The following is a 288,358-nucleotide window of genomic DNA, read 5'->3' as shown; positions in this document are numbered from 1 at the left end:
CAATCTAATAGGAATTTGAATTTGCTTTGCTGCACAGCTATGAAAATCCGTGCAGGCATTTGTTTAGTCCCACATCGACGGAGAGATTTTGGATATTTATATAGGATTAAAAAATCCAAAATATACCTTCGGACTAGCTATTTTGGGTGAGGTCCTAGGTTGTTACAAATGGTATCAGAACAAATCAAGCCTATATTTTTTGTGGACTAGGAGACATTGCAGCAAGAGCTCATTAAGGCTAACCATGGGCATATCATGATACTTGTGATTAGATTCGAATTGATTTAAACTCTTAGCTCGACGAGAACGTCAGAACTTAAACAGGAGGACTGTGCTTAGTCCCACATCGGTTATTCATCAGGAAGATTTTGGAGCTTATATAGAACTAAGGAACCCAAAAAATACCTTCCGGCCAGCTATTTTGGATAAGATTCTGAGTCATTACAACAACAAAAAGAAAGTTTACATTAGGCTAAACACTTAAACAATGGTCGACCCAGCTTCACGTTAAAAAGCGAAGTAGATTTTTTTTGTTGAAATACACAATACAATCTTATAGACCGGAAAATAGATATGCTGAGCAAGGTTTGCCATCTCAGTATACATCCCTCAAGTTTTGTTTCAGCATCGATATGGTATGTACATTTGGTAGGGGATATTACGTAACGAACCATGAGACCGAGAATATTTTTGGCAAAATTATGTAATCCGACAGCTTACTAAGTCTAATACATCATTTGTGTATGCATGGTAAATATTTGAATGTGTGATGTTTATTTGTACACAGGCAATGAATGAACGGAGGATCCTCATTCTGGATCACCATGACTATCTAATGCCCTACCTAAGACGCATTAATGAGCAAAAGGTGTGCGTATATGCATCCCGGACTCTCCTATTCGTGAAGAAGGATGGAACTCTCGAGCCTTTGGTCATTGAGCTAAATTTACCAGTCAATGGGAGAGGAGAGGAGACGAGCAGGGTGTTTTTGCCTGCAAGCCAAGGCACCGAGGGAGCACTGTGGCAGCTTGCTAAGGCTCATGTGGCCGCCAATGACTCAGGACACCATCAGCTTATAAGCCATTGGTGAGTAAATTCTTGGTAACTTACCCTTTCTAAGTGTGCTCAAAAATATGCATGCCTTGGTCAATTCTCCACTCTTAATAGTATCAAATTAGGCTGAAAAGCATAACTAAATAAGGTCATTACATCTCTTAACATACTTTACCTCAGCTCTTAACCAATTAAAAGTGCAGCAATCTGTCTCGCTTAACTCACCTTCTTTCCCTTTGATGTCTCCATAGGCTATATACACATGCAACGGTCGAGCCCTTCATCATAGCTACAAGAAGGCAACTAAGCACAATGCATCCTATCTACAAATTGCTTGATCCACATTTCAAGGACAACATGCATATAAATTCTCTTGCTCGGAGTATACTTCTGAATGCTGGTGGAATCCTTGAGAAAACAATGTTTCCAGGCAAGTTCGCCTTGGAGTTATCTTCGGCAGTTTACCAGAGTTGGCGGTTCAGTGAGCAAGCCCTTCCTGCAGATCTTCTGAAAAGGTATAGCTTAAGTTTCATAGCCTCTTGCTGTTGTTCTTTCACCTGCTTTTTACTGCTTCCACCCCTTCACTCGTAAAGAATCTCTTATTGCCGCTGCCTTCATTGAAATGGAACCTAGATCAATTACGGATATAGCAGCATGTTCTTTAATTTCTAGTTCAAATGCTTTACATCATAACTTAATGCTCTATTGTTTCTGAAAAATCATCTAATTTAATGGAATTCTAATCTAGTGTAACTTTCAACCCAGCTTTGTGCTATCCCATGGCGAGCCTTCCTAAGACTTCATCCTAGATCTCCAAAGCTACTTGTATTGCATGCATGCACATATTACTCTAATGACACTTGGTTATTTTCAGGGGACTGGCCGTGGAAGACCCCGGCGAACCCTCCGGCGTCCGTCTGCTCCTCCAAGACTACCCCTATGCTGCCGATGGCCTCGACGTATGGACTGCCATCAAAGCATGGGTCGCCAACTACTGCAGGCACTTCTACCGTGATGACGAGGTCATCATCTCCGACGGCGAAATCCAAGCATGGTGGCAGGAAATTCGCCAGATAGGCCATGGCGACAAGCGCAACGACGAGGAATGCTGGCTCCCTCTGAACTCACTCGCCAACCTAATCCAAATCCTGACCACCCTCATTTGGATTGCGTCGGCCCTCCATGCAGCCATCAACTTTGGGCAGTACGGCTACGCCGGCTACCCCCCGAACCGCCCGACCCGGTGCAGAAAGTTCATTCCGGCCGAGGGAACCCTGGAGTACGCCGACTTCTTGCGTGACCCTGACAAGTACTACCTTGAGATGTTGCCGGACCGGTTCACGACCACGTTAGGAATAGCATTGATAGAGGTGCTCTCGGGGCACACCGCCGACGAGGTGTACTTGGGCCAGAGGGAGTCGACGACGTGGACCGACGACGGGGAGGTCCTCCGAATGTTCCAGGAGTTCGGGGAGAATCTCCGGCGAGTAGAGAAGAAGATTGAGGAGAGGAATAGGAATCCAAGGTTGAAGAATAGGCGGGGTCCAGCCAACGTTCCTTACACACTCTTGTACCCGGATATTTCAAATATGGGGACCGACAAAGGAGTTACCGGGAAAGGAATTCCAAATAGTGTGTCTATATAGAACAAATTTTTATTACTGCTTGCTGTTATGGATTCTGGGTTGGGAGCTATGGACTTGTTGATTGCTTAAATGTTTGTAAATTGTTTGCTGATATGATTGGTTCGGATTGGTTTTTTGAGATGACATTCTTGCAAACTTCTATTGTTCATGGAGTAATGGCTGGAATACTGGTTGATGCTGTTGGGCCATCTTAATCTTATATATGTTTATGCGGAATAAGATTGATATTTAGAAGCAGCAATGTCGCTTTGGATGGAAGGTGGGTAATGTTTTCTCCTGCACCAGCAAATGGTTGGATTGGCAAAAGAAATGGAAGGGTGAGGTGTTAACAAGTGCGACAGCCTTTTTAGTGTTTTAGCAAAGAGAGCTTCATCAATTAATGACTGGATTGAGTTCTCAAAGCACGGTAAAGTTGATCAATTTAAGGATCAACCAAATTTATAAAAAAATATGGTGTAAGAAGAGTCTAATCAGGTGGATACTGTATCAAGTCCTAAAGAACCAAATTATAAGGGAGAGGATTATACAAAAATTATGCAAAAAATAGATATTTGTTGCAATACTCTAATGATCTGTTGGGTCAAGGAACCAATTAAGTTTGAAGCTATTATAGAGATCAAATATTTAGATAATTCTATGCATGAGCACACAATAGTCTCAGTATTGGATAAAAGTAAAATATGGGAATCGATTTCTTATTAGGGATAGGATCTTGATATGGTATTAGATCTCATCGATCCTTCTTGCCTACCGATTCTTCTTACCTATAGAAACCTCCACCCTCCCACTTACTAATCCAAATATCCTTCCTCATTCCAGAATCCATCCCTCAGGCTTTATACATGAGAGGGTCTTGGATTTCTTAGAGGGAGCAAATTGTATGCAGGTGCATAAAGTTTTAGCACAACGTGGATTGAGCCACATGGATGCAATTGCGCTAGAGATGCATGCATGCATGTCCGAGTGAACGTATGCAAATATCAAAGCATGAGTGCGATAGATTGCCGCATGCAGGACACAAACATGAGATCATAGAAGTGTGCATGAATTATACTGGGTTCAAGCTGTGGATGTTTATGGGAAATGGCCAAATGCAGATTCATGTTTGCATACATCTATAAGAGTGTTCGTATAGGTTATTTGATGCTAGTACTGTGCATCATGTAAGGATTGGAGAATTTGGCCGTTGGCTATTTGCTGGTCCCTATTGGATATTTGATGGAATCTTAGCATGGTGATGATGGAAGCCATATTGAGAGTGCGTCAAAGTCTTCGGCATAGACACAGGAGGGCATGGGCTAGTCAAGGGTAAGGTATTGTCTATTTTGTGAAGGACATTGTATGGCGTATTCAAATTATTTACTGCAAACTTTGTAATAAGAGAGAGTGTTGACATATCATTTGTTTATCCTAGTTATCCTAGGAGTATATTCCTAGTTTGTTAATTATTCTAGTGTTATTCTAGAAGTGACTTTGTATTGAGTTGGAATGGCATGGATTCATGGATAAAGTAGTAGTTAGGTTAGAACCTTTGTGAGTCATGTTGTGCTATTTGCCTCTAACAGGAAGGTGAGCATTGTTGACGTGGGGCGTCAACTGCAAAAGCTTTAGGCCCCGTTTGGGGGAGCTTTTGGAGGACCAAAAAGTACTTGCTGGTATGCCAAAAGTACTTTTAGATGAAAAATGGTGTTTGGTAAAAATTTCGAAAAGCTGTTTTAGCTTTTTTAGAAAGCTAAAAATAGTTTTTTGGGAGAAGCTCCATTTTGGAGCTTTCCGAAAAAGCTGTTTTGAGCTTTGTCGAAAAACTATTTTTTTGACCAAAATAAATAAAATATAATAATTATATACTTTATCCCTTCATAAACTTACAAATCTGTTAGAGCCCTAACAAAGAACCTTAGCCGTAGATCAGACTCCCTTCTGTGCAAAAAAAGGTATTCTTGTTTCCTATTATTATATTATACTATAAATATAATATTATATTACATTATATCATAATACATATTATGTTAAATAATTTAATATTATGTTATATTATGGAAAATTAATGTACGCTAATAATTATAATATTTTGTATCTTTATTATTGTATTATACTATAAATATAATATTATATTACATTATATCATAATACATTGATATGTTACGTTAAATATTTTAATATTATATTAAATTATTATACTATGGTAGACAATGTTATATTACTATATTATAATAATATTATATTACATTACAGTAATATTATGCTATATTATAATTTATGTATTAATATATGTTATATTTTATTATGCTCTGTTGTATAATACTATGCAATGTCCTTTATGATAATTTTGTCATACAAAAGTACTTTCTTAGTTTGTTTACCAAACACATGTTAAAGTGCCACAGCACTTTAGAAATGTAGTTACCAAACAGTAAACATTTTTTTATAAAAGTTCTATTCAGAAAGCTCTACTAAAAGCTTTACTGTCAATAGCTCCCCCAAACAGGATTAGTGTCCCTTGGAATCCGTCCGAGATTAGTAGTGGTCTTGGATCTTAAGAGTATGAGTCCAATGAAGTATCTTGTGAAAGTAAAGCTTTGATTTTGGAGTAAGTTCTGCGATATTTTTATTTTACTACAAAGCTTTTCTACTTTACCCTCAAAAGAAAAAGAAAAAAAAGCATTCATATATGTAGTATGTATTATGTATGTTTGTATGTATGTTTATATATATATATAGTTATATAAGGGAGAGAGTATTAATTGGGAGGTTGAAAGGGTAAGTTAATGTGGGATTGTAAAAAAACATAAAATACCCTTAAGAGTTATAAAAAGTAATGGTATTTTTTGTCCAATGAAAAATGGGTAGATTGATAATCTACCATAACAGAGAGTAGGTTATCAATCCCCCTATATATATATTCTCTAGAAGTAGCAAATCGGAATCTTGTCTGCCAAAGGATGAAAATTTAGGCAAACTTTGCAGCTCCGGAATTCTGTTTTTAATGCTTTTGTGAGGACAAAGAATCAGCAATATTAGGTTTTGGATCTCCATCTTGAGTTGAGTTCCAAGTTTGAACAGCAAAATTTAGTCGAACAGTTATCAATGACCTGATAGAACTCGTCGTAGTGCTGGATTGCTTTTTCTAGCCTGGAGAAGAACAAAAAGCTGTTTACGTTGGAAGACCTCCTCATTTCCAAATGGACCAGAGAGCATACACAAGCAGCTACTTTTGCGTGTAAGCTGGTGTAGAAAGAGTTCGAATATTAAAGAGATTAGTGTTACTAGCGGTCTGCACTATAGGACTAATTTAAACCAAACATGTGAAGATGCTCCATGCAAGTGATTGCATAAGCATCATGGCAAGTGAAAGTCTGACCTATCCATTATCAGACTAAAAGCAAGACATAAGGAGAACTTGTGGTGATCAGTAAAATCTGAAGTATAATTTGGATTTTTAACCACATGAGCAAGGTTTTTTCCCCCAAGTCAGAACGAAGGAAAACTTGATACAGGACAGGTTTCTTCCATGGAACAGGGCCGTGGAACAGTGGTGCCGTTCGTGGATGCTGCAGCTATGAAGACTTGAGTCTTCTTCTTCCGTGGGTTGCTTGGATCAATCCTACGCTCAAGAGAGTTGAATCAATTTCCGTCTGCTTCTGAATTCTGGTTTAGTCAAGTCAAGAGTCTTTCTTATGTTATGTTTCTGAATTTAGTCGGGATTAGAAGTCCTTGTTGGTTCAGGGTTGGTTTATGTTTGGGTCCCATTATTAAGGGTTAAGGTGTGTGCGATCCTATATAAGGAATCGCAATAAGGACGTGTCTTCTGCTTCTGTTTTGTTCTAGTTTTTCAGCCGTCAAAGATTGAAGGAAAAAGAACGCTGGAGAGTTTCAGCGTATCCCCTGTTTCGTGCTCTGTTTGTTGTTCAGAAAACAGAGTTTTTTATTTGGGATTTGTCACGCCCCGGACCCGGATCCGTGACACGGCCGTGCTATTGCCGACTATCGCCCCCAGTAGCACGCAGCCTCATACAGGGGTAACAGGTAGCCAAAAGGATTCAAACTTATATATATATATATTAAAAGTTTTGCAGTACAACCTTCAAGTTTGAAACCAAAAATACAGAACTTCTATGCTATTCAAATGTACAAAAGTATATAAGCTTCTCCAAAAATACGAAGCTCTGTAACAAAATAAAAACATATCTGGTGGCGATCACTGATGAGGATCTGAAAGAAAACGAAGCATAAACAGATGTGAGCTATACGGCTCAGTAAGTAATCCTGCATAATCCTACCGGATCAACCAGTAGGCTAAACATGTAAATCAGGGTTTGAGAAGCTGACATGCATGTTTATCTAATAATCATCATGGCATAATATGCATGCAATTTAAACAAGGTAGTAGTGCAAATCACAAAATTTTCATAATATATGCATATGAAACCGTGCCCCCGGCATGCCGTGGTCCTTTTTCTCTCGGATGCTACTGCGAAGTCAGACTCGACCACTGGCGGGGCCAGCTCAGTTACATTCAGCCACTGGCGGGGCAGGCTCAGTTACTATTCAGCCACTGGCGGGGCAAGCTCAGTTACTATTCAGCCACTGGCGGGGCAGGCCCAATTACTATTCAGCCACTGGCGGGGCAGCTCAGTTACTATTCAGCCACTGGCGGGGCAGCTCAGTTACTATTCAGCCACTAGCGGGGCAAGCTCAGTTACTATTCAGCCACCGGCGGCTCAGTCATTCTCAGTAGCATCTTTGAGCCCATTATAGTGCCTCTAGGCTAGCTAAGACTTTATAAACTTACATGCATAATTAAAATATCAGTATCATCATGTTGCATACATAGCCATAGCTTCTGAGATCATGCAAGTTACTTGTGCATTGTAACATATCAAGCATGAAACATATATACTTAAAAAAAATGCTGAGGAAACATTAATAACATGACATGATCCAAAACAGGATTAGAACATGTTACTTACTTTCTTCACAAATCATATATACAATTCAAATTGTATGAAAAACACTGGTTCATCTTATAAAATGTAATACAAGATCTACGATAAGATTAAGACAGATTACTTACAATAAGTTGTTGTCAATTCTTGAGTCCAGACGGCGGGTCTTTAATTCCTAGAACCATATAAGACCTGCATTATCCTCTATTTATCCTAAATTTTAGCTCAATTTAAGTAAATTTGAGTCTACCAGGCCTGATTGGGCCTCTAAGGGAAAGGTTGGGCCTGATTTGTGGTTAAGTCCACTTTTTCCTAGCCAATTTGGCCTTCTGCCAATTTAATTGGGCCTGGTCTGGGCCTGTTTTAGGGCTAATTGGGCCTGCTGGGGTCAACCTGTTATGAACATGGTTCAGACCCAGCTGAATTGAGTTTAATTGGGTTCACATTTAGCCCAATTGCTTACTTTGGTTTCATTCAGGCTTGGTCGGGTTCAGACCCAACATCAATCAGGCTTAGTCGACCCGTTTAATTCGATTGGGCTTGGATCATTGGGCTCACCCAAACCTATTTGCATTTTTTGGGCCTAACGGGTTTCGGATCCGAACTTGGATCCGACCCGCTAGGCAGCCCGTTAAGGGCCTTCTCCCCTTTTTTTTTTTCTTTCTTTCTTTCTTTCTTCTTCTTCTGGGGGCTTCCAGAGACTTCGGCCCCCTTCTTCGCCCGTGTCTCTCCATCTTCCCCTTCCTCCGGTCTCTTCGTCTCCCCCGCTTTCCGCCGAGGCCCTTCCCGGCCTCCTCCGCCTCCGGTTCCCTCCTGTTCCGACCGAAGCCCCTTCCCGGCCGCCTTCCCTCCTTCGCAGTCGACCGGGGAGATGCTGCGCCCCCCGATCCATCGGCCGAAAGGGTTCTCCTCCCTCGGGCAACGACGGCGGGAGGCCGACCCCTTCTTCCCTTCTCCGAAGTGATGCCGGAGAAGAGGGGGAGGGCCGGGAGGCGAGGTCGAGGCCAGACCTCCTCCGGGGGTCTTCACCGGCTCCGACCACGGCGAGGTAAGGCCGTGGTCCGAGGTAAGTTCTCTCTTTTTTTTTTTGTGTGTGTGTGTGTGCCGTGCTGCCACCTCTTCGCCGACGGAGAGGCGGGGGCTCGGCTGAGGCTGGCGGCCTCGGGGCCGCGTCTGTCGCCGGTACGGCCAGACCCGGCGGCCCCTTGGCTGCCCCTCTGCCCGAGGGCGGCCCCGGCCGGGGCCGGTCATCCGCAGGCCGAGTCCGGGTGGGCTCGGCCCGGGTGACATTGGGCTCGGGTTCGGGCCGTTCTCAGGCCGGCCCGCGGCCTGTTGGTCCGGCCCGCAGCCCGTGGGTCCGGCCCACGGCCCTCCTCCTGTTTTTTTTTCTCTCCCGTGCCGGTCTCCTCTTCTCTGTGCCAGTCTCCTCCCCTCTGTTTCATCAGTGAAACAGAGGGGAGAATACCCCACAGAGGGGTACCTCCATTCTGTCCTTGCCTAGAGACCTACTTACAGAGCCTTACCTTGATTCGGTTGACTGGAGTTGGGCAGTATCTCCTTCTCGGCAACTCCCTCCTTCCTCTCCTAGGGCTGCAGGGTCCCTTCCGCCTCCAGCTCCAAGGCTTGGCTCTCTGGTGCAGTAGATCCAGAGGGTTAGAGGTTTAGGGAGGGTACATTCAATTCGGGGTTAGCAAATCTTAGGGGTTTTAAATACAGGGCTTATGACTTGACCCCAAAGGAGAGGTGGCGTTCTCTCCTTCCTCACTGCTCCGGAAGCCACCAGCTGCCCCTCCTCCTCAGGCCAGCTCACAGCTCATTTGCCGAGGGGGAGGAGGTGGCAGGCTCCTGTTTTGCATGCCGGTGGAGGTTTCTCCGTTGGCCATCTGGTGGTCTTGTCTTTTCAGCCCTCAGGCGGGAGATTATGGCCATCTTGGGCCAGCTAACCCCTCCCTGGCCCAATACTATTCAACTGGGCCCTACAGTATTGGGCCCGGTCTGTATTGGGCCCGGACATTACAGGATTGGCAGTGCTTCTTTGTTCTGAATTCTGTTGCAGATTCAGCAGCGTTTGTGAATCCTTCCCACGCTTTCCTCCTGCATCAAAACTGATTTGCTTAACATGGCAATCGTAACATGATATGCTGAAGGGTTTCGGCCCATGGTGATAATCCAAAGCATTGCAGCACGAGAAAGTATGCATGAGTAATTTGTAGGAGGTAGTTTGATGCGGAAACCCCTTGCTATTAGAAATCAGATCTCCTGCTTATTTTGTGTGTGGACCATGCCTTGCCTTGAATTTTGAAGCTTGTTTTGTTTTCTGATCTGGAGAATTATATTGGGACTGAACAATGATCTGGGAACTCATAAGTAGTGGGAATACTTACTATTTTGTTAGTATTTTTGGATACTGTGAATTCCTTCCTCTGTTTCTTCCTCACATAGGTTTAGGCATGTTGAGGTGAATGCCTCCATTAGGGTTTTCTAACAATGTACGTGATTGTATGAATTTGGTGTACATGTATTAAAAAGTAGGCTAAAAAATTGTATTTTATATTTGCTAACTTTTTCTAATTTTTGGGATTTTTTTCTTATTTTTCCTCTTTTAGATTTTTTTAAAGAGTAAAATATGATTATGATGTCATAATGATGTCTTACTGACATCACCATATGGACCGGCTGGCTCGGAACCAGACAGATTGCCGGTTTGTTGTCGTATCCAGTTTTAAAAATATTGCTTCACTATCTTATCTTAGAAGATTTGAAATCATAGCCTCACTAAAGATTGGTGAGAGAAATGTTGCCACCATATTGCAAATGACTCCAGCTACATGCAACCCCAGCTACACCATTAGTCTCCATATCCATCTAATCCAATGGTTAAGGCCGCAAATGGGTCGGGTCCTAAGTGATTCCGATCTGATCCAATTTTTTGTTCGAATTCTAATTTTGGATCCAGATCTGATCCGGTTGAAAATCGGATCAGGTCTATGCTTACAAATTGACCCGATGGATCATTCGGGTCGGATCGAATTCATGTATAACGCAGACCCGACCCAAAAAGTAAGCCCAAATGATGCTGCCACTTTCTAACTTTCGAGGTCCAAAAAAAATGGGCCGGATCGGGTTCATCCGGATCCGACCCAACTTGAAAAATAGAACGGGCCCAAATTTAGGTTGGGCCGGGTCTTACATGGACCGATTTGCAGCCCTACCAACGGCGCAAGTCAACACCACCATGATCCATACACAACCCAATCTATATAAGACTCCCTCCCTCTCTCTCTCTCTCTCTCCGTCTCTCTCTCTCCTTCCAGCTTAAACCCACGAGGCCACGAGGACCCTTCCTCTCCCCCCCATATATCCCCTTTTCCTGCATCATATAGGATTCTTCCTATTATCTGCCGACTCCTCTCTCTCTCTCTCTCTCTCTCCCCCCTTGATTCGTGCCTTCTCGTAGCTCCAAAGACCTCAAAGGTACTCCCTCTCCCCTGACCTGTCTTCTAGGGTTTCAATTCTCTAGGGTTTAAGGGCTGCATTAGCTCTCTGGATCGGTCTAAAAGTGTATTTGATATCAAAATCTGATTTTGGGGTCATCTGCAGGTAGATTGAAAGGGTTGCTGACAGTCATTGTGATGGTTCGATGTAGTCACTGCGGGGATGACACCCCTGTCATCAGAGATCCCGACAAGGGATACATGTGAGTGGTTCTTTCTCTTTTCTCTTGTTTTACTATTTCAGTGACTTCGCAATTTGTGCCAAACAATAAAATTGCTGTTTTTGATGCTTGGACTCTTTGTGGTGATGCTTCCATTAGAATCTGCGGTTATTGTGGAAAGATCCTTGATCAGGATTTGTACGCTACAGAGCCTACTTTCATAAAGGATAGTAGTGGCCAGGTTTGTCATGTTTGGTTGACATCTGTTCTGGTGGAATTGTTATGAGAAACACTTGGTGCCTTTTGATTTAATGCTTTTGATTATTGTTCTCTTTTTCGTGATTTTGTTGTGACTTTGTTTTCTCGTGCAGAGTCGGTTGGCTGGTACCATCCTGAACAGCGTTCAGAGTGGGTATTCTGCATCTCATGAAAGAACTTTACTGAAGGGTATGTTATGAGGTTTCCCTCCATTTCGTGGGTCTACTTGTGGTTTGTGTTTAATCAAATGCATGGGTTTATAATGCCATTTGGCAAGTTAGTCACTTGTGTTTATAGTAAATGTGTGCAGAACTAAGATTTTATGTTATTCTTGGGAAATTCTCGGTTTGCTTGCTTACCTTTTTTCTGAGATGTAAGATGTATATATTTTTTTAGCTGGAATAAGGGTTAGTAGCTGAAGTTGGAGCTTTGCTCTGTTGCTTGGATACAGAAAAAATGTGTTGGTGTTAGACTCTGGTATGTGATGCAAAGGAAGGGATCCAAAAAAAATATTTTATTGCATGTAGTTGCATTTTTGAGTTTATCTAAAATAGAAAACTGATTTAATATAATTCTTATGAAAACATCATGGTAGATTGCAAAAGATGGATTACAATGCGAATTATAATGGATCAGGTCATAACAAGGTGGAAGTTCTCTAAAAAAAAAAAGATGTCTTGTAAGCAGAGCCAATTCCTAAATTTTTTGATTTATATAGGTCCGATGATGGCCATCTGTCTCATAATTATGCTTCTAGTGCATATTAGGTATGTTCATGTTTCAAAGATGCATGTCAGTGGTCTTCTTTTAGGTATCTAAAGACTGAAGAAGTTTTTAGATTTTTTAGAACTTTCTCATAGTATTCTGGATTCCTTTTCTGCATTTCGCCTTAAGAACTGCAAGAGAATTGTTGTCACGTATCTAACCTAGTGACCTCAAAGGCAACCTTACCACCTCCAGAAAGAGAAGGGTGGGAGGGTTATGGTTTCTTATTTTTTGCTTTGCCCCTTGCAAAATATCTTCCTATGCTTGGTAAATAGAAAGTAGAAGATTCTGTTATTAATATGTCAAGGACAAGTTTTCACGAAATGTGTTTATGCTGCATTCATATGCTTACAGTTACCCATGCTTTTCTACTTTCCTTATCTATTTTAACAAGCAATCTTGGAGCTGAAGTTTAGCTTATCACATGGGTTATGTTAATTCCTTTTCATCCATCAATATCATTTTCCTCTTCTACATCTTACAGGGAGAGATGAGATTAGGGATATTGTAAATAGTCTGCGAGTGGGTGGTGGGGATTCTATAATCAACAAAGCTCATGCTTTTTATCAAGTATTCAACTTCTGACTCGAGCTTGATTCTATTTCCAAGAAATTCATATGTAAATTAATTTACTCACAAGATCCTGCCTTTTACTTTTTTGAAGATAGCTGTTGACAAGAATTTCACTAGGGGGCGGAGAACATCTCATGTTGCAGCTGCTTGCCTTTACATTGCTTGTCGGTAAGGACGATTCCAGAATATAATTATCAGTCGTAATGCTATGGTCATGGCTTTCTTATGATTTGAAATCTAAATTCTAAACTAGTATTATGCTCATAGACTTCTTTTTTTTTCTCCTACATGCACTTCATTACTTGTTAGTTTTTATTAGTGGTCCACTCACTTGGTGGAGCATATACTTGATGCTCGATCAACACATGAATGATGTGAAGGCAACATGTGGTGTAAAATTCTTAGCCCTCACTGTAGGTGATAAGTATTCATGCAGCACAAACGAATTTGATGAAACGAATTTGATATCATTTAAGTAGGTAAACTTTAATATCTGGATGGAAGACTATCGTGGTGGAAAATAGCTAGCACTAACTTGGAAATCATGGATACTAGATAAATTGGCCCTTGCTGCATGAGTTAAATCCACGTCGACTAATAGTTTGTAATAAGTAACTAGGAATCATCACAACCAAATGATTTGATAAATTATCCTATTTAGAGATAAGGGCCTGTTTGGATAATCCTATTGGATCAATTAGAAACATAATTTCTGGTATTATTGAATATGAGGCCTGACCTAGCCCATCTCTGTTGGACCTCTCCCAGTCATTTCTGCAAGGAGGAAAAAATGACCTACTGAGGCCATTTTTTTCTCCCCATGGTATTCGGCCGACCCACTTCAAAGGCATTCCTGTGAATCTTGTGAATATAAGCCTGACGTGGCCTATGTCTGTTTGTGTCCTCCCTGCCGTCCTATGATTCCTGCCAGACTGCACGCGATTATCCAAACAGGCCCTAAGAGGATTCTTAGGGATTTTTTTCCTTGAAGAAAATTTCTAAATGAAATCGTAGTTGATATATACTAAAAATACAAGAAGGTATACATCAGGGCCATTTGTTTAGTTATTAAAATGAGCCTTTGATTTTATAGATTTAATGAAAACTTTGAACCAGCGAACAACATAATGTATGGACATCTTGGAAGGTGGGTTTAAAACATGAAGAAAATTTACATGTGTAGTTGCCCATATCAATTATATCTTTTATGAATGACATTCCAAACAAAAAAATAATTTCTGTTCAGTTAGTGTGTTTTGTATTATTCAAATTTAAAGGATGTCCCATAGAAAGGGAACTCATGGCAAATACATGGAAATGTGAAGATCATAGTAACATAAACAATATCCAAGTAGTTTGATTCTTAAAAAGCTTTATGTATAAGTAGTTATGAGCATGGATTCAAAAATTGATGGAATGGGTCAGTACTGTTAGTACTATACCATTTCAACATGAAACTACACCAATACAGGTTCTGGGTCATTGAAATCATCTGTGCTAGTACATATTGGCAGTACTCATTTGTACCCATGCATATCGACAGTACCATGCCAACTGTATTAGTTGGTATCGATGGTTTCTCATTCTTTTTGCTGCTATCAGTTTCGGTACATACCATTGATACTGGTACTGTACCGATACCGACCATTCGAATGAAAAAAAGTATGGGGTTTGGTACTGGTATTTAAAACCTTGGCTATGAGTCATAGGTAGTTGAGAATTTAACTTTTGAAGTAATTATATAAGATTCAGTGGGATTACATAAAATGGCGAAGGATACTGTAAGGTTGACATGCTAATAAGAGTGAGACTATTTAGTAGAACTCTATGGCTTGAAGTTGTTCTAGCTATTAGACTTTAGTATTATGTATCATGTGTGATCTAATGGCTGACATGAGATATATATATATATATATATATATATATATATATATATATATATATATATATATATATATATATATATATATATATATTATTTGCTGACACTTCAATATAATTACATGGATAAATATGCAACTATGCCAAAAGATAGAAAACCGATAATGTAACAGGCTAAACGTAGGCCACTTTTTTCTCTCCCAGCCAGTTTTTTTCTCCCTTGTTAATCAACTTGTTTAGGAGCACTTTGATCGTAATTCTTTGAAATATGTGTATTGAAATGCTGAGAAACTTATCTCCTGAACTATTTCAAGTACTCTTAACTTTCTAACAATACAACTTAAAAAAATAACTAGCATTGCATAGCATCAGACATAATTTAGCAAGAAAGTGATGCTGAAATTTTGAGTTAAAAACAATTGAAATCATGTAAAATCATACTAATATATGGTTAGTGCAGTTAATATTTGTATAAAGAATGCAATAAAGGAGTAAATAATACACAATAAATTGAGAGGTACTTAGATGCAGTTGTCTTGCGTTACCCATCCTTTACCTCACGGGAGTCATTGTTTGGATAGATCCCTAGCACCTGGCTCGGTAGACTGAGGTAGATTATTCACAGTCAGTTTTGAAAAAGTAGACACCCATATTGTTTCCTTGGAAAGAAGTAGGTGCAAATTGGTTTGACTATTGTCCAAGCTAAGGGGAAGATTTGACTGTTATGAGTTTGATTTGCATCATCAAAGTCAAAATTTGGAAACTCAACTTGCGCGTTAATGCCCAATCTTAGCATGGACAAGCTTATTTTATCCTCTTTCTTTTCTTCTATAGGTGGAGTTTGACTAACCTGGATTTTCAGAATAGATAACCTATCTTTGAGAAGGTGAGAGTTTATGACCAAAGACTATCGGGGGTCAATGCAAAGCAGAAGGTGGAAATATTGATGGAATAGTTAGGTTAAACTATGAAAGCAAAGTGGGTAATGCATGTCTTATCCATCCGCATGTTTTACTTGTAAAAATATTCTAGCATCTTTCATAGTGCTATGGACAAGCTAATTTGTTTGCAGTATCGGCACTCTTTCTTCTGAAATGAATCATATACTGCCTTATTTGTGTGCTTATCACCATTATCTAATCTTAAGACTCTAAAGGAGCTCCACCGTGTAAAGCGTAATCCATTAATATTTGAGATAGCTTTCTCAACCTCCTTTCCTCTCCATGGTCCTCAAATATGCCATCATAATTCATGTCTTGGATGCGATTTATGGCTCAACGTCGTTGTAAATGGCTCAAAAATGGCTATTAATTGCATTATAATCTTTAACAGCCATCATCTGTGTAGGCATTAGCCATTTACTTGTTTTGTTTATATTTGGAGATCCTCTTGCCAATCTATGTAATATGCTACATGGGGGATCTATAATATGTGCCCTTCTCTTTGTTAACTCCTCTCCAGCCTTCTTTTAGTTATGGGTCCTGTTCTACCTGCATAACATACTTCTTGCCCATCTGATTAGTAGGTCCCACCATCAAAGTTGAGTGTGTATATGTGGTCTTGGAGTTGTGTAAATGCATTTTTAGTCTTGTGGAAAAACAATTTTATGCCCGAATACTCAATTCAACTCAACTAAGTCTTAATCCCAAACTTAGTTGGGGTCGGCTAAAAAAAGGCGAAAGAGCATCCTAGTGCACGAGGCTTCCACTACTGCAAGATCTGGGGAGAGTTGGATGTACACAACCTTACCTGCATGTGTGGAAATACTATTTTTGTATTTTTATGTCACAATAAATGAGGAAAAGAATGATGTTTATCCTATTCGGCGCTGACCAACTACCATTTATCAGGATCACACCACATGGATTACGTTGCTTAATGAAAGAAATATCAGGCCCTAACTTTTCAACTTCTTTATCAAGGTAGTGGTTGACAATCTCACAAGGAGCCGGTAGATTGACCCTTCTGCTTGCCTTTTGTACCATGCTAATCATGGTGCAGAAGTACATGTTTCCAACTTTTTGAGCGCACATAGTCCCCTAGGCAGCTGCCCAGGCTCCTAGGCAACTGCCTTTAGCAACATTATGTCTGAACATGCCAGTGTATATACTGCTAGCTGCTTGGAAGTGTGCATGAGTTGTACCAACCCATTAATTTTGTATCTTTGAGAGACATTACTGCAGTGAGGATTGACATTTTAACTATCCATGCCCTTGTTTCTTTTTTTGTTTCCAGGCAAACTAAGAAAGCATACCTTCTTATCGATTTTTCAGACTATCTACAGATAAATGTGTACGTATGCTTCTGACCCCTTTTTCTTTCTTCAAAAGCAGATAAAAGAAAGAGTATCTTTTGTGGCATTTGTTTGGTCTTATATATACTACATATACATGGTGTACCTTGCTCATCTAAAAGTTCTTTTTAACAGTTATGTGTTAGGTGCCGTGTTTCTACAGCTCTGCAAAACATTAAGTCTTGCAGAACATCCAATTGTCCAGAAACTTATTGATCCCAGCCTTTTCATCCATCGATTCACAGAGCGTAGGTGCATGATAATCCTTTGTTTACCTTTTCTGTGGTTGATTTGGTTCTTGTTTTCTAATCAGAATTTTGGTCTTCTCTAGAGATATGTTTCTTTTGTATAATTCTATCGTGTTTTAAATCCCTGAAGATCATTGGGGCAAGTGTTGCTTTGAATTTTTGGAGGTGATGCTTGTTAAGTGCTTTCAGTATATTGTTATTTAGTTTGCATTTCTTTGGCTCCTTCACTCTGTTTATGTTTTGAAAATTCTCTCTCTTATTTCTTTTATGAGAAAGTTTGCAATTTGGTAGTAGAAATTTAGTTCATATATGATACTAAATTTTGTGTAAATTCTCTTGCATATTATAACACAGAATTTTTTGTGTGATGTCCCTATATTTGTCCATTCTTTATGTGATGTCCCTATGCAACCCTTTTCTCTGTTGTGTTAGTACATGGTGAGGGTCTATCAGGATATATGTTTAGCTTTGTGTTGTCTTGAGAACCCCCACTTTAAATTGGCATATAATGACAATTGTCCTGAGACCCACTATATGAAATCTTTTTGTCGAAGGCGTTCACAGCCAATTTTCTCATCACTAGTCATGCGGTTGCTGAAAATTCTGGTGACTGTAGATCCTGACTGGATATTTATGAAGTCCATCGAAACCCGCACCTTTTGCTTCAATTTATGTGTTCGGTGTTGATTGATGATCAGCCATCAGACACTAGTAATTGGTAATATCCTGAGTCACGAGCTAGTCAGCTAATTACTAGATCTTATAGCACCCATGTAGATGGCTTGCATGTTGTTTTGGAGGCAATTCATCTCTAGTGTCAAATCTTCCTGTGACAATTTAGTGATGAACAGTAACACAAAAGGTACAATGGCGATGCCTTGATAGGAACATAGTCAGGATTTCTTTTTCAGTGGTTGTTGCTAATGATAATATCATAAAGAGAATGGATTTGAGATAAAAAGTGTTTCGAAGATCGAATGGTTGAGACATAGAAAATAGAAGATTTTCCCCTTTATTAATTGATTTTAAGAGGAAGTTAGTAAGTTAAGTTAAAATTCTTGGAAAGGAATCTGCAGGTTGTGCTTGAGATCATCTAATCCCTTTATTGAGCTACTTTGTCTGCTGTGTTACCGCTTCTAGAACCATCAATTCAGGAGCTATGTTCTGATGGCCTACAATCTTTTGGTTGAGATTCCTTTATCTCTGATACCATTGATAACCATTTCTGACAATCTGGTAGCAGATTTAACGAAGACTGAAGTGAGCCTACACATAGATGAACTCCTTTTTAGAATATCTATATTTGAACTGATAAAATCTCCTTCCAAACTTTTCAAAATTTACCTTATCATGGATGATTGACCACTTTACGGAAAATATTCCAATGTGCCATATATTAACTCCAATTGTTTATGCTCAAAAATAATACTTATCCATTGTTTAGATAATAAAATAGAAAAACTCTCAAGAAAAATCTTTTCTGGTTCCATAATTTAATCGCTTTCCTCTTCATCTGGTAAAATCAAGGTATTCAATGTTATTTGTTATGCCTTAAAGTATCAGTTGATAAAAATAGTATGTTTATCCTTCTTCGCAACTATATGATATTTTTCCTGGTTAGTCTGCCTTTTTCTGTGTATAATCGGATTGATGGTTTCTATTTATTTGAAGATTAACACCTCATTCTCATTATATATTAAATGGCCTTGTTTTGTAGCTTGGTCACCATAAATTTGCAATGCAAGTGGTAATTAGTGCCGGATTTGTGAATGTATTAGTAGAAATCTATTAGAAGATGTATATTAGAATCCATGCTGCATTGATTGAGGTGTTAAATATTGTCACAGATAACCTTAGATTCCTTTTCTTAATCAGTGTTTGTTGTCAGGGTACTTGTAGATTTGATTTCATCCATAAATTACCAGATATATTATTTTTTTGTTTATTTTTAGGTTTGTTGTGTCGAAAAAATAATGCAGTTTCTGAAACTGCACTGCGCATAGTAGCAAGTATGAAACGAGATTGGATGCAGGTAAGCATCTTACTGCTTTTGTTCTCCTACCCCTTTTTAAATTTTAAACATTCGGATGAGGTTAGTATAATCAAGCATGTTTCTTCATCACATGACATGGCTTATTGTATTATAGACAGGGAGAAAACCTAGCGGATTATGTGGTGCAGCGTTGTACATATCTGCACTTTCTCATGGGCTCAACTATTCTAAATCCGAGATCGTAAGTCATAAGAAGCTTACTGCTGATAAACTTGCATTGTACGCTACATAACTGATTGGTTAATAAATCCAATGGAATGTGAATAAATCATGTATTATGAAATTAAAAGGTCATGATGGACATTGTTTGTAATTTCATGTAATTAAGTTAACTTAAATTCCAGTACTCATCCTCTATTAAGCAGTTGTTGCTATGTGCAATTTTAAAGTATGTGCAGTTTTTCTCCCTCTTTAGCAAAATATTTGAATTACTCTATACTCGATAACAAACCCATATTGATAATTTGATTCATTGTTATTTCTTGGGATGGTAGATTGTTTTATATATACTCACATTATAACATGAGACAGTTTTAGTGCCATAATGAATCTTCGTTGTATGATTTGCCCTTGTCAAAATTGAAATGACTGTTTCTTTAATCTTAACTACCAAAACTTTCATATGTTTACCAATTAAACCAAGGCCTGCGGAATCATCCCGAACCGCCCGATTCGGGACATCCTGGGCCGTACCAGTGGCGGACAGGGATGGTTCTGCCATTGAAACCGAGATGACTTGCCGGAGGGGAAGAAGGAGAAGAGAAAAAGAGAGAGAGAGAGAGCGGGGGAGAGAGGGAGAGGGAGAGGAAGAGGGAGAGGAGGGAAGAGAGAGGTCGGGGTCGGCCGACGGAGGCCGAGGAGCCTCCACGTGGAGGAGGCAGAGGCTGGAGAGACGCGGAGGTGGGGCTTCGCCTCCGTGCGGAGGCTCCCCGGCCTCCGCCGGCCCCGACCTCTCTCTTCCCTCCTCTCCCTCTCCCTCCCTCCCCCACTCTCTCTCTCTCTTTTCTTCTCTCGTTATCCCTCTACCTTGCCGTAGAAGATGTGTCGATATGGGCCCAGCACGGCACGACGCGGGCCCGGCCCGGCACGATGCGGGCCCGGCCCGGCACATCCCGCCGGACAACTGGTACAGTGCCCGGTTCCGGTTCCGCAGTCCTTGAATTAAACAATCTTAAACTTAAGTATTTTTGGAGCTGTCGGTGGAAATAACCTTGCATGCTTCTTCTTAAGTACCTAGGAGCAACATCTAAAATGATCAAATTTCATAAGTCCTGCTATATTTACTTTATATGAAACAAAAAATACCTCAACTTCTATCAAGTTTTAATGTACACTGCATGGTGGGTTTGTATTGTTGGCAATCTCCACTTTGGGTGCTTGCTTGGTAGATTTCATGTCTTTCACCCTTGGTAGCCAGAACTTCTACCTAGGGTATCTAGCTAACAAAGTTTGCATTCTTGAGGCATGCCCCCCATATCGTTCATGTATTAGTACGGTATGAGATGCGGTATGGCAGCTATCTACTTAATTTGCAGAATCAGCTGATACCCCACTGCTGATATATCATGTAACATGGGTTTGAGACTTATGCTGCAATCAAGATTTCAAATCTCTCTCTCTAAGTCTTGTTTTAGCACCCACTTCCTAAGCACTTCCTGTAATTAGTTTAGAAGGTAACCAAGTATTACACCTTGCTTGTCATCAAAGCATGTGCTTGGATTGTAACTTTTGGATGGCAATTACAATTTCTTATACCATCTAATTCCCTTTCATCTAGCTTAATCACATGATAAATAATTTTAGGGCTATTAGAATTATGTTGAGAATAATGCCAATTGTTGCATGGATATTGTAAAGAATGATAAGTTTAGCAATCGCAAATTTTTGGTGAATAGAGAAAGAAGGAAAAGAATTGGAGAGAGATAATGGTAGAAGTGGAAATTGTCATAAGCTTGTTCTTTTTTGTTGTATTCTACCTTAAAATGGTGGAGACCACTTTTCTGCGCATTTCATATCTAGCTATATTGCAGATATGTCTCTATACGTGCATGTGTTGTTTTTGATACACTTTATATTTCTTAAACTTTCTTCTCTTAGTTATATAGTAATTAAAACTTAAATTGTTGCCTATGGCTTTCACATGAGAGTTCTAGGATAAAATTAGTGAAACTTGGAGAGGCATGTTGAGGAGCCAAATGTTGGAAGTGATTGACATGGTTGTTGGATTAGGAGTGTCAGGTGGCCATGAGCAAACTTGGTGTTCAAGTCTAGGCATCACAGCCTGTAGTGGCACACCAGCCATCCGAGGGGAAAGCTTGGGAATGGAACATGGTTGTTGGTGGCCTAAGGGGGGTCTGGGAATTGATGGCAATGGGGATGTTGGACAAAGAGGAACACCTGTGGACCTGGTTGTTTGATGACTTGTATTTGCAAACCACCAATATCACTGCAACTAATTTGGTTGAAAACACGGTGGATCCATCTAAGGTAGACATGGTGGTGGAGTCACCGGCTGTGGCCACTCATGCTTGAGTATGTTTTGTCTCTCTGTTGCACCTACTTGGTCCTTGGTAGATCATCATCACCCTATTTTCACCTATTGCATGCACTAGTGCAGCCCGGCCCTCCGAACCTATCTCTTTAACCTCCTTCCATTGCTGCCCTCACCCACTTGCAGGTTTGAAGCATGTGATTCTGATGTCTGCTCCTTAGTTAAGGGTTGTGTCCAAGGTCTGCCGTACCGGTACCGGTCGGCGTATCGGTGGCAGCCCGGACCGGTCTCGTACGGGTCCCATACCGGTCTCGTACCAGTTCCGTACCGATCCCATACCGGTTCTCCAATGATAAGTTACCGGTACCGGATTCCACACTGATACGGTACCGGTCCTAGGTTGGACCGGTACGTACCGACCCGTACCAGCCGGTACGGACTGCTACGGCAGAGGGCAGACCATGGTTGTGTCTATTAGCAAGTGCTTTAGATGCTCCTTCCTATGCACGATGTTCAAGCAGTTGTTGGATTGATGGTGGAGTTGTTGCCTATACCATATTTTCTTTGTTAGGTTGTGACCATCTTTGTATGGCCTATACTGGCCATATGCTTTATCTAATACAATAATACTCCTTAACCAAAAAAGAGTTCTTTTTCTAAATGGTTTTTTGTTCTTTTGTGGAAACTAGAAAGCCTCACATGTCTACGATGGGATCATTTATAAAAAATCTTTTAAATGAGGTTTTAGCTGCTAGTCATTAGCTTTCAGTCAACAACCAACTTTTCTCTCATTTGACACTTTTTAGTTCAATTTTTTTTTTTTTTTACCATTACCTTCCTTTCCTCCTCCTTTAGACCATTTCCCTCCTTTGACATGAATAAAATGCATAAATCAATGCTAGTGGGAGCCTACAACTCAAGACAAGCAACTTGCTGTAAGCTATTTGTGATTCTCTTTGTTAGGAATTTGAACTTCACTTTCATGAAGGAAGAAAAGCTTTTGATTGGTTTGGCTTTATGATATCTAGACTTCGATGTTATTGTATACTCGTGACAACTTGATCAAGTAAATGGTCAAGAAAAAGGGGCCCAAAAATAAAAAAAATTATCAAGAGGACCTGAGTTGCAAAATCTCATGTAAATTGGGACTTAAATTTAATTTGCACATCAAATATAAATTTTGATGGAATCATAGCCATCCATAAAATGGTCTTAAAGTAAGGTTTGTTGTACCAGTACCATACCAATATCTTACTAGTGCAGTACGATATGCCCAATATTGTATGGTCCCGTAGTGACACATGGTCGGAGACACTTTTCTCAAGCCTATAACCAAGCGGTATAGGTTGGTACAGTGCGGAACCGGGCGAATCTGGCCGTTTCCAATCAAACTAGAGACTAGTTTGACCCCTGCGCCATACTGAACCTTGATACCATATCAGTACGTTAGCGATACAGTATGGTACAACAAGTATGAGGCAATATGGGTTGGTACAGCAAACCATAACTCTCAAGTGAACTACATGCAATACACATTGTCGACAACCCAATTAAAGTTCTATCCCTAATCCTTTTCCAACTGTTTTGGCACTACATGTATCATAGCCTTCATCACCAAGGTGACCTCTCCCAATTTAAACTATCCAACGCCAGTATCCCTTGCCCACTACTGATATGCTTCATCCTTCTCCAAGCTCGTTTGCCTGACATAGTCCGAATGCAATCTGACAAACCCATCCAATCCTAAGTAGGTACCTTGCACCACCCACCCTTTCATCCGCACTCTCTTTCACTTTTTCTCTTAAGTTTCTCTAATCTTTTCCACCCCCTTCTCTCACCTTACCTAGCCATTAGAGTGCCTTGCCCGAGAGCTTTGATAACATGTTGGACTCAAATATCTTACCCCAATCCATACTTGTGTCAGTGTGAAAAACAAGAATAGGTGTTTATGAAACAAGCACGAGTGCATACATAATAGGAAAATGTATATGTACAAGGCACAAGTGGGTAATAAAGTATACCCCATGGGAATAAAATGAAACACCACCCAAGGACTCAAGTCTTGGTGGGACATTTTGCGGGACACCAGGATGGGGTACCATCCCGAGTGTCGGGATAGGATTGTCCCACCATTCTCCCAGCATTTTGAACGGCATGTCTTGGGACATCCCTGTCCCAAACGTCGGGACAGAGTTGGACGGCGATGCATCCTTTTCCATGGAAAAACCTGGACAACCTCATTCCATGGAATTTAGAATCTTGACACTGCCAATCCCTACAAGGTTAGATGATATATAATGTTTCAACATACTCATACCCATTTTGTGGATCCTCTTTTGCCAAGTTTCGACACTATATCCTAAGATATGGGGATATGATTAATCAAACTTCTAGACACAAGCTTGATCCTTACCCCCATACCTAAATCCATGTAACAATGGCATGGCTTTTGATGTTTTTACAAGAACATATGTACTCTTAATTAGTTTTCAAAAGCTAACTGAAAATGTTGATGCTTTCATGATGCCATATTTTACATTTTAACTGCCATTTCCAGTTGAATTTTCCAATAGATATAATCTTGAATTTGTTCAACAATAAGTGTAAAAGTGTTTTTAAAGCTTATTCTTATCATTGTATCTACTCCTAGCTGTCTGGAAATGTTGATGCTTTTGTATTGTACCTAATTCAATTGCTATTTTCAGTTGAATATTTCGATAAATAAAATCTTAAACCTGTTTTGTGAGAATAAAAAAGACAAAAAGCTTCTGCAAAGTTTAGTCTTATCAATACTTCATCATTTTACCTGGCCTTCCTTGTTAATTGCTACAACGTGTGCTTGATATTTGATCAGGTATCTGTTGTACACATCTGCGAGGCAACACTGACTAAACGTCTGATTGAATTCGAGAATACTGAGTCTGGCTGCTTGACGGTGAGCTTCTCTCATAAGCCTGAAGAGTATTTGAAGTGGAGATATGGTCCTATGCAAAACTCAAGTCATGCTAAGCCGCGACTTGGGGAATTTTGGATTTTTTTTTGTTAGTGATTTTTATTTTTATATTCAAGAAAAATTCTATAGTTTCTTCTAATATAAAAAAGGATTCACTTAATACAGACTTCTTGGTAATTAAAATGTAAGTGAACTCTGACCGGATGATCCATCCAATCATGGAGCACCTATCACAAGGTCTTAATCATGTTACTATCTATGTTCGGATGGCTAAGAATGAAGATTCAGCAGTCATTATACAAGTCGAATGATGTGTAGGTCAGAAACTTATCACTGTACAATTTTTCATCTGAATTAGATGGGTGAAGGGTATGAGTACCTGAGTGAATGATACACAGTGCGGAGGCTGCTGGCTGTTATCTTCTTTTTTGTTAGTGATATGTTATGCTTATTTGTTTTTCTGAAACATTACCCTAGTATTCTGCTTTTAAATCTTGATGGTTTTCCCTGTTTATTTGTTGCATATCAAAAATGATGTACAACTTGGGTATTTAGCTAAAGATATGGCCGCCACCTTTCAACGCATCTAGGCCTTAGAATCTTCTCTCTCATGTCTTCATATCCTTCATTCATATGCAGTGATTTATTAACCTTTTTTTCTTGCTAAAATATAGTTTTTAGAAGTGGAAACTTGTAAGAGAGGTGGATGTAAAAATTGGATCGCATTTACATGATACTTGTTATTCAAGGATTAAGAAGAATATGCTCATTAAAAGAATAGGACTACCAAAGAAAGCTTGTTACAGACGAAACCTTGCTGGATATAGTTATGGTTTGTTATAGTTTATAAATTTTCCTTTGTTTTCCTGCTGAAGATCATGACAATTTTCTTTTAAAAAAATTGTCATGTTTTCTGCCCTTTGTAATGTTCAATTTATAATTAATCCTCAGGTCAATGGGGATAGAAAAAATCAGATTAAAAAATTTGGATAAGGAAAATCTTGAAAAATTTTAATGCAAAGAATTAATTCTCTATACTTCTCTTTTCCTTCTTCCTTGGAAATTCTGTTACCTGAAATCTCTCTGCATTGAAAATCTGTTAGGTGATAACAGTGCCATAAGCGAGAAACATTACATCATTGATTTGGCGTCAGCTTTACAAAGTTTTCTCATCAAGGGCTACATCCTTTGACAACACTGAGTAAAGTGAGATAACAGGGTTTGAAAACAAAGCACATTATGTTTGCTGTATTCTTCTTAAATATCCATCCCATCTCTCTGCTACTTTTTTCTAATTGATAATATAAACTCATGGTATTAGAAAATATTGACACTTAAAAGGTATGAATAATTGTAGGATACATCTTTTCAAGATGGAAATTAAGATGGAAGTTAAAGGAACCATCATATTTCAACTGTATGATAAATTGAAGGCTTTGTTACTGTACTCAATCAGATTCTTTTAACATGGAGGACGACTCTTGAAGGATCCTCAAAGATGTGGAACTTGGACAACCATAATACAAATTTGCAGTAAAGATTTATCCTGGAACCATTTTTTGCTACCTGGATCATGAAAATGAGATGAGTAGTTTCCATAGGATATGCATTCTTGATATGTTCAGTTGAGCTAGAATCCTAGCACAAGGATTTGAGCCTCAGTCCTATCAATGCAACTTGAATGATGCCCCATTTGGATTAAGAGTTCCTTCTGAAGATCATAATCTGTAAAAATGAGAATGCCTAAAACCAAAAATCAGATGTTTTTGAGGTTTGTTATTTATGCATATAATGGTTGTATAATGAATGAATGCAGGTGTTCTAGGTTAAAAAAAGTGAATGGAAAGGCTCATAAGTTAATAATTCACATGATGTACATGTCTTAAAAAACATAAAAACCCTAATCAGCAGGATTGGGTACTTCTGATTCATTCATGCTGTTCATTTTGTGACCATTCAAATGACAGCATGCATAGATAAGAAATTTGATAAGGAGAAGATAGAACTCCACTAAGGGCTATAAGGGGTAGTTATTCAGTTCTATTCTGTAGTATACCATTCATATCTTGCAGAATGAGAAGTTGTTTATGAAGACTAGGTTTTTAATTTTCAATAAGCAATGATATTTATGTGTGTGATGTGTCTAATGAGATTCTTGGGCTTATTCCACATTTTTCATCTGCTTCTTAGATTGAAGAGTTTCTTACAAGGGCAGATGAGCTTAGTGAAGAGTCTCATTCAAGCCAATTGCCAAAAGCTGGTGAAGTGATGTGTAAACACAAGGATAAGGCATCTCATTTTGCCCATGGCCTTTGTAAAAAATGCTATGATAAAGTAATTCCTTGTTTGCTCTTTTTGATGCTTACCTCTATGTAGATTGCGATGTCATATTTGATGTTTATTGTGGTTTGTGCAGTTCATCAAAATATCTGGAGGACTTCAAGGTGGTGCCAAACCTCCAGCCTTCCAACGTGCTGAAAGGAAGAGAATGGAGGAAGCAAAAAAGGAGGAAAAGATTAGAGAATCTAGCCATGACTCTCAGGTTTTTGACAAGAAGGACAGTTCTATACAAGTAAGTGATGAACTTCTTATTTATTAGTTACTATTTTTAGATTCCTGGTTCCCCAGACACAAGCAGACGTGTTGATTATTTTTGAGGCATCATGCACTCTGCAGCTGAGTTACACAAGAAAAATTCTACAGCGCACATAGAAAATTATTTAATAATGTATGCTAATCCCTATGGATCTGGAATATTTTCCTTAATTATCCGATATCCACCTGAACATCCTCATGTTCTCCAGGCTTTAATTGTCCCGTCTTCATAGTTATGGAAAAACTGTTTTCTCCAAACACTGTTACTTCTTTGCATTTGTTACCCATTTTTGGATAGATTGCTGTTCAAATGCTATTAAAAGACATGTCTGTTTTGTTCCCCCTCTCCCACCTTTTGCAGATTGTTCTCCATTCTGATAGTTATGGCCCTCCATATTCATAATCGTAACCATCAAACCTTGCCCCAGCTATTTAGCTTTCTAATTCCTTGTAAGTGCTATGTACGGTGCTATTATAAGGTTGTCCAAATTCTGTCCTTCTGGAGCCCTCAACAATTATTCAAACATGTTTCCCTACCTGAGTCACCATGGATCAAAAGCTCTTTAAATGTTCATTAAACATTCCTATATCGTCTTTATAGGTTCGACATCACTATCCTCATTTGGTTAACTCCACAATTCCTCTAATGTTCAAAATTTTTACTCTATCCATCATAGGCTTACCCCACATTTATCTCACCATCCTCAGTTTTGCTGTTCTTCTCTTGCTTGCTGTATCCTCTTCTATTGACTAACATTCTAATACATATAAACCACAAGTTTTCTTAAGTTGCCTATAAATTATAGGGGACATTGTACTCCAGTATCACTTCATCCACTCAGCTCTAATTCTATTTGTATTGCTTCATCTAGAATGTGATAAAGCAATAGATGGTCAAATTTAGATTGAAGCAACTCTGCGTTTATATCCTTGCAATAGGAAAGCATGATTGAGAAGGGGAATAAGAAGTGCTGGGGAGGAGTGGGAAAGCAAGGTCCTTAAAGTGAGAGCTGCATGCTATGTAGTATGTTTTAGATTTCAAGATTAAGACAACATGCCAGTTAAATGCTCCTAAGAGATTAAGCTATTAAGCCTTTAATGGGAGAGTTGTTTCATATATTTTACTTCTTCTGATGATCAATGAACCATCTAATGGGTGCCCAGCTACAAAAGTTTTTTTGAATTATTCGGTCCTGTCTCAAATCTTTTTTAGGTTTAAACCTTGGGTGTTAAATAAGGTCTGCATATCCTTGGTTGCCTTTCTATGTGCATGACAGCCTATTGTAATATACTTCTTGGTTTGCTACATTTTATAATTTTTCTGGTAACAAGTTTTCTGTCTTTTCAGGAAAAGAAAGGAGCCAAAGTTTCTGCCAAGGTCACTTCAAATGAAACTGGATATGAATCACAAACCTCAAAAGAACATGAAAGTGTCGGTATGTTGGATAGTTCTCATCAAATTCTATAACACGGATGATGTTGTTGGTGCTTCATTTTATCATATTGATTGGGATAGCTTTATTGGGAACTCTGAAGTCTTTCAAGGGCTTCTGCAGGACACCAAGCTGCGAATGAATCTGCTTGCAATGAATCCCAGGAACCAGATGACCAACCGGCTGCCACTGCAGGCAATGAATCCGAAAGTTTTTCGGATATTGATGATGTTGAGGTGTTCTATCCATGATAATCAATTTCTTCTTACCATGCCTGTAGTTTGCTCTCTATTTAACCAAAGATCAGTGTTCTTGTATATGTTGGTCAATCTTTATACTCTGCACACATTTGTCTGCATCCATTACATGAACACACGATTACATGCTTTCTGTCTAATTTTCTTTGCATAGTTGAACAGCTTAAATGTAGCTAATGTTGGAAAATTTTATAGGTTGATGGATACCTCCACAATGAAGAGGAGAAGCATTTCAAAAAAATTATCTGGGAAGAAATGAACAGAGAGTATCTTGAGGTGATAAAAGGCATTTATGACTGCTTATTATGAACAGAATTCTTAAAGCTGTTAGTGAATGTGATTGATTATGGATTTAACAGGAACAAGCAGCTAAGGAAGCTGCTGCAGCGGCTGCAAAGGAGGCTTATGAAGCTAATTTTGCAGATAGTTCTGAAGATCTGCTAGCTGCTCGCGAACTTGCTACCGCAACTGCAGCAGCTCTAGCGAAGTCCAAAAAGGTAGAGTAGACTGCAACTTTCATACACCACTGACGTTGATTTTTAGCGTTCTGTTAATGTCTCAGATTTTCGTGTAAGTCAACCTGTTATGAGATTGAATTCTCCATGTTCACAATGGACTCCAAATGGAGCAGTTCTGCACTGCTGGATAATCATAAATTTGATATAATCATTATTTTGATGTGGATATATCACTGGAATGCTATATAGCTGAAGTTCAAAACCCCCCAAGCAAACCCTAAAAAAGGAGATAAACTTAAACTATTAAATTTTTCAGGAAATCTTTGCCATTATTACAAGCATGATAAATGGAAATAAGATGCTTCATCCATCTATATGCTGTTGTCTTTGTGAATTATTAGATACTTCACCTTTTATTCTTATAGTATGCATCCTACATCAACACAATCCTTCTTTATCCTTTCCTACAACTTCCGTCAAAGTCCTCTCAGGTCCTGCTCTCTTCCAAAGTCCCTTGATGGAGAGCCAAGACCTCCTTGCCAAATGCTCTTGTGTTTTCCTCGATACATGTATCACCTTAATCACTCATCACTTTGTTCTCCAATAGTGTAATTTGTAATTTTTTTTTCTTATTTGCACATTTTTTCCTGTTTGAATAAGCTATTCTGCATGGTTCGCCGTATCGGCCCCAACCAGGTGGTACGGGGCGTACTGTATTAGTTCAGTATTGATACCTAGTACGGATGGCATATCGATACTCGGTACATCGAAAAGATCACCGTACTGTACTGACACAATGCTAGTGTAGTACCGATATGGAGTCTGGTACTGAGACGGCAAACTTTACCATTCTATCACTTGCCTTATATTTATGAGGAGAGATGCCCCTTAGAAACCTAAAGACTCATCACAAGGTTTGCTTTGGTTGAAGGGTGCATGCCAGACATTGACAAATTTATTTGACACGTTCACCTGCCTATGCATGCATTGCTCTCTGGTATTACCTCAAGAAGGAAAGGGGATCTTTTTTTTACTTAGTAATTTTGGAACAAAAAAGTAAATTGTTGCTGCAAGGACCCAATTTTGCTTCTCTTAAAAGGAAGAAATAGATGCAAAAAACACAACAAAATTTGGAAAGGAAATATCTTCGAAATATGATTGTAGAAATATAATTGACAGTTGAGAGAATTGCAACAAAGAAAGCTTCATTTTCTTTATTTTTAATATTTGTATATTTATAGAATTTTGTAAGTGACCATCTGATTTTTCCTTATATTTTGTTTATGATATCAATTTGTATTTTTGGCATATTTCGTTACATCTGTTGCAAACAATATGCTGGCCCCAAGGTTAGGCTCTGAAGTGCTTCAAAACTGAAATTTTTGAATTTACTTGTAGTGCATTCATGGCCTTTATTCACAGCAATTGAGTTGCCATTACTGTTTAACGTTGTACTATTGACATACATGTCTATATGGAGACTCCCTAATCTCTAGGAATGATAAGATAGGGGCTTAGTTTGAATATGAAGCTTATATCATCAAACTGGTTCACGCTACTGTCATTCCAAGTTTCTACTCCTGTATTTCTGTTCTCTGATATCCAAGTGCCTTGTAATGTTGTTGGTCTGTAGATTTTCACCGTCTACCATTACTACCTAGAGACTGTTTTATTTCCAAGGACTGCTCAGAGTATTGATTAGCGGATGAACATGTTCACAGACTATCAAAGATTTGGGAATGATTTACATATACTTAGATATTGTGTGTTATGTGAGTATTGCGTACATGTTATGGTCTATTTAAGGGTATTAGTTGGGCTTTTGTGGATTATTACATTCATTGCATTCGCTCCAATATTGTGTGCCTAAAATTTCTATGTAAAAGTCCTTCCCATCTATGTGTAATATCAATATATTGGCCAAGGATCATAAGAAAAATAAGATGTCTCTAGCGACACTGACTCCAGTGCAATTGCTGCTTGTACTTAAAATATTTGTTGGAACATGCCAATTATTCTCAACAAGCTTGATTTTCAGGCATTATTGGGTTTATCTATGCGCTGGATATTATTAAGAGGACTTGAATCTTAAGTGGGTATCTGAAAAGCCTGGGAGCACTAGAGTTGGTTCTAGATATGCTTCATGAATCCCAGAGGTGGCAAAATGTTACAAATGAAAGGGGCTTTTGTAGAAAAAAAATTCTACTTTATTTTCAGTTCTCCAAACTCAAGTCACTCTAACTCCTTTTTCTTTCCTCCCAGAAACGGTCTGTTTTGGAATTTAGCAGATCAATATGCCCCTTTATCTCAAAGAAATGCACATATTTTGCTAATGGATGCAGACAACACAAGTGAATGCACATTTAAATGTATAGATGATACAGGTCAATGCACTAGTAAAATGTTCTTATGGTAGGTACAAAGGCAGGGGCATAACAGTCCGGTAAAGTCCAAAAGTGATGGATTCTGCCAAAGAAATATAAAAGTGACCATTTTTGCAAAAATGAAAATAGTGTGCATTGTTCTTGCTAAGTTCCCCTAGTTGAATGACAAGAAAATACAAACTACTTCTTCCAAAAGAGTCGTCCACATGTAAATGCTATTCCTAAATCAACAGGATTTTGATGACAATCTCGAAAAAGGTTTAGGTGACAATCCTGCAATAAAATCCAAACCCACATGCAAATGCTCTCACAACAATTGCAAATAGTAAGAACCTAGATTGTTTCTCTACAAGCTCAAATCTTTTAAGATAGATTAGTTTCTGTTCCCTGTATCTTGTCTTCTTTTGCATTGGAAAATTTTGTTTTTGTCCAGTGTTTTTTCTTTCCATTTGCTAGTCAGAGGGTTGTGATCCATAACAACCACGATTTGATGTTAAGGCTTGGCAACAATGATAATAATTTGCTAGTTCAACTGTCCAGGATTCTTCAAAATGTGCAATTACTTTAAGCATCATCCATTCCATTGGGTAATGATGACCACAAGCCTTTTAATCGGGATTTATGAACTATCTTCCACCGCTTTTTATCTAGAGTCCTTTCCTCTTCTTGTACATTTTTACCCGGTTTTCCAACTTCCATGGGAGTTCTGCTAGCTCTTTTAAATTGTCTAATATCTGAGGGACCCTTTTTGGTTCTTGGAGCTTTATTTGTTGTACTATTTAAACCTTGTAGTCTATAGTCTATGCTAACCTCTATTTCTATCAATGTCCTCTGTTGGTTTCACCTACTTGTGTGTTATACTTGACCGTGCATATTCAGTGCAATATGAAGCCTTTTTTTTATATATATCCAAACCATGGTTTCAGCTGCTGGATGTGCTAGTTGGCATGTACTATGCCAGGCCAGTACCAGTGCCTCAAAGGGCGCCAGTTTAACTCTTTCTTTTTATTTTTTAATTAAAAAATGGTTAAATCTTTTTTGGGGGCTTGGTTTGGCATGTGTCCAGCATGGCACAACATGGCATGTACTATGCCACCAGCATCTGTACTTGAAACCTGAGTTCCAACATCTACCAATTCAGTTTTTATCGCATAAGTTTTATCTTTGTAAAACTCCTCGGTGCATATTGATTTGTTGATGTCATTTAGAACTCCATAAATGTGTTTCTCCTTAACCCTACCTTGTTCTAATGTTAAAGTTATTTTCTTTAAAAAAATTATTAAGAAAAGTACTTATTCCATTCTATACAACGAGAAGCTATATAATTTATATCTTGTAGCTTGTCTAAGTTTTAGTGTTTTTCCTCCAAATAGGAGCTAGGCTGCCTGGAAATCTAGAAATGCTTAAAAAAGCATAAAATAATGAGGGTTGCTAACTGCGAAACACTGTCATTGTAAACTAGCTCCTTAGTTCTTTACTATCGACTTCTTTAAAATGTATGTGGTCTGCTGTTTAGACAAATATTGTTGTACAAAATTAATCCATTTCACATCCTGAATCTGTTTACTATATTTTAATTCTCTGAGAGTAACTTTCGGACTCATGATTGCCCTTTTATGTTTTGTCTTTTCTCCTTCTATAATTTTGATTTGGGATGCAGGAAAGAAAACAAAAACGTGCTGAAGAAGCTAAGAATTCAACTCCTGCCCGAACTCCTCTTGAAGCGACACGCCAAATGCTTAAGCGAAAGGTATTCTCCCCATGCACTGAGTACTACAATGTTTAAATGCCTGAGACACTTCTTGATCTTCAGTTTTATGCTTGTTTTAATGAAATGCCACAGTTTTCGTTATGGAGTTTGCTCTTTGTTTGTTTTATCTGTGTATTCTTTTTTTTCCAGTGTTTTTTGATACCAAATTTGGTTTTATTTTGCAGACCTTCAGTTCAAGAGTCAACTATGAAGCATTGGAGGGTCTATACACTGTATGTTTCTCTTCTTGTTTCAACTTAAATTCTTTTATGTTCAGCAAATGGGGCTTCTCCGTAGCATACAAAGGAAAGTTGAGAATAAATTTTTGCTCCATGTACTTATAACTGGACAAATTTGACTCTCCAGAAAGAAGTTGAGATTGTTCACCAATAATGTCAGCAAGCCTTATTTTTCTTAGATGTGTCTGCACCTAGTAATACTCATAGAACTCAAGTTAGAACTCCAAACAAGGTGTCACCCTTTTTTCAAAGAGTATTTGTGAGGCACCATAATGTCATTAAAGAAATGCGATAAGCTGGCATCTCCTCTGTAACTTGTTCTAGCCTTGGAAAATCTAGTCCACAGTTGTTGCAAGTACGGATATACTATGGATATCATGTCCTGTTTTGCTCTTGTCAAGTGTCAACATACATTTAGAACTCATGACTTTGAAACATAGCGTGATGATCACTAATTGTTATTCATTGTGACAGACTGATCAGGAAAATGGGAAGAAACAAAAAGTTGAATCAGACACTGGTGAAGCTAATGGTCATCCTGACAATATCAAAGAGAGAGTTAATTCAGGGACAGCAGATGATGGTGATGAGGCTGGAACATTTGAAGATGGCGATTTTGCTGAGGAAGCAGACTACAATGACTATTATGGAAATGGAGATGAAGACTACACATATGATGCCGATTATGGTTATGATTAATGACACAAGAGGTGCCAGTTTCTTTGTGTTGGAGGACCTCATGAATCACCACACCCACAACGAAGCATGCTGCTGTAGCCTATATTCCAAGTCCCATTTTAGTTCCAAGAAGCCATTGCTGCTAGATCTTTTAACTTATTTCATTATTCTTTGTTGTATCCATTCTAAGCCATCGAGTTCTGGATTTGAATCAGCATGCTTGTGATCAGGAGACTGAATCCTGGCTGCTGAACTTACCAATCAGAAACTCTATTTATCGTGCCAACGAATGGTACTAAGTAGATAATGTGGTATTTAGGTTCATAAATGATGGTCGGTAATTTAAGAGCTCCACTATAGGTGATGTCAGTTACTGTATTAACAGGTGCAGGAACAAGCTGTCCTGTTCAGGCCATTTTACTGATGATGATAGCATATGATTATGAAATGAGATCCATTGATAGGTAATGGAAAAGTTAATTGACAACTCTCTCGCTCTCCTTCATGCTATGTTTTTTTTTTTTTTTTTTTTTTTTTTTTTTTTTTTTTTTTTTTTTTTTTTTGAGGCCACTTTACAAGTGTGTAAATGATTGTCTAATGAGATCATCATTCGATAGGCAGTGATTATGAAAGATTTAATTAACATCTCTCTCTTTTCCACTAGCTATGTTCTGTTGAGGCCGCTTATAATTGTTGTAAATGGTTATGAAATGAGATCATTTGATAGGTAGTGATTGTGAAATAGTTAATTACCTCTCTCTCTCTCTCTCTGTGTCTCTGTGTATGATGAAGAATTGGTCATAAGCCATGATAGGAAGGCCAGAGCCTTTCCACTGATAAGAAGATACAAGAATCGTGTCCCCAATTGACCATGCTCCCTGCCACACGATTCTCATTTCTCTTCCATGTTATAAGCTAAGCCACATGTTAAAAGTGTAGGAATCCAGCACTCATTCATCCTCCATTGTGTAAAGTTGTCCTCTTATGAGGTAGTGACGTAGCTGCAGCATCTCAACAGTAGTTGCAACATTTTGCAGTCTCTTCAGGGGCATAACAGACGTTGCAGATCCGGCAGGCAATCGTTCGCATTACATTCTGCTATTGACAAATTAACATGCCATGGCCAATCCATTTGTAAGGTACTTTCCATGAATGGCAAGCATCAAATTGCCATCAGTCATTCCAGCAAAAAATATGTGCTGTGATGAGGCTGGTTTCTCGAGCAATGCTCCTGGTTCTACATTTCTAGAATTGCAGAACAGTGTAGTTCTGCAGCCAAGAACTTTTCTTCCAAGAAACAATGACACACCATGTAAGAGTCGGAAACAAATGCAGCAAAAGGCCTGGGAAATTTTTAGGCTGGTCTGTTGGTGGCAAGGTTTTGTAAGCCAATGGCTGTATCGTTAAACCCAAACATCATTGATTCTTAAGAAACAGCTGAGGATCTACCTTTCGGTCAACAATGTTTTATTCCAATGAACCTTTATTGTACTGATTTCCACCAAGCAGGAAACAGGGCTGGCATGGGATTTCTTTGCTTCAGCATCAAAGTCTTCAAAGAATGGTTAGGAAAGTAATGGCAAAATGTAGATAGTGATCCATTACAGACAGAAGGATGAGAATATTTGCGTTAAGCAGCATCTTTTCATGTACAAACAGCATAAGGTATCCCAAAAACCAATGTGTTCAGAAGAAAAAAAAATCCCAAGCTTGACAGATTTTAATGTTTCCCAATTGATCTCTACTCTAAAGTGCCAAAGACATGGATGAAAGATGCTTCTGAGGCGACGGCTCATCTTTCAACTTGAACTCAATTTCATGGTCAACAATTGGAAGATGATCAAGCTCCAGATCAAAAGGAAGATCAACAATGTCTTTCTTAACTGAAAGCAAAATAATAGCACATATTAGGAAAAAAATAATACTCACTTTTACAAGACAGCAAAGTGGGTATCGCATGAGCATATGTTGTATCAGAAACTACAGTCAAGATCAAGTGATACCTGGTGTAAAACTTTTATAGAATCACACCTATTTTTTGAATTGGATGATGGGAGTCCCATATCGATGCTCCAAACCATTGAATGTGGTCTACCTCTAAACTATATGTTTTATGTTATTGAAACTGTCCAAACTTTGACCATTTGATGCATAGGCTAGGGTCTCAAACGACATGATTTTCGGTATGTAAGCACTTTAAAGACATCACATCTAAAGGCTCAGGCCATCAATGTGGGACTACCATCATTCTATTAAAAAAAATTGTAACTTGAACCCTATACATACATACATACATATACATACACACACATACATATATATAGAGAGAGAGAGATGCACACAAAGACAGAGAGAGAGACCTGAAGATGACTTTTTAATGAGAGGAGGCAACTCCGGCTCCAACTGTATCTTCGCTATATATTCAGTATCCTTGACTTCCTGAGTCAGAAACAAAAAAAAGTTTAAGCTCTAGCAACTCTTTAAAAATACACTACTAGATCCCGAAAAAATATAAACGAAAATATTCAGACAATTACATAAATTAGTTACTTGCATGTGCTCAGCATCTGATAGAGTGGGAAAGTGTTTCTCAATGGAAAGGATGCTGGCTCTAAAGCCATCATGATGAGAGAGTGCAGGCAGTATAGTAAATAACACAGAGATGGTGTGGAACTGGGGTGAAGTTGCTGCCCCTAGAGTTCGCTTTATACACAGCGATGGGTCAGTATGGAACACGGTACGCTTGGGCATGCCGGTCCATACCGGCACACCCATTTTTCTTAAAGTTTTTCAAGTTGATTTGATTGGTAATCAATCTTATTAAACTTTTTCAATGATTTTAAGTCTAATTTGATATTTTTTGATATTTTTATGATCCAAGTTTAACCTAAATAATGCATCTTATTATTTTAAAATGATACAAAACATAAAATGATTAATGAGTTGCTACAAGCTACAAGAAGCAACATGAAATATTCTCAAATCAAGTAGTGACGTAAAAAATATAAAATAATACAATCAATTATATATAATTAAAGTACAACATACATACCAATATCTAAAATCTCGTCAAATGATGATGTCTCTCGTAGATATCCGGATCATTAGCATAGTCAGGAGGCATATCAACCCACCCCTCTAACCAAGCGGCGTTGTAGTCTTATATGTTCATCCCATAAAGAACATGCTCCGAGTTATAAGCACTCTCGGATTTTTTTCTGAAGCTCTGGCTCTAAGAAGTGTTCTTTGGCTAATAAATTGGCTAATAAAATAGCTGTGAAGGGGGCCATCCGAATAAGCCGGCAGCAAAATCTGACCCATAAGATGCTCCGAGCTGCGCAGGATAGTAGCCACCAAAAGAGCCTCAGACGCTCCATATCCATGTCTGTATCTATATGGGTTATAAGCTGCATGTGGCTGCGGATAATAAGATCCAGTATACGACTTAGAACTTCATATATCTAGATGCTACTCCACGTGCGAAATCATCTGCAGTTGCATCGTATCCTCCTGAATGACCTCAAAGAGCCCGTCTTCTATATGTAATCGGATCCTCGCAGGCTCTACCAGATTGTGCATCATGGTCCCTATGTTGTGTAGCAAGCATAAACTAGGACTCACTGGTAAATCAAAAACTACCCTGCGACTGTCTCATAAATAGTAGTCTCATGTCCTCCACTCTCTTTTTGGCTAGCAAATCCATGACCACTAGAACTGTTGCTCCTGATCTCTGAATTTGAACGAACTAGCTTCTCTTCCATGCTCTTCATTAGGGCTGCAGATGCTTTTTGTTTTTCTTTTTTGGTGTGCGCCTAGGCAGCTGTTTTCTTATCCTTCGTGCCACTTGTTGTCTGCTTACCATTTGTGCCACTCTCTATCTGCTTATCCTTCATGCTCCTCTTTGCTTGGCTATGTTGGGAGATGTATGTCGCCTCCTGACCGAGTCGATCGGGTAGCACAGTGGCCTCGTCTAAGCATCTCTCGATCATATCTTTGAGAGAATATCTCGAATAAGGAGTCATATGGTGATCGGCTCTCCTGTGGTTGTGGCTGATCAGTTGGAAGGATGCATGAAATATTGCTCTCTTTCCGTTGCCTTGCATCGACCCTAGCCTCGTTGGCTACGAAACTAACCGGTCATGGAGGCGATCCTCGCTCATCAAGCTCCGGCTTCTGCTGCTGGCCCACAAGCCATCTGATCATAGGATCATTCTCATCATCAATGAAACCACTATGGATCGGATATGTGTACTTTAGGTCCACTTTCTTCTAAATGTACTTCAGTCTCAACCTCAAATTGTAATGAATATATATGCAAGATTATTGAGGTGCTTCTGTGTCAAACGGTTCCTCTGCTTGCTGTGAATGAGACTGAAGGTGGACTAATTGCACTCAAGCCACTCAAGGAGACCGTCCGAAGGAGGATCCAGATAGCTAGCCGCTTAAAATTTTTCACGGACAAACTAAAATGAATCTACCATTCAACTGTAAAAATATTAAAAAAATTATATATAAAAGTATCATATTAGTAACCATCTAACATCAGATAAATGTTCTCCTGATGTGTAATATACTTGGATTCATACTTTTCTTACTTACGATAGCTGCGGATACTCCAAAGCTGTCGGTGTCCTCTCTAAATATTTTGGTTTGTAAAAAAGAACAGTGTTGTAGTATGTTAATAATGAATACACCAGTTAACCTACACAAGTTATTTAAGTTAACTTATCTCTTCTAGACATAGGGTCGCAACTTCTGTCACGGCTGAAGACCGCCGTCGCCGGAGCTCGACCACCCTTGGCTTAACTTATACATGTTATTTAAGTTAACTTACCTCTTCTAGACATAAGGTCGTAACTTCTGCCGCGGCTGAAAACCGCCGTCGCCGAAGCTCGACCACCCTTGGCCGCACCACCCCTGATTCGAGAAGAGAAAAGGGAGAGACAAACTCTCCCCTATTTTGGAAAAAAAGAGAGAGCTCTCTCTCTTTATCTCTCCTCTCTCCCTTTCTCTTTCCTCTCTTTTGGTTTTCTCTCTCTTATTTTTCTCCACCTAGATTGTCTCTCTCTAGGATTCTCAGACCTGGTAAGGGCATCTCCCAGTGACTTTTGGTTGGCTCTAGAGGAGGGCCCCAGTCTATAGTCGTTGGGCAGCATGCCAGCCCCTCACCACGGCACTTATTAAGCACGTTTGAATTTCATTATCATCAATTTTTATTGAACTATTTATACTATAGCCTAACTCTCTTGAGATGACTTATTAGACTAACTAAATCGATCAATCCGAGCACCCGAATGTTACTATCTAGTTGATCTAATAGACGGTCCTGGTCTAGTGTCGCTGCAACCACCCGTCACGCTGGCCTTACACCGACCATCGCCGAGTACCAATGGATTCTATCATTATGAATCTCTATTGTGTTATCTATACCATAAGTCAGATTCTTGTTTCATGATTTGACTGGTTGGACTAGTCAGAGCGGACCGACTTGGATCGTCGGACACTACTACCTAGTCGACCCGGTCTATCCTGCACCCGACTGTTGTCAACTACTATTGGATCCATAATTGATAACCCCTGATCTATTATCTTAATTGGACATATATTTCTTGATTAGATAGAATGAGTTACACTGTACATGATTGATTCAAACAATTGGGCGTCATTATGTAGTTGGCCTTGTATATCTTCCTATATGAGTCTATTTTCACATTAGCTCTGGTTTTGCATGGGGCTACATTCATCCAGGCAGGAAGAAGCCCAACGAGATCTTATACTCTCTTCTTGTTGGTACTTTCCCTCTCTAGCTTGATCTGGGGGAATCTTTGGTTGAGAGGGTTGTTGGATAGTCCTGGGTTGCAATGTTGGTGGACCCCTTTAGTGGACAGTAGAGGGTTCTAGGTTGTCGGATACCTCGGGCAATTTTTGATGTTGACTTGGTTCCGTAGGAGAGCAATCTTTTAGATAAGAGGACGTTGAGTAGAGTTCTACGCACCTCGGTTCGTAGATCGCGGTTTGGGCAGGTGATTAGTCTATCTGAGTTGTCGACAATGAGGTAAGAATCCTTGTACACCGACTTGCATGATATAAATATTTTGTACATATATATATGATATTCTAATGATCGGATAAGTAAAAAGCAAGAATAGTTTTATGATGGTTTTGGTATTAAATCGTATTTTGATCATGTCTGCTTATAATTGATAGTATGATGGATGCATATATTAGAATTCTTGTACACTGATTTGCATGATATAGATATTTTGTACATATATATGTATGATATTCTAATGATCGGATAAGTAAGAAGCAAGAATAGTTTTATGATGGTTTCGGTATTAAATCATATTTTGATCATGTCTGCTTATAATTAATAGTATGATGGATGCATATATTAGCATAACTTACACTTGCAAAATCGGGTTAATGGGTCTGATGCTTGACTAACCATGTTATATTGATTGCCCCATCACAGGCGAAAAACGTGACTGTGGTTAGTCTAAAGCTGAAAATAAAAAGAAATTGAAGTGTGTGGATGTGAACTTGATTAAATGTACAAGGACTTTGAGCTCGTCTCATTGTCATTGGTTGCCCAGTCACAAATTGGAAATGTGATTCTACTATTTTTTCCGTCACATAATAGAAATATGAAACTACTGTTTGCCTCATCATAGGCTAAAAATGTGAAACCATTGTATGCCCCGTCACGGCTAGAAATGTGAAACTATAGTTTGCCCCATCACAGGCTCGAAACGTGAAACTACTATTTGCCCCGTCACAGGCTAGAAATATGATACTTATTCGAATAGGCCCTTTCACGGCCATTTTATCAGTCAATTTATCATCCAGAGGACACCTCTTAGAGCCAGAGCTTTAGTAAGAAATCCGAGAATACTTAAAACCTAGAGCGCGTTTCTTATGATTTGAACAAACAAGACTACAACGCCGCCTGGTTAGGAAGGTGGGCTGATGTACATTCTGATTATGCTAACAATTTGGATGTCTACATAAGGCAATACTACTCAACAAGATTTTACTTTTAAAAAAAATGTAATTGATTATATTATTTTATATTTTTTACCTCACTACTTGATTTGAGGATATTTCATGTTGCTTTTTGTAGTATGTAGCATCTCATTAATCATTTTATATTTTGTGATATCTTAAAATAATAAGATGAATCATTTAGGTTAAACCGAGATTATAAAAATATAATAAAAAATATAATAAAATATCAATAAAATTATGAAAAAAATATCAAATTAGACTTAAAATCATTGAAAATATTCAAAAAGATTGATTACCATTTAAATCAACTTGAAAAACTAAAAAAAAAAAATAGTCATGCCAATATGGGACCAGCACACCCAAGCATATCATGTGTTGGTACGGTACCGGTTTCGTACTGTACTGACCCATCCACTGACTGGTATGGGTCTTGGTACTGATTATGCGGACGGTGATCCCAATACTTAATAATCTATTATACCATCCCTGATAGTATAAAAATTGTCTAACAATGTAAAAGCCCTTCTAATGGTAATCAATAAATGATAATAAAACTTGTTTCATTTGGGATGAACAATGATTTTGACAAATTTTGTAATAATAACTAAAAGAAAAGGTTGCAAGAAATACATGGTGAAAATTTTAACAAGTAATGATTTGCAAGACTCAGATTTAGAAGTTCATATAAGATGGAAGTGTTGCAACGCACACAAGTGATGGAAGCTTGCAAACTATCTTGTCAAATGAAAATTGAAGTGTTGCATGAAATCTTTCATGGGGCCATAGCCGATGCAAACATGGTTAAGATTCTTGTCTTCTTTTTGAGAAAAATAGTAGAAGTGCCACTAATCATTTCATAAAAACGACTCAAATGCTTGGGGATGCACATCCCAAGAAGCAAACTGTCTCCTCCAATGGAAGGGGGGCACAAGCACCACAACACTGTTTTCAATGTTGCACGCACATGGATAAAGAATATAACAAATACAACTCATAATTCATCAGCTCTAAAAGCGTTAACTCCACAACATAATCCCTAGTAGAATAGACCATATACATAGTTTAATTTTCTTTTCTATGACTACAGTAACAAAGTCTAAGATCAGCTACAAGTGCTCTATCCATTTCCTAAACCGACCTAAATTTGAAATTGAAATGCAACCTAAAGAAATTCCAAATTATGTCTTTCTTTCTTAACATGCGCACCTGTATACTGATTAAAATGGGAGACAATGCAAGGTAATGAAGGAAAAACATTGAAATGCCAAATTCTAGTATTTGATTTTGTGATGATATATATCAGCAATTCTATATTTGTACATAATGAGTTCACAGGTGTTCTTAAACAAAATATTCTAATTAACTTGCATTAGTGGAACCTGGTTGTTTAAAGACAAAGTTCATATTTCAGAAAAGCCTTGCTACATATTTTGTGGTAAAGAAGGATGCAGAAAAGCCTATCCTAAAGTATATGGATCAGACTTGCAGGATATGTTATTGTCAGATAATAAACCCTATAGTTAAGAAACTATAAGAAAGGGAGAAGAACCATATCCTACTCTATTTGGGTCTGAGAATCATACGAAGCAATTCAGGAAGCTAAAATCTCACTTATAGTCTGTTGCATTTTAGAATGAGCAAAATTATGTCCTCTGTGTCATTTTCTTTCAGACAAATGCCAGATAGTTGATAAAATAATCACACCCGCCATCTTCATGCATGCACAAAGAAAGAAAAGAAAAGAAAGAAACAAGAAAGAAAAGAAAAAGGAAAGAAAATGAGCCAAAGAGTGCCTCCTGCTACAACTATTAAGTTGACAGTCCAAAATCCCTTTGAGTGTAATGAAAGATTAGTAAGTTTAGTAGTGTTCATAGGAGGTTTTATGGTGAGGATGACATCGTTAGATTTTTTCCCTAAGAGAGAGACATAATGAACAAAACATACTCAATTAGCTTGCACACAATATTCTGTGTTTAAAAAAAGGGTAAACCCAAAATCAATTGTTTTTTTCATAAAAATCAAGTGATGTTCATAAAGTATGTTATTATAAGAAAGCATTATTGCTATAGTGTCTTGTGGCTGCGTTCTAACTGTTACATATAAATTGTCACAGCACTTCTTATAAATTACTACTACCATAGGATTATATGATATTTAAGAACACAAGATTACCAATCAAACCACATACCTTCACTGGCAACCCAAAATCGTAGGCAACATTTGACCACTCGTGCAATCCAGACAGTACCTTCTCAACTTTCTTTTTTATGCCTAAATTAATAAAAAGTAAAAACATCACTTTAATAAGTGGATGAACCAGTAATACAATAAGCCAGAAACTGTGAGAAATAGAAAGAAATCTCAACAAACATACCAGGGGAAAAAAAGAAAAGAAAAACTAGGACATGGTATGGATCTTACGTTCTTCCTCCATATCACTCTGGAGCTTCTGTAAGTCATTTCCTGTGAAATGAGCATGCTCAATTCCCTCCCTGGCCCATTCGTTGCAAATCTTTATCTCCTCATCAGTGAAAATAGTACTCTTTGGGGCATTCAGGGTGGTCTGACGGCCACGTATTCCAGACTTCTCTTTCAAAGCAGAGGTCTTTGATACACCAGCAACCAGAGGTGTGCCAGTGTTTGAAAGATCCGTCAAAGCTTTTCTGACTTGACGGCCAGTTTTTGCAGGTTTTGAAAGATCAGCTTTCACCCCATCGACACCTTTTCCTGGGAGCACAACAAACATTTTTAAATTCATTGTGGTCTTCCAAATAAAACTCTACATGAACATGTGCAGTAAAAATCCAGTTTTGCAAACATCAGAAGCTATATATACCTCTATAATTGCGTACATTCTCATTCTGAACAACAAGAGGAGTTCGAGAAGCCATAGACTTCTGCCAGAGTCAACCTTTCAGAAGTAGTCAAAGAAAATCCTGATGACAAATTTCACATACAAAAATTTTAGAAAAACCTGTGGAAACTTCACATCAAGATGAAGGAATCAGAATATCTAAAGTAAGATGAAGTGTTTGCTTCTTGGGAATTGTTTGCTACACGGTCCGCCAAACCGAACCGAGCTGAAGTAACCGGTCGGTTCGGCTGTGAAGGCTGGTTCGGAGCAGAAGAAGAAGAAGAAACATCAAACAACATGAAAAAACATCAAAAAAAAAAATCAAGAAACATAAAAAAAAACATCAAGAAACATCAAATTGTACCTAAAATTATTGAAAAAATTAAAAAAAAATGATTATCGCTAATTCAAACTTTATTGAAAAAAATTGGCGTGCTGGTTACAGGTACGGTCTCGGTACCAATTTAGCAGATTTTGGTTTGTATTGTCCCTAAGGGACCCGGCAAATCCCTAATTTGGATTATGGGATCTGATTCTTTTGTCACATTGCCATGCTTGTATGACTCAAACCTCATCACTAACAGTATATTCATGGTAAATAAAATATGCATGAACAGAATAAACCACATATCAATTAATAAACTTGAAAAGCATAGAGTCATATAAAGATCAAAGCATTACACGTGGAAAAGTAATTATATAAATATCATGCATTCTGTGAAAACTACATAAAATAACATGCTGACTGATCCCTTCTTGATGCATCACTACGGTAAGCGGCCAACATCTAGTTTGAAGAAAGCAAACATTCTCATCTAGCACTAATCAACGTAAAAGAATCTAAATACACAGATCACTGCCCAAGAACCATGGTAAAACAGACATGGAACAATAAGTTTGGATCTAATTTTTCCATCTCTAGTAACCAAACCTAATGACATTCCCATCCAACATCATCTTCTCGTATAACCTGGTAGCAAGATAAAAGAATTATAATAGAGACAACAGACTGACACAGCTTTAAAGAACCAGGAGGTGGGGCATTAAATTAATTATTTCAAAACTTTTCTTGCTAAAGATTCATGGGGTTGCCAACATTTCTTTTCAAGAAATTTAGTTTTAAGACGAAATCATCCAAGAAAAAAAAAAAAGATTAAGCCAGAACTCTTCCATGGAGAAAGGAGCCCGGGGATCAGGGGAAATCTCAGAAGATGTATTAAGGCAATACTTTAAAAAATGCAAAAAGTCAAAGTTTTATATAAAATCAAGCAAGAAAGAGAAATTACTACAGGAAACTAGAAGGAGAAAAGAATCAAACAGAAGTGGAACGCATCTATGCGAGGAAAACCCCTAAAACACTAAGATTCTGAGAACTTACGAGAACTAGAAAAGAAAAAAGGGGGAAGACGAACCATAGTAAAACAGACATGGAACAATAAGTTCGGATCTAATTTCCATCTCTAGTAACCAAACCTAATGACATTCCCATCCAACATCATCTTCTCGTCTAACCTGGTAGCATGATAAAAGAATTATAATAGAGACACCAGATTGACACAGCTTTAAAGAACCAGGAGGTGGGGCATTAAATTAATTATTTCAAAACTTTTCTTGCTAAAGATTCATGGGGTTGCCAACATTTCTGTTCAAGAAATTCGGTTTTAAGATGAAATCATCCAAGAAAAAAAAAGGATTAAGCCAGAACTCTTCCATGGAGAAAGGAACCCGGGGATCAGGGGAAATCTCAGAAGACGTATCAAGGCAATAGTTTAAAAAAATGCTAACAATCAAATTTTTATATAAAATCAAGCAAGAAAGAGAAATTACTACAGGAAACTAGAAGGAGAAAAGAATCAAACAGAAGTGGAATGCATCGATGCGAGGAAAACCCCTAAAACACTAAGATTCGATGAACTTACTAGAACTAGAAAAGAAAAAAGGGGGAAGACGAACCATAGTAAAACAGACATGGAACAATAAGTTCGGATCTAATTTTTCCATCTCTAGTAACCAAACCTAATGACATTCCCATCCAACATCATCTTCTCGTATAACCTGGTAGCAAGATAAAAGAATTATAATAGAGACAACAGACTGACACAGCTTTAAAGAACCAGAAGGTGGGGCGTTAAATTAATTATTTCAAAACTTTTCTTGCTAAAGATTCATGGGTTGCCAACATTTCTTTTCAAGAAATTCGGCTTTAAGACGAAATCATCGAGGAAAAAAAAAAAGATTAAGCCAGAGCTCTTCCATGGAGAAAGGAACCCGGGGATCGGGGGAATTCTCAGAAGACGTATCAAGGCGATACTTTAAAAAATGCAAAATATCAAATTTTTATATAAAATCAAGCAAGAAAGAGAAATTACTACAGGAAACTAGAAGGAGAAAAGAATCAAACAGAAGTGGAACGCATCGATGCGAAGAAAACCCCTAAAACACCAAGATTCGGAGAACTTACTAAAACTAGAAAACAAAAAAGGGGGAAGACGAAGGGGAGGCGTTACCAGATATCGATTCGCGTCTGCGAGATACCTTAATTTCTCGATCGATTTGAGAACTATTGACGAGAACTCTTGCCCTAGATCCGAGAGGAAACAGCGAGAGCGCTTTTCTTAGGAGAGCGGAAACGGAGAGGGAGGGATTGCATGAACCTAACGGCTAGTCTCCTCCCCTATATGTAAAGCGAAGCCAACGGTCGACTCTCTCACGAAAATGATAAGCTCACCCCCTTTTTGTGGAAGACACTTCTTTCATTTATTTAATTTTTTAAATAAAAAGGAGATGGGCCTGTAATAAAAAGGTAACTTACATTTCCAAAGATTCTGCACATGATCTGCAGACTCTAATAGGTCAGCTATAAAGTTACGAGTAATTATAACTGGCTTGAGACTCCTGACCGATCTAATTTTTATGTAAGTTATATTTACAAAGCTCTGGTTGTCACGGCCTCTGAAAGGATGTAGATTTCCTATTTATTGCAAGTTCTTAGTTTTCCAATATATACTTTAGTGATTCTTTAATTTGATAATATTAGCACAACACACATGGCAACTAACCTAATCTTTCATACTTGAACAAAACACATCAATCAAGATCGACTATTATCTAGTTTGAGATCTCATTGTCAACATGACTTTTCAAGTTCAATTTGTTTGATCTAATTATCAGCTAGTTGACATCTTGATGGAAGAAGTGGCCTTTGTATCATTTCTTCTTTGGCACTCTAAATTCTTTTGTTTACCACCCAATCTTTTGCTAGGGAGTGATAAAGTAACTAAAGATACAGCAAACTTGATTATTCCCTATATATTTTCTTGTTTATTGATCATTTCCTATTTTGATTTTGCGATAGTTCGGTTGAGAGTGCTAATCCTTGTAATTCCAAATTGCATGATACTATACATTGCATTATATTAGAAAAACAAGATCTCAACCTAATCATTGGGCAAACCATTCAAAACAAAACTCAATTCAGAGTTGAAGTATAAACAATAGATAGCTAACCACTTATGGAGGCAAGAAAAACTTTCTTTTGGTTGATGAAGCCTATAGAAAAATTTGGGCCACTAGGGGTAACTCTCCTTGCAAGCATACCCCTCAACTCCCCTACTTTTTGATGAAGACAAGATTCAATTAAAATCGTGTAGTACGATTACTAGCACATGTTACAAATAATCTAGTTAACATATTTGAGGCTACAGTGAGGTTAACTATAGTAATGTATCTAAATTTTTTAATCGTGCCAATGATGAGGTTAACTATAGGTAGTATATCATACAAAATTATATGATTTTAGGCGTTATCTCAACAGTATGTATTTATAAAAAATTTAATAGCAATCAATAGGTGAAAGGTTCAAAGGCAACCAATAGAAACAGGAAAAAATCAAAAGGAAAGCAAAGAAATACCTCACTTTTTTACTTTATTGTTTATCCTTTTTCTCTTTTTTATAATCATAAATTTTGACTCGCAGAATCAAAATCTATGAATAAATTTCAAGAAAGCCCCTATGCCTAATCCTCCTCCTAACATATGAAGAAAATTCAAATCCTTTTTTTGGTAATCATAACTTTATGCTAACAAGACCAACCCTTCATTAGTTAATTTTACTCTTCAAGAATATGCTTGTATGCTTCTTCCTACCTTCCTATTCTAAATTTGAACTATGATCTCATGATAAGTAGGCAAACCTTGATCACAAGCAAGTTTCCATTTTCCCCTTAATTTTCACCCTCAACATACTCACTTTCAACTCAATCTCTCCTAACTCATTGAGCATTCACTTAACATTCTTATCATTGTGTCTCATGTTTTATGTTTGTAACCTCCCATTGCACTCTTCCACCCATTACTGTAATTTAATAAGAAATAGTTACTAAACTTATTTATGCTATAACCTACTCAGAGATGTATAAACTATTAATTTAATTTTAATAATTTTATGTGTATGCTATGAGATATCATATCTTACATGCCTTGCAACTTTGGATACCAATCCGAAGTCTAAAAAAGCTACCTCTATGTGGGGTCTCTTGACTTTATCCAAACTCAGACTAGACTCCTTCCTACCCTTCTCACCAACTCAACCCTATTTATAGTCTCATGACTCTAAGTGACCAAATTACCCTCCTTCTTATCCGTCTCATAGGAAAAAAAAAGAGGATGCCGATATTAAAGCAAGGGTATTTATGGTAAGTATGAGATTTATGGTGCATGATGACAAGAGAAACGAGTCGGACGCGGGAAATATCTCTCCTTCTCGTTCTCGAAAGACTAATAAAACCTTCTTTGGCCTATAAGTAACGCTAAAAGATGGAGTGATCTCACTCTTTTTTACGGTCACAGGAGCGATTAAATGCCCGTTCTGCCCTCTTGGTCGTCGCTTCTCGAAGAACCCTTTCTCCAGGTAATTTTTTTTTCGATTTTTTGGCTTTTAGATTGGACTTTTTCCTAATTTTTCTGGTTAATCTGATGCTTTTCTATGTTTTTATAATACTTGGATTGGTATTTTTGCGATTATTTTTAGGTTGAAAGGATCAAAGAATGGTTATTTTTTGTTTTTAGAATAAAAAGTTGATGTTTTGCGTTTTGGTTTGGGCTTTAATCTGTTCTGATGATTTATAGTCGATCAATGGAACTGGTTTTGTTCGTTTCTTTAATTTTAGACTGATAGGAAGTCGAGATTTTTAGGAGGTTTGTACTATTTTAAGCTTAAAAATAAAGTACTTGGAGATGCTTTGGCTAATATTTTATTTTCGGAATTTTTAATGAACAATATTTCATATTCGGATTTGATCTTCAATTCTTTTATGAGAATTATTTGCTTACACATGAGCTTTTGTTCTCTTTTTTCTTCAGGAAAATAAGATTTTTCCTGCTGTCTCTCTATTTTTTCTTCTCTCTAAACGCTCCCTGAAATTTTGAAGCACTTAATTTGTGATTTCGCTTTTTTTTCATTTGGCTGCGATGAATGATTCATTTTCTATGTAACAAAAAAAAATATTGATTTTGTTGTTATATCCTGTGATGTATGGGATGCTGAACTAGACGTATCACCAAACACAGTAGCCACTAACAATGGATTGGATTGCAATTATTTAAACTCTGTCAGTTCATAGTGCGGTGCATGCACACTTGTTCACGCCCTTGATGCTATTGTCATCATCAATTTAGGATGTCTACAGGAGGGTCTTGATTAGGTGTTCTTCCAGCACATTTGTGATATATTGTGCTAATGTCGCATGTTTGTCGGTAACTATATAGTTGGATGGGCTTTTGATCCTCACATGTTGATCAGATGACTATAAATGAGTGAGCTATTTTGTTTTCCTCAGTTTTTTTCTGGGTTTTTGGCAAGAAAGTGAGTCTATTGCAATTAATGTTGAGATAGAAAGCACATAATACTCCATGAGAGTAATCAGATACCTTGCACCTCAAAGTTCTTCTTCACTCATAGGTCTGCATCCTTGTGCTGCATCTATCGGATCCCTAAATTCAAGGAACATAACTGTTGGGAATTTTACCATCTTTGACTCACCGAAGCATCTTGGTTTTATGTGATACCTGATATAGCTTGAATGTCATAATTTAAAACAATTAACTTGGCATTTTACTTTGAAATGACTATCTGGGGTACTGTTGAAGATGAGGCCTATGACAGGATTGAAGGTTTTGGGGTAGCTGGGGGCATTGCAGGAATTAGCATCAAAGGGTTATTTCACTCTAAAATATTCATACTGATCCATATGTTCGGTTTCATGAATTCATGGAAGTATTTAATGGATAAAGATTATGAAACACAGATTTGCATTACCATGGAGTTACTTGAATTTGCTTGTTTTTTAACATGTCTAGATATTGGTTTGCATCTGACCAATCTGAGATTGTGAGATGTTAAAAGTAGCAGCTAGAGTTCTGCTGTGGCTATTGGAAGTTATGGATTATTGTACTTATGGTAGGTATTTCCTTCACTTGTACTTGATATTTATTAAGCTCAGTTGTACTTGATATTTATTAACCAAACTTGTCAGCCGGTGTATATTTGTGTAGTTTACTAAGCTTCTAATGTTAGAATTTCCTTTATTCTACTTGCTTTTAGTAGCCGTTGCGCATGAAGTTCTATGTTTTTTCAGACTAGCATGAAGTTCTAGCCAGTTGTCATTTTGTGCAAACTCGATTAATTTCATTTTGAACTTTAAAGGTGACATGCCTTGTCCTGTTCTTTGTAAAGTGCTTAACTTGGTTTTTTTTTGTTTTCCTGTGATCTGCCATGGTCTAATGTCTTAGCAGGCCCCTTCAGTCTCATATAAGATTTGGACCTTCATTTTCTTACATATTTGGATATATCACTGTGCTGATAGCTTGACTTTTGAATTCCAGAAAAATGGGCTTCAATGGTAGCAATGAATCTTCCAAACAAGCAAATGAGATGGTGCCTAGAATTCAGTCAATTTCTGAGAACACTAGTACCCGTAGTTGGTCCAAAGATGCTTTGAGAGGTCATAAGGCAGGCCTGAATCAAATTGATACAGAGAAGTCTACTGTTTTTCTTCCAGGATCAGAAGCCAAAAATTTTGATATGGAGAAGCCGGTGGATTATACTGAAGGATTGTCCGAAGAGAGTGACTATATGTGGTTGTCTTCAGATAAGTCTTCATCATTGTTTAGTTCTGATGACTCGCAAGATATTTGGGAGTTTGATTGCAGGGATCTGTCTATCCATGATCGGTTCTCATCATCATCATTATTATCTGAAAGCTATGATTTTCTCTCTGATAAGGGCAAAGGTTTTCCTAACTTTGATGGATTTAGAATGAGTCCTACAGGCGAGACACCCTTAGTTCTTAATAGACAATGTGAAGATACTGAGGGGGAAGGTCTGAAGAAAGAAATTGTCTTGCAGTTACATGAAACTGTCAGAAATAAGGTAAAACATTCTCAGAATGGGCATTCTGATAGTTGTGATTCTTCATATGAGGTATCTCTCAGTGAGGACTTGCCAGTTACTAATAATTCTTGTACATCCTTCAATACATATGATGATACGCCATCTCGAGATTTTGATAGAACAGACATATGGGTTTCTTCATTGGATCTTGAAGAGGAGGATTCCGAGTTGATACAAGACACAGAACAAGCGTTCAACATCTTTGATTTGGATTTTCCCAGCCCTTCCTTTAGTGCCAAACTGGATTTCCAAATCAGGCCTTCTAGCTATTCTTCCATATCTTCTATCGGCCAGACAGATGAAGTTAACAATGCCACAGGAGAATCTGATTTTGATGAACCTCTCTTTTGGCCATTTGATCATAACTCCTATAGATGCCTTGAATTCAAGAGCTTCCTATGCTTGTCACCTCGTAAGGATGGAGGCATTGATGGTGTTTCAGGTCCTCGTGAATCAAAATTAGTCAGCTTGAGACTCCATCAGGAGAACACTCCAGCAGGCAGACAAGTCAACAAAGGATGCAGAAGGAGGCTTGCATTCAGTCCAACACCAAAGTCAGCTGCTACAGAATGTAAAACCAGAGGTTCTGACAATAGTGTCCGGAAGTGTGCTGCCTCACCTTCAGGTTTGAGCAAAGCAACCAAAGCTTCTTCTGACCAGCATTCATGTAACATTTCCAAGAAAAGAAGGCCGCCTCACCTAAAAAATGATGTGCCAAAACATGCTAATGGTCAGTAGATTTTGTGTCGACCACTGCAAGAGTTTGGAGGTGGTAATTTACAGGATTTAGTCTTGGAAGGAGTTCTTGGAAAGTTAGTTGGGCTAAGTGAATTTGATGGTCATGAAGGCATCAATGTAGACTTTGGGCAGGATTTGTTTACTCTTTATGCATTACCTTGCAAGCATACGAAGGTGATGCCTTCAGGGGAAATTGATTGGTCCCTGGACAACAGCGATCAGATGGGCTGCAAGTGTGGGCATATATTGTAATGTCCGGGCCCAATACAGACCGGGCCCAATACTGTAGGGCCCAGTTGAATAGTATTGGGCCAGGGAGGGGTTAGCAGGCCACACTGGCCCAAGATGATAATGATCTCCCGCTTGAGAGCTGAAAGGACAGGACCACCAGGTGGCCAACGGAGAAGACCTCCACAAACATGCAAAACGGGAACCCGCCACCTCCTCTTCCCCTCGGCAGGCGAGCTGTGAGCTGGCCTGAAGGGGAGGGGCAGCTGGTGGCTCCCGGGACACTGAGGAAGGAGAGGATGCCACCTCTCCTTCAGGGTCAAATCATAAGCCGAGTTTTTAAACTCCTAAAACCCGCTAACCCCCTGGTTTTTTTTGATATACCCTCCTAAGCCTCTAACCCTCTGAAATCTGCTGTACCAGAGAGTTAAGCCCTGGAGCTAGAGGCAGAAGGAACCCCGCAGCTTTAGGAGAGGAAGGAGGGAGTGTACCGAAGTGATACTGCATAGCTTCAACCAGCCACAACAAGGTATGAACCCCTGTAGGTAGGTCTAGGCAAGAAAGGGGTGGAGGAACCCTCTATGGGGTGTTCTCCTCCCTGTTTCATCAAAGAAACAGAGAGGAGGAGACCGACACAGTGGGGTTTAACATTGACAGGGGAGACCGGAGGAGGAGGACCTACGGGCTACGGGCCGGACCCACGAGCTGCGGGCCGGCCCGAGGATGGCCCAAGCTCAGGCCCAACGGCCACCCGGGCCGAGCCCAACCGGACTCGGCCTGCGGGTGGTCAGCCCTGGCCACGGCCGCCCTAGGGCTGAGGGGCAGCCAAGGGCCGCCGGGTCTGGCCGTGCCGGCGACAGACGCGGCCCTAGGCCGCCAGCCTCAGCCGAGCCCCACCCCTCCGCCGGCCGAGAGGTGGTGGCACGGTATCCACAAAGAAAAAGGGGAAGAAGGAAACAGAAGAAGAAGAAGAAGAAACAAAAAAAAAAATGGAGGGGGGGGTACTTACCTCGGGCCACGGCCTTACCTAGCCGTGGTCGGAGCCAGTGAAGACCCTCCGGAGAAGGTTCGGCCTCGATATCACCTTCCGGCCTTCCCCCTCTTCTCCGGCATCACTTCGGAGAAGGGGAAAGAGGGGCCGGCCTCCCGCCGCCGTTGCTCGAGGGAGGAGCACCCTTTCTGCCGGCGGATCGGGGGGCGCTGCATCTCTCCGGTCGCCTGCAAAGGAGAGAAGGCGGCCGGGAAGGGGCTTCGGCCGGAGGAGGAAGGGTTTCGGTGGAAGGCGGCGGGAGGGGACCGGAGGCGGAGGAGGCCGGGAAGGGTTTCGGTGGAAGGTGAAGGGGGCCGGAGAGACCGGAGAGAAGAGAGAGGGGCGAACGAAAGAGGCCGAAGCCTCTAGAACCTGAGAAAGACCCTTAACGGGTCTGCTTAGCGGGTCGGATCCGAGTCCGGATCCGAAACCCGTTAGGCCCAAATAATTTTAATTAGCTGGGTTAAATCCAAATGGACCCAAATTCTAAAATGGGCTAACCTTAATTTAGGTTAAGCACAGGTTCAATTGGGTCCGCACCCAATTCAAATTGAATTATTTTACTGGGCTCGGGCTGGCCTTAGACCGAGCCCAAAATTGGACCCACTCTAATTAAGCTAAGTACAAAGGACCCAATTGGTCCCTAGAGGCCAATTAAACTTGAATCTAAGCCCAATTAAATTGGGCTAAGTCTGGACGGGCCCAAACTGCAAATTGGGTCAAATCCGAACCGAATTAAGCCCAGATTGATTTGGGTCCGAACCCAATTAAGCTGGATTAGATCCAGCAGACCCAATTGATTATGAATCAGGCCCAATTCAAGCCCAATTCAACTGACAAAAGGTCGAATTGACCTTGGGCTAACCCTGACTCAGGCCCAAATGAGCCACATCGACCAAATCAGAGGACCCAATTGGCTAGAAAGGGTTGGACCCAATTATAAACGCGGCCCAATCCTTTAATTAAAAACCCAATCAGCCCATGTGGACCTAATCTGGTTTTAAATCCAGCCCCAAAGGCTCTAAATTGGGTAAATTGGACTTGGGCTAGATCCTTGGATGGGATCCAAGCAAGTAAGTTCATAATATGATGAACTAAGAAATTTTATAATAAATAAATGGGGAATAATGTAATCCCTATGATGTTGTTTTAGGTGATTAAGGATTTGTCACCTAGACTTGAGCAATTTGGAAAGCGAATTGATGTAAGTAATCTGCCTTAATCTTATCGTAGATCTGATATTACGTTTTATAAGATGAACCAGTGTTTTTCATACAATTTGAATTGTATACATGATTTGTGAAGAAAGTAAGTAACCTGTTCTAATCCTGTTATGGATCATGTCATGTTATTAATGTTTCCTAAGCATTTATTTTAAGTATATATGTTTCATGCATGATATGTTACAATGCATAAGTAACTTGCATGATCTCAGAAGCTATGGCTATGTTTGCAACATGATGATGCTGATATTTTAATCATGCATGCAAGTTGGTATAATGAAATACTATCTAGCCAAGAGGCACTATTATAATGGGCTCAAAGATGCTACTGATCGAATGCAACTGAGCTGGCCTTGCTAGTGGCCGAGAATAACTTCGCTGGCCTTGCTAGTGGCCGAGAATGACTAGGTGGCCCCGCCAGTGGCCGAATGGACTTCGCAGTAGCATCCGAGAGAATGGACCACGGCATGCCGGGGGCACGGTTTCATATGCATACTTTATGAAAATGATATTTGAAGCATGATCATGAGGCTCATTTCAGAGCCTGGGTATATGAGGCGGGTGTTTCCAAATCCTGCAGATGCGTTTTGGGGAGAAGCAAAATCGGTGAGGGGTGAAGGACGCTTGCGTGAAGCCCCGGAACCGGCCAACATCTGGCAGGGGAGCCCCGTGTTTCCCCCTCATGTAGGCCCGATAGTCACGTGCCCTGCAAAGGCGGGCCGTGACATTTATGAACGTGCCTCGCCAAAGCATACATTGTTTTACAACGGATTTTTGAATATATCCTTATGAAATGTTGTATTTTGCTAAAACCGCTATCTCCTTTAAATGATGCTAATCGCATGAATTCTTATGTTTTATGAAAATTCTGTTTGACTGAAAATACTGCTTTGTTTTCCAAGCATACATATTTTGCCATGATAAATTGTGAGATAATATGCATGTCAGCTTCTCAAACCCTGCATAAACATGGTTACCATTATGTTCGATCCGGTAAGATTATGTATGATTACTTACTGAGCCGTGTAGCTCATATCCGTTCATTTACTTTTCTTTCAGATCCTCATCACTGATAGCTGCCAGAAACACGTTAATTTGGTATCAGGGCTTCTTTCTTTTGGGGTAAAGCAAGTATACTTTTGTGTACATAAACAACATAGAAGCTCTGTATTTGGGTGCTGACCAGCATGTTGTATTAAGAATGCTTTCATATGAAAAGATTTGGTTGGTTTGACTACCCTGTTACCCAGGTATGAGGCTGCGTGCTATTGTGGGCGGTAGTCGGCAATAGCACGGCCGTGTCACGGATCCGGGTCCAGGGCGTGACATTTATGAAGCAGTTGCGAAACTGTTGCGCAAATCACAAGATCCAATGATGCGGAACCATACGAAGAATTGAGAGAGAAAGAGAAAGAGGAATCAAACATAGGGATTTTATGTTGTTCGGCAATGTGCCTATGTCCACGGGAGCAAAACGGCTGTAATTTCACTCTCTTTCAAAATAACAAGAGTTATAAGATATTTATAGTTAAACTCTAGCCCCAGAGTCCCAACCCTTATCAGCATCATTGATAAAATATAACACTTCATAATCGCCCCAAAGATAAGCATATCCCATCGCTTTACTCTGTTCTGTTAGAATACCAGTGTATCGCTCGATATAAGCCACTTACTCTAACAGAAACAAAAGAATTGTACCGTCGCACATGCCAAAGGCAGTTTAGACGAACAGCTTGGGGAGCCTCGGGGACATGATGGTCTTATGCCTATAGAGTTGGAGACTGATGTTGCAGTCTTCTTCTCAAACAACTTAACCCAGTGCCTCCATCGTTGCAGTTCGGAGCAAAGAGTTTTGCATCAGTGGAATTGGTAACTAGTCCAGCTGGGGAATCAATACAGAGTCAGCACTCTCATGGCCTTTGTTTTTAGCAGCTTCTATCGTTGCAGTTCGGGGCAAAGAGTTTTGCATCAGTGGAATTGGTAACTGAGTCCAGCTGGGGGATCAATACAGGGTCAGCACACTCATGCCTTGGTTTTTAGCAAGGACGGAACAGTAGTCTATAGCTGTAGCTTGCTAAACTCAAATGCCAACATTGCAGTCTGGAGCAATGGGCGTGTGCATCAATGTAGTTGGTGATTGGTATTTGGTCCAATAAAGTTCTTCAGAGAAATAGCATAATTTGCTTCCTTGGCAAATGAGTACAATGTTGCTTCTCCATTGAAAGCTGAAACAGTGGTGCATTCTGCGTTATGGAGCCCATTTGAAAAATAGAGCCCTTCACTTGGTCTGATTTTAGTCAAATGAGTAGTCTCAACATTTCCTGCATTGCATTCAGATTAGTTGTATCTCCCATGTAAATGGGCATTACAAGGTATAATATCTTGACCCATAGAGATTCACCCACCTTTCTAACTGCACCTTACTTTAAGGTTGGGTGTGTGTTTTCCCCCTCTACTCTTATGGTCTCATTTATGTATGAAACTTGTTACCTTGGTGCCAAGACTTGAATTTTGCTCTGTTGTTTCATATATTAATTTCCTTTGTTGTACAAAGCGAGGGCAGCCATGGCTAGGGTTTCGGAGGTGTAAAAGTTTAGTGAGAGGGAATGAGGGTTAGGGTTTTAGCCTCAGAGTTTTAGAGATGGCAGAGGAGCTGCGGAGGAAGTTTGAGGGAAGGAAATGGGTGGACTGGTGGAGTAGGATAATACACTATGACAATGGATTAGGTTTTGGGCCGGACGCAGGCATAAGCTCGAGTTGGGCTCAGGCCTAGAGTTTGAAAAACCAAAAAGTCAGGCCTAAGCCCGACCTGAAGTATGAAACAATTTTGGGTTAGTCTCAGGCAAGGGCAAGGCTCAACCCGGCTTGTCGTCATCGTCGTCCCTACCACCTCTAATGCCACCATACCACTTTCTTCACCGTTGCTCTTGCAGCCACCATCACCACCATAAGTATTGTCACTATTGTCCAGTCGCCTTCGCACTGTTACTACTTCCATGACTTCCGCCATCATCACCATCACTATCATCGCCGCTATTATCCCATCATTATGTTGCCAGTGCCATTATCACCATCATCATCATCGCTACTAACATATGACCTCCATTGTTTTTACCATTACTATCACCATTTCGACCACCACTGTTATATTTATTTTTTTAAAAAATAATTGACTATAATAAACATACTTATATTTTTAAAAATTCAGAAATAAAATAGAAACCTTTACCTTTTCCACCTTTTTCAAGAGAAAAGATATGGTAGCAAGCTAATAGTTTTCCAACATAGGTAAACATAAGTTATATAGCTTGTGAGATCTTCGTAACAAGCCTGAAGGAAATCTGGTAATGGAATTTCAAAGAAGTGGTCCTGGTCTATGTGGTGAATAGCTTGTTCTCTTCTTCTAACTTTTAGCTTTCTCCCCTTGTATCAAGGCTTTAGAAACATGGTTGGACTAGTGTCCTGATCCTCTCTGGCTGTTGTCTCCTTGAGTCAAATTATGCAATATTTGTCCATTAGATCAAGTGGGTCTCCCTAACCAATGGTTGGTGACTAAATTGATGGGATTCATTCAAGTTCATGTTCTACCCAGATCGATCACCGGTTCATGGAATGGGTCCTTTAGATCCTCCATAATTGGTATGGCTATCAATCAGCAGTGGGTGCTAACAATCAACAATTGGTGACTGAGCAGATAACTGAGACCCATTGTAGACCCCATCTTCTGCAGTCCAAGCATGAGTTCAAATTTTAGCTTCATGGTTGGTTTATGGCTTCATACTTGGTTCACCCATCATCCATTCAGATAAGCCCATCTAATCAATTGTAGGTGGCTGAATGAATGGTGATACCTACTGTGGATTTTATTCAATCTTGTTCAAATTAGAAAATATATGGTGAACCCAAATATGGGAGGTAGGTTAGAGATGGCCGTTCGGCTAACAACTTTGCATGGATATGATTGAGAAATTATATCCTATATCCTGTGCACCATGTCAGCAAAACATTAGACAAGATGAGAACGGGCAGCAATTTGAGATGAGGGCATGATAAATGGAGTCCATAGAAACAAGACGAGATGATAAGCGTGCGTACACTACTACGTAGTGCACGTTGTGTAGGATATAATTTCTTGATATGACAAGCTGAGTTAGAATTTGATGTGAATGAAAAGGTATAATAATGAACAACAATGTTTTTGGGAAGCATATGCTTCTCGGATTCCTCTAAATGCTTCTAGAAGAGGTCTAGGTTGATTAAATAATCTATAGATGCCAACTAGGTTCAACCTCCTCCATGACAAGTGGCCTTCCTCATTCTTCTTGTGGAACAAGCAAGAGCTGCTTATTCCTAGGCTTCCAACTACTCCCTCAAACTTTAGACATTAACTAATTTTTAATTTTTTTATAAGAAATATAGCAGTTTCCATCTCGCTTCATGTGAAAAACTTGAAACAAACTCCTCACCACCCCTATAAGAATATTTCAGGAAAAAGACAGATAGGTTGGCATATATTAGCATGTAACTTCACTGCACAAGAAAATCGTTAAGTTAATAAAATCTATTTCTTATGCAGTGAGGTTATTAGCATGTAACCTCACCGCACAAAAAAATTATTAAGTTAATACCATGTTTCTATCTATTCGAGGATTTTTAAAATTTCAAGGCTCAACGATTCTAACAAACAATTGACGTTATAATTAATCGAGATCTTAGTTTACTTTAACCAAGCTGAAAGGTTACAGAATTTTTTATTTCTATCATTAAATAAAAATTTCAAGGCTTGACAATTCTAACAAACAATCTATATTATAATTAATTGAGATCTTATTTTACTTTGATTGAGATGAATGGTTAAAAAAAATTTTCACTTCTGCCACGAGGTATCGTAATATTTACTCGTATATGGCATTTGAGAAATAGATATCCATCAATATAGCAAAGAGAATGCTACCAATTGTTTTATGCATTTTTTTAGATTCAATAACTAGAAAATTTATACCTTAATAATAAATATAAATTATATCAGGAAGCGAATAGTGTGGCAGACTGGGTTGCCTCCTTTGTGGCCCGGCATTCGAGTGGAGTGGTTTGGACCAGGGTTGGAGATATATCCCACCCTCTATATCGTCTTCTTTCTTTTAATTTGGCAGGTTGTACTCATGTGAGAACTATATGAATACCGTTTTTTAACCAAAAAAAATCTAAACTATAAAAATCTAAATTAATATTATAATATAGCGACACAAAAAACAAGAAAAAGCTAAACCCTTTGTTGAGTTTCCAAACACACATTACCATACTATGTTTTGCTCTTACAATAACCCATGTCTATCGTGAGGCCAATCAGATAGCAGATTAGCTTACTAGACATCCTTGGGAGTCCAATTTTGATATCTATGGAGGGGACTATATCCCGTTACTGCTTGCGGAAGTTCAGGAAGTTAGACTTGTGAAACCATAATATTTTCCTTTAAGGCTTGCCTCGTTGCCACACTATTGTTTAGAGCGAGTACACAAGAAGACACATGCGTGTAGGTGGAGCACCTTCCTTTACAAAACCATATGTTTGTCTAATTACCTTTAGCTTGATCTTATACTAATAAATAAATAACTCAAAAATGAAAAGTTTTGAGTCCGACCTACCTGGCTTGTTACCATTACAACCGGAAAAACCAAAAGCAGTTAGAAAAAGAGACACGGCTTTGTACCGTCTTTTTTATATTTTCTATTTTTTTTAATTTTATAGGCTATATTCGTAACTATTATTATGTGTGAGTAGCTGATGTAGTTAAAAAAAAAAAAAAAGAAGAAGAGAAGAGAAGAAGAAGAAAAAGAAAGAAGAAAGAGAGAAAAGAAGAAGGAGAAGGGAGGGGAAGAAAAAAAAAGAAAAAGAAGGAGAGAAAAAAAAGAAGAAAAGAGAAAAAGAAGAAGAAGAAAAAAGAAGAAGAAGAAAAAGAGGAGGTTGGTTGGCCACCGCACGCGGCCGCATCTTTTTTTTTTTTTTTTTTTTAAGAAAAAGGGTAGGGGGAGGAAGGGACCAGCCCACCCTCCGTGTAGCAATCTTCACTGGGCCTCTGTTCCGTCATAAGAATGTTCGATGCGGATAGACTCCGTTTTACTCATATTTTTTCCATCCGAAGGTGAGTACATCACATATGGCACCACTTTAGTACAGATGGAAGGAAAGCATATCCGCCAACGAGCTGTCCGAGCATGAGACATCCAATCTTCTAATTTAATTAATGTTGCACGTTTCGAATTCGGATAACTCGGATAGTATTATTGCGGCCATCAGGCTACCATCTTTGCAGCGCGGCCGCATCTCTCTGACGCTCCGGCGCGAGGTAATCGCACCGCCCGGCCACCTACTCGTCGAAGCTTCGCGCTCCCCCTCTCTATAGACTATAGTATACTCAAAAAAAATAAAAAAAAGAGACCGGGGCAATATGGGAAGCCAGGCGTCGGAAGGAGGTTTTAGCCGCGGGTGGTTCTATATACACCCCCCCTATTGCTAAGGACACCCCCCAAAAACCAAAAAAAAATACCCAAACTAACCTTTAGTGTAATTACCATATTGCCCTTGAAATTTTCTCAGTACACCCCCCTTCCTCCTCACTGCCGCCTCCTCCTCCTCCTCCTCCTCCGCCTCACTGCCGCCTCCTCCCCTCCCCCTCCTCCTCCTCCTTCTCCGCCTCCCCCATCACCCCTCCCCCTCCTCCTCCTCCTCCCCATCCCCCACCTCCCCGTCCTCCTCCTCCGCCTCCTCCTCCTCCTCCGCCGCCTCCCCCATCACCCCTCCGCCTCGTCTTCCTCCCCCCTCCCCCTTGCGCCCGCTTCCTCCTCCTCCCCATCCCCACCTCCCCGTCCTCCTTCCTCCTCCTCCCCATCCCCACCTCCCCCCCTCCTCCCCGTCCTCCCCCTCCACCTCCCCGTCCTCCTCCGCCTCCCCCATCACCCCTCCCCTCCTCCTCCTCCTCCCCATCCCCCACCTCCCCGTCCTCCTCCTCCGCCTCCTCCTCCTCCTCCTCCGCCTCCCCCATCACCCCTCCGTCTCGTCTTCCTCCCCCCCTCCCCCCTGCGCCCGCTTCCTCCTCCTCCCCATCCCCCACCTCCCCGTCCTCCTTCCTCCTCCTCCCCATCCCCCACCTCCCCCCCCCTCCTCCCCTCCACCTCCCCGTCCTCCCCCTCCACCTCCCCGTCCTCCTCCTCCGCCTCCCCCCTCCTCCTCCGCCACCTCCTCTCACTCCTCTTCCCCCACCTCCCCGTCCTCCTTCCTCCTCCTCCCCATCCCCCACCTCCCCCTCCGCCTCCCCCCGCCTCCCCGTCCTCCTCCTCCGCCTCCCCCCTCCTCCTCTGCCGGCGAGGTGCTCGTTGCTCGGGAGATGGCCGGGGAGGTGCTTGAGGCGAGGTTTTTTGGGCGGAAGGGAGAAGCCGGCGGGTGTTTTGGAGGGGAAGAGCGGGGTGGGGGGGGTTTGGGGGGTGTAGAGAGCAATTTAGGTGAGGGGGTGGGAAGGGTGGGGGGTAATTTAGGAATTTTTAATTTGTTAGGGGTGTCCTTAGCAAATGGGGGGGTGTAGAGAGTATTTAATTTTTTTTTAATTTTTGGGGGTGTCCTGAGCAATAGGGGGGTGTATATAGAACCACCCTTTAGCCGCGGATGTAGGAACGAAGCTTCGTCGCCAAATTTCTCCTTCTCCCGAGTTGCCGTGATCTCTTTTGACTCGGCGAGCAGCGGCCCATGGCGGGCTTTAGGGCTTAGGGGCGGATTAGGGTTCCGGTTCCCATCGAAAAGGTTCTCCGCGCCTAGCGATCTCCCTCTCCCGAGCATCACGCATCTGCATCATCTTCTCGAGATCTGGGTACAATTTTGAATTTCCCCCTTCTACTCTTGTTGGGATTTTTTTTTTCCTTCGCTGTTGTGAGAATCGGAAAGATGGAGTCTTTGGTGAGGAATTAGCGGTATTCTCATCTTATTTGTGGTTTCTAGTGTTAAAAAATTGAAATTTCTTCCTCATTTATAAGTTTGGTTTGCCCTCATTTGTGTGTCCTGGAGATTGAGTTTGTTTCCCCCTTTGGAGGAACAATTTCTAGGGTTCGGAGACTTCGAGTTTAAAAAATATATAGATGATTCGTGGAATTTGATGGGATAGGTTTTCATATTTTGGTTTTGGGTGATTATGGTTTTAGTTTTGCTTTCAGTTATGTGTTTATTTATTTATTTATTTATTTCAGCTGAGTTGTTTACGGGGAGCATGTCAAGAATTTAAAGAGATCTATGTTTTTAGGCATTTTTTGAACTTTAAGGATCCTTGATTTGTTTTGGTGGCTTATACGTTCATTAACTTGGAACCTTAATTTGGTGGCATTGGCAGTTTCTTGGGTGATAATTATCAAGGAATAGAAGAAGAAAATGCGGGCACCATCACTGCTTGCGCAATGCTTGCCAGGATTAATGACCCATGACAAGAATGTTTACGGCATTTCCATAGTTTCTGAAAGGGATTTGCATCTTCCTTCACCAGCTGTTGAGATTCTTCCTTCAAAGGTATCGCTATCCCTTTTTAATTAGTCTTTCTGCCAACTTGGTTACCCGTGATCTATAGGTGAACTTCAGCTGTTGTTTCTTCTTTGACCAAGATTAGCAAATTTTTTGCCTGTCAATATTATCAAGAACCTTCGTCGGTGAATTTTAAAGATGACTATTTTATATCCTTTCCATAACAATGCAAACGTTTCTTGCCCTTCTAACAGAATGCTCACCCTTACAAGTATGCTGGAGAGAATGTTGATTTGCAAGGTCTCAACATTTTCAAGGTACATGCTGTACAATGGTTTCTTGAAATTCTACTTGTGATATTTATATCAGACATTGAAACTATATCCATCATTAAGGGTCATTTTGCCATTGGGAAATTATGCCAGTCTTTTTCCATTATCCACCCTAAACCTGATGGATCACCTGCATGGGTAATTGGCTGGTCAAAGCTGTGGGAGAAAAGTGATGCAACACTTAATTGTGTGGTAGTTTTTGAGAATTTGCAATCAACTTGTATGGGTGCTTCTAGAATTAATCCTTTTGTTTGTTTTTAATTTGTACTTTAGGGAAGAGTTAGTGTGGCCGACATGATTGGGTTTTCCAGTTCGGAGGTGGTATCGTCAAGACCTGATGGTGAGTGCACCAAAGCCGTGAATCGCTTTGTGTGGTTTGCTTGTATAACTAATTTGGTGCAGCAGAAATTGTGACTTTCTACATTGTAACTTCTGGTTTTTCAGGATCTCTGAAAGCCTGGGAGAGTTCAATTGATCTCGTAAGTACGCTTAAGCATGAGATACGTGACGGGCAGTTGAGTTTCAGGGGCAAACGGATTCTAGAGGTAGCTGCTGCTTTCAAAAAGTTCTTCCAATTTTGTATTTGGTGCTTCCATCTTTTTTATTTCTTTTAAATCTTTGTGTATGTATTTATGTTTCTTACCCCACCCCTACAACCCCCACCCCAGAAAAAGAAGCAAGTGTAACATATGTATATGTCTTTGCAAAGGAAATCTTAACCCAATCGCTCTTTGATTGCTACAATTGATACATATGCTACCCTTGTTAATCCATATCCACATGATCTACCAGCTGAGAACCAATTTGGTAAGCATTTTCCACCTAACTTCCTCAAGATAGTAAGCAACTACATTGCTGGTTGAACTCCTGGATATAAAGCATATTGGTTCTCAATAGTCACATCATCCTCGTTGACCATTTTTTTCCTCTTTTGTTTGTTTTCTTCATATGTTTGTCTGTGCGCTATTGATTTTCAGTGCTGAACTGCTGTCCAAAGTTGCACTTCAAATGGAAAAGTTTTTTCTTTTGGAGCTCATGGAAACTACTGTGAATTGATTTGGTTTCCTGTACATGTTGGGCCTCGTCTTCCTAAATAGTGGAATTCAAGATGTTAAAATATTCTTTTCTGTAATGAATATTTGCTCCTTACTTTATCATGTAACTTGTCACGTAATAGTTTCTGTCTCTAAAATCGTTTTATTTTGCTGATTGCTGCAGCTTGGTTGTGGGTATGGCCTGGCTGGGATTTTTGCTTGCCTCAAGGTATGCCTTATCCAAATGATTAGAAACTTATGCTGCCTTCTAGTATTGGCATTTGACTTGTCCTTGGATTTTTTTTTTGTTACCAAAGCATGTCCTACTAACATTTTATTGTTGTATGAAACTTATATATTTTTATTTCTTTTTGAGACCTTTTACAGGGTGCTTCCACAGTGCATTTTCAGGATCCAAATGCAGAAACTATAAGATGCACGACCATTCCCAATGTCCTGGCAAATCTTGAGCAGGCTTGGGACAGGCAGAGCCGCCAACCAGAGAGTCCACTCACCCCATCTCGGCAGCAATTGTCTCCTGATATTCATTTCTATGCTGGGGACTGGGAGGAGCTCCATACAGTCCTCTCTGTGATGCACATGGATGGATTTGAGCTAGCACCGGGGGCAAACCTCAGCTTCTCTGAGGATGACTTCATGGATGGGTGTAGCAGTCAGGATGGAAGCATCACTGGTCATGAACCTTCTTCCAGACGATCAAGGAAGCTTTCAGGAAGCCGTGCTTGGGAGAGGGCAAACGAGACAAACACTGGGGATGGTGGTTATGATATTATTTTAATTACTGAAATCCCATATTCAGTGAGTTCTGTGCGGAAGCTATATGCCCTCATAACAAAGGTAGGCTGTTGAGTTTTCTTCTCTTTCTTTCGATCTTATGAACATTAGATGCTGTTGGACTGCTTGCTGAATCTACCGGTATCATGGGACATCACTATGTATAGCCCATCTTTACCACAAAAAATCTTGTGAACTTTCCTGGTATCCTATTCCAGTTCATCAATGAATGAATTCAAACTAGGAACATGACTGTGTAGTACAGATGGACCAAACCTAATAGTTCAGAGATTCGGTTCTCCATATGTAATTTATTGTTGTTATAAAAGGAAAAAAGTCCATTATATTAGCTGGACTATCAGAAATGATTCTTCACGACATGGTGCTTGTTACATTGACTATCTGAATATAATGATTATCTGGAATTGAGCTGAAGCCACTGAAGAGAATGACCTTGTTTTAGGCGCCTTTTGTCTGCAAAAGATCTGACTGGATTTCTTTGATGCAGTGCTTGAGACCACCGTATGGAGTGTTGTATGTGGCTGCCAAGAAGAATTTTGTTGGTTCGAATGGTGGAGCACGACAGCTGAGAGCCCTGGTGGATGAGGAAGGCGTTTTTGGTGCCCATGTGGTTACTGAATTGGCAGATAGGGAAATTTGGAAGTTCTTTTTCAAGTGAGTAACTTACTTCGAGGGGTCAAGAAAGAGGTCATTCCCCCACGTCACAAACCCCTTGGTTTCCATTCTTACACACTGTATATCCCACCAAGGGAGAATTTCTTCTTTTATTTTATTTGATAATAAGGTCCAGAATCATTTGTTCCATGAGCTTGCTGAAATGTTGCAATGTTACCTCTTTGTAGATTTTTATTCTTTTTTTCATATTGATATGTACACAAAAGGATTAATTTGAAGTTTGATTTGTATATGAGACGATCTTTTTTCCATGTCATCCTTTGGATTTGCAGTAGAAGCATTATGTTAAAGGGGCAAATGGTAAATTATGTCCAAAAAGCCTTTAGAAAGAGAGAGAAGTGTGAGAAACTCTGGTTCTAGAGAGAGAAGCCAACGGCTACTTTCTCTGGTTGATCTGTAGCCTAACGGCTAGTCTCCGGCGGCCGCGCAGGAGCTTCACGACTGCCGTGGTGGTGACAAGTGCGCTGGACTGTGACTCCACGCGACCGTTTTGCATCGACGACGTGCGACCGGTTTCATCGACGACAAAATCTGCGGGTAGCTTGGTGTCTCAGTGAAGTGCATCCCGCTCCCAACTAAAGGTCTCTTCCTTGCAGGTGGGCACTTTATCTCCATGGATCGGAAGGGGAAGCAGCCAGCAGAGGGACCGGCGAGCGGAAAAAGGGCGCAGCCAGCGGAGGGACCGGCGAGAGGAAAAGGTACGACCTACGGGAACGGGCGAGGGGCAAACTCCGGCGCCTGGTCGAAGCCGGGGCCGTGGGTGACTCAGTGGCCTACGGCTGCTGAGGTGGAGCGGCTGAGCCGCCGCTTCCCGGATGTTCTGGTTCTCCCGGAAGAACCGATCGCGGCGGCTCGGCTAGCATGGGAAGGGCGGGCGGCGGTGGTACGTACCTTCGGCCGCCGCGTTCCGGCGGAATGGGTGGCCAAGGACGTGGCCGCCCGAGCGAAACTCCAGGAGGTGGTGGCCGTCCCACTCGCGGACGACTACCTCGCCTTGAGATTCCGATCGACGGAGGACCGGGACCGGGCCCTCGGTAAGGGCCCGTGGGTGGTGGCGGGGCAGCTCCTCGCCATGTCCCCCTGGGTACCGGACTTCGAGCCCGAGAAAGACGCCGTGAAAACGGCTCTGATTTGGCTCCGCCTGCCCCGCCTACTGCCGGAGTACTGGTCGACATCGACCATTCCCCATATTGCAGCTCGGGCGGGCCGGCCGATTGCGGTGGATGAGATCACCGAGCAGCAGGCGGCGATGGGTTTCGCCCGAGTGAAGGTGGCGGTCGATGCCACCAAACCCCTGTTACCGGGGGTTTTGATCCAAGGGAAGACGAAGGTGCGATGGCAGCCCTTCGTCTTCGAAAACGCCCTGGCGATCTGCCCCCGGTGTGGACGAATGGGACATGGGGAGGCGGCTTGCCGTTCTCCGGCGACAGACCGAGCAAAAGGGGGGCCGCACTCGGGAGTGGTGGATCCGGGTGGTGGCTCGGATCAGCCGCCTCCGGCTGCTGGGGAGGAGAACCAAGGGTCGGTCTACGGCCCTTGGATGGTGGCGACGCGGCGGAGACTCCAGCGGGAGAATCGCCCGCCGCAGTCGGGGGAGAAGACCGAGTCCGACCCGGGATCGGGGCAGGCATCGGCCCGGCAGCCACCTCAATCGCCCAACCCGAACTCACCGGCGGACATCGACGGTTGCAAAAGCCAACGAAGGTGGCGCGCCGGCGGTCGCCGCAGGCCGGAGGGGGTGACGGGCTATACACGAAACCTTCATTCGGGCCCCTTCGAGTCGACCTGGCCGGTGAGCCAGGAGTCGACCTGGCCGGGTTGGGGGACCCGGGGCCAAGCAAGCGGGTCGACCCAGTCACTCGACGGGCCGACCCGGGGCCCAGTGGGACGACTGCGGCCCGGGCCCAAAATCAAAGGAGGCCCCGGCCACAAGCGGGCCTTGGCCCGCTCGGGGGCCTAGGGCCGGCGGCCCAGCAGGCGGCGAGGCCTGCCCGGATGCCGGCCCAGCGCGCCCGGGCCCAGCGAGCCGGGCGCCGGACTCGCGGGCCGGCTACTGAGGCCGGGGGCGCGCCCCGCGCCGAGGGTGCGCCCCATGCCGTGGCCGCGCCACACGACCAGGGCACGCGTCCACAAGGGGAACAGGGCCCGCGGGCTGCCCCTGCCACAGGTGCGCGGGCTGTGGACGCGATGGTCCAGGCCGTGCCTTGGGCTGGCCCGCAGGCAGCTCCGGGCCCACAGGCCCTGGATTTGGGGGGCACACAATCCCAGGGTATGGGGGGCCCACTGGCTCAGCCAGCCTTAGGCCAGGGGGTTCTGACGGAGCCGGATCTGCTGGCCCAGGAAGAACAGACCCTGGTTGGACCCCATGAGGCACCCACAGGGCCCTTCCAGTACAGCCCACCCTGCCAGGAGCAGGAGTCAGGGTTGGGGACCTCTATGGCTACTGGCCAGGCTAGCCCCATGGGCGGGCCGAGCGAGCTGCGGCTGTGGGACATTCATGAGGGCCTTGGGAGTAGCCTAGATGGGGTCTTTCGGTTCGGCCCTCCGCCACCGACCTCAGATATGCTGGAGGAGACTGCCTCAGGAGGGTGCGAGGTCGGGGATCACCCGGTCTCGCACTTGGAGAGGAGCACGGCCGAGCTTGGCCCTCGGCCTCCGGCTGGGGATGAGCTGGGGGAGGCTGCTTCTAGTGGGAGTGGGGCCAGGGACCACCTCGTGCCGCTTTCGGGGGGGTGTCAGGCCGTACCGCTGATGACAGGAGGGGGCATGGACCACACGACTGCTGTGCAGCGCATCAGGGCGGCAGTCATGCAGGTCATATCTGTTGAGCAGCGGGAGGGCCCAGGTAGCGCGTTTGAGGTTGACCCTGCGCTCCAGGGGGAGGATGGGTCAGAGGCCGACTACGTGGACTGTGATCCATGAGGGTCCTAGCCTGGAACTGTAGGAGGGCGGCCAAGCCGTCCTTCATGTCTTCCTTCAAACGGTTAGTGCAAGTCCACTGTCCGGAGATCTGCTTCATTAGTGAGACCTGGCTATCTGGTGAGGGGCTTGTACGTTTGAGACGGCGCTTGGGGAGGGACTGGGAGTCATACGCAGTCGATTCTCGGGGGCTGTCGGGAGGTATCCTGCTACTGTGGAGGCGAGGGGTGGCGACCTTTGATGTCTTCCACAACTGCCCCCAACAGGTAGTTATGGTTGTCTCGGCACCGGATGCTGCTCCGTGGGTTTTGTGTGGGGTGTATGCGAGCACGGATTATAGGATCAGGAGAGTCCTCTGGCAGGAGATCACCAGCCTTACCGCCCAGGGTCTTCCGACAGTTGTAGTTGGTGACTTTAACTGCATATTGAGTTTGGGTGACAAGAGGGGTGGGGCAGCCTTTATGGATAGAGCGGACAGGAGGGAGTTTCGCGATTTTGTGTCGCGCACTGGCCTGGTGGACTTAGGGTTCTCTGGACCTCAATTTACTTGGTGCAATAATCAGCTCGGCAGTGCTAGGGTTTGGGAGCGTCTAGATAGGGCCTTTGCGTCCTCGGACTGGATCCTCCGTTTTCCTACCTGCAGGGTTAGTCACTTACCTCGGATCGCCTCAGACCACTGCCCCCTGCTGATCTCCACATCCTCGGGACCTAGTCATCATAGCCCCTTCCGCTTTGAGAAGGTTTGGCTATCGTACCCCCAGTCCTGGGACATTGTCCGTGAGGCATGGCGCATCCCGGTGCATGGAGATGCTATGCACCGGGTGTCGCGCAAACTAGAATTGGCCAAGAGGCGTCTCCGGCGGTGGAACCGTGAGGTTGTGGGCGATATCTTCCGGAGAGTAGAGGGGGTAGAGTCTGCGATCTCTGAGTTGCAGCGGAAAGAAGACCTAGAAGGTGCGCTCTCGGTGGATGACATGGTTGACCTTCGGGGGCTTCTAGCGACCCACCACTCACTACTACGGCAGCACGAGATCTTCTGGCGACAGAAATCTCGAGTTCAGTGGGTACGTGAGGGGGACCGCAACACTAGCTTCTTCCACCGGACTACGATCATCCGGAGGCAGCGGAGCACGATCCACTCGCTACGAGACGGGTCTGGACATCGGGTGGAAGGGGAGCCTGCCATTTGTCAGGCCCTGTTGGATTTCTTCCACGACAGATGGATGGAGGATGAGGATTCCGGCGACAGAGACCATCCCATGAGGATGGATGCGAGAATCAAGGATACTGAGAATGCAGCCTTGGTCCGACCAGTGTCGACACAGGAGGTTCAGGAGGCAGTCTGGGCTTTGGCTCCAGACAAGGCCCCGGGACCGGACGGGTTCCTCCCGTTCTTCTTCCGGCAGTACTGGGGTATCATTCGAATAGCAGTGGTAGAGGCTATTCAGTGCTTTTTCTCTCAGGCGATGATGCTTGAAGATTGGAAAGCTACCTTCATCACGCTCATTCCGAAGCGTCAGGAGGCGGCGGAGCCCGGCCATTTCAGACCCATTAGTCTGTGCACAACCTTGTATAAGGTTGTGGCCAGAATAATGGTCCGAAGGATGAAGCCCCTACTGCCTGGCATTATCAGTCAGGAGCAGGGGGCGTTTATAGCTGGCAAAAACATCTCCCATAATGTTTTGCTGGCCCAGGAGATGATGTGGGATCTGCAGCGAGCATCGAAGCGACGTAGCTTGATGGCTATTAAGCTGGATATGGAGAGAGCTTACGACAGGATTAGATGGAGATTTCTTCAGCAGGCACTCGAGGCGTACGGTTTCCATAGGCAGTGGGTCGGCTGGGTCATGGGGTGTGTCAGGGGGCCAAAGTTTTCTATCTTGGTCAACGGCACACCTTCACCTTTCTTCGAGTCCACTATGGGGCTGCGTCAGGGATGCCCTCTATCACCCTATTTGTTTATCCTTTATGCTCACATTTTGTCTCGTGATTTGCAGAGGGTGTGTGCCCGCAGGGAGTTGGAGGCCTATATCCCCGCCCCGGGGGCTAGTCCTCTGTCCCATTTACTTTTCGCTGATGATTGTCTTCTTTTGGCCAGGGCGCGGGTTTCTGATGCACGGGTCCTCCGGAGGGTGGTGGCGGACTACTGCGTGGCATCAGGTCAGAGAGTTAATTTCCAAAAGTCAGCGGTTCACTTCAGCCCGAGCACGGAGAGCAGGGTCAGACAGGAGATCCGAGGGATTCTGCAGATACCTGAGCAGGAGGAGACATTGACCTACCTGGGTGTTCCGATCACAGGCCGCAGACTGCGGGTGGCAGAGTGCTCCTACCTGGTGCAGCGGGTGGAGAGCAGGTTGGAGGGATGGAGAGCGGCTTCCCTGTCTATGATGGGGAGACTGACCTTGATCAGATCAGTGTTGGGGTCCATGCCAGTATACCTCATGGCCAACACCGTGGTTCCGAAGACGACCTTGCTGAGGGTCGAGCGACTGCTGCGATGTTTCCTGTGGGGGTCAGGGGTGCACTTGGTGGCCTGGGAGTATGTCTGCCGGCCCACCAGTAAGGGCGGTCTCGGAGTACAGTCCCTACTGGAGCGGCGCGAGGTTCTCATTGCTCGGCATGCAGCTCGATTCCTGCTAGAGCCACACGGGCTGTGGAGTCAGGTGATGGCGGCCAGATATGGCCGTGAGGTCTCAGAGGCGGCACGGAGAGGGTGGCGAGTCTCCTTCATGTGGCGTGAGATTGGGAGGTACTTGCTGATGGTGTCGGCAAACACCAGGTGGCTGATTGGCGATGGGCGGAGTATTGATGTGATTGCGGACCCATGGGTGGATACCGTCCCACTGAGGTGCTGGCCGACCATGATCGATGTTGAGGCAGTGGAGGGGTTGCGGGTCTTCGATCTTCTTGCCCCAGGAGAGTCAGCATGGGATGATGCTAGGCTACGACAGTTGTTCGGAGGATACCTAGCTGAGAGGATCCGGTCCCTTCCGGTGCCAGGTTGTGGGGGGCCTGATGTCAGGGTTTGGGGTACCTCTTGCCGGTCCAGTGTCAGACTGGGAGACCTTGCCGGTGTTATCCAGCAGGAGCATGAGCCGGGGCAGGACTACACTTGGATCTGGAGGTCAGGGCTTCACCCGAGGGCGGCACTCTTCCTATGGAAGGTGGCATGGGACCGCCTTCCGACGAGAGCAGTACTGAGTAGGCGAGGTTGGGGGATCCCAGCGGAGTGCGGGACATGCAGTGTTGAGGAGTCGGTCGACCACGTGCTCTTCTAGTGTACGTGGGCGAGGTCGGCATGGCTGTGGGCAGGGTTCCCGCAGGGGGTTTGGTGTGGGAGGCTTCAGTTTTTACAGATGATGCAGCAGTGGTTGGCCCGGCCGCGGATATATTAGGAGGCTATTCGAGCGACCTGCACAGCACATCAGATCTGGCTGGCGAGGAACGCCCGCACCTTTGGTGAGCGCAGGGTGTCACCGAGGTTCGCTGCGGAGTTCGCGCGAGTACAGGCATTGGAGATCAGACCTTCTTCAGATGGACCTCTGATAGCTCGGGACACCTGGGGTTCCTTCTCTGCTCCGGCAGCTCCTCAGCTGGTGTTCTTCACCTGGGAACCCCCACCCCTGAGTTTCCTCAAGGTCAACTTCGACGGATCGATCCTGGGTGGAGGCTCGCGAGATGGTGCGGGTTTTGTGATACGGGACCCACACTCTAGAGTGGTGGCAGCAGGTGGCTGTCAGTTGTTCGGCACATCAGTTCCCGGGGCAGAGCTACGAGCTGCCTGGGCGGGTCTTCGATGTGCGAGGCAGGTATTGCAGGCTGGCTCGATTGTCTTGGAGGGCGACTCGGCTACAGTTATCAGTTGGATCCAGAGGGGCTGAGGGGTGAGGGCTCAGACCACCCCTTGGTTCGGGATATTGGGATGATGTGTGGGGTTGGGGTGGCCATCCAGGCCAAACATGTATTCAGAGAAGCTAATGGGCCAGCCGACTGGGTGGCTGCCTTCGCGGCTCATCATTCAGGGTACACTTTTTGGATGAGGGAGGGAGAGCTGCCACTGGCTCTCCGTGAGTTAGTATTTTTTGACTTTATTGGGTGTATTCGTACACATACTGTATGAGAACCCGTTTTCAGCCAAAAAAAAAAAAAAAGGGAGGGGGGGGGGGGGAAATGGTATCAGTATATAATTATATAATTGTGACACTGAAATATCTTGTAATTCTCTTTTCAGAAACTTTTGGTTGGAGTTTCTCCTTCAGAAAACAAAATCTGAAGAATAATTCAATTTTTGAATGCGAGGTATCCATTTCCCCAGCCTAAGCAATAGGTCTGCAGCTGAATCAGCCTCCAATGGAGGTAATTAGCAAACCAATTACTATCTGATGCTCACCCTCGAATCCCATTTATTGATTGCATCTCAACCTGCAAGCACAGGTACTATCATTGCCTCAAAATTGGTAAAACCTGAAGCTATGGATAGCTGCTGCCATGAGAGATGTTAAGTCACTACCTTTGTTAGGATTTCGGCATTTATTGTCCTTCAAGAGGTTTATAAGGGGAGGGTTGGACTCGCCCACATCACCCGAAAAAAAGGTTTAATTGAAAAATTCATTCGAAATTGCCTTTGATGGCATCTGCTGCTAGTTAGAGTTGTAAGTTAGAGTAATAAGGATCTAGTCATTTGATTGAAAAGGATTTATTGCATAGTAGTCCCTCCAAATCTTTCTTCTTTGCATATTTATTCCTTATTTTTTTTAAACAATTCCTTTTTATTCCTCAAGTTATATCTATTAGTCTTTTCTTTCTTCTTTTTAGGATAATAGACCTATTAGACACATTGGTCCTGCGCTTGCAACTATTGCTACTTCAATGATTTTAACAGGTATCTTTGTGTATACATATTATATGAACCTACGAATTTACACTCTTATCATCGAAGGCTTTCTATTTTCATTTCTTCATCCGCAATAACTCCATTAGATTGTGACATTCAAAACCTTTTCAAATGTTCTTTATGTTTTTTTACATCATTTATGAGCTCTATCTAGTACAAATTTTGCCTTATATAATTTAAAATATAAAACAGGGGAAATGATTGATGATTGATTTAGATGTTGAATATTTGAGTTATTTACCCAAACTTTCAGTTACCTTAAAATCAACAAATGTAGCTATAGTACCTATGAATCAGCATTCCAGGACAGCATGAAAAATCCTCATGAAGGCCTGTGAAAACATCTTTTGAGTTTGAAGTAATTGATTAACAATCTTTGAGCATCTGTAACATAAGGTACAAATTGGGCAATGTCTTACCATGAAAATGTCTTTAAGTTGGGCAAAGGTATGATTCCGTTATTGAAGGTGATAATTTTTTAAAGCTTATACTTTCCTTTGTGATTGCTTCGACAGTTACCATCCTATTTATTTCATGGCCCTCAAAACTGCATCAAAAACAACCCACAGGTTATCATCATATTCAGATAGGAGATTCACCTTCACTTGATATAAGTCTCACTTATTCTAATAGTTCGGCCATTACACTGATCATTCTCGCAGAGTAGCAAAACCAGTAGTCTTATGCAAAGCAATAATTCTATTGTCCAACAAATTAATCATACCACACATATGATACACTTATTAGATGGCCGATTGCCTTTTTCCCTGTTAAGACTAGAAAATCTTCCTCTCTAACATTGATCTTTTGTATAAAATTTTGTGAAGTGCCATCTTTGAATTACTACGTTGTGCTTGTAAATTATTCCATTATACTTTAACTGCTATCACTTTGCGAGCTCATTGATTGCTAAGACATGACCATCTCGTCAAAGATCTAGTTGGTAAGGAGGGTGCAAGAGGGAGGCCAGGAGACTGAAATGAAAAGTGTAAGAGCATTGTTGGAGTATGTCGACCATAGTGCCGGGATATTGGTAGTGGGAGAGAGGCGAAGAGGCACCAAGGATAGATGTGGTTGGTTATGAAAAAATGACATATTTTTCAAAATATTTAAATATTTATTTTTTTAAAAAATATATAAAAATATTAATTATATTTTTAATAAAAATATTTATCTTATTCTATCTAAAAGTTTAAAAGTATGTTTAATTTTTTTATAATTTTTAGTCGACAAAATTAGATTTTTCCTATTCTATAATTTTTTTAAATATAAAATTTTTATTTTTATATAAAATATTTTTTTTAAATTTTAATTAAACATTATATATATATATATATATATATATATATATATATATATATATATATATAAACAGCCCAAATATATTTAATTACTACAACCGGGCTTGCGGACATTCTAATGCATTTCACATGCATCTCACGTGCATTTCACGCTCACCCGAGCGGGGGCAGGCTGCTGCCAAACCCAACTAAAAGCCGCCGCTGCCAGAAAAATCAAACGTTTCCCACTCCCCCGCCCCCTCCTTTCTCTTCCGCGCTTCCTCAGTCCGTCTTCTTTTGCCGATCGAAACCCACCGATTGTCCGTCAAGAAATCCATCAACTCTTCGATCATTCCGATTCCCCATCGTCTCCTCCTCGCCCACCCGATCCTCCCTCCATCGCTTGCGGTTCTTGGATCGCGTCTTGAACCTTGGCGTGCTCTTCCCTTCCGTTATTGCTAGGGTTTCCCTTCTCGAATCCTATTTGTAGGGTTTCTTGTTCCCCGGAGTTCTTGATCAAAAGACCATGGCAGGGTTTAGCAGCTAGTGTCTCCGGCGAAGACTTTCGAAGAAAAATGAAAGGGTTTAGGGTGTTTTGGAATTCTTTCCATCTTCTCAAACCCGAGCTTGAGTAATTTGGGGGGTGGGAGGAGGAGTTGATCGTTGGTGAAGCTTGTACGAGATTGGGAGAAGGGGGAGGGGGAGCTGAGAGTGATGGGGCATAGCTCCAAGAAGAAGAAAAGAAATAAGGGTGGCCGAGGAAGGGCTCCATCGAAGGGCCAGTCCCCTGGGGATGATCAGGATCTTCTTTCCGAGGAGCTGACTGCTTTGTAAGTTTCTATGGCGATATACCCTGCTTTGCTTAACTAATATTCTGTGATGCCCAAGAATAGTGCTTCAGGAGTTTGGTACGATATGAGTGATTATTTATGGATTTATAAACATAATTGAAGGAAAAAAACACCTATCTTGCCCCTGGAGGATCTAATCTGTGATTGAAACTAAGGTCGGAGGAACTGGTACCAGGCACCATACCAGTTTCCAGCGAGACGACTTGGTACAGCTGTGCCGGGCCTGTACCGAGAGAGGGACCGTGCAGATAGGAAAGGAGAAAGAGAGAGCGAGCGGGGTAGGGAGTGCCGGTGAAGGCCGGCCTCAGCCTTAAAATTTTTTTGTAATTTTTAAGTGAAGTCGGCAAGTCTCCGCTGGCCTCCACCGGCACTGTGCCAGTGTCCTGCCCCCTCTCTCTCTCCCTCCCCCGCTAACTCTCTCTTTTCTTCTCCTTCTTCGGCTCCGGCAATGGGTTCTGTGTCCGTTGTCAGAATCATACGGCTCTGGACGGCCAAAACCACATTGCTCGGGATGGTTCGGCCGACCCTGATTGAAACAAATGGTTAAGAATGACGCATGAAGCCAACACTATATAGATGGGATGAGGTTTGTTGCAGGCTTGCATCTATTTGTGTTGCCTTACTGGTCCTAAATAGCATTCTTGGAAGCACCTTTGTGAGGATGTCCATGGTGCTGGTGTTATTGGTATTTCACTAAAGGGAGTGAGATATAGCAGTAACATAAATATAATCCAAAAGTAACTAGATTCTTTGTGGTATATCCACAAGTTGGTTTCTAGTTTGGCTGGTGGAGGGCCTAAAAAGCATTCTTGGAAGCACCTTTGTGAGGATGTCCATGGTGCTGGCGTTATTGGTATTTCACTAAAGGGACTGAGATACAGCAGTAACATAAATATAATCCAAAACTAACTAGATTCTTGAGGATTTGTGGTGTATCCACAAGTTGGTTTCTAGTTTGGCTGGTGGAAACCGAAGCTAGAATTGATTTTCTGAACCAGGGACCAGTGTATCACATTTTACATTGCTCATGCGCTAGCACAGTGAGGTTCTCATGTTATTCATGTCATATTTGTAGAATTTAGGATCATAAATCATTTGTGATCCTATGCTCATTGCAAATTTAATATGTGGATTGCAGCAGGAATTAAGGTGCATATCTATACCATTATACATGACACATGTAGCATGCAAGGAAATTATCAGTTAAATATGCTGGTGCTTGCCTGTGTGCTGTTTGGCTTGCATTTATTGTATCAAAGAGCGATATACAGTTGTACACTGATATTTCGTGAGAACTATGGTCTTCTAGGAACAAAAATCATATGGGGTTCTAGGAGCAAAAATCATATGGGGCGAGTACTAGAGAAAAAAAATATGAGGCAAGCTTTCTATTTTGTCGTATTTTCTCTAGTGCTCATCTTAAAGTAGAAACTCAAAAGTCATAGACTCCTACTAACGAAGTCCTCAGTCCCATGTTTAAAAAAAATAAAAAAAGAAAGAAAATCAAGGTACATACTATGTGGCCAAGTAATACACACCTATCAATTTAGTCATTTAGCAAGTCAATACATACATTTAGATAAATTGATACACAATTTCAACATGGTATTAAGCAGTATACAATCACGGTCAAATAATACATACTTAGTAAATTAGTCATCTAGCAATCCAATACACGCCTCCAAGCAAATTGATACACAATTTTTAGAACGTCATATTCACAACACTATATGGCCAATGATATATATTCGTCGACTTTCTGTTATATATTGCAAACTTATTTAAGATATGCCTAGTAGTGATCCAATACACACTTTCAAGTAAATCGATAAACATTTTTCAGAACATATTTTTATCATTACACACTACATGGCCAGGTGATACACACTAAGCAAATTAATCATCTTGCAAGCCAATACACACCTCTAGATAAATCAATGCATAGTTTTTAGAATATAGTGTTTATTAGTATCCATACATAATTTTCTAGCTTTGTCTAACATAAGAATTTATGTACATATCATTTCTTAGTTTTCATGAACTCTTAGATACAAAGATCCTAGAAAAGAGAGAAGGGTTTGGAGGAGGAGAAAGGAACTCGGGAGGAAAAGGAAGACCTCACGGATGGGATAGATGGCTTGATAAGAAAGAGGATAGATTGGGAGGCTAGACGATGAAGAAAAAGTCTGCAGACGGTCTTTCTTTGTTGACAATCTCTCTTGGCATGTGTATTTTTTTATTTTTTTTAAAGTTACGAGATTGACAGGAGTCCTATTCGAATTTGACTTTTGGGTTTCCTCTTTAAGATGGGCGCTAGATAAAACATGGCAAAATAGGTGTCTTGCTCTATATGATATTATATAGTGCCGCTCCATATGATTTCTGTTCGGTCTTCTATCCTGTTTTGACATTATAAATTCATGCTCAACCCTTTTGCACATACCTTTGCAATTCAAATTGTTTAGAGTTCTTTCCAAACAAACATGAATGCCTAATAGACATATCGAACACAATAAGAAGCAAGGTTTTAAGTCCCGACGGGATTGGGGGGCGTCCTAACCGTCCTAATCTTGTTCCTATGAGAAAATAGGATTGGAACAGGGTTGGGACTTCGAAACCGATCCATGCGGGGAAAGAAGAAGAAAATGGAAAGAAAGAAAGGAAGAAAAGATTAAGCAAAGGAAAAAATGAAAGGAAAGAAGAAGAAAAAGGAAAGAAAGAATTGGAGAAGAAAAAGGAAAGAAAAGAATGGAGAAAAAGAAGGAAAGGAAGGAATGAAGGGAGAAGAAAAAGAATGAAAGGAAGGAAACAAGGAAGAAAGGAAAGAGAAAGAAGAAGAAAAAGGAAAGAAAGAAAAAAAGAAAAGGAATGGATAAAGAAAAAGAAAGAAGAAGAAAAAAGGAAGGAAAGGAATAACTAAAACTACTTTAGGTTCACATAAATCTGACCAAGTAATGAGGTATCCTGTCTTGGTGTTGTGCTAGCTTGGCATCTGCATGGCATGTTTCATGCTATTCCAGTGCTTGGTTAACACCGCATGGTATCATGCCTAGCAATGGAATGCATCTGGTGCCATGCCATTGCTGCATGCCAATGATGCACAGTTATGGTATTTGCCTTGCCATATTGACCATGCTGACCAGCAGTATAATTTATGAATGTGATGGACTGCTGCCGAAATGTGTGATTTCTTGTGCTGGAGTTAATCTGTATATCAAGTGCTAGCATTTTACCAAACTCAATATAAAATAGAAATCCAATGTACCAGTTTGTGAGGGTAATTTTACTGACAGAGAAAGAACAGGAAAAGAAACCTTCTTGATCAACATTTCATCTTGACTGCCAAATTTCAACAAGCATGGTTACTGCCTTACTGGGTTTGCAAAAATTGCTTTTATGGTTTAAGGATATGTTTTTATCCTCTAGATGGAAATCTGCTGAAGATCATATGACAATTGGGTGAATTTCTAGTCGACTTGGTGTTTTTCTCTAATAAGACTAACAGGAAAACAATATGCTGACCGGGATGCATTCCTACAAGGAGGCCCAACCAAGCCAATTTATGCAGTTGTTCAGTTCCTCTGAATTTTGGAACTAGCCTTAATTTGTCTAAAATCAATTGAGCTTTTCCTATCTGGGCTTTAAATTGATCTAATTGACTGTCCTTGCACATCAGGGGTGATGTTTATAAGCCTTTAGGCTAAGATGTCAAGCAATTGTTCTAGTCATTTCGATAATGATTATCCACATGTGCTAGCATTTCTTTTTAAGTTTTTTTTAACCTGTGGACTGAGGTGTCAAGAAATATTCCTAGCGATTTCAATAATGATTGTCTGGACATGTCAACATTTTTTTTTGGAGGGCAGTTTACTGACAGACTGCGTTACCTATGTTTTTTTTCCTATTTTAGGGCTGCAATATTTCAAGAAGACTTGAAAGTTGTCTTGAAACCTCCTTATACTGAGTTAGCTATAAATCTGAGGTACTTATGAAATGACAGTTCAATTTTGCTGTTCCTTGTAGAGTTTTAATTTGATGATTCTGAGTAAAAGATATTGTTAATTTGATTAAAAATGTAAACAGGCCTTACTCAAATGATATGGGCTTTGAAGATCTCAATATTTCGGCACTTCTATTAGTAAGGTCGAGTACTGTTGTCAGAATGTTGCTTTTCAGTGCATATTGCATTTCCTAGTATTAATTCTTGCATTGGAAATATCAGATGCTCATCTGGGTATCCTCATAAGTGTCCCAGGCTACGAATAGCACCAGAGAAGGGTTTGTCAAAGAAAGATGCTGATCGGCTCATTTCTCTGCTTCTTGATCAGGTCAGACAGAACTTTTGGTTTGTAAAAGTTGGTATCTCTTTTTTTTTTATGAACATGTTATTGAAGTTTGCTTTATCTGAACAGCATCGCATTAACTGATTTCAACCTGCTTATTCTTTAGGTCAAACCCTGTGAACTAATATTTGGCTTTGAAACTATTAATTCTTAGCATCACATTGCTGTCTTGTGCCGTACTGTATACGGACACTATAGTAGGATGGTACCGATATGGGGTTCGGTACCGAGATGGTGAACCTTGGGTTGATCCACTAGCATGAGATCTGATTGAAATGTAGGTTGATAAAGATTTCGCATGATCTTCTTCCACATGATGTGAGAAAACAAGAGTGGAAAGAGTGCATGAGAGGAAGAAGAATAGAGATTATCAGAGAGAATTGTAAGGAGAGGAGAAGATGGAAGAGATTCAATGCTCAATAGAGAAGGAAAAAACTGAAATATATCCAATATTTATCATAGAACTTATTTTTGCACTGATGCCTGCCCTCCTTTTATTGCTGAAGACACTATATGACTCTACCAAATAAGTCTCCTAAATTGACTAGGACACTTACAGAACAATTTTCAATCCCATAGCATCCCAATTCTCATGTAAAAGGGTCATTGAAAAATCTTTTCAAATCACAATCTTAATGAGTTAAATACTTTCTTAAATTTTAATGTGATCTAGATCGAAATTTGGATCTTTAAATGGCATTCCTACTCAAAGGATGGCTCAAAAGCTCGCTATAAACATAGCCCTGAAAGTATGACAATCATAGGAAAATAAAAGATATCTAACCTTATCCTAAAGATTCTAATTTGGATCTTTAAATGATATTCCTATTCAGAGTATGGCTCAAAAGCTCACTATAAACATAGCCCTGAATTTAAGTAGGGAAATCACAGGAAAACAGAAGATATCTAACCTTCTTCTAGACCCAGAAAATTTAAAATATTAGTTCAATTTGCACTTAATGACATTTTTGGACAACTTTTGGCATCTCCATCCATCAGCTGGACCATTACTGGTTTGCCTTCCCGATGTTCCTTTCTACATTCATTCTTGCCCACATGCTCTAACACCGTGAGACCTCTTTGTATGCCTTCTTTCTGTTTTTTCCTCTCTCATCTACCTTAGGACAAAATGTTTGTTGGTTTTGAAGCATTGGGAGCTATCAGATAAAAAGAAGTTCGCTAGAATTTAGTTCTATGGTCAGATTTGAGGTTTCTTTCCCCTTTCAGTTGGATCTATTTACAGGGTCATTCAAAGTTTGTTATCTGTCTAATATATTTAGGGCTTACAGTTGATCTTTGTTCTTCTTTTAGTAAGGTAGGTGTGTAGTTGGTTATCTCATTTCCAAGACAGCAAACTCTGCAGTGGGAGTTCCAAAGGAGTTGCCAAAGCATACCAACAGCCAGCCTTCATTCAACTTGCCATTTCCAAGTGGTAAAAGAGGGAAGGGTTACGTGAGTGAACCTTGTGGGTGGTAAAGATTCATGACTAGTTTTCCCCTTTAAATGCCTTTGAAGGATTGTTCTGAATTCATATAAAAATTTCTTCATGGATTCCGGGGATAACCAAAGACTAGAGACCCTTGAAAATCAGTCCAACCGAGTGAGTAGAATCTTAGAGGAACTCTCCAATTCAATGGCTGAAATGAGGAGAGATACCAATCAAAGTTTGGAGAGGTTGGAAAGGAGGATTTCAAGTGGAGAAAAAAAATACTAACAAGGAGTCTTGGCCGCATGCTAATGAGCAGGACCAAGGAAGGGATAGTGAGGAAGAATTGGCAAGTAACCACAGTGGATTTCGAGTGAGAGAAAAAAGGAGTGAAAGAATAAAAAGAGGAAGTCGAGTGGAAGGATTTGGGGTGTGTGTAGACAGATTTGGGAAAGGAGTGGAGTATGAAGAAGTTTTTAGTGTAAGGGAGTCCGAAGAAGAACCCCGGATTTCCACTAGACCGAGAGGAAGAAGAAGAGATGAGAGGGTGAGAATGCCCCAACATGGTGAGTTTGGAGAAGATGAGGGAGAGCCTAGAAGGGAGGTTAGGAAGCCAAGGATTGAATTCCCTAAGTACAGTAGGGGAGATCCTTTCGAATGGATGGATAAGGTGGAACAATTCTTCTATGTTTATGAGGTTCCACATAAGGAGAAAGTATCCCTTGCTAGTTTTCATCTTGAAGACAAAGCAAGTAAATGGTGGAGATGGTTGAGAACCATGTATGAAAAAGAAGGAAAGAGATTGGGATGGATTACATTTGTGAAGGAATTTATGATTCAATGGGGGCCTTCCCCTATTGTAAATTACCATGGGCAATTAGCAAAAATCAAGCAAGAGGGAAGAGTGAGGCCCTATGTAGAAGAATTCCGCCATTTGCAAACTTTGGTGACAGGTTGGTCGGAGGAAGCATTGATGGGCACATTCATTGATGGCTTGAAGCCTTGGCTTGCCAAGGAGATCAAGTTAAAGCAACCATCTTCCATGCAAGAGGCCATGCGGATGGCTGAAATCTTGGAGGATGGGTTTCAGTCCGAAAGAAGGATGATCAAAGAGACCATCAACCGAGAAGCCAAAGCCATTCCACCCAGAATTCCTTGGAAGGGTAAAGATGCAGTCGGCACCAACCCAAGAAACCAGCCACAGCAAGTGAAGAAACTTTCAAGAGAAGAAGTTCAAGACTTTATCAAGAAGGGCTTGTGTTTCAAGTGTGGGGAGAAATGGGGCCGAGATCACAAGTGCAAATCAGGCCAATCTTTCCTTATTGAAGTTCTGGATGCAGATTTTGGTGATGCAGAAACCAACCATTCAAGTGAACATGAAGAGGAGCCAACCAAAATCATGAAGATTATGTGAAGGCTGAAGATAGTGATGCAGAACTTTCCCTTAATGCACTAACAGGGGTGCCAAAACCCAGCACCATGAGGCTCCTAGCATGGGTCGGAAGAAATGAAGTTTCTTTGTTGGTTGATAGTGGGTCATCTCATAATTTCATCAATGCTGCAATTGTGGCCAAGTTGGGACTTCATCCTATTGACATACAGCCATTTGAAGTTAAAGTGGCAAATGATGAAAAGCTTACATGCAAAGAAGTCATACAAGAGGTGAAGATGAACGTCCAAGGGATAAGGATCAAGGCTGATTTACATGTGATTCAATTAGTTGATCTTGACATAATCCTTGGTAGTGTATGGCTTAGAAGTGTGGGGAAGGTGAACACAAACTATGAAACCATGACAATGGATTTCAAGTTGGATAGCAAGAAAGAAAAATGGACAGCAATACAAGGTCAAGAAGAACCGTAGGCTATAGATGATCCATGGCTACTTCAAGAAGAAAAGGAGTTTATATGTTCTGCCATCAGTGGGATAGAATGGAGGATTTGGGACCGAATCAAGGAAGCACTCAAGTTGGATGTTCGATCTCAAGAAATCCGAGAAAAGATAGAAGCCACTTCGGGTGGAGTTAAAAATTTCAGCATTAGGGATGATCTCATCTTCTACAAATCCAATGTTTATGTGCCGGATGTTCCAAATCTAAGAAGTGATGTTCTTTCACACTTTCATAATAGTAAGGAGGGTGGACATTCCGGATGGTTTCGTACCTATGTTCGGATAAAACATTTCATCTATTGGGAAGGATTGAAGAAGGATGTCAAAACTATGGTGGCTCAATGTGACATTTGCCAAAAGGTAAAGTATGATCCTCGATTATCAATGGGCTTACTCCAACCTTTACCTATTCTGAATCAGATTTGGGAGGACATTTCAATGGATTTCATTGAAGGGCTGCCAAGTAGCAAGGGCTATGAAGTGGTGTTGGTGGTGGTGGATAGACTCAACAAATATGCTCATTTCATCCCTGTCCAACACCCTTTTACCGCCAAGTCCATAGCCCAAACATTTGTGGAGAATATAATCAAACTACATGGAGTCCCTAGAAGCATCATATCTGATAGGGATAAGATCTTTATGAGTTTGTTTTGGAAAGAATTGTTCTCACTGCAAGGAAGTATGTTGAAAGCGGGATCATCATATCATCCCCAAACAGATGGACAAACAGAGGTAACCAATCGAATATTGGAGCAATATCTTAGATGTTTCTGTCATGAACAGCAAAACAGATAGGCTGATTATCTATCATGGCGGAGTATTGGTACAACACTTCATACCAAGGGGCAACCAAGAAAAGTCCTTTTGAATTAGTGTATGGACGAACACCTCCTACACTTACTCGGTATGAGGTTGGGACAACTAAAAATTATGAGGTAGAGAAAGAGTTGCTAGCCCGAGAGGAAGTATTGAAGAATGTCAAAAGGGAGTTGAAGAAGTCCCAAGAAAGAATGAAGAAATTCCATGATCGGAGGAGAAGAGATGGTGAGTTGCAGCCGGGGGACTATGTATACTTGAAGCTTCAACCCACACAACAAAAATCATTGAGGAAGAGGGTCAGCTACAAATTGGCAAAAAGATATTATGGCCCTTACAAAATTTTGGAACGAATTGGTAAGGTTGCATATAAATTGGAGTTACCTTACAATTCATTATTACATCCTGTCTTCCACATATCATGGTTAAAGAAAAGAGTAGGAGATCCATCTACTATTGGGGTTGATTTACCAAAATTTGATGAAGAAGGACGAATAGTCCTCCAACCTATGAAAGTCCTCCAATACCGCATTAAAAGAAAAGGGAGGAACAAGAGAAAGGTATGGCAAGTTCTCATGCAATGGAAGGAGATGCCACCCGAGGAAGCCACTTGGGAAGAATATGATGAAGTGGCTAGGAAGTATCCCAGATTCCACCTTGAGGACAAGGATGTTCTTCAAGAAGGGGGAATGGTGAGGTTCCCTCTATATCACCTCACCAAATCAGCCGAATCATTGAGGCCAAGGCGGAGCAAGAGCAAGGCTCATGTCCGCCTAGTGGCCATTTATCATTCCTTGAGGCACAACCGAGGTTCGGCCAGCCTTGGCAGGCAAAGGCTGGGCTTGTTGCAGGCACGACAGAGGCACGCCCAAAACCGTAGACCATCGGCTGGGGCGCCTCTGCAATCGAGTCAAGCATCGAGTCACAAGAGCCAAGCGCAAGGCAAACTGATTGGCCGGGAAGGCCAAGCCAAATATCCAGCCGCACGCAAGGTCTGGATGCCTTTGGTCCAGACCAATGCGCGCGTGCACCCACAGGCAACCGACAGAGGGACAGGTGCAAGCGCGGCCAAGGCAATCCCAGCACAAGCCAAGGCACGTGCAGGCCAAAGGCAGCCAATGGACGGCAACGGCCAGCGCACGCCAAGGAACAGCGGACGCGCAGACAAGGGGCAACCAACGGGCGGCAACCGTCGGCGCGCATGCCAGAAGCAACGGACGGCAACCGCTGGCGCGCGCGGGTCCTTGGCGCCCAAGGCCAACGCACGCGCGCGCCAGAAGCAATGGAAGGCAACCGCCTACACGCGTGGACCCGTGGCGCCCAAGGCCAACGCACGCGCGTGCCGTGCACAACGGAGGGCAACCGCCTGAGCGCGCGAACCGTCGGCAAGCCGGATCCATACGCGCGCGGGCGCAAACAAGCAGTAACCACCAAGCGGCCAAGCGACTAGCGCCCAGGCGCCCAGCGGCCAGACCGTCAACGCCCAAGCGATCAAAGGGTCAAGCCGCAACAGCAACCGTCTGGCCTAACAAAAAGGTCAGGCAAGGAAAGTCAAGGGCGGCCCCTGGCTTGCCCATGCCAACGCGCAGTCCACCAGACCGCGTGCGACAAGGGCGAGGCCAGTGCGCTAGGCCCTAACCACAAGACCAGCCATCTGCAGAGGCAGTGCCAACAGCCAAAACCAACCAACCAAAGGCCTCTGCAGTAGCCAGAGCTTGGCCAACATCAAGGAACTGCCGACAACCACAACTGCAGGCTAATGCCATCAACAGCAAGAAACTGCAAGCAACCACCGCCAAGATAAGCAAGTAACCAGGCCAATGTCAACAACCAAATGGCAACCGAATCAAGACAGCAAACTCTGCAGTGGGAGTTCCAAAGGAGTTGCCAAAGCATACCAACAGCCAGCCAAAAGGAAGCCAATGCATGTCAATGTAAGGGGGCTACAAATAGACCCGAATTGAGTGGGGGGAGGGACTTTTGGACATTGTATTTTAGCCACTTGTAAAGTGCATTCGACCATCAGGCTTGGGTAGGCATATTGCCTAATTCGGTCCTAAGGGACTTGGGCCGAGGCAGGGTACATCAACCCCCCTTGGATTTGGGTAAGGCAGGGATCATCTTCCCTCCTTAGATTATTGTATTTCCTTTTCACCATTGAATCAAAGTTGCCTTTGATGCCTCTGCATTCTCATATGAGTTGTCTTCATTGGCTACCAAAGCTTTAGGTTCCGAAGAGGAGTGCAAGACTCCATTCTTAGCCTAGAATACTTGAACTTTGGAGGAGCAAAGTGCCGATTTTCCCTTTGGCTGGCGTTATCTATATTCGGTCAAGGCGGCACACCTTGATTAGGCCAACGCCAAGAAACAAGGAGGGACTCTTTGGTGTGGGAAGTGAGTGACCGACACTTGGTCCCCACCACAAGGTTCGCCGTCTTGGTACCGGACTCCGTACCGATGCCACATAAGCACAGTGTCGGTACGGTACGAAATTTTTTTGGCGTACCGAGTGTTGGTACGCCATCTGTACTGGGTACTGGTATCGAACTGGTATGGTACGATACGCCCCGTACTGCCTGGTTCGGGCCAGTACGACATACCATGATGAGGAGTCTGACTGGCGCGCGTCAGGCTCTACAATGTCTTCATCATCAAGGGCAACACCAAGACGAGGGCTTCTCTAATTGAGGCCGAGGTGCTCCCCGCCTTCCAATCCAGCATTCCCGCTCGAGGGTCTCATCCGAGCTGCCGAAGCCACCGACGAGCTCCTCCGACGGCTCAACATCTTCGAGTCTGTTTCCATTACTCTCGATGTTGGGAGGAAGGGGGAGGAGAGCTTGGGGAGGTGGTTAAGGAGGAGGGACTTGGCGCTGGGGTCATCGAAGAGAAAGCAGAGGAGGCCGGTGGGGGAGAAACCATGGGGGAGGAGGGGGAAGAGGGATGGTCGGAAGCAAGCAGGGGTGGCGGGATCGAGGAGGAGGAGGGCGGCGAGGGGAGGTGGGGGCCAACGTCGGAGGGGGAGTAGAGGAGTGGGGACCGGACAAGAAAGAAAAGTTGAATGAGTCCAGACTCGACCCGCATCCAAATAGGATCTGAATTTTTTGGGTTGGGACCGGGTTATATATGGATCTGACCTGACCCGAATGACCTTGTTGGGTCAAAACTTGTAGCCGTAGACTCGGCCCTACTCGACTCAACCCGATCTTCTATTGGGTTGGGTTTTGGTCCAAAATTAGGACATGAACAAAGAACCAGATTGGGTCGGGGTCACTCATGACCTAGTCCGACCCGACCCATTTGCACCCTTACCAACACTACACCAGCCTCCACCACACTACTATGGCTATTGTCATCGCCTCCGCTATATCATTGGTTCGCTAGCCACCATTGTCGCCACCGTCACAATATGACCACCACTCTAGCCACCAACACCACCGACTTCTTTATTGCCTCCACCACCAGTAGCACCACCTCCACCACCATCGGCATATTTATATTTTTTTAAAATAATAATTATTACCAAACATGTTTATATTTATAAAAATTTAGAAAAAACAAAAATGATAATTCTATTTTTCTGTTTATGAAAATAGAAAAATGAAAGTGATGCCAAATGACGCCGTAGCAAGCTTGTTGTTGGAATTTATGGAGTTAGAATGGAGTGGCAAATTTTGTTTTTTTCACAACCACATACTAAAATCTTATCCTTAATTTTTCCCAAAACTTTCTAACTAAAATGATAATTGAATTAATAACTAGTATATAACTTTGGTAAATTACCAGACACAACACTCGTTTTGTTAGACATGCTATATATTGGCTAATGTTGTTGGAATTAGATTTGTGTATATATGGCCTTTTATTCTTCGTTCATCTATTGCGTATTTGACTCGCATTTCAATTTTTATATTTCTTATATATTCTAAAAAATTCTGAATAAATGAAAAAAAATTGGATTTGTGATTAAGACTTGGAACCAATCTTAACAACATTGTAGCAAGTAAGGAATGTTGGCTTGCTTTAGAAATGAGCTGGAGTCCAAGAATAACTCAAATTATGATCAATTGTTCAGTCTAAGGGAATGTATGTGTTACATAAAATGGCTATTGTCTCTCTCCATAGTTTGCTGTAATAAGCCGTGCAAGTACCTGGAGCTAGCAAGTGATAATTAGAATAAGGTTGATACATGAAAGGTACAATCATGCATTTTGTCCCTTTTAGTCTTTTCAATAGTAGTACTTTGAATCTTGGTTTAATCCACGATGCAACACATTTAGAGAAATGGCCAGACAGGAAGGAAAAATAGATTGATATTTCCTTTAATAAAACAAATAATTTGCATATAGAATGGCTGTTTGTTAAGTCCAAATACAAACATAAAAAAAAATACCAGCCTATACTGCAGCCTATTACATTGATATGCTGCACTCTAAGTTTTAGTTAGCTGTATCGAGTTGTATTGTTTTCGTACACAAAACAACACTTTATATCTTATCCTATACTTCTTGCTCCTTCCGGCATCTTTTGGAACAAGGATAATAAAAATGGAAATAAAGAAAATTATCACAGGTGACATAACTTTGCTATGCAACCCAGACCCTCAAGACTAGCCTAAAGTACCCGCATCCGATCCATAAACATGGACATTGGTATGCCACTTGGACATGTCTCTACGAAAGAAATTCTTAGATATTGAGAGGATCTGATGCTTGGACATGTACCTGCACCTGACATGTGCCCAAGTCCATGTAATATAGTGACCATGGCAGGTGCTTATGAGAGATTCTTTTTGGTTATCAAAATCTTATGTCAAGATGGAATTGTCTGAGGTATCATTTTGTTGGTTTCTTGGAATCAGTTGAAGACCTGGAATAAACTGCCTTTTTCTTTTTTGAAATGGAAATTGTGGTTGGCATGTTACAAGAATAATGGCTAAGTTTAGATGGTTTTAGCACATGAATAGACTCCAGTTCCAGTTGACAGGCAGACTTAATGATCAATTTGTCATGGATGGTATACATTGAATATTTAAATTAATTATTGGCATTTTTTTAAATATTCAAGACATGTTAAAAAATCAAAATATATGGCTATAAAATACAAAAATAATGAAAACAGAAATTGATCCCTATAATTTTCATCACTATAATAGGAAACAATCTTGTACTTTCCATTGTCTGTATTGATCTTGCATGGTAAAACAACGAGCATGCAAAATAGAACAAGGGCTGGAGATGGAACATGCCTGAGACAGTTAAGATAAGCTTATCAACCATAATGCTAGAATCATCACACAATCTCTTCACCATTCGCTGGTTCAAACAACAAAGGGATGAGTTGGGCCACATCTAGGGTCTTTGCTGATGCTAGGTTGGTGAGGGGTAGAGAGGGTATGGCATGGTCAGGCATGTGAAAAAGGGTTAGGGTCATAGAGGAGAGAGAATTTTGATGGGCACTTACCAAAACTAGCACAAAATTGGGCCTCAGAACCTGGCACAAGGCTATTCCATGGTCCACACAGAATAGCTATGCTAGAAAAAATGGGTAAGAGGATATGTCTGGTTTGCAAAGAGTGTTTGCCTGGATTAAGACCCTATTCCAGGTCTTATTGTCCTCTGATACTGGTCCCTAGGATCTATCTGAAGGGTTATACATGTAAACATTCTACTCGAGCAAATTAGAATTCTTACCTGAGAAAATTGCGCCAAAAATGCTCAGGGATAGGAAACGTTATTAAATTCCTGAATGGTTAGTTTATATTGCTGAATATTCAATGGTCTGATGCATTTAACTGTTTATGTTAGAAACTGACTGGCTTGGTTGTTGAAGTTGCGATCTTAAATTGGAACTTCTAAGCGATTAGCAAATAAATAGGGCATGTCGCACCTTATTAGTATCTTCCATAATACAGACATTTCAAAGATGATCATAAATCTTCTGCATTCCTTTACATAAGCCTTTTCTTTTCCATGTTTATCTTGATTTACTGTAATAAATGGTAATTGTGTAGAGTTCTATCTTCTATGAATCAACTGGATTGATAAGCATCACTGATCAGTGTCTCTTAAGCAATTGGATTGATAAACATCAATGCATGTTCATTTCATCTTTATATCTTAGAAGCCTTGTTCATTCACTGATGTTTTTCAATCAGGCAAATATCTATGCCAGAGAAGGACGTATAATGATTTTCAATCTGGTGGAGGCTGCTCGGGAGTTTCTATCCGAAGTTGTTCCTGTGGAACAACCACTTAAATCTGTAAGTCAACTTCTTATATGCTCCTAAATTCTAATATAACATGCGATGTAGCTATACTTTCTGCTCCCGATTTTCCATTGGTAGAGATTTACTGACTGCAACTTTAGCCATGCTTTTGAATGCAAATTACTTTGGGAATCATTACTTTTTATTTCTCTTCCAGTTGATTTCATACATACATCTCTTTGACTAGCCTTGCATAAAGTAAAAACACATTGATTCTGTTTTAAATTACCTCACTGTATTACTTGTCCTTCATAGTCTTGTGGCAGATTTTGTAGGCTGGGTCTATTTATTTTGTAGTTACATGGGTGACCTACAGAAAATACATGAGATTATGCTGTGTATATGTACACAGAGAGACATACACACACAATTGTAGGCTACAACACACATTTGTGCCTTTATGCATATGCTGGCGCGCCCATGCATATGTCAGGACATTGGTTATTTTATTCTTCTAATAAATCTGTTGGATATTTCAACTGGACATGCATGGAATGCTTTTTCCTGAATATATTTGTTCTTCATTAGAAATCGGAAACAACCCACTTAAATCAGACGGGCTTAAAAAATGTAGAACTTCTATTTAAAAATTGAGACCCAAACTATAACACTTTAGGCTTTTTATACGGAGATCCATGGCTGGATAATGTGATTTCATAATTCCTTTAGTTTAAAAGAATATTTGATATGAACCAATTTTTATAATACCTATCTATACCAGTTCCTATTGCTTAGATACATAATGATACTCGCAGTTACACAACAAAATGGGTACAAAACAATATGGGCTGACATGAACAATACAGATTTGAGCACTCACATGGTTTGCTGATAACCTGCTGACACACTTTGTATCATAGATATGGTATGGAACTGTTGAGCATTTAAACCTGAAGCTGTCTCCTGTTCTTCTCATATTTTTGTATCTAAATCTTTCTAATATGTCCTAGTTCTTCTTTTTTTCTTTCCTAAGTGGAATCTCCATATTGTACTTTGTATTATCTTGATCTTATGTTATCATCTTCTCTTATATTTTGTCATGAACTTAGATTTATCTTTTTCCATGAAACCTTGATTTGTTTTTTAGCTATGAATTGGTCCAACAATGTTCTTGTTGTTATTTGGATGGGGAGATTGTTTGGATTTTGATATTCTATTATTGCTAACATCAAGTTTTTCATGGCAGGGTACTTGCTTGGGTGCAAACAGAAAAGATGAATCGGCTCCTAAGAATGCAGCAGTTCAACTTGATGTGTGCTATCATTCTGAAGAACCTTTCGTTTATAGTTCCATAGATCTGTATAGTGACTTATGTCGTGACAATGCAACTTGGGGCAGTCATGATACAAAAGTAGCAAATGAGAACTCTAGTAAAATTTTTAGAGCACAAACTGGCTTAATTAAGAAGGGCAAAAATAAAAACATCTTGTTACAGTCCCATACTTTGGCCAACCTTGAAAGTGTCAGTACAGATCGTAGTATCTTTAAGAACATGACACCGGAAGCATTGCATTCTACGAAACATGGTGCTACCCCACAAGTTGTTACAAAGTTAAACTTTGTTGCAGAGGAAACTGAAACTGACAGCAAGGGTTCATCCCCAAAGGCCTATGATCAACAATCAGTGCTAGATTCTTCAGAGAAGGGTTCTGACAGCACACAACATGAGGTAATCAATAATGTTCATGTTTATATTCTTTTAATTTTTCCCCCCTGCATGGGTTGAGAATTAATTATTCATGCTTGATCTTGCATTAGCATCGCAGGCCAGATGGCAGGCAATAGGTGATAATGGGCTAAGCCTCCATTACTAAAACCCTGGCCTGAGCTCAGCCTGCCCATGCTTCACCAAATGTGCTCAGCCCAAACCTTGCCAATATGTTGTATATGCTAGCCCAATTATTCTTTTGACTTATTGTAGGCTATTGCAGCATACAATGTATTTTTTGGTCTGGGGCATGCTGGCTTAAGTTGATAACTACTGGTCCGAGCCTGGTGCAAATATTAGATTTAGTCTGACCCAACATCTGAAGCCCAAGCTCAGATTCACTGAAATTGGCCTAACTTAATATGCGGGCTGGGTTGAATAGGTTGTGGCTGGAGAACTTTGCACACCCTGTGTTTTTGGATTTTTGACAAGATGATGCCTGACACTTGGATGCTTGGAACACTTCATGACACTCCTTGAGACTTTGTGACAGCAAATGATGATGCCATTATCCTTATATGTCTATTTTTGGCACTTTTAGTTGAAAAATGTTGGCCTCACATAACAGTTAGCATATGTTTTATCAATTTTATGAACTTTGGAAGCAAAAATGCAGCTATTAAATGTAAATACATCAATACATATGGATAAAAAAGGCTCAAAGTTCTTGGTCTGGGAAGATGCATTGTGAGGTGCTCCATTTTCTCAGAACAAATCAGAATTTTACGACAAAACTATACCTGCTACTTATTTATTATTGTGTATGAATGCACCGTTTGTCGAACCAAAGAGTGAGACGCGATCATGATAGCACTAGAATCTTGTCCAAAAGTTTTACCACATGTTCATGTAAATAATAGGGACAGAAAAATGAAAACAATAAAAAACAATAATATATTCCAATAAATCTAATCGGTATTTGCCAAATCTCGGATAAAATCCTCATATTCCTTATTAATCTTCGTGGATGGATTACATTTATGACCTTTTTCCTTGTTTCCTGTCCATTATTAATGAAAAAATATCTCTTATTTTTCATCCCCATTTCCATAATAATGAATACAGTTATTAGCATTTCAAATGGGCATAGATACAACATCTATAGGATAACTTCCATGTTGAGAGTTATTTGCGGTTTTCATACGATATCTGCGAGTTCTCTGGATTTGTAATCCCATACACAAATCAATTAGGAACATCAGGTTAGCTCTAAGCTATGCCTATGTAACTATATATGATGCCAACGTGTTCTTGTCTCTGATTTTTATGTTCTCATGTCAGATTCTTATGTCAGATTCTTTTGGAGACATGGACACTTGGCTCATGTCTCAGGCTTCCAAGTATTATTGGTGGGCTGCCGTGCCCGATGTGCATCCCTACCACTCGCGTTCTTGTTCATTTTTTTTACATGTTAATTGGGGAATTTTTCCCCTAATTGCCCTCTTGTTATGGTAGATTATATTCTACATCTAGATTCCTGAACTGCACCTCATTGGTATCCTTTTGGTCACAAATATCTGCCTCTAACCTTGTCTTCCCAATGTTTGTACATTGACGGTGCTTATATTCTCAAATATATTTCATTTTGGATGCGAGTTTCCAAATCCATAAATTGATATTTATGTTCTAAATAACTCTTAACTGATTCTGCAGTCTGAAAACACAGTGAACTGCATATTTTTCATGATAAATTAGTTGTATCTTTTTGTATTCTGTATTATGCAGGTCCACATGCTTTCCCCCAATCTTTAGGTTTTTTGAGCATTTATTTAGACATTAATTTTTTTAAAGAAGGAAGTTATTGCATTGGTAATCATCACCGCTAATTGAACTGATGTGGCAAAAAGTTGAGAACCTGTTTTTGTGATTGGGTCTGCAGATATGCTAGATCTGGAGTATTTAGCCTCTTTGGTTTGTTTAATGTCTTATTTGCTGGTCTTCTGTCTTAGTCTGTACCAGGTCATTTTAGAAAAGGGTATCTTAATGCATGAGGGCTCCTGCCACTGTGGGGTTTGGGGAAGGTCAGATGTATGCAAGCTTACTTTTGCTTGCGGAGAGGCTATTTCCATATTTTGAACCTGTGACACCTATGTTACGATGGAGAAACCTACCCATGTTCCTTCTATACGAGGTCATTCTAGGGCCTTGATATTTCGGATGTGCTTCAATTATTATGTGCTAATTGAAATAATCAAAAGCAGGGAATATCTGCCATTTTTCTCTAACTCCTTCCTTCAAGAATGAGAATCTCCTAATGCCTAAGATAGAGGGAGCAATCTACCATTTTCTTCTTTCTTTCTCCTGCTTTCCTCCTCCTTTTTGCTCTTTTCTTCTTCCTTCTTCCATCTTTTTCTCTCATGAGTTATTGGTCCTTCGGATAAATCACATCTGATCAGATTTGACCTGTTTTAGCTTGAGCACATTTTATCAGATCTGGACGTGGTATCAAGTGTCTCAGATATCTGCTGTGTGCATTATACGACGTAAGAGCAAATGTTGCTGTTGTGATAGCTAGGGAATCAACAATATGGCAATATGAGAATCCTGTGGCTATGAGTCTAACATATTCATTTGCATGAGGTATACTGGTTTTTTCCTTTTCATATTATTTCGTAAAATCCCTTTGCACTGTTCTATAATTAGCATGAGGTATCTGGTATTTTACAGCCTGACTGTAAGATAAGTTGTTTCACCGGAAAGTGGTCAACAAGAGCACTTAGATTGCTAATTAGAACTGTTAGATTTGATGGTGAAAACTATAAAAAATTAAGCTGCATTGCAGGTACAATAAAGGAACCAAAGAATGATGATCTGAATTCTGTTGACTTGGAAGTGATTATTTGCCAATTCAGGAAATGTCGTTTATCCTTTTTTTCTTACCTATATCTTGCAATATTACTTTTGCCCATGGACCCTTGTTCCTATTACTAAATAGAACCTATGCAGGAGCAGCATGTTTTGTGCTCTGTGTATGTATGCAGGTAGGTTGGTTGGTACATAGTATGCGGGTACATAGGTACGTAGGTATGTATATACATGCATTGATGCATAGATACAGATTTGTGCACCCATGTCCTTGCAAGTATTGAAGGAAACCCAATTAAGTTTGCCTGGGCAGATTAAGGTTTGTTTGCAAGCTTCTGCATCTGATAGATACAAGGCCTGATTTGCACATATTCTTCTCGGTTTCTTTTGTTAACACTTTCATAGGCATCCTGTGTTAACTTAGTAGTGACCTAGCAGGAGGCGCTTGCACATTACATTGAAGAAAGATCTATCGCTGGGTATTGTGCATGTGTTGTTGGAAATTGGTTGACATGAAAAATTGTAGTTAATTTGTTTTGGTGATATCTAGTATTGAAGCTGAGTATGTTATGCTGCACCACCATATTTGAGTGGTTATTCTGTCTATCGGTCCAGCAAATTCATCTAGGTTATGCTCATTTATCCTTTTCTTATCATTATTTTGTTATTATTTTTATGAACCTTCCATGGCGTTGCCTAGGATAAGAATGGACCAACTATTAAATCTTGGATGGAAATTTCTTTTACCTATTTCTTTAGGTAATCTATTATTGACAACTTCTTCCCAACTTGTTTCACTATAAATAAGAAAATACGATAACGATATTCCAGATTCATAACCTCTTTCAAACAAGAGAAAGAAACATAAATTTATTCCTGGATATTTACAATATGTTCTCTATGGTGACCGGGTTCATGAATTATAGTCAACAAACAATACGAGCTGCAAGGTATATTGGTCGTTTCCTTACTTGAGTTGGGCAGGTAGGTGGCGATTTTACAAAATTGACAACCACATCAAATAATAAAGAGAATGCATGGAGAAACTTTAGCTGTCACCTCATTAACACTGATAAAAACAAGTTGCATTATGATTCAATCGACTAAAATAACCTCATCACTGCCTAGCACTAACGAGTCAATCAAGAAAGCTGTTGAAGGTCCCTGTTGTTTTTTCTGCAGAAGTGCCATTGGCATTGCACAAAGCTGTTTCAAATAGTACACGGTCAGAAAAGTTGGAAATGAACATGTGTTCGCATGATATTTTGTCCAGCGAGTGTTTATAAAATTATATAGAAAAAGGAAATGGCTTATAATATTTTTTGGGTAATGGTATTGATTTGTATACTGTGACCTTATATTACCTTTTTTGTCCTGTCAGGCCGCTGACCTTGTTGACCAAATAAGGAAGGTTGATGGTTGTAATTCAGAAGGCGAATCGCCGACCTCATTGAGTTTTGTTTCAACCAAAGATGATATTGAATCTCAGAGCAAGAAAAAAGAACTTCTTTTGGTATTTGCTTATGCTTACAATATGCTTGTATCTTATATTTCTTCAGCGTTAACTAAGTTGTTCACATCTCATGTTAGGTTCACTTGCTTCAATTGGTTTGTTCTTCTAAAAGATCACCGGCTACTGCTTTGCCAGAAATATCATCAGAGTTGTACAATTTAGGGGTATATATTATATTTATATCAGTCATTTTTATTATTTATTTTCAACTTCTTCATGAAACCCTTTTTTTTGGTCTCGCTTTAATTTTGAAATGGAGCAGGTGCTTTCAGAATGGGCCAGAGATTTGGTTGCTGTACCACCATTAGTCTTTGCCAAAGCTTTTGATCGTGCTTTTGAACAGCACATGGTTAGTTTATCCTTTGAACTTGTGTTCTCTTTGTCCCTGCTGGATTTTAAAGTGGAAGATCACTGTGGTGACTATTCTTTTCTCTTTTGAATGCCACTATAGACTTCTTCACAATTCTCTCAGTTTTGGAAACCGGATATTAGTTGTAGTGGAGATAATGCCTCATCTAGACCAAATTCTCGTTATTTGAATGACTTTGAAGAAGTCTGTTCACTTGGTAAGGAGCTCCACTTTTGATGTTTATTTTTTCCCATCACACCCTTAATTAAATTAGAACTTTTTCCCTTGCATGTTTTGCATTCTTAATTTTTGAATATCTCATAGAAATAACAGCTTGCTGAACAAAGACATTTGAGATATACAGGCATTTGAACAACACTATGAAGAATCATGGTGGGCATCTTGTGAGATGGTTATTTGACTTATTATATTAATACTACTTATCCAACACCTGCTCCCTAAGTTTCATGGTGCGTCATGTCCAAATATTTTCTCTTCTGAAATCTTGAAGTACCCGACACGAGAAAGATTCTTCTCCATTAGTAATTTTCACCATTAAACATGCTCTCAATGATCGTCATTGTAGCACCTTCAGCATCCAACTCTACCATATTGCCATCAGATTTTGATATTTAGATCTTGCTCTTGGAATGTTTCCCGGTTTAAGAATTTGTTAAAGGTTCTTTTTGATAGCTTGAGGAGACCTTCGTCTAATGCATGATTCTCTGATGGTCATCACAGTGTATTGAGTAGCTGAAACTTTCAAACAATAAGTAGCTGTAGATGACACTTTTCTCTAGTCTATCATCAGCATTACCATCGGTTAAAACTTAAAAACTGCATGCTAGGATCTTTTCTATCTCACCTATATGAGCAGCTTGTGGCCGGTCAAGCTTATTCTAGAGATGCATATTATCACCAGTGACGACAAACAATTCTCATGTTGGTCTATTTTTTCCTTATGAATACCATCACCTTAACCATCAACCAATATCTCAACTTTTTGTGTCGACCGAATCTTATTCATCAAATTATTCCTAGCAAGAGTTACAACCAAGGTTTAAAATCTTGATATTAGTACCTGTTATGCACCATACCAATGCTTGGTATGGTAATTGGTGCTGGCATAGCAGCCAGCACCTTTCATTTCCCCTTTGATAATACTGGTAAGAAGGGTGTCTTGAGTATCGGCGTTCATCAATCCAGTTCGTTATGGTTGTTAAGGACTGGTACTTAATCCCTGGTTACAGCTATTTGGTCATTGCATGTTTTCTAAATCCTTTTATGATGTTTGATCATGTTATCTTAGGTATTCCTCTTTTTATTTGGCCATTTAAAGCAAATTTAACCCCTTATTGGAGCCTCATTACATTTTTGTCAACATGCAATGGCACTCTGCCACTCTGCCTTCAACTCTTACACTATCCCTATCACACTTGTTCTTGATGCTATGCCTTGTAATGTTATTCCCATTCTTTCCTACACTCATATTTTTGGACCTTCTTTATTGCAAATTATCTTAATTCTAAAATATACTGGGCCTTATTGCCTTCTTAAAATTTTAACTCTAGTCTTACGAACATGGATTAAATACATTCCATTTCATCTAGTGGTGCAGCCAAAGGACCAGAAAGGAGCAGCCGTGCATACCCAACTGAATGGTCCTTGCTGGTCAAAGAAAAATGAACATAGAATGGTCTTGTTTTGGTTCTTTAAGGCCTTTAGTTAGTTTTTTTTTATAGCATTTTCTGCTTGCATTAGGATTTTCTTTACTGATTTTAAAAAATTGGTTAAGAGGTGTTTGCACACATGTATGGGCTGGTACAGACATCAATCAAATCTTTAATATATTTCTTATGTAAGAGTTCTAATAAAACTCAATCTAGGGCTAACGAAGTGTCCGACCATGCCTTTGTACACCCTATTAAAGTCAGTTGATTTGTTCCCTAAACTAGTAGTACTTAATTAGTAGAGGCCACCCCACTTTATGTTTCTTTAGTTTCCTCTTATTGAGTCCTTCATGGAGAAGGAAATGTTGCTTATTCAAAATAGTCAGCTGTTTTGGGATCATTGAAGTTTGTACTAGAGATTTATTTCGAGAATAGAACAGGCTGGAGGCCTCTCCTGCTTCCTTTACTTCTTCTTTCCTAACTTTCTCTCTTCTATTGATAATTCTTCACAACCTTGGTTAGTTTCTCCTCTTTCCACTGCTTATATATCAGTAAACGACTTGTATTCAGATTTGAGATCTCTCAGACTGTTTTGTGCTAACAGCAGGAAGAATTTTTAATTGCTCAGAAATCCAGATTGAAACTCTAATCTGAACCTGATTTCCACTGGTCTACATTTTGTAGCTTCTTGACTTTTAATTGGCTACATCATCTAGCAACCACAAATTTCACTAGATATGATTTTATGTCTCTCCATTTGTCTGCGTAGATCCAAGGAAACAAAAAGGATACACCCTGTGGTATCTTCTTTCTTTCTTAAATTCAATTGTTAGATATGAAGTCATTTCTATATCATTTTATTTTCCTCACACTTATTCGATAATTTTGTGATTTTATAGGTTTTCTTGGTTTAGATTAGGCTCTCAGCAATCTGGTCACAACCTTTTTGCTCTTCTTCTTTATGTGTTTATTCTGTTGTTTATCCTGAACCACTTTTCTCTCTTGTTGGATTTTCAAGAGCTCTTCCATCTTGCTTGTATCCTCTCCCCATATCTTTATTTTAATTTATGTCTGACATGCCAATTTGTCCTGCAAGCGACCTGCTTTGAGCATGTTTGGTCATAAATGGGTCAACCTGTCTAGACTCATTTGTTAAATGGGTGGGGTTCAGGTTTGGACCTTGACCTGTTTAACCCGTTTTTGGCCCTTTTAATATTTTGGTTGGGTCATGCCCTGAGCCATTTAACTCATTTAAGAATTGTTTAATCCATTTAAAACCTATTTAACCCAACTCACTTAACTTATTTAACATGTTTAAATCCATTTAATCTATTAAAAATCCATTTAACCTGTTTAACCTATTTAAGTTGACTTGACCTATTCAGTGAATGGGTTGTGCAGGTTGGGTTGGGTTGCTTGTTTAATAAATAAGTTAGGTTTAGATTTGAATTTTTTACCTGTTTAATAAATAGATCGGGTCCGGATTGACAATTTTTTGACCTTATCTGCATCCAACCCAACCTGTATCCAACCTGATCTGACTAGATTTTCACCCCGACTTTCTTGAAGGATAACTATTTTGGATATCCTTATGTATATACCATTTGTCTAGACTTATTTCTTTTTACCTTCTTTGTTGTTGGTTTATAGTTGCACATGTTGTGCCTTTTAGGTGCTACATTTGGTATCTTTGATTTTGCTTGTCTTATTTTATGAATGTGCTTGTTGTTGCACTATTTTTCCTTAATGATTGTGATTAGCCATCAATATTGTCTTTTATGTGATTATGTTCCCGTCAAAGTTTGCCGTACTAGTCGGTACCGTTTGCGTACCGTACCGTATTGGTATCGAATTAGTATGCAGTCTCGTACCCAAGATTTGCCTTCTCAGTATCCGACCCCATATTGGTACCATCCTATTACAGTGTTGGTATATGGTACGTATGAGACGACGAGGTGTACCAAGTATCGGTACAGTACGAGATTGCGTACCGGTTCGGTATCGGTATGGTACGGTACCGATTGGTACAACAAACATTCCTCGTACTGTACTGACATTCGATACGCTTTGCCGTCTCGTACTATACTGTGTACCGGTACTGTGATAGGATGGTGTCTGTACGTCGTCTGGAACCGAGATGGCAAATCTTGGATCCTGTCATCAATGTTTAGCTTGCTAGTACAAGAATATTGTATGGTCTCTTCTCTTGTGCATGACAATTTGCAAGTTTTTTCCATCTTTATGGCTTTAATTTCTTATCTTGTTTGTTGTGCTACTCATAGTGCGACTTCTGAGATATTAACTTCATCTCTCCATCGTCGGTTCTCGCCAAGATTTTTTGAAATAATGTTAATATTTATTCATACATATGTTCAACACATGTCGGTAACCATGTTAAAAGATTAGTTTATTGAAAACAAATGCAAAATCTAATAACAAAAAAGTAGGTTGAATTGAAAAATGACCGAGGACTGTATTATTGTTAGGTCATGTGGATTACTGGTTCAACAATAAGCTAGTTCATTGCTTGGGTTACTTGAGCTTTTTGACAATTACGATGGCCATCTAATACTCACTTTTTCTGTAACTAAGGAGAAGTATCTAATATTTTATGCTCTCAAAGAACATCGCTTGGTGTTAGTTGTTTGTGGTCAGAAACATTGACATATAACAATGGAGTTATGAAAAAACCAGAACAAAATCCAATTCTAGTGTTTTGTCTGTAAAGAGAATGTAAAAGATATCTCAAATGCCTGGCAGATACACAGCCAGCTGAGAATCACATGAGAAGCATTCCTAACATCTTATTTATTCATGCTATAGTACAACTAGATGATGAATCACTATAACTGTATGTCTTACATCGGGTGGTTTGAATAGAAGATAGAACATTTACCAACCACTCACAAACTATATCAAAGTTCCATGCTAGTGGAATTGAATTGTACAGTTCCCACATCGAGGACCTGACTTCACTACAGGCAATCTTTAGAATGACTCTTAACACATTGCTCATGACCTAGTTGGTTCAATTCAAGTCTACCTACAAGTGGTTTAGCCAAGATGGAAGCCAAAGTGCTGGAGTATGAGTGTAGGATAAGTTTTTGGGACCTACTTGACGTGACACTTTACACATTAAATTAAAATAAGGGGTTTTGATCAAACTCAGTTTGTTTGCTTATCCAGTTCAGTTTATAAATCATTTGTTTCATGTGCCTACTCTACAGCTCCCATACTAGATACATTGTGCGCACGCATATGTATGAAGGCTTGAAATTTACTTAACAAGTCTATCCCTAGTATGTAGCTTGGGTTTTATAACCATCTATCACCATCATAGATTAGTCCGTTTATTTTTTGAAATTTTTATGCTAATCTCAATGTCAACTCCTTAATTTTGGGGTGGATCCATGTGAGAGAGAAGCTATGTCCAAGAATGGGCATCCCATGGAACCTAGAAGTTTAGTCATTGCGTAGCAAGCCAGCTTGTCATGCAGTTTATGCTTACGCAACTGTAGAGCAATCCCCAGGGTTTCTCTAAACTACTACAAGAAAAAGCTAATTGTTTCAAAAAGGAAAAAAAAGAAATGCTGCAGCCTAACAAAATCAGTAGACAGTGTCATACCAGCGGGCAGCAGCTAATTCTATCTGTTCTAGAATGAGAAGCTGCAGTCCTAAGTATTTCGATTTGTAGATCATCTAGGGTGGAACTCTCATATACCAGGGTTTAATGATTTAAACATGGTGTTTTGACCATCTTGTAAGTACTTGGGATGCAAAAAAGTGGTAATAGTATAACCATTGCATGAGAACAAGTTTACATAGGAAGCACCAGTTACAGTTCATTTATACACGCATTTTAGTGGCATGGGATCTAGTAATTGTAGTGTAGTTAAATTGGGATTGAGCATTTGATATTTAATTTGTTTAATTGTTCATGTGAAGAATTTTCCACTTAATTTGTTTCTCATGTTTCACTGATATTGTCAATCCCCCCTCCCCAATGGCAATTTGAAGCTATAGCTTTGGCAATTAAATTTGGAGTGTGTGTATCCATAATACATGCTATATGTTCTGGCAGGTCATGGGGGATTTGGCCATGTTGCATTGTGTAAAAATAAACTAGATGGACGTCAATATGCAGTAAAAAGGATTCGCCTAAAGGATAAAAACCCTTATGTTAATGAGAAGATTTTGAGGTATATTTTATTCAATTCTTTTTTCCTTTTATTAGTGAGAGAACCTGCACTAATGTCTTGTTTAACCTTCAGAATTATTGGTCATGCTTTGTTCTTTATAATTCAACAATTTGACCCTTTCTTTTACCAGACAAGTTTGGCCTGCAGAATTTAAGGTTTAGCCTCAGTTTGGTAACCATGTTTTCATGTATCTTTTAAGGAAAGGCTGAAACATATATCTATGATAATTGGTTGGTATATTGCTATTTCTTATAGAAAAATGACAGTGTTTTGGATTAATTATTGATTGACTTACTGCACATGTTATAAAAAATAGATGATTGAGTTGTAGTAGAGAAGTAAACTATTATTATTCTCAAAATTATGCTAGGAAAGACTGCTCAGGTTGCAAATATGTTGTCATTTGACTAATATGGGTAATGACCTTGTAGTGATTCAACTAATGTGTGTGATAACACAATATACATGCAATTTGTCTCCCTTTGATACTGACAAGACTATATAAACCCATCCAATCCTTTTCTCAAGATCATGGTGGATCAGTTTTGAAGATGTTGCTTGGTGAATCGGAAGTGTATGTGACTATTGGCAATCTTATGAAACCAGAACCAGACAAGGATCAAATCAAGGCATGGGATCACTACGCCACCAGTTTGATTTGAGGACCATTCTATTTAGTCATCCTTTGAGCTTCTTTCTGCTTGATCAGCACTAATTGTCTAAGAGTTGTCTTCTCCAGTTTAGAGTTTAGTTAGTGTCATGCTATATATTTATGTTAAAGACTACATTGGTGGATGTGAACTGTAAATGCTCTTGATATGGTTAGATATCATCATCATGCAAGATGCAACCGAATAGATATAAAAATTGAAGGGTAGTGGGCTTAAATCTGGTTTTCTTGATTATGGGTGGACCAGATACTCTTGTTGCATTTTGATATGAAAAGAGGATGGGTTTGCGGTTGTCTCCTAAGTGGATCTTAGGAGAAGTGATCTCCAAAGAAAATCTTTTGTGGATTATTTTACTTATCTTCTCAGTGAGCTGTGGTTATAAATAATGGCAGTTACAAAATAAGGATTTAAGTATCGTTTCATATTGAACTTGATCAGTCATTGGTGAAGGACTGGACAGGACAGCCTCCTCCTTGTATCCAAAAAATAAAAAAGGTTTTGGCGTCACTGTACCATATGCCAGTACAATACAGTACATTCTGTTATTGTACCCTCCTGGCACCTGACAGGTATGCATACTGGTACAAGAGGACTCCCATTATGTTATAGAAAATTGCCAGTACATGCTGGTACTGTACCCTACGGGCACCTGACAGGTAAGGCTACTGAATACTGATACTGAGATTTTGAACTGACTTATAATAATTTCCATTATGTTATAGAATAGTGCCATTTAAATAACAGACAACAGCCTTTGTTCATTTATAATTGTTATGTCATGGGAACAATGGCTTTGCCTATTCTTCTCATTGTCTTGCAAATAAAGCATAAATTTTTTTATTATAATTGAGGTTTTGCTCTTACTACCCTGGGTTACCCAGAATCCGTTTAATGAAATAACTCAGAGAAGTGGAGTCCCTTCACCTTCAACCATTTATTTGTTAACAACTTGCTTTTTGTTATGATTGGGACTATCAGCTTTAATGCTCATGAACAATTTGAGAAGCATATATGGCTAGTTCTACTGAGATATGCCAAATTTTCACTGTAATTGCAGCGCCTCATATTTTATATGGCTTCTATTTATGTGCACAATTTTGGTTTATTACACTCAAGGTTCGTTGTACCGGTCGGTACCGGTCGGTACCGAGCGTACCGTACCCGTACCGATGGGTACCGGTATCGGTACACCAATGTAATTTACACTTGAATCTAATTTGTCCCTAGATTATAGGTGGTTATACCTTTTGTTGATGTGTAGTTTCAACATATCCCTCATGTTTCATTTCAACTGTATTTAGATTTCCTTTTTGATCGTTCCTGAAGTTGAAATTAGATGTTTGCTATCTTGGTTAAATTTCTTGATGTTTCTCGTTATGGCAAGGTGCTCAGAGAGGTAGCCACACTTTCACGCTTGCAACATCAACATGTTGTTCGCTATTATCAGGTGAATGCTTTCTACATGTCTTTGGTTTTGTATTCTTGGCCCTTTTATTGAAAATACTATTTTATTGATAATCAGGTATAAAATATTCTCTCAGATCGCAATTGTGTAACTGATATTCTTGTCATTGGGTTCTTCGAACCAATCATGCTATGATATTTTTGCATGTCTGATAATTATTTTTCCTAGCTTGCACATTTCGAGGTTCCCAAGTAATAGTACTGAAGAGACGGTCTCCTAAAAAGTGAAAAGCAACTTTTGAATGAATATACAAACACTTGCTGCCTGCATTTATGGTGCTTCATATATGAATACATCCCTATTATTGCAAATCCAGAATAAAATGTGAAATGCTATGGTCTGGCCATATAACCCAATCTGTACTCTTATTGAGATGATTGATATGATACTCCAAAATTTGGAGCTAAGTATGATTTTTCAATGCGTTTCTTTTTTGCCATGGAATACTTGTTCTTCGACTAGGATTAGGTGGTTTTGAGCAGAGGGAAAGGAAGAAGGGGTGATTTGATCGACGAGGTTATGGTTTGAAGATAAACGCGCAAATAGAAGAAAATTGGATTGAAGAATTCTTCACTTGGTAAAAGAAATTCTCTCGAAAAGAATTTTATTAATATTTTAAAGGCTGCCCTTGCATTGTATTATGCGCATGTTTATAGGACATGATACCCTAACCCTAATTTGGGCATTAAACCCGATATCGAATCATACTCAAAATAGGACTCGACAATTTGAAAATATACTAGAATTATTCTATTACAAATATGGAAACCTAGCTAAAATTTGATAACATCCTTAATGAAAAATTTATAAGAAAATCTGCCGAAAATCTTTGAATCCACTGGCTCCTCTAACGCTTGGCATGGTTTAGTTGGTCATAGTACCTATTGGCTACATGCTGTGCTGCATCAGGTTTACTGAATGAACAGGGGAAGCTTGAGATGATGAGCATAAAAAACCAACATATGCAATTCAGTGTTTTTGCACCAATCCTTTCATATTGCGTATTATCTAAGGCTTGCCGAACTGGTACCGAGACTTGTATCGGTCAGTGACCGGTATGGTTTGGTACCGGTTCAAATCGAACCGAACCGGACGGTCCGTCTAATTCTGGCCGGTTCTAGTAGGTTCTGGCCGGTTCCGGTAGGTTCCAGCCGGTTCCAACCAGATCCAATTAAGTTCCGGCCCCTAAGAGGCTGGAACCGTTTTCCATTGCCGAACCGATCCGGTCTGACCGGGTCGGCTCGGTTCGGACTGAATCGGCAGGTATGGCTCAATTCAGCATTCCTTGGTATTATCATAAATGTTCTGTTTTTTTAGTTATTTTGCAAATTTGGTTCCATGAAGCACCACATTCAAATCCTTGTCTTCTAATATCTTTATATTATTATTTGGCTGCTGTAGTTGTAACACAACTATTTTTAATATTATGCAAATATTTTCTTTTACACAACTCCTGATGTGAGTAAGCTGGAGGCACTGTTATAAGGCTCTGTTATGAGCAAGTCCAACGTTGCAATTTAGCATGCTTGCTTCAAAAAGCTACAAAGAACAAATAACAAATTAGACATGGACAAATATGAAAAGCCACAGATGTCTGAAGTAAACTTTGTTATGTTCAGTAAATTTGGTTGGATGAAGGATGGGACACTAGAGAAAGCGGTTTGTATTAGGGGATTAAGAATGACAGTTATTATGTTTTTGGAAAAATATGTTGAATAATAAAAAAATATGTCCCTAAGTCATCAAGTAATTTATTAGAAGGATAGAGTATAAATTGAGGGGTATCGTTTATCTTACGTAACTGATGACCTTTTGAAATCATAAATCTATAGGAATTAATGATGTAACAACAAAAGTTTGAAAAATCTGGGAAAAAACTTTATTTTTGTTAGCCTGTTCATTAAGATAATGAAATAAGTAAATATAGCAAATGTTTCTAGAAATGTTATGGTGAAGATTAATAAAAAATACCTTATACTATAAAAAAGGATTCATGAAAGTAATTGATGTAGACAAATATTGGGGGTAAACATAAAGTCTGCTTTACGAACTTATAAGTTACTATAATTAATGAAAGGTAGAAAAATTGACAGCAAAATCTGAGAGCCAATTTGGCTTTAAAACAAGGTGTCAATGATTTTGGTTATCCTACTTAGGCGATTAATAAGATGATTCAATGAGGCGAATAATCTAAATGTGGTTTTCTAATGACTTGATCTAATTGGCACTATTGAATAAGGGCATATGAGGGGATAAGGCATTGATCATTAGATACATGTATGAGGGAGCAATGACCTGATTAAGAAGTTGGATTGTCTAAACATTAGGCTGGACAAGGTTCTTTTACACTTGCCAAGATTGATTTATTGAGTTGAAATTTGGTAGTCAATGCTCATGTTCCATGTTATATGTCATTGATATGGAATTACTAAATGGAACTGAAAGAAGTGCTCAACCTTTAGAGGAGATATTGTTTAGCTAGTAGAACTGAAATAAAGTATATAATGCATTTTGGAATATTTTTGTTATGATAGATTACCCAGAGATACACTTGGGCATGGTATGCTGTACCGATCGGTACAGGTCGGTACCGGGCGTACCGTACCCGTACCGATGGATACCGGTATCGGTACGCCAGTGTCGGTACGCCTGACGTACCGCGTACCGTACCGTACCGACATTCGGTATGCTTATGCTAGTGCGGCACCGGTACGGGGTTCGGTACCGGTACGGCGAATCTTGAGTCTTGGGTGATCATTTTTGTTATCTTTTGGTTACAAAACCTCGACTCCGTTTTGAAACTTCTATAAAAGTTTTGGGAGTGTAGCTAAAATCTCTATAGCTTTAGGAAGCCTTTATATGAACTAATTGCATTTACACAATAAGATGTCATGACATCATGATTAAGATCCAGTGTAGGAGATCCAGGCTTCCTCTTAGGGCCTTCTAGTCCGAATGATTTGACTGTCCATATAATAGGGACACAAATGTCAAAATAGGGTCTGATAACATCCAATCTCCTGTGATAGTGGCCCCCTAGATGTGTTTCAACTCCCACCAACATGCCCTTTTGGTGTCCACTGACCATTTTGCACATTAGTGGTCTATACTTGCACCATAGAATGTTTACCTATTGCACTAGAAGGCTACGATTCCCGTTAAATTCGAACTGAGAATATTGTTTGGTTTATACCCGTCAAGATTCTTCCTTAAGATCGTCTTTTAATTGTCTTAATGACGATAAGTGCCTACTGCCCACATGATTGAGTTTATTTTAACCATTAAAATAATTCATATATTTCCTGTGATTGCTCTGTGCAATAAACATTTTCTCACAAGTTATCCATATTAAGTTTTACTATAGTTGTGTACTTGACTACTTGTATTGCTGTATGTTTAACATTCTGCCTCTAAAATTTTGTGCATACATTGCTTGAATTTTTTTTCTTCTAATAAACAGATTTTCCCATTGCAGATGTGAAATATTCTCTATTGATAGAACAACTCTATTGCGTTCATTATATTTTGGAGTCATTCAATAAGCCAAAAATCAAGGACTTCATTTTCAGAGTCTTTTCCTAAAATTTAAACCATAATCAGATATTTAACAGAACATTCCAAAATAATATCATTGCCTAGTTTCAAATTTGCAAAATACATCATCATTTTTTCCATGTTCCCTAAGTTGTTTAAACATTTGGTTTGTGTTTACATTGACTGAACAGATTAAATGGTCAAGCTGCCAACCTGCTATTAACTTTTCCCATGTTTCCTAGTTGTTCGAACATTTGGTTTGTGTTTACGTTGACTGATTAACAGATTAAATGGTCAAGCTACCAAGCTGCTGTTACTAGTTCTCACCTGACTGAATTCAAAACCATATTTTGCATTTGCCATCGGGAGCCAAAGCAGATCCATGAGAGGCGTCTGTAAGTCATCTTCAGGATTTGATTAAAAGCAGTATGATGGGCACATAGTAGTGTAGTTTGACATTATATTATGTAGTTTGTGCCCATCAGACTTCCAACTTTATTGATTTTGTAACTAATCATTAAGTGAAAGTTTCACACACTATTATGTAGTTTGTGCTCATTAGACTTCTGATTTTATAGACTTTGTAACTAATCATCAACCAAAACAGGCCAGTAAAAATGCTAATTGCCTGCAAAAGTTGTTACTAAGTGATAGCAAAGAAGAACACTCCATTATAAGTATTGGCATCTAACCTACATCACAAAAACACCAGTTAATTCATTCTAATTGGATTCTTTCACTGATGCTACTACCTAGTAACATGATATCAAAATAACATTGTTAACTTGGTGAAGGCCCTTCTCTTTTGTACATGCCTACTTCATGCAAATAGCTGTTTCTCAGGTATTCGAAATTTGACTTCATGACCACCAGATATTTGTTAGATAGTTGTGATTCAAGGTGACAAATCATGTGGACTTCAGCTGATGATATCCATTGATGAACAAAATCACAATTCAACCTGTTACGGGGGAACTTAGCCACCATGCCCCACGTGACTGGCGCGCGCGCCCAGGAAGACTACGGCTGCCCCTTGATCCAGCAATCCGACCTCGGGTCGGATATCTTCGGCTCCGTGGCCCGACCCCGAGTCGGCTGCCCCTTGATCCAGCAATCCGACTTCGGGTCGGATATCTTCGGCTCCGCAGCCCGACCCCGAGTCGGCTGCCCCTTGATCCAGCAATCCGACCTCGGGTCGGATATCTTCGGCTCCGCAGCCCGACCCCGAGTCGGCTGCCCCTTAATCCAGCAATCCGACCCCGAGTCGACAATCTCTCGACAACAACAGACTGTTCCTCTGAGACACGCCGCGGCCCCCTGCTCCACTACTCCCTGCAACGGCCGTATCCGGCGCTGCCCCACGATCCCCTGTAACAGCCGTACAAAGCGGAGCTCCACTATGCCCTGCCATGGCTGTACCCAGCGCTGCCCCACGACGCCCTGTAACGGCCATGTCAGTGGCAGCCCCATCGTGCCACACGATGACGAATCCCCGGAAAAACCCCCCAGCCTGATATATATGAGGCTGGGGGGGAAGGGGGGAGGGTAAGATATATCTTCCAGAGTATCAACTCACCTGCTACCTTCTCCTTCTCCTTCTCCTTCGATCTCCTCTGACTTGATCGTCGGAGGGCCCCCACTACCCCGGTGGTGGTGCGAGGCTTGCTTGCAGGTTTCACGGCGGAAGGCGGAGCGCAACCAAAGCAACTCAAAGGGAACTCCGTTCACACCGCTGTGCCAATCGTTCTCGGTTTGGACCACCAGCAACAGTTGGCGCTAGAAGGAGGGCCACATCACAACCTATTTCCAAACACATCAGCTGTTAAGTTGGTGCTTCTAAGTATGCTTGCTGGCTTATGAAACCCAATCACCTTTTCTGAACGAACTTGATATAGTCATGATGTCATATAACATCTCAATTTGTAGTTTGTAAGGCCATCAAGGACTTTACGTGGGATGCAGACAATATCATTTGAATCATTCAAGATCTTGCACTGAGATACATGTAACAACTGCCACTTGATGACCTCATTGGATTGATAGGGAGAAATCAATTAGGCAGATGATACTAGTCTTCTTCCCAGTCTCATCTCCAACTTATCTCCAACTTAGCTCTGGCCTCTGAATGACCTTGTCTTCTCTCTCAGGTTTAAGTCATCCTCCTCGCCATACCAGCAGTTATGAAATGACTTCAGCTGATTTAATCATGGATGGTAGAGTAGTTTAACAATGACTTAGCAGATCATGTCCCTGTTCCATAAACAAATTGCAAGGTAACTATGCCACCTGAAGTTTTTGACTCATTCAGGTCCATAGGCCACATAGCTCTACATTTGCACTGTTCTTGCCCAAAAATTGCTAGCTACTAAGGCTCTAAGCTATGTAATTGTTTTTGCAACAATGCAGTTATTGTAGTATTAGTAAAAAATCACGGCCTGTTTTCTTTTTGTAATTTAGAAAAATTTGTGACAATAGCCACATTCAGCATTAGTATGCCTTTCACATTTTTCTGTGATTTTTCCTCCCTTTACACTGTATCTGTTCATTAGGATATGCAGTTATGGCTAGAATTTATCATTTTCATATGAAACTACGTTGCTTATCTGTGAGGTAGTTCAGTCCTTTTTTCTTCATGTTGGATTCTTGCACTTACCAGATGTTTATGGGGATTTGTTTCACAATGCTTACTCATCAATTCTATATCCTTATAGATGGAGCCAAATAGTTGGTAGGTGTTTTTTGTATTTATTTTTGGTTGGTGGTTGGGGGAGGCATGGCCCTGCTGGGTTTGTGAAGCTCTCTCTAAATGTTACAGATGGAGGGATGCTGGATCACAATACATGCCCCTTTACTTCCTGGTTTCTCATTGAAGCAGCCGAACCTCCTTAACCCCCTTTGGGCAGTTCTTCTAATTTATGTTTCTATCAAAGGAGAAAGAGGAGTGCACCCCCACCCCCCCCCCCCCCTCCTCCTTTCCTCCCCCCTTCTTTTCTGCTTCTCACATGTTTTCTCTATCCCCATTGTTCTTCCACTTCCCAATAAGACAATTATAACTTGTATAAAATTGCAATTATGATTTGTTAAAAGGAAAATGTTGATTACCTTACTTTTTAATCAAAACTTTGAATATATTATTTGTTTATGTATGAGAACTAAGAATTAAAATTTAACAATCATCCATTTTAATAGCTACAACACTTCATGAAAATCCAGTCTCTGTCCCTGTATATTCTTATGGTTGTGTTACTACATTCATTTTTCCTGTTTTAAACTAGATTGGCTCGTCTAATGTTTAACCTCTTTTGAGAGGTCCAGGCATGGGTTGAAACTGAATATGGTAATTATGATGGAGATACTGCTTGGGGTTCGATAACTGCAGAAAGTTCTACTAGTAGCTATATGGGTGTCAAGTCAACAAATGCTACTGATGATAACAGACTTGAATTGACATACTTGTATATACAAATGGAGTATTGTCCTCGGTATATCACTTATTCCTACTTTATCCTGAAATTTAATTGGTCATTGCTGCTGCATAGCATCTGTACAAAATTTTCTATATTGAATCCATTGTATTTGTTAGATTTTCATTTCTAAATGCTTATGAAAATCTGTTTTCTAGTATGGGGAGATCTTCTAGGTGGGTTCCTAAAGATGTGTAACTTATGCGGCTGATAATGCCATCAATTTCCTACAGTTTATGTTAATAACCAGAAAGCAAAGCGAAAATACAAAAGCATTTCTTATTAGGGTAACAAACTCATAAAGTACACACATTGTGGTCATGAGCAAGGATTTAAGTCCTGGCGGCACATCCCGCAGGACACCGGGATGGGGTACCACCCTATGTGTTGGGACAGGACCATTCTGCCATCGTCTCAGCATTTCGATTGGCATGACTTGGGACATTCTTTGTCCCAAATGTCAGGATGGGACTGGACGTTGGCATGTTCCGTTCCATAGGAAAATTGGGACAACCCGTCCTGTAGAATTTAAAACCTTGGTCATGAGTATATAATGTGAATGGTACGCATGGTATACAAGAACACCAAATATTCTGATAGATCTTAGTGGGAAATACATGGAGAATTTGTTGAAAAGATAGAAACATTATGCTTGCTGGTTTATGAACTTATGATTAGTTTGTTTGGTCATTTGTGAATTTTAAATACTCTGTATTTGTTGAAACTTTGAGATACCCTTAGCATTTTAAATCAATTCGTATCATATTTTAGATCATTGTGATGTAATTTAAAATGTGTTTTTATAATTTTGGATGGGCATCGCTAATTAAGGTCAAGGTTTTACAAGTACTAATGTTATAACAATTAAATGCTCACGTAATATTCTTTGAGTAAACTATAATATAAATAAAGTGATGTTATTATTTTAATTGGAGTTTGAATGAAAATGTGTTGTTCTTTCAGTTTGATGCACATTCTGTTGGATATTCATACAATAATTGTTGCTATGACATGCAAACATTCTATTGTTTTTATTGCATCTCATTCCTTGATAAGATTTCTTCATATTTTTTACCATAACAATCACTAGCACATCTTTTATCCCTATATTACATATTTTCACACCTCTATGTATGACTGTACTCCAACTTCTTTTGTTTCTTTTTCACTTTTCTTTTTTGTTGTTATGAAGGACCTTGCGACAAGATTTCGAATCATATAGTTCTTCTTTTGAAAAGGATTACACATGGAGTCTATTTCGCCAAATTGTTGAAGGCTTAGCACATATACATAGTCAAGGGATCATCCATCGTGACTTGACACCTAGTAATATTTTCTTTGATGTTCGTAATGATATTAAAATTGGTGACTTTGGGCTTGGTATGTTTTCTGGTCCATCATTCCTATGTTTAGTTTCTTTATCTACCAAATTATCTCTATTATGATCTTTTTGCAAATGCTAACTTGGTATTTAAGGTAGAAATAAGATTGTCTTGATGTTGTTTCCTTTTCAACATTTTCTATCTTTTTATCTGTCATGTTTAGGCAACATGTATTTATTCTTTACATGATAAAGTTCAAACTCAAGGCTGGTGACTAGCATGGTAGTCCAGTTCTTTTTTTTGCATCTACTTTTAATTGTTAGAGATCAGTTTAAGTAGTGTACTAGGAAGGCCTCGTCTCACTAGCACGTTCTTACTAACAATAATGGTTTTAATAGAATTGGAAGGTCCTGATCTCTTCTCTAGCATGAAGTATTGTGCAGCTCAGATCTTAGAAATATAGGATGAAGTCTTCTTCTATTTTACTTGCATCATAAATATCGATGTTATAGCTACTTTTCACCTGGAGACTTGTATAATTTTCATATTCTCTTATTAGCATGTAATTGAAGATTCTCTATGCCAACTAAAGTTGCCTTCTATCAGTGGTCATTGCATACAAATACTAATCAACTTTTGATCGTTTAGTACCAAGAAATTTTGCATGCATATTGGTGTCCACATTTCAAGCCTCTTTTGGGGTTTCCCAATACGGATATCTGTTGGGGCAGTTTTTTACTCTTTGTGCAAAATTGTGTTCTAGTTATTCATTTTTATTGATTAAACTTGTTAGTAATAAGTAAACTGTCGCTGTTTGTAAGGAATGAATTATAACTGTGAACATTTACATCTTCAGCCAAGTTCTTAAAACTTGAGCAGCTGGATCATGATCAATATTTTCCTACTGAGACAACCGGAGTTTCAATGGATGGAACCAGTCAAGTGGGTACGTATTTTTACACGGCACCTGAAATTGAGCAGAGGTGGCCACAAATTAATGAAAAGGTCAGGTTTCCATGTCAATTATGTGGCAAATTGTGCCTTTTTTTTTAAAAAAAAAATCAATCATTTGGATAGCCTAACTAGGAAAGAATAAGATTTCTAAAGCTGAGCTAATAGTGGATCGGTTTTTATGATTCAATTATACAGCATACCATTTAATATTCTAGTTATTTTTTCTTCATATTACAGGTGGACATGTATAGCTTAGGAGTTATATTTTTTGAGCTGTGGCACCCTTTTGCAACTGCAATGGAGAGACATATTGTTCTTTCAGAACTTAAACAAAAGGGTTTGCTTCCTCCTTCTTGGGTTGCAAAGTTTCCTCATGAGTCAACCCTACTTCGGCGTTTAATGTCTCCTAGTCCATCTGATCGTCCATCTGCAACCGAACTTCTACAACGCGAATTGCCTCCACGAATGGAAGATGAATGGCTAAATGGTAAGACTATGTTTCGAGGCTGAATTATACTCATTTGATTGCAAGGATAATCAATTATTTAAGTTATTGTTATTATTATTTTTTTGGAAGGTTGATATGGATTTCATTTCAGCAAATTCATGACAACATTACTTCCTATTGTGTCTTAGAGCATGCTTCTTGTTGCTAAAGCTTTCTAAAAAGTCATTCTCAAAAGTCCACTTTAAGTTCTTGAACAAAAGTGCCTTTTTGTAAATTGTGTCTGGTAGTCACATGTTAATAGAACTACTTTGCCATTATTGACAGTAAGCAAGCTCTCAATTGCAAAAGTCAGAAGCTAGTTTTCTCTAGCTTTTCCTAGAAGCCACTTTCGATTTTTACTTCTTTGAGAAGCACTTCTCAGATGGTGTTATGAACGATTTATTCACTTATTCATTTATTTATTTCAAACCATCTTTAAAATCAAAAAGACTTCTTTTAAGCAGCACAATATGTGCCCCAAAGCAAATTTTTATGTTGCTCTTCCATTATTAGAAGCATGGCCCAGGAGAACTTTGAAAGATTCTATACCGTCCTTTATTTCTCAATCCATGTTTCATTGAACCAGAAAAGACAAAATCCTCAGCTTACGGTGAAAATGAACTCATTTTTTGACAATTTGTTCTTTGCAATTGTCTCATTATTGAAACTAATTTAATTAAATTTGCAGCTTATGGAAGAAGATTATCCAGCTTTGATCAAAATTCATTTTCAGGGGCACCTTTGCATATTGATCTTTTAATCAAGCAAGTTGTAAAATCTGTTGGGAGTTGACTTGCGTAAATCAAGGAGTATACCATGAAATTATATACTTCATAGAAGATACAAACCTCATAAGTGAGACATTGTACTGTTCTTTGTGTATGTCATCACAGCAACTGATCAACTCTGATTCCATGCTTCAGCATACATAAAGGGTGTTTAAAGATTAGGAAGAGATAGACAACTTGCAATAGTGGTATTGAAGTGCAAAGTCCGTGCATTCTTTATGCACCAATTGAGTATTGATTGATAGACTTAGTGAAGGGTAACAAAATAACTTGATCATTGGATTGTTAAATTGGAGTGATACCAAGGTTTTAAATATTTTGGAATGAGAGGATGCCATTTGTGTTGTATTGTATCAACGTGAAACTGGAACCGGTACAAGCACTAAAATGCTGAAATGATGTAGGACGAGGGCGGCTTGGTGTCGAAGGGGGCAACAAAGTTCGTGGGCCACTTCGCATAGGGAGAGATTAAATGCGTTCATAGGCCACTCCAATTCGTGGAGAAGGAACCATATTTTACCGTCGAAATGCAGGACGGAGGCAGTTTGCAGCATTCATGGTCCACTCTGCCATTGCCTCCCGCCTCCTAGCTGAGCTGGGAAGGTGACACCTGTGCAGGGGGGAGAGGAGGGCCAGGGAGTGGCGGCAGATAACGGAGGAGTGGGCGAATTAGGATTCCTCCCCCTTTGCTTTGCATACCTGAGATGATTAGTTAAACCAGCTTTTGTGCACTATATATGGGGGGCTAGGTGGTTTATTCGTGGCTTTAGTGGCCATTTTACTCTCCACAGTCTATGGAAAGCCCGAGTAGTTATGATTAGGATGCCACTCATTCCTAAGCATCGGGATGGGACAATATGTGGCATACTATTCCACAGGAAAATCAAAACGCCACCGTACTGCAAAATTTGAATCATTGAAGGACACCTTAACTTCTTGATCTACTCCTAAGATCAACAAATGAGGAATATTGGAATCCTTATTCCGGTTTAGACATATGGAAGGATTTTCTGTCTTCACACCATATTATGGTCCTATTGATGTATCAAAACAAGTAGAATAGGGAATAAATACGTATTGTTATAGGGAAGAATTAGAGAGGAAGAGAGAAGAAGTTGGGAGAGAAATAGAGGAGAGAAAGGAGACATAAAGGAGAGGTGAGAAAGATGCCACATGGAGTTAATTTGTCCGTGCGGTCCATGTTCTTATTAAAAAAGCTGGGTGGTCACTAATTAGGGCAAAAATGACAACATTGCCTCTAATGAGTGATCGTTCATGTGCAATTTAAGTTTGGGCTTGTGTTTTCCAATAATAAGAAAGTAAAACAGAGAATTGCCCATAAAAAAGACATGAATGAAACATGTTGTTAAGCAAATATATGAAAAAACAAGGTTTTAAGTCTTAACTGTGAGCCATGTACAATTGTCTTACTTGTGTGGTATGATACAATAGCTCCATGTAGTGACAAATAGAACATTACTGGAGTCGGCATAACACTCATACCTTCTGTTGATTCAGGGTGTACCAAGTCCAAGCATTGTACCAATACCATATAAGTCAATATGCTATTCCCCATCCTGCCTGTTACTAGCTGGTACTTTAAACCTTCTAAGAAACTTCATATTGATTAATATGTCCGTCCTTGGGGCATGCATTTAAAGATTGTCAAGAAGATTTGAGGATGAGGTTCAAAGAAATAACCAATTATTCTATTTTTGAATCTAAGTCTAGGCAAATTTTAGATAGTCTTGTCTGTTTTGAGATTTTTCATTTTCACTAGAAATTATGAGCCTAAAAGTCATACATATATCAAAGTTATTGTTTATCTTATGTTTTCAGATTGGCCAGAAATTTGATTTTTGCATTACTTGATCGAAGTTCTTTATTTGTTGTTGCACCATGAGCTTCATTTTGGAAATTGGATTTCATTGGCTTCAAGTTTTCTTGATTTCTTTTAAATTTGCTTCCAAAGAGCGCTACAAGCTTTCCATGATTGTTTAGTTGTTTTGCTCAAAGATTGCCAAACAACCTTGAACCGCCTGCTCTGTGGGTACTGTTTTGAATCAAAGTCAAACTCCGATGGTTCAGCCCTTCAAAAAAGGGCAGGAATTGAAATAGTCAGAATCAAGCTGGACCTAGCCCAACTAACTAGTTCCACTTGACTTCAGGCGGTACCAAGTTTGTTCACTACGTCCCAACCCCTGTCCTATGTACTGCCCTCACAAATCCTGAGTTGAATCGACTCCTTTTCTCTCCTAGCTTCTCTCTCTCATGGCGAGTTGTGCTGTTCCCTCACCCTCCCTCCATCAATCCCCTTCTCTTGATCCGAGCTCGATGGCAAGCGAGTCACCCCCTCTCATTTCAACCTATCCACCCTCTCTCTCTCTCAATCTAATCTTGATTGCAAGTGGTGCCACCCCCCTCACTCTGCCTACAATCCATTTTCCTTTCATCAAACTAGTATTGATGCTGCTCTTGCTCCTGACATCATCCAGCACCAAGATTTGACCTAACGACCCCTTTGCCTTCAATTGATTCCCCAGTTCACCCTTTGCCTCGCAACCTTCCATATTTGCTTTCCATTCACTTTCATCTATGGTATGCTGTACCAGTCAGTATCGGGCGTACTGTACCGGTACGCTAGTGTCAGTACGCCTGGCGTACCGCGTACCTTTCCATACCGACACTCGGTACACCTATCTAGTGCGGCATCGGTACGGGATCCGGTATCGGTACGGCGAACCTTGCTTTCATCCTTCTCTCCGTTTCTCTAAACAAAGTTAAAAACACTAAAAAATACATTTTGGTTGAACTGACACCTAGCTAGTATGCTATTGTGTATTGACCTGGTACTTGATCGGTATGAGTCATAGTACCACTAAAGACAACCTTGATTTTGGATGAAGAAAATGAATAAACCCAAGGTTTTTAGTCCTCTTTTACCATCTTTCCTTTTTCCTTTCCCCCCTCCTTTACTCTTATGAGTCTCTTCTATAATCTACTTTCTTTCTTTTATTCTCTTACTGATTTTCTCTATCATCGTTACTAAGATAAGCTGACATACTGATAGATCTATTTATATTTAAAGCAAATTTCAGTTTGCTTTCCTCTCTTTTTGATCCCTCAGGACCATTAACATCCATAGAATTTACCAAAGCAATCAGAATATCCTTATAGCCTTGCCCCTAACCATCCTTTGCTTTCAAAACTTACCAATCTGATTCTGTATCAAGACCTATGCACAGCAGCCATAAAATTACCTCAGTCCTATAACCCTTTCTGTTGCTTCTCAACCCTTAATTCTATTCTTTACTACCATATTCTATCCTGGAAATCTTAGAGAGGTCCTTTTGCAAAAGTTTTAGATTTATTTAGATCTCTTCTCTTCCCTTCATCAAGATGTTAAGCCACCAGTTTTCTTGACCCTAGTTAGCTTTATCCATTTTTGATATATCATTGCAATTTTGCAGTCCTTATCCTTAGGAAACTGTGTGACTATAGGTCCGAGCATGAGAATTTGAAGCAAAATTAAGAACCATTCCTTTAAAGTACCCTTGGGTTGTTGAGAAGAACAGGATGTTGGATTGTCATAGTTCGTATCATCCTATGCATAACCTCTTATATGTAATAACAACCATTTTATTTTTTATTTAGATATTAGCTTTCAATTTTTATGACATATGAATGTATTAGTAAAGTATGCTTAAGGATGAATTCAAGGCCTAATTGTTTTTCGATTTGCAAGGTCTGTTTTGAGTTGGTTGACAATCTCTCTAATTTAAATTTGCATGTTAATCATGGTTCTTTTATTATGGCAACCTATCACCATCCTGACTGGCTCAACTTTTACTAGTTTCAAAACAGATGGGCATTTAAAGTTTATATATAAATGTTGCATTCAGCTAGCAACATGCATTGTTAGCATTGGAACGCATGACAAGAAAGAAACCTACTGGAGTTGTTCTAAATACTAATGCTCACGAAGTGGAAAATATAGGATTATTAAGATTTAAGAGACTTGTTTTTTTTTTTTTTTTTTTTTTTTTTTTTTTTTTTTTGTAAACGAAGATGTCTACATGCTAGGTCCTCTTCTTCCTTCTTGAGCCTTCTCTGTGCATATACAGGATGTCCATATTTTAAGGAGAGATAATGGTTCAAAGTGTCTTCCTTGAAGATAGAAGCACTTCCATCCTAAGATTACTTATGAATCTGCCTATTTTCTTTGATTTTTTTTTTTTTAACATTTCTTGTGGACCAAAAATAGCAAGAGGCCTCTACTGGAGGGAAGGCTTTTTGCGAGAAAGTAGGCCCACTTGTCTTGTCCATGAGTGATCTTGGGAGGAGGAGGTGAGTTGCTTTCCAGAGTTATACTTTAAAATGGTAGGATAAAGTGCTATGTTAAAAACTAATAAGATGTTCTATTGTACTAAAAGTGAGGAGGAAGCAAGCATAGATGTTACCATGGGAACAAAATATAATTTGGAAAATTGAATGTGTGTCTTTACTGAAACTATACTCCTTTATTTCTTTACAATGTATGTATGCTGAAAACTCAAGCACTTAAACTTCTTTCTTTGATATCAGCTATGTATATCTTAATTATATATTAATTTTATGGAAGGAAACGGAGGTGTCAAAATTAAGCTATGAGTTATATAGACAGAAAAATGCTTCGGAGGGTGGGAAACTTACTAAAAAATCATGCATAATTGCAACTTGATGTTGAAGGTTACATGCTGTGTCCTCGGACTTGCATTTGTCTCATTTCTTATCACGGGGTTGTTCCAATTTTTTCGTGGTACGGGACAGCCCACTTACTGACACTCAGGATGGCGGATCTCCCATCCTGTCTTAGTTCATTTCCTGACTCATTCTATCCTGATACTCAGGATGGTGCTATATCCCAACACTCTCGAGGGTCCTGAGTGACACAGTGGGCGTCCCACCAGTATTTAAGACTTTGATTTACCCCTACATAGACTGATTTTATACAACATATATTTGCTGCCTAATTTTGCTATAAAGTTTTATGCTATATGACAATTTTGTTTGTGGATTTTCCCTGGTCATTTTAATCAGTTAATCTACCCGTGCTTCTCATGCAGATATGCTGCGGACAATACAGACACAAGAGCATACATATGTTTATGATCGAGTTGTGTCTACCATATTTGACGAGGAGAGGTTAATAACGAAATCTCATTGCCAACATGATGACAATGCAAAAATGACAAAAAATGAGCCTTCTTTTATACAGTACACAGAATCAGATCTTGAACTGCGCGACATTGTCACCGAAGCTTGCAAGGAAATGTTTAAACAGCATTGTGCAAAGAGAATGGAAATATCACCCATGTGTGTATTTGATGGCTGTTATCCATCGGACAGGTTTGCTTCTTATTTTCTGTTAAGATCACCCTATTATGTTTCTTCGAAACCATATATTATTTTATCACATCTTGGATTGCTAATTTTTAAACTGCACCAAGAAGGAACACTGTCAAGCTTTTAACTCAAGGAGGAAATATGCTTGAGCTCTGTCATGAGTTGCGCTCACCGTTTGTTAATTGGATTATAGCAAATCAGGTATTCCATCTAAAAGATTGTCATGAGCTCCTAGAAGTATATTATAGTTTCTTTTGACATGTGCTTCTGTAATTAGCTGAATTGTGGCTATCAGTTAGTAATCTCGATTCAAGCATCTTTTATTCAAACCTTCTTTTTTTTTTAATTTACTTCTTAATTCATATTACATAGTTTCTTCTTGGCATACCTATTCCATTAAAAAACTGGTAAAATCTTTTGTGGCCATAAGCTTCTAACATATCTTGCACTTAACAAATGATTGCTTTACCATCGGATAAACATCTGTATATAGTATATAAAAAAATAGACGGAACGTGCATTGGATAATATCTGGGCTGAAGCGCATTCCTTTATATTGTCCATATGTCTATCACATATGTTGTTTTTTGGGACATTTATTCTGGAGTTTTTTCTCCCTTACTTTTGGAGAATACAGGTGAAACTTGAAAGTGTTTTGCAGTAAAGCATTTCCAAGAAAAAAACTTGAAGGTAGCATAAATAAGATGAAGTGAGAAATATGTGTATTAGAGGAGCCTTGATTCTCCATAAGTTAAGCACAAGTTATGGAGAATCAACTAAGATGGTATAGGGCCTATACACATGTAGTGAAGTCTTAGGGGGCTTTGGCAAGAAAGTCATGAGAAAGGATATCGGTAATGTTGAAATAACATCCATAATAGCCTAATTAGCCTAAGTAGCATTATTTTCAGATTTGGGCCAAAAGTTGACCTGGCCAAGGGGCTGGATCACCAGGTCATCAGATTGTTAACATATTAAAAATATAAAAATAATTAAAAATTGAAAATAAAGATATGATGCGTATTTTTGTTAAGATCCAATTTGGCATGCATACCATGCCATTCCATCCTGGTACATGATTAAAAACGAACTTTTTGAAATGTGTTATCAAGATTTCATTGTTTTGATCGGGAAATGGACATGTTCTAAGTGCTTGGAACATGATTATTGAATCATATAGACAAATATAAGTCATGCTGGTGATAATAATTCTTGAATAAAATATTACACTTGTGGAGATATATCCATGAAAAAACTTTATTAACTAGCATTTTTTTGGATTTATTGGATTCAAGAAGGGAAGAACAAAATGTAAGGAGATAAATAGATGTTTGAAAGCTTTTGAGCAGTAAAATTAGAAAGACTGAAAGAGTATACACTTAAATAAGCAATTGGCATTGTGTAATTCCATTATTATTATGTCTAGTCAAATCTGGCCTCAAGATGGTGTAGGACCATTTGCAACACTAAACACTACAATTATTAACTAATACAGGTCATACTCGTTGTGGCTAAAATGTTCCACATCAAGTTTGGTGATCCTCTTTGATACTCGTAGTGGCCAAAGTGGTCCACGTCGAGTTAGGTGATCCTCCTGAATACTCGTAGTGACCAAAGTGGTCCACATCGAGTCCAGTGATTCTTCTGGATCAACCCTGGCTCAACCTTATCCAAAAAAAAATATATAATGAGCAAAAATATTTTTATTATAACAGATGTATCAAATACATTTTGTGTATTTCGTCATATCTGTCCAATTCCTTTTTATGGGTGAATAGGATTGATTTTCTTAAAAAAAATCCCTAACTTTTTCTCTCTTTTCTATATCCATCTTACAGCTGTTTCCTCCTATTTCATCTTTTTCCCTTCCTCTCCTATCCTTCCCATCCTCCCTACTCTCTCTCTCTCTCTCTCTCTCTCTCTCTCTCTCCATGCTCCACCCTGGCTCCAATGTCTATTAGCTCAGACAACTACTCACCAACAAATCTGTTAATAGTTGAATTCCATCACCGTCCCTTGACAGGTTTCCTACTCCACCATCATTCCCCAACTAGAATCTCATGATGGCCACTTGCCTCTAGCATCCTCCCCATCTGCTCTCTTGCCTCTAGCCTGCTCCCCATCTGCTCTCTTGCCTCTTAAAGTCAGCTTCTCTGGCCCCTAGCATCTGCTAGGATTGATTTTCTTAAAAAGAAATCCTAACCTTTTCTTGCTTTCCTATATCCATCTTTCAGTTGTTCCCTCCTCATTCATCTTTGCCCCTTCCTCTCCTACCCTTCCTATCCTCCCTTCTTTCTTTCCCACTATGCTCTCCACTGTGGCTCCATTGTCTATTAGCGCAGGCAACTACTCACCAGCAAATCTATTATTGGTTGAACTCCGTCACCGTCCCTTCACTTATACCTTAGGTTTCCTACTCCACCAGCATTCCCCAACCAGAATCTTGTGATGACCACTTCCTTGCCTCTAGCATCCTTCCCATCTGCTCTTTTGCCCCTTAAAGTCAGCTCCTCTGGCCCCTAGCATCCTCCCCTCTACTTATTCCCTTCGAATTGAATCTCCAACACTCAAAACCCACTTGTGACTCCATTAGCCTCCTCTTTTCTACTAATGGTGATGGCAACCCATTGACTAATGACGGTTTGGACCATTTAGACCTTAGTTCAGGGCTTGGCCTCTTACTTAGGTTTGGCTTTGGGCCTAAGTTAAACAATTTGGGTTGGCTTGGGTGATGGGTGGCCACAATGAGGGTTGGCCAAACGACATTCTGTCCCATTTCCAGCCATGGTATTATTTCATTGTGAAAGCCTATGGTAGTGGGCAATAAAAGTCAAGAGACACTAAAACAGGCCAGTATTAGCATTAATCTGCTCGTTACATGTTTTTGTTTTTTTAACAATGGCTAGGCTATTAATTTATAAGCTATAAAATTACTGAGACTTTGCTTGCTTTGTTTAGAGAATAGAGGACTTCTTGTGTTGATCTTAATGTTGCACTTATTTTGTTCCCCCCCCTCTGATACAATATTTTGTGATGAACAATATTTGCACAGTGTTTCTCATATTCACGATACACATGCAGAAATTGTCATTCAAACGTTATGAAATATCGTGGGTTTATAGAAGAGCAATTGGCCATTCTGCTCCTAATCGTTTCCTCCAGGTCTGCGCAGTTTCTTACTGATAATTTATACGATTTCTTTGTGCTCATTCTCATATCTTTTTTCTTTTATATGCTGTTTTTGAACCACATACGTAGCCAACACTTTTCAGTTATAAACTAAATTATTCTTTTATGATAGGGTGATTTTGACATTATCGGAGGTGCATCACCGCTAACAGAGGCAGAGGTTATTAAGGTATGGTCCTTTACCATTACGCAACATCCTTACAGTACTCCCCAACTGCCCCTTAGATGGAAGTCTCATGAAGATCTCCTTAATCTTTAAATTTTTAAGAGGATATTGTCGTTATCAAGTGAAAGGGTCTTCTTCAGGTGCCTTTGTCTTGCTTAGATATGCCAAGATATGCTTCCCTTCCTGAGAATGGTTCTATATTTACACTGCTAAAATCAAAGTTTTAAAACTCAATTTTGGTTTCGGTTTCAGTCCCCTTGCAATTTTTTGGTTTTGGCCGGCGGTTTGGCAAGTTCACTCCAAGTGTTGGAGTTTCTGTCAAAAATTTGAAAAATCAAGAAAAATGGAAAGTAAGAATAAAATAAATCAAGATAACTTATTTTGTAGCATATTATTTTATTTAAGTCATCTAAAGTCATAATTTATATTATTTGAGTGGTTCGGAGTTGAAATTAAGTTTCATTGACACTTGATGCATAAATTATGTCACATGAATGTACTAATATATTGAGTAAAACACCAAATATCTCAATCATTCATAGACTAATAAGATAAATATACAAAAACATAAAATTAATTACATATGTCACCCTCCAAAATAACATCAAAGCTCCTAGACATGCACAAACATCTTTGCTTTATATATATTGCAATGTTGTTTATAATTTTTTCAAACACATATCAAGATAACCACATAACTAATAAATTTTAGATGAAAATAAACATGGATTAGACCATTAGTGCCTTAAGTAAATGCGTGATTGAATCATATTGATGAACTTCAGAAAGTATTATACATATTTACTTGTGCAACAACATAAAAATAAAAACAAAAAATGGTAGTTTCAGTTGAAACTAGCTGAAGCTGACCAAAACCAAAACTTTCTGTAAGTTCTGGATCGATTTCAGCCGAAACTTTAGACCTTGGCTAAATATGTTAAATCTTTATAATATCTAAATTGCTAAGTGCATTATGCAACAACTTTTACTATGCTTAGTCGTTCCATTTGCAGGTTCCTCAATAATTAATAATCATCGTCGTCACTCTTATCGATGGTAGTCTTTACCCGATCCCTCTCAGTCATTAGCTTGGCCTACATGTTGTTGGCTTCATTTTACTTGACTCTTCAGCCTTATGCATGAGCACTTGGCCTCTTATTTAGGAATTGCACTTTTACTGACTGGCCCTTGTGTTCTTTCTTTTATGCATATATTCCTTCTTAATGGGACTGCGACACTCAATTTTTTGTTCATAATTATGAATCAGCTTGGATCATGCTTTTAACTTCTTCCACCTCCATGAGTAGTTTTGTCTCTGCAAAATATGTGGGACGGAAAGTTTGACTTCCTTTTTCTCTGCTTTTTTTTTTCTTGATCCTTCGGAAAAAATATGTTCCTTCTCTTCCCCCATCTTTCTCCCTGCTGGTTTTAAAATTCCTATTGCTGGTTATTTCCAACATTGGCAACATTCAAAAATCGGACCCTTTGCGACTCTTGTGCCATCAGTTGTTGCAGGTCGCTGAGGAAGAAGAGACAATCCTACTAGGTCAGATTAGTGATTCCAGCTTCAAGCGTCAGATTTTTGATCTCCTTCACAGTCCTTGAACAACACTATCGATTTGTCTTGATGTAGTCTCTACTCTCTAACATGTTCAATAGTTTTTCTGGTGATTTTGCCATCGTTTACTCCATATGCTCAGTTGATGTGTGTTTCTTAAGATTTGCAATTAAGTATTAGTGTCGAGATGCTTGTGTTATCTTGTCCTATTCAGTCTTCCATTACTTTTAGTTATTGAATTAATCTTGTCTAAGTTTGCTTCAATGGATTAACAGTATGCCTTGCTTATCATGGGTGAATAACTTGTCCTTACTCTTAAGACGTTTCTTCTTGAATTCTTAAAATTGGCTCTAGATTATTCTACCTCTGAATAATTAATTTAAAAAATCATATATTTAACAGAACTGAATCATTGAAAGCAAGAGAGTTTAAGTTTCAAATAACCAAGTATTTGGAAAGGTTTATCTAATAAAATCTCTTTATGATTAATGAATTTTCTCCAGACTTGTTTTATTGATGTGTGATATATACTCCAAAATCTGCATCTTTATATGGGATCTTCCTTGGACTAGTAAAGTGCTTGTGAAATGCCAGTGTCTATTTTGACCTTTTGCAATTACAACACACAATTAAAATACGTGTTTACATTGTCTTGTATAGAGCTGTGGTTTTGGATGCCTCAACCATACATGTGAAAAATGTCAGGTGGCAATGGATATTGCAACCCGTTTCTTTCATCCAAATGCTGTAGATATTCGTTTGAATCATGGCCAAGTTTTGGAATCAATTTGGTCTTGGGTAGGAATTGCCAGCGAGCTTAGACAAAAGGTAGCTGAGGTATGTTTGTGTACATCTCTCTCTGTAATATGCATAACTTTTGACAGAGTGAGCTAATTATATTTTATTAAATGCAGCTTCTGTCTTTGATCACTTCATCTTGTCCCCAGTCCACAAATCGCAAATCAAATTGGGTTTTTGTCCGGCGACAGCTCTTACAGGTTAGTAAAAGTTAATGAAATGTTCATCCACATGATGCTATGACCTGGAAAGGAACTTCAACATTTTGAACCCGTTTTTTTCCAGATTCAGCATGTGCGTCTTTGTTGAAAGTGTGCTACAGTTTCTTTAATGTATTTTAGTAATGTCCTTAAGTGCAAATAGTGGTACTTCTGATTTTTTCTTTCTATGTATTAATGCCACGATACAGTTTTTGGCGCGCTTTCTCTCTCTCAATGCGGTTATTCGACTCCTAATCAGTACCTCTATTTAGTATGACTTATACAGACACATATATGTGCTCAAGGCTTGCCATACCGGTATGTACCATCCCATGCTAGGCATACCATATCATACCGGCATCGAAGCGAGACTCGGTACAAGAGGCATATTGAGTCTCAGTACATTGAACCGAACCCCGTTCTGGGGGTGACGACTCTTTACCTGCATGGTAGTGGTATGGGATCCATTACTAGGATTGCAAAACTTGTATGGGCTTTTTTTGAAAATCATATTATTATTTGAAATATTTAAGTAAATATCCTGCTCAAGATTTATTTGATAAAATAACGTTCTAATTATCCATGCCACCACTAATCGAGGTCATATGGCAGTCAAATGAAGGACCTGCTGTTTTATTCTCCTCTTTAGATATCCTGGTCTCATCTCCATGTCTGAAATGAACCTAAATCTCCCCCATCATGATACCAAGCCATTGTCATAGTTTTATCATATTGAAGACTACAAAACCAAGCAACACTGTTACAGCAGTTAAACTACATATCAGGCGTTATGTTAGAGGCCTTCTTTCCATGCTTCCTTCTCTCCAGTGTTGCTAAATTTATTAATTGGAACCAATTCATCGCATAGCATTTGAACCATAATAAGACTTTCAAGGACCAAGATAGAAGTGGTTGTTTACATCAAAGAAATAGTTGCCAGCAGAGGATTGTTCTGTGTAGCCAATGCCTAGAGAGGACTGATGCCCTCTCATCATCTTGAAGAACTCAGATAAATTGGAAGCAGTATCAATTGTCTAACTTTTACCATGATTCAGGAAAAACACAAGTCAGATCAAGTTTTAGTAGTCTCTAGTAGAAGATTAGAAATAGAGAAGGGAGGGGAAGAAAGAAGGGAGTTGAAAATCAAAATAGGGCTAGCTTTTTTTTTTATTTACCAAGTTTTTTATCAAACTCTCCAGGTATGCTGAACCGGCCTGTACTGGACCGGTCCGGTTTGGCTGTGGAAAGCAGTTCCGGCCTCAACCGGTTTGCACCGGTACAAGCCATGTGTCGGGCGAACCGGACCGGTTCGCACTGGTACAAGCCCGATTTGTATCGGGGCAGCGCGCCCGGGCGCCCGCCTGTGGGCGCGCGGCTCCCTCATGCGGGGCCCCCTCGGGCTGGGCCTTTAATGCTACAAAGTGGCAGTTAAGCCACTGTGGCATCTAACGCGGGCGCGCGGGCGCCCGCGGATTCTTTGTTTTTTTTTCCCTTCCGCGATGCCCCTTCGTTTGCCGGTTCAGTACCGGTTCAAACTGGTCCGAACCTGTATCCGGTAGGCGACCGGTACGCCTACCGGTTCCGGTACGGCATACCTTGCTCTCCACTCAAAGCTTTCATCTAACTCAGCTAACAAATATCCATAGTTTCTCTAAGTTCAGCAAATCCTGCGAGGGGCAAAGCAAAGGATTCTAGCTTTATACTTTGCTAACATTGCAAAGTTTTTACTGTCTTTTTGCCCATACATATCGTGATATCAAAACTGAGGTCAATATCACCATATTGATTCAAGTACTGGGAGCAAAAAGAGCACAGCTTTATATTGACCTCTCTTTTCCCTGTTTCAAGCACACATCCTTAAATTTTATGATGACACAAATCTGCTAGGAACGCCTACACTCTCCTAGGAGAGTAAGGGCATTTCACTTGTGCACATATAAAAAGTTCTCCTGGGCTTGTTTTAGTGATGATAATGGGTGTATACATGTAGTAATAGCTAGGAGGTCTTGGAGCTAAGTGAGAGATCCAAAAAGAGATCCCTGGAGAGAAGAGGAGACTTCGCCTGGGATAGGGAGAGGCTTCAAGAAGAACAATCTAAAGCAAGAGAGCAAAGTGAAGAAGACAGAGAGAAGAAAGTTAGGGTAATTTATTTAAATATTTATAAAAATAATATTGTTCTTATGAAAGCCAGCCACATAATATTTATTTAGCATTGATTAGGCCTCTATTTGCATTAACACTGACGAGATCGTTAATCAGGCCCCAAGTCATAGCACTAATCGAATCATGTGTCATGCATGTTTGGAAGTTGCAGTCGTAACTAATGAGGTAATTACTGAAGGAGTTATTTAATGAGAAGATCCTCATTAATGCACTTTCAGTGGAGCGATGAGGTTGGGCTATGTATGCTTTAATCGATGGAAAAGCCGTCAATTATCGAACTGATGAGCAATATATTCCACATTTTTCTATACATTGCCCTAAATGATTGCTCCATAATTATAGTGGCTTGTTCTGTAGGTGGGTGATTTGAGAATCTACTGAGCAATTTGCTTACCTGCTATAACCCAAGATTACGTTCACCTTATATCATTTTAGTGTTCTACTGCAGTTAATCCTTTGCAACTCTCTACCACTCAGTCACAGCCATCTATTTCGAACTGATCAGGTAGATCAAGTACTAGAACGGTCCTTCTAGCTAGATATTAATGGTTGAGATCTGAAGCACAAGTAGTAGAATAGCTATGCAGGGCAAACTTAGGGAACCTAAACATGCTGTGCCACACAGTTGTAATAAACTTCACTCTCTAACTTATGCGTATTCTTACACGATATGATTGCAAAATTTTTGAGCCTAATAACATGGAAATAAAGAACAATCTGAATTAAATCTGAAGCTAAAATTTATACATAAATTCAACTAGGATTAACCTCAATGCATGGATGATGCATTAGAAATACTATGCACATGTTCTTTCTGAATTTAAAGGTTGTGCCATAAATTTTGAATGAGTATACTGTAAGACTAGGTTGTGGTAAATAGTGCAATTAGAAGTTACCAAAAGCTATCAAACGATGCATATCGTGGTGGATCTACTTTCTTTTGGGCTAGTCGACAGTATTAACTGACCAGAAGAGTTATGCATTGCTCCATGTTAGATCATGTATTGATGCTATGAGTTGAAGATGACCTTTTCTGTTGTTAGATGATCGAGCATCTTGAAAATCCTAGATTTCAGATCAGGGTTCTTTCATTGTAGGGTTCCAAGGGAAATTTCATATCTAAAAAACAATTCATATCTTAAATCTCGGTCCATTATATATACAGGTAGGGGTTCAAGCATTGCTGGATTAATTGGAAAGGATTAGGGCATGATTTTAGAACAAATTTGTAATTGATAACAGTAATCATGCATTCTGCTTCTTGTAGCTTATAATGAAAATAGAGATTTATAATGGTATATGTTTGCAGTCTGATTGCTTGGAATCAAATAAAGAAGATCAATTTCTCTTTATTTTTAACTTTTCCTATGATATATTTTCGAGAAAGTGGCTAGATATAGAGCATAAATCAAGAAAAATAAAGTAAAATTTGAACTCAAGAAGCATATTGTTCACATAAACTGATTCTTACATGTGCATCATATTTCTTGTCCAGGATCTTAATCTATCTGAAACAATTGTGGATAGATTACAAACAGCTGATTTAAGGTTTTGCGGATCTGCAGACCATGCCCTTGCTAGATTAAGAGGGGCCCTCTCTTCTGGTACTGTTTCCTCTTTCACAGAGTTCGTTTTTCTTTGTACAAGGAACATCTTAACATGACTGCAATGGTCATGCAGATAAATTTACTTCCAAGGCTTTGGAGGAGTTGTCTGTTCTGCTCAGATGTTTAAGGGTTTGGAGCATTGAGCAACAAGTTTCTATAGATGTACTAATGCCTCCTACAGAGGTTTACTATAGGGAACTCTTTTTTCAGGTAAGATCAATATTATTTTCTCCAATGTGTCTTGAGACAAGCATTATGTAACCAATTAGAAACCATGCATTATTGCAACAGATATTCTATTCATTTTTCATGGAAATGCTCTATATGAAGATATTAGGGAAAAAATGTAGAGTTTCAAAACTATATCGGTGAAGTGAAAATGTAAAATAATGGATTTCACAATGTTCATTTATTCCGCAATACAAAACCATCATTCTTGTGAATTATACGACAACATATCTCCCATACATAAGAATTAATTGACCTAAAATTTGTAATTTATATGCAACAATTTTGCTTTTGTTTTTCCAATTGGAAAATTTCAAAAATTTATGAGTCATTTTGAAAAAGAAAATTCTACGCATTGTGAATATTAGTTAATGTGAAGGAGAACGGCAATAAGAGATGTAGAAATTATGATAGGATGAAGGATAGAGAAGAGGAGGCTTAAGTGTTTGCAACCTCAAAAATACATAGAAAAATCCATCAAAAAGCTTAAAGGTTTGTTTATCTCAACTGAGTAACAAAGTTGACTAGCAAGCATGTCACAATGTGAAACCCGACTTGGACAAATTTCTTATCTGACTCCAATAATGTGAATCAATGGTCTAATTTCAAATCAATGAATTGATGCGGAAGCACATAATTGTCATTTAAACCTCAAATCCTCTAATGAAGAAAATGGCCATTTGATCAATAGAGCAAAGCTAAATGTCCATGGAAGGTGGAACTGTCTTGATCCACCCGGTTCGGGGTGTACCAAACTATACCAGGGGTGGACCAGCATTGTTCAACCTCTTGGTTTGAGAAATCTGGTGAGGGAGGGGGATAGCGAGAAGGAAAGAGAGAAAAAGAAAGGGAGGGAGGGTAGGAGGGAGCGGGAGAGAGAGGGGACTTTCGGGACCCCTCTTCTCCGACCGCATGAAAATAGTGGCGGAACCACTGTTTCAAAGTGAAATAGGGGCTCAGCCCCCCTCTTGTTTTTGAAATTTTTTAAAAGTGAAGTCGGCACTCAGTGCTCACTTCACTTAAAAAAATATTTTTTTAAAAAACATTTCCCAAAGATTAGAAAAGTAGAGGCAATAAGGATAAATTCTTAGAGAAACTCAAATAGTTATGAAACAGTATGTTATAAGAGTTATCAAATATATGCATTTACCAAGATAGTTTACTTGGAAAACATTACACTTAAAAGCAAATGGTAGAATCAAATAGGTTTTTATCTATGTAGTTAATAACACTTTGTATGAAAACACTGAAATACACTTAGAATTTCTTAATAAAATCAAATGGGTTGTAACCAGTTAGTATCCAACCCATGGAATGCCGTACCGGCCCGTACCGGCCCTAGACAGGTACCGGAACCACTAAAAAACCGATATTTCTCGGTTTTTTAGCCGAACCGGCCGGTACCGGCCTCGTACCTCGCGCTGTGGTTTTTGAAACCACCGCGTACCGGCCGGTACGGTACCGGTACCGGCCGGTACCGTACCGGTCCGGCCGGCCATCGGTATGCCGACCGGTACCGGTACGGCGGACCTTGATCCAACCTTTATTTCCAGGTTGACTGGTTGACCAATCACAGGGTTCATTTTCATTCAATAAGACATTTCACTTTTAAATACATTGCATGAAGAAATATGATCAAAGGTAATTTCTTTGATGCAATAAGCTTCGATTTACATTGCCAATTTGGCATTGATAAGCTTATTGATTAAAAAACAAATACTTTGAGCTCAAAAAAAATTTACAGAGTTAACTCCTCACAGGTATTAATAAGAAGAGTATGGTTCAGCGCATGCCGTACCGGTACCGGCCCCAACTAGTACAGTTCGGCTGGATATAGGGCCAGAACCGACTAATTTCTGCTGTGTATCAGTGCGAACTGGGCGCGCGGGGAAGAGCGCCATGCGCGCGAGGAAGAGTGCTGCCGCGTGCGGGGCAGTGTGTTGAGGACCCACGCAAGCAGCGCTGCGACGACGCCAAGCCCAGCAAGGACCATGCGACATTCGGAGGCTAGAGCGGCCAGTTGAGGAGCCTTGAGGCTGGCCGACCCGTTGCCAGCCAAGGGCTTCAGCGGCAGTGGCAACATCGCGTGGGATTAGCGCGCGCCAGACCTTGCCCCATCAGCACAACGGGTGCCCGATGGAACGGAGCAGCCTGTGCGCACAGCCGCGCGCACAGGACCGCGCACACGGCAAGACCACAGCAGCAACAAACCATGACGGGCCGGCCACGGCGGGTGTAGCAGTAGCGCACCCACGCGCGTGCAGGCCACAGACGGGAGGCCAGCCAGCGCGCCCGAACGCTCGCGCATCCGCAGCCGGGCCCGCGCGCCCACACGCCAGCAGGCGGGCCCAAGGACGCACCCACGCCCCCCCCCCAACCCGCGGGACTGGGACGCCCAGGCATGTCCAACTAGGATCCATGACCCAGTCCAGCCATGCCACGCATCCCAGCCACCCGCAGGAGGTCTCCCAAGCGAACCAGGAGTCTTCCCCAGCCAGCAGTTTGTGCCCAATCGGGAGTGTCCCGGCCAATCGGGATCCGCGTCCCGGTCCAACCGAGACTCGAGTCCCAGCCAACCACGGGAGACCCCCAGCCAGCCAAGACTCCTTGCCAACCAAGGCGTCCTAGGCCAACCGGGATGCGTGTCCCGTGCAGATGCGGGAGATCAAATTGGAGACCAATTGGGACTCCAAGGCCGTGATCACATACCAAATCAAGGGAAAAGAGGCCTTGCACGCCAGCCACATCGGCAAGGGCCCTTGGGGAGGTTGTTTTCCATGTCTATCTTAACTTCTATGTTAGGGAGATTTACTTTATGTTGGTCTTTTATTGTATCTAGGAGTCCTAGGGTTTTGAGTCTATAAAAGGAGTTGTAAGTGGCCATTGTAAGGCATCCCACGAGTTGAGTCTTGTATCTCATTGTTGAGAGTTTTCGGCCGAGAGGCTGGGGCAGCATTGTGTCGATTTTCGGTCCTTATATCTTTGTCTAAGACTTGGGCTAGTGGTTGATAAATCAATCTCCACTAGATTGGGCTAGGAAGGGATTCTTTTGATCCTTTGCTAGATTTTTATTTGCTTTTGTTGTTCTTGTTTGTTTCTTCAATTTGGAGTGGCATAAAATTCAATTATCTTCCATTGTTGATCTTTGTATTATTCCACCGGCGTTACCTACAATCGGTCCAATATTCCACGATTTCTCCATGGGCACACGCTAAGGAGCAAGGTGAGGGGCTTGGGACCGTGAGTCCCCATCACAGCGCGCCTGCGCGCTGCATGCACGGGATATTTAATGCCACAATGGCATTTAATGCCACTCTCGCTGGCGGGTGAGGGGGGGAGGTAGGCATCCGCGCGCGTTTAGCAAAAAAGGTACCGATTCCCACCGGTACGTCGGTACGGCGGATCTTGAAGAAGAGTTTAGCAAAATTATGAAACTATGATCACTTTAACTTCAGTTAGCATAGTTATTATTCCATGATCCTGTATCCAGATAATTTTCTATGTCTGAAATCCGTGAAATAATTCCAACTACAATATGGCAAAACATTTTGTGAATTGATCATAGCCAAATGCCGAGAAAAGAAATTATAGATTCAATGGACCAAAATCAGGCAATTTTGAAATTGAATATTAACTATGCAAGTTCCAGAATAAGTGTTAGACTAGGATCTCCTGTCAGTGTCTTAAAAAAAGAAGAAAGAAAATGCTATGCATTCATGCAGTGTTTGAAAAAAAAAAACTCGGTGTAGCATATGGATGTGCATCGGACATTTTGGGATCTAATACTGTATAAAAAACAGAAAAGAAGAAAAATGAGTGTAGCACGTGCATGTGCATCAGATATGTTGGGCTCTAATACCATATAAAATTCTTCCATCATGGCCTAAAATCTAAGCTAAGCATTCTCATCATTGTCATTGCAGTTCTAAGCCCTTTGTCATCAAACATAGCATAAGCTATATGGCAATTGGTGGACCCCTAACTTGAGAAAGATAGAGAGCGATTTAGCATGAATCCTGGCCAACTATGGGTAAGCAAATATATCTTATGGATCATCCTTTGGACCCCTTCCCAATCCCCATCCCATGTCTAGTAGGTGTGTACCGGGCCTTACAACCCTAGGATTTCCAATTTCAAAAGCAGAACCACCAATTCCTCCTTATTCTATTTTTTCCTTTTTCTAGTTTTCCACAACTCCACTCTCTCTTCAGCTGCTTTCTCCACTCTGGTTGCTGCAATTTCAGGCAGCAAAAAGGTAGAAAGATGGTGCGAAGTAATTGGGTAGGTGTCCAGCCACCATAAGGGGCTGCTAGGTGTCAACTGTTGGCTACCATGCAGGTTGGAGGTGACAGCCAATGAAAAGGATGAGGTGGGTGCAAGTAGGAGATGGTATTTAAGCATGAGGTGGCATTATGCATGAGGTGATCTGTGATCATAAGCATGAGGTGGCAGCCTACCAGAAAGCACGAGAAAGCCATAATTCCCCAGCATTAGCAATTTAGTCCTTGAGCTTTTCTTATTCATATATCTAGGGGCTTATTAGTCATTAAATTCAAGTCCTTGCTAATAGAATACCCATGCAAAAGATTCTTTCCCTTGATGATCTTACTCATACATTATCAATAGTTGCAATGATATACTTAGCTCATATATATATATAATCATAATTTGAAATGTCAATTGGTTGGGGTATTACAAGGGACTCAAAATAAAGTTATTATAAAGAAAAGAAACAAAGTCTAACCTAATTATGAAACCACCACTCGATTGTAGGGCCTCGTAGAACCCTAAAATCATAATTATTAATACTAATCACCATCTCTAGTTTAAGACATCAACCTAAAAATGTCATAATATGACCCAAACTAACTTCACGCCTCAAACCCAGGTTCATCGAACTAGTGCATACCACCCAATATCAGCATACAATGCTGTGCCATTACTGAATTGAGACTCGGTATGGAGCGTGTACAGAATCTCAGTTTGCCAAACCAGGCATACTGACACTATAGCATCATGGCACTGGTACGGAGTTTAGTACCGGGATGGTGAACATTGCTCCAAATGGTAGTGCAACTAATGGCTGATACCAATGCAACTAACATTATATTGGTTTCAGTATGCCCCAAAATGCTTGAGAAAATATTAGAAAAATAGTCTTTTGTTACCAAAGCTACCAGTAGACTGTCATCTATAATGAAGCATAATTTTCTGGATAATGACTACTTAGAAAAAGGCTGAAAATCCTTATCTGTGCTCTGATTTGTCTGGTTTTGGTTGTCTGAAACTTTAGTTGGAGGGCATTCACATGGAAGAAGTCTCATACTCAAATAGTTTAGCTAGCTTTACATACTCTAGCAGCCTCTGGCTTAATAAAGTGAAGACAGTATTTCTCCTCCTAGCCCTAGGAAGATGGTTTGTGCACTCTCCAGTTGGAAGTACATTATGTCCCAGTCATGCAACCATGGCCTGTCATGAATGATTGTGTTAGATAATTTGTGTCCCTTTTCTCTCCAATCCTTCAACTTGTTATTCCATGTCACTTGCTCAGCATCGTTGGGAGCTCGAGAACACTAACAAAGCCTCTCTTACCCTAGATAGGAGTTAGGATATCTCTAATAATGCAAAAAAAAAAAAAAAACAATATTCTCTTTTCCTTCCTTTTGAGAATTTACAGTGATTGTGCAAGCTAGAAAAATAAAATAACTGTAAAGAAAACTAATCTAAAATAAGTAGATCAAGGAAGCAAACTACATCTAAGGATGACAAGTTAGATGTCTCACCAACCGAACCTCTTGATCTGATCAGACACACACCAATCTTCTCTCTGAATTTTTGTGTATCCACCGATGTCGCACTGGCTTCACATAGAGCCTTTTCGAAGTTATACCAGAAGAAAATGGATTCTTTGAGTTGCACGAAGGTTGCCATGGAGTCACACTGCAACTAGGTGGAGTCACACTACCAAATAGACACTCAAAGAGAGCTTCAAATTCAATAATATTTATTTTATGGTCTAAAGACTGGATTATAGGAGGTATTTATAGCGATCCAGGCCCCTTACAATCACTAAAACTCATGGGGTGTCTCTAGAATTTCATTGGGACTCGAATACTTCAGCATCAAGTCATCAGAACTAATTGACATGCCTTAGGGATGTTCTGGATGCAAAAACAGGTCTTAAAGTCAAGTTCTGTGATGTTGGATTGGCTGGACAGCATCTTGAATACTGTCAAATCTATTCTACTTTGAATTAGACTCAAACTAGGTTTGGCGGCAAGGATTCTGCCATCCAAATAGATCTGATAGCGTACTAACTGTTGTCTAATTATATTCTCTCTCTATAGATGTAAACACCATTGGTGTGTCTATCTTATTATAGACTAGGGTTGTACTAACATAGGTTAGCTTTTTCAGCCATAACTTTTTCATATGGTCGTTGATGCGATTCCACATGCGTTGGAAAGCTTACTCGATGATAGATGTGCTAGAAGTGGTTTCACCATGAAATTCCTTGTCTCATTTTTAGAGTTTGTTTGGTTGGCGTATGTCAGATTACCGGATAATCTGACAATTATTGGAAATTATTTATTTGCGAAAATGATTGCAAGAGAAAATAAATTTTACCACATTTGGTTGGTAGAAAATTACTAGAAAAAATGGCATAGAAAAAAAATTACTATGTTTAGTTTGAGGCAATGTTAGCCGAACTAGTACTGAACCCATGCTGGTCGGCTATCGGTCGGTATGGCATGAACCGGGTGAATCCCCTGGTTCGGTAAGGGGTGAATGAGGCGTTTCGGTACGGTTCGGCATACATTGGTTAGAAGTAATTTTATATAAAAATATTGCCAAATTTTTAATAATGTCCTTTAATAAATAATATAGGTAATAGCATTTTTTTCTCAATTCATTTGTTGGCCATTTATGGCCCACTTACATAAATACTATCAATATTGGCTATTTCAAATATTGAAATATATTTACATAAATTAATAAATATTTCTAAATTAAATAAATATATTAAATAAATATATTAAATAAATATTTTAATTATTAATAAATCCTATGTTAGATTTATTGGTAATTAATAAATATTTGTGTTATTTTACTAATAATTAATATTTATTAATAAATATATTATTATTTATAAATATTATTAATCAATATATTAATATTTTTTTGATATATGAATATAATTAAGATTGATTATATTAGTATATTTAATAAAATATTAATATAATATAAGTGGGCAATTTCTTCAAGAAATAATATTTTTAGTTTACCGATACTCGATAATCCAGCATGAAAAAACAAATATCATCCCCCTGGTGGTATTTATTTTACCTTCTTTGTCAGGAAAATAGACATGAAATCCACTATTTATTTTACCATCTCGCTCATTCACTTTTCGTACCAAACATGGTAATCTAACATAAGTTTTATTTTTCCATGCCAGATTAAGCCCCAAAAAACGAGCCCTTAGTAAATTTTTAAGCAGCTAGTTCCTTGGACTCTTCCTACCACCGCAAAAGTTTGAGCTCTTTGGGCGCCTATGAGTCAAGTGCCACTGCATGGTCTTGCTTGACCATCAACTTAGGCATCCTAGGGGTCGCCCATGATACTTTGGTGCTGCTCCTTTGGTCTTGATACAATTCTTGTGGCAAGGGCTCTTTTCTTCCCTACATCTATAGCCCAGGAAATGAGTTTGTGCTAATAGTAATAGCATATTATTAAGAGAAAAGGAAGAAAGAGTAGAGAAAAATAAGGGGGAATGAAGGGGAGATGAGAAGAGCACAACTCAAGAACCACCAATTACATAGTAAAATCTACTTCAATGCTTAGTTTTTCATTAATCTCAACTGAATAATGGACCTATACCATAGAAAACTCAAACTAAGACTATCAAAGAAAGGGAAGTTAAAAGGGAAGGTAAGATCACAACCTAAACCTTAAATGAATCCTAAGCATCAACTATAGGATTTGACTCTTTTCCTACTGGACTCTAGTCCAATACTTTGAAGAGACCACTAAAAGAAAAGAGAAGAATGTGGCCATCGAGTTTCTTCAACTAGCCCCAGCCCGGTTCTCTCTTAGTGTAGTTGGTTCTCCCATGGTAAGGTCGCTAACTGTTGGCATCGCTAGGCTGGCCTCTTAGTAAAAATGGTACATCCGACCTGTCACTCATTGAAACCCAGGAAAAGCTTAACCTCAGTGTACCAAAGTTTGGGCTAAGGCTGATCCAAAACGAGATTTAAGTGTCAAGTGAGAAATTCCCTGCCAAGAGTGATTGACCGATCATAGGGATTTATCTATCCAAGAGTGCTGGCCAGAAATGCCAACTATTTCAGTCAAAAATGCCTATTCCAAAATCCATTGCGTGCCTAATTCATCAATGAAGAGTCGAGTGAGAACCTTAATTAAAGGCACATATTTGATTCGCCTTCAAACGAATAGGAAAAATGAAAGTAAAGACCTTCCTCGAGGGAGGCCTTCGAACATTGATCGATGAAGTCACTGATTCACCCTTGACTTCCTATGGGCATTGAATCTCTCTTCTTTTCCACAAACCCCCCATAGATCACGAGCAAAAATAAGGCTTCAAAAGAAAGACTTTTCAAAGGAACTTTGCGTCATTTCATTTGCATTTTTTTGTTGCCCTCCATTATGCAAGTTCTTTCTTTAGGTGAAAAAACACTTCCAATCGCCTCTAGTTAGCTTCGACTCCACGATCGGAAATTGAAAGTGGCTAGATGTGCTTTTAAGTCTTCCAATCTCGGTCGGAGAATTGGTGTAGAAGATCTTCACGCTATAACCTGTGGTGTGCTTTGCATTTGGCCTTTTGAAGATGGCTGAATGAAGCCCCATGTTAGCCCTTGGAATGCCTCAACCGAAAAGTGGATGGCTGGAGCGAAATGGGGGATGGGAGGGGAACAATAGCCAAGTAACATTATTCCGCACTTTAGTAACATCAAAGATGCCGGTGGACTTCTTGGCATTGCGTGAACAAAACTGCCAATTGATCATGGCGCTGACACATGCGCTTTCAAATTTTGGCCTCGTGAAGCTTGAGCTAATGCCCGACGTGAAGTCACCCAAGCACGACAACGTGAATTGGCAATTTCTCTTTCACAACTTGAAATGTCTTGGTTTTATTGAAACCTAGATCTTGTGGATTAAGCCCTGTTTCAGTGACCCCATAGTTTTGATCCTTGTTAACGTGTCATCTCCTTATTTCCTTGTCTCCATTCTGATTGACTCACTTCTTCGCACAAGCACTTGGTTCGCCTCTTGTTGCATTTCGTAATCCTCCACTGTAGGATGCCAGCTGCTCGACCTAAACTGCGCGAGCAAACCTATATCTGCATGAGGAGAAACTGCTTTGAGTAGTAAAAAGTTCGTGAGTGAATGAAGCATTTAAGTGCCCCCTAAATTTCACCTTGCATTCTTTTGTGCGGCTCAACTTGGATAGGTTTTCAAGGGAAGAAGTCAAGTTAGTGCTAGCAGATGAATGGGAAGATGCACACAATGAAAAGAGAAAAGATCTGACTTTGCACCCAAGTTCGTGAGCTTAGAGTCATCTTGCTTATCTCAATGTACTGAACTTGCTGTATCGGAGTCTATTTATTCTTTCATTTTTGGCAACCAATATTTCTGCTTTTCTTGGTGAACCAGATGCTGCAGACTTGCTTGTCTATTTCATTGACCTTATTTTGAGGGATAGAGCAAAGAAAACTATAAAGCTTTCCCAAGATAATAAAATGTATATATTTTTTGTCGTTTCTTCTCTTTACAGATCCCCTCGAAGTAGGAATCAGAATGGCAATGAAAAGTAATAGCAATAGTCAAATTTTGTACGGAGTCTTTATAGGAAACAAGTGCATTGACTCAAGAATTAGAAAGACGGAGGAGGGGGGGGGAGGCTACTCTATCTCAAGCTCAACATGCTACAGGCATTTGATAGACTAAAATGGGGCTTCCTAGAGAAAGTGCGCAGCCTCTATAGATTCGGCCAAACATGGAGAAAAAATCAGTGAAGAAGGGAGAAATCAGTTGATTCTTCCAAAGAACCAGAAGCAAAGTGCGATGCTGGGGGACGGCAAAGGAAACTGCTCCAAAGAAAGATATGAGGTTCCCAATGCTTCTCCGTGCCCAATGAGATGCACCAATCTCAGGAAAATTATATTGCTTCATCCCCCCGAGGAATTGCCAAAACATATGACTGCGGTGCCCAAATTACCAAAGTTGGACTCTAGATTCAGTGTGGTGCCCGAATGTTACTTGGACTAATAACCAATGCTACTAGAATACATGGCTACTACAAGTTATATTGGTGTAAATAAACCTTAAGTTAAACTTGAAAAATCTAAAATTAGAATTCTGTGTCCAATGGAAATAAATGATTTGTGTACTAATGGCATGAATTTTGCTATAGTTTTGGCAGTGTCTCATAAAAAACATTCATAGCTCTTCTCTTGGAGTATGATTTGTGCAATTCTTGCTATGTTGAAAAGTTTGTGCTTTGTAATGACGCTAGTGTCATGCTCAAATTAAAATTCTGTCTTTTGTACATTCTGGTTCATAGGCTTATGATCCTGCTATAAATTAATCATTGGATTCATCAATCCTCTGAGTTGATTTTTATCGTTGTGGCCTTTCTTTGTGTGATTTCATGTAGTTGGGTTTTAATAGACAATTCTTGGGCTGATTATGGTATTGCAAACATTGCATTAAAATGGGTACTTTGATATTTTGGTCGTTTACAGTGTTAACCTAGTATTATAAATAAAAAACTGCATGTTTGTCGAGATCAGGCAGTCTGAACACCTCTCTTCCTCTTCTACTCTCTGAACTATATTTCCCTTGTTAGGTTGTTGAGATTGTCTTGTTAATCAAACTGTTCAACTATTTCAAACATGGATAACATACCATACTGATAAATCATTTTTATTGTTCCTTAGATTCTTTAACCTGTTTTTAGAAATTGCAGATTCTAATATGTCATATTAGAAATTGGGTTGCTAGATATGGTATCATGCCATCATCTAACGGCCCCATCCATATGTTCATCTAACGGCTCCATCCATATGTTAATACAGATGTACTTAAAGGAGAGTAATCCTGGATCAGTTTCTGAGAGAATCTTGCTTGCTGTTGGTGGCCGGTATGACCATCTCATTAATCAAATGTGGGACCATGAATATGTAGGTTACACATGTTGCAGTTAGATTCTCATTATTATTTTTCGCATTTATTTTTTTAGAGAACACAATGGATTCAATACTGCTTACCATTAGTATTCAAGTTCTTTGCTTGTATTATTTGGTTGAAATTATTGATCTTGTATTGTAGTCTATGACACCACTATAAGGCTGAACGAAATATTGAAGATTTTTATGTATCGTTGTGTTGCTACTGAATTAATCTTCTATTTTTTGTACTGTAAAATTGTTGTATGACTGCAAGTAGCTTTATGTATAATAAAGCAAAAGCAAGAAGTTTCTGCTTTTATAATCATAAAGAAAAGACCATGTGTCATCCACATGGAGTTGTTTAGTGCATCCCACTACTCAAGCTTCTTACATAAATTAAACTACACAAAGTGAAAGGTGCCTCTAATTTCTGTAGTACGAAAGAATTCCAAAGCTTTTTTGTATTTGTCCTCCTTTTGACTCAGCTTCTGAAGCTCTCTAAGCAACCTGAATTTTGCTAGTATTCAAGATCTTGATGAAATTGTTCTTTGTTTTTTTTTGGGATTTAACCAAGTTTGGCCATGAAATGCATCTCTGCATGACTTCATGTGAGAAAAACAACATTTATTGTTTGTACCTCTGCACAAGAAATTTTCAGAAGGCGAAAATAAGATTAGATTTCCTTTTTCATGGCAGAAATGGCTAATTTAGTGCCCTTTTAATATTACCCAAGTACTTCCTATAAAATCAACAGTTGAGAATTGTAAGCAATCGAAATTTCACTCCTAGCAAGGCCTAACAAAATTCAGAAGTCGTTTAATGAGTGAGGCCTATAACTGTCCAATTCAAAGAAATACCTAGTGCAGAAAATTCCATTCGATCTGGACCTGAGAGTACCAATTTGCCAGTGGGCTGAAACAGGTCATCTTAGTCTGGGACATTTTTTTCCTATTTTGACTAATAAAGTGGCTGTTTGAACAAATCCAACCTCCCTTTCAGAAAATAAAAACATGAAGTTGCAAGCAAGTAAACAGCCATAAGCCATTGAGGACCCCAATAACAAGAGACTTTCTCTAACTTGCTCCTACCTCGTAAATAATTTTATCAGCATCTATTTTTACTTTGTAACATTTGGCTAATTATATCTAACTAATTCTTGATGCATTGTATCTTTCTTAAAGTCAAACCAACCAGGATTGCTAGGTTTATGCCAACTCCAACTTTCAGAAAAAGAGATACCTGTTTATATAAAATAAACACAACATGCTATAACTATGTTTATTTGATCAAAAGCCCACTTAACCTCAAAAAACATAGAAAAATGCCCACATTCAATATTTTACGAGTTGTAGTAAAAGTAAAATATAATAATTTTTTGAACAATTGAAGTCCAAGGAGTAAATAATGTATATTCACAGTGCAAAACTACCAATGTACTTATTTTCACTTATTAATTCAGCAAAAAATTATCCAAACTGCACAAATAAAGAACCTATCCAAGAAAAAAAAAAACTCTTAACATGTTGTACAGTAACTTTTCTTGGCTTCTATTCTTTTCTTTTTTTTTGACAAAAACTTTAAAACTTGGAGCAGGCTTCCTAAACTGCAGAAACTTTTTAAACCAAAACTACAGAACCCGATTGAAATCAAAACCAAAACCTCAGTTTCATGCTTTGGCTTCTGGGAAGAATTGGAGAATCTTCTAAAGTATGGTTTGCATGAAAAGGAATTCCAAATTTTTATTCACTTTATTGATATTATTTGTACTAAGGATTATGGATCGGCAAATTATTTATAGCGGGGCCAAACAAGGAGACGAGCTGAGTTGTAGGCTGCTCAGGCTCCACATCATGTAAAAGGGGTAGTCGGGCTCAAGCCAAGCTGGACAAGATGTATTCAAGCTTGGCTTATTTGTCGTATGAATAAGGCTTGAACGTGCTTTTTATCTGATCGAGCTAAGTCCTGTTCAGTTTTGCAAGCCCTAAGGTGTTCAAGTTTGGCTTTCCAAGCTTTAAAAAATGTTCAAGCTCTACTCATTTCTTAGAAAACTGAGCTCAAAAAACCCACCCTGTTACCAAGCTGAGCCCAAGCTGTTCACAAACAGCTTGGTTTTTTTGCAGTCCTCATGAGATCATGAGACCTAACAGACCCTGGATGAAATTTGTGATACCTGATTTTGTAGAGTTTGAGTTGGTGAAGAAATTCTTCCTTTGATAGCATCGAATGCTAGATTCATAAACCCAAAAACAAACAGCTGGTTCAAGGTTTGTTATTTGTTAATTTCCAATACTGTACAACTCTTAAGTAATGCCCATCAGGAAAATGACCTTTTCTGGGCAAGTGATTTAAAAGGAGAGTATACTCTCCATAATTTTTTATTCATTTAAATGATATCAATCATAATCAAATATCTAAACAAACTTGAAAGCTTTAAGTTTTGTGCAAACTCAATGCTATCTAATGTTATCCCCTATTTTTGACCAGAAATCTACCCCTCCGGGTGCAGTTGGAGTCAGCGTTGCATTAGAAAAGATTCTTAATCATTCTTCTGTAGAGATCAGACCCTTCAGGTTCATAGCTTAATACTTTGGGTGACCTTGAAAAGATATATTGTACCATTTGGAAAGTACTACATTGTTCTTACCATTCTTCTATTTCAGAGCCGAATCTAGTACCAATGTGCTTGTCTGCTCTAGAGGTGGAGGTGGATTGTTACAAGAGCGCATGGCACTTGTTGCAGAACTATGGCAAGCCAACATTAAGGTCAGTGTCTTCAATGAAGATTGCAATAATAAGGGGTCTCTTGGGATGAATATTCATGAAATTCAAGGACTTAGGTCCTAAAGAGCGAGACAACGGAATGGGACGGTATGTTGGTAGTGTACCATTCTGATAAGGAAACTGGGACCCAAGACACCTGTGGGGTACAGGTTGTCTCTTGACCTGGGATGCCCTGACAATCCCGATTTATCCTGGCCATCCCAGTTGCGTCATGGAACTTGGTAATGCACCAAGACAATCAGGATAGAGTGGGATTTTTTTTTTCTTTTCTCTTTTTGTTACTAGCTGTTTCAGTATATCAGCATCCTAGAAGCAAAAATGAGATGGGGCCCAGTATCAAGATTTAAGCCCTCGGTGATGTTAAAGCTTTATCTTCTGAATTCTGATCGCCCATAAATATAAATTTTATTTTTCAGGCGGAGTTTGTTCCCCAGGCAGATCCAAGCCTCAAAGAGCAGTATGATTATGCAAGTGAGCATGACATAAAATGCTTAGTGATTATAACTGAAGCTGGTCTACCTGAAACAGGTTTGGTAAAGGTAATATTTTGATTTTTCATTTTGGAAATCTTTGTCACAGAGGTAACCTACTACTTTAAGCATGTCATTGGAATTTTCTTACTATTGTAATCATGCGAAGTGGCCTATCTTATTAATTTGATCAGGAAATTTTTAATAATTGTGATCTTGTTTTTTATCAAGGAAAGGTTGCTATAAAATTTTTAAGGCTTTGCCACCTTATACACATAATTATCTTTCTGTTGTCATAGTGGATTTGATATGCTGGTCTGTGGTAACAACTAGAGGCTTTTTAGATCAACTAGGTCCTACATTTTTTATTTGTTAATTTTGTGCATGCAATTCTGCAAGATACAATCATTTCTATGACTTGCACACCCTGCCCTTCTGCTATAGAGATAACGATGGTTCTTTCCTTCAGTTAGATAGCTTTTTTGGAGGCCTCATCTGGCAAGCCATGATTGAGTCCATCTGGAAGTCAGTACTCGCTATCATCATGTACATGCTTTAATGCTTGTTGGAGTTTCCTCCAGTGATATTCTTGATTGGCTCAGATGAAAATATTGCAATTCAGATATGTGGATCATATGAGTTGGTACATCAAAGTAGAACCACCTGAACCTCAAGGAGGCATCTGTAAGATATTCTATTCTCTATCAGCTAAAAAAACAGTAGAACAAGCATAATTTGTTCTCACTGAGCTCAAGTTCAACCTCCCTGAAGAGATTGAACTATCTATTCATCCTCAAAGATGCAGGACTACTGTTTCCAAAAGAATATAGAAGTTAGAAATCTTGTGTCTGTACATCAGTGTAGCTTTTATATTGCTATATGGAACAGCTGAGGCTTGATTTCTATTTGTTATGTGCACCAGGACAGATTGTTTACTATAGGGTTGTATAGGTTAGAAACTAATCAAATGACTATAATATTATGTTTTCTGTATTGCTTTTTAGACCTGGCTATGGATGTAGATCTTAAACTTGTTTGTCAGATTGAGATCCAAAACCAGCTTGCTGGAATTCAATTTTAAGTTTTTGTTGAGAGATTTAGTCAGGTCAGGGTGAATATGATTTTATTATATTATCGGGTATTTGGTTAAAAAAAAGAGAAACATGCTTTATGATACATGTGTTTATGGTGGCCAGTGCCTCATTTACGTGATCTGTATCTGACCTGATTTTCATGTTTGGATTCAACATACATACGTCTCTCTCTGCATGCATGCATGCATCATCATGCTGCCATAACCCACCCTTGCTCTTCCCTCTTTTTCCCTCACTATTCTGCACCATCCAAGTTTAAATCGAGCCCAAACCTTATCTTTATCATATGAATTAGAACTTAGATCCTCTTTATTTTTTGTTTGGATACAGAGTTATCCTGTGAACAATATTTGGAGCAATGCTTGTAGAATTCAACCCAAATGCCGCCTATTCTCATCCATACTGCATAAAGTCATGGATGTTTTTCAGATCGAAACTTAATTGCATTCATGGAAAAAGAGAAGAAAGTAAGTAGAAGAAAAAATGGTGAAACAAAAAAGATTGCAATAGGAGTCAGTTTCTAGCAGAACAAGCACAGTAGTCCATTGCAAGTCTGAGGGGGAAATATTTCTGTGTGAACAATCTATATGATAGATCGTCATTGAGTGAGAAATAAGAAAAAAGGTAGAAAAAAGTTATAGAAGAAAGAGGAAGCAAAGAAGATGAAGGGAAAGGGAGAAGGAGAAGCATCTTTGGCTGTTAGAGGAGAGAGAAAAGAGGGATATAAATATACATGCGTGCATAGGTACGTGCACATGCACAGACACACACACACACAAAGAGAGAGAGAGAGAGAGATATTTGCTGGATTTCATTCCCTCCCATTTCAAGTTTTTACATAGATATTGCACTAGTTATGCCTTTTCACTTCACGTTAGGTCGAGAAAGCGACATATCCCTCTCTATATTGCAGTTCGCTCTGCTTGGTGGCTACATGAGGATTGCAATGACTCATTTTTTGTTTCTTTTAATTGGCCATTTGACATATGCAAGATATTTGTTGTTTTCCCTTTCTCTGTTTTGTATTCCTTGCATGCGCATGTGTCTAGTTTTGCTTTTAAGGAAATCATGCAGTTATTATGAGGTTAATACAGGCCACTACATCATGTGTTGCATTCACTTGTATGGTGTCATAGTTTGAAGGACAGGCTAGCAACTGGCTAGACTTGGGCCCGGCATCAACCAGCAGCCCATTTATCCCTAAACATAGGCAGGTAATGTTTGGCCTATGTTCTAAGACTGAGCATGGCAGGTCAAGCTATTAGACAAGTTGAAGAGGGCAGATTATAATTCTTACATAGTTTGTAAGCAGAAGCCATCAAGTTCCGTGATTCTTTATTAGTTGTTTATTGCCAACATTGTATTGACTATTTATCAATCAGTGAAGTTGCCTTTTATATCAACCTATTTGTAGTATTAAGAATGGTTCTTTTGGATGATCGGTTACAATTTGTAGTGATGATGTTTGTTTACTGGTTAACAGTATCACACTAAAATAGGTTCTCAAATGGATGAGTTTTCGTAAATTATCCATTTGGATCTTAATTTTTCATTTCTGTTTTTTGTTACTATATATGTTTGCATATAGTGCATTTGAATGTTTTTGCTTGTGGCTATATCTTACCTCTTTATTCATGATCTTACCATGTATTTGTTTGTTTGCTCAGGTTCGTCATCTTGATCTAAAGAAAGAGAAGGAGGTTACGAGAGCGGATATTGTCAAGTTTCTAGGAGATGTGACTACACGGCCCAGGGATCTCACAACTTGGACTTGATTGTGTCTATATTCTAGCCTGAATTAGGTACATTCTTGATCTTGAAGTTGGTGTAGGAGGGTTTGATGTACTTCATCCAATCCTAGATATTTTACCTTTCAAATTTTTTTTGTTAAATTTTTTCAATTTCTTAGAATTCATAGACAAATTACCTCTTGAAATCTTCAGTATCATAAAACACCAGTACAAAGTCAAAAGCTTCTGTTTCATATTACGGAAGAATGATGTACTAGCTAGTTATCATCTTTAACCCATGGTGGAAATTATTGTCACTTTAAAATCTTACACCTGATGAATATTGTCTGTGGCATGTACTTTATCTGGGTTGCATGAGGATTTAATTGGAGTTAGGTGATATGGGAAATTTGGAAGGAAAAGAGGAAATGAGGGATGTGAGATAGATTTATGAAAATTAAAATTGATTGATCTTATATATGGAAGATAACAACTGATTTTTTTGCAGTTTCCTCTGAAAAAGACCAGCTTCCGCATCTTTGTTCTGGACCTACGGCTGAACATTGTTAGCAATTTTGATGTGTGTTGGCATTCATGCCAGACAGCAAGAAGTTAGATGGAGCCCAGATATATGTTACTGATACGTTCTTTATATTGACATAAGGTGAGATAAATAATAATTGCAGCAATTTTTTATTTTAAAAAAGTTTAAAAGAAAATGTAGAGTTTAGAATATCTGGAAAGGGAAGCACTTTTATGTCATAGATTGATTATTATGCATTTAGGTTCTCTAGTTGCTATAAGACATTGCTTAATCTGGAGCTTTTGCTTTGATTATCTTTTTGAGCAATATGTTTATTATTTGCCACCACTAGGGATCGAACAGGGGACCCCTCCTATGGATGGTTGGGTGCCAACCAGCTAGCTGATAGCTGTTGGCCATTCTGCCATTTTAATGCCCGAAATTTTCAGCCATTGTGGTCTAAATTGTGTTGTTAATCTTTCTTTTGGGAAGTTGCAGGATGCTGATTGCAAATTATGGGTTGTAAGTGGTAGAAGACAGCTGAGGGATGGCGGCAAAAAAACAATTAGGGGAAGAAGGTAGGCCTGTTATGATGAGTAATAGATATGTGAGTGGAACATTTTTGTGTATTGTTTTTTCTTCTGGGTTCGCTTTTTATAGTAGAAACATTCTTTTGGCAATTTTAAATGCAATAATAGATCAGCACCTGCCACTTAAAGGATGTAGTTTAAATGAGGTGCAATTTTGTTGTAATCGAACTGGTACTGTTAAATCGTTTAAGTGATGTTATGAAATTTGTGTGTACATATATGTTATAGTCCAGGAGTATTAATGCTCTTATCATCTGCAGATGAGTGTAATAATAAAACTAGTGATGTTTCTTTTGTATCTTTAACGTCTTATGCTGTTCATAGATGATCTTGTTCTCTGTAGTTTTTGATGCAATAAAATGGAAGCGGAAAGTTCGAGAAATGCTGTTTTTGTTGCATCAGATAAAAGAAAAACAGCATGTGATGAATTGTTTGATGGTTCCCTTAGCCTATATTATTTAAACTTTGTCCTATCGATGCTTCAGTGCTTTTGGTGCTGAATGTGCTTTCGCCATAGCAGATGCATTTGATGGCACTTTTCTTCTCTCCTGAATTCTTGGTCTCTATTGGTTAGCCTGACGAAGAGATTAATAGCCCTCGGGCAAGGAGACCGTAAAAAGATGCATGTCGATGAAAGTTTTGGATGCAATAGTAAGGACATATCTCAGCTATTTTTATTCTTACTAGCGTATGAATCTCTGGAGAAACAGGGAAAGGGGGGCCTCTGTAGTTCTAGGCTGGGTGTGGTTGATCGTCTGTACAAGGAACCTGAGTTAAGTTCTTTAAGGAGCATGAGGGACCCGTTTGCAAAAGGCCCTTATAGCTCAGTGGTAGAGCGTCAGTCTTGTAAACTGAAGGTCCGTAGTTCGATCCTGCGTGGGGGCAATTAATTTTAACATTAGTTTCTGTAAGGAAATTATATTTCTTCCGAATTTATAGTATTTATTAACTCGTTAGTAAATTTTATTTATTATTTCTATCTTAATTTAAACATCAATTTCTATATATCCAGCATTATTAACTTTTATTAGATAATTCTATTTACTCTAGAAACCAGAATTAAGGTGATTTACTTTGATGATTGGTTTTTAAGATGTCTGGTTGGTGTGTGTAAGATGGAAAATATTGGAAAAAAAAAATTCGAAACATTTCAAAAATATAGCATGAGTAAAAGAAACAACGTCAAGTGACATTTGCAGTTATTAACAAATTTTACTAGTTAAAAATTTTGCACCCAGGGCACTTAAAATGAAATCAACTACAGACCCATTTAACCCTCGAGATCTTTACCTGATTTGGGAGCTTTTGTGCTTGGAATCTTCATCTCTTTTAGAGGCATTTTATTGTTATCGAGTTTGTTTAAAGACGACATGTAAGCCCGTGGACGCTATCCTACATGTAAGCCCGTGGATGTTATCCCATGCATAAACTTGCGGAGGCTATCTCATGCATAAGCCTATGGACACTATCCCGTGCATAAGCCTGTTGAGACTATCCAATGACGATATTAGTTTGAACCATATTTTGTCCGTTTGATTTACATGTTACTCTTGTCAAATCAGTTTCTACTTACATGGTTTATTTTTCTTAAAATCAAGTTATCTTGTTCATATAATCATGTTTTCAATATCTAATATATATAATAACCATACAAATATATTTGCACTGGAAATCATATTAAACATATCCTCATATGCCAAACCAAATCCATCGATGCAAATCTCATGAAGCAAATCCAGTGATACAAACCAAATATATATATATATGGTGACCAAGTACAGAGATTCTTACCTCTATCACAATTCATAACATGTCCAGTCAATTTAATATATCAATATAATACCAACTTATCCTTTATCAATCACTTATCGTATTAATGAATCAATTATTCAATAATTACCTAATTTTAGAGTTCTAATATTTGGATTATCCATATTCTGTATTCTTCTTTAATTAAAAAATAAATATAAATAAAAGGTCATGGCCTTCCTTCGATTTAGAAACTAGAGTATAAAATTTTGTTAGGCTTATTATCTAGATGACTGCAGCCCCATACAAAAATAGGGCTGGCTATAACAATAGATTCGTATAGGAAGATATTCGAGACTAGCTACATGATAGCACTCAATTGTTCGAATCGGTCAGCACAACGTAATTCAATCCATTTGATCAAAAAATATATATCAAATAAAAAAAAAGATAATAGATCATGGGTTATCAATTATGGGTTCAATGATAGCTGACAACAATCGGAGCGAAAGAAGGATAGGGTCGACTAAGTAACAGTGTTTGACGATTAGGGTTGGTCTGTTCTAGCCAATCTAACCAATCAAATCATGAAACAAGAATCAGATCATTGTACATGTAACACAATAGAGATTCATGATGATAGAGTCCAACAGTACTTGATGATGATTGGGCTAAAACTAGCGCAACATGTGGTCTCTTGCTAGGTCTATCAAACCATGCGAAAAAAGAAAAAGGGATGAAGAAGAAACCAAGAGAGAGAGAGGAGAGAGCAGAGAGAAAGAAGGGAGAAGACTTTTTTCTTCTTCCAGAAATAGGGGAGAGTCGATGTCTCCCTCTTCGAATTAGGGGGTGGCATCTCAAGGTGGTCGAGCTTCGGTAACGGCGGCCAAGGGCAGTTCTTTAGCCGCAGCATCGCTAGCGATGGTGGTCAGTTGGCGCAAGAAAGAAAAGAGGATGAAGTTCATCAAGAATAAACTGATCAAACTCAGCCTAGATCATGGCTGATTCTACAGACCAACTGCCGTCCAAATATAGAGGTCTTGCGAGGTGGCAAAACCCGTCCAATCCAGACAGTCGGTAATAGTGGAACTAGGAAGAAGAAGCTGAAACAGGGCACCCTTGTTTCGGACATAAATTTGGCAATTTGCTAGCCCAATTCAAGGTAAATTATGGCCATCAACCGAGGAAAAGAAGAAGAGAAGGGCCGACAACACTCGCTTCGGTCCAACGAGGCAGTCCGGCAGCCTTTCTGACAGTGGATCGAGGAAGAAAATCGGTGATGGCTTTCAATAGAGGAGAAGGAAGATTTAAATAGATGAAGTTCCAGAATTCTAGATAAGCTTGGATTGCTCTAAGAGTCTCGAAACCCACAAGCCCACAAGTTTCAGAGTTCGGGCCAGCCCACAAGCCCAAACGTGGGGCTACTACAGAAACATAGTAGCAGGTCCATGCAAGTTAAATTAATGCAAATTGACTTCTTTAGTAATGCTCTACGAAGTTATTTTTAACCGTTCATATATTGCATCAAAGCATCATCTACCTATGCACTCGCCATGGTTAGATTTGGCAAGGTATCTATTAACACTTAATAATTAAGTTTTTCAGAGCATGCACCACTATAGTAAATTCATGGTAATACGTTATTCTCACCTCAGTCATTGGGATTGCCCATCTTATATTCGTTTACCAAGCGGGGAATATTTCATGGAAGTTAATTATTGCCAGTTATCCAATCCATGTCCAACTAACTGATGCTGCCTCATCTCGTAGACAGTAGCATACCCAAAGTTAAACAAACCCTCTCCACAGCTCACTTCCAGTTCAACATGACACGGTGCCTTCTCTCTCTTCCTGGTCTTCCGGAGTATCTGATAGCCCAAACTAGCGTGTTAGATCTCCGAGACAATCCATAAAATTTATCAACCCGAAGTCCAGCCTCCACGAGGTATAGATAGACATGGAGATGGTCACCTGTTGCTTCGAGAGATATGCAGATTGATTCGAGATTTGGCTTTTTTTTACGCCGGCCATGTGTTCTATAAGGTAAGCAGTTGTTACTTGGCATATCTGAGAGGTCAGATGGATGTCTGTTTCAAAGATACCCTCACCTCTGTACTGGTTGGTTACTTTCTTCAGATTTGGCAGGTTATACCCACGTTGAAGTGATATAAAATGCAGCTTTTATCCCACAAAAAAAAAAAAAAAAAAAATCCAGCAACCACCATCCACCAACACCGTATCAAACTCTTCCTCAGGAGCATCACACCCCAAATCTGTTATGCCTGTCGTCACGTGTCTCCTGCCGGCCCCACGTGCCACCTCCCTCCACGTGTCACCTCCCTCCACGTTCCACCTCCCTCCACGTGTCATCCAATCTGGTCCTCTAACTCCCATCCGACGGCCCATCTCGGCCGTCCGGCCCCTTTGGCGCGTCCCCCAGATCCGCGTCCAACGGTCACCAACTTTGGAAAAAAAAAAAGCCGTTGCCAACGCGCTCAAGCGACTAAATTTTTCTTCCTTTTGACAGCCTCAGCCTCAAGCGTGTGGGGACTGCAAACGAACACACAACTACTGGCTTTAAAGCCATCATTTCTCCAACCATTTCACCACCTTTTCCTCCCCACCGCCCGTTAGATCGGCAATCACCGCCACCGCCACCACCTAACTCTCCGATGCCACCCGTTTTGCTAAGGATTTCCCTCGTCTGCCACCTCCTTAATAGCCTCCTCCACTATTTCCTCCCCCACAAGCTTAGCTCCCTCCTCCCCTCCTCTTGGCTCCCTCGCGCTTGCCTCCAGGAACCGGCCCCCGACGCCGCGAAGGCGCCGTCGCATTGCCCTTCCCCGCGCTCCTCACCGTGTCCCCGGGTGTCGATCCTGGCGACGCCGCCGGGAATGGAGCCGTCGGAGCTGAAGCGGGTTTTCCAGATGTTCGACCGCAATGGTGATGGTCGCATCACGAAGAAGGAGCTGGGCGACTCCCTCGAGAACCTGGGGATCCACATCCCTGAGGGGGATCTCGAGTCGATGATCGGGAAGATCGACGCGAACGGGGATGGCTGCGTCGACATCGAGGAGTTCGGTGCGCTCTACCAGACAATCATGGACGAGCGGGACGAGGAGGAGGACATGAGGGAGGCGTTCAACGTGTTCGACCAGAATGGAGACGGCTTCATCACCGTCGAGGAGCTCCGCTCGGTGCTCGCGTCGCTCGGGCTCAAGCAGGGGAGAACCGTCGAGGACTGCCGGAAGATGATCACCAAGGTGGACGTCGACGGGGACGGGATGGTCGATTTCAAGGAGTTCAAGCAGATGATGAGGGGCGGAGGGTTCGCAGCCTTGAGCTAGCTGATGCTGGTTGAATGGAAGGAGGAGAAGGGGAAATTCTTTCAACAGGGGTTGTAGATACTGGTTGAAGGGGCCTTTGAAGGGGATAAAGAGAACAAGGTCAAGAACTGGACATATTCATTCAGTTTGTTGGTTGATGGGATTTGACTGCTTTCATCTTGTCTTTTAATTGGATCCATGTTCCTTCTTTTTTCTCATTTTTCACTTTTGGCTATGAAAATTTTTAGTTTGTTTGGGTTTGTCCTTCAATTTGGCTCCTCCTCTCTTTTTCCCTTCTCCTTCCACAAAACCAACACAGCTTTAACTCAATTCAGTAGATAAAAGCCCCAAAGGAGACTGAAATATGTTAAGATGCAGATTAAGCTGAGAATGGGGGAATGCATGGAGTGGAATCTTGGTTGGTGGCAGTGAAAGGAAGTGAGAACCAAAAAATGTAGTCCAAAAGCTCTTGTGATTCTCGCAAGAAGCCAAAACATTTGATGCAATTTGTTTAATAATAGGATTTTTTTTCCCCCTGTTCTGCAGTCCATGTCATTCTTAGGATGCTCTCCTTATATTCTTGTTGCCCTCATTGTGTTGCATTTTGCCTGACCTTTTCTCCTTTGATAGTTTTGTTATGGAGTGGAATCTTTGATGGAGGAGGCAGTGGATGCTGAGAACCAAGAAGATTCGGCCAAAGCTCTTGTCATTTTATCAAAAAGTCCAGCAGATGTGATCTAGGAACTTGTTTGATGCGATTAGCTTAATAACAGGGGGAAATTTTTTTTTTTTCTGTTTTGCTTCCTATGTCTCTTGTTCTTTTTCTTCAAGATCTTTTTGTTTTATATTCCTGCTGCCCTGATTGTGTTGAATTGTTCTTGAACTCATGTTTTTGTCCACAAGTTGGGGTTGTTAATCAATTAATCGAAGGACAAAAGTTTCCGTTGTCAAAGAACGAATGCGAATCGGTCGTATCAAACTTCGAATTGGGAAATTTTCATGACTTGTGTGTTCCGAGAATCTAGATGTGGACCAATCAACATCTAAATTGAGTATGTTAAATTGAGAAATATGCTTGTTTAGATCTTGTGCAGTAAGACCAGTCCACCAATCTAGACATGTACATAGTAATGTCTCTGAAAATATAGGCAATATGAAGAAAGAGAAGAGCTAACAGTTGCATCCTTGGTTCCACATTTTAGCCATCTACTGCTCCCATGTTCTACAGACACTATGAGATGATCCATGCATTCAAATGGATGCACCAACTTGGATTTCTCGGACCTACATTGCAGTCCTCAATGGATCGATGCACGAGACCTTCATCGGCCGCCATCATTTTTTGTCAGGCGAACTATTATTTTCCAATTTGCATCTTGATATGGCCTAAAGGCCTGCTAGCTTTGTAAGGGCAGTAAGGCCTAAACCTCGAAGCAATTATCACAAAAGGTTTATCAAATTGAAAGAAACATAATGAAGAATTCCACAAAGGAGATTGAAATATGCGAAGATGTTTCGCATGGAGTGGAATCTTCGATGGCGGCAATGGAAGGAAAGTGAGCACCAAAAGTTCCGGCCAAAGCTTTTTTTAGTTTTAGCAAGAAGGCCAAAAATATGGAACTTATGTACGTGCTTAATACTTCAGTTTAATAATAACAAAGCAAAACCTTTTTCTGTTGCTGAACACATGTTTTTCTCTTCTCCTTCTCCTTCTTCTTCTTCGGAAACTGTTGTCTTATATTCTTGTGACCTTGATGGTGTTGAATTTTAACTCAGCTCATGTTTGTCTAGAAGTTGAGGTTGGTGAAAAGCTTTGAAAAGCTATCAAAAGGGGAAGTTCAATTGTCAAAAAAAATGTGAAGTAGTTGTCATCAAAACTTGTGAACAAAAATTCTTGTGATACTTGTGTCTCGAGAGAGATGTGGACCAACCTATAACTCTCAGAGCTGGTCAAATTGAGAACTTGGTTAGGTCATGGACAACCAGACCAGTTCATCAATCTAGGTAAGTAACCAATAGGAACATGCTTCGTCTCCCCAAGAACAGTATGTGAAGGGAGAGAAAAAATTATCAGCAGTCAATCATCTCTTTCTCATGTCTTATAGACAATTAAGATGATCATGCACCTAAAAGTGACGCGCCTCCTTGTATTTTTGTGATGTACACTGCACCTCTTTTTTGGACTCACAAACCCATGTCAGTTAAAGATGATACTTTTAACTCAGCGTCTTGAAATGGCTCAAGGACCTAACTTGATAGGTCATTAAAGTATGTTTGCTTAGAATTTTCCTTTTTCTTTCCAACTGATGTTCTTCTTCCTTCCAAGTTGTAATATCTTTTATCAATATTAGTAAAAGCCCGGTAGCTACCTCCTTGTAGCCTCTCTTTATCATCAAAAAAAAAAAAAAACTATCAAAATTGAAATAGCACATCTAAATCAGTCTCCTCATATTGTAGGGAGAAAGATGAACCGATGAAGAAAGGCATAGGTCAAGCATCCTGTTACCTGACATGTCATGCAGTTTGGTAGGGTTGGATTCATGTGAGCTCTACTAATTAGATGTCGGGTTGGGAGTGTATCTTTTGCGTGAAAGAAGGATTTGACTAGTGCTTTGAGATTTTTCCAGTGAATGATCCAATGGTTGATGCATCTAAAGGAAGACAAATTCTTCTTTCGTTCGAAAGATACAGCTCTGTTCCTTCCTTGGATGACAACCCAAGTAAGCAAGATGACAGGCTTTGCTCCCGGCACATAATATGACCTAGCAATTCATATATAGCGGTGGCAATTTATGACTTAACCCGTCAATCCGACTCACAAATGGCTCGCTTTAAGTAGGTTCGGATTTGACATTAATAGATTTGGGTCATCCGGTTTAGACCTATTTATTAAATGAAATGGGTTCAGATTTGACCTTGACTCATGTAACTAGTTTTGACTCGGTTAATAATTGAGTCGAGTCATAACCAGACCTATTTAATTTATTTAAGACTTGTTTAACCATTTAAAACCTGCTTAATTTGTTTCTGTCCTTTTTAAACTAATCCTCTTAACTTGTTTAACCTGTTTCGATCCGTTTAATTCGTTAAAAACTCACTTCACTTGTTTAACCCATTTAATCTGATTTTACCTATTTAATAAGCAGGTCATGCGAGTTAGACGAGATTACCTATTTAATAAACAAATCGAGTTCAGATCTAATTTTTTTAATTTATTTAATAAATAGGCTTGATTTAGATTAATAAATTTTTGATCGGACGCGTATCTAACCTGACCCGACCTGATTGGCACCCATACTCATACATACATGTTGTGGGATAGCTTACCTACATCATGGGTTACATGAATGATAGCTTAGTTAGATCAAGAGCTTTGTTTATATATCAATCTTTTATTGATTTAGGTTCTAAGAACTTGAGAGTGGATGCCCAGGGATATCTACACTCAGATACATCAACATCCTCAAAGTTGTCCACTCAATTTCCAATTGCACGACCCACAACTTTGTTCATAGAATCAAAAGGTAAATCATGGACTTGGATCCACAGTGATGCCTCACGAAGGATCATAGCTTATTGTTGCAAATCTCCTTCATGCTCTCGCCAGACCACCATATGCTTCCAATTTTCTAGACCCTCAATTCTGCCAACCATGTGAAAAAAGCTGAAATAGAAGCAAATCTTGTCCCAATTCTTTTAATTCCAAGCCTCTTGCTGGTTTCCAGGCCATCTTGAGAGTAGATTTTGCTGCTTCTGAGTTGAAAGGTCGATCGGTTGAAGAAGACATAAAGAAGCCTCCATTTTTGTGGGACTGCTTGGCTGCTCCACATCAACCTCAGCTTTCTCTTCCTCTGTCAAAACTCATACCCAGCTTTTCCAAACTCGCCTTCATAGGACGAAGAAGAATCAAGGCCACAGAGAACTTCCACCACCTTGAGAATACCAAGCCTCGCATGCAAACGAGAAGAAAAAGCTCCCACAGGACCCTAAGGAACCAAGGCGAGGCTAGATTTTTGTTTTCTCCTTCGCCTTTGGGAGTAATTTCACTAATAGTAGTTTCTACAATAGTTTACTGGGTTTCAAAGCTTGGATTGAAGCTGAAGCTCTTTGCAGCATCCCTTCAACCGTTGCAGCATCAAGAAACCTCTGAAAATCAAGTTGAAAACCCCTCCCCTATTTTTCTTATCACCTTTTCCCCCATTTTCCTGGTCACTATCATGGCTGATCCTAGTTATTGAACCCTCGGTCGAGTCCTCCCGAGTCTCCCGGTGACCGGCTAGTGGAGCTACGGCCGCCGGTGAACGGCCAACAGCCAAAAACAAAGAAACCCCATCCCTTTTAGGTTTTTCCCTTGCCTTTCTTGATGGCCGTTCTCTGCTCGACCACTCTCAGGTCATTGGCTATGTCGTCGCACCTCGCTGGACTACCATTATCCCTCCCCATGCCCTTCCTTCCCTTCCTCTGTTCTAAAATGGGGACATGGTCATATGCTCCCCTGTTTAGCCAAAAAAAAAAATAATACCCTGTTTCGTTCTTTTCTTCTACTTTTTCTCTCTAGCAGATCGATGGACCCTAGAGTAAAGTCCGGTCCCCCTTTTCGGATGGACCCAAGCTGTACCCGAGCAGGGATGTTGGATCCATTATTATTTATTTATTTTATTTTTTATAGTAAAAACGGCATACCATATGGTCCTTACGTGCCAAGTCAAAAGATGGAACATGATATAAGGCAGAAGGAAGAACATCTACCAGCTCCAAGAACCCTCCTCACATAGGAAATGCTCTCTCCCTAAAATCCGCTATTGATGATCCCTATCAGATAATCTTAGTCTTAATTGAGTCCCTACTTGATGATTCACTGATCGAATCATTTAGATTTGACCCAACAGGAGCCACCGAACACTGTCACCTGGCCAACTGTTCACTTTTTCTCTCTCTTGAAATTTTAATACTATTAAAGTTATTGAATATGAATTGAATGGCTTTACATGGTATTAAATAGGTTAAGCTGATTCGCGTAGATGAATTTTAAGATTTCAGGCAAAAAGAGATAACTAATCCTAACACTTTTTACTAGTTTTCGAACTATCGAATATTTTTTTATGAAAAGAATGATTCTGTGTTTATCTTAAAATTTAGGATCGAAAAAAATGATATTATGAAACTTATAATTTATCGCAAAATAATAATTTCATAATTTTTTTAATTTTAATGACTAGTTTACGAAATATGAATTCTATATTTATAAAATTTGTATTCTTGTTATGAAAAGATTGATTTCTAGATTGCTTTACTGTTAGAGATTTATTTATAGATTATGAACTTTGTAAAGATAATTAGTATTTTTTTCATGTATAATTTAAGAAAATATGATTTAAAAAAAATTGTTTTAAGGAATATGTTTAAAGGCTCTCAAATAATTATGATATCCCTATTGAAGTGGGGTTATCGATATCTTGTAGCTAGCATCCAACAAAAATGACCTCTACTAATGAGTATAAAGTTGGTAACGAATATTAATTATGATACTTTGTTGATTATAATGACGATACTATCATGGGTGCAAAGTGATCATAGCACTGAACGTCTGGGAGCAATTTTTTGCACTATGAACTAACTAAATGGTTTATTATTTGTGACTGCATTTGGAACCATATTTATAAAATTAGTATAATTTTTGCATATGCAAGAGCATGATTTATTTATGACTTATTTCATTGTACTATTATTATTAAATATTCTATTTTACATCAATAATTATTTTCTTCAAATAATGTATTAATTCATGTAAAAACTTATACTTGATTCGGTAAGATAATGTAAGGTTTACTTAGTGAGCCATATAACTTATATCTCTTTCTTTTTTTTTGGGGATAAGTAGGACCATTGAGAATGAGGAATGGTCCAGACTTGGAGTTCATATTAGCAAACTTTGAGATTTTATAGCAAAAAGTTTAGTTCTTTAATTGATTATGGATTTGTAGTTGATGACTTCACAAAATTTGAGGTTATGAATTTTTGGTATGTAAATTTGGATTTAGACACCCTATACCAACACTTATTTATTCAATGGATGGTAGACTCGGATCTTTTTGTTATATTTTATTTGAAACAAATTTGTATACATGATTACTATCGTTGGCTTCGTGTTATCGTGTAAAATATCCTACAATAGTATGATCGTGTTATGTTCCCGTATTTGGGATGCGACAATATAAAATTTGTCAAAATAATTACAGAAAGGCCAATTATTAATGGATAAATTTAGAATTAACTAAAAATAACAAAACTTAATGTGTTGGAAATCATCTCATTGTTTTCAATAACAGATCATAAAATTTTGACTGATGTATAAAAAGTTTTAACAATATTAAAGTTCTAAAATAAACTGTATTGATACAAGGGACTTGGGTTTGATCTTGCCTTTACTCTAATATACGGCCAAATTTTCACCTAACCCCATTCTCAAAAAAGATAAAAGGAAAAGAATAGATGAAGCAAATATATTCCCTCATGCGTTGGTACACCAACACAAAAACTCTTAATCCCCATATTTAAAACCATCCGTCTGCATCATACCTGTTGCTGGAAATTGGACCCGGGGGCCGCCGCGAAACCGGGGAAGGAGGAGCTCCGCTGCTACAGGGGGCGGACGGCGGTGCGCCGGCCGGCTGCGTCCTCCACCGTGGGGCATGGGAGCGTCCGAAGAGGGGTGGTGCGTCCAGTCCTGTCCTGTCCTGCAAAAAAGCCGGTGGCCGGGCTCCCCAGCGCCGGCCCTCCGATGCCTAAGTCAGAGGGGGCAAGTATGTGGAGAGAGCGGGGAGGAGAGTATGTGGAGAAGACACAGAGGATATTTGGATAAGATCAAGAAGATGAAAGGGATGGTGTCATCAATTGTGTCTGTGCTTCCTCCCACCCCGTCCCGGAGGGTTCAGTCCGGGAAGTTTTTGTTAGGGGTTTCTCAGAGTCCAGTCTCGAGGGTCCTCTCCCTCTTCTCCTCAGGCTTCCTTTTATAAAAGGATTTGGTTACCTGGGAGGTGACAGGAGGTTTGTCCTGTTCTGTGATAATTGGGCACGATTTAGCCCATTAATGGCGTAGTGGAGAACGGGACCGGATCAGACCGGAACCAGGGAGTTGTCACGGTCGATCGGACCTGTTGGAGTTGTTGAACCGCCGGCCGTGGTGGGCCTGGGGTCCGTGGATGGTAAGTGCATTTATTACCGAATGAACCGGCGGTCAGGTAGAGCCATACGCTCTGATGGTTCAGTGATCCGGAGATCGTCTTAGGCCGTGTTCATTAAATGACTGAGTGCATCGGAGACTTGAGGGAGTCTCATGCATTAATGGCAGGTCGTGGCGAATGTCTGCGAAGATCTTATGCCTTGATGGCTTGGAGATAACGGCAGGTTACAAGCTGTAAGAGTTGTCAAGTCACTTGGACTTTAGGCGGAGGTTAAACATTAAGGCATCGGCTCGGCAGGGGTGCCGAGCCGAGCTGGTCGCCCAATGGGGCGCCCTGTGGCGGGGCCGCTTTGAGTACTCCTGGTCGGCGCTCTTTAGGCGAGCACCTTCTAGCAGAGCGCCTCTATTCGGCGCTTTTTGCCCCCTGGTCGGCTCTTTTTAGCCGAGCATCCCTACTTTGATTATTTTGGCTGGGCGCCTCTTCTTGGCGCTCTCTCTGGTCGGCACCCCTTGGCCGAGCACCTCTCTGGTCGGCACTCCTTGGCCGAGCAGCTTTCCGGTCGGCGCTCTTTGGCCGAGCGCCTCCGTGGATGTGTGACTTGGGGTTTTTCCCCCAACACTACCCCCCGACTTCCGAGTTCCAGTTGGCTACCAGCCGGAGCGCGGGAAGTAGCTTTAGTTGGGTCATTACGAATTCCGAAAATTTCGATTTACTGCGCGTTTTGAATTATCGGAAGCTTCGAGGTGCCTTTAATAGGCGGCGTCTCTTCTTTCCCGAAAAGCCTCATTATTGGGACACTTTTTGCGAAGCGTCCTCGCGTCGTGGGCTCATGATGGGGCCGCACGATCTTTGATTGCGGACGCCTTTCCGCACGATCCGATGGGGCGCTTCGATGTTCGAAGCGCTAGCCCTAATTAAATGCGTCGTTCTGTCTTTTAGACCGACACGTGTTATCATCTAACCGGGACGCAGCGTTTTCTTCGCTGATCCGGGCCGTTGGGGAGGTCTATATAAACTCTCCCCCGGCCCCCTGTCCTCTTTCTATTGCTTTCTACTTCCAGCTTCCTATTCTTCCAGTCTTCCTCAGACCGAAGTCCCTTTTCTCCGGCATCTTCCCCAGGTCCCCCTTCTTTTTGACTTCTCTCTCTTGCAATGGGTTCTTTGCCTAGTGAAGTAGTGTCCACCATGAGTGTCCTGGAGGTCGAAATGACCGGAGAGTGGTTTTTCCCTCTTCACGGGTTCCGTTTGGAACCCGCCAGGCGAAGGGATCGGATAACCGATCCTCCGGTGGGCCGGATCGGAGTGCACTCGGAGTCACTCTGGGCCGGCCTCCGGTTTCCTCTTCACAGCTTCGTGAATGAGTTGCTGGCGGTATGCCAGTTGGTTCCGGCGCAACTTACTCCGAACGCTTGGAGGACAGTGATGGGCTTCCTGTCACTGTGTTTACTGCAGGGGATTCCTACCTCTGTCAACGTCTTCCGGCGACTTTTTATCTTTAAGTCGAATCCGGGAGACGGAGAGTGGCTGTACATCGCCCTTCGGGTGGGTCGGCCACTCTTTCATGGCGCCCCCTCATCCATTCATGGCTGGAAGGAGAAATTCTTCTTCCTGGGCTCTGAACGGTCCTGGGGGTTTGACCCCAGGTGGAGGCCGGCCCAGCTTAAGTCCATCAACAGGCCCCCCCAGCTTTCTCCGCGTGAGCAGGAGATCCTCGACACCATCCGCAGCCTTGGGGACGGGATTTTGCTGAACGGCCTCATTAGCGAGGACGCTCTGGTGAACGTGGGCCTGAGCTCGGCACGTCCTCAGGGTAAGGATAATTACAGCAACCTTTTATTTCCTTAATTGTTCTAATGTTCTAATTTTGTTCGTCTTTGCAGACATCGCAAAGATGGTGACGAAGAGCGAAGTTCTTTATGCTCGCTTCCAGAAGAGAGCGGCCGAGCTCTCAGGAGAGCCCACCGAGCCGAGAAAAAGCAGAAGGTCTCGGCAACCTCGACTCCCTCGGCGGCAGTGGTGGCCGAGGCGGGTCCTTCCCGCCCCGCGCATCCCGAGGCGGGGCCCTCTAGCCCTGCGCATCCCGAGGCGGGGCCTTCTCGCCCCGCTGACTCCGAGGCGGGTCCTTCTCAGCCCGCGCGCCCTGAGGCTGATCGGAGAGAGGGCGCGGGCTCCGGGGGCTCGGGCTCCAGAGCCCCGATGGCGCCCCTATGCCCGGCGCCCTTGGCGCAGGTCCCTGGTCGGCAGGACGCTCCAGTTGCCGACCAGGGGAGGAGTTCAGCGGGTCCCGTGCTTGCACGCCCCGCTATAGTTGTGCGGCGGTCAGATCGGCCGCTCATCCGACCCCAGCCCCCTAGCTCCGCGGCGGGGAGCAGTCAGGGAGCCTCGGGGTCGGCTCTGCCTAGGCCAGCCAATGCTGGCCTTCCGGGCCTATCAGGCTCGGAGGAACGGGTGCCCTATGCACCCACCTGGTCAGTGTTCGAGGGTGACTCAGCCCTCGAAAACCCACAAGTGGCGCGCGAGGTATTTCGGCTCGCGCTGCTCCCAGCTGACCGGGCCATGATGCAGTCCATGAGCTACAACGCTTTCATGGACATTACCCGCTGCAACCGTCCGGGTGAGTAAAATTTTCCTCTTACGTGATTTGTAGAGATTTTTTACTCGTGGCGCCTTACGTCTCTCTTTTACAGCACTTGCACGAGACGGAGATGCTGATGCACCTGGTTCAAGAGTACCGGGAGAAAGCCCGGAGGTGCCAGCGCAGCTACGAGGAGGCCCAGAAGAGGTACATGGCCGCCGAGGCGAAGTACCTGGCCTCCGAGGAGAAATACCAGGCCTCTGAGGCCGAACAGCAGGTGCTCCAAGGGAAAGTCGGAGCATCTGATGAAAAGATTCGAGCTCTGACCGCTGAGCTCGATGAAGAGAAGGGCGCGCACGCATTGGCGAGGTCCGAGCTGCGCGCCGCAGAGGCTCGATTGGCCAAAGCCGAGCAGGCGTTGGCCTCCCGCGAGCAAGAGGTGGGGGATGCCCGCCTCCGACATTCGGAGCTCGAGCAGGAGCTGAGGGGCCTCGAGCGGAGAGCCGCGTACCACGAGGCCCGGAAGATAGAGGCCCGGGAGAACGCCCAAAACGCAGTGAAGCTCTTCCGCGAGTCGGAGGAGTTTTGCGAACTCATGGCAGAGGAGGGCGTGAACGGGCTGATCCAAGGCTTCCGGAATTTCCGCAACCAGTTGCGGCGGCTTCTCCCGGACTTCGATGTAAACCTGCTTAAACCGGGAGCAGGGGTCGAAAGGCCGGGGGCAGAGGCGGAGGCAGAGACTCCGGAAGTCGACCAGGGAGGTCTGGCCGAGGCGGCCGAAGCCGTCCCCGAAGTTGCCGAGGTCGCCTCCGAGGCTACCCCCATTGCTGCCGAGGCCACCGAAGAGGTCCCGGGTGCTGAGCCAACCAGTCCCGGTACTGCCGAGGCCGAGGTGGTCGAGCTCGAGCCTTTGATGTAATTTTTGTTATTTCTTGTAAAGTCGGGATGGCCTCCCATACTTGTAAGGGCCAAACCCGAATTTTGTACTTAGCCTACGGGCCTTTTTGAAATGAATATACATTTCTTTTTGGAAACTCGTCTGTCGTAGTCCAAGTTTTTCTGCTCGGATCCGTTTTAGGTTCCGAGGATATGGGCTCTAGGGCCTCAGCTTTTCCCGCCACAGGGTTTGAGTTTAAGTTTGGCTTGCCGAGCTCCATTGCTCGGTCCTTCAACCAGTGGTATAGCAACGCTTGAGCTTATACCAAGGATTCGGGCTCGGAGAGTTTTTCGGTGCCTAGTCCAGGACTTGACCGAGCCCTAAGGCGGTCACCAGGACTCAAACTTCAGCGAAGTTACCTATTTTCAATCCTCGCGTTGCCGGGGCGGACCACGTTCGTTTCTAACGAACAAGTCGAATGCCCGTCAGCTTGTGACGGGGATTCGCCGGACTTTGTATGATAATGTGCTGGTGTCACGAGCACTCCTTCGCCGAGGCGATCGAAGACGCTCCTCTGCTCGGTGTCCGTTCCTTGAGGACATCGGCAGAGAAAATCCGAGAACAGAATAGGTAATATAAAAACATTAATGTAGAAACATTAAGTAAATGGGTACCTTTAACATGTGTCCTCGCGCCGAGGCGACTGAAGACACTTCTCTGCTCAGACTCCGTTCTTTGGGGACGTCGGTAGAGAAAAATCCGAAAATAGATAAAATAATGTAAAAATATTACATAAATGGGTACCTTGTACCGTGTGCGTCCTTGCGCCGAGGCGACTGAAGACGCTTCTCTTGTACCATGTGTCCTTGCGCCGAGGCGACTGAAGACACTTCTCTGCTCGGACTCCGTTCTTTGGGGATGTCGGCAGAGAAATCCAAAAATAGATAAAATAATATAAAAATATTACATAAATGGGTACCTTGTACCGTGCGCGTCCTTGCGCCGAGGCGACTGAAGACGCTTCTCTTGTACCATGTGTCCTTGCGCCGAGGCGACTGAAGACACTTCTCTGCTCGGACTCCGTTCTTTGGGGATGTCGGCAGAGAAATCCAAAAATAGATAGAATAATGTAAAAGCGTTACATAAATGGGTACCTTGTACCGTGTGCGTCCTTGCGCCGAGGCGATTGAAGACGCTTCTCTTGTACCATGTGTCCTTGCGCCGAGGCGACTGAAGACACTTCTCTGCTCGGACTCCGTTCTTTGGGGATGTCGGCAGAGAAATCCAAAAATAGATAGAATAATGTAAAAGCGTTACATAAATGGGTACCTTGTACCGTGTGCGTCCTTGCGCCGAGGCGACTGAAGACGCTTCTCTTGTACCATGTGTCCTTGCGCCGAGGCGACTGAAGACACTTCTCTGCTCGGACTCCGTTCTTTGGGGATGTCGGCAGAGATCCGGTGATGAAGAGCGGGCCGAACTCGTTGGCTGAAGCCGATGGAGCACGAGCCGAGCTCGTCCGGTCAGAGAGGACCGCTAACTCATAGCCGATGGAGCACGAGCCGAGCTCGTCCGGTCAGAGAGGACCGCTTACTCATCTCGATGTCTCGAGCATCCCTATAGCCGGGGCATCCCGACGTCTCGGAGCATCCTGACTGTAGTCAGGGTAGGAGCACGAGCCGAGCTCGTCCGGTCAGAGAGGACCGCTAACTCATAGCCGATGGAGCACGAGCCGAGCTCGTCCGGTCAGAGAGGACCGCTAACTCATATCCCGACGTCTCGGGCGTCCCTATAGCTGGGGCATCCCGACGTCTCGGGGCATCCCGACGGATCGGGGCATCCCGACGTCTCGGGGCATCCTGACCGTGGTCAGGGTAGGAGCACGAGCCGAGCTCGTCCGGTCAGAGAGGACCGCTAACTCATAGCCGATGGAGCACGAGCCGAGCTCGTCCGGTCAGAGAGGACCGCTAACTCATAGCCGATGGAGCACGAGCCGAGCTCGTCCGGTCAGAGAGGACCGCTAACTCATATCCCGACGTCTCGGGCCATCCCGACGGATCGGGGCATCCCGTTGCGGCAGGGCATCCCAATATATTGGGGCATCCTGACGTCTCAGGGTAGGAGCACGAGCCGAGCTCGTCCGGTCAGAGAGGACCGCTAACTCATAGCCGATGGAGCACGAGCCGAGCTCGTCCGGTCAGAGAGGACCGCTAACTCATAGCCGATGGAGCACGAGCCGAGCTCGTCCGGTCAGAGAGGACCGCTAACTCATAGCCGATGGAGCACGAGCCGAGCTCGTCCGGTCAGAGAGGACCGCTAACTCATATCCCGACGTCTCGGGCGTCCCTATAGCTGGGGCATCCCGACGGATCGGGGCATCCCGACGGATCGGGGCATCCCGACGTCTCGGGGCATCCTGACCGTGGTCAGGGTAGGAGCACGAGCCGAGCTCGTCCGGTCAGAGAGCACCGCTAACTCATAGCCGATGGAGCACGAGCCGAGCTCGTCCGGTCAGAGAGGACCGCTAACTCATAGCCGATGGAGCACGAGCCGAGCTCGTCCGGTCAGAGAGGACCGCTAACTCATATCCCGACGTCTCGGGCCATCCCGACGGATCGGGGCATCCCGTTGCGGCAGGGCATCCCAATATATTGGGGCATCCTGACGTCTCAGGGTAGGAGCACGAGCCGAGCTCGTCCGGTTAGAGAGGACCGCTAACTCATAGCCGATGGAGCACGAGCCGAGCTCGTCCGGTCAGAGAGGACCACTAACTCATAGCCGATGGAGCACGAGCCGAGCTCGTCCGGTCAGAGAGGACCGCTAACTCATATCCCGGCGTCTCGGGCATCCCTATAGCCGGGGCCTCCCGTTGCGGCAGGGCATCCTGACCGTGGTCAGGGTAGGAGAAATAAACCTGACACCATGAGATAATCAAGAAAATCGGTGAGCTCAAAATGAGTATGCGGACCATAAGTTTATTATAAAATGAAATTCATAAAACGAAATTCAATAGTTGAATAATGGGGAACCCCTTAGGGTTCTACTGATGGTACACGCGGAGATTTTCAGAGCTCCAGCTCCGCGGAATAAGAGTCCCGTCTAGGGACTCTAGCTGATAAGTCCCGGGTCGGCGGATGCGCGTGACTCGGTATGGTCCTTCCCAGTTTGGGGCCAGCTTCCCTTGCTCAGTTGGTCGGGAGGCTTCAGCTCTTCTGAGGACAAGATCCCCTGGTCTGAAAGATTTGATTTTGACCCTGGCGTTGTAGTACTGAGCTGTCTTTTGCTGGTACCTCGCCATACGAACTCGTGCGGCCTCCCTTGTTTTCTCGATCAAGTCGAGGTTGCTTCTAAGCTGCGAGGAGTTGGAGCTGGCATCATGATGCTCGACTCTTGGAGAGGGAAGCCCAATCTCCAGTGGGATGATGGCCTCCGTTCCATATGTTAGGTTGAAGGGAGTCTCGCCGGTGGGGACACGGAACGTGGTCCGGTAAGCCCACAGGACATTATACAGGTCTTCGACCCATTGTCCTTTGGATTTGTCGAGCCTGGCTTTGAGACCCTGCAAAATAGTACGATTTGTTACCTCGGTTTCTCCGTTCGTCTGAGGGTGCGCGACCGAGGTGAAGCGATGGTCAATGCCGAGCTCGGAGCAGAACTCTCTGAAGTGGATGTTGTCGAACTGGCGACCGTTGTCAGAAATAAGGATGCGGGGAAGTCCGAATCTGCAGATAATGAACTTCCAGACAAAATTCCGCATCTTCTGCTCGGTGATCCGGGCAAGGGGCTCGGCTTCCACCCATTTGGTGAAGTAGTCGATGGAGACGACCAGAAATTTTCTTTGCCCGGTGGCCAGTGGAAATGGCCCTAGGATGTCAATTCCCCACTGGGCAAAGGGCCAAGGGGAGCTGATAGAAGTCAAAGGAGCCGAAGGCCGGTGCTGAACATTGGCGTTCCTTTGGCACCGGTCGCATCTTTGGACGAAGTCCATAGCATCCTTCTGGAGTGTCGGCCAATAATATCCTTGGCGCAGAATTTTATGGGCCAATGCTCGCCCTCCCAAATGGTTCCCGCAAATTCCTTCGTGGACTTCGCGTAGGGCATAATCAGCCTCCATTGGGCGGAGGCATCTGAGGAGGGGAGAGGTGAAGGATCTCCGATAGAGCTTTCCCTCGTACAATATGTACCGGGTAGCGAGGCGTTTGATCCGGCGAGCCTCTTGTTCGTCGGTGGGGAGGACTTCGTCTTGCAGGTAGCCAATGAGTTCGTCCATCCAGCTTGGCTCGAACTCAGTGCAGAGGGTCTGCTCGGGCTCATCTGTACTAGGCTTTTGGAGATACTCCAGTACTGCCTCCTTGGGAAGCTCGCTCATGCGAGAGGACGCCAGCTTTGATAGCTGGTCGGCCCTGAGGTTCTCCGACCTGGCAACATGTTGAATGTGAAAAGAGTCCAGGGTCGAGGCGAGATCCCGTACCTTCTGAAGATACTTCTGCATGGTCGGGTCTCTGGCTTCGAAGTCGCCCACAATTTGGTTGACGATGAGCTGAGAATCGCTGAAGGCCTTCAAGCCCTTCACTCCTAGCTCCTTGGCTAGCTTAAGCCCGGCGACGAGCGCTTCGTACTCCGCCATATTATTAGAGGCTGGAAACTCCAGGCGCAAGGCTTGCTCGGCGACCACCCCTTCTGGGCTGGTGAGAATGAGTCCTGCTCCGCTACCCCCCGAGTTTGAAGAGCCATCGACATGCAGAGTCCATGTCAAACTCGGGGCCTGCTCCGTGGGTGGCTCTGGCCCGGGTTCGACCTCATCCGGTATGGTGCACTCGACTATAAAGTCTGCGAGTGCTTGTGCTTTGATTGCCGGTCTAGGTCGGTACTCGATGTCGAATTCCCCGAGCTCAATGGCCCATTTGGTGATCCGTCCCGCACGGTCTGATCTTTGTAAGATCTGCTTGACCGGCTGGTCGGTTAACACAGCCACTGTATGGGCTTGAAAGTAGGGTCGGAGCCTTCGAGCCGAGATGACCAGAGCATAAGCGGTCTTCTCGAGCTTGGTGTATCGGGTCTCGGCGTCCCTCAAGACCCGGCTGGTATAATACACTGGCTTTTGAAGTTTGCCCTTCTCTCGGACCAGGACCGAGCTTACTGCAACAGGGGAGACGGCTAGATACAAATAGAGGATCTCACCCTGTTGTGGCTTTGTGAGCAGGGGAGGGGAAGCCAGGAGATGCTTGAGCTCCTCAAAAGATTGTTGGCACTCGTCCGACCATAAAAAGTTCTTCGGCTTCTTGAGGGCTGCGAAGAATGGAAGGCAGCGCTCAGCCGAGCGGGAGATGAATCTCCCGAGGGCTGCAACTCGGCCTGTGAGCCGTTGTACCTCCTTGACCGTCCTGGGGGGCGTCATCTTTTGGAGGGCTCGGATCTTCTCTGGATTGGCCTCAATTCCTCGCTGTGTAATGATGAAGCCGAGGAATTTGCCGGAGGTGACCCCGAATGCACATTTGGCTGGATTGAGCTTCATCTGGTACTCTCGGAGTGTGGAGAATGCTTCATTGAGGTCGGCTATATGATCTTGCGCCACCTTGCTTTTCACCAACATGTCATCCACATAGACCTCCATATTCCGGCCTATTTGATCTTTGAAGATCCGGCTGACCAGTCTTTGATAGGTTGCCCCGGCATTTTTCAAGCCGAACGGCATCACCTTGTAGCAATAGGTTCCCCCATCGGTGATAAAGGCGGTCTTCTCCTCATCTTCTGGCGCCATGCGGATCTGGTTGTATCCGGAAAAGGCATCCATGAATGCCAGCAGCTCGTGACCCGAGGTGGAGTCCACGAGCTGGTCGATGCTGGGAAGTGGGAAGCTGTCCTTCGGGCAGGCTTTATTCAGGTCGGTGTAGTCCACACACATACGCCACTTCCCGTTGGCTTTCTTGACGAGGACCACATTGGCGAGCCACTCCAGGTAGGCTATCTCCCGGATGAAGCCAGCTCCAAGGAGCTTACTGACCTCCTCGGCTGCTGCTCGCTGGCGCTCAGGGGCGGCACCTCGCTTCTTCTGCCGCACAGGCTTGCTGGTCGGCTTTACTTGGAGCCGGTGGACCATGATCTCTGGATCTATCCCTGGCATGTCTGCAGGCGACCATGCGAAGACATCCATGTTGTCTCGCAGGAAATTGACGAGACGACTTCTCGCGTGCTCATCAAGGCCAGAACCGACCTGCACGGTTAGCTCAGGGAAGTTCTCTTGTAAGGAAACTTGGATCAGTAACTCACCAGGCTCTACCCGCTCTTTCTGAGGGTCGACCCGTGCCTCCATAACCTCGGTTGAGGGCTGGTCAGTCGCTGGGGCAGGCACCTTGGCGGGTCGCTTTGCCTCATGGGTCGCCAGGTAGCATCGCCTTGCCACCATTTGGTCTCCTCGGACTTCGCCGACCCCCTGGCTGGTGGGGAATCGCATGAGCAGGTGGTGAGTGGAGACCACCGCTCGGAGGGCGTTGAGGCCTGGCCTTCCGAGGATGGCATTGTAGACCGAGGGATGGCGTATCACGAGGAAGCTCATCCCCACGGTACTTTCACGGGGGGCGAGCCCGGCTGTGACCAGAAGGTCGATCTCGCCCTCTACTGGGACTGAATCCCCAGTAAATCCAACCAACGGAGCATTCATCCTCCGTAGCTGCTCTTTGGTCATCCCCATTTTACAATATGCACCAAAGTACAAAACGTTCGCCGAGCTTCCATTATCAACTAAGATGCGTTTTACATCAAATCTATTTATGATCATGGAGATGACCACGGCATCATCATGGGGAGTTTCGACTCCCTCTAAATCATCATCTGAAAAGGAGATGGCTTCAGAGGCGCGCAGGCGCTTTGAGGAGGTTTCTTCCTCCGAAGCTTCTCCAGCCGAGGCTCCTCCTTGGATAGTGTTGATGACGCCGGCGATGGGCCTGTTGGCATTCGAACCTTCAGGCTGTGCTGCTCCTTCGGCGGGCTGCTTCTCTTCACGCCGGCCTTGCACAAACCGATCGAGCACCCCCCGGCGGATGAGTGCTTCGATCTCATTTCGGAGCTGGTAACACTCCTCGGTATCATGGCCTTGATCCCGGTGGAAACGGCAATACTTCCGGTTATCGTGCCGGGTTCGGGTATCAGGCTTCGGAGGTGGGAGCCGGATGCGATCCCGACTCTCGATCTCCATGAGGATTTCGGCCCGAGGAGCGTTGAGGGGAGTGTATCTTTCATACCTCCCTTCAGGTGCAGGGGCTTGCAGTGGGAACCTCGGGCGGGGTGGTGACCTCTGCCGTGGCGGTCCCCTCAGCCGGGGTGGTGACCTCTGCCGTGGCGGTCCCCTCAGCCGGGGTGGACTCTTTGGGCGGGGCGGATTCTTAGCTCGTTGTGGAGACGGGCTTTTAGGCTGGCCGCGCTCCTCGCGGCGTCTCTTCTTGGGGTTCTGCTCGGCTCCGCCCCGCCTGGCTGCCACGGCTTCTTCTGCCTTGGCGTACTTCCGCGCCCGAGCGAACATTTCGGTGAGGTCCGCGGAAAAACTCTTCTCGATCGAGAAGAGAAATCTGTAGGACCGGGCTCCAGTCTTCAGCGCCGACATGGCGATTGACTGGTCAAGCTCCCGGACCTCCCATGTTGCGGAGGTGAACCGATCCAAATACTCCTTGAAGGATTCTCCCTCCTTTTGTTTGATATCGAGGAGGGAGTCGGATGTCCGCCGCTGGGGCTGGCTGGCGGCGAAATTGCCAGCAAACTGTCTGCCGAGCTGCTCAAAGGAGGAGACAGTACTCGGCTTCAGCCCGGTAAACCACAACCGGGCTGGTCCTCGGAGTGTCGCCGGAAAAGCTTTGCACATCATGGCCTCCGAGGCTCCTTGTAGGGCAATTAAGACCCGGTAGCTTTCCAGGTGGTCCAGGGGATCAGCCTTGCCGTTGTAGGGCTCTACCTGGGGCATCTTGAACCGCAACGGAACCGGTTCATCTTCAATTTCCTGGGAGAAGGGCGACTTTGTATTGAACTCGAAGTCGCCGTTATGTCCTGACTTCCTCCCATGGAGTGCCTGGATTTGACGTTCCAGCTTCTCGACCTTCCGGTCGAGTTCATCGTTCTGGAGGATCGCTGCAGCGGTTCGTTCGGGCGCAGGTTGCCCTGGAACCGACTCAGCTTCTGAAGGCTGTGGCCAACCTCCGTGGCCTCTGGCTGGGCGCTCTCTCCAGAGGGAGGCCTGGACTTGGGAGTCCTGACCTTGAAGGGGAAGTCCACTTGTGGAAGGCTCCGGCTGAACCGGAGCTGGAGGAGGCGGTGCCGTTGGGATGCCCCTGGGCTGCAGGCTTTGGACAGCGGTAACCAGGGCTTGCACCTGTTGTACCAGGGCATCGAACTGCTCCGGCCGAACTTGATGAACTGACTCGGTCGGAGGTGATGAGTTTCGGACGGAACGCTCCGGGCTAGGTGGAGGACGTTGAGAGGCATTGGAAGCCCCTTTGCTTCTTAGCTTCATGGCAGCGAACTCGGGTCCTTCCTCTAGCGCCAACTGTTGCTGGAAATTGGACCCGGGGGCCGCCGCGAAACCGGGGAAGGAGGAGCTCCGCTGCTACAGGGGGCGGACGGCGGTGCGCCGGCCGGCTGCGTCCTCCACCGTGGGGCGTGGGAGCGTCCGAAGAGGGGTGGTGCGTCCAGTCCTGTCCTGTCCTGCAAAAAAGCCGGTGGCCGGGCTCCCCGGCGCCGGCCCTCCGATGCCTAAGTCAGAGGGGGCAAGTATGTGGAGAGAGCGGGGAGGAGAGTATGTGGAGAAGACACAGAGGATATTTGGATAAGATCAAGAAGATGAAAGGGATGGTGTCATCAATTGTGTCTGTGCTTCCTCCCACCCCGTCCCGGAGGGTTCAGTCCGGGGAGTTTTTGTTAGGGGTTTCTCAGAGTCCAATCTCGAGGGTCCTCTCCCTCTTCCCCTCAGGCTTCCTTTTATAAAAGGATTTGGTTACCTGGGAGGTGACAGGAGGTTTGTCCTGTTCTGTGATAATTGGGCACGATTTAGCCCATTAATGGCGTAGTGGAGAACGGGACCGGATCAGACCGGAACCAGGGAGTTGTCACGGTCGATCGGACCTGTTGGAGTTGTTGAACCGCCGGCCGTGGTGGGCCTGGGGTCCGTGGATGGTAAGTGCATTTATTACCGAATGAACCGGCGGTCAGGTAGAGCCATACGCTCTGATGGTTCAGTGATCCGGAGATCGTCTTGGGCCGTGTTCATTAAATGACTGAGTGCATCGGAGACTTGAGGGAGTCTCATGCATTAATGGCAGGTCGTGGCGAATGCCTGCGAAGATCTTATGCCTTGATGGCTTGGAGATAACGGCAGGTTACAAGCTGTAAGAGTTGTCAAGTCACTTGGACTTTAGGCGGAGGTTAAACATTAAGGCATCGGCTCGGCAGGGGTGCCGAGCCGAGCTGGTCGCCCAATGGGGCGCCCTGTGGCGGGGCCGCTTTGAGTACTCCTGGTCGACGCTCTTTAGGCGAGCACCTTCTAGCAGAGCGCCTCTATTCGGCGCTTTTTGCCCCCTGGTCGGCTCTTTTTAGCCAAGCATCCCTACTTTGATTATTTTGGCTGGGCGCCTCTTCTTGGCGCTCTCTCTGATCGGCACCCCTTGGCCGAGCACCTCCCTGGTCGGCACTCCTTGGCCGAGCAGCTTTCCGGTCGGCGCTCTTTGGCCGAGCACCTCCGTGGATGTGTGACTTGGGGTTTTTCCTCCAACAATACCATATGCTAGCCCCCCTTTTTTGTTTTTCGGAAAACCTTTACACATTTTTCATGAAAAATCATCTTGTTTTAAAGAAAGCATCCCTTTGAACTGCCAGATTTCTTAATTCCCATTCATAGTGGCCCTCGGACCTGCCTTAGGTGAAGAAAATATTCCCATCACTATTTTATGATTTGTACCTTATATACGTGAGCTCATGCATCTGGGACGTCGGCCGCCTACTGTTTCTTCCTTGGCACCAACGTTTTGGCACGAGAAAAGGGCCGTGGTTTCCCAAGGCTGAGTCCATGGTGCCAATGAGACCACGGCTGCATGGGATCCACTCTTTGCTTTCCTGCCTGACTTCTAAATATATTAATTTTATCGATACCATGTACGCCCTGCCCCCTTCTTAGTTGTTAAAGCATCAAAGGGAGAAGAAACAAACACAAGCGAGGGAGGATGTTCGCCAAGTTGAAGCAACCCAACAGCACTAAAGATACGCGGACTGAATAAAAGTTTCATGATGGTTCTTGACAGGACTTGACAATGGAGTAGGTTCCTACGTACAAGATTTAGCTGGTAGACAATTGCCTTTTCGTACGATGGCTGTATTCGTGGAGTCAGACAAAAGAGAGAAACACTTTAATAACACGTATTCTATGCAAAAAAGTTGATGCAACTGATGTGGATTCTATTGCTTCTTTTATTAACACTAGACATAAAATACCGATAGCAGTAGATCATATTCAGTTGATCTCGTTCCAAGAAAGGAAGGAGAAGGGAATACATCCATTAACATTGAACATTAAGTCTTGCACACCAAATAAGATACTAAATTCTACGCCCAAATGGATCACAGAATCTTCTCATAATATCTCATGGTGTGTATGCAGTCATACCATTGTACCATGTAGATATGCATGTGATGGACAAAAATATTGATGTAGGACAGAAGGAGCAAGAAAAGAAGGAAAAAAAAAAAGAGAGAGAAGAGAAAGATGGCAGCGAAAACACCTTAATATCACTTAATTTTATATCTAACTAATGCAAGCTGTATCTCAATATATACAATGATGAATTTATATAGACAACTCAAAATCCTAATAAAATTCCGCATAAGATACCGACGTCTTTATATAATTCTAATTCTAAATACCAAATCAATTAATTTTTAATTTTTAAATAAAATTAAATTTTCTAACTTTTATATTTGTCTCTTAGAGAAATATCTCTAGATTTCTTTTTAGATGATCTTCTGTCGAATATAGCATTCTTCGAGCACCGGGTTGGCTGTCCAAGATCTGTGTCTCATATAATAAATGGAGAAGTTTATCCAGCTTCTTTTTATTTTCAAATTAGACTTATTGTTTTACTTAAAAAAAGAAAGAAAAGAAGTTATTACCATATAGAGATTATCCAAGGATATCTTTGCCTACAACTTTATCCAATACTTCCGCTAATTATTAACCACATCCAGCATAGCCAACCATGTAAAGATTCTCCGAAAAGAAAAATCCTAGTGTACTAATTTATTCATAAAAAGACCAGACGAAGTTTCTCCATATATATCCACTGATCCACACAGTAAGAAAGTTCACAGTATATATACATTAACATCCTTACCATACCATCTTACATGTTAGTATTCAGCCAGTCCGAAACCAACCATTTGAGACTCTCCTCGTCCCTTCCGTCTTCTCCTCCTCATGTCCATCATCTCCTTCACCTTTTCTATGCTCTCTTTTCTCTTCACATTTCCTGCGAGGTCTCGTGCAAGACGGAGAGAGGTGGCCGTCACAAACGGCACCGCGGAGGGCTTCGTCGTGAGCTTCGGTGAGATGATCATGGACTTCGTGCCAACGGTGGCCGGGGTGTCGTTGGCCGAGGCCCCGGGGTTTGTAAAGGCCCCTGGTGGTGCCCCGGCCACTGCAGCGATCGCAGTGTCCAGGCTTGGTGGCCGTGCTGCCTTCATCGGGAAGCTCGGTGCCGATGAATTCGGAGTCATGCTGGCCGGAATTCTCAAGGATAATGGGGTCGACGATAAAGGTGTGGTTTTCGATTCCACGGCCATGACGGGTCTCTCATTCGTGACACTTACGACGGACGGCGAGCGGGAATTCTTGTTCTACCGCCATCCGAGCGCCGACATCCTGCTTACGGAGGCTGAGCTCGATCTAGATCTCATCCGAAAGGCACCTCTCTCTCTCTCTCCCTCTTTTTATTTGCAGCTAAGTTTCCATAGCCAGTTATTCATCTTTGGTTTTTATCTGATTTGTGTTTCTCTTTCTAAGTAGTTTCTTGATTTGTATTGTAAATGTTCTCAGCAAAAGTATTGCAAATGAATACATATCTATAATGGCTGATCTCCATAATTAGTGTGTTCTTGAAAAGGGAGAAGAATTAGGTCGTCGATTATAGTGGCTGCAATTGATTGATACTTTTAAGAGATAATGAGAGCCTACAGATATCAGATCTCATGTCCCTTGCGTACTGCATGGTTTTCTGAATACTGTACGGAAATCGATGCAATTTTCAGATGTATTTCATGGCAGACAATGCAATTCATGGGGACATTTCGTCTCATCGACCAACAAGATTATCCATCGAGATCACCAGTGATGACGATCTAAACTATTTTTCTGAAAATAGATCCGTTTTAGGGTAATTGTTCAAATGTTATAGTTAGTATATTTTTCTAGATACATGCTTAGATTGCATTATTTGTTGAGGGCTAATAAAGATGCATCATTTCTAAATTAATAATTCTATTTTCAGCCTCACATTTTTTTATTTTATATTTTTTTGTTTTAGCTCTTTTTTTGGAAATATGTGATAGAGCCATTGCTACCCGTTGGATTCTGAGGTGATGTGGCATCCAACTAGCATCTTAGTTAGAGAGTCAAGTCAAGGTCAAAAAGATAAAAGGCACAGGTCACAAAAGTTATCATAAGTTATAGAAGGTTAAGAATCATAAGTTGTAGAATGTGAAGAGTTATGAGTTATATAAGATTTAAGAGTAGTGAGGGTTATGGGTATATCAAGAGTCTGAGTTAGAAATATTAAGAGTCAAGAATTATAAATTACATGTAGAAATTTCTAGAGTTATATGAATTCTATATAAATGTTTGTAAGCATTCATTTGTAAGGTATTAATTGAATGAAAATTATACTTCTTCCAAACTTTGTTTTTGAGAATTTCTACCACCTTCTTCTTGAGTGTTCTTCCTCATTTTCTAACACCACAACTTTATTACAAAATAAAGGTATTTACAAAGTGGGATATACACATGAGAGGAAGATAGAAATGCAGAATGTGAAGTGAGGTTTCAGTAAACAAATTTTTTTTTTAGTATTATTTTCAATTAAAAACATGCAGAAAGATCTTCTACAAGAAAAGATTTTTGTATCCTTGCCTCGCAATTTTACCGTTATAATAATTTACTTTCTAAGACTATGTCATAATTTTTATTTCTGCTATTGATATTTTTTTTCAATGAATGGATTTTCCGGCTACAATTTTTCACTGTGGATCGATAAGCTTGATTGAAGAGCCTTGTCGATCCAGTCATTTGGAAGCCATGAAGGTGGCCAAAAAAGCTGGGGCATTGCTCTCCTTCGACCCAAATCTCCGGCTACAACTGTGGGATTCCCCGAAGGATGCACGGGCTCTCATCATGAGGATCTGGAAGCAATCCAACATCATTAAGGTCAGTGATGCCGAGGTTGAGTTCCTAACCAGCAAGGACACAGAGGAAGATGATGCTGCTGTGATGAGCCTATGGCACTCGGAATTGAAGCTGCTGGTGGTAACCCTTGGAGGGAAGGGATGCAAATACTACACCAAGGTATTATTACAACTCAAAAACACTAGCATGATCAAGTCAATTGGAACAAGAACAAACCTCTGTGTAGTTGTCTAGGATGTTGTTTTCTTCTTATATTTACACAGGATTTGCTTCTTTAATTATAGGATTTTCGAGGGACTGTCAAAGGGCTTGCTGTCAAGCCAATGGATACAACGGGGGCCGGCGATGCATTCGTCGGCGGAATGCTTAGAAAGATTGCCGATGACCAATCTGCACTGCAAGTGAGTCTTATGACAGTATTAGCTTGTAGCACTCCATGGCACTTGAACTCAAAACCAGGAGCCTACTGCTTAGCCAATTGTAGCTAGGCTTGGATGTCAAGTGACATTTTTTGATATGTGATCCCTGTGTTGGATTGCAGGATGAGAAGAAACTGAGGGAAGTGCTGAGATTTGCCAATGCTTGTGGAGCCATAACAACAACCAAGAGAGGGGCGATTCCTGCTTTGCCGAACGAAGCTGAAGTCTGGGGGTTGCTGGAAAAGGCTTAAAAATCTTGAAGGTTTCCATTCTGTTGCTGTTAGTGTCGTTTAGCTAGGCTTACTACAATTTACGTAGGGGTTTTAAGAGGCCCATCCCTGAGTGTCGTTCCCTTCTTTTGTTCTCCTTTACTCCATTCTGAAAGAAATATGTGTTCTATGATCAGTTTGCTTTGTGGTAAAACTTAGTCGTTGTTAAAATTGTCACAAACTTTGCCAAGAATTTGCTTGAAAATGCATGGCGAAGGATCAAAAGGATCTTCCTAGTATTTGCTATAACCATTTTTTTTAATGAAAAAAATGCATTGGCTCGTGCCTCTTTTTCCTTTTAGAATGGGAAGGAGGGTAGGTTGATTGTATTTGAAATGCTATTTTGTAGGACGTAGTGTTATTATTTTGTGGGTACACGTGGCGAACATAAAAAAGACCCTGTTAAGCTGGTGTTTTACATGCTTACTGGAGGTATCTCGTAACATTCTTGAGAGAGATTCATTGACTATTGACTGTTATGAGGGGGTTATCTAGCTCATCATTTTCAGAGACCGGTTCTTATTCTTTGAGACGGGATTGCTGGAAAATAGGGCCATCATACAGACATTAGAAGTGAAGCATATTTATAGAAAAGCTAATAGAGCTGCAGATTGGATAACATCAGATATAGCTAATCACACTGGATCTATTTTTGTAGATGGCTGCGATGATATTTTATTTTCCGATTTCCACAAATATATTTATTCTAGATTGGTTTAATAAATCAGATTTACGAAAAGGTATGTATATATAGAATTATAATAGTAATGATAGCTAAGAGGATATAACTCATAACAGTAATCAACAATCAATAAGATATAACTTATAACAGCAACGAACAACAAAATAGGATTCAGAAACCTAGCATCACTAGCATAAAGTTTAGAATATACATAAATCAATATCTCATTGTAATGCATGAATCGGCATTAAAAGTAGATCGTCAATATATAGCAGATTAGATTTTTGAGTTATTCTAAAGTAAAATTAATGGATGAATAGACGAAGAATCAGTCCACATGTTATCTTGGAAATTATTTTTGGGCCCATGCTAGGCTTATAAGTTTGGATTTTGTTTGAATCCATAGGTTTCGGTTACAACACCGTAATGAGTGTTATCTAACTCTATTTTATGTTTAATGTGATGATCCGTATTGGCGTGTGTTTAGTCCTACATCGGTTATTCACTGAGAAAATTTTGGGTACTTATATAAGGCTAAAAAATTCAAAAAATATCTTTCGGCTAGCCTTTTGGAGTGAGTTCGTGGTTTGTTACAAAAGGTATTAGAGCAAGCTCGACCTATAGCCTATGTGGACTAGGGAACACTGCAGTACGGGTTTATGGAGGCTAACCATGGGTCGAACGTGGTGTTTGTGATTAGATTTGAATGAATTTGAATCCTTGGCCTGATGAGAACGTCAAAGCTTGAACGAGGAGAGTATGTGAGGACCTGTGTAGGGGCATATGTTTAGTTCCATATTGGTTATTCGTCGAGGTGAATTTGGATACTTATACAGGACTAAAAAATCCAAAATGCCTTCTAATTAGCTTTTTTGGGTGAGTTAATAGATTGTTGCATCTAATCTTGTATGTAAACCAAACTTAGGACTAGCTCTTCATTCTCTTCCTCTTCGCATTACTATAATTCAGTTTTTTCGGTAAGAAAGAGAAGCATGACAGCATGTCTCCTTGGATTAAACGTGTATCTAACAAATTAGATAAATAAGAAAAATGATTTTTTATCTATATTGGGTGATCAGGGCATTTCTTATTACATCTAGAGTGTATCACAAATAATACATTTTAATTATGCGTACATGATAACTCTTGTGGTCTGTTGAGTTAGTTGTCAAAGTCCAAGCTCGATCTCCTTCTCGAAAAGACTTGAACCAAAATTATTCAATTCAAACTAGGGAAAATTGTTGGAGTATTGAATTGTTGAATTCAAGGATCAAAATAATGGCCCTTGCAAAATTACAATGGCCATTACAATGATCCTCCCTTATATTATTATATAACATAAACCAACGGATTAAAAAGGAACAGCATAGAAATAGATTATTTAGCATTATAACAGCCTTTAATAATCAAAATGACGGTAGTTATTTGCATTTGGATTATGTCTCTAATAAACTATTATTTGCAGAATCAAATTATTCTACCAATTTTTTTCAAAGAATCTGTACCACATAAAAACTAATATTTTTTAAATTATTTCCTGTTATTTTCAATTATAATTGCACATTACCAGGTTAACAATGGCTGTTATAATGATTCTAACGGTCAGTGACAGGTGGGGGTTTGCTATAACGCTGTTATTGAAACATGGGGAGGACCAGGTCTCTTAGCGGCATCACCCAGTCCAACTGTCCGATCCGGTGGTCTCTTAGTGACGAAAAGTACACGTGTCTGAGATGGCATTTGTGAGATGGCAGACCAATCCTTGACCTCGATCGAATCCCCCAAGCTCACTCGAAAGCCTGCCAGTCTCTGATGAGTGGTCCGAACCTTCTGCTGCAAATTATGGTTCTGCCAAGGTCTAATCGTTCTGACGTAGTCTAAATCTCCGAAGGGAATGCCGACTGCCAATTCAACCAGCCAGGTAACCATATGCTTTGACCAGCATTGAATGCTGGACCATTCGTTGAAGATAAGAGTACATCTAACCTATATGAGCTGTTTGGCGTTCCAGCCCAGTTCCAACAATGCAATTCTCGGACCGAGAAAGCGGAACTGCTTGGCGCTGCATATTAGAACTCTGAGCGAGCGAATGTGTCTTTGAAGCCTGTTTTCTCGTCATGCTCTTGAAGTTAATACTTCTAGTTAGTAGGGGAGGGCCTCGGTTCTCACTATATGTGTAGACGGGTAGGAATCCGTTCCGAGCCAAAAAAAATTTATTCAAATTCGACGGTAGTCTACTTTGACTTTGAATTGAGGGATAGATGTGTAGGCTCGACCATCATTGGGAGAGGTAAGCAGGAGCTCTTACTCGACCAGCCCGTCGATTTGATCCTAACTAGCTACCAACCGAGATTGCTTTGCCTAATGAAGAATGGGAGCATGATTTCGGGCTTAAAACTGTAGTCTTTAACTATTCAATTGGTCATTGGCTCTACCTCCAGCCCCTTCATATTTCGTATCCTGCTGCTTCTTTGCTTGTTTTTCTCGATCAAGCATTCCTGTGCTAGGTGAAGTCCCAGCTGAGTAAAACTACCCCAGGAACCTAAACCAAAGACAGAGAGAACAAAACCGGGAGCCGGCACCGCAGAGACAGCCCAACATTGGAAGGGGCAAGCACCGGAAGCCAAGCCGAGACTGCTTTGACTTGACTCTTCCCTGTAACCCTTTGTCCTCCTGCTTGCAGATTGCCACAAAAGACGTGTGAGTACGCCACTCATGCTTTGCGTTGCCAGCTTTGCTTTGTTCAAAAATGCCGAATCTCATCTCAATCATCATTTGTCAGGACTTTTCGGAGTAAGTTCCTTGGCTTGGGCAGGAAATTGAAGTCAGCAACAACTACCAACTTCAATTTGAAAATTCAAAAAAAAAAAAAAAGGAATAGAGGAGCCGCATTTCCCTGCTCGATCCACCGCCCATTGAGAGGATAAGACCGCAGCCACAAAGTTGTGGCTAGTGATGACACCGCGAGACATTCGTATGGTCGTCGGTCATTTGGTCGTGCACAACCGCCACCATGATTGTGGGAGGATGGACCTCTGGCCTAACACTTGTCCTAAAAACTTAAGCCGATAGGATAAGATAGATTTATTTATATATTTTCTATTTTCTTACATGTATCATCATCGGGCCTTCTCCCTACTTCTCTCTCGTCTCCGGCAGCCACCGTGCCACCACGATCGATAGCTACGGCCCAAGATCTTCCATTTCTCTCTTGAAGCCCTCCACTATCTTGTTTTCCCTGTTCCGAGATTTGCCACTGCAAAGCTTGTCGGAAACCACTATCTCCGGCCGAGCTCCATTGCTGCCACTGCCCTTGGTAACCCCGTTATCTCCTCCATGTGATTACCAGATGAGTGAACCCGGATTTGAGCCTCCATTTTCTTGCTTTTAAGCCAAACCAAGACCTTCTCGATCGATCATGCCACCTCCATCAATCGCCGCCAAAGTTGCCGCCTCTGCCACACCCCGGTGAGTCTGTCGCATCCTCTTGCTTCCTCCTTGGACAAGAGAGCTGTCACCCCGGCAGCTAGGGGCTCTGCCTCTTTTCCTCTTCCTCCTCTATTTTCTCTTTGCGTGGGGGAACCACCGTGGCACCTCACCGCCGGCTGCGCCACCTTGCCGCAGGCTGTCGCCACCATCGCCGAGGCCACCTCAGCCACCGGTTCCTCCAGGCTTGGACGTCGGATCCCCGGCACCCACCCCCTACGTCTTCTCTTCTCTTCTTATCTTCCCTCTCTTCTTTCCCTCCATTCTACCTTCTTCTTCCTCTACTAATTCTTTATTTTTTTATTTATTTATTTAGCTATGAATTAGTTTATCAAATCCTCTTTTCTCTCTCTTGACTCATAGGCCAGATATAATGATTAATCTCGATTGACCCTTGATGACCAAACCCAAACCCTGATTGAATCCAGACTAAAATTCTCTCTTCTTTCTCTTTTTTTTTTCTCTAGACAGACTCAATTAAGGATCCTAGTGCAAGCCTTATTTTTCTTGTTGCTCAGATCCAAGTTAACCCAATGTGGAGGCCTTGAACCGCCCCCAGTATCCAAGCAGTAGATTAGCTCATTACTTCAAACCTTGCTGGATCTGTTCGAAATTTGGCCACTATTGATCTTCATTGAGTCACGTAAATCATGTCTAAACTTGACCAGTTGAGTTCTTTCTGCTCGAACCACTCTAGGCAGTCGGGCACTGCCACTTGACCAATCTAACTTAGGGCATAAGGTCATATCCTCAATAGTATTTTAATTTTTAATTTTGCTTAATTTCTAAAATAATGATAAAATTAATTATATTTCAATTATATTAAAGCAGACAAATCTGACCCGTCTAACTGAAATAGAATTTAGAATTAAGATGAGATAAGTAACCTAATGCTTCAAAATATGTTTTTTGAATTTTGAAACTAATCCATTCCATTGAATGTTTTGCCTTCTGAAAGTGCATGAGGAAGCTCTTTCACTTTCAGCCATAACTCTCCAAAAACCATCCTACTTCAGTTTTGCTATCAATCCAAGGTATACAGTATGTCCTACCATCTATATTGATGTGCAAATAAGCTCCATGCTTCAATATTTTAAGATCAATGAAACCAGAGAGACTACAACAAGCACGAGTCGTACCAATTCTAGATGATGCTCATGGCACCACGGTGCAATACTAGGCTGTTGTGATGTTCCATTCGTTTCTTTGAACTTAATGATCTGGTCATAATATTAGCCTTCAAACCTTGGTAGAATAAGATGACATGATATGCTGTTTTGAATTGAAAGGAACTTCTAGTTTATATGTTCTTGATAATAGTAATAATGAAGGCAGTGGTGGTGGTGGGGATGTTTTTTTGAAGCATTAGGAAGCCCACTCATAATGATCTTGAGATTGTATGAAGATTTGAAGTGGTACTGGATCTCATGCCTATCCAACAGCCATGAAATTACTGATGACAAGCATGACTATGCCTGTTGCAGTGGACCGTTCGATGCTCCAACCCGATGCTGGTCGGTCCATGGTGAGTTGTTATCGCAGACCAATTTGCTAAGATTTCATAATTCATTTCTTATGAATATATACTTCTGATTTAAATGTTGCTGCTGTGTATCTTAGTGAAGTAGCAAATCTGCATGAACTCCCTAGCTTAATTTCTTACAGCAATTCCATGCTATACCAGGAGGAATATGGGTAGTTGTCTATACCGCTGTAAATTAATAGACAAAGTTGGCAAGCACATTTGGTGAATCTCAAAATATAGAAATAAGAGACATTATCTTGTCATGTTTGCAAATGATATCTCCACAAGAAGCTAGATTAATTGGTAGGAACTTGCTCTGACATTGTTAATTCACCAGTTATGATTTATCGATGTTCTTCTATGCTTCATACCTATATCCTTTAATTGCCCAAGAGACTTGTGGCAGTAAATATCAAGTATATGATGCCAAGTACAAGGAAGCTGTCAGTATTCAATTGAAGGCAAATAAGTTTTGGAAGAAGGTGAGTTATGGTCAGGTTTGAGAAATAAAGTTATCCAGCATGAGCTTTTATCAAGTTAAATAGAAGAGAAAATTTGCATATAGTTCTTTCATATGGTTAATTTTAGTAATTGTTATAATTGATGACTTACTTGATTTACAGGAAGTTGATAGCATTTTATATGAGAGTTGCCACTGGATTGAGCTTCAGAATAATGTACTAGATTCAAAGAGTTCTTCCCAAACTTGAAGATCAGGACATAGCGTGCACTAGGAATAAGGCACCTCATGCCCTCGCTTGTGTCAAAAGCAAGAGGTTCTTTGGCTGCTGTGGACAATTCTCCATAGAATTTCTTTCTATATCACAAGCAACTCCAAAGCTCTGCATTGGTTATCTTATTATACTCTGAAAGGAGGCTGGTGAAGCTAATTGTTTTGCAGGAGCTAATGGTGTACAGCAACTAGTACCATTTGGAGGCTAAAGCTCCCTTTTTTTATTGAAAAAAAAAAAGTTTGGAGGCTGAAGTTAATGTCTAATATCAGATCTCTATATGCTTTGATGTGAAGGACTTCAAATACCAAACTCTAATCATCACTGTATTGGTAAGCTGATTCCTTTTTATCTTTGCTATCTTAGATTGTCCGGAAGCTTTTCTATCTTCTCTTATCAAATATCCTTTTGTTTCTAGATTCATCACTTGATACATATATTGGGTTTTTATTGCAGCTCAAGTGGGTTCCTTCATGCGTTAGCAGGATTTTAGGACAAAGGAGGGGAATGTCATCAGAGTCATTCTTTCATAATATCCTTTGCAAAATAAATTGAACAACTGCTCTTAACAAGTTTCACTTAATTTTACCCTCTATGATCGGTGAATTTCCTGGAGCTACACAATCCAACAGCATGGAGTTTCCTGACATTAAATCAACAGCAAGAAAATGCGCGACACCATTCTTCAGATGAGAATGTAGTAGGATCAAAACTTGATGAGTTTTGCAACAACTATGGAAAGGTTGAGGACATGGAAATCTTGGTGGCAACCACAGGAAATTGAGGCATGAAAAGCTATGCGATCTCCTTTATTTTTTTAAGCAGTAAGATGTGATAGAAATCAGAACCATATGCTCATATCCATTTCTTCACTAGGATGAATGGTAATACATAACAGAGCTTTGGCTGCTTCCAGCAGCAGGATATTAATGCATAACTCATGAGGCATTCTACCGTAGCCCAATACTACACCCTTACCATAGCTCAGTGCTACCAGATACGAATAGAGTCAGGATTTTAACTAGCAATCTGTCTCTAAAAAAAGCTTCCACCATGATGCCATTTCTTCGCACGGTGGGAGTAAGCGATAAAATCTTTAGAGTTACGGTTGTCTGATTGAACCGGCAGGAGCCCAGAGATCAGCGCCGTTGCCTCGGGCAATTCTGAGCGCAGAGGAGGTCGGCATGAGACAGAGGCCATGACTTCTTAGGCTGCAGTGCTCAGCTTCCTAAATCACATGGAATGGGGGGTAGAAATTAGCGAAAATAGTCATGTTTTCGGCAGAAATTATTGAAGCTATATCCCTGCCTTCTCTTTTAATATATGTATCTTTTTATTTCCATCCAATTGATATTATGATGCTCTGTCTTTATTTTGGTTTTTTTAATTTGAAATATGGAATTGAAGGTGGTCTTCATGAACCTGCCACAATCTCTTCTAATTGCTCAAGCTTCCCTCGAGAAGAAAGAGAAGGAAAAAGAGTGCTCAACTTCAGCATGAGCAGGGGAATATGATCAAAGTGGTCTTACCTCAATCTTTCCGGTCGGCGACGTCCTCCGCAGATACGGAGCACTCAGCACCTGATGACACCAATTCACATATTGAGAAACGGAAGCGAAGATTACTAGAGAAACTCCTAACAATCCTTGTTCCAAGGAGGAAGCAAGACGAGAAGAGAAATCATGGGGGAAATGGAAGTGGATCATGGAATGAACCTGGAGTTGATCGTGGAGGAATTTGATATATCCACTGGCCTCTTGAAGAACCGACGCTGTGTCCGACTGCACTCAAACAAGAGGATACTCGACTTCTTAGATCATTGGATAAGAATCAGTGGATAAAGACCAAAGGAAAGGAAAGAAAAGAAGTACTTCAAGTAGTCTCAGTACTAGTGGCAATCCATCACTTACCTTGCCAAAAGGAGACACCAGTTGTTGCAGCTTGGCTACACGCTCTCCAATCTTGTCCTTCTTCTCCTGCTCATTAGTCTTAAACCCCATCAGAATTCTTTCAATTCTTCAGCTGTGGGTATATCATCTATGACCATATAAAGAAAGATGGAAGAAATATGGTGGAAGACTAACTTTGGTGGAGATCATGCCTCCTCCCCCAACACCACCACTAGTTTTAAGCCTCTTGGCGGTCAGTCCACTGCAAGCGGTAGTGGTGGTGGTGGTGGTGGCGGTGGTAATGCTGTTGCTGTGACTGTGACCTCCGCCGGCACCGGCGATGTTGCTGAGGAGGAAGCTATCATGGCTTCTTCTCTTCTGAACAGCAACCTCTGTCATCATCATCATCATCAGCTACTTTCTTTCTCACTACTGTCAACAGGTTGATGCCAAAATAACATTGCAGTCGGTGAGTTAGAAGAAAATGAAGGAAACTGAGGAAGAAGAATGGAATTAAGAAATGTGTGTGTGTGTGTGTGTGTGTTTCAAATATTTTAAACTATATCAGCAATTACTGGGTTACTGCTAAACCTCATCAATTTGGTCTTTGTTTAGGCCTCCTTCCCCTTGGAACATTTGGTCGTGGTCTTGTTGCCTTTCTTATACTCTATCCATACTGTCTCATTGCCTCCCATTCTTTTTTTATTTCCAGAAGATTCCCATCACAGTTTAAATCCAGCCAGAAACCTTCTCTCCTCTATTTGTTTATTTGTTTTATTCCTTATATCATTGACTGAGCCTTTTCTCTCTCCATTAATCTATGTATTCTTGTTCACAAGTCACAACCCTTCAAGAAAGCTCAGGTGGAGGGAACCTAATTGAGTTTGGGCTAACAACTCAGGTCTTGATAAGCCTGGGTTTGGTTTTCTTTATTAGTTATGTTTCCATATCTGATACCACTTCTGTCAGTTGATTTTTGTGTTCGTGTCATTGGCTTTAGAATTTGAAATTTATAAGACCTGAAAACAGACCCAAATTTAGAGGGTGAGGGCCCCAGTTAATTTAAATTTTCTAGTTTTCTCATGACCTAATTTAGATCATCTTTGTCATGTAGCATTTTTATATGCACTCTTGCGTGTACACTTGAACCATCATGCATGTGCCTTGAGTGATGAGTCATACGTAATTTTTTGCATGCGTGGACCCTTTCTAATGTTCGATTTAAAATTATATTGAACCCAAGATTAAGATCTACTACCAATAGAAATAAGCGGCTACACTATGTTGGATCATTTCATCTCCTCAATGAAATGAAATGAATTGAGCGATGGTAACTTTACGTACTCTTGAAGTTACAATGTTCATTAAGAAAAAACTAACAATAGTGCAAATTGGATGATGATATTTGCGGCTAATCATACAAAATCTACTTTAGGGATGTTTTTGATAGATTTTTTTACATTGGTTTAATGAATCTAATTTACAAAAAAAAAAAAAAAATTATGCCATAGCAATAGACCAAGTAGCTACCCAGCCTTGGCATCAATATTTTTTCAAAAAGAAAAGAAAAGAAAAGAAAAGAAAGTATCCCATTTGAAACTCCTCTTTCCAAACCATTTCTAGGCAGCAAGATAAGATACTATTTGCAAAACTAATGCCACCTACTCTTAAGGCATGCTTTAAATACTTGTTGACATAATTATTTTTGCTTTACTCTGACAAAAATCATACGTGTCCACCAATGGAGCCATTTAATTAACAAGTGGCGATTCACTTAATCCAACTTCTAGGATTGCGTATCGCTATAAACCACGTTGAATACCAAGTGGCCTCTTAGATTGTCCTCCAGTCGTTCTAACCGTCCGATGGGAGAAAATCCAAAACCTCTCTCTGAATCTAGAGAGACAGTGAGCAAGAGAGAGAGAGAGAGAGCATACCGCGATTCTAAGTAATTTGGAGTGAAACAGCGAGGTTTAGGATGCCAGAATCCGTGCAATCCGGAGAACCCGACCGCCGTGGATGCTGTCGGAAGCCAACTTTCAGACAGGGAATCCGACCTTACGGTCCGGTCGGCCGCGCCGGAATATTCAATTGCAGCAAGGACGAGAGAGAGAGAGAGAGAGAGAGAGAGAGGAGGGGGTTCAAGGATGGGAGAGTGCTTGCTCTTTATATATAGACAACGAACCCCAAGCAGAATCCATAATTTCTATAGAATATACGAAAGAAAATCTTTTAGCTCATCTGACCGTGTTTTATTTTTTTGACAGCTAAGACACAGCCCATGGAAGGGCCCACAGCCCCTGTGGGGTTACATCATCCCCTTGAGAGCCGTTAGGCCCAATTTGTACTCCTTGCTTGACCCTCCATCCTACCAGGCTACCACCTACCAGTTCCCTAAAGTTACTCTTATTTTTAATATTTGTTTATTTTTTAGATAGAACATAGCTCATAGGATTGGAATATAAATTTTATATATATATATATATAATATTGTTGTTTAATATTAATTTACATTTCGAATATTGATTATATCATGATATATCAGGTTAAGGATAGTGAAAAGTTGAGCAATTTATTGTAATTTTTAGTTTTTATTCAAAAAAATCTTAATAAGCGAACAAAATTTGCTATAAATAAATAACATGAGTGTTTTACCTATACTCTTTATGCTCTTAATGAGTTCTCTTTCTCTCTTCTGAAAGTGGATGGTAAACACTTACCATCAAGCAGTTTTTGTATGAAAAATCAATATATATTTGAGGATCATGAATAATTTCATCTAATTATCCGAACGAGTATATATAAATCGAACATCCAAAATATTCAATAAATATATCATTCATTTCATATTTGGCCTCGATATTAAAATCATCCGAAGATCTTTAAATACATACCATTTCATGAAAAGAAAAATCTAACTTTTTTTTCCCCCACAAAATTAATGGTTGAAATAAGTGTTTTATACATAATTAATGGTTGAAATAATTCACTGTAGGTGGTGTTCAACCTCTTCTATTGACATGTTTGGGGACCTTATGGATTTTAGCCGATTTCCTTGCTTTGTACCTGAAGAGAAATCGCCATGGATCGGTTTCCGGCTTCCCCCAGTTGGGCTACCAGTCTTATGATGCTGGGCCCCAGTGATCGCTGCTGCCCGGACTATAATTTTGTACTCTGTTCGACTAGGTCCACTCCATCAAAATTGTGGGACCCACACCTGGAGACCTTAAAAAAAAAGTCCACGGAGTGGGTGAGGACCAGGTCCTCCGTGTGGGGTCCACACGCTCCTTGGGAGATTTTAAAATGGAGCCGTTGTTAACGTCATAAGAGTTGTTATAATTTCATCTTGGATGCTTTGATTTTTTTTATATATATTGTATATTAGATTTAGATAATAATCATTATTAATAATTATATAAAAGAAAGAGAATTTTTCAAAAAAAATATGTTGTTACTTTTTAATTTGCATATTCAATATTATTTTACTATCTTTAGAAATCTAGCACAGATTTTTGAAGTTAAAGCAAAATTACCTAAAATCCTTCCACCACCCTAGCTCTCACGATGGTCCAGTTTGCACAAGTTTTAAACATATTCCGCCTAAAGTTATGAATGGTTAATTGTAGAATATAGTTCCCATACTAGAAAACTTGCATGGATTTCAACCAAGTTTGTTTAATAATCTACTTATTTATCATGCTTATAGTGTAAGTTTTCAACATACAAATATAGTAGAGTAGGAAAAAAAAAAAACTTGAAAGCGCTAAAAGTATAACAACTCAGAACCTCATCCAAAAATATTAAACAAAAGATATTATTTAGTTTCTTTGATCATGTATAAGTATCCAAGATCTATCCAGCGAATAACTGATGTGGGACTAAATATACGCCCGCATGAGTCCTCACATACTTTCCTCATTTAAGTCTTGACGTCCTAGTCAAACTAAGGGTTCAAATCTATTTACATCTAATCACAAACACCACAATCAATCTATAGTCAGCCCCAAAAAATTTATGCTGCAGTGTCCTCCTATTCCACATAGGTTATCGGCTAGGTCCGCTCTAATACCATTTATAACAACTCAAAATCTCACCCAAAAAGGCTAACCAGAAGGTATTATTTGGTTTTCTTGATCCTGTATAAGTACCCAAGATCTATCCAGCGAATAACCGATGTGAGACTAAATACACGGCTGCACGAGTCCTCACAAGGGCAGCCTTCTATACTAGCTCATCAACTCCAAAATTGGTTCAGATTGCATAAGTTTTGAAATATATAATTAGTATAATACAAAATTTATATGGATTGCGTGTAAGCTTGTCAATAAATTAGCTTTATATTTCATTCTATTATGCTTTATAATACTTAGTTGTATATTGGTGTCTATTATTGATCAATTTTATAAACAAGTTGTTATATTAGGTGTGTTTGAATTTTATCCTTCACAAATATGTGTAAACCTACCCAAAACTTGTATATAACATATTAAAAATCTGTGGAAGTTCACAACATACCAATATGACATGGTAATTTTATCCAAAGTTTAAAAACTGTACATGATCTGCAAAAAAAAAAAGGTAAAATGGTACTAAATTTTGCAAAATAAAAATGAGATGTATCTTTCTTGCAAATTCCTCTAATAGAAATAATTGTTGTTATTTTATTTATTATTCAACCCAAGAAAAAAACAGTTATTTTCTTTCCACATCACTTAAGTCTAAGATAAATTGGGCCAGTTGCAGATATAATTTTCTCGGTCCTGGAGAAGAGAAGGGTGATTTTGAATTTCTTCAATAGAAAATGATAATTTTGAAGAGCATTTGTTATTTGTGGACATTGGTGCTATTGAGACCTTGACTCAACCTTCATAGAATAAATTACTCTATTAGAATTTTGTCCTTTCTTCCTTTGTTTAAGCATCCATGCTGCTTCAAACGAAGTCATCAGTTCCTCATATATACTATTTGTCGATTCTTTTATATATTGCAAACTATGATGCATGGACAGGGAATAAAACATAAAAGTATTGCTAATGGTCATTGAAAAGATTATCACCTTTTATTTAGTATTACATAAACTTCAGACACTTCACCAATAGTTAATTAAGAATCTTTTATAAGATATTGCCTCAAGCGAGGAAGAACATGATCAACTTGTAGGCATCAATCAAATAGTAATATCATGTAATCTTTTTAGTACTATCAGCAAATCCAAATATGAGACAAAAATCTAGGATTGCTAATGTGGCAAGGCAGTTTTCATAAGAACCACATTTGCAAGACCTATGAAAAAATATATTTTAATCTTCAGACATAAAAGTTTTGAAACATAATTTTATATATAGAAATCTGATGATTCCATGTCTTTTATTTTATTTTTATTTTTTTTTTGTGCAGAGCATTAGAACCTCCAATGATATAAAATGAAATTTGAAATCAGATGAATATTTTGGATGTTGTCCATGTTTGTATGAGTTTAACACCCAAATGAAAAATTTTCTATTAGGCATATTCGTATCCGTGATGTATGAAATGTCCGTTTTCAGCAAAAAAAAAAAAAAAAAATCTCATGGCACCATCACTTGATACATTTTCTTACCCTGTCGACGGGTCAAAGGATGGTAGAAGTTCAACCATGAGCTCTGACTGGGTGCTGCACCGAATCCATGAAAGGGGAGTAATTAGTAGAAAAATAGAAGAGAAGCTTCTCCTTTTCTTCCTTAAGACTCTGATGGATAAGACCAACCAACAAAAATGTCAGGTGATTAACCAAACAGCATATTGTTCATCATTCTAATGTCTCTAACCAAGTAACCATAATCCAAGCCTGCCAAAAAACGCATTAAAACTTTCAAACCATACTAACAAGGTGCCAAATGATGCTCGAGATTTGTGTATGATTCTCGAGGTGGCGGTTGGATGGTCATACATGGCAACCAATCACAATAATACATCTATGGTCCAAATTGGCAGAATCTGAGAAAGGTCAGATGCATGCTGTCCTGCATGCAAAGAGATTGTTTTTATCTTTTGAATATGTAATTGTTAGATCACAATGAAGCAGCTTAGTCACTATAGCATCCATTATCATCATCTTTGTTAACTACTTCTTGAGAACAAATAATTATTATTTGCTCGATCATTATGGAACAAAATAACCTATATATATTGCCTTAGTCAGTGCATGTAAGCAAACTTTGCCTACACGCATTGTGAACTACATTTTGTAAGCAGGACGTATTTGATTATGATATGGAGCCCATAATAGTTGATTGCTTACGTTGCATGTGTTGGCAAACTAATGCATGCATGCACATGAATCTAGTACTCCCCTACAATAATATTTATGATAGAAACTATTATTTGTTATTATAAGATAAAATAACAAGTAGTAACCGCAAAATAAGGGCCATTATTCTCAATACATAACGACCATTGCAACAAATGCCTGATAACAACTGCTATTTAGATGGTCATTGAATAAATAGCCATTATTTTAGACCATTTTGCACCGCAACAGACGGCTTTCCCTGTTATACTTAAAGGTGGTTTCATTCTGTGATCTTTCGATTGGCCGTAATTTACGGTATAGTGGTCCCAGAAGAACAATCAAACGTCTTTTTTGGATGTCCATAGATCCTCTTTACTTTGTCTTCTTATGATCACCCATCATGACCAATGACATCTCCCACTTAATTTGATTCCGATTCTATATGTGCACTTTTGTCAACCATGTCCGATATTTAGGCCGGATCATGCCCGTAAATTTCGGTGCTAGAACCAGTGATTAGATACCCTACTTAAGCTTTACTTAATCTCCAGCAACAAGCCCATGCTCCCCAGTTGTCATGCGTTAGGCTCTGATAAGATGGTTCGTTATGAGAGCACTATTGAGTAAGATGATTAAAAGAGTGTAGGCCCGAGGTCCAACCCATGATCAGCTTTAGCTGTAAACTCATGAGAATAGATGATCGAGTTCTTGGCCTTAATCACCTACCGATGAATGTGTAGAAGTTAAATGCCCTAAAGTGAACATATTTTATATTTAGCACAAGCATGCAAATTAAATCAATTCATGCAGCTAATTTGATCCGTTCTTGTCTCATTTCACTACCATTTTGTTATGAGGCATAAGATAGTAGAGGACGTTGGCTAATGCCTATAAATTTTTTGAATGCATATAAAAGCACACAAATCTTGCATCATCTTTAACAAGGTAAAAGCTGTAAGAAACTCTAGTGGTCCAGTACTCATTCCAACGAAGCCGCTGGTCGAAAGTTTTGCCACCTTTTCAGGTCCGTAAGCTCAAAAAATCCCACCAATCAGTACGTCCGCCAACCGACAGAACCCTTCCGTTTCCTCCATTTCGGAACCCTTGGGCCGGCCGATATGTGAGGGCGATAGTCCATATATAAGAAAACAAAAGGCCATTGGGCCAATATTATTACTGGATCTCCCCTACTGGCAAAAGTGTGCATGCTTGTTATAGGTCCACTTGTTATTTTGTTCTGGTGTGCATCAGCTAGACCATTCAATTCATCGATCAGATGGAATGTAAGAGGGCCAGGTGAGCCAGTATCCAAATCTTGATTTGGATGGCAATCAGATCGGGTATTCGGGTTGGATGTAGAATAGCTGAATAGGTCGAAAATCTATAGATCATAAGCCGACCTTAAACATGGCATATATCTAGATCCGAATCTAACTATTTTAAAAGTAACCTAACTCAATATACAATATGTTGAATCAAGTTAAACGGGTTAAGCATTGCCACCTTGATGTCATAATTTGAAGCTTGACCCAATCAAACACAGGGCCCCGGCTCAAAGAAGGCCCACTGCAGGAAAGACCTCAAAGACAAAATAGAAAAAAAAAAGCCCCCTTGTGAGTTCGCCTTAGGTCAGCCCATTGCAGGAAATGCCTTAAAGACAAACGGCCTTAAGCCCCCAAATATAGTGGGTCGCTTCTGAATTCAAACATCATAACTAAGTGGGTTTATACATATAGTTTTCAAAAGGATTAAAGTAAATATAGTATGCAATACCATATCGAACAGTTCGATTCAACTAGTATTGTCGTATATTGACTACAAATTGGAACTTGGATAAACATATGTTAAGTCTAATATTAATTATTTACTAGATAGATTCCGGATATATATATATATATATATATATATATATATATATATAAGGCTAAGGGATTCAAATAATATCTTTCGACTAGCATATTTGAATGAAGTTTTGGGCCGTTACAAATGGTGTCGGAATGAACTGGGTCTATAATCCATGTACAGTAAGGGATGCTGCAGTATGGATTTAGGGCTGAACACAAGCCAATCCTGATGTTTTTGATTGCATTTGGATATTTGGCAAAACTTAAACAGAAGAGTGTAAGAACCATACATCTTAGATATATACATATCCAAAGAACTATATATCTTTGATATATATAGGTCTAAGAAACTTAAATAATATCTTCTAGTTAACCCTTTGGGCAAAATTTTGGATCGTTACATACATATAAATACGTACACGGATGGATCGATACATCCATAGATACATGCATACATACATATATATAGATATTTTTAACAGTTTGTGGTTGATATACCTAATATATAAATTAGTTTTTGAATTTTGATTTAGGTATTGGCTGAAAGTGATCGTTTTTTATTTTTTAATTTATCAAGCTGCATATTAAATATATTTGTTCCCATATATTATTTGGGCAAGAATTTGGATCGTTACATACATATAGATGCGTACATAGATGGATGAATGGATACATATATAGATACATGCATGCATTCATATATATGTAGATAATTTTAACAATTTGTGGTTGATATACCTAATATATAAATTAGTTTTTGAATTTTGATTTAGGTATTGGCTGAAAGTGATCGTTTTTTATTTTTTAATTTATCAAGCTGCATATTAAATATATTTATTTCTACATAGGTTAGGAGGCTCCAAATTACATGATTTTTGATATATAAGTAGTTTAGAGATAGTAGATTATATCCAATAACTTAGGATCATAAATATGAGACTCTTATTATCTAATGCAGATTTGACTAGATTCGAATCGAAATTGATTGAGTATAACCAAGTCTCGCTCAGATTATACTTGTTATTTTCAAGCCCAGTAAACTGGGCTATTGGGCCTAAAACGTACCGGGCCTGAACCCTTCGTCTTAGCCATCCTTCCCTCGCCGCCGGACGTCGCTCCTCTCTCTCTCTCTCTCTCTTACCCTAAAACACATCTCGCGGTGTAACGAAGCAGCTTAAACCCCTCGACGCTCCCACCCATCCCGGGCCGCAAATTTTATCTTCTTGCTCTGTGGAGTTCTCTCGATCAAAATCCAAGGAAAGATCTCAGCCTTTCAGGTCGGTTATTCCCCCTCTGAATGATCTATGTAAGATCTGATGTAACAACGGTTCTCCGATATAAATAGTTTTCTTTCTTGTTTATTTGCTTTTAGTTTTTCTTAGCAGTCCATCTCGTCGAATACAAAGTATTATACACTGAGAAACATCCATATTTGACATTTTGATGTTTCATTCATGTCATGATTGTTGTTATAATCTCATATATATAATTGTTTTCTTGATCACTGGTTATTTGGATGTGATGTTGAATTGATGCCACTGTCGAACTCGGTGCCGATTAAACTATTATATGTGAGTAGAGCTTGGGCTTGAAATTGGTGGATGTAATTACAGGGGGAAAGAAAGAGGGAATTTAATTAATTATTGATGTAATTGATCATTTGTTTTAAAGTAATGATGCGCATCAATTTAGATAGAGAGGTTGAAACTGTGATCAAGAAGAGGATGTGTATGATGAGAGCCAATGAGTTGTGAAGCATCATGGAGAGCGTTATTATTCCTAAAATCTAGGAATTTGGACGCTGTAGTTTTACAGGTTTTAGGGTGGTGACATATTTGGAGATTTGGATGCGAGAAGTCATTCCTTGACTGTTTGGCAGTTCAATATTGATTGTGTTTTTCTTAATTCAACCTGGATTGTTGACAATGGAGATAGAAACCTTGTAAAGGAAAATGTGATGTAGCTGTTGGCATTTACAACACTCAAGTCTTATACTTGATAATATAGTTGATTTATAGTTTTAGGGCTCTTAAAATTAGGTATCACATTTCTTCTATCATCTGACATGACAGTTGACTTATATGTGTGCTTGCATGCATGCCTGCACTGTGTATAGTTTCCCTCTAACTTTTGGGCATTCTGGAGATTGGAAGTTGAAATGTTGAACACCTTGGAGATTAGAACACTTCAATCCTTGTTGGCATGTGAGATTTCATACATTACACTAGTTCTAAATTGATTATGCTGTTCTATATTTGAATAGGCTGAGAGGGGTCTTATTCAGTTAGCCATACGCCAGAATCTTCCATCAAAGCCAGAGACCGTAAAACAATTAGGCGCCCCCACCCCTCCCCACCCACGCTTGGGCATGCACGTACACACACATATCTGGTGCTTTCAGCTTCAATTTCAACCCATATTGAAACCTTGTCCCTGTTAGGCTAGTACTATGTTGCTTGTGGTTATTGTGCTTCATGTTACATTGCAAATTTCAGCGGTCTGATATTTGTCATTTTCTATAGATCCTTAAAATTTTCAACTTTATAAACTGAGAAAATAATTTAAGCTGAAGCTTAAAAAGCTCTTCAGTATGTTACTTTTATGGAGTTCGTTTAAATTTTGGGTCTGTACAGTACTAGTTATGCCTGCATGACAGGATTCTGTTTATATGAGCACATTTCTTTATGTGGTGAAGCAAATTTGCACCTGGACTTTAGTGTGTTCATTACATGTAGCAGTTTAAGGTGATTAGACATCTCTTTTTTTTTTTTTTCTTTTGGATGACCTTTATTCAAGGATTCATCTTTGATGGTATCAATTAGTATGCTGATTCCATTTCAGTTGCTTCAACTTTATCTTGTTCTTCAGATGCTCCTACAGTCTGAAAGCTGATTTCTTGGTGCCTCCAGCTTTGCTTGATTGCTTTCAAGAGGCACTTTGTGCATCAAATGAAACCTCTATGTTATTGTGATATATGGCAACTTTCTGAATCTTTTGATATCTATATCATTGTAATTGCATTATGTCAGTTTACATCCACTTCGGCTGTTTTGTTCTGTAAGAAATATCATATCTTTGAAAATTGAATATAAGTGTAAAAAGGGCAGGAACATTGTAATCATAAAACATACATGCATTCTATTGAAACGTTGTCTTGCTTCTTGGCTACATCGTATGATTTATTCTTCTGTATTTTTGTTAGTATGTACAGCTCTGGATTGTGGATGCATGAACATCTGCATATGGGTTAAGAAGCAAGGTTTTTATAGGGGTTCATATGTGTCTTATACCAGCAGTTAATGAAATTGAATGTGTTTGCATTCTTTATGAAGAGATCGAGACAAGTCCATCACTGTTCCATAGATCTGATCTGAATTTGGATGTACTGGATTGGGTCTATGTCCACATCCTGTCATGTATCAGCTAATCAGTAGGGTCTTGACCCCCTAGTATGTATAACCAGAAATCCAGAACAGAACTGATTAATAATTGAGTCTGGTATGAGCCACCTGGAAGAGGAATAAACTCAGCTTGAGATCCAATTTATCAAATGCTGATGAGATAAACAATTTCTATAGAAAAAGAAATGGAACACCAATCCAACACAACCTATAATTGGACCATTACAGTATCAGGTTGACTTTGGATGATCCATTAGGTTGGTGAATTCCAAAAAAAAACAGGAACTATACAAAAACCCACCTGATATAGCAGACCCATAGCTAGCTGTATTATCAGGTTATTGTCACTTTATAATGAAGTCAAACCCTTCTATGAATGACAGGTACTGGTATCCTAATCCTCAAGTTTAGGAGATATAAGTTGGAGACTGCTCAAAGCTGTCAGCTATCCCTCCATTCTTGACCATTTGAGGTCTAATTACACTCAGAGCTAATAATGTCCATGGATCAGTCACCAAGCCTGCAAATTTTAGGTAACTTTTTGTGGCTTTTATGCCAATTTTTCTTATTGTTTTAGTATTTCTTACTTTTTTCATGGTTACTTCAGCTCGAGAACCTGAAGGATTCACAATTTGGAGAGGACCCCCATTCAGTAATGGCCAACCACATGTCAATCTTGAGAGAGTTCCCTGTACTTCTGCTGAGTTCAGCGAAAATGGGTCTAGGCTTATTGTGATTAAAAGCGCCTCTACCGTTGTTGTTTATAATTGCTCTGGGTTCACTGAGATAAGATCCTTTGAGATTCCTTCTCTCCTTGCTGCTGTGCTGTCTCCATGTGGAACCTACCTCCAGACATTCCAGAAATCCACTACACCACAAGATAAAAATGTTGTGTTATGGGAAATAGAGACTGCTACTCCTGTTTATCAACAATTTCAAAAGAATATGTCTAAAACCACATGGTCTGTTAAAACACCTTAATTCTATACTTCTGTTTCTATAGATTTTATTCTATGAATGCTTCATTTAATCGTTTGATACTTAATTCCTCAGGCCATCAATTCAATTTAGTTCTGATGAATCTATTGCCTGCCGGATGGTCACAAATGAGATACAATTTTTTGATGCCAAAGATTTTTCCAAAGGAGTTACTTGCAGGTTAAAAATACCTGGTGTGGTTGCAGTGAAGCTTTCGAAGGCTCCTGCATCTCATATTGCAGCATTTGTGGCAGAATCTAAGGTCAGTTATCATATTCTGTGTGGATAAGCATTTCCTAAAAAACTTGCATCTGACGTCAACCTTCTGCTCAGAGTATCCCAGCCAGTGTTCAAATCTTTTCTTGTAATAAGGATGCACAGGCTCAGCCTGTTGCCAGGCGAAGCTTTTTCCGTTGTTCTACTGTGCAATTTCATTGGAATAATGGCTCTACGGGACTTCTTGTTGTGGCTCACTCTGATGTGGATAAAAGCAACCAGAGTTATTATGGTGAATCTAAGTTGAATTACTTGACAATTGACGGAACTCATGAAGGGCTTGTTCCTCTGCGTATGTTTTGTTTTTCTAATTTCTGAATCTTAAAGTCACTGTTGTCAGTGTATTCATGCAGCATTGCTGATCATAAAAATGGATCACAGGTAAAGATGGGCCTGTTCATGATGTCCAGTGGTCTTCTTCGGGTTCTGAATTTGCTGTTGTTTATGGATGTAACCTCTTGATTCTTTCATTTCTATTCCCCTATCTGCATCATGTTTTCTTTAATTTATTACATGATGCATATCTTGTTTTTGTTATAACATTCCTTCACTTGTTTCAGTCATGCCTGCAAAAGCAACAATTTTTGACAAGAAATGCAATCCACTGCTAGATCTTGGTCAAGGTCCTTATAACACAATCAGATGGAATCCCAAAGGAAGATGTATCCTTCAGCACAACATCATTGAGAACTATTACATGCAGTCGGCATGCCAATTGTGGTTATGGACTGTGTCAAGAGTTGTTGAAAACAATAGTTGTTTATTGAATGATTTGTAGCTACAATATGGAGATCGAGATGCCTTTGTTTCTTATATTCAAACTTGTTGTCTTAACTTTTGTTTATACAGTTATATGTTTGGCAGGTTTTGGCAATTTGCCTGGTGATATGGTATGTCCATAACTTCTTTTTCTGTGAAGGATGGGGTCTTGATGTTAGCACACAATTGTTACTTTATTTACTGATATTAGACTATTAATATATGCTATACGCTACACAGATTAAGAGGATGATAGCCTCTATTAGAAGTTTGATGTGTTTGGACTGGTTCACCCGTCCACACAACATGCCGGCATTCACACACCATGCATACTTTCTAGATGTTAGCTAATGCCAAATTTCTGGACACTAGCTAGAGGAAATGCCTTTCTAAATGTCAAATGATAAGTTCTTGTTGTAAGGTTGCTATAAATGAGTGTGACTAAGGAAAGCTTGCTAACCTGTTTTACCAGTTATAACTTCAAATATACTAGATTATTTGTTCACTGGTCTATATTTCTATTATTTAAGCACCTTCATTTATCAAAGGAAACTTTCTGTAATTTTCATTTGCTATTTATCCTTACACTGTTCATTGCTAATCTTGTTTCATGTTTTGATCATCCTTTATACTCTTTGACATAATTTCTATGCACAAAGACTTGCATCTGATCGAATTATAGATCTTCTTTACCGAATTCATTTGCTTTATTGCAATACAAAGCTTCATCTTATGTGTAGAAGACAATGGATATTTAAAGAAAAAACCTAGTGATAGAAATCCCCCTTGCATACTGTCTTTGAGGACAAATATATATATTTCTGTGTAAAATAGATGTTAAAATGATGTGATCTTGCTCTGTTGAATAGCAAGAAATTTCCTTTGTGTGTTTTTCTGCAAAAAAATAAGTAGCAGTAAATGAGCAGGTGAAAACATATCCTTGTAACATCTCTAAGTGCAAACTTCTACATTTATATTGTACCTTAAAGGGCACATTGAAAACCATGTAAACCTGTTCTCTTCCCTCTCTGTTATGCCCCTTTCGCCTCTCTCTTCCTACTTTATGTTTACATGCTCCCCTCCTCACCTGAATGGGTAGGAGAAGCAAGTAGAGGGTTGGGAGTAGGCTCCTCCAACCGGTGGGGTTGAGACTTTGGAAATCGGTGGGGCGGCTGCTTCAAATCATTGATGCAACACTACATAGAAGTGTGTCAAAGGTTTTACAAGGTGAAGCTAACAAAATAGAGGGCCTAGTTCAGCCAAGACCTCTACATTGGACAAAGGTTGTGGGAAAGAAAGTTCAAGCAAATCTAGTATACCCCATGTTGACAAAAGCAAATATTTAGAAGCTCAAGACTTTTACCCTGCTTCATTCATGATATGCTCGGTTCCGAACTACGTAGTGTTGTCTTAAGAGAAGCTTTTGCATCTTTATGGCAAGTTTAACACCCTAACATGGCCAATGATATGGAGCATGGCTTTTATATTTTTAAATTCTAGACAGAAGATGATCCGATGAACATTTTTCCTTGAGGTTCTTGGGTGAATAACGCAAAAATTATTAGTCGACAGAGGTGGAAGAAGGATTTCCATCCTTCTAATGCAGGTTTTGAAACTCAACCACTGGGGGTATTTTTTTTTGAGGGAAACCATTGTGGTAAGATTTCGCTAACTCCAATTTGAATGCTAGAAAGTAGATATTCTGAGGATCATTGTCTCAAAGATTGTGTAAGTTTTAGAATCTAAGGTTGTTGCTGGTAAGGAATTATGAAATAATATGCAAGAATATGCGTACAAGTAGATCTTCAAAAATCTTTGAGAGTTAATGCCCTGATTGGATCTAGAGTCTAGAATACAAGTTGAGTTTTCATATGAAAAAATTATTTTTATGTTGTTATCATTGTGGAAAAATTCATCGTGGGTACAACAAGTGCAATCTAGACATTATGAGTCATTGGTTTTTGGTTAGGAGGAAGAAATGGAAATAGGTGATGAACAACAAGAAGCTAACATGGAGCATGGATATCAATCATTGAGTGATACTATTGTTTAAAGACATGAATATTGTGGTGGAAAAGAATTAAAAAAGAGATCTATATCCCAGTTGTGGATGAACCGGTAACTTATGGTACAAGCATTTGTTGAGGGGCTGGGTTCGATCAAGACCAACATGATCTATCAACACATGATCCAGCTCGAGCCTACTTTGGCTTGAAGTCAGGCTTAAAATACCAAGCCTAAGCCTAACCCGATCAAAGAATGGAAGACTTAGGCCCAACCGATCCATCCTGGCTATATTGGGCTGGTTGGACTTAGCCTATGCAACCCATTTGAGTGTGATGGAGGATTATTCTGATTGGCATGGTTTGGGTAGTTGACCCAAATATTGGGGGAGAAGTAGAATTGGCCTATGAGGGTAAGGCAGTAATTGGTCAAGGTAGTGAGGAGTGGGGACAAGAGAGGAAGAAGTAGGGAGGGAGGGAGAAAGGGTGGATGGCTTTGGTTGGTATTAGTGAGGTGGGAATTGGTTGGGATAGGGGAGAGAGAGTAGAGAGTTGAGAATTGGGAAGAGAGAGGGCTGGTACCTTGGACTTGGACTGAGCAGAGTTGCAAGGTTTTGTCAGCTAGAGGAGAAAGGGAGCTGGTTTTAGGATTTTCTGGAGTCCAACACCCCTATCTTTTACTTAGGTTTTTGAATGTTAAAAGTATGTGCATAACTTATAAAGTTACAATGTGTGATATAAAACATATGCTTTAGATATTTATGTAATCAGTTGTAATGTTGGCTTGTGCCATGCTATAATCTAAAGAACCCAACTCTGGCCCAATTCATAGTTGAAAAAACTTGAACCCACCAAACTCATTAGGCCAGAAAGTTTAATTGAAGGCCCAACTAAGACAGAGCCAGGACGGGGCTGGGCTAGTTTTGTACATGTCTGCTTGAAACAGATCCAAATATGATAATCTTCAGCTCTATATAGTTTTGGGCTCTGCTTGGGCCAGATGCGGCCTCAGCCAAAATTGAATCTTGTTAAAATCCTAAGCCCGACCATTGTCTAAGCTTGCTTAGGCTTCAAATTCTTAGGCCTAGTCTTGGTCCAAGAGCATAGGTACAAATTTTGTAAGCCTAGGTACAAATTTTGTTGGTTCAAGTCATCGAGCCAATCAGGATAGCTAGCTCTCGACACCTTCATGGAATGCATGACAGTCAATGAAGTTTTTATACAAGTTAGCTTTTTCTTTTTCTGTAGTTCCTTTGCATCAATGAAGTTTTTTATGCAAAGCATTTTTTTCTTTTTCGATAGTTCCTTTGCATCAGAGTTGAGTGCTTTGATTCCTTTTCAGGCCTTTTGGGATTATTCAGAAAAGAAGTTGCTTGGAACAACGAAGGCAGAATGTTCTGTGACAAGTGAATGGTCTCCTGATGGACACTATTTCATGACAGCCACAACAGCACCACGGTTACAAATAGACAATGGGTATGTTGCACCTTCATTTTCTCAATAGTTTCAGCCAAATGAATTGTGATTAACATGACTCTACTTTCTCCCTGAAGGATAAAAATATTCCACCACAATGGCACCCTGTATTTTAAGAAGATGTTCAATAAGTTGTATCAGGTCTGTCTGTCACTCTAGAGTAGTCCCAAACTTCTCCAACTCTGCACAACCATGTTATATATTGAGTTGGCTCTTAGTGAGTGGCATGTCAAAATCAGCTCTCAGATTTTTTTTATAATTGAATGATATTAATGATGCAGGCTGCTTGGAAGCCGGAAGCACCTGAAAAGTTTGGTGATATTACCGATCTTGTGAAGTCTGTCAATACTTTAAAGATTGATGAACCAAAAAAACAAGGTCATTTTATTTCCATAATTCATAAAAACTATAAATCTCGTGCATGTCTGGCTCATGAATTTCATTTATTGTTTTAGCACAAGATCCTAAATCATCACAAGCGTCCACTAAGATCTCTGCAAATACTGTGCAAAAACCTGCTGCCTATCGTCCTCCACATGCTAAGAGTGCTGCTGCAGTTCAAGCAGAGGTATGCATTCAGTCTTATCATATGTTATTATTCAAATTTATGTGGTCTTGTGATAGTTTCTAAGTTAGCAAAAAAAGAGAGACAACTTATTCATCTAAAAATGACTAGTATTTCTTTTACAAGTAGACTAGAAGGTAGTTTGTGCATTTTTATATATGTATGCTGTGGTCTTGACCAGCTCGTGCCTGAATACCACCTGCTAGTAGACTAGGCCTGGTTGTGTATGCAACACTGGCAGTTGTATAGCATAGTTCCAATGTTCCAATGAAAAATATTTTAAGCCAAAAAATGGAAGTTAGAAAGAAAATATAAGAGTAATGAAGACAGCAAAGAGTGAGAATTTTTTTTAAAGAAAATTCTCGTTCTTTTTCAAGTTGCAAGTGAAAATCTGGAAGGACAATGTCTTACCTGACTGAAGGATATTCCAAGTTAAAGGACCTATAGGCCCCAAATTGGATTTGCTGTTGTTTAAGGCGTCTGCGGCTGCATGTTATCAATTCCTGAAAAAAAAAAAAGCTTGTTATGCTACCCAGATAATTAATATGAGTGGATTGGACTAATGTGCTGTTATTGGATCTCATAGATAGACTAACCAGATTGGAATTGAATGGTCAGTATTAAGTTTGTTGGAACTTCATACATGGGTTAGGTGCAATATGAGAATCCCTGTCAAACTAGGATTCTATAAAGCTTTCTGTTTCAACAGCCCCCTCCATTCCACCTATGGTTGTCATAATGGAAGTTGTGGCTGCAAGTATTTGAGAGTTGGAATGGAGTTCATTATATGGATGGACGGCTACTGTGGTTTTAGGCAATTGTTGGAACAAGATAAAGCACTCATACTTATACGCACTGCTGTTTTATTATATCATATCAATTTGGACGAATGCCATGACTATCATGCTTTTGTATTATAAAAATGTGCAAGTAGTGCTCTCTTCTGTGTATTCATAGGGAATTTTATGTTTTACGGGCCACAATAAATTCTTGAATTGCTGTGACATATTAATAGATCCTCAATTCTTCTGCTGAGTCCACTCTTTGTATGACATTTAGATGTGAAAGTTGTTCATCTAATGAGGAATAGGAAGATGAGGAAGTGTTATAGTTTTAAGAGAGCCCTGTAATTGTAACCAGCAAGCTTTTGTTAACAACTTTGCTACATACGATATCACTGCAAGTCATTTCAAGTTTTATATTCTATCAATTCTATCTTAGCTTTCCTCAAAAAAGAAAACCAAAGTCGTTAGGCTCTTCTCTTCTCTTCTTGAACCTTCAGCACAAGTTTGAGCTTCCTTCTTTCACTATAAAATCATACTCAGATACTTCTGCGCATTCTCATGCCATCTCACTCTTGTTTTGCCGCCACTGTGTTTCCAATTGGGGAACTATTATTCTTATTTTGATGTACGCATCTCTATAGTTGTACACACCTCCGCTTAACTTTGCCATCCTTACCAGTACCATGTCATTGGGTCTCTTTATTGCCCAATATTCATGACCATACAATATTGGCGGGCCTTGTTATTACCTTACTCGTAACATTAGTTATAAATCTTTAAAAAATCATTCATGACATCATAGTGGAGCTGAAAACAGATTGGATTTGGATCGGTTATCAGTGTATTTTTATCTGACAAATAAGAATATAAATATGGATATTCGTTAGATGCTAAAGTTTGTACTCATTTGTTTTAGATGTATTTAGAGGGTGTGCCTTAGTCCAAAGGTAAGGTTGCTCCATTATAACCTAGTTTTCATGGGTTCGAAGCACAGAAACAATCTGGTGCAATGGTAAGATTACTCCATTGTGACTCAGTGTCATAGATTCGAAATACAGAAACAACTTCTTTGCATGAGGGTAAGGCTGCATATGTCTAGTACTTTCCCAAACTCTACTATCCATGCACTGTGACATCATTTTTTATTTGTTTTAGATGTATTAAGATACGGATTGGATATTGACAATTACAAAGATTAATATCGACATAACTCAGATAGTTAAATTTTATGGTTAAAATATGATTCCATTTTATATTATCATATTAAGTTGATAAACTTCTCAACACTTTTTATTGTTATTATAAAACAAACAAATGACCATACAAGAAGTCATAAAGTTGAAATTGCATCCTGTCAATTATCTAACTTTCTTGCTGGATCATAATATTTCTGCCAAGTTACATTTTTGGATTAAAAAACCGATCATTAAGGATGAAATGGATCAAATCAAACATATCATTGTACAGGAAAAATGAAAAAGACTAAACAAAGATACGTTGATATTGTTGGTTATTTTCTTTTGGAGTTATTAGAGCTATATAAAACTAAATAGAATTGCAAACAGTAATAGATATTTGGACATGAATTATATCCATATCCGAATAGATTTGGACAAGAACGGTTCCAAACAGACAAAGGTCCGATCCATTCTCCCCCATGTGTCCTAGAAATGCATTTTCACTTGGTATAATTAACTCTTGTTTGATCGCAAATGTGTTTATCTATATCATTGTTTTTTCAGCATTTTAGATTGATAACAAAAATGATCAGATTGGCCCACCTTTTTGCCATCACTAAATTAAATTTGGCTCTCATTTTTATCCGTACTAAATATGTATTTCATATATTGCTTATATATGCTTTTATCCCTAATAGCTTTCATCAGCATTCTGATATAGCCCTATTCACTAGTCTCATCACCAGCATTTTTTTCAAATTTTATATTTTGTAGACCAAAATATCTCCTGGATATCGGCCATAATTTCAAAAATTATGGTTGTTAGGAGCTAGGGGTAGTACTATCATACGAAATATGCACAATAATTTTGCAGGCTATCAGCAGTTTGATATTTAAGACATTCTAATGATATTCGTTTCTGTAAATGACAGCTCTTTGGGGGGATTGCTCCTGCAGAGTGAGTCTCTCTCTCTCTCTCTCTCTCTCTCTCTCTCTCTCTTTGTGGGGTATTTCTTTTATTTATGTGGATGTATTTACATGGATCCAGAGAAACAAGCAAAAATGCATTGCGAAACAAGAAGCGCCGGGAAAAGCAGAGGGAGAAAAAGGCTCAGGAAGCCTCAGCTGCTACTTGTGGTAGTTCATAGCTCTTATTAACACATCAAATGTGGACTTTGCCCAATTTATAGTAATGGAGGATGTCAAATTTATAGGTACCATGAAGTACCTTCAGAGATGTACGCGTGAATGTAATAATTGATCAGTTGGAAAGCAGAGTTGATTGCAGCTATGTAAGATTTTTGATATCCACTTTTCTTGAGCATGTAGAAGGGTAAGATATTGGAAAACTTGCTGTGTCTGAAGAGCATATATGTGATATTCTATATGCCCAGATTTGTTTATGGGGAATTAAACCCGTAGCCAACATAGGCATAATCCAAAAGCAAACTTTGCACCTGAATTCTCCTTAAAAAAAAAAAAAAAAATTGTGCTTGGATCTCGAAGTATCAAACTAGCTGGACATGATTGGATTTAATTGTAGGCCTACGTCTAGTCAAGAATTTTTTCTTTAAAAAAATATTTTATTTTATTTTACTTTTTAAGATAATAGGGCCATAGCTAAGGATGCCCTCAGAAAGACCAAACCTCTTGCATCAGCCTCCAGAAGCATAGCAAGGAAGGGGAGGAAAAGCCTTTTCAGTCTAGCTCACCTAACCTGGGAGAGGTAGCCATATCTGCCAGGAAATTGGCAACCATATTACCTTCACGATGTAATAAATGCCTTTTAAAGGAGGGGCATGGCTTCCAAGGGAGTCTCATTGTGTCACGGATTCACAATGAACTCGTGTTGTTGGGAAAAAGACCAATCCATGCTAATAAACTTGTGTGGTATCCTTTTCATTAGTCAATGTAGGATTATAACAATCTCTTCCATCTATCATGTCGATTCCTTGAGAGAGGGAGTCTACCCACGGCCTGGATCCTCATCCCTAATATTATTTAACAAAGAAATTACATAACTAATGAAGGTCGTAATGCATCATGGGCTTGACTTTGATACTACCTGTTGTGGAAAGCTTAAGCTATTAGGGAGAGGATCAGTCCAAACTAATAAATCCATGTGGCACCTTTTTTATTAGTTGATATAGGACTATAACACTTGAGACCCCTGACATGGTTAGCATTCGTAGTTAGATTCAGCTAAGGCTGGTTTGCTATTTCTGTAAATTATCTTATTGAACAAAAAAAAAAAAAGAAGATGGGTGGGAGTCCAGAAAAAGTCAAACTCAAGAGAGGATCGATCGAACTCAGGTCACTGGCACTCACTCAGCATCGGCATATTTCATCAAATCATCCAGTTGGCACCTAGCTAGTTCTCTAGTTTTAGCTAGCAAACATGTCATTCTATGTCGTTAACCTTTATTCCTCGTTATATCATACCTTTATTTCTTTCAAACTTACATGATATAGGTATTACTCCAAGTGGATCCCCATATGACCTAACAAGTGAGCTTATCTCCTGGTGCCACACCAAACTGTTTGCAATAATCTTGATAGTATCTAATACGAGCATTCATCAAATCCACTCCCTTGCCATCACACTCATAAGCACCATTGATCCTTCGGATTGTGGCTCCAAATCCTTGGCCAGAAGTTATGACCGAGTGCACGTTCTCCATCCAAAACCACAAGGCGGCCTTGAAGGATGTATTCACGTCATTGGCCACTGTCTCAGGGTTGTTCAAGCCATCAAACCCAATGCTCCTTCCGGCAGGACCGTAGTTATAGTTCCAGCTCAATTGAAGGGGGCCACGGCCGTAGTACTTCTTCCCTGGGGCGCACGGGTATTGCTGGGTGTATCTTTTATCGCAGTAGTCGTCCTGGGACGTGCCATTCTTCTCCTCTATGAAGCAGAGGTCTGCTTGTGGAATACGGAAAAATTAGTCACAAGTTTTGGTCAGTAGAAATGTTTATTTTAGATCCAAGAGTAGTGGATATTAACATTATATATGCTGTGGCTAAATTTTGAAGGATGAGCATTTGATAGACAACTAAAAAGATCAATTATATTAGAATTTTTCTAGATAATATGGGAGAAAGAGAAATGAGAATAGCTAGGAAGTAATTTTCTCTTTTGGTTTAAGCCTGTATCAATCCGGTCGATTATCCAAGTTGTTTGTAGAACTACAATTTGAGTTCTTAAAAGAACCCTTCACCTCTCACATTTGGAATGGAAATGGTGTAGCTTGGTTTATATCCCCTTCCTGCCTTCTCCTTTACTTGTGTATCCCTAGTTTGATTACCTTATTTAACTTGGCTGGGTCCTCACAAGCGACAACCTTCTTTCATAAAATTATAAAGAAATTTATTTTGTTTTTTTTGACTTCAATACTCTCTCATTTCAAACGAAACCTTGCATGCATGGCAGAAAACTTACGTCCAGTTTCATGCGTGACGTGGGCGAAGAAGGCGGCGATCTCGCGCTTGGAGTCGTCGGCCGTGCCGGCCCGGCCGAAGCTAGGGTAGGAACCGAGTGCATCAAGAAACGCCGACCGCGTGTAGAAGCCCTTGCCGGGGCATCCGCCATCAGCCTGACTGATGATTCCATCAAAGAATTGCTGGGTGACGATATCCGCCACCGAGACGCCGTTCGCCGGCGGCGAGGCTTGGCACGGCCCCTGTTGGCAACCCGGACCGCAGTAGTCGTTGCCTGTGCCGCAGTAGCCATACTCGCTGCAGCATAAGCCCGGCGAGCACCCGCAATTCTGGGAGGCCGAGGGGGAGATTATTCCAGCCAGCAGGAGGGATATGAATAAGATCATACCGGTACCTGCCATTTTACTGGCTCATAAAAGGATGGAGGAGCAAAGGAGGTATCTATGGAGGCAGCCTCATAAAAGGATGGGTAGTGCTTTGATTTGTTTGTCGCTTTCCTTGCAAGCGAGCAACTCATTATGGATGTAATATGAGTGGTCCCGAGGGTCATTGGCTTTGGTGGTGCGCCGTTTTTGCCCCTCGCGGTTGATTTCTGCTTTGGGTTTGTCGCCTGTCGGTGGGGTTTGCGTGGAATTGGCAGCTGGCAGGCGTGGTCCAATAAAACAGTCAGATCCGTCCGTCTCGCTCCTTTTCCGAGCTCACGGATCTCTCGAATATCTCCTTTTGTCCTTCGCGGTTGGTCGGGCGAAAACCGCCGCGGAGGCATCGAGCCATTATTCAAGATCTATGCGGACGGATGAATTAATCAAACGAATTCAGAACACTCAAAGATCTGTCGCGAAAAAAGATCAATCATTCTTGCATAACCTGATATAGAAAAGCAATCCTGGGAAACAACCCAAACTTTTTAACTTAAGATGCAAATTCACCACCTTGCACCTTTCTAAAGATTAATTACAATAATTTTTCAGGTTTAAGCCAGTAATCCACCTCAAAGCTTGTCAAAGCAATATTAAGTGAGTTATGAATAAATTGTTTGGAGAACTTGTAGAGTTTCACCTTCTATGATAATTGGAGCCAAAGCAAACTAACTGGGGGCGTTTGGTACGGGATAATCGTTCTAGAATCAAGGATGATGTGGGTGGAAGTGATGAGATTACCGCGTTTAGTTGCACTATGGTGATCTTACGTGGCAGTGATCCTAAATCATCTCAACTCCTCAAATCACCGCCCAACCCGGTGATGGGATACCCATCCTTGAGGTCGGAAATCCAAGATTACCCTAGGGCAATGATCCTGGATTGAAAATTAAAGACAAAAATACCCCTCAATTTAGCAAAAAAATTGATATATCAATATACTATCAATATATTATGTCAATGTTATATATATATATATATATATATATATATATATATATATATATATTATGTTGATATTATTATTATATTAATGATATATATTATATTATAATATATTATTATTGAAGGATAATATATTTTATATGATTAATAAATATATAATAAAGGCTAAAAGTAGAATATGTAACAAAATTATGGAGCTATTATATAAATTAGCATATTGACTTATAGTTTTTATTCATGAGAATTAAAAACATATAAAAAAATCCATCTAAGATATATCAGAAATATTTATAGTATTATAAAGTTGGTGATTTTGGATCTCCGTACCATACCAAACAAATTACTCATGGATACTCAGAGATTTTTAATCACTAGACCATGGCCTACCAAACACATTGATCTTAGATCATTGGGGATCAAATCATCTCAGCATTCGAATCACCGAAGATCTTAGATCACCATGGTGAACTTGTTGGGGTTACCAAACACCCCCATCACGTACATGAGGGTGGCACACGACAAGTTAATGGAGTAGAAGGCAGGCCTTCCCATTTTCTGCTGGCTCACAAAATCATTCTTACCAAGGGCTAACTCTAGGGTAGAGAACCCTAGGATTACAAACTTAACTACCAAATACAGAGACCTTGAATCGTTAAGCATTCTATTAACATACCCAGTCACATCACATTAGACTAAGAACCCTACTGCCAAAAGTGAAGCCTGACTTAACCATTCTCCTAAATAAATCAAAACAATCAAGAAAATATAATCCATTTTAAAAGGAATGCTTTAGCAACGAAAATTATGCACCGAAAGGTTACATAAGGGATTTTCAACATTCTTGCTGCACCTTGCTAAGGCAGCCTCTGTAGTGCCAGTTGAAAAGAAGGAAGAGAAGGGCTACATCACCAGAAAAGCACATCACAAGGTCATATAAGCCACCAGCATGACAAGAACCACCTTTGGCATGCACATCATGGAAGCCAGAAAACAAGGTGATCCTTGAAAGGTTGGGAGGAACCAAAAAAGTATCAAAAAAGAATCTGAGATGTTAAGATTCTTGTTCTCTTTCTTGTTGTCTCCTGTAGTCTCGATAGAAAGATTCCACCAGACGTGCCAATTGCTTTGGTTTGTGCCACCATGTGGGCGTAGTAACAATCGCTCGTTCCAACCAATCTTCCCTCTCCACCTCCTTCCTGGTTATACTTTCATAAAACTTGTGCCATTTATACATGGCACGTTTCAACCGCATACTTTTCTTAGCCCCAAAAAGATATTTGATGTAGTCTCTAGCTAGACGTGTCAGTTCCTCACCTCTGATCATGTAAATGTACTGCAAAACCAAGAAATGGCTGAGTTCTTTTGCGGATTGAATATAGAGTACAACAATGCATGTAATGCCTAAATTTGTATCCTTTTCCAGCAAAACATGAACCTAAAATATTATTTCATTTGCAAGTGTTATAGAATACTCCTGATGTTCATGCAGTCAAATAAACACTTAGGAGATGCATGTGGTAAGGCCAGACAGATGCGCACAATCTTCTAATTAAGGTCATTTCTAATCAAGAAAAGGAGGGATAATCGGGTGTAATTAGAAGAGAATAATCTTTAGCATAAAGATATTTTTACTCGATTAAAACACTTGCCTTCAAACTATCAGTATCGGAATCCTATGTCTAAATGGTTCACATTTAGGTCTTACTTAACTGATCAATAGCCTATATACTCATCAGCGCCGTCCTAGAGGAAGTTCTGTTCAATTAGACAGCATAAAGTCACTTCGAGAAGGAAAACTAAATAATGTAGGCAAACAGAATTGTCAAAAACGTAAGCATTTCCTACTTCCCATAATATATCCATAATGACCGTCAAATTGATCTACACCATCATTAAGCATCATTACTTGCATATAATTACTTACATCAAACAAGCTAAAGTAGTGCTCATAAAAATTAAGTTGTGCACCTAGATAACATCTATAAAAAATTTATACAAGGCTTATCTGTTTGGAGATGTTATTATCATTCCTTGTGTAGAAAACTCGTTTTATATTCATAGACCAATCATATAAAGACTACAAATATGAAAGACATTGTAATTTTAGCATTTTTCCTTTTCTGGCAGAATAAGACCTCAAGGCATTGAATAAGATAGCATGGCATATGCAGCTAGATCCACTCAATATAATCTCTAAATCACGTGGCAGCTGATCAAAGTTCAAGCATATATAATCCTTTAAAAGATGACTCCCATAATTAGCTAAACAATCTGCTGCTTTGTTGGAACTGATATCGTGTAATTTAGCTGAATTACGTTACACATCAGACATATGCCAATTAAAATACAGTTGGCATGAAGAAGAGTGTAATGTTAAGAGTTATGGGGAGAGGCAAGAATCTGCAGTTGCTTCACCAAGATCCAAATGATAAGCTTAAAAATTGATCATTAGGTATCTTGTATTGTTTAAATAGTGGTGGGTTCAATAGCCAAGTTAGGTAACAGATAAGTATGCAACTCAAATTCTATTAAACTCCAAGTGTTTATGCAAATGTTTAAACATACTAATCATGCACACAGAGAAGTTTCATGCATTATCTATCACCAGTTTAAATTCTTGGACACTCAATTGGCTTGAGCAACTGAACATACATCAAGAAATTTTGATTTTCAATAGGATCACATGCTCATTTGTTGGCATCAGATAAATATGGAACTTTGATCAGAAGAAAATGGTAGCCAAGGATAAATATTTCAAGAATGAATGCAAAATCTAAATGCTAAAGGCCAACAGGCTTCAAAGGGAATTGTTTGCATTCGTGGTTTTGTTTGTCTTTTGTTGCCCAACATGACAACCCAAGAGGGAGGTCGAATTGAGTTTTTCAAAACTTTTTACAAACTTAAATAATAATTAAGTTAAACTGATTTAAACATAAGTATGCACATCGAAATGATAAATAAATGTTGAAGATAAGAACAAGCACAACAATACAAACAACCGGGTTTTATAATGGTTCGGTGCCAATCTTGCACCTACGTCCACTCTCCAAGACTTCCTCCTTCGGAATTTCACAATAATCTATAAGCAAAATTACAGCTCAGTTGTTTTTCGAGCTCATAACCAAACCCAATTAATATCATCTAGCAATCAACCAAAACCAAGCTGTTTTGCTGGTACAGCTAAACCAGCCCCGAGTTCCAACCCTTTGGAACTCCTAGCTAATTTCCAAGCTCATCAAAACTTAGTTGATTTTTCAAGACAATTGACCACAACCTAGCTTTCACGAAAAAACCAAACCTTACAAGCCAGCTAATTTTTACGATGTCAGCCATACCAAAAACCTCACACGATATTTTCTAATCTCGTGTACAAAAGAAAGAAAGAAAATACATACAATATAACTTCTATAAAGGTTGGATTAATATCGTTGAAGCTCAAGTTGGATTGCACTGAAAATTGGGATCTTGATGAGCAGAATTCAACTCGTTCTTTTTTTTTCTTCCTTGCTCGCTCTTGATCTTATGATGGAATTCAATGATTGGCAGTTGAAGCTCTCTTTATGGATGTTTGGAAGCTCACACTGAAGTAGGCGAAAGCTTTTAATCAAGGTTCGTCATCTTGGTACCTGACCCCGTACCGATGCCGCACTAGTACAATGTCAATACGATACGAAAATTTTTTGACGTATCGAATGTCGGTCGCCATCCATACCGAATACTGGTACCGAATCGGTACGGTACGGTACGCCCGATTTGAACCGGTATGGTGTACCATTCTTTGATGGTCACTTCTTAAATTAATCCTCAAGTTGAAACTCAAAAAATGTTGATAGACTTGTATTCCTTTTCTTTTATCTCATCCACTCACTTTTTTTGATCCTTTCTCTTCTTGTCTTCTTTGAGTATTCCCATGCATTTATATCTTCAACAACTAGTTGAAAGAGGATTCTAGCTGTTAGAGAGGCTAAAATAGCCGTTGAAAGTAAATATGGTCATTCTAGTTTCATAGAAAAACTAGTCGTTACTGTTGTCAGGTGCAGACGGGTCGACTCGAATTCTTCAGGAGTTGACTCGTGAAAGGACTATTTTTTACTGCTTTTTGTTTTCTGTCTATGGCCATTTAGCGGCTGACTTGGGATCTTTAGGGGTCGACTCGTCCACTGCAGAAACTTCCAAAACACTTCAAAAGAAAAACTTTTCCATGCTTCTTTAACCTCTCAAACTCATTGAGCTCCCTATACAACCAATTAATATCATACTTAAATATTTTGTCCTCATCAAAATCAATCCATCGGATCGGTATCTTTAAGAAAAAGGAGCTGAAAGACAACTGAAGGATATCAAATGCTAGAACCAAGTTCATTGTATTTATCTATATAGGAATGAGATAATGAAGGTAAAACTGTAGTATGTCAGTTTGATCCAAAAGAATTTTCGGACTCAATGTGGACCACCTTGGCGACTACAAATAGAGCTGGACAGGGTCTAGAAACAAGATTCGCCATATCAAAAAGTCGAATCGTAGGCTAACCTTCTGAAGACCATAATTTAGTCATACGACATCCGATTGAAATGATCTTTTTTTAATTAAACAATTTTTCGAGACCTACGATGTGATGGCACGTGCTTTTAAGAGGTGGCACCCCTAACAATCGAACCCAAATTTCATCGTTTGGGCCTAAAATGTGCCGATCAAACCAAAAATTTTCTTTTCAAATGAGATTTTGACAGAATGTATCTCTCCATCTAAGAAGAATCATGCAGAGAGATAGAAAGTAGAGTTGATATAGAAGTCGAAATCTATCTTTTGAAAAAATTTAACTTTTTCGAGTTTATTTTTACTAGTAATATCTATTTTAGGGAAGGATGTCCTACTAGAATTAGAAAGAGGAATCCGACTTGAATTGTGCAGGGACGGACTTTATCAATATAAATAGAGGTTGTGTACCTCATTTTTTTTGACCATTAATGAAAGAAAAGAGGACTTAAACCCTACTTTCGCAATTCTTCCATCTTCCGCTTATTTTCTTTTGAAAAAATCGAGTTGAGCGAGTTGAGAAAAAATTTTCTTCTCCCCAATCGAATCATAGCTTAATTGTTTTAGTAGAGATATCTCAGCAATTCTGCCTGGTTAGACATAATAATTCAAACCTTCTAGCTGATGCAAATCTAATGGGAGTAAGTTAATGAAAGAGAAATGCTAACTAAAATGCAAACAACATTGTATAAAAGTCTCAGGCTATCTGTAATGTTTCACATTCAAGTTATTAGTGTACAAGAAATTGGTTCCTGGACCTTTCACATAGGGGACCTGCATCCAATTTCGTTTTAACTATACTCAAGGAGATGGACTAGGGTATGAGATAATTCAAGCTTCAAAGCAGATTTTTGAGAGTGCAACTAGGGTAGGCAGACAACAGGTTGGTCCGAAACTAGCTCTTGCAAATTTTAAGGCCTAAAGTAATGGAATTTAAAGAAAGATATCAAACACGCTCTAAGCATTACTATGAGATGCGTGAAGGATATTAGTTTTGGGGGTCAAATAGAGAACTATTTTTGGAAGATGTCGGAAATCAAATGGTTGCAGAAAAGACTGGGATTTGGTTAACAATGGCAGATTCCAGACAGATTAAAAATTTGAGATTTTGACCAAGTCAAAATGACTGGGTAATTTAAGAACAACTACTGCACAATCTAATACCAAACTGGCCCCATTTAAGGGTTCAGCTGGATTTGGCTGGTATCAGCAAAATCAATCTTGATTTATGTCAAAAACAAACATAACATTTTGGTCAGATGGAAATTCAACTACTAAAGACACACTAACTGCTAAATTTTTTAGGAAAAAAATTTGCAGCTCTCCATGTTGAGAGAGGAATCCTTCATTGTGGATGACATTCTAGAATTTTGCTAACTCAAATTTGGTGATTAAACCAAAGTCTTGCATTTGAGTGTTAAATTGCAAGGAAAATTAAGATCGGTCATATTTTATGAACCTTACCAGTAAATTAGTGCTTGCACTCCATGAATATCCGGAAACCAAAAGAAGTATTGTTTAGTTTTCATGATGTCACCAACTTTCGAGCACAATTTTTTTTGTAAAAAAATAAGAATAATTTTATTCTACTGTTTTCTTATGCGAAAAATCCAAGTAAAGAAAATCTCATAAATGTTCCATATGTGCAAAAGAAAGATCTTATTTTTCATGAGGCCCCTAAGTCGGATAATTATTGCAGAGTATGTTTTTAGTTTTTTTAGACGCAACCAGAAGCAAGGGATTTCTCAAATTTTACATGAAAATACACGTTCTTTGTCTAGTATTCCTTTCATAACTTAGAAAATAGTGCCCAACATGTTTTTTCTTTTCTAACTTCAATTACTTCACCTTCTAGATTCTTCCTTTTAGTTTTTGATTTAAAATGTATTAGATATTTTTAATATTAAATAGATAGTTCCAGACTGATCTATCTCCAATATATATAGACACATACACGTACATACAATATATAAAAATAATAGTTATGGAATTAGAGAATAATCTTTCTTGATTCCATCTGCCATTTTCTATACCAAGAATACTCCGATTTATCTTAAAAAATACATGACTTACCACATGGACTCACTTTCCTCCTTTTGCAATCAAATTAGTTGCTATGCTGGATGACCCAAAATCAAGGTTAAGACTTAAGACCTTAGCCGAACTCCCAGTCTCTCCAAATAAAGATATATTATGGTACGTTCAATGTCCAAGAGGCCTTGCTGATTAGGTAGATGGATAATATATGCAAGAAACAAGGTGTAATTTATAACATTGTTATGTAAATAAATATGCTAAAATGACAATTACATGCTAATTAAGCAAATAAAACATGAATCCTTTTGTGCATGCCTTTGCTAAGACACATAAGTAAGAAAGATTGGAAGCGTGATCAGACGCAAAACTCAAGAAATAGTAAGGATGCAAGATAAATTTCAAAAATTAATAAAGATAAAAATAATATACTGAAGAAAGTAGCATGAGACCAAATACATATCAATGTAAGGCAAAGTTAATGAAAAGAATGTGATATAATTACCACAAATATAAAGCCAATGGTTGCCAAAACCACTTGGACTATTTCATCAAATATTTCTGCAAAACTTTCATCTTGTGGAGCACCCTCACCATCGCCGTCGCTGCCACTACTGCCGCCGCCACCACCACCTCTGGGAGGATTTCCCTTGTCTCCACCCCCACCAAAATTCCATTCTTGCATCTGCTGCTTCAACATATCTTGCACCGATTTCTCTCGTTTCACACCTTCCATTGCTTTCTTTAGTGAATCCATTGACAAAGCCTGAATTCAATATAAAAGCACATTATATATGCAGATATTCTAGCAAATAGTGTAAAACGCAATTCCCTGACTTAGCACTAGCAAATTAAACCTAATCTTGTGCTTGGATTTTTTTTAAAAAAAGGGGCCCGCAAAAAGCCCTTCGTTGCCCTATCTACACTATGCCGTCCAATAATAATCACAAACAATAAGAAACCCAATGATTTCAAATTGCAAAAATTAGAACTTAACAAGAACCCTAAGAAGAAGAAAGCAAATACAATCCAAACAAACTTCATAAGTTCCATTACATCATCTTGACTCTTCGAGCTTCCCTTCCCACCAAACGCACACACTGGTTCACATCTTTTATACTTCGGTGCACGATAAACCAGCCTCGGATACACCTCTTTTCGCTGGAACTCCACAGGAGCTGAAGCATATAAACAAGATAGAGACAAAGAAGTGTAGCTTCTCCCATTCCTCCCATTGTGACCCAACAAAGGATGTCCTTTGCTAGGGCAGCCAATATTTGTCTGAATGCTGCACATCCTTCAACCAAATCTCAAAATCCACCAGTCTTCAAGAAATCGATCATCAATCTGTCAAAATTATCATCCACAATGCTCAGTTTCTTGAAATCATGGAGACAAACGAAAAGTTGCATAAATGCATGGGGAAAAAATCCTTATTTAGCATGAGAAATAGAAAAAATGGCTTCAAAAATTGGATTTAATTGGACGGCGAGGAGGCAGAAATGGCCGGAGGTGGGAGTTCTCCGGAGAGAGAGAGAGAGAGAGAGAAGGAGGGAGTGATCTTACGCGGCGGCGGAACAGGCGTTGCCGCCGGGGGTGCCGGGGACGGAGACGGCGAGAGGAAGGCCGGCTGGAAGAGATAAGAAGTCTGTAGGCTTGGGGATTCGAGAAAGTTTATTTCACGCCTTCAGCCCTAAAGTTTCGTAGGAGTATTGATAATTTTTCTACCGTTGGATTTAGATCTAACGGTGAACGCAATACCGATCGACTCTTATTAATATGTTTTATTACTGATACTTGGACGCGGTGGGGGGAAAAGCGAGCAGTGACTTCGCCCAATCGAATCCAATCATCTACAGTATATATTAAGCCGGAGGAGAGAGAAGATGGGAAGAGTTTGGGTGGTTCTATATACACCCCCCCTATTGCTCAGGACACCCCCCAAAAATTAAAAAAAAATTAAATACTCTCTACACCCCCCCATTTGCTAAGGACACCCCTAAAAAATTAAAAATTCCTAAATTACCCCCCACCCTCCCCACCCCCTCACCTAAATTGCTCTCTGCACCCCCAAACCCCCCCCACCCCGCTCTTCCCCTCCAAAACACCTCGCCAACGCCCAAAACCCCCCCCGTTCCCCCTTCTCCCTCTCGTCGCCGGCATTCTCCCGATCTCCGACCACCTCGCCGGCTTCTCCCGGAACCACCTCGCCGGCTTCTCCCGAAATTTTTTTTTTTCACGGTTCGTGCTCCGTTCGGCACTGGATCGCCGAACAAAAGGCTTCTGTTCGGCTGAACAGTGCCGGACAGAAGCCTTCTGTTCGGCACTGTGCAGCCGAACAGATCTGTTTGGTTGAGGGTTGCCGAACAGAAGGCTTCTGTTCGGCACTGTTCAGCCGAACAGAAGCCTTTTGTTCGGCGATCCAGTGCCGAACGGAGCACGAACCGTGAAAAAAAAAAAATTTCGAAACAAGGTGGAACACGTACCTTTGCGGCCGATTCTTCGTCCCAAATCACTAGTTGCTTGTCCATGCTTCGAATGGGGCTTAAATCTCCTTCAAAGATCGCCTAAACGATGTAAATGGATCGAGGGGTTTAAGGGGGGTTTGAGGGGTGTTTTTTTTTTCTTTTCAAAACGAAACGGAGGAGGAGGAAGGGGGGTGTATGAGAAAATTTCAAGGGCAATATGGTAATTACACTAAAGGTTAGTTTGGGTATTTTTTTTGGTTTTTGGGGGGTGTCCTTAGCAATAGGGGGGTGTATATAGAACCACCCGAAGAGTTTTGTTACAAAAATATATTTTTTTCTCATCTACCCAAAAAAAGTATTTTCTTGGAATACTTGAGAGATATACTTCCATCTTCCAAGCTTTCCTAATATATATATATAAAAGAGAGAGGCAGATCAACAAATGGTGAGAAAATTAAAAAAAAAAAAAGTTGTGATATCAACTTAGAAGGGGTAGAGAGAAGAAGGAAAAAGATAGGCACCAAAAGATAAAAAGAAAAAAAAAAAAAGGTGGCATGGTTTTACAGCTATATGGCATCTCTTTATATCTCTCTTTTATTAATTTTTCTCTTCCTCCCTCTCTCTCATGCACCCTCCTCTTAGTTATTTTTTTCTCTCTTTATTTAAAGTTAATGGAGTATTTGTTACAAAGTATTGGCTACAAAGTAACATCAAGAGATAACTTTTCTTTATTGCTAGGTGTATTTTTTGACCATCAAAGTATTTCTCATTTTATTTGTTTTGTGTGATTTAATTTGATATTTTGGCTTTTAAAATACTATTTCTTATTCTAGTGCATTGCACCCTTCTGAGTAAGAATCATTTGGTAATGGATGTTGGTGGGATGGACTAATAATTTGCAATGCACTGGATTGATTCAACAAAAATGTTAATGATGGACTAATAATTGGCAAATTTTCATATAAGAAGTATCTAATTTAAAGTGTACAAAAACTATGAGAACAAGTGTACATTGATGAATATAGAATATTTTTTATGGGATCTCATGAATCACTCTAGTGTATATGTCTAAAACTATTGTAAGGTGTCTTCTAACAATTTTAGTTGAACACACTACTACTAGATTGGGCCAACTTGGGTATGGGTGGATACACCACTACTAGATTTGGTCCATGGTTCCAAAATCCAAATTAGATACTGGTTTTGGATCCTGGTCTGTTTGTCTCCATGTTGACCCTATGGTCAAATTGACTCAGTGGGCACAGAGTCTGGGCCTGGACAATAGAGATGACAGGTGGCAACCAATACTAATGGCACAAGCATGCCCCTAAAACCCTAAACCCCAATACCCATCCTTTAATTTCCCAACCGCCCCGCCTCAACGGCTCTATACGACGCTTCCTGTTTTTCCCTCAAACATGGCGGCCGCCCACCTCGTCTCACGCCCGCTCTCCTCCTCCAAACCCCTCGGAAACCCTAATGCCACCGCCCCCCACCTCTTCTCCAAGCCTTCCCTCTCATTCCCGACGCCCTCCCGATGCAAATCCCTAGCTCTGAGGGCGTCCTCCGCCGCCGCCCCGGCCGCGGCGTCGGAGGCCGGGGCCTCGTTCCGCCACTGCTTCTCCAAGTCTGCCGATGGTTACCTCTACTGCGAGGGCGTCCGGGTCCAGGACGCTATGGAGGCTGCCGAGAGGAGCCCCTTCTACCTCTACAGCAAGGACCAGGTCACCCGCAACTTCGAGGCCTACCGGGAGGCCCTTCAGGGGCTGCGCTCAATCGTCGGGTATGCCATCAAGGCCAACAACAACCTCAAGATCCTGGAGCACCTCAGGGGGCTCGGGTGCGGCGCCGTGCTCGTCAGCGGGAACGAGCTCAGGCTTGCCCTCCGTGCCGGCTTTGACCCTACCAGGTGAAACCCCAACCATTCTTTCTCTCTTCTCCGTGAGGTCACTTCAATTCTTTAAGAAAGATTGCAGCTTTTTTATTGGCTTTCTGCTTATGGCATTAAAAGCTTTGATTAATACATGGTGAGCAGTTTTTTTACCTCCCACCCCTCCCCTTGATCTAAAGAGCAATAAAAATTATAGTTTTATGATTTTTGTGGCTGTTTCCATCTAGTGACAACACTTGTTAAAAGATTGTAGTGTCAAATTAGTTTTGGTTGTAGATTTCTTGTACAAAATCCCTTCATGACTGAAAAGAATAAAAACCAGCTCAGAAAAAATACTTAAAAAGGTCTCTCCACCCCGTTCTCCGGAGCCCCCACTAACACCATCACTTCCCGTATCGCCGAGTCAGTATATGTCCCCCCCGAGCCCTACATTTCAGCAGACTGTCAGAATTCCATCAGTTGCTAGAATGACAGCTAGCTCATAATTCCATCAGTTGTTAGAATGACAATTGCTCCCTCAGTAATGATGCCAGTTAGTTCTATTCACTTTCTTATTTCTATCCTCACCCCTGGTGGTAATCAATGGTGCTAAGCAGCCCCATGAGTCATACATCTGATTGTCATTACATTGTTATATTGAATGAGATATCTGAGGTTTATTCTTCAAATTTCCTTGAGGCTTACAACCTCAAAAATATTCAGGCCGAATCTCTTCTTTCCACCTTTTCCTATTAAAGCAACACTTGTCTTTTTTCTGTTTTGCCTACAATATGTAATGATATGTGGCCCTGGTGGTGAGCTATAAGTGTATCTTTCTTGGTCTAGTACCCCAAATAATAGCATCTAGGTTTGGGTTGTTATAGCTCTATAACTTGCCTAGGTTTTGTTTTACATGACCTTCTTTGCTCACCATGCATGCAATATTTAATGTTTTCAGTTGGTATTTTGAAGGCCAGGTGTATATTTAATGGAAACGGGAAGATCTTGGAGGACCTTGTATTAGCAGCTGAAAAGGGAGTATTTGTTAATGTCGACAGTGAATTTGACTTGGAAAACATTGTGACTGCAGCAAGAGTTGTGGGAAAGAAAGTTCCAGTTTTACTTAGGATAAACCCTGATGTTGATCCGCAGGTATGACGTCGCCATTCAGTTATATCTATTATGATGTATATTGTGTGCTTTCTACATGATGTTCATGTTTATTATATTAATACAATGATGTGCATAAAAAATATAACTGTGGCAATAGTTATCCGGCATTCTGTCATTCATTGGATTGGATTCGGGAGACCATTAGTCTCCATGAATTTGTGCATAACAAGGATGGAATGCTTCCAGAACCTTTTCACGAAAGTTTGCAGTTCAGCCCTCTTCTCCCATGTGGAGTCACAGGCAGCACCTCGGAAAAAAGCACGGACGAGCCACATGCAGGGAAACTTGCACGTGTGGTTCTGGCTTTGACTTTCTATTCACATCTTTCATCCTAGTTTATTTTGATCCTCCATATTGAATTTTTCACTCCAACCCATTTCCTATCCTTTTGACCTTCTGTTTTTCTTGTGCGGAGCTATAATTTTGTGACCTGTTCTCATTTACTTTGATCTATGTTGTGTACTTAAACTTCCTTTAGTTTTTCCCAATTGAACATAGTTTTCTAGATGCAGACCTTTTAATTTCATTAAATTGGTATGCCCACATCATTTTATTTTATCTTAGTTGTTTATTTAATATGACAGTATTTTATAGTTAAATGGCCTCAAAGCACATGTTTCTAACTCTACTCCAGGCTTTCCTATCCGCGCTGCCTCTGGAGTATGTGTTTAATCAAATCCACAACTATACTCCCAATAGACATGCACTACAGGTCTCTAATGCTTGTTACCATAGTAAACATGTGACAATAATGCAACAGTCTAGAAGCTCATCTCAGGTTCATCTGTAAATCTAACCCTCAACTCTCGTCACCTATGTGTAGCAGATTTTGGATAACAAGAAGATTTTCCTAAGATGTTTTGTTGCCATTGACCGTTCTATGTCCAGAAATTTGCTTAATTTGCATGGTTTTGAGCTTTCCTTAGCTGCTTAATTTGCATGGTGTTTGGATAACAAGAAGATCTTCTTTTGCGGCTTCCTAAATCATCTCCAACTGAAGCTTTCCTCCATTTTCTCAGGGTTTTGCTTCTTATCTTGCCCCTTAACAATATGCTATCTGCAAGTAAGACTAGCTCAGACATCCTCCTGCATGCCACTTCTCATCCATCAACTTATCTATGGCTAATGAAAAATGAAAAAAAAAGGCTTACCACTGACTTCTGGTCAAAGCTGGCCACAAAGCTTACTATCTTACAATATTAAGTTTTTTAGGTACATCCTTTTGGTATGATCTTATACTTTTAATGCCCATTGAATCATCCATCCTTGTACTCTGTTATATGCTTTCCTGAAATCATGTGCTAGTGCTTGTTTATTAATGAAAAAAAGTCTCTTGTGATATTCTTTATGCTGGAATCTAGGGCTGGTACAGAAAAAACAATACCAAGAAAACTTGGTGAATTGAGTAAATCACAACTTGACAGTTAATGGATTTAGCGAGATTACTTTCAAAGAAGGGCCAATTCAGTTGGAGGACTGGAACCAATATCAGAACTTAAGATAATCAAATTTATAAAAATATTACTTTTTTTATTTATCACTGTAACAAGTGTTGGCCCAGCTTGTTTTTCTTTAACTTGTGTTGGAAGCGTACATTTGTTTGTGATTCATGCAGAAGTCTATGACTAAACACTTAAATTTGTCTATTCTTACTATTTATTGTAGGTTCATCCTTATGTTGCCACTGGAAACAAGACTTCAAAATTTGGTATTCGCAATGAGAAATTACAGTGGTTTCTAGATGCTATCAAGTCATACTCAAATGAAATCAAGCTTGTTGGAGCCCACTGTCATTTGGGATCGACCATCACAAAGGTAGCTATTTCTACTTTGCTGAATTTTCTGGCATGTTCTTTTTTCCTCATTTTGATCAACGTCTAAATGGATTGAAAGCCCCAAAAGAACTTCAAAGTTTGTTTTCCAAAATTGGTTGCTAAAGGGTACTCTGGATGAAAAGGTTAACTTGACAATCAAACCTACTTCTTTATTCCCCCGTAGCAATTAATATTTTCTATAGGTTTTGCATAATGGTAATAATAGGCATTACTAGTATGGAGGAGGAGTTGTATATGTCTTAAGTTTATGTTTCATGTTACACTTGTACACATTTATCTTGATTCATCATTATTCTCTTTGATTGCCTTATGATATCGAGTATGCATATGCATTGACACAAAGGAAAGGATAGGTTTATTGCATTAGATTCTGAAAACATGAACGACTATCATTTGCAATATGTGGAGCACCTAGACCTACTCTAGTTTAGTGCTCCTTTTAGTAGGATAAGACCTATATCCTGCTTTAATGTTCAAAAATCTTTGTTGCAGTATTGTAACGGAAGAAATAAATAAAAGAGACAAGAAAAGATTATTAAGTAGCTTTTTGCTAAAATTTATTTCACTTAATAGATAGATCATAGATGAATACTTATAACAGACTCGTTTGTTAAACCATTATGGTACCTTCCTTGATAGCCAAGAATAAGGTGGCCAATGTAGGTAAGTTGCATTCTGAAGGAATATTTTTAGCTTAGAGAACACGTGATATTAATAGAAATTCAGATCCCTAGGGATTCCCACTTAAAAAGACACCCAGACCATTGTAATATAGATTATATATAGGATTCCCATTGGCACTCATTAAATTGAAACTTTTAATGCTCAGAATAATATACATTCCATTTAGGATTCCATTAACATATAACTAAGTTGGAACTTTTTTATGCTATTCCTTGTCTGGATAAGACTTTTAAGAGAAACACACTCTAATATAAGTATTCTAAACGATTTACAACATGAAGGAGATTGCAGCATTTTGTGACGAAATTTTTCCTTTTGAACTTGTCAGAATGACTAGGCTTATATCTTTTCTTAAAAGTTATGATTAAAGCTTTTCATCATGCAAGATCTATATTGCCATCCTTTCATTTCTACAATTTCTTAATTTTGTCCATAAATTTTTAGTGGTACTATTCACATTGATCTCTCACGGAGAAAAGATTACTATAGATTCTAGAGTATGCAATGTAAAATGATTTTCCATTTCCCACCAATATGAGGTGCCACAAGGTGATGCTGGCTGTGTGCTGGAAGACTAGGAGTTGGACAAAACCTGCATGTACTTACTATGGATATATTTACCTCTCATGCCTTTGTTTTCCAGTGACTCAATTTGTAGTCTATATTTTCATGCCACTGGATGGTTAAGTGCTACGTTGTCATTGTATTATTTCTTTTCTGTGTAAGCAACTTCTAGAATGAAGCCAATCCGACAAACTCCCTCCTAGGAGATGTTATTCAGCAGCAAAACATATGAATCACCAATATAGTTTATTTTATGGTCATTAAATATAGTTTTATAGATATCACTGCTCTGATTGGACTCGTTTATTTAATTTTTGATTCTATAACGAATTAACAAGCACCAATTGGAGACTGTGGACCCAGATTTTGTCATGTAAACTATTCTACTAAATACTAGACTACGATGCATCAATTGTCTTTGGAGTATTTGTCCCTTAACTTATTTCTCTTTGTAATAAGTTGTTCTTATGGATATATCTGGTATATTTAAGGTTCATTTTGGTAAATTAACTTAATATCTATATGAACTTTATAGACGTCTCTTGCATGCCTAGGCTGTATTTGATTTCTTCTTTATTGAAGTTTCATTTATTAGAGAACCACCCTTGTGCTCTTTTATTTTGTTCCTTGGAACATTCATTAGCTGAAATTGCATATTATCTAAAACCTGTTTTACTTGACAACAACCAAATGTATCTTTAGCAATTGCGACACATCACAATCAGCAAGAGCTTAGACCATTGCAAACTAGCAAGTTATTTTCTCATAGACAAATGACCAAGAACGTGTGTGAAGATTAACTTATATGTGCAGCATGGAATCCTGATCATGTAACTATAAGGTGCTATCCTTGTTTTGGTAGGTAGACATATTCAGAGATGCTGCAGCTATGATGGTGAATTACATTGATCAAATTTGCACGCAAGGTTTTGAACTAGAATATCTGAACATTGGAGGTGGTTTGGGAATAGATTACTATCATACTGGCGCGGTCCTTCCAACACCCATGGATCTCAATCAATACTGTAAGCTTAACTTGTGTGCTAATTTCTTTTTACATTCTTTGCTGGCAATAGTATATTTAACTATTTGTGATCGACATCATGGTCAGCAAGTGCTTATGTGCACAGGTGGTTTTAAAAAATTCAATCATGCATTTCCTGGCATGATTCTTGGCATCACATGCTTGCTTGTAGACTGACCCATGCATGCATTCATGCACTCTGAACCATGTTTCTCCAATCATTTCTTTGTAGTTTACTAACTTGGCATGCACATATAGGTACGTGAGTTGGTCCTTTCTCGAGATCTGACTCTCATTATTGAACCTGGAAGATCTCTTATTGCCAATACTTGCTGCTTGGTTAATCGGGTGACTGGTGTTAAAACAAATGGTACCAAAAATTTTATAGTGATTGACGGCAGCATGGCAGAGCTCATCCGGCCTAGTCTCTATGGAGCATATCAGGTACATTGTGCATGTTATCTAACTACAATGACTGGCAGTGTGCTTATTATATGCCTATTAGATCACAAAGTGAGTTACAGCAGGGTATTTGTAATTAAATAGTTCACAACACAATCTGCTTACTTCTGAAGAATACTTGTATTCAATTCGAAAAATTTATGTTATGTTCCTGCTAAAGATTGATTGCATACTGTTCTGGGAGAATTAATGGATGATATCTGTTCTTAGTCTTTAAACTTTATTTTGAAAGTAGTGTTCATCTTTAAACTTTATTTTGGAAGTAGTGTTCATGTATAATCTGGACTTTTTTATATATTTACTCTCCTTTTTTCACGTGAAATTATTGTGGAATGTGCATAAAATTCATAGAAAAATGGAAAACGCATGATGATCATTTCTTATCTGACAAACTTTGCATGTATTTGTATTAAATGTGCACCTGTCATTGAGAAAACTTTTAGATGTTGGTATATACTAAGGGAGGAATGTTTCTAGTCTTATCTGACAACTTTGCGTGTATTTGTATTAAATGTGCACCTATCATTGAGAAACTTTTAGATGTTGGTATAATACTAAGGGAGGAATGTTTCTAGTCTCCGCCCTATTTTTACATACTTTGAACCTTGTTAATCTTCATAACATAGCATAAGAATATCTTGGTTTTGACTTTGTCTGCTACATTATATAATTATTGAACAACCCATTTATCTAGACTGTCCCTTGAAACTTTTGTCAGATTTATTGGACATACAGTCTCAGACCAAGTCAGACCTTATCAAAATTCTTCATTTATTTCTAAATGCTGAAGGACCTCCACTCTCCAACTTTTATTTATTGGAAAGCACATACTTTTTGAACAGGGAAAACAACATTTACCTTTTACCCTAGCTTATTGTACAGGACACGTCATACTTGTTTAGTTGGAAACCTTTTAACTTGCATCTTTATATAATAAAAAAGAATAATTTACATGGATTTCTTCTTATGGCTTTCTTCAATAAGCTAGTATTCCATATATAAAATCGTGTTTATTTTTCACTCTGTTTACTTGCCACATTACCATGCACGGTTTACCATTCATTGCTAATTAATGTGATCCGCTCAATTTATACTTTCCTGTATGAATGATAAGTTTTTGGCACTGTATCATCTTACATTTGCAGAAAACAAAACAAGCAATCTGCAATACTATTGCAAATGCTCTTTTCACGGTTGATAATATGTCTTTCTGATTGTGTTGCAGCACATAGAGCTGGTCCTCTCCTCCCCTTCGGATACAGAAGTTTCGACCTTTGATGTGGTTGGACCTGTGTGCGAGTCTGCTGACTTCTTAGGGAAGGATAGAGAGCTTCCAACACCGGCCAAGGTTATTTCTCTTCTGATATTGTCGTTCCTTGTACCAGTCCAAGTCTTTTCTGCATTACTAAATGGAGGTTAATGCACTTTCAGGGAGCTGGCTTGGTTATTCATGATGCTGGTGCATATTGCATGAGCATGGCTTCAAACATATAATCTTAAATGCGCCCCCTGAATATTGGGTAGGAAATTTGCTTAGCTCAAAAGTAGTTTTTTTAATCCCTTCTCTTAGGACATGCGCATTTCATCATTATTGGAATATCTAAGACTTATTATTTTGCTCACTTTGTAGGTTGACAATGGATCAGTGGTGAAAATTAGGCATGGGGAGACTTTTGAGGACTTCATGAAGTTTTTTGATGGTCTCTAATTCTTAAGCCACGGTCATTTTGTTTAAGTGAACTGTAAGGCTGCTCTTGTAATTTGCATAATGCGCTGCAATGCATTGGAATTTTGTGATATGCGTTCTTCTGACAGAGTTTGTGTCAGTGTCTGCTCAGTATCTGTGCTTGATTATTGCAAACAGCAAAGAAGGTAAGCAAGATCAATGGAAGAATAAATGAATGTATGCTCTACAATCTATTGTAGATACAGTAACATGTGCCGTGGTAATAGCTGAGTCCTGAATTTCATGCATGGACTTCCATGACTTGACAGTTAAAAAGGTAAAAAAGATCAGGTAATTGTTTTCAAGTGCTTTGAACCATTTACACCTGGAGAGAGTAAATCATGTTACTTGGGTTGTGCTGTTGAGATTCTACATTAAGGATGATAATTGCGTTTGAAAGGCATTTCCTTGGAACAAGTTCATTAGTTGCTGAAGATCATGGAATCTCTAGCCTTTTTTTTCCTAAGTACTTATTTATTAACTATGTTGTAATGTCTAATGACTTGTAAAATACACCATAGAAGTGGATCAGTGGCTTTGAGGCAGAACAGAAGTTTATAGAAGATGTGGTCTTGTTTTTTTATTTTAGTATTTTTTGTGGCCCAGCATTGGAGGATTTTGTGTTAATGGAGTGCTGCTTTATGGCTTTCAATTGGGAATATGTGATCTACATAGATATCCATTTAGTTTGATTGGGCTTCGATCGAAGTCTATAAAGTAAGGCTACCGTGCTGTATTTGTATCTCTCCGATGCTGCTGTCCTAATCAGGGAAGAAATTATCGAGTGAATTCAAAGGCATGGTTCCAATAGCAAACTTGGTTTTCCAGTGTTATTTGATAACCTTTGATAAGAATGATGAACCACTGCATATCGAAACCTTGTGTTTTAAGCATTATTTGATAACTTTGATAGAATGATGAACCTTTGGATTGTTTTACAAGCCAGCTTCAAGTCTTCTCCATTTCATGGTCAGTGCTCTCCATTGATTCATAAACGTTGGTTTCCAATGATGAGGTAATGGCTCTGGATTGTTATCTTCTGGCTATAGTGAATGAACTTGTCCCTAGAGTTGGAAAATAACGTGTCGTATTTAATTAGATATTATAAATGGTAAGTAGTTCTCAAATAATCATCAGTTATTATTATTATCATCATTTACTGAGACTTGAGTGCCTAACCTCAAACAGCCCCTGCATGTCTCCATTTTCACAATTATGTTGCAAGTTTGTGATATAAATGAAACTAGATTCCAGGAGCGAGCTCGCAAGGCTAGATGGTATTAGTACTCCTTTCTGGTAGGTGCTGCTCCAACCAAAAATATATAAATGAAACAAACAAGATGTGGTTTTGTTAAGTTGATCAGCCCAAGTTGATCTTGGAATGCAAAGCAACGTCCACCACTCTACCGTCCAGTCCAGAAGAGTTGCATGGAGATTCCTTTTTCATTTTCAAAAATTAATTATATTTCATTTTGCTTTAGAATGTTCACGGCTATTTCTCCATCAATAAGAAATGATGCTTGGGCATTTCCTGGTCATAGCTAATTCCGATTTTATATACCAAATTATATATCTGGAGTTTTCATTTTTTATTATATATTTCATATTAATTATTTTATTCTATTGATATATTTGTTATAATTTATTTTTTGATTTTTAATTTTTCTAACAGGCTCGTGGTAGCTAGCTATCTCTATATGTTACTTTCCTTGTTTTCGCGGTTTAATTTGGGGTGGTGTTGCTTAACTATTTAACGCTATTTAACTGATTCAATTTACTCGGACTAGATTATTCATTTAATAAAATGATCAGGTCCGATTCTAGTTTTTTGATATGCTTAATAAATTGATTTGGATTTGGGTTATAAAATTTTTGATTTACCATGCATTCGACCTAACTACTCGTATCTATTACGGCTTGACAGATTGCCACCCTTAGGTTTAATGCTCTTGACTTTGATGGATTGCCTCCAGCTCTGCTTCGCCGGAGAAGTGGCTCCAGGTTCCCAATTCCTTGTCCTAAAGCCGCTGCCGCCGCCGGTTTTTTCGTGGTTCTCCTGTGGTGGGGGCGGGTGCTCCTTTGCAAGTGGTCACTGGCAGCACTTGTAAAATAATAGCAACCACTAGCCAATCTACCCCAGTTTTTTTTCTTGAGAAATTATATGGACACTCTCCCAGCTAGATCCTGTCCCAAATGACATCCAACAACTTTAAAAAGTTCTAAATGGATTCTTCCAGCTTCCAAACTATCCCAAATTGTTCTGATCATCTCCACTGACAAAATGGTGTCATGTGACCGTTACATAGCAGCATAAAATTATATTATGACCAAAATATCTTTGTATCAGTTGGTTTGTGAGCTAAAAGTCTTAGCATAGATATCAAAGAACTCTTAGCATATGACCTATGGCTAAGAATCATATACTGTGCAGATCTCAAAGCACTCCGACATATCTTCATTCATCTGCTTGCACAGATCTCAAAGCACATATGGTACATAGCCCATAGTTTAAGGACCACCCATGCACAAATATCGAAGCCACACCAAACATCTTCATTCATCTACCTGTAAGATCTCAAAGCATCTTTAATATATGGCCTATAGTGAAGGATAATATAGAATCTCTTCATTCGTTTCATTCATTCTTAAAGCACCTTCAGTATATGATCCAAAGTTAAGGATCATCCCTTGTACAAATCTCAAAGCACATCGAAACCATTTTATTCATCCCCTTGCATAGATCTCAAAACACCACTTAGTATATGACCCATTATTAAGAATCATCCATCGCAAAAGATTTCAAAGCACTCCTAATACTTGCATTCATCTACCTATACAGATATCAAAAGCATCCTTTGTTTATGACCTATAGTGAAGGATCACTCATTGCACAAATCTCAAGTACTTCGAACTCTTTTAATACATTCACCTCCATGTATTTCAAAGCACCCTTAATGCATGATCTATAATTAAGGATCACCTACCGCATAAATCTCAAAGCACACCGAAATCCTTCATTCATCCGCTTGCACAGCTCTCAGAGCATACTTAGTACGTGCTTATGGTCGAGGATCACCCATCGCACATATTTTAAAACTCGCCCAAACTCCTTCATTCATCTATCTCCACCGACCTCAAGCACTTTAAGGATCATCAATCGCACAGATCTGAAAGCACCCCAAAATCTTTTTTATTTATTCGCACTTTGGAAAAGATGAGAGTATTTAGCGTAATATGTGATGGTAGCTGACCACATGGATCTGGAGCCGGAGGTTCAGTTTGGAAATTCGAAAGATCCGTTCAAAATATTTTTAAGTCGAGTTGTTATCTCTGAAGCAGACGCTAAGTTGAGGGGTTGCCCTATAATTTTGTTTGTTTTCTTTAACCGAAAGAATGAACTAAACCCGCGTCTTAAGGTCTAGTGCCTTTTGCGACACCCTTGACTCGTCCCGAATCGCAGGGCAGGAGCAGTGAAATTAAAGAGTATCCTACGCGTCCCAATCATTGTACCAAAGACGCTCCATGCTACATGGCACAAGATTATTGGTTCATTTGGGGTGGTACAAGAATGGCTGGGGTCGGGGTATAGAAGAACATCAACCGTTCATTTGATAAACAAAGTTGGGTCCCAAATATTCTCTTACATTAAAGGGTACAGAACCCAAATTCGTAGCAAAGTTGTTGGCTTTCCCTCAAACGACCAAACGAAAAGATCTGCCCCTCCATCTGGTGGACACAGGCTCTGGCTTGGGGTCTATACACCTGGGTTCATCAATCTCAAAGCAACCAAACTCATCCCTCACATCAATCTCAAAGTCGTAACGCTCGCATCAGCTTCCAATGGCGGTTCCACTGCAGTAATTTTGGGGTCAAATGTAGGGGTATTTTGGGAAATCGGTTCGGACAATTATTTAGATAGCGGAATAATTTCCCGTTGGCATCCGCAGCCCGCAGGAATAAAAGAAAGCTAAAAGCGAGAGAGAGAGGGAGGGAGAGGGGGTGGTGGGGGAGAGAGAGCGATAGAAGATTATAAAAAAGAGAAAGAATTGTGGTTGGGAAGGGGAAAGTAGCTGGGGAAAGTGGAAGGTGAAAAGGGGTTTCATTGGGAGCGATTCGGAATCCACATTTAGAGCTCGATTCGTGGGGGAAAAATCGCAAATAGGAGGTATTTTTATGGTTCCCTCTGCTGTAGATTTTGTCTAATTTGCTGATCTCTTCCCCTGTTCTTGTCCTAGGAACTTATTGATGAAATGTGGGGGAAAGAACAGAAGTGGAGGATACATGGTGTTTTTATTGTCTCATTTTGTTCTAAAATCTGGTTTTCCTGCATTGCATTATACCATTTCTGCGGTTTTAGGTGGTAAAAAAAGGATTTTGTAGCTGTTACATGTTTGACTTGATGATGAGTTTGGAATCTGAGTTACTGTTGCATTGAAATATGGAGTGTTATTTTTTTAGTATTTTTTAGTGGACAGCAGTTTTTGCTGCGTTACCTTACATATTTATCTGTTTATTTTTTATTTTCACTGTTTTATATTTGATGACTGTTGAAAAGTTTTGGTTTTCTTTCTGTTTAGTAGATTTCGCTGTATATGCTATCTTTATTGATAAAGCAGCATTCGGCAGAAAAAGAACATGAGCAGTTTTTTTCAAGTTTGTCCGCAGATTAAAATTTGCTCCCCCAAGTTTTGAGAAAAGAGGCTTGATCTTTCCAACACAAGCTTGATGATGACATTATGAATAGGGTGATCTGAGTGAATGGGATCGCAAGCGGAGTAGGGAGATCTACGACAAGAAACATGTTTTTCGTGCTTGCAGCAACACAGCACTGTTCATTTCTTGCGAGTCTTGGTGGAGATTATTTCATTTTCATTGCAAAATTGGAGGCTGATTTTAATATTAATAAGTGGTTTCACTTGCATCTTTTCTCTTGTATGGTCGGTGAACCCATAGTGTATAGTCAGATGAAATCATCCCGATATTGTAGTAAGCTAAGTTAATTATGCCTTTTCTTTAATTATTCTTTTATTACTCTTTTTGAGCGGAGGTCTGAGACATGTAAGATCCTTTAGAAGACTAATTGGTTGACAAAACCGGGCTGTTAATGTTTTGTTTGTGGCAATGTTCGAGAGTGTGAGGCAGAGAGGTAGTCTGCAGATACACTTAAAACTACCTAGGTCACAAAATTACAGAATAGGTAGAAAATACTCAAATAAAATTTGCAACAATTACCAATTCAATGTTATACTTTATTGTCATGTCTGTTCGACAAAATGCAACCTTAAGAAATCAATGACTCAAATTGTGAAGAATTCCAAGAGAGGAGGGGGATAGAGAGAAAGGGAGGGGTTCAGCTATCATCATCTAATCCTTTACCAGCAATATGGGTTTGATTATGGATCATAACTCTTAGTTCACTGGTTCCATGGAAGAAGTGAGCAAATATCTGTAGTTAGCTTTTGACCCAAGATAAACTTTAAAATTCACTCTGAATTCCTTTCCAGGGAACTCTGATATGAGAGGGGCTTGCTACAGATCTCAGAACCAATGGTTGATAGAGGCCCTATTTATTGTAGTTTAAGATCATGCAACAGGGAGCAATCCTCCACTACTTTCTAAACTTGTAAAGATTCTAGAGGAAGAAGAAGTATGACAAGGTGGAATCTTTTATGAAAGGAATGACCTTCATCTATTAGGCATATTTTATGAGACAAGTGAGTTATAGTCTTCTTAAAAGGTTTTTTAAGCTCCAATGAAAGCCCGTTTTTTCACATTGAGCTCTTGTTTCATCATACATGATATGCATCATCTCTATATTGTACCATGATTTGTCATCAATCAATGTACCAGTCACTGTACTTATTGTCTATTAAATCATGAAGTGAGCTCATTCTTGGCTTTGCTTTTTCCTAGTTTTAGGAGAAATACTCAAGATCTTCTGCTTTCTGCCTGGTTTATGTATATACACGCTCTTTATTACCCAAATTGTTGATGCGTGCAACATTAGTTTCTTTCTGCAATTCTGCAAAATTTTCTGTATGGAATCATTTATGTTTAATGATCGCATCCTTGTAGTTGTGCATCTCCACATTGTCCACCTTACTTGATTCTGCTTCTTAAGTCTTTTATCTGATAGCGCTGAGAATTCAGAAACAATGAGCGGTGAAATTGAGATATATCATAGAATCAATTAATTAAGTCTTAGTCTATCAATTCATCAAGCTGCCCTATAAACCAGCAATAAATAATATAATTAGCTTGACTACCTATTAGATGTAAACAATAAATTCATTGATATCAAGAGTAAGTAGATAAAAGGATATTATCTTTACAACTACTTGTTCGTAAAATATCTTGAACGAAGAAACCCCTCTGTATTTTGCATCCTGAAAGTTTGTGGGTGCAGGTCCTCCACAGGGCATTTCCACTGTATACTGGAACTAGGGGGTGTTGGTGAACAAATAATCAGTTGCCTTGTGGCACTTCTTCATGCAGGCATCTATGTCATCAAAAGGTTGAAGGGGAAATGGAGCCTCTTAATGCTGATTCTCACCTTCATGGTAAGTGGCTGGAAGAAAATCGTGAAATTGTTTTGTTTTCATGGAAATTTTCAATCCAGTTACATATTCAAAAAAAAAAAAATTGTCACTTCATAACTGTCAACAGAGCACTGTCATTTCCTATTCTGTTTCCTTGTCATTATTTTATCTGTTGTATTTTCCTCATTTGTTTTACCAGTTTGTCTATTTTAAAGAGAGGATCTGAGTTAAATGGTTTTAATTTCTTTATTTGCTAGGATAGATATTTTTTTAAGGACCATAATAAGAAATTGATCTGCAGATATTTACTAACTATTGAATGAATAACAACATAAAAGGTTCTGGTTGGACCCATTTTAACCAAAAAAATCATATTGAAGCTTCATTAAAAAATGTTGCTTACATAAAATCATTTACTAGATGCTTCAATAGAATAATATGGGTGCCTCATTGGCAACGCTAGTATATGCATCAAACAATATATATTCATTCAATACAAGAAGGCAACATTTTGTAGTTTGGTGGTATTTATACTGGGTACACATGGATATGATAAATTTTGCTGATGGCTAGAAGGTCTCCTAGTTCTACAGGAAACTTACCATGTTTTTCTTTGACAACAATTGTCAATACATAATTCGATTAGCTATTATCTGTGATCCTGGACAGCAAACTTAAATTGGTACAAACATGCCATGATTCCACATAGATGCTAGAAATAGTGGTCTAACATGTCTATCAACCAAGTTGTATGCCAAAATCCTTATATAAATGCGAACACATCTATATTTACATGCAAAATAATTTTTTACATTTGAGACTTATTGGTACATTTTGTGGCTTTGATGCGAGGTGGTTTTGTTTCTGCAAAATTTGTTGGTGACGAAATTGTTGCAAACATACTATTTATCTGCACCAATATATAATGAGAATTCACATGATTGATCAGTGTTTGTTATTGGATGTTCAATCAACCATCTCACATGATTGCATGCAAGATGGAAAACCCGGATAAAATGTACTGTTGCTAGTCCATCTAAGAAAAGAAAGATGGGATTAGTGCTATCATTGAGGAAAGATGGGATTTGCCTATCAGTAATAGTCTTAGAAAGTTCTTTAAAAAAAAAAAAGAAACAAAGAAAGATTGGAAGTTCTAGTTGGACCTGGTAGGTAAAACACAAATGAACTCCAAAAAACTGCATCTGCAAAGGAAAAATATGATATTTGAAAGTCAGAAAAAAAGTGATGGATTGGTGGAAGCTTGGGATTTGTGACATCTTATGATTCACAACTCTCTCTCTTTCTGCCCCTCCCCCCCAAATTCTATTCTGCTGGGATAATTTGTTTATCCAATCACAGCCATCTATCCTTCTCTCACATGCAACTTAATGCTAGTAGCTACAGAGTTCAGTTTTCAGGTCAATGATATGTGTATGTAGCATGCTATCCTCTTCCCTGCGTGCAAGACACCATGTTTCCTAAGGTTAATGTATCTACTGTTTTCTTGATTTTGATAACCCAATACATGCTGATTAGAGATATGTTGTATTGCAGGTGTATTATATCGTCAAATTCTCATTTTTGCAATTTGCTTATATGGTTTCCAGCAAGTAGTATCACAGAAAGTAATACTAAATCCGAAACCCAATGTTACTGATAAATTTGTGCTGTCTGATCCACCAACTGGGCTGTTTGATCCAATAGACATCTCTCCTGCTGCCATTCCACGTAATCCATATCCTCTTGAACCACCATCACCAATGTATCCATCCTTTCCAAGCCCATATGAGCCAGTTTTGACTGGGAATGCCCTGTAAATTTTTCTTCCATCTCAGATATTGTGGACAAGACTGCATCTGACTGTTCTGCACCCCTAGCAGCATTAGTCGGGAATGTTGTTTGTTGCCCCCAGGTTAATTCTTTGATGCACATATTTCAAGGAACTTACAGTAGTGGATCTGACACTCTTGTTCTGCATCAGGCTACTGCTAATGATTGTTTTTCAGATGTCATTAGTATATTAGCTAGCAGAGGAGCAAACAGTACTATCCCTACACTTTGCTCTGTGAAGTCATCAAATCTTACTGGTGGTTCATGTCCTCTGAAGAATATTACATCATTTGAGAAAACCAGTCAACACAAGCAAACTACTAGAGTGCGATGCAGCACTGTTGACCCACTTAAGGAGTGCGCAGGCCGGTCTGTCAACCTGCAATCGTGGAAGCTGCAACTTTCGCATCTCTCTAGGAGGTGCAAGTATGTTCGAGAATTCTAATATTCCTGGGAGTGGCACTGAGGTCAATGTTGTCAATGATTGTAAAGGGGTGGTATATGCTTGGCTTTCCAGGAAGCTCTCAGCAGAGGCTGCTAACACTGCTTTTCGGATATTATCTGGCTGCAAAGTTAACAAAGGTTTGTCCTATTTTGTATTTTGTAGGGCCACAGTGAGGATTTTCATTGCTTACAAATGGTATGAACATGCTTTTCACCTTTGCCACCTCTACACATATAATTCTTGAAACCAGATATTATCTCTTTCAAAAATGTAATTGCATTTTACATTATTCTTGAATATAGCCCAGTATTGCTCCCTACTGAAGAAAAAGCTGATGCCAAAAACAATGGGATAAGAAAATTATATGAGAAAAACATGAGGAAAAACTACAGACTAAATGGAAAATTAGGAGTTTATAGATGTATAGTTTTATATTACCCTTGCACACTTACACTTCTAAACACTCATTTCCCTGCATGTGCGCAATGATGCTGCATTAATTTTATTTCTTGCATTGATTGTCTGCATTTCACAATCCTAATATTGAATGGAATATATTCATGACTCATAAAAGCATAACATGAGATTCTTCTTCACAAAATGTTTGATATGATAACAAAAATTCATGACATGTCACTGATATTTGGTTTGTACTCTTGTAGTTTGTCCTTTGACATTTGAAGAGCCTTCATCAGTTATCAAAGCATGCCGTGATACAGCTTCTCCAAATCCTTCGTGCTGTACTTCAGTAAATACTTATATTCTGCAATACAAAAACAGATGCTGATAACAAATAGGCAAGCCATCAACTGTGCAACACTCTTTGGGTCAATGCTACAGAAAGTGGTGTTATGTCAAATGTATATGAACTTTGTGATGTTGACTTGAAAGACTTCAGCCTTCAAGGTGTGTTTGTCATTTCTTATTAACTTTTTTACTTAAGCCCTCTGAATTGTGACTAATCTCTAGCATTATTCTGCTTATGTTGATTCTGTGCTATGCGATTGGAGCAGCATATGGGCAACAAGGTTATGCTTTAAACTTTTTAATTATTGGCTTCCCGGTACTTTTCCTACGGTATTATCATCTTTACCTATAAGCACTTATTTGAATGCAGGTTGTCTGCTTCGGAGTTTACCAGCAGACATCTGTACTTGATTAATGTTACAAGGATTTAGCTTTACATGTGACTTGAGTGACAATATTGCTGCACCATGGCCGTCCTCATCCTCTCTTTCATCCCTGTCTCTTTGTGCTCCTGGTGAGTAAAATATTGAGTTTTTAGCTTGTAACAATTAGGAGTTAGGACAGTGTTACTGGTAGTTTCGCTTTCATGAGATAAATCCCAGCTACCCAACAATAATTAAAACAATGCAAGATTGATGATTTTCCATAACTTTGAAACTAATTTTCTGGATCTGGCTTCTGCATTTACAGAGATGTCATTGGCCTGCATTACCAGTACCCCAGACCTCTAGAAGCTCAGGTACATTGTACTGGATGATATCAGTATTGTGTGCTATTGATGTTTTCATATATGTCATTTTCTCCTCAAACTGACATCATCTATACTATATTTGTGCTTGCAACTGTTATAGTTGCATTATATTGATATTCTATCTCATAGGAATTTATTTTTGGAGGCCTTTTTTGGGTTATGCTTATAGGATGCAGGGATTATATGGCTAGGTCTGACCATTTTGAGCAAATCATGTTGAAGACTGATGTCCTATATGACTACTGTCACGCCCCGAGCCGAGGCGCGGCAGACGCCGCACGCCCGCACGGCGGGCCGCACCAGGCGTGCAAGGCATCGGATCATATCAAAGCAGTTACAAATATTCAAAACTGACATAATTATTTAAATTGTTTCAAAAGCGGTTTTACAAAATTTCTAATAACAAATGCTTACGTAAGTCAAATACTTTAATCAATCTAACTAAAGGACTTAATAACTGAAGGAATCGTCGAAAATCTAACGCACTCCCAATCCCGTGCGATCAAGCCTCTGAATCTGAAAAATAGAGGAAAATAAATAATGAGCTACACTAGCCCAGTAAGCACAATACCCCAAAGTGGGTCAGAGATATCAGTCAATACAGGATAATAAAATAAATCATAAATATTGTTTTACTATTTTCAAAACTTATTATCATTTTTTCAAAAACTCTGATACCAGAATCTCAACATAATAGGCTACGGCCACGTAACCCAGTGGCATGGGTTGCACAAGGTGCCAAACACACTATTATTAAGCCCGGTGGTACAGTGTCCAAATACCACTATTCTAATCACCGGTGGTACGGTGTCGAAACCGGTTCCTCACAGATTACAGTCGACAGGTCCACGTATAATCCCATTGGCGGGGCCAGAACAGAACAGAACAGATCATAGCATGCTGAGAATGCATATATATATATATATATATAATATTATATAAATATATTCAGAAATTGTCCATTATTTCATGATTTCAGAGCATATACATGATTTTCAAATAAATTTAACATGTCTGACCCATTTTACTGAATGCAAACATATATCAAACATAATCAGTTTATTAATAATTTAGAAATCACACTTGGAAGTATTAAGTTATTACCTCTTCTCGCTTGATTCCTACTTCAGGTAGACGGATCAGGTTCACCTGTTAAAGTTTAATTAATTTTTTGTTAATTTCAGACTAAGCAAAATTCAAAATAATACTATTGGACATGGTCCAATAGAGCCAAAGTTGGCCCATATGGGCATGGCTGATAGGGCCCATATCGGACTCGGCCCAATGGGCCCGCATAGACTCGGCTAAATAGGGCCCCATGGTTGGCTTCTAATTGGTTCATTTATACATAAATTTATTGCAGGGATAATACTTAATTACAGGTATATTCTATATAAAACTTGAGTGAGGGGACTAATAAATATAGTTGGGGACCTTATGTAATAAATCTTTCCTATAGGGGTCAAATACAAATTACAGGAGTCCTTTTGTGAAATAATATACTGTCAAGGGCTTCACTGTAAAATTTCATTTATTGGCCAAACGGGTTCGGGTTTCGGGTTCTGGGTTCGGGTTCAGGTTCTAGGCTTGGGTCTGAACTGGGCCCAAGTTGGGCCCACATGGGTACTGCCCTACTGGGCCCAACCGGACTGGACTGGGCCAAGTTGGGCATGCAGGGGACTGGGCCCAGTTGGGCCTGCAGGGGACTGGGCCCAACGGCCAACAAAGTGCCCACGGCCACAATGGGCTCTCTTCCTTCCCCAAACCCCCCCCACGAACAGGGGAAGAAGGAGAGATGGAAGAGAGAGAGGATCGGCGGGGTGGCCGGCCTGGGTGGTCGGAGCCGTCGTCCAGTCGACGGTCAGCCGGCCACGGTGGCAGCCGGTGGCTGCTGCGGCGGCGGCGTTGAGGAAGAACGAGAATGGTCTCGGTGTGGGCGATGCAAAGGAGGAAAACATGTTATTGGCATGGAATCAAGGCAAGAGAGGGCTACCGACGGTGGCAGAGGCGGTGGGAGGAAGATCTCGGCTGCCGTGGCTCGATCCGGCAGTCAAGCGGCGGCGGCGGCACTTGGAACCGAGAGCAAGCAAATCTCCAAAACAGGGGAAGGCTTGCGGAGGGGATTCGGACGGCGATCGGCGGCACCGACCACTCGAGAGGCAAGAGCCGGGGGAGGAGAGGGAGGAGAGGAAGAGGGAGAGAAGCGGAGGAGACGGATGAGAGGGAGGAGGGCTCGGAGGTGCTCTTACGAAGAGAAGATGGGGGTTTTATTGCCCCATTTCAACGACTCCCCGCCGCGATTTTCACGGCGGTGGAGCGAGATCAACGGCCGCTCTTGCGGCCGCGGGGTGGACGCGGACCCTCCGCGGTGCCGCACGGTGCAGCAACGTCCTCGTGCCGAGAAGTCGGAGGGGATCGCGTCTGCGATCCCCTGTTCCGCCCCTTCCAAAAGGGGTGTTGGGCTGAAGTCGGCTGGGTTGCCGGCTTCAGCCCAGTATCTCACATTCTCTCCCCCTTAAGAAAATTTCGTCCTCGAAATTGAGAATCTAGGCCTTTCAAATTAGAAATGCTCAGCCCATTGAGTAATACAAATCCAAGATCTCATTCTCCTTGATCAAAATCAGTGTGATAGATAGCTTTAGATCAATTATCAAAAATTTCATAAGTGACTAACTAAAATCTCAGATTGAAATTATCATCTTGATGCATATTCACTCGAGTTAGATCAGGATCGATTCACAACAAGATTGATTAAAATTAGTTGCGTTTGGGATAGAACTTGAAATGAAATAGATCTCATACAGTTATCAAGGTAGTGTACTGATCCCTCAAAGGATAATGACCAACCTTAGAGTCAATCATTATATTGCTAAGAATATGATTCACAAAATGAACATGTACTGACGATCATTAGATAGCAACGGTCTATCTCAAAAATGATTTGCATCAAATCACAAGAGCAGTCTAGGAAGGCAAAGTATTGATACCATATGCCACAAAGCTTTTAACTTAACTTATAAATTATAAGATGGGAGCAAATAATGCATGGTTTATTCAGATACTTAACAAATTAGACCATATTTAGTCACAATCAACTAACCCGAGTCATGATACGCTCAAATTATTATTATTATTATTATTTTCTTAGCATACCCAAAAAATAGCAAATTCTACCCAAGAGATAATATAATCATATCATGATTGACTGGAGAATCCAATTAGTATACACCTTCCCTTATTAACAAAATCTTCATTATTGAACAACATAGTCTTTCATAATAGCATGTTACCAAAACACAGTCAATATTTTTGACCAGTTTAAATTGGACTCAGTCCATTCATACTTTCGCTGCGCAATCTGATCAATATTCTCCAAAATTCTTATGATCCCAGATCATCAACATTTTTTTTTTTATTAATATCCAAGCAAAATTTTATCCTTGCTTTCCAAGTACACTAGGTCATGATTAACCCTTGAGATAGTTGTCGTATTTGTACCATCATATAATCAAGTAATCATATTCTAGATCCAAATTTGAACTAAGCCAATTCTAGTTTCCCTTGACAATCCATTATACAAGTTAATATTTATTCTAAGCTTTGATAATTAAAAGATTCTAGATTAGCTTACTCAGGAGCCTAGTCAATCAACCTGAATCTTTTCTTTAGGCTAAACTTATTTGGGCCTCTTATGGAAATCCCACTTGCATTTCTCATATAGTGAGACAAAATCCATAATCAACTCATGGCCTTGATTTATAAATATTTAATTCACAAGAATCTAATAATCTAGTTCAAAGATTTACAAAAATTTCCACCAAGATATAAGCTCTATGATTTTACATTGAGATCAACTCCTTAAATAAGTAAAATATTTTTATTTGCAATACTGCAAACATTTTGGGATCTTGTAAATCTACGAGACTTAGAGAATCTACTAATAACACAATGATATCCATATCGATCAATGTCAAAAGTACTATACTTTCCAACGATCTTTTTTTTTTTTTTTTTACAAGGAAAAGCATCAAAAAATTTTCCAAATCAAACAAGTCCTATTTTCGACCAATCCAAAAACATTTAATCCACCAATATTTTCAAGATTTACTAATTGACTTACCATCAAAATATCAATCTTAATTGTTTCAAGTCTCAAGTAGAGCCAAATAAGAACTCTTAAGTCTCATCCCCAAGTATATTTTCCTTCCATATACGAGCTCCATGCATGATCCACATACAGATTTCAATGAATATTTTCTAGTCCAAGCTTTAAACATCTTTTTATAGATGAATCTTAAATTGCTACCAAATAATTAACTTCAACTAGAAGCAATATCCACAGTGCCTGATATCAAGTTAAACTTCCCCAAATAATTACATTGCACGATAATATCTCATGATTAATATTCCTTCACTTAATTTAGTCAAAATCTAATTAATCATTGAAATACAAATTGCTCAAAAAAACTCTCAGAATAACTTATTCACACTTTGGTTACAGCCATAATTAGGTTGCATTTTAATTTTAGCATTTCAAAATTCTGATAAATAATATAAATTTATCAATAGCAAAAGCAAATAAATATCTTCGTCTAATGGCCTAATGTCCACCCATCTCTCAAACTTTCCGACGAATCCTAAAGATCCTAAAATTAAGCTCCATCAGAATTATTTCAAACACAATCCCTAGGAATCTAAAACCTGAGCTCTGATACCACCAAATCTGTCACGCCCCGAGCCCGAGGCGCGGCAGACGCCGCACGCCCGCACGGCGGGCCGCACAGGCGTGCAAGGCATCGGATCATATCAAAGCAGTTACAAATATTCAAACTGACATAATTATTTAAATTGTTCAAAAGCGGTTTTACAAAATTTCTAATAACAATGCTTACGTAAGTCAAATACTTTAATCAATCTAACTAAAGGACTAATAACTGAAGGAATCGTCGGAAAATCTAACGCACTCCCCAATCCCGTGCGATCAAGCCTCTGAATCTGAAAAATAGAGAAATAAAATAATGAGCTACACTAGCCCAGTAAGCAACAAAATACCCCAAAGTGGGGTCAGAGCATATCAGATCAAATACAGGATAATAAATAAATCATAAATAATATTGTTTTACTATTTTCAAAACTTATTATCATTTTTTCAAAAACTCTGATACCAGAATCTCAACATAATAGGCTACGGCCACATAACCCAGTGGCATGGGTTGCACAAGGTGCCAAACACCACTATTATTAAGCACCGGTGGTACAGTGTCCAAATACCACTATTCTAATCACCGGTGGTACGGTGTCGAAACCGGTTCCTCACAGATTACAAGTCGACAGGTCCAACGTATAATCCCCATTGGCGGGGCCAGAACAGAACAGAACAGATCATAGCCATGCTGAGAATGCATATATATATATATATATATATATAAATATATTTCAGAAATTGTCCAATTATATTTCATGGATTTCAGAGCATATAACATGATTTTCAAATAAAATTTAACATGTCTGACCCATTTTACTGAATGCAAAACATATATCAAAACATAATCAGTTTATTAAATAATTTAGAAATCACACTTGGAAGTATTAAGTTACTTACCTCTTCTCGCTTGATTCCTACTTCAGGTAGACGGATCAGGTTCACCTGTTAAAGTTTAATTAATTTTTTGTTAATTTCAGACTAAGCAAAATTCAAAAATAATACTATTGGACATGGTCCAATAGAGCCCAAAGTTGGCCCATAATGGGCATGGCCTGATAGGGCCCATATCGGACTCGGCCCAATGGGCCCGCATAGACTCGGCTAAATAGGGCCCCCATGATTGGCTTCTAATTGGTTCATTTATACAATAAAATTTATTGCAGGGACTAATACTTAATTACAGGGTACTATTCTATAATAAAACTTGAGTGAGGGGACTAAATAAATATAGTTGGGGACCTTTATGTAATAAATCTTTCCTATAGGGGTCAAATACCAAATTACAGGAGTCCCTTTTGTGAAATAATATACTGTCAAGGGCTTCACTGTAAAATTTCATTTATTGGCCAAACGGGTTCGGGTTTCGGGTTCTGGGTTTCGGGTTCAGGTTCTAGGCTTGGTCTGAACTGGGCCCAAGTTAGGCCCCAAATGGGTACTGCCCTACCTGGGCCCAACCGGACTGGACTGGGCCCAGTTGGGCATGCAGGGGAACTGGGCCCAAGTTGGGGCCTGCAGGGGATGGGCCCAACGGCCCAACAAAGTGCCCACGGCCCACAATGGGCTCTCTTCCTTCCCCAAACCCCCCCCCCCACGAACAGGGGAAGAAGGAGAGATGGAAGAGAGAGAGGATCGGCGGGGTGGCCGCCTGGGTGGTCGGAGGCCGTCGTCCAGTCGACGGTCAGCCGGCCACGGTGGCAGCCGGTGGCTACTGCGGCGGCCGGCGTTGAGGAAGAACCGAGAATGGTCTCGGTGTGGGCCGATGCCAAAGGAGGAAAACATGTTATTTGGCATGGAATCAAGGCAAGAGAGGGCTTACCGACGGTGGCAGAGGCGGTGGGAGGAAGATCTCGGCTGCCGTGGCTCGATCCGGCAGTCAAGCGGCGGCGGCGGCACTTGGAACCGAGAGGAAGCAAATCTCCAAAACAGGGGAAGGCTTGCGGAGGGGATTCGGACGGCGATCGGCGGCACCGACCACTCGAGAGGCAAGAGCCGGGGGAGGAGAGGGAGGAGAGGAAGAAGGGAGAGGAAGCGGAGGAGACGGATGAGAGGGAGGAGGGCTCGGAGGTGCTCTTACGAAGAGGAAGATGGGGGTTTTATTGCCCCATTTCAACGACTCCCCGCCGCGATTTTCACGGCGGTGGAGCGAGATCAACGGCCGCTCTTGCGGCCGCGGGGTGGACGCGGACCCTCCGCGGTGCCGCCACGGTGCAGCAACGTCCTCGTGCCCGAAGAAGTCGGAGGGGATCGCGTCTGCGATCCCCTGTTCCGCCCCTTCCAAAAGGGGTGTTGGGCTGAAGTCGGCTGGGGTTGCCGGCTTCAGCCCAGTATCTCACAACTACCTTTCTTTACACCTGGTGTAGTTGCAAAACTTAGAAGAGGATTACTAATTTATGGTGTTGAAAATGATCTTGCACCAGCCACCTTTCTGTTTGCCTCTTGGAACCTTGAGCAACATAAACTTATTGTTGTCTCCTTTTGTTTTTGAACTTCTACTCCGTTTCCTGCCCTAGCATCCTTGTTGCAAATCAGGAAATTTAAATGAAGATTATCTCTCCACTCATGGTCTCTAGCATAGTATCGAAGTAAGGACTATTGAGTTCAGATGTATACTTACATGTAATGGTAGTGCATTGGTAGAGAGAGGGCCCAGATTTGTGAAGAAGACTAAAAAGGGGAACAGGATATCTGAAAAATCCTCATGGTAAATAGGATCGACTTTTATACGGGGTTGTAATGGAAGAAAAGATGCATAACCAAAAGCAGATAAGTGGGTTAAAGCTTATTGGCAATGATGATTATCACCTTGTTACGCTCAGTAAATGGTCAATGCTATTGAATTTTTATGGAAAAAAATCTTGGAAAGTTATGGACCATGTAGCTCATGCTTGAATTGTATATCATGTATGTTAGGTTTCTTTTAGGGTGACTGACTATAACTTTATCCCATGTAGATATTAAAATTTGAGTGGTTTACTTTTTAATTGGTAGAAGTCGTATTTTAATAGGTGTTTCCACATGCACGCTATTTTTAAATTCTGGAATTGTTCAAATGGTGGAGTATTCATTAAAAGAAAAGTTTTTTTTTTTTTTTGGTTATTTCCAAAGGAAAGATTAGACCAAGTAGTTAGATTCTAACATATGTAATTCTTCTCTAACTGGATTACATCATTGAATTTTATGGACTGCTCAGTATATTGGAAAAAAAATCTGATTGTTATCTCGTCAGCGTTGGGCAGCCAAGTTTTAAAATAATTGGGACCGATGTCCCCTTTTCAAGAGAAGCAGTGGCATTCAAATAGGAGGTAGAAATAAAGACTTCTGCATGTTTGTAAAACTTCAACATGCAAAGTATCTTTTTGCAGGCAAGGATAAGCAGCAACAATTTTTAGGAGTTCAAGGAAACTTATGACTGGCTTAAGGTGATATTTAGAGAACACTGTCAGTTTCTTTTGTTTTCTAATAAGGCCTTGCATCATGATTATCCAGTGGAATCCTAGGTGATATTATTTTTATAAGGATAGACGGGGAAATATATTCCGAGAAAGGAAAGAACTGGACTGTCTTGGCCAGCGAAGAACGCTTAAGAGGAAAGAAATGTTGTAACATATTAGTGAGTTGAATGAAGCAGTACAAATCAGTGTTGTTTTAATGATTTTTTAAACTTGAAGCATGCTTGTTCACCATATCCAACATCTTACCGATCAGGAAATGATTCATCATTGTAACTGTGGATTTTATCAAACATCATCTTCTCTCATTTCAGAAAGTCTAATCTAAAATGAGATCTGATATTTATTTAAGCTTCAATTTACTTCAGATTCAATCATATGATCAAATTTACACATATTTTTAATCCAGCAAGATAACTAGCGCTGATGCATAAAAGTTTAGAGATCTACTTCAACATGTGGATGAACCTAAGAAACTTATGAGTGAAGATGGTCTCAGTGTAACTGAAGATATTCCTTCAGATTTGGAGCATGTGAGGAAAGTAATTGCTGGTGGAAACTCCTGCTGACGAGGAGATGCAAGTTTAAAAGTTGATGCTTTGGATGTAATAGGCACTGATCAATAGGGTGCATGAAATCATGACCAACAATGGGACATGGCACTAGCTCAAATTGAAATTTTTTGTGCAAATTGTTCATGTTATATCCATGGTGCATAACTGATCACAGAAGACATGAAGCTTCTTGAGTACTGGTGGTTGAGTTTGATCATGTGGCATGATCACTGACTCGACGATTTGGCAAATGCTCCTTATACTGCCAAAACCCTATGGCATTTCATTGCACAACAAAGTTTAGATTAGGTGGGGCTGTTGGAAGCATATTCGGGACTTGGATTAGATTTTGGGCTTTAACTGTAGTTTTCTGTCTAGAGTTTTAGACTTTTAGTTGTACTGGGTTGGGAATTATATGTTGGATTAAGATAGATGCTAGTGGTATATGAGGGATAGCCTGTTTCAAAGGAGTGACTGTAGTAACATTTGTGAAGCCAATGTTTGGTCATGGATGGGATGACAATATGAGAGTTTGAGTTACAACGGACTAGCTGTGGTTGATGGAAGTCAGTGTAATCAGAGGGACGGATAGAACTTTAATACTCCATCTGGTGTGGTATCTCATTTCCTTCCATCTTTTCTCCATTAATACTTGAACCTGCTGGATTCTACAATATACTCCTAAATAGGCAACCTAGGTTTTTGTCATTTTACCAGCTCACTCTCACCAATTTGTCCTTATTTTTCTATGTAAGGATGTAACAGGTATAACTTTGTTAGAAATCACTTAATACATAGTTTGAAGGGGTTGCATATATTTTCGTAAGCTATTTATCTTTTTTGTCGATGTGCAAAGTTTTTTGAGTTTTCTGATTTAATGAATAATCAGAAGTCATATATACCTGCTACCAATGTTGCAAGTTGGCGGCTCCATGTCCAGTTCTATAATCTGTGTGAATTGTTCTGTTTTATAGACCTAAGAACCCTTTATTTTCTGCTAAACAGACTCTCAGTTATTTAATTCATATCAAACTCAGGCTCTGTTCCAAGATCACTGACAGCTTGATGTTTCCCCCCCTCAGGTTGCTGTGGCATCGAAGTGAGAACTTTGATTCCCCTTCTGTATTTGGTGTACAGCTTGTTGTTTTGAAGCATGGTCTCGGTTTCAAAGTTATAGCCAGCAGATATTGCAGGGGCTGGGAGATTCCTTTCCTGGGACGTCTATCTCTACGTTGAGCGAGCCGACTACTTTTTGATGTACTTTGCGGGTATTGTTTTATCTGGGGATATGGCTACACCAGTGTTCTTGGAATGAAGAAAACACATCCCGAGGCTCTTTGTGAATAGAAAGCAGGCCAAAATGTGTTCTCTCTCCTTTGACGCCATCTCTGCCATTGTTGTACTCTGGGATCTTGTTAGCCTAGAAAGCATGCAGGATTGTTGGGCTTGTTGGAGTGGAAGTTGTTGGCCTTGATTCAGGTTTTTCATTCATTTCATTTTTGGTAGTTTTGGGCGCAGAATGACATATTACACTGATGCTGAAAATTCATCTCCAACAAAACCATCTTGGACCCAGCTACTGTGTAATATTCTCTGGGTGATCAAGGTGATATAATCAATTCATATAGCTAGCTGCTGCTGCTGCTGCTTGTTCTTCGTGCCTTTTTCGCCAGTATTATAGAGTCACAGATGAATTGAAATGCTATCGGGCACTGGAATTATGTTCTGATTTGACGATTGTGATCGATGCTAAAACTCGTTGTTACACATTCGACCATGACCAACTGAAATGAGAGCTCGGGAATGAACCATCGGCAGCCATCACCATCCAGTGATCATTTGCTATCACCATATACCAACTCGCCAGTAAAAAGAAACAATCCTTCTGTTAGTTTTTTCTTCCCCCCCCCCCTCCTCCTTTAGCTTAAACATGCTTCTCTTCTGAGAGAATTTAATCATAAATATTAGCGAGTCCAACTCTGTTTGATGAACTGGCCTTGCCCCCCTTCAAGGGATAAACATGTTTATTGACCTGGCATGCGTATGCTTGGGCTGATAAATTTTTATTAAAAGGAAAGGTATACAAGGATGACATTTCTGAAAAACACCTGATAAGCGCCCACCAAGGAATGAATGAATTATTCAGCATAACTAATCAATGCTCGTAGAGTAGACTAACATACATTGTATCAAAGTACACCTGATTCCCTCTTTTTTTTTTTATTTCACTCATCACTCTCAAGCACATGATGCACACGCTAGATACTAGTGATTCGAAACTGAATAAATTTATACCTGCCAAGATATTGGGATCCATGATACTGTATATATCCTATTGCACGGTCGCTGCGAAGCAATCTTAGCCAACATAAAAACCTTGGATTACAGAAAACTGATCAAAACACCTATCTGTTTACCATTGGGACACTCCTGGATCCACCATCCCGAAATTTCAGAGTCGTGCACTAGAAAACCACAGGACATAAGATCCTGTCTTTCAATATGCACGTGATCAGTTTATCAAGTTTGGATTCGGATCCTGCACCTTATTTTGCTCCATGTGAACTCATGCATCCAGATATAGCCCACAAAAATATGACAATTATTCAGAGAAGGGACAAAATTCTCTTTTTCTAGCATGACGGAATACATCAAATTTATCATTTGAAAGCATAAACAGTTCTTATCTATCAATCATATAGAAGTTAGGAACACAAATAAACATCAATGCATTTTTTTTTAATTTTCTCATGTAGCATAATAGACAACATCACAACACACCTGAACGTAATACATCCAAACAAATCCTCGGACGGGGAATCATCCATACTTGAAGTCTCCAGGCATTCAAATTTCATGCAAAAAGGAATAAACATTTGAGAACGAGATTATGACCATCTTATTGACTTATTCCCAAGGAAGACAACTGAATCAAGTTAGCTCGTTGATAATTTGCTAGAAGGAAAGGCACATTTACTTGTATACAGACATCCATGCACTCTACTTGGTTCAAATCCCACGTCTGTGGCTCATCAAGCCAAAACTGCCTCTCCCATGAAGAAAGAGGCTGGCCCAGACATGCTCACAAGAAAATGCTACCGCCACCTTGAGAGAGGTGAATATGACCAATAAAACATATCAAAGCCTAAAGTCTCAAAAACTAGCACCTGTAACAGTCATGCTCAAAATTCGTCCATGCAAACTCTGTCAAAAAGTTCGATCGAAAATGGGTTCACATAACCTAAACCAATGAAAAATGTGGCAAACTACTTACTAGGTTGATCTACATAAAACTCGTTCTCAATAAATGAAAATCAGTTGCCAAAAACTATAAAACTCAGTCCAATGGAAAGAGCGAATCCTTGATTAACATAAAACTTAAACAATATCAAAATCTGTCGGAGTCTCAGTTTCCCTAAAAGCAGAGAACAACCAAATGGGCCAGTAAACTTCAAACAACCAAAACACATGCTTCATCCCTTTCTAAATGTCATGTATTCCTGTAATAATCTAGGATTATTTTTTTTTTAAAAAAAAAGAATATCTCCTTGTGGATTTGAAATGCCAGGCTTTCAGTAAATAATTTCTTATGAATTGCCTGCCACTGCATTGTTCAAGAAAAAATTGAAACAAGAAACACAGATTCTGCTACCATATTAACATGCACCCAGGACTGCCATGCGCATACATTTCAGAACAATAGAGATCACATTGGAAGGAAAAAAAAAGAGCAACCGAAACACAAACTGTCAACAGCATTTTTCCATAGGTAGCATCAATATTTTAAGTTCCATAGGACAGTATTCTTAAAAACAGTTAAACCTACACAAAGTTCTCATACTATTAATCGGGCATCATCCTTCACCAAATACTGGAATCACCCACCCGGGAAATCCACAGAAAAGGACTATGTATTCAGGTGAACTGAATCTTCAGACATGAAACTACACCTGTGACAACAGCCATAACTTAAGCATACAGACCTCAATGTCTCAGATCTCTTTCACATCTTCCATCCGAAATAAAACGTCAGTATCGATCATATCGGTCATGACGCCTGCAGAGAGTGAAAAATTTTAGTCATTTGGGTATAAAGACTATAGGCCAACATCTTCACGTCTTAATACTATCAAACATCTAAAGATCATCAAGAGTGAGGAGATTCCAAAGACCATCCATCGCATACTGATACTACAAACTTGCAAATAAAAAAGCTCATAACAATAATAATGAAATTCCACTCTAGGCTGCAAACCTTACTGTTAACTTTCTTCCCTAATAATCACTATTAACAGTCATTGCACATAAAATAGGAGTTAGTCATTGCTTGCTGCATTGTAGTTATGACTTATGACAATAATTAGCCAAGATACTAATGAGAAACATAGAATGTTGGGTACTCGGAAGATTAAAAGCTCACAAAAAAAGTTAAAGCAAACCATGGATACAGTGAATGCTATTTAAGTCAGAATATTATGACCGCATCAGATAACCTAACCATCGATATCCACAACTTAACAAGGTAACCACGAAGCTGAAAATTGTTGTTTGGTTGCTGCTCGGTTAACCAGTCCTCTTGGCTGACATGGTAAAAATGTTGTTTGGTTAAAAAGGGCATGGGATAAATGGTTAAGTGCCACTTTTTGGGTTTCCTGGATAATAAAGTGGTGCAACCTATAATCAATTGCTACAGATGTAGATTAATTTCATAATAATCAATTATGGTGCGATTGATTAGACACTTCAACAAATACTCATCATCCTAAAAGAACATCATAGAGTTATATGAACGCAAAACAGGATATGATAGATATCTTATTAATAAAACCTAATCAATAAAATATAACTAGTGCAGCAAACTGAAAATAACCACAACAGAACAATAAAAAAAATACTGCCAGTAAACTCGGATTCCAAGTATGTGATAGATGGCAACGATGGTAATGGTGATGAATGGAGATAATGATTGATGGACGAAGAAACGAAGGATGAGCAAAAGATGGTGATAGAACTAGTCGGATAATTATCTATACGAGTTTGATCCCTCCAATCCAATGAGAATCTTCAGTCCGCGCTCCACCAAGGTATCAAGAAGGTGGCTCCAAGAAGAAATAGATCAAGAAGTAAGATAAAAGTAGAAGAAAAAGGGTCTCTCAGGGCTTCGCCCATGGTGCACTCACCTTTCTAGAATTTCTTCTTCTCTTCCTTCTTCTATACACTCAACATGCACAATTCTATCTCCAAGACTATCATCCATCCTCCTCCATTTCTAGATATGAGTGATGGCCGTAGGCATTAAAGAAAGACCAAGGCTCAAGCAATTAAGTGTGGTAGTTTGGGGTTGGATTAGGCTTCCTATCACACCTAAGTGGATCCTTTTTGCTTGGCAGTCCTCGAACATGACTTGACTGAAAATCCAAGCCTAAACATGGCTTTGGATGAAAAACACAAAAACAACAAAAAACATAAACTGTCCAAGATGGAGCGCTGAGACTACATCAGTTCCCCCCAACTGGGAAGAACTCGACTCTTGACGAGTAGGCCTCCTGTATGCACTGCAAATCAGATCTCTGGCATCTCAACTCGTCCTCGCTGATTCACTTTGGTGCAACCTATAATCGATTACTACAGGTGTAGATTGATTTCATAATAATCAATTATGGTGCGATTGATTAGACACTTCAGCAAATACTCATCATCCCAAAAGATCATCATAGAGGTATGCGAACGCAAAACAGAACATGATAGATATCTTATTAATGAAGCCTAATCAATAAAATATAACTAGTGCAGCAAGCTGAAAATAACTACAACAGAACAATAAAAAAAATACTACCAGCAATCTCGAGTTCCAAGGATGTGATAGATGGCAACGATGGTAATGATGATGGGTGGAGATAATGATTGATGGACGAAAAAACGATGGCTGGGGAAAAGATGGTGATAGAACTAGTCGGATAATTACCTCTGCGAATTTGGTCCCTTCAATCCAATGAGAATCTTCAGGCCACGCTCAGCCAAAGTATCGAGATGAAGGATGACGAGGTCAAGAAGGTGGCTCCAAGAAAAAATAGATCAAAAAGCAGGATAAAAGTGAAAGAAAGTCTCTCAGGGCTTCGCCCACGGTGGCACTCACCTTTCTAGAGTTTTTTCTTCTCTTCTCTTTTTTTTTGGGCTATTGTCCTCTCTTTTTATAGGCCGAATTACTGTTCCGTGAATAGTAACTGGGTCGGGTTACTGTTTCGTGAACAGTAACTAGGTCGGGTTACTGTTTCGTGAACAGTAACTGGGTCGGGTTACTGTTCCGTGAACAGTAACTGGGTCGGGTTACTGTTCCGTGAACAGTAACTCGGATCCACCACAACAAAAATCGAATCAACCTTCCTAGCAGTCATGAGTAGTCCTACAATGAAATCCATGGTGATATCCTTCCAAGGGCCACTAGGGATAGACAACAGGGTGTACAAGCCTGTATTCTGGACCTTTTCCTTTTTCTGCTGACAATGTTGACATTTTTGCACGTATCTAATGACGTCGTCTCTCATCTTAGGCCAGAAATATTTTGAATTTAGAATCAAGGCCCTTTTAGTAGGTTCATTGCCTCTTTCTTTCACAAAATTTTCCATGTTATACCCATACAATTCCTTTTGTAGATAAAGTGTGATATTCATTTTATCTTTCACAAAAAAAATATGTATTCTTTTCTCCATCATGTTGGGTCTTCCTATCGTACTGCCAAAGCCTACCTAACAACACGTGGCACACCTCCATAGGCATAACATCACACCATACCCGATCTTGGTATTGTTTTCCAATGGAAAACTATACTAGACACCTGTGGGTCACTGGAACCTCAACTCCCTCCTTAAACCAAGATACCCTATATGGTTTATGAATCTTTTGTGTAGGTATCTTAGTTTATCAACCATATGTTAAGATATGAAGTTTTCAGTACTGCCACTATCAATCAAAATAGAACATCTATATCCTCCTACAGTATCTATAGTCAAGAAAAATACTTTGCCTCAACAATTGTCCTAGACAGGTTGCTTAGGTGTGACCATGACACGGTGAATCACCATGAGTGGGCCCACCTCATCACCTATAATGTGGACATCGTCGTTCTCCGACTCATCCTACTGTTCAGAATCACCCTCATTTGCCTTTGGATTGGGTTCATCTGAATCGTCCAGGCGTCCTTGCTCAATCAGGTGTGACTGAGACTAAAATTTTCTCAGTAGACATTCAAAAAATTTATGATCGAGTTGTCGACACTTATAGCAAATGATAGTGGAATCAGGTGTCGGTGTCAGTATGCCTTTGCCCTTGTCCCATAATTTCTTGTCAGAATTGGGCATTAGGGCAGTTGTGGTCTTGGTAGAGTTTTCCGAACTAACTTTTTCTATGAGTAATGGAGTTTCTGTTTGAGTCTCACTTTCGACCACTGGATCGCCTTTGTTGTGTTTCTACTCTCAGTGCACGGCGATGAGCATCATCAATACTCAAGACATCGAACATCTCCACTTGATCCAGGATGTCCTGTCTCAAGCCATTGATATATCTACTGGCAACATGGATGGGGTCCTCACTAAGACCATTTCTTGCTTGAAGCTCATAGAACTCCTCGGTGTACTCATCCACGGTCCTAGTCCTTTGTCGAAGGTTTTGAAATTTCAATTAGAGGTTTTGGCGATAATTCAATAGAACAAATCGCTTCCTCAACTTCCCCTTCATCTTACTCCAGGTACGGATCTTATCCTTATCTTGCTGAACTCTTCATTCCTCGAGTTGGTTCCACCAAACCAGCGCACGTCCCTTTAATTTGAGGGTCACAAATTTGACCTCTTTATTCTTAGAGATTTTCTTTCGATCAAAATATTGGTCGATTTTGTCGACCCAACCAAGAAAAGCATCTGGCTGGAAACGCCCCTCAAATTTTTCAATATCTATTTTAATGCATCATCCCAACGTCTGGCATAAGGGGGTTCTCTATGTGGTGGTCTCTCTCTGTTCCTACGTAATGGTCAGTCATCTAAGTCATTTTCTATCTTATCTGATTCACTACTCTCAACTATCCTCTAATTGACCCTGTCTACCTTGAGGTTTGACTTTACGTTTTGGTTCATCCTGATGGTTTTTCTCTTCTAGGTCTCACTATCTCAGGTATGTTCAATTCTAGTCTAGTCATAAAGTTGGAGAGATGTTCTATCTGTCATTGGATTTGCTCTAAGGTTTGTTATTGGTTTCTAAATGCATCTTGCCAATTTTCGGACATGATTGTAGGTTAAGATTTGACCCAAAACTATTTCGAAGGTGTTTCTAACATTATGGAGGTGAACAAATTTTTTTTATAAATTTTTTTCTGGATTTTTTTAATTTTTTAATGCCGAAAATAAATATTTTAATACAAAAACTAATATTTTAATGCAGAAAATATTTTTTATTTTTTTAAATGCGGAAAATAAATGCAGAAACTAATTTTTCTGTATTTTTAACTCTGAAAATAAAAATTTCTGTAGTCTTAAATGCAGAAAATATAATTTACTATTTTTTTATCTAGAAAATATATTTCTCTGTTTTGAAGTGCAAAAATTTAATTCTTAAAATTTAAAGTGTAGAAAAAATGAATGTTATGATGCAAACACAATAATGAAGATTCCTAGATATGCAGAACCTATTGGCTCTGATACCACTTTGGTACAACCTATAATCGATTAATACAGATGTAGATTGATTTCATAATAATCAATTATGGTGCGATCGATTAGACACTTCAGCAAATACTCATCCTAAAAGAACATCATAGAGGTATGTGAACGCAAAACAGGACATGATAGATATCTTATTAATGAAGCCTAATCAATGAAATATAACTAGTGCAACAAACTGAAAATAACCACAACAGAACAATAAAAAAAATACTGCCAATAAACTCGGGTTCCAAGGATGTGATAGATGGCAACGATGGTAATGACGATGAATGGAGATAATGATTGATGGACGAAGAAATGAGAGATGGAGAAAAGATGGTGATAGAACTAGTCGGATAATTACATCTGCGAGTTTGATCCCTCCAATCCAATGAGAATCTTCAGGCCGCGCTCCACCAAGATATCGAGATGAAGGATGACGGGGTCAAGAAAGCTCCAAGAAAAAATAGGTCAAGAAGTAGGATGAAAGTGGAAGAAAAAAGGTCTCTCAGGACTTCGCCCACGGTGGCACTCACCTTTCTAGGGTTTCTTCTTCTCTTTCTTCTATATATTCAACATCCACAATTCTATCTCCAAGACTATCATCCATCCTCTATTTCTAGAGATAAGTGATGGCCGTGGGCATTAAAGAAAGGCCAAGACTCAAGCAATTAAGTGTGGTGGTTTGGGGTTGGATTAGGCTTCCTATCACACCTAGGTGGACCCTTTTTGTTTGGCAGTCCTAGTACATGACTCGACTGAAAATCCAAACCTAAACATGGCTTTGGATGAAAAACACAGAAACAACAAAAAAACATAAACTATGTCCAAGAGCCCTGAAACTACATCAAAAAGCCAGCATTAAAGAACAGTAAAAAGTCTGCGAGAAGGATAAAACAGTGAGAAAAATAAGGGACGGAACTTAACTAGGTGGTTAATGTTATCCCCCACTCCCTCCACCCCCAACCCCCAGCCCCCACCCAACCAGGTGCAAGTTGGCATTCGCTGGCTAACTTTAACAACCCAAAAAGTAATCACGCTTGGCTGGTTAACTGAGCAGTCACCACTTAACCAGAGGTTATCCAGGAAAAAATGCTAAAGGAGTACTACTATAATTCACCTGTCCAGTCACTGCTCGGTTCACTGATTCTATGTGGCAGTCAATGATTGGTTCAGAGAAAGGGGCTCAGTCAGCACCTCCTGTACCGCTCAGCCAATCACTGTCTATCATGTAAATGGTTAAGTGAATAGCTGACAGAACAGGTGATCATTAGGTCATTAAAGATGTCAGAATTGATCAGCAATAAGAATTCCTGCATATCATTCCATTACCAAAGGTGCTTCGTGCTTCCAAAAGAGACATCATAGTCACAACAGAGGAATAGATAAAATCTGAAAAAAATTATGAGATAGCCCAGTGTACATATCAAAGTTGCCAAAATGTGCATACATATGTAAACTAGGATGTCAGTAGTTTACTATGAATACACAAACAAGATAAGACATGAGGTTCTAAAGATTTGAACATTCACATAGAGACATATTCAGCAATGGGCAGGGTAACAATTTTGACCTAATTTAGCCGCAAATCAAATAACAAGAGTGATTTGGTGAAGCTAAAAGGCCAAGGTATACTTTTCGACAACTAAAAAAGAATGCTCTGGCCAAACAATTGAGACAGATAATAGCCAATGATAAATAAAAACAAACATGAAGGAGACAGCTTGTGAAATTTCATAAGCTTTCAGAACAACGTCTGAAGTCTGAAGATATCCAAAATAGCCAGATTAATTTGATTTTAAACATATCAAACACAAATGCTGTTAAATGTGCTCATAAAGTGCATAGCTACATCAAGAAAGTGCGATGATTCATTATTGTAGGTTCAAGAAATAGTTATACTAAGCCTACAGTTCTTCAACTCCTGCTGTCTGCTCTCTCTAAAGGAGTGGAGACTGAACCACTCAACTAGCCAAATGGCAGTAAACAGCTTGAGCGGGCGAGACGTTTCAATCATGTATCTCGGTACTTATATAATGGGAGTTAATCAACTAAAAGATAATTTACAATTACAACTACAAGGGCATTACAGTTGCCAGCAAAATCAATACATATGAAGCACAATGAATACAAATTTTAAAGTAGGTAATTATTAGTATAATCACATTAGTACCTGTGCCGATCATAATCTCTAGGGCGTTCCCTTGAATGAGAACGTGACCTTCGCCGGCTCCTTGAATCATAACTGCGAGATCGATCTGATTCTCTATCTCGTTCGCGATCATATCCTCGATCTCTATCATAATGGCGATCATAGTCTCTGCTCCTACGATCATAATCCCTTCCCTTGTCACGATTATCACCTCGGTCATCTCTCTCTCTATCTTGATCCCTACTTGCTGCCCTGTCACGGTCCTGACTTCGTTCTCTCGACCTAAACAGGAATAAGGTGATAAATTTTATAAGTGCATGGCAGGGCAAAGCAAGAGAAGAAGTTTGATCTCAGTGGCACAACCAAAGTTCATAGAAGGCTTGGTGAAATTAGTACCTTCTATCAAATTCAGATCGGTCCAACTTTCGCCTCTTATTTCTCTCTTCCTGGAAAAATAAATGTAGTAGTAGTTTATAAAAATAACCTCCAAATTATATAAATAACCATTATCCCAAAGGTAGCAAGATTCTTGAACAAAAAGAAGCAAGATATGAAACACTTAAGCACCCATTCTGTAACAGAAAAGTTGACAGCCTTAGCCTTTTCTTCTCCATAAAACCAACATTTAGATGTGCTTATTATTGAATGCCAACAAAGAACAAGAGATACTTTATATCAAGAAATTCTTGGACATGTTTATAATTTTTTTGGAAGGCGGATAAGATTTATGTTTAGTATGTTCTGTTTTGGAGGCATAATTTCGGTGCAAGTGGGCAAGAAATAAATAATTTATGCTGCTAAAGCATTGCCATCCAACCAATCTCTTCCTATCACTGGCTGTGTGTCATATACCATTAAGACTGAGGGCACATCATCACAAGCTTTTCGGGCACTATTAGTTTCCGAAAAGAAACAGTAATTGTGGAGCCATCTTGAAGAAACAGAAATCTAGTAAAGCATTTAGAGATCAATCACATACTCACATATCATAACAACAAGCAAAGAATCCACCAAAAACATCATTGTCTTCAACAACACAAACATGGACCCAGAACTTTGACATGTTTACAGATCTCGCTAAAGACTGGGTACAGCTCTTAGTCAATTATAGTTCCTGCCATAGAATTCTAAAATCATCTCAATGACCATATTTCAAAGAAACTTCAAAAAGACCAATACAAAGAAATGAACCAATGCTACATACAAGTAAAAAAAAAATAACCATGATTCACTATGACTCAAATGTCGTCATTTAATTAAAAATCAGAATAAAAAATGAAAGAGAACAAAATTAATATTATTATATACAGCCAAGATGTGTAAAGAGGGACTTTTGGCTTAAGGGTTCTCGATACAAGCACCCCCAAAAGTATTATGAGAATGTAAAAGACAATATTTGTAGGTTCATAAACAGTATATACACTTCTACAAGGTTGAAGTATTTAAACTTGCAGTAGATTATATGTGAATTTATTTATGCTCATATTCATTATTAAACAAGCATGTGCAAATCCAAGAACAGGAAATCAAGCCCACAAAACATGTGGAGTAGTGCAAGAAGCCTATGCAGATATACTCAAGCAAGCAAAAGTGGCACGCTCATCTGATCCAGCATGATGGCAACCTTAACCATGAGTAAACCCTTTCTAGAAAGGTATTTAAATTGATATTCATCTCTTTTTAACAATATCAGGCCTATGGTGAATTAAGCAGGGGCAACAAGGAAGACAGTGACATTGCAAGAGGCGCATAGCACTACAGTTATCTGAAACTGCGCTTGACAGAAATGAATTGGCCAGTGAAATATAGAAGTGACGAAATGTGCTTCAATCATATTACAATATGATAACTAGACCAGCTCGCATTCCACTAATCATAAAGTGATCATGGACAACAGGACAAGAACTGTAGATTTTCCTGTATTAATAACAGAAACATTTAGAAAAAATGCAGAATAAGAACAAAGTATTGTGTATCTGTTCTACGTGGGGCTAGCGCCGACATGGCATGTATCACACTGTCTTGAAGCATTGCACACAGCTGGCACCATGTCAATGCAATATGCTTGCAGGGCATTAGACCAGTCCATGCCAATCCATGCCAACCAGCAAGGACAGCACATTTACCTATTATATGTATAATAAACTACACCATGAAATTAACACACTGCAAACTCTAAAACACTTTGTATTTTGTTTTCTACAGAGAAATTTGATACTCTTTTCATGGTTTTCCTGACTCTAGGAAAGTGCTGGCAGAAATAAAACTGCATGGTAACCTGTTGAGATTAGAAAACTCCAAGTATGACGATAACCTGTTGAGATTAGAAAAATCCAAGCATGACGAACTTTTCCTTTTTTCCTTTACAATACCAACTTGGGCAATGATTTCATAGTTTTGTTGCAACCTACATAAAATTCTTTCCCGATACCTTGTACACCAGAAAAATGGCATGGTTTTACGCATGCCATTCTATCACCCACTTCCCTCACACTCATAAGATCACAATTTACAAGCCCTTGTAATAACATAAGAATCACCACAATCTATCATCACAGCATTAATGTAGATGTCACATAAAAAGAAGCATTACTATGAACTACGAAAGCAACCTTACTTAGCTATTTTGCCAAGCAAACTTTTCTAACACAAGGTCCATAAGTTCTCCAATTACTATTCCACCATATCCCACCATTTATCATACAGTTTTAGTAGAAGCAAGCTTTACATGACATTGTAATCAAGTTTGTTATGTTGCATTATCTATGCGCCTAATTAAGTCAACTTTGATTATCCAACAAAACTTTTAACTGTAATCCATTCACAAGAGCTGATCTTTTGGCCTAATGCCACTCCGAATAAAATTACTGAAACTCTCTATGAAGAATGAGGGACACAATACCAGCTCCTGACCATGTTTAAGAGTTTAAATTTTAAAGAAATTTAACATAATTGGTACTACAACAAATACATCAGGCATATAGAAGGAAATCTGTAACAATTCAGAGTGCAACTCTTCACATTATAATCTGCTGGAGGAATATGTGAAACAAACAAGAATACATAATCAAATCATAAATAAAGACAGCATATGAGGAAAAGAACTCGCAAAAGCAAACCTGCAGTTCTGATAACTTCTCACGGATTTGTATATAGCCTAAATGAAGCTTTCCTCCAAAATGATCAGCCAAACGACGATCACTGCATACCACAGAACAAGCAAGACATCACATTCACTATAAAAACAGCAAACCTTCCAAACCTCCTGCAGGTTTACATAATGCATAGTAACCCCATAACTTCTGACAATTATAATCTACAAACATAAAATAATAAAACACGCACATTCTTTAGCTGCAAAAGTAATCCGCGTAAAACTGGGCCCAAAAGCCTGCTGGTGACAAGGAGGTATAATGTGCCCGTCAAAAGCTGAATTACTTAACCCCAAACCCCAAATACTAGTATTTTGTAGCCCTCAGAATTGCAGGAACATGCCCAAAATTATACTGCAGGAGGATAAAAGATTTTACCTGTCATAGACACTCAAAAATGCACCACATATGTCACATACGCGTAACTTCTGATCAGTCTGCAAAATAAGTCATAGATGTCAGTCATTATATTTATCAGGATCAGCATTGCATCTCAGCAACAATAACGCCAATGCCAAAGGGTGCGTACTAGAAAACAGATTAGCCACCACATGCTGCATTATCAATCATGTTATTATACTATGAAATGCTTCCAAACTTCCAATGAACCATATAATTGCCATGACACAATAGTAAAACCGTAATCACCCAATAAAGAAGCTGTATGAACATATGTGACAAGGAATAGCGAAGACTTTTTCTAAAGGTTATGACATGGATAATGTAACATTGTAAACACTTTGAAGAGAAACATATTGACTACTGCTGTCCATTTGTCAACTGGCAATACAGGATAACTACATCAGCATATTGCAAACTGAACAATGAATTTTAGCAGTTTCTTTCATCAAGCTGACCATGAAGCCACTTTCAGTGCCATCATTCATAAAAGAAAAACCACATTATTTCAGGTCATATAAGATACATTCAAGGACCTTTGAATTTTTTGAAGATTCCAGAAAATTTTTCTAGCACTCTAGGTATATTCACTCGAAATACATAAGCAAGCACTGTTAGTCATATAGCCTTTTTTCCCCTTGCTAACAGGACAAAAATATTTCTTGTTCCATTTTAACATCAAGCTTACTTGTAAAAATTTACATTAAAATGATAGGAAGTTTTAACAAAAGTATATTTATGAATTACTCATGTTCAACATGTTATTATGATGCCATACATCCTTCATAATTCAATTTTGTGAGGAATATATCTTAAATTTAGGATTTTCCCAACCTTTTAGAAAGATAGAGTATATAAACAAGACAAAATAATAACGTGATTTTATCATAACCCAAAACTCCACATTTAATTTCCTTCTCAAAATCTATACATACACAAAGTACATAAAGCATAGTGTTTTTTCACAGATTAGATGGTTTTGTTTTGTTTTGTATGTTTGAAGGTGCTCTTGTTAGTGTCTGTTGATTTGTTGGACTCGCTTATTGGGGTATTCCAAATAATATTACTTTATACTTTATTTTCAAAGTCATCATGTAATTCTTTTCTAAAAACTTGACTTCTAACAATAATATTTTGTCCTCATTGGCATGGTACCAGTGAATAAAAGTTTCTAAATTGTTGCATCTGAGCTCCGAATTAGGAATCCAAAGTTTAGTGCATTCAAACTAATGGGAAAAAATATATTAACACTATTGCACGAGCATTTAATTAACTCAAAACTGATGGTTACCAATTTCATTAGAAGTTAGGATTTAGGAATTTCAATAATGTTTAAAGGTTAGAACTCAAGATTGTATGTCCTGATTTCATATGAACCCATACTAGGTGGAGCAGTGCTTTTTGCACTTCAAGATGTTGTGCATGATCTGGCCCTGTCCTAAGTCCGGTATTACGAATAAAGCTCCCCAAGTAGTGAGTTTTAAAATAATAATAGGACTCGGTTGGTTCGCAAGAAGAGGAGGGGGGAAGTGTGGTCAATGAAAAAAATGGAGAAATGCCTCATGTTTGGTTGGAGTTTTGAAAAAAGACAGATGGAAAAGTAGAAAAACCTATGTAGGATATGGAAAAGTCCAATTCCCAATGGCTAGGAATTGGGGTTTTTTTTTCAAAAGTGTCCTTAAGCTTTTAGATAGAATGGGTAAAGTCTTTTCCAAGGATTGCCGAACCGAGCCGTACCAGCTGGCTCCGCCCAAACCGAGCTACCGGCCGGTTTAACCCGAACCGAGCCAACCCGATCTCCGACCGGGTCGGTTCTCCAATGAAAAACGGTTTCAGCCCCTACGGGTCGGTTCTCCAATGAAAAACAGTTCCAGCACCCTAGGGGCCAGAACTTGATTGGATGTGGCCGGAATCGACCGGAATCAGATGGTTCCGTCTGGTTCGAACCGGTACCGAACCGTACCAGTTCGATGAACCTTAGACTTTCCTTTTATTAAGGGCATAACAGGTATTTTACATAACTTTTTCAGAAAAGTAAATGCTCAAGCAAACATAAGCCACTTTGTAATGTGTCACCTTCCAATAGTCAACCAAACATACAAAAAACACTTTTTCAAGCATTAGCTTCTTAGGAAAAACATTCCAATGAGGAAAATATTTTCCAGTGAATCGAATGAGCCCATAGTGAGAGTGATACATCACACTTAAAAAAAAAAAAGAAAACTATATGCACACACAGAGACACATTGTCATGCTAGTTTGTGTTAATTATGTTCATATTATGTGGTACATTTGCATGGTTGCAGTATTGATAAAACTAGAGAATTTTTTTGTAATCTACCAAAAATCTCCATTGCCAATAAATATGCAATTACAAATTTGGTTACTATAACATCTCTTTAGAGGCATATCCTTAGTTTTCCTTTGATACTCTTTGTGCCCATCTAGACTAGTGAACATACAGCATGATACACGACTTTGCCTTTTGGCTCACAGGATACAGACAGCATTTGATATCCTACATCAGGAAACAAAATAATCTTGCAAGATTGATGGTTCGAGAAAGAGTGATTTTTTTTCCTTAACCAACAACAGGACTCTGACTTTGCATATTCTACTGTGTATCAAATGCAAGGGTGTGAACAAATGTTGAAAAATAAATAAAAAGTATTTACAAATAAAAAAGCTATGAACCAATGATTGTACTCACAATTCGCACATCTGCAGCAGTATACTTTGACGAATCTGCGATTGGCTCCTGGCGTGCACCCAACTGAAAAAAGAAAATGATATAGCATTAGGTTTCTGGGTAAAAAGGCATGGTAAAAGATCAAAAAGTTTATCAGAAATCATCAAAAAGCAAAACTTCAAACCACATGTATCTAAATGATTAAAAAGATGCTATTAGACTACTATCCCAGTAATTTTCAAGTGACTTTAGACAGATGGACCAAACAATTAATTCCTCCAAGTCCAGAAAGAAAAAAAAAACAAAAAAAAAAACCTTTTTAAGGGCTTCTGCCTCTTCCAAAGCCTTCTGAGCTTCATCTACCATTCCCATCTCACCTGCCAATAAAAGAGCATTCCAAACAATTTAGAAAACAAAATACAGACTAATCTCGATGATTAAGCAACATAAAACGTGCTTCACATATAATGCTTTAAACAATTATGCTCAAACTGTACATCAATCCAATTTGCTGGAGCATATATAAGTACAACCATTTTAATGGGTTATATTGCACCAAAAAAGAAGAAATTACCACCAAAAAATGCTTCATAAAAAATCAGACCAGCTGGCACAAGCATGACAAATTAAATACCATATATAATGTCAGCATGAGAAATGTTAATGTCAGGTTAAGATGAAGTGCAAATGAATCCTTGGAATAAGAACAAAGATTTAGAACAACAAATGTTATATTAAACACAATATAACAAGAGCATACATATGTTGACACCATGAAATACGAATTCGTATCGTCGTCGGGGTTCCATGTAATAATACAAGAGAATGGGAGCTAAATCAAGAACATTAGTAAATAGCTGTAACATTAGACAAAATGCAATTCAATTTCATGCTTGAAGAGCTGCCTTATATTTGACATAACAGCAGAATATCAAAGTGGGAAGGACTAGAAACTAACAGTTACTCGGAGTAAATAACTAACACCAAAAAACTGCAAAAACCAAAAAATAATTCCAACGAACAATTAAGGATCATAAATTTCCAATAAAAAGGTAAAGTGTATCTACCCAGTTCTTCTGCCTTCTTAAGCTTTTCATTTATCATTTCTTGTGTTCGGGGATCTGGAGGAACAATTACTGGCATCGATAACTGCGGAGGATTCTGAAGTGGTTGTGGCAAGGAAGCTCGGTCTTTATTGAAGGCATCAAGAAGAAGCATAGACTGCGGTTAGAACAACAGAACTAATGAGGTTGAAAGTGTAGCAATACCAGCCATAAATACAACAGAAACAGCAATAGAAATTGTTCTATGAAGTTTTGCACTTTTCAACAAAATTATACTTCACAAGGATTCCAGAGTTATGTCAAATGCTTGTATCGCAAAAAAGTACCTGCTTATCAGCTCTTTTTGTCCTAAGCTCTTCAAGCTCCTCCAGAGCCCGGATTTTACTGTCAGTTTTTCCTTCCAAATCTGTAAACCAATATTTCATAAACACCTCAATCATTGACCACAATACTATAAAAGGATAAACCAGAAAAAGACACATGAAAACTATAGATGTCAGACAAAGGAAAAAATGCAATCCACTCAGAAAACAATGACCAAACAACATAGCAACAGAAAAGACAGAAAATTGATGCTAGCACAAACTAACATGGAGCACCAATATCTAAAGCTCAGAGGCACATGGATGTACATGAATATAGAATTTCTGAACACAAACACGCATGTGCCTGCACCCCACAAAAAACGAAAGAGCAATCAGCAGCCAAAATGTCGTAAGCATCCATTAACAAAGAATCAAGATTCCAATGGAAGAACCTTGCTATCAACCAGCAGAGGCACAAGTAAACTCATCATAGCCTAAAGGATGTACAAGGTTCACATTTACGAAGGTGCAAAAGATACATATGTATTAATATGTTATTTAATCAAATGATTAGTTGTCCAAAAGTTACTTTTGCAGTTTATAGTCAGAATTTATTACTAATCTAGTCTGGATATAGATAAACCTAGACTATATGAGCTTTATGATAATGCACATCATAAAACCTGAAAAACAGTTGTGTATCAATAATTATTGCTACAAGTCGCTGCTCCTGTACTTTGTTGTCTCCAAGGTTCATCGTCTCAGTACCAGACCTCGTACCGGTGCTATACTAGCATTGTGTCAGTATGGTATGGTATGAAATTTTTCGGTATACCGACATCCGTACCGAATACCAGTACTGAACTAGTACAGTCTAGTATGTTCTGTACCGCCCGATTCAGGCCAATACAACAAACCATGGTTGTCTCCTCATGGCAACACAATGTTGTCGTAGCATGTTATGATTCGAAATTCCTTCATGAATTAGATGAACCCTGTCAATCGCACTAGTCCCATGACGAATAGATCAAAAATATTTTTGATAGATAATATTTCATGTGAATAATTATGGGTTTTAAGAATAAACAGAAACTCGATACTATTAAATCTTATGTACAACTATATACCGCCCATATTGACTGCTAGCATGGTGTTATGATACATACATACTCAGAAAAACTAGTGAACAACACAAAAGTGGCATGTTGATATCCTCAATCTTTGACCCCTCAAAAAAAGATATCCTCGAGTTATGCAGCAAAGTGTATGACATCAGAAGATACAGACCACCACTTAGTGTGGTAAATAACATCTTAATAGAAATTTCAATTGTTGTATTTTACATTTTATGATTATGATAATGACTTGAAATGATTGCTAAATTTTACCTCATTATGTAAGCATATAGAGGTATAACATAAAACAAACCAAAAAAAGAAAAAGAAAAGAAAAGAGAAGAAAAGAAAGAATAGAACCTAAAAGAATGGATAGGAACCAAAGGCATAGCACCCTTGGAAAGTCTCAGCAGGTGAGTGAAGTGAATTTAGGACAAGGCGACCACAGTAAAGCAAGGAACATTTGAGGGTGAAGGATATCTGTTAAAGATCTAAATGGGCATCTAGAGTAGAATGATGGTGAATTAGGCAAGAACAAGATGGATTCAGATCTCAAACTAAGAATGTGATGGGAGATGTGATTCATAATTCAGTGCTAGCACCTAACATAATAGTCAACATTGATTTACAAAAACAAACCACCTTATGACTTTCAAGAATGATGCAGATTCACCACAAGAGCACACATATTAAGATTGTTAGGGATTTACATGAAGAACAAAATAAACAATTGAATGCTAGAAATAGTTATCGCAAGATAGCTTGCAGTCGCAATAGACCTGTACCAAGGATCTCTCAAAGCTCTCATAATTTTGCACCTTTCATTCTCTTCAGAGGAATCCTTATACTTGTACATTTATCATTAACATACAGACTGCTAATGGAGGAGATTTCATGGTGCACGATAATTGAAGATAATATAATTAATGGATGATACAACAATAGGATGAACCATGCTGGATCTACGAGTTCCTACATGCAACAGCCACCACAACGCTGGATGTGTTGCCTATTTCGGGTCACACGAACTCATATGCTACACCCAAAAAAAAAAGTGCCAGCATAATTTGCCTGCATATTTGTGTAGATTAAGCAGGGCCACACTAGGACTTTAAACTAGATTATAAAGAAAAGTTCTGAAAGATTGCGGTCTCACAAGAAACAAATAAAAGGTTTATAATAGAATATATATAAGGTAATAGTTATGATAAAAAAAATGGCTCTCATCAAATCTGAAAGCCAAAAAAGTCTAAGGTTAGCATGTTTTGGATGAAATTGCAGGGACCTCCTATGTGTTGCATGCTAGGCCCATCCCCTTTGGGTTACAGGGGAAAAATTATAAATTGAAAGGAAGGCCAACAGAGATGTAAGAGTGCCTAAGCAATAACGAGGGACCTAGGCACAAAAGGTAAGCACCACAGCAATCGGCACAATATAGTACACAACCATAATTTTAGCATTGCTTTAAATTTTGCACATGTTGCTGCAGAATAAAAGAGTTAATTTGATTGTTGCAGCTTTGCAAAAAAGTAGAATATATCACTGATAATTTGAAAGTGCATATCGAGCAATATCATTTTCAAGATAATCTAGCCAGCACGCTAACAAACAAGATGAACTTCAGAAGTGCATACGAAGTACAAATTAATCATCAACATGAGACAATGCTTACAATCACAAACATCAATGTTAGTTAGATCATCTGCGTCACTGGCTAAATAAATTACCAAAAGCATCAACTTCTTTCAATTTCTCCTTGATTTGCTTTGACAACTCCATGACCTCAGCTGTCTGCATTTTCATAGTAAAAGGTTCCATGGCAAAGTTTTAGTAAAATAATCTGTGAACAGGAAGGTGCAAGCGTGCAAGCTCAAAGGGATGAAACAAATACCTGGGTAACCTCTGACACAGATATTGCAATAGCAGCTTTGGCATCCTCATCCTCCAGACGCTTAAGGGCTCTTTGGATTTTCCTCTCGCATTCGACAATCAGCCTTTCTATCAAATCCTCCAGTTCTCTATCAAAATTATGAACTCCCTTCGCTTTGGCTTCTTCATATCTATGATATGTTCAAGAAGAACAACAAAATACATTGCTTCAAAAGCAACAGGCTAAACAAATAGCAAAATGTTGTACAAGCATGCAGGATAAAGCTTCTCCTGGCCATGGAAAAATGATCAACACACAAGCTTAAACAGACCAAGGTAATGATTTTTTCATTTTGACAATGGCCCAGAGAAAGCCAGAAAAGTAATGAAAAATTAGCTTGAATAATAATGCCTTCATGCTAGAATTTACTATTATTTAAATGAAAGATGCAGCAATAACAATATCAAAGGCAACAAGGCTCATCCCAGCTTAGCAGAACAGCTTACATGGATATAATTAATAGTCACCAAACACAAACAATTCATTGTATAAAATATATAGCCTGACCAACCTTTATATTAAAGCTTCATTGTACCAGAACCCGGAAAGGTTGAAGCATACTTGCCCAAATTCCAATTATTTGAATGTTTCATTTGTATCAAAAAAAAAAAAATCTAATAACAAAAAGTAGATAAGGACTGTTCATTGTGTTATTGCAAAGGATACTCTTTCCTCAGCTGTAAAGAGTGCACCTTTGGACAGGGACCCATGTCCATTTTCTGATATAAAACACAGAGCAAAACCACTGTCAATTTAAACAACCGATATCACAAACCTTACCAAATTGAACAAACCCATAAGTTAATTTTGTCCTTCCCAGAACCAACAATTTTAACGCATTTTGTAAGAGAAGCATGGAATCCAAATAAATCAGCAATTATCATCATCTAAAAAGTACACATATTAGAAATAATGCAAAATCTTATAAGACATCTAACAAAATAACCTAAAATTGACAAAGACTTCTAAATACCAAATCAAATACAACAAGCAATGGCAAGCAGTGAGCAAAATAAATGGTTTTTAGAGATAAAAATGAGAGAAACAAGCAAACGGCAGCGGAAAGAGAATTAATCTTAGACCCCGAAATCGATACTAGGACATGAAATCAGAAACCCTAAGATTGAAAACTAATGTTGAACCTAGGCCGATTGAGAGAGAAAAAGATAGCGATAGGCATGGAATGGGATAGGGTTTGCGATCGGGACCGTGAGCTGGAAGAGGTCGTGGGGGCAAAGACCGGCCAAGAAGAGGCGGCAGACGTCGCGATCGTAGTACTTGCGATTCACCTCCTTGACGTCGCCGTTCCGGTTGGCCCCCATGAGGACGTCAAGCTGCTTCCTGATCGCGTCCATCTCTAGGGTTAGGGTTTTCCCGGTGGTCGCTCAGAAGACAGAGGGAGATGAAGAGAGTAACGGAGACCGATAAGAGACGCCAACGGCACGTCGAGACGAGTCGCGATGTATAGGTTGCCGAATTCTTTGTTGTGGTGTGTCTCTTTCTCACCGTATAAAATTATGCTGGAGACTTCACCGACCGGTGGTCCCCCTTGTGCGTTCGCATATATATACTGTATAAGCAGCAACCTACGGCTATGATTGTTTGATGGTAAGTGAAAATTTTACGCGACACAGAACCCAGTGCCTGAGAGCACTCAGCATCTCAATCTTGATGAGGCCCGTATTTGATCTAAAATGCTTTTATTTTGTTATTGTCAATTGATCTAAAATATTTGATATAAAACTATAAATACAAAGAGGTCGGGCACATGCGATGCATGTGAGTTGTTTTTATTTTGTTTTCCTCCTAATCATGCTCATTAAAAAAAAATCCCTACCTTTGATATTTACAAAAATAAAAAACTCGTATTTTTTATCATCACCGACCGTTACTTAGCTACCATCCTCACTATTGCTCTACCATTATTGCCACATCCAGGAGTGGCTCAATGCATTCGGAGGCTTTAGGCGAAGTTAAAATCTCCAACATAAATGTATTTAGGCGCCTCAATGCATAAATAAGGAAAGTGATAATAAATTTCTTTAGGTAAGAGATATGTCCCAAAACAAGTGCATTTGGAGGCCTCAATGCATTTATAACTATAAAGATATGTAGCAATTGACCTCCAAATATATTCAGGGCCTCAATGTATTTGGACGCTCACTTTGAAACTTACTATAATAAATGCATTTGGGGATCAGAGCCTTAGGCGACCGCCTTAGTCGTCTAAGGATTGAACCGGCCCTGGCCACATTATTAGTGCCTCCACTAATCACTACCATTACTAACTCCATCCCACCCCCATCACCATGGCAATTACCTTTACTACAAACTTTGGTATTCTTGGCATCATCTCCGTCGCCACCGCTATCACCACTACTGCCTCACTTCCACCCACCACTGTCATCATTATCCCTAGCTCGGCTACTCTGCTATCATATATGCACCAACACCACCAATATCATTCTCACTGCTTCTATTGCAACTACCACTATATCTAACGCGATTGTTGCCCAGATAGACAACCCAAGAGGGGGGGTGAATTGGGTTTTAAAATAATTTTGCAATTAAAACGTTTGTGGATGACTAATTAATACTGTTGTAAGATGATTAATTAGTTGCTATGTGCTGTGAGTGAAATGAGAGTAAGAGAGAGAGACACAAGCAATCACAAACACAATGTTTTTATAGTGGTTCGGAGCTAACCCTTGCTCCTACGTCCACTCCCCAAGTCTCACTTGGGAATTCACTATAACCCCTCGGATTACAGCCGGTTGTTTTCCAAGCTCACAACCAAACTTGTTGTTTTACGAGGTCACAACGAACTCGGTCGGTTTTCCCAGGCTCACCGACTAGAACCACCCCGATTGTTTTTCCGGGATCACAATCGAACCCTTACACCGTTGGTTTCAACCTAGGCTCACCAACAAACCTATATACCCTTGATTCAATCAGGGACAAGATGGAAAGAATAAAGACAAATAGAAAAACAGAGCTTCTAAAAAGCAGATATACAGCGATATTAATAAGAGTAAAGTTAAGAGCCCTCAAACACGTTTGAGTTGGAGAAGAGAAGGGCTTCTTGAACTTTGGGTCTCCTCTTGAAAATCTGGAAGACTTGAAGGCAGGAGGAGACTTCTTTTAATGCTGGGAAGAGTCGGTTGAATGGAGTTAATGACCCTCTTCCTTCTTTTCCGTTGAAATCAGTTTGCAGAGAAAGGATGCTTGATTTCTTTGAGTGGAATGGTACTTCTCTGCCTTGCTACAGTCCTCTGTGGCTATTTAAGCCATCCCCCACGGAAACTAGCCGTTAGACACATTTTACTGCCCGTTCTGCACACTCTGCACATCCTGACAATGTGTCCGTTGGGGTCGGAGTCGACTCGCGCGATCTGGAGTCGACTCGGCTGTAACAGGAGTCGACTCATGCTTTTCTGGAGTCGGCTCGACAACTGTTCCGAATTTGAATTAAAGTGACCTCCTCGACTGGGAGTCGACTCGACTTAACCCGGAGTCGACTCGCCAAAAACTGGAGCTGACTTGGCATTCTTGGAGTCGGCTCATCCTATGGAATTCATGGAGCTATTTTTCAACTTGGCCCACTCGAGTCGACTCGACAGTCCTGGGAGTCGACTCGGCGCTCAGAGCCCGAACTCCCTATCTTCTGTCTTTTGGCTCGTCCAGTCTTGGAGTCGACTCGAACTGTTCCGGAGTCGACTCGGCTCTCAGTTTCCGAAACTCAGTCTTCTGCCTTTTTGGTGTAGCGCTGCCTTGGAGTCGACTCGAGCTGTCTTGGAGTCGACTCGGCTCTCAGAGACAACAATTTGGTCTTCTGTCTTTTTGGGGTCGCGTTGTCTCGGAGTCGACTCGCGCATTGCGGGAGTCGACTCGGATCTCAGTGTCCGAAAACTGCTCTCTGACTTTTGCCTTGAATACAACTGAGAGTCGACTCTCGCTTTCTTTGGAGTCGACCTGCCAACCATCGGAGTCGACTCGCGTTCCTCAGGAGTCGACTCGGCTCTCAGGGTCGAAACTTGCTCTCTGACTTTTTGTCTGTAACTCCCTGGAGTCGACTCAAACTACTCCGGAGTCGACTCGGTAAGCATTGGAGTCGACTCGCGCACTTCAGGAGTCGACTCGCTGACAGGTTTTAAATTGTGTCTTTCTGTTCATCTGTCTGTTCTCAGTCGGAGTCGACTCGTAATGTTCCGAAGTCGACTCGAGCCCGTGCCAGTGCTTCTGATATGCTTGGAGTCGACTCGTAATATCCCGGAGTCGACTCGAGTCTCAGACTTTGGTTCAAACTGACTTCTTAACTTATCCAAAATATCTTGAATCAAATCTAGAAACACTTAGACAAGATTTTCACTGAAACACTCGATTGAATTCATTAGTAAACAAAAGATATACTCAAATGCTTTGAGCTCATCAAAATCAAATAGGGTTATAATCAATCACTCCACAATCTCCCCCTTTTTGATGATGACAAAACATTGAGTATATGTAAAGTGAATTGCTCAATAAACAAGGAAATGAAATCTATAAATGAATTCAAGTGTCTAGTTTTTTAATTTATCCAAACTTGAAAGGTGTGAAACAATAAATTTTGGAGTTAAAGCTCCCCCTTTCATTTGGAATTATATAAGCCTTCATGTCATGCACTCAATTGTTTGGCTTATATAGATATAATGATTTGGCTTTCTTAAAAATTCAGATTCTCCCCCTCAACATATGCATTCAACTTTGTTTTGATTCTCTGAATTTCCTTTTAATGCATTGAAGTTTTTGAACTTAAATTTTTGGTTTTTTTTTTTTTGAGGGAAAATCTGTCAATTTGATCTTGAGTAGGATTCAACTAATCTCCGAATATCCCTTGAATAGATTCTGGAGATTACTCCATTAGGAGCCCCAACAGAGAGATAATGAGCCTCGAGGTATCAAATCCACTAAGAACGAATTATTGTTTGTTTTAATTTTTTGATTTTCATTTTGATTCCTTTTACATATCTATTAAATATTTCTCCCCCTTTTTGTCATCGTATCAAAAAGGAGGTAAGCAGAACACACAAGCAAGTAGAGATAAATGTGCACAATATTGAAGAAAATTGTCTACTCATTGTATTGATGTATATGTATTTGTGAATACAATAAGTAAAGCTGTAAATACAAGTCAAAATACAAAAAGAGCTAAGGCTTCCTCGAGGAGGATGCGGCTCCCCAGGGCATTCGTTCCGCGAGTAGGGTGACCGCATTGGTGACGTGCTCTAACTGTCTGATAATGGCCGAGGTGGCCCTGCTGTGTGTCGTGTCGAGCTCGGTCACAGTCTGCTGAAGTGTGTCCAGCTTGGCGATGAGCACATTCGCCAAGCGCTCGGCCCCCTGACTAGTGGTGCCCCATGTCATGTCGGATGTCATCGCGCATCTTCCGAGTGGTGCTCGTGACATCGCTCATGCTAGAGAATTGGGCTTGTATCAGGCTCCTGACATTGTAGATTTCTTCTCGCACATGGGCCGTCATCTCGGTCACGGCTGACAGGGAAGGAACCAATGCAGAAGAGGGTGCAGGGGAGGGAGCAGTCGCTGGACCTCGGAGCTCCCTCAGCAGGTCGTCCCGAAGATCCCTCACTATCTCCTGCCGCAACTCCCGGAGCTGCTCAGGAGAAATGCGAACCTCCATGGGCTGAGTAGGTGGAGCTGAGGAGGAGGGTCCGGCTGAAGTGGTGGGAGCTGAGGTGGAGGGAAAGGTAGGGAAGTCAGAATCAGGGTCAGGACTGGGGGAGTGTCTGGAAGTATGTGTGTAGGTAGATGATTTCCTAACCCAGGTTCCCTCTACCTTACGAAACCCCATCCTGTGTAGGGTTCCCGGACGCATGCGATCTGTCCATCGCAATGCGCGAGAGGGTTCCCCCTCAGGAATAGGAATCTCGGCCTCCCTAAAGATAAGTGTGTATAGCATGCCATAGGGGAGGGTGAGCCTAGGTCTATCTAGTGGCTCACATAGATATTTATAAATGAGTTTCGGAAAGTTGATTGGGGTGTCCTGAAGGATGTAGAACATAAGGGCTAGGTCCCTCTCAGAAACAAAATCGAAGCGGCCAGTCTTCGGAAAGAGGGTCCTAGAGATGATGCTAAGGAGGAGCCGCATCTCAACAGAAAGTGAGCTAGCGGACACCTCATCTAAGGGGGACTGGGGTGGATATCCTAGAATGGCCGTAAGGGCCTTAGTCCTATCCTCGGGGTGTGTGGGAGCTACCCCTACTTGTGGAAGGTGGAGGATTTGGGCTATGAAATCCTCGAAAATAAACAATAGGACACCGGCTACAGTTCTCTCTATTCCCCCATTGCCCCTATGGACAGTACCATAAAACTCTCTAACTAGGCCAGGGTATGTGGGGAGATCTAAGGAACAAAAATACTCTAAACCCTGGGCCCGCAATCTCTCTCCTATGGTAAAGCCCTCCCGGGAGAGATAGTCAAAATCGACGTATCTCCCGGTGGAGACCGCCTTCCCGGCGCACGGCCTCGAGGGAACCTCCCTCGGCGGGGAACGAACCGGAGGTTGTGGCCTCACGGGATCGTTCCGAGCCTTGGAACGTCTCTCGGCACCGGTCGCGGGTTGGGACCTCTTTCGGCTTGGGACAACGGCTTTACGAGGCATGGTCGACCTAGAATGGGGTAAAACGCTAATGGATGGAGGAAGGTCGACGGGAAAAACCCTAAGGGCGGCCGGAGACGACGTAGGAGACGACTCTAGGGTTTGTGAATAGTGGCGGCGGTGAATAGAAGTGTTGAGTAAACGCTTGAATTAGGGTTAAAAAAGTCGGATCCCGACTGCGAGTCGACTCCTGTAAGTCTTGAGTCGACTCGACCTCGAGTCGACTCCAAAATATGCGCGAGTCGACTCTCCTTATGCGCCTATTGACCTCGAGTCGACTTCCAACTGTATGCGAGTCGACTCCCCCTCTGCTGTCATCGATCTCGAGTCGACTCCCGTAAATATGCGAGTCGACTCCCCCTTACGAGCCGACTCTGAAACTTACTCGAGTCGTCTCGAACTCTGGCACGCACCTAAAAATCGTGCTATGTTCGTGCCGAATGAGGAAAAATCACTAAGTTATGGTCTGATTTGATGATCATTGAAAAGAAACTCTATATTAACCACAATCTAATCATCAAAATCAATGAACTAGAAGAAAATATCACTAGGATGAATCAATCACTCCTAATCCTCTTCTAAGTACACTAAATCTCTCTTCACTCAAGGGTTTTGTGAAGATATCAGCTAACTAATCATCAATGCAAACAAATTGAAGTGTCACATCACCATTCATTACATGATCTCTTATGAAGTGATGTCTTATCTCAATATGTTTAGTTCTTGAATGCTGAATTGGATTTTTAGTTAGATTAATGGCACTTGTATTATCACAATTAATGGGAATTTTATCCTGTTTAATGCCGTAATCTTCCAATTGTTGTTTGATCCACATGATTTGAGCACAACAACTCCCGGCTGCAACATATTCAGCTTCAGCAGTAGATAATGCAACCGAATTTTGTTTCTTGCTAAACCATGAGATTAAGTTTTCTCCTAGGAATTGACATGACCCGCTGGTGCTTTTTCTATCAAGTTTACATCCAGCAAAGTCTGAATCTGTGTATCCTATTAAGTTCAGGCTAGATTCTTTAGAATACCATAACCCTATATTCTTTGTTCCTATTAGGTATTTAAAGATTCTCTTGACTGCAATTAGATGAGATTCCTTAGGATTAGACTGATATCTAGCACACATGCAAACACTAAATATGATATCAGGTCTACTTGCAGTAAGATACAATAAAGATCCTATCATACCTCTATATAACTTCTGATCTACAGATTTACCTGATTCATCTTGGTCTAATTTGCATGATGAGCTCATGGGGGTGCTGATTGACTTGTTTCCCTCCATATCAAACTTCTTAAGCATCTCTTTGATGTATTTGGCTTGATTGATGAAGATGCCTTCTTCAGATTGTTTGATTTGAAGCCCGAGGAAATAGTTCAGCTCTTCCATCATGCTCATCTCAAATTCACTCTGCATCAAGTCAGCAAATTCTTCGCAGAGGCGATTGTTAGTAGCACTGAAAATAATATCATCAACATAAATCTGCACTAACAACATATCTTTGTTTTTCTTCTTTAGAAACAATGTTGTATCTACATTTCCCCTAGAAAACTCATGTTCTAATAGGAATTTGCTAAGCCTCTCATACCATGCTCTAGGTGCTTGTTTCAAACCATAAAGTGCTTTGTTAAGTTTATACACGTGATTAGGGTATTGATGATTCTCAAAACCAGGAGGTTGTTTTACATACACCTCCTCATTAATATACCCATTTAGAAATGCACTTTTTACATCCATTTGAAATAACTTGAAATCCTTAGAACATGCAAATGCTAATAATAATCTAATTGCCTCGAGTCTAGCTACAGGAGCAAAGGTTTCATCAAAATCTATACCTTCTTCTTGATTATACCCCTTTGCTACTAGTCTAGCCTTATTCCTTATTACAATTCCATTTTCATCAAGTTTGTTTTTATATATCCATTTGGTACCTATGATTGAATATTCAGGAGGTCTTTCAACTAGATTCCATACCTTGTTTCTAGTAAATTGGTTTAATTCTTCTTGCATTGCATTTATCCAATTTACATCTTTTTCAGCTTCTTCTATGTGTTTGGGCTCAAAATGTGAAACGAAAGCTAGATGATTGTTTAAGTTCCTAAGAGATGCTCTAGTCCTAACAGGTTGAGATGGATCATCTAGAATTAATTCCTTAGGATGCCCGTGAGCAAACCTCCAAGCCTTAGTCAGCCCATGATCCATAATAGCCTCTTGGCTTGATGATGCATTTCCAATTAATTTTTGATTATCATCTTGTAATATCATCTCATCTATCTTGTCTTCAAGAATTTCAGCATCATCATCAAGATTAACTCTCTTACTAGAAGAGATATCACTAGAATCATCAAAAACGACATGTATGGATTCTTCTATAATTAGGGTTCTTTTATTAAAGACTCTATAGGCTTTACTAGTTGTAGAGTACCCCAAGAATATACCCTCATCCGATTTAGAGTCAAATTTTCCTAGATTATCTTTTCCATTATTATGAACAAAACACCTACATCCAAAAATATGAAAATAGTTCACTTTTGGTTTTCTGTTTTTCCAAAGTTCATAAGGTGTTTTCTTTATAATGGGTCTTAATAAAACTCTATTTAATATATGACATGAGGTATTTATGGCTTCTCCCCAAAAGTACTTAGGGAGATTACTTTCACATAACATGGTTCTAGCCATTTTCTCTAGAGTTCTATTTTTCCTTTCCACAACTCCATTTTGTTGTGGTGTCCTAGGTGCAGAAAAATTATGAGTTATCCCCTTTTTACTACAAAACTCATCAAATAAATGATTTTCAAATTCGGTTCCATGGTCACTTCTAATAGCTATGACTGAAGTGTCTCTAGCATTTGTTACTTCTTTATGAAATTTCTTGAAAATTGAAAATGCTTGATCCTTATGACCTAAGAACATGACCCAAGTGTATCTAGAATAATCATCTACGATAACTAGACCATATTTATTTCCACCTATACTTGTGGTTCTAGTTGGTCCGAATAGGTCCATGTGTAGTAGTTCTAGAGGTCTAGAGGTAGAGACACAATTTATAGATTTAAAGGAGTTCCTTGATTGTTTGCCAAATTGACATGCTTCACATATTTTATTCTTTTCAAACTTTAGTTTTGGCAAATCTATCACGGAATCTCTTTTAACTAGTTTTGATATGGTGTCCATGCTTGCATGACCTAACTTACGGTGCCATAACCAACTAGCATCATTTTTCTTAGTTTCATTAACAACTAAACATGGGTTATGTTTGGCAAGATCCTCAAGGTCTACAACATACACATTTCCACGTCTTATTCCTTTAAAAACTAAACTATTGTCATTTGGGTTTGTTATGATGCATAGTGATGGTTTAAACATAACATCATAACCTCTATCACACAATTGACTAATGCTTAGTAGATTATGCTTAAGACCATCAACATATCGAACATTATCAATAAAAGTTGAAGGGGTAATTTGTACTTTACCTATACCAATGATGTGACCTTGGTTATTGTCTCCAAAAGTCACAGCACCTCCCTTCTTAGCTTCAAGGGTGAAGAATTGATCCTTGTCACCCGTCATGTGTCTTGAGCAGCCACTGTCCAAGTACCAACAATTTTTGTCGACTTTGGCTGCAAGACACTCCTACACAAGCAAATCATATAGTTTTAGGTACCCAAGTTTTCTTGGGTCCTTCATGGTTAGTAGTGTTGGTTCCTTTTGGAACCCAAATTCTTTTAATTTTTCTTTTAGTTTTTCCTTTCCTATAATCACATACATTTGCTTTATGTCCTAAAGTTCCACAACAAAAACAGGTTATTTTCTTAGTTTTACTTTCCCCTGCTTTAACAAAGAAGTTACTAAGGAGTTTTTGCTTATTTTTAGGTTTATACTCTAAACCCGCTCTATTGAATACAGCTCGTTGACTATTAAGTATCATCTCTAATTTTTCTGAGCTATATGTAAATTTTTCTACAATGGGCTTGTATTTTTCAAGTTCTAGTGTCAATTTTTGTTTTTCTGTTTTTAGATCATTTAGTTCTTTTGTGAGACTCTCATTTATATGTTTATTGTTTTTGGGTTCTAATGTTTCTTTGTTCAGCCTTTCATTTTCTTTAGTTAAGGTATTATTCTTTTGTATCAAGATTTGGTTACTTGTTTTAAGTTCTGCATTTTCTTTGATAAGAACATCTTTATCCTTAACTAATGAATCATACTTACGGAGATGAGTTTGGTTAGTTACTTTTAGTTCTTTGTTTTTAACGTTTATTGTTTTGTATTCATCCATTAATTCATTGAAAGCATCATATAATTCATCGAAAGTAAAATCTAAATGTGGTGCGAATGTTACCTCATTGTCGTTGGCCATAAAACACAGATTGGCCTTTTCTTCTTGTTCTTCATCCGATGATGATGATGAAGTGTCGGAGTCCGATAGGGTGGAGACGAGGACTTTCTTCTTCTTGTACTTGCTCCCCTCATTTTTGCACTCATAACAACCGATCTCCTCATAACAACCGATCCCCTCATTTTTCCTTTCCTTACCTTTATCCTTGTGATAGGAATTTGAGGGGCCTCTCCTTTGATGTGAGGATTTCTTCCGGTTGATGAATCTTCTGAACTTACGCACGAGAAGAGCCTCATCATCATCTCCCTCATGATCTTCTTCTTCACTGCTGCTACTGCAAGACAAGTCTTTGTTAGATGATGTAGATTTGAGAGCTATTACCTTTTTCTTATGGGAGGACTCTTCTTCGCTGTGTTGCTTCATTGTTAGCTCGTGCGTCATTAGGGATCCAAGAAGCTCCTCAAGTGGTAGCTTGTTCAAGTCCTTGGCTTCTTGGATTGCCGTCACTTTGGCTTCCCATGACCTTGGTAGACAGTGAAGAATCTTCCTGACAAGATCACTGTTAGTATAGTTTTTGCCAAGGCTTTTTAGGCCATTGACAATGTCAGTAAATCTAGTGAACATGCAAGTGATTATTTCATTAGAATCCATCTTAAATAGTTCATACTTATGAACCAATATATTTATTTTGGATTCTTTGACTTGATTCGTGCCCTCATGGGTCACTTCAAGTCTATCCCAAATCTCTTTTGCAGAATTGCAAGTAGAGACCCTATTGAATTCATTCCTATCTAATGCACAGTAAAGCACATTATTGCTTTGGCATTGAGTTGTGCCTTTCTCATGTCATGGTCATCCCAATCCTTTTCAAGTTTGGGTACAGTGACACCCTCTACATAGATGGATGGGATGTATGGTCCATTTAATATAATGGTCCACATCTCATAGTCTTGGGCTTGGATAAATATTCTCATCTTAGCCTTCCAATATGAGTAGTCAGATCCATTAAAGAATGGGGGTCTTTGGGTGGACTGACCCTCAATGTGGGAAGATCCAAATGGGGTTGTCATTTTGATTTTTTACTCTTAGGGTAGAAGAGTTTAGGCTCTGATACCACTTGTTGCCCAGATAGACAACCCAAGAGGGGGGGTGAATTGGGTTTTAAAATAATTTTGCAATTAAAACGTTTGTGGATGACTAATTAATACTGTTGCAAGATGATTAATTAGTTGCTATGTGCTGTGAGTGAAATGAGAGTAAGAGAGAGAGACACAAGCAATCACAAACACAATGTTTTTATAGTGGTTCGGAGCTAACCCTTGCTCCTACGTCCACTCCCCAAGTCTCACTTGGGAATTCACTATAACCCCTCGGATTACAGCCGGTTGTTTTCCAAGCTCACAACCAAACTTGTTGTTTTACGAGGTCACAACGAACTCGGTCGGTTTTTCCAGGCTCACCGACTAGAACCACCCCGATTGTTTTTCCGGGATCACAATCGAACCCTTACACCGTTGGTTTCAACCTAGGCTCACCAACAAACCTATATACCCTTGATTCAATCCCCTGATTGAATCAAGTAAGGACAAGATGGAAAGAACAAAGACAAATAGAAAAACAGAGCTTCTAAAAAGCAGATATACAGCGATATTAATAAGAGTAAAGTTAAGAGCCCTCAAACACGTTTGAGTTGGAGAAGAGAAGGGCTTCTTGAACTTTGGGTCTCCTCTTGAAAATCTGGAAGACTTGAAGGCAGGAGGAGACTTCTTTTAATGCTGGGAAGAGTCGGTTGAATGGAGTTAATGGCCCTCTTCCTTCTTTTCCGTTGAAATCAGTTTGCAGAGAAAGGATGCTTGATTTCTTTGAATGGAATGGTACTTCTCTGCCTTGCTACAGTCCTCTGTGGCTATTTAAGCCATCCCCCACGGAAACTAGCCGTTAGACACATTTTTCTACCCGTTCTGCACACTCTGCACATCCTGACAATGTGTCCGTTGGGGTCGGAGTCGACTCGCGCGATCTGGAGTCGACTCGGCTGTAACAGGAGTCGACTCATGCTTTTCTGGAGTCGGCTCGGCAACTGTTCCGAATTTGAATTAAAGTGACCTCCTCGACTGGGAGTCGACTCGACTTAACCCGGAGTCGACTCGCCAAAAACTGGAGCTGACTTGGCATTCTTGGAGTCGGCTCATTCCATGGAATTCATGGAGCTATTTTTCAACTTGGCCCACTCGAGTCGACTCGACAGTCCTGGGAGTCGACTCGGCGCTCAGAGCCCGAACTCCCTATCTTCTGTCTTTTGGCTCGTCCAGTCTTGGAGTCGACTCGAACTGTTCCGGAGTCGACTCGGCTCTCAGTTTCCGAAACTCAGTCTTCTGCCTTTTTGGTGTAGCGCTGCCTTGGAGTCGACTCGAGCTGTCTTGGAGTCGACTCGGCTCTCAGAGACAACAATTTGGTCTTCTGTCTTTTTGGGGTCGCGTTGTCTCGGAGTCGACTCGCGCATTGCGGGAGTCGACTCGGATCTTAGTGTCCGAAAACTGCTCTCTGACTTTTGCCTTGAATACAACTGAGAGTCGACTCTCGCTTTCTTTGGAGTCGACCTGCCAACCATCGGAGTCGAATCGCGTTCCTCAGGAGTCGACTCGGCTCTCAGGGTCGAAACTTGCTCTCTGACTTTTTGTCTGTAACTTCCTGGAGTCGACTCAAACTACTCCGGAGTCGACTCGGTAAGCATTGGAGTCGACTCGCGCACTTCAGGAGTCGACTCGCTGACAGGTTTTAAATTGTGTCTTTCTGTTCATCTGTCTGTTCTTAGTCGGAGTCGACTCGTAATGTTCCGGAGTCGACTCGAGCCCGTGCCAGTGCTTCTGATACGCTTGGAGTCGACTCGTAATATCCCGGAGTCGACTCGAGTCTCAGACTTTGGTTCAAACTGACTTCTTAACTTATCCAAAATATCTTGAACCAAATCTAGAAACACTTAGACAAGATTTTCACTGAAACACTCGATTGAATTCATTAGTAAACAAAAGATATACTCAAATGCTTTGAGCTCATCAAAATCAAATAGGGTTATAATCAATCACTCCACAGCGATCGATATATTTTTGTTTAAAAATAATTAACCATATCAAATATATTTATATATTTATAAAAATTAAAAATTAGAAATAACTTTTATTATTTTAGTTTTTAAAATAAAAAAATGAAAGTGATGCCCAAAAATATCTTGAGATTTAATTTCGCTCTCTCTTTTTTTTTATCAACAGCGTTCTTAGATATACAAGTTCGCCTTCATTCATGTTTCTATTCTCTCTTTAGGGCTCGTTTGGTTCATGGAAAGTATTTTTCCTCCTAAAAATATAATTTCTGAAAAACAAATTTCTAGAAAAAGAATGCCTGAAAAAATGCTTTTGGCATATTTGGTTGATCATAAAAAAGTGAAAAATTTCCAAAGTACTTATATTTGGTTAACCATCCATTTTTTTACAAAAATTATATATAATTCTCATTATACCCTTAATAAAAATTAAGTCTTTAATGTTTCTTTAATGCTGAAGAGCTTTTTTTGAAAAAAAAAATAAAAATGAAGTGACTCCCCATGTATGGAAAAGTAACTTTCCATGTTTTTCATGAAATTTTTTTTCATAAAATATGAGAATTATATTTTCATAGAAATATAACTTTTTTGTCTCTCTCATTTCAAAACTCCAACCAAACAAGAAGCATCTCATTACTTTTTCGTTGACCACACTTTCCCTCCTTTTTTTCTCGCGAACCAAACGAGCTCTTACTATCTTTATGGCGTGTGTTTCCCACTCTCTTTAGACCTGCTACATTATCACACCTGGCAAATTGTAATAGCAAATTTACGAAAAGCCCGGGTTCCATTGTGTGGATCCAAGCATTTACATTGTAATAATCAATGTAATCAAATGGTGGTATTAACATTGCCACATTATAACCAAGACGGCATTATCAAACTGAAAAGCTTATTGGAAAAGCAAGCAAATGGATTGTTGAATGATCATCATCCAAACGCTTCCCAAAAAAAACGACTGCAACAGGTACTGGAATTTGCAAGTCCAACAAACCTAACCACTGGATATAATAAATTGTACATAACATGTCTAATACATACTAAGCAAATCTAATATTTGAAATATAATATCAACATATGTCGATCCCATATTAACTCTGCTAATCATTTATTCCTGAGGAGTGCTGTTATCTGAAGTGCCCTCCCTTTGAGAAGTCATCACTCCTTTCATTTTCAAATCAGCAGGTGATTGCTGCTGCTGCTGCTGCTGCACCTGAGGCTGGTGCTGTTGTGGGTGCATCTGTTGTTGATGCTGTGAGTGGATTTGGAGTTGCTGAAGTTGCCGGGCAGCCATAAGTGACTGCATTGCATGACTGCGGTGATAATATTGCTGAGTGGCTCCAAAAGATGGTCCCAAGTTCATCACCTGTCCGCCGTTAGGATTTGCTGGTCCAGTTGCAATTTTCAACCGCTGAACCTCCTCTCTGAGGGCATCATTTAGTGCTGCAGCATGCATCCAATAAAAGAAAAAAAGGTTCAGCAAATGTCAAATTGTCTGGTGTAGGGGATGGAAGCCAGACCATACAATCGCAGTTTGATAAAATTCTTAAACTTTGAACAAATCAGATTAGCTAATGAAGCTGACAGATCATATAAAGAGCAAAATCTGGACAACCCTCCTTTTGCTGTCCTTGCTGCTGCCATCAAATGGGGTATTCGTGGACCACTATTACATATCACAGGTACTAGATTAGAAAAACAACACAGCATCAATATGCAATTTGATCAAGGAACCTGATCAGAAGATATTCTGAAGATATGCACAATGTCCAAGATCATGAAGCTGGGAACTTACCATCTTGCAGGTGAACTTGCTGCTCCATGGTCTGGAGACGCAGCTTCAACTCGTTATTTTCAGCAGTCAATCCACTAGTGTCTCTCTGTCATGATAAGCCAACATGAAGGAATGACTTTTCAGTCAATCCATGCAAGTATCCAATGTTCACTTCTCATAGGAAGCTAATAAAAACTAATACTGATGAAGAATTATTGCTAGGGCAAAGGAAATTTGCAAGGAAACCACATAAATACAGACTACTAATACATGCTTGACTCCAATATCATCTTATCACTATCATGGCTGTCCTTTTTTAATTGTCAAGTACTAGATAGAACTGGAAAGCATGGGTATAATTAGAGGACAAAATAAACGAGTCTCGGAAGTCAAATGATCTGGAAAAATGCCGTGGATAGCATATCCCAAGTATCTGCATTTCGCACTCACTCTTCCGATATTAGTTTCCCTTATCACTTTATCATACAGGTCCCTCAGTGTGAAGAATATGACTTCACATATGTAGAAAAAGACAAATTCTTGGTAATAACTAGAATCATAATTTCCCAGCAACCTTAATTGCAGGATGGAGTACCTAAATCAAGGATCCATACTAATGATCTCAGAGAAAAACATTTGTAACGCATACCAAAAAAACTCCAGCTGTTTCTATACTTTTAAAATATGAAGTGGATCAGCACGAGTCACTGTAGAAAAACTAAGTTTGTGACCTCATGATATATGGGTAAGAAGGCTCCAACATGTAAGGACCTACCATCAAACATCCAGAAAGAGTGATCAGAGATTAATCCTACTAAATTCAATTCCACAATCAAAACTTAATAGCAGAGTGGGTGGTGATTGCAAGTTGTCCCCACTTTCAAACTTATTTCTATTCATTTGCATTCCCTCCATTTGTACAAGGTAAGGTATGCTAACTAAACTTTGTTCATGAATCACTGAAAAAGAAGAAGAATAAATATTAGCATGTGCACTCACAGAGAGGGACCCTTCTGACTGTTACCAACTTTCTAGTTTGTGTCTTGTAGGATAAAAATACCTGTAACATGGTCAACTGGGCTGATAATGTTGTAGCTTCTGTCTGCAGGGTTTGCACTTTTCGCTCAAGCTCTGCAATGTAACGCATCTTTCTTTCTTTTGACCTAGCAGCTGACTGCCTATTCGCCCAGATCCTATCATATTCCACCAAAGTATTTATGACATAAGACCATGTTAAAAAAAAAGTCAAATTGTAAAACAACGTCATGAAAATAGAAATGTTTATATCTGAAGCTTATTTGAGCTATTAACTTGCACAAAT

At 40.1% G+C, this 288,358-nt stretch overlaps 16 protein-coding genes, 1 long non-coding RNA gene, 1 other non-coding gene and 1 pseudogene across 41 annotated transcripts in view; 13 read left to right on the top strand and 6 right to left on the bottom strand.

The window, feature by feature from the left end:
• The window catches only part of LOC103708564 (probable linoleate 9S-lipoxygenase 4), a 6,176-nt gene extending 3,329 nt beyond the window's left edge, over positions 1 to 2,847 (top strand). The window contains exons 7-9 of the mRNA XM_008793547.4: positions 788 to 1,086; positions 1,305 to 1,568; positions 1,928 to 2,847. Coding sequence (XP_008791769.1) covers positions 788 to 1,086; positions 1,305 to 1,568; positions 1,928 to 2,699 — 1,335 coding nt within the window. The 3' untranslated portion in view covers positions 2,700 to 2,847. The remainder of the gene's footprint in view (positions 1 to 787; positions 1,087 to 1,304; positions 1,569 to 1,927) is intronic.
• An 8,094-nt stretch (positions 2,848 to 10,941) lies between these two features.
• Positions 10,942 to 35,096, top strand: LOC103708565 (transcription factor IIIB 90 kDa subunit). Of its 2 annotated transcripts, none has more exons than XM_008793550.3 (20): positions 10,942 to 11,119; positions 11,246 to 11,342; positions 11,460 to 11,541; positions 11,672 to 11,747; positions 12,808 to 12,893; positions 12,988 to 13,064; positions 17,013 to 17,069; positions 17,206 to 17,318; positions 19,271 to 19,350; positions 19,466 to 19,552; positions 24,717 to 24,797; positions 27,006 to 27,149; positions 27,232 to 27,357; positions 28,759 to 28,846; positions 28,967 to 29,079; positions 29,296 to 29,376; positions 29,460 to 29,597; positions 33,603 to 33,692; positions 33,878 to 33,925; positions 34,406 to 35,096. In XM_008793550.3, the coding sequence occupies exons 2-20, from the start codon at positions 11,278 to 11,280 to the stop codon at positions 34,628 to 34,630; spliced, it is 1,857 nt and encodes a 618-aa protein (XP_008791772.1). In that variant the 5' UTR covers positions 10,942 to 11,119; positions 11,246 to 11,277; the 3' UTR covers positions 34,631 to 35,096. The 2 variants fall into 2 exon arrangements, with proteins under 2 accessions (XP_008791772.1, XP_008791770.1); XM_008793548.3 differs by having other exon boundaries at positions 27,232 to 27,387.
• Positions 35,097 to 36,183: 1,087 nt separating this feature from the next.
• On the bottom strand, positions 36,184 to 47,166 carry LOC103708566. Of its 2 annotated transcripts, none has more exons than XM_008793551.3 (6): positions 47,007 to 47,166; positions 44,454 to 44,553; positions 44,039 to 44,344; positions 43,806 to 43,888; positions 36,970 to 37,048; positions 36,184 to 36,492 (listed from the first exon to the last, which is right to left on the bottom strand). In XM_008793551.3, the coding sequence occupies exons 2-6, from the start codon at positions 44,506 to 44,508 to the stop codon at positions 36,356 to 36,358; spliced, it is 660 nt and encodes a 219-aa protein (XP_008791773.1). In that variant the 5' UTR covers positions 44,509 to 44,553; positions 47,007 to 47,166; the 3' UTR covers positions 36,184 to 36,355. The 2 variants fall into 2 exon arrangements, with proteins under 2 accessions (XP_008791773.1, XP_008791774.1); XM_008793552.4 differs by having other exon boundaries at positions 46,979 to 47,135.
• A 2,085-nt stretch (positions 47,167 to 49,251) lies between these two features.
• LOC120112162 lies at positions 49,252 to 52,843 on the top strand. The gene is made up of 2 exons (XM_039130861.1): positions 49,252 to 49,380; positions 51,354 to 52,843. Exon 2 carries the CDS (start codon positions 51,358 to 51,360, stop codon positions 52,657 to 52,659), a length of 1,302 nt encoding a protein of 433 aa, XP_038986789.1. The 5' UTR covers positions 49,252 to 49,380; positions 51,354 to 51,357; the 3' UTR covers positions 52,660 to 52,843.
• A 9,957-nt stretch (positions 52,844 to 62,800) lies between these two features.
• On the top strand, positions 62,801 to 66,753 carry LOC103708568 (histidine protein methyltransferase 1 homolog). The gene is made up of 8 exons (XM_008793554.4): positions 62,801 to 63,002; positions 63,516 to 63,688; positions 63,895 to 63,957; positions 64,246 to 64,312; positions 64,417 to 64,517; positions 65,191 to 65,235; positions 65,394 to 65,864; positions 66,310 to 66,753. Exons 2-8 carry the CDS (start codon positions 63,554 to 63,556, stop codon positions 66,478 to 66,480), a joined length of 1,053 nt encoding a protein of 350 aa, XP_008791776.1. The 5' UTR covers positions 62,801 to 63,002; positions 63,516 to 63,553; the 3' UTR covers positions 66,481 to 66,753.
• Positions 66,754 to 75,813: 9,060 nt separating this feature from the next.
• Positions 75,814 to 150,082, top strand: LOC103708605 (eIF-2-alpha kinase GCN2). 12 transcript variants are annotated; one of them, XM_039130859.1, is made up of 31 exons: positions 75,815 to 76,420; positions 80,352 to 80,423; positions 80,525 to 80,584; positions 80,664 to 80,769; positions 91,071 to 91,175; positions 92,368 to 92,850; positions 97,076 to 97,207; positions 97,285 to 97,371; positions 97,470 to 97,556; positions 97,659 to 97,773; positions 103,308 to 103,425; positions 105,489 to 105,543; positions 112,411 to 112,577; positions 113,752 to 113,939; positions 114,738 to 114,886; positions 115,073 to 115,322; positions 121,216 to 121,498; positions 121,600 to 121,696; positions 124,577 to 124,657; positions 124,797 to 124,853; positions 127,069 to 127,245; positions 127,323 to 127,406; positions 131,065 to 131,173; positions 131,250 to 131,386; positions 142,504 to 142,568; positions 145,081 to 145,166; positions 145,257 to 145,359; positions 145,794 to 145,916; positions 148,609 to 148,743; positions 149,180 to 149,335; positions 149,693 to 150,082. In XM_039130859.1, exons 1-26 carry the CDS (start codon positions 76,305 to 76,307, stop codon positions 145,121 to 145,123), a joined length of 3,423 nt encoding a protein of 1,140 aa, XP_038986787.1. In that variant the 5' UTR covers positions 75,815 to 76,304; the 3' UTR covers positions 145,124 to 145,166; positions 145,257 to 145,359; positions 145,794 to 145,916; positions 148,609 to 148,743; positions 149,180 to 149,335; positions 149,693 to 150,082. The 12 variants fall into 12 exon arrangements, with proteins under 12 accessions (XP_038986788.1, XP_038986787.1, XP_038986780.1 ...); XM_039130852.1 differs by having other exon boundaries at positions 75,818 to 76,420; positions 80,697 to 80,769; positions 142,504 to 142,608; XM_039130851.1 differs by having other exon boundaries at positions 75,818 to 76,420; positions 127,069 to 127,236; positions 142,504 to 142,608.
• A 515-nt stretch (positions 150,083 to 150,597) lies between these two features.
• Positions 150,598 to 150,669, top strand: TRNAT-UGU. Its single transcript has one exon. It is a non-coding gene; the product is annotated as a tRNA-Thr (tRNA).
• A 3,417-nt stretch (positions 150,670 to 154,086) lies between these two features.
• LOC103708569 (calmodulin-like protein 3) lies at positions 154,087 to 155,646 on the top strand. The gene has a single exon (XM_008793557.4). It carries the CDS (start codon positions 154,206 to 154,208, stop codon positions 154,878 to 154,880), a length of 675 nt encoding a protein of 224 aa, XP_008791779.1. The 5' UTR covers positions 154,087 to 154,205; the 3' UTR covers positions 154,881 to 155,646.
• A 21,253-nt stretch (positions 155,647 to 176,899) lies between these two features.
• On the top strand, positions 176,900 to 177,894 carry LOC120112256 (fructokinase-2-like). Its single transcript, XM_039131126.1, has one exon. The coding sequence runs from the start codon at positions 176,945 to 176,947 to the stop codon at positions 177,530 to 177,532; it is 588 nt and encodes a 195-aa protein (XP_038987054.1). The 5' UTR covers positions 176,900 to 176,944; the 3' UTR covers positions 177,533 to 177,894.
• Positions 177,895 to 178,754: 860 nt separating this feature from the next.
• On the top strand, positions 178,755 to 179,594 carry LOC103708606 (putative fructokinase-8). The gene is made up of 3 exons (XM_039131091.1): positions 178,755 to 179,083; positions 179,209 to 179,325; positions 179,466 to 179,594. The coding sequence occupies exons 1-3, from the start codon at positions 178,817 to 178,819 to the stop codon at positions 179,592 to 179,594; spliced, it is 513 nt and encodes a 170-aa protein (XP_038987019.1). The 5' UTR covers positions 178,755 to 178,816.
• Positions 179,595 to 183,331: 3,737 nt separating this feature from the next.
• On the top strand, positions 183,332 to 188,398 carry LOC103708571. Of its 6 annotated transcripts, XR_005513657.1 has the most exons (4): positions 183,340 to 185,305; positions 185,712 to 185,787; positions 185,929 to 186,368; positions 186,493 to 188,129. It is a non-coding gene; the product is annotated as an uncharacterized LOC103708571 (long non-coding RNA). The 6 variants fall into 6 exon arrangements; XR_003385972.2 differs by having other exon boundaries at positions 183,344 to 183,762; positions 185,144 to 186,368; XR_003385971.2 differs by having other exon boundaries at positions 183,344 to 185,305; positions 185,712 to 186,368.
• LOC103708570 (transcription factor bHLH153-like) lies at positions 186,869 to 190,076 on the bottom strand. The gene is made up of 6 exons (XM_039130846.1): positions 189,863 to 190,076; positions 188,121 to 188,357; positions 187,947 to 188,012; positions 187,752 to 187,817; positions 187,566 to 187,616; positions 186,869 to 187,264 (listed from the first exon to the last, which is right to left on the bottom strand). Exons 2-6 carry the CDS (start codon positions 188,334 to 188,336, stop codon positions 187,139 to 187,141), a joined length of 525 nt encoding a protein of 174 aa, XP_038986774.1. The 5' UTR covers positions 188,337 to 188,357; positions 189,863 to 190,076; the 3' UTR covers positions 186,869 to 187,138.
• A 7,079-nt stretch (positions 190,077 to 197,155) lies between these two features.
• On the top strand, positions 197,156 to 208,848 carry LOC103708572 (eukaryotic translation initiation factor 2A). Of its 2 annotated transcripts, XM_008793565.4 has the most exons (14): positions 197,158 to 197,317; positions 199,825 to 199,974; positions 200,049 to 200,403; positions 200,495 to 200,681; positions 200,753 to 200,987; positions 201,077 to 201,145; positions 201,256 to 201,357; positions 201,545 to 201,585; positions 204,800 to 204,933; positions 205,011 to 205,074; positions 205,215 to 205,311; positions 205,389 to 205,501; positions 208,394 to 208,419; positions 208,510 to 208,848. In XM_008793565.4, the coding sequence occupies exons 2-14, from the start codon at positions 199,938 to 199,940 to the stop codon at positions 208,607 to 208,609; spliced, it is 1,560 nt and encodes a 519-aa protein (XP_008791787.2). In that variant the 5' UTR covers positions 197,158 to 197,317; positions 199,825 to 199,937; the 3' UTR covers positions 208,610 to 208,848. The 2 variants fall into 2 exon arrangements, 1 of the variants encoding a protein (XP_008791787.2); XR_005513656.1 differs by lacking the exon at positions 208,510 to 208,848 and having other exon boundaries at positions 197,156 to 197,317; positions 205,215 to 205,306; positions 205,382 to 205,501; positions 208,394 to 208,413.
• Positions 208,849 to 209,865: 1,017 nt separating this feature from the next.
• Positions 209,866 to 211,335, bottom strand: LOC103708573 (endochitinase EP3-like). The gene is made up of 2 exons (XM_008793568.4): positions 210,901 to 211,335; positions 209,866 to 210,381 (listed from the first exon to the last, which is right to left on the bottom strand). Exons 1-2 carry the CDS (start codon positions 211,298 to 211,300, stop codon positions 209,963 to 209,965), a joined length of 819 nt encoding a protein of 272 aa, XP_008791790.1. The 5' UTR covers positions 211,301 to 211,335; the 3' UTR covers positions 209,866 to 209,962.
• A 1,633-nt stretch (positions 211,336 to 212,968) lies between these two features.
• LOC103708574 lies at positions 212,969 to 220,552 on the bottom strand. The gene is made up of 4 exons (XM_008793569.4): positions 220,401 to 220,552; positions 219,891 to 220,181; positions 219,340 to 219,600; positions 212,969 to 213,596 (listed from the first exon to the last, which is right to left on the bottom strand). Exons 2-4 carry the CDS (start codon positions 220,128 to 220,130, stop codon positions 213,315 to 213,317), a joined length of 783 nt encoding a protein of 260 aa, XP_008791791.1. The 5' UTR covers positions 220,131 to 220,181; positions 220,401 to 220,552; the 3' UTR covers positions 212,969 to 213,314.
• Positions 220,553 to 222,649: 2,097 nt separating this feature from the next.
• LOC103708575 (probable diaminopimelate decarboxylase, chloroplastic) lies at positions 222,650 to 231,223 on the top strand. Its single transcript, XM_008793570.4, is given in 10 exon segments — positions 222,650 to 223,211; positions 224,150 to 224,324; positions 226,011 to 226,160; positions 228,291 to 228,443; positions 228,445 to 228,453; positions 228,711 to 228,896; positions 230,140 to 230,262; positions 230,346 to 230,397; positions 230,400 to 230,434; positions 230,545 to 231,223. Coding segments are annotated over 10 exon segments (1,452 nt in total). The 5' UTR covers positions 222,650 to 222,720; the 3' UTR covers positions 230,623 to 231,223.
• A 3,412-nt stretch (positions 231,224 to 234,635) lies between these two features.
• Positions 234,636 to 251,317, top strand: LOC103708576 (annotated as a pseudogene).
• Positions 251,318 to 253,387: 2,070 nt separating this feature from the next.
• On the bottom strand, positions 253,388 to 272,632 carry LOC103708577 (putative RNA-binding protein Luc7-like 2). 4 transcript variants are annotated; one of them, XM_008793575.4, is made up of 13 exons: positions 272,365 to 272,631; positions 271,823 to 271,875; positions 271,118 to 271,286; positions 270,954 to 271,017; positions 268,133 to 268,212; positions 267,810 to 267,963; positions 267,058 to 267,119; positions 266,764 to 266,826; positions 264,033 to 264,091; positions 263,622 to 263,703; positions 260,899 to 260,948; positions 260,524 to 260,784; positions 253,388 to 253,717 (listed from the first exon to the last, which is right to left on the bottom strand). In XM_008793575.4, the coding sequence occupies exons 1-13, from the start codon at positions 272,509 to 272,511 to the stop codon at positions 253,690 to 253,692; spliced, it is 1,272 nt and encodes a 423-aa protein (XP_008791797.1). In that variant the 5' UTR covers positions 272,512 to 272,631; the 3' UTR covers positions 253,388 to 253,689. The 4 variants fall into 4 exon arrangements, 1 of the variants encoding a protein (XP_008791797.1); XR_003385975.2 differs by lacking the exon at positions 253,388 to 253,717 and adding an exon at positions 263,848 to 263,896 and having other exon boundaries at positions 260,620 to 260,784; positions 272,365 to 272,632; XR_003385976.2 differs by lacking the exon at positions 253,388 to 253,717 and adding an exon at positions 263,848 to 263,893 and having other exon boundaries at positions 260,620 to 260,784; positions 272,365 to 272,632.
• Positions 272,633 to 286,193: 13,561 nt separating this feature from the next.
• Positions 286,194 to 288,358, bottom strand: part of LOC103708578 (transcription factor RF2a-like) — an 8,827-nt gene continuing 6,662 nt past the window's right edge. Inside the window, exons 2-4 of one of the 2 annotated variants that reach the window (XM_008793577.4) lie at positions 288,098 to 288,230; positions 287,059 to 287,143; positions 286,194 to 286,706 (exon numbers count right to left, since the gene is read on the bottom strand). In XM_008793577.4, the coding sequence (XP_008791799.1) occupies positions 286,372 to 286,706; positions 287,059 to 287,143; positions 288,098 to 288,230 (553 nt within the window). In that variant the 3' untranslated portion in view covers positions 286,194 to 286,371. The other variant, XM_017843191.3, reaches the window with a different exon arrangement.

Source organism: Phoenix dactylifera, chromosome 10 (assembly GCF_009389715.1).
Source record: "Phoenix dactylifera cultivar Barhee BC4 chromosome 10, palm_55x_up_171113_PBpolish2nd_filt_p, whole genome shotgun sequence".
NCBI classification, from domain to species: Eukaryota; Viridiplantae; Streptophyta; class Magnoliopsida; order Arecales; family Arecaceae; genus Phoenix; species Phoenix dactylifera.
The sequence above is the reverse complement of the archived record's forward strand: the minus strand, read 5'-3'. Positions and strand labels throughout refer to the sequence as shown.

Bases quoted from the DNA above. Each gene is read 5' to 3' on its own strand.
- LOC103708565 (XM_008793548.3), top strand. From the start codon at position 11,278: ATGGTTCGATGTAGTCACTGCGGGGATGACACCCCTGTCATCAGAGAT. The intron at 17,070-17,205 runs GTACGTATGCTT...TCTTTTTAACAG, and splicing joins GACTATCTACAGATAAATGT to TTATGTGTTAGGTGCCGTGT. The intron at 19,553-24,716 runs GTAAGTCATAAG...ATATTTGATCAG, and splicing joins ACTATTCTAAATCCGAGATC to GTATCTGTTGTACACATCTG.
- LOC103708566 (XM_008793551.3), bottom strand. From the start codon at position 44,508: ATGGCTTCTCGAACTCCTCTTGTTGTTCAGAATGAGAATGTACGCAAT. The intron at 43,889-44,038 runs GTAAGATCCATA...TTATTAATTTAG, and splicing joins GAGTGATATGGAGGAAGAAC to GCATAAAAAAGAAAGTTGAG. The intron at 36,493-36,969 runs GTCTCTCTCTCT...TTTTGCTTTCAG, and splicing joins CATTAAAAAGTCATCTTCAG to TTAAGAAAGACATTGTTGAT.
- LOC120112162 (XM_039130861.1), top strand. From the start codon at position 51,358: ATGGGCTTCAATGGTAGCAATGAATCTTCCAAACAAGCAAATGAGATG.
- LOC103708568 (XM_008793554.4), top strand. From the start codon at position 63,554: ATGCGGGCACCATCACTGCTTGCGCAATGCTTGCCAGGATTAATGACC. The intron at 63,958-64,245 runs GTACATGCTGTA...TTTGTACTTTAG, and splicing joins AAGGTCTCAACATTTTCAAG to GGAAGAGTTAGTGTGGCCGA. The intron at 64,313-64,416 runs GTGAGTGCACCA...CTGGTTTTTCAG, and splicing joins GGTATCGTCAAGACCTGATG to GATCTCTGAAAGCCTGGGAG.
- LOC103708605 (XM_039130848.1), top strand. From the start codon at position 76,305: ATGGGGCATAGCTCCAAGAAGAAGAAAAGAAATAAGGGTGGCCGAGGA. The intron at 97,372-97,469 runs GTATATATTATA...GAAATGGAGCAG, and splicing joins CAGAGTTGTACAATTTAGGG to GTGCTTTCAGAATGGGCCAG. The intron at 124,854-127,068 runs GTATGGTCCTTT...TGTCTTGTATAG, and splicing joins CAGAGGCAGAGGTTATTAAG to AGCTGTGGTTTTGGATGCCT.
- LOC103708569 (XM_008793557.4), top strand. From the start codon at position 154,206: ATGCCACCCGTTTTGCTAAGGATTTCCCTCGTCTGCCACCTCCTTAAT.
- LOC120112256 (XM_039131126.1), top strand. From the start codon at position 176,945: ATGTCCATCATCTCCTTCACCTTTTCTATGCTCTCTTTTCTCTTCACA.
- LOC103708606 (XM_039131091.1), top strand. From the start codon at position 178,817: ATGAAGGTGGCCAAAAAAGCTGGGGCATTGCTCTCCTTCGACCCAAAT. The intron at 179,084-179,208 runs GTATTATTACAA...CTTTAATTATAG, and splicing joins GATGCAAATACTACACCAAG to GATTTTCGAGGGACTGTCAA. The intron at 179,326-179,465 runs GTGAGTCTTATG...GTTGGATTGCAG, and splicing joins ATGACCAATCTGCACTGCAA to GATGAGAAGAAACTGAGGGA.
- LOC103708570 (XM_039130846.1), bottom strand. From the start codon at position 188,336: ATGATGATGATGATGACAGAGGTTGCTGTTCAGAAGAGAAGAAGCCAT. The intron at 188,013-188,120 runs GTTAGTCTTCCA...ACTAATGAGCAG, and splicing joins GAGGCATGATCTCCACCAAA to GAGAAGAAGGACAAGATTGG. The intron at 187,265-187,565 runs GTAAGACCACTT...CATGTGATTTAG, and splicing joins CGCCGACCGGAAAGATTGAG to GAAGCTGAGCACTGCAGCCT.
- LOC103708572 (XM_008793565.4), top strand. From the start codon at position 199,938: ATGTCCATGGATCAGTCACCAAGCCTGCAAATTTTAG. The intron at 205,502-208,393 runs GTATGCATTCAG...TGTAAATGACAG, and splicing joins CTGCTGCAGTTCAAGCAGAG to CTCTTTGGGGGGATTGCTCC. The intron at 208,420-208,509 runs GTGAGTCTCTCT...ACATGGATCCAG, and splicing joins GGGGGGATTGCTCCTGCAGA to AGAAACAAGCAAAAATGCAT.
- LOC103708573 (XM_008793568.4), bottom strand. From the start codon at position 211,300: ATGGCAGGTACCGGTATGATCTTATTCATATCCCTCCTGCTGGCTGGA. The intron at 210,382-210,900 runs GTAAGTTTTCTG...TTCCACAAGCAG, and splicing joins CGTCACGCATGAAACTGGAC to ACCTCTGCTTCATAGAGGAG.
- LOC103708574 (XM_008793569.4), bottom strand. From the start codon at position 220,130: ATGTGCAGCATTCAGACAAATATTGGCTGCCCTAGCAAAGGACATCCT. The intron at 219,601-219,890 runs GTAATGGAACTT...TATTGAATTCAG, and splicing joins GCTCGAAGAGTCAAGATGAT to GCTTTGTCAATGGATTCACT. The intron at 213,597-219,339 runs GTAATTATATCA...TTGGTTTTGCAG, and splicing joins CCATTGGCTTTATATTTGTG to TACATTTACATGATCAGAGG.
- LOC103708577 (XM_008793575.4), bottom strand. From the start codon at position 272,511: ATGGACGCGATCAGGAAGCAGCTTGACGTCCTCATGGGGGCCAACCGG. The intron at 266,827-267,057 runs GTTTTTTTTTTT...TTCTTTTTTCAG, and splicing joins AGGCAGAAGCCCTTAAAAAG to TTGGGTGCACGCCAGGAGCC. The intron at 264,092-266,763 runs GTGAGTACAATC...CTTATTTTGCAG, and splicing joins CTGCTGCAGATGTGCGAATT to ACTGATCAGAAGTTACGCGT.